Consider the following 254,759-nt stretch of genomic DNA (forward strand, 5'->3'; position numbering starts at 1 on the left):
GAAGACGGTAATGGAGATTAAACAAATGATACATGGCTGTGGTTTTCTTTCTAAAGCATGTTCTCTCTGGTATGCAGTACCCAGTAATATGTAGAGATAAACACTTCATTAAAAACCACTGATCATTACAATAATGCAGCTTTACACTAAGTAGTGGAAATCTAATGTCTCTATAGGGATATTATAATGCCAATCAGTACTACAATGAAATCACTGCCTATTCAAGTGGGACAGTAAACAGAGGTACAGTTGTACTAAGATATGGGGTATATCCTGGAATGTGAGACTCCTTTAAAGACCTGAGGCCTTTAGGGCCTAGAACTAGGTTCATCTATTGATGTTTACACAAAAAGCTTTGTTGGGCCTACAACATCTAAAGAATGAGCCAATGCCAATTTAAATATGTAAGAGGTCAGTGGGGGAGGCACTTTAGATAACCCCATCTGTGCCATGCGTGCCGAATAAAGGGTGACTTCTGTCCAGGTATTTTGGTGACAAGTTCTAATTCTTAGATGTCATAGGTTTGACCTAGGCACAATACTTTTCTTCACTTATCGCTACAAATATTTCACTTTAGTAACCACAATGGACTGCCTACAATCCCAAAATCACACTCAAGCCCCACACTTTTATTAGGCTGCTTTTGGGTTGTTTTCTTCCAAAGGTCAAGCCATTTCACAGTAGATTGCAGTTCTTTGAGGATGTCAGAACTCTCATAGCAGCAACTACCAGCTATATTAAACTTGTAATCATTGAAACCACAATGACAAGCCTACTTTTTTTTAGATGGATTTAGGCACATTTCAGTAAAGTTTAAGATACATACGGTATGTCTCTTTTGATCAGTTTTGTATGGCAGCAATGTGGGCAAGTGTACCTACCCTAATGAAACATTGTAGGTGGCCCCAGGGCCGTCTTTAATATTGATTGGACCCCAGGCAAACGTTTTCTTGGGCCCCCCACCTACCATACAATTTTGCTCTCCACCTGCTCTGAGACATACAATAAATAGCAGCTAGACTTAAAATCAGTTTCCTGTATCAGATCGGGCAGCGATTGCGATTGGTTGCCAGAGCTTACAGTGTATCATTACCACTCACTGACTGGTTGTTAGAGGTTACATTGTATAATTACCGCTCACTGACTGGTTGCTAGAGGTTACATTGTATAATTACCACTCATTGACTGGTTGCTAGAGGTTACATTGTATCATTACCACTCACTGACTGGTTGCTAGAGGTTACATTGTATCATTACCACTCACTGACTGGCTGCTAGAGGTTACATTGTATTATTACCGCTCACTGACTGGTTTCTAGAGGTTTACAGCACACATTACGGCTCACTGATTAGTTGCTAGATGTTATAGCACTTGATTTCTGCTTGTTGATTGGTTGCTAGAGATTACTGTACAGTAATACTGCTCACTGATTGGTTGCTAGAGGTTACAGCACATCATCTCCTCACTGCAGTTGGTAATGATATATGAATGCTGCCTTTATTTACATATTTATGCTGCCAGATGCAGCTATTTACATATGAATGCCAGGCATTTACATGTAAACACAGGGTCTGCAGGTGGGTCATTTGTACAAAACAATAGGGCAGAGCCGGGCAGCATTTGTAGCAGCACTTCCCACTGATATATTGGGACACAGCACGGGACTAAAACTTCAAGGGACATGGGAATTTAAACTGGGATAGTTGGCAGGTAGGAGGCAGCTGCTTTGGGCCCCACAACAATGACAGGGCCGAGGGCAGCTGCCCCTTTTGCCCTGCCTTAAAGACGGCTCTGGGTGGCCCCCCAAGCCCAACAAAAAAAACACTACAAGCTTTATCTTCATCCTAAGGCTAACCATATATACAAGATAACTCTAATTCCGTCTCTTTTGGCTGAACAAGAGAAATAAATTGATTCTCCCATCCACAGTACATTTCATGGATGGAAGAACCTCCATTGGTAGCTATTGTATTCAAGCAGCTGCCACACCTGTGGCTGATTGAATAACTGAACAGTAACTGCATATGATTGAATGCATTCACTTTTTGGTCCGCATTTTTCCACTTGGCCCCTTTGATTTAGAAATTGACTTTTGTCGAACCAGGCGGTACCAGCAGGGCTATCTATGGCTCCAATTTCCACCAAATCAACAGGAAACAGCCAAAATTCAAACAGTATAAGTCTTTATACCAGGGATATGCAATTAGCGGACCTCCAGCTGTTGCAGAAATACAAGTCCCATGAGGCACAGCAAGACTCCTACAACCACAAGCATGACACCCAAAGGCAGAGGCATAATGGGACTTGTAGTTTTACAACAGCTGGAGGTCCGCTAATTGCATATCTCTGCTTTATACATTATATCATAGTGGGTTCTGTTAGTAAAGTTTTATTAATAAACCTTCATAATTATGAGCTAATAATTATTTTTCTATCAGCTTTCCATTTACCTGTAGTACTCCCCTTATCCGGTGTCCTATCATATAAGGTCCTCCATCCAATAGTGTCCGCTGCGTACTGCGCATGCGCAGTACACAGCAACACAGATTCCAAAAATTGCCAAGGATGAACGGCGCCTGCGCCGTGAGTCCAGGTTTTATCCCCACTATCCAAGTGGACATAGAGCAGGAATATAAAAGAGCCGAGCGCAGCGAGGCCGAGCCTGAAGCGTGGCGAGCGAAGCTCGCCCGCGAGGGGCCCTCTAATATTTACAACCCTATGTCCGCTTGGATGGTGGGGCTACCACCTCCACTCACGGCGCAGGCGCCGTTCAGCTTCGGAGATTTTCCAAAACTTCGTCTGCTCCGTACTGCGCATGCGCAGTACAGGGCGGACACTATATGATGGCCAGACACTATATGGCAGAACACCGGCCCAAGTTTAGTGCTTAACCGGTTCCCGACCAGCGCACGCCGATGTACGATGGCAGAATGGCACGGGCAGACATATTGGCGTACAGGTACGTCCAATCTTCAATGCCGCCCTGCCATCGCGAGTGCGCCACCAGCGGCGCGCTCTCGTGCCGGTCGGGACCCCCGTGAGTCCGGTCGCGGGTCCCGCGGACTCGATCGCCGCGGGCATACCCGCGATCGTCTCACAGGACGGCTGAATGGAGGAAATGCCGTGTAAACAGCATTTCTCCATTTTGCCTAGCAACTAGTGACGCTGATCTCTGCTCCATGTAATTGGAGCAGAGATCAGTGTTCACTAAATGAAAGCCCAACCCCCCACAGTTAGCAACACACCCCTAGGAACACTTAACCCCTACACTGCCAACCACTGGTTAACCCCTTCACTGCCAGTGTCATTTACACAGGAATCACTGCATTTATATAGCAGTGATTACTGTAGAAATGACAATGGTCCCAAAAATGTGTCAAAAATGTCCGATGTGTCCGCCACAATGTCGCAGTCACAATAAAATTCGCTGATCACCGCCATTACTAGTAAAAAAAAAAATAATAATAAAAAATTATTCATAAAAATGCCATAAAACTATCCCTATTTTGTAAACGCTATAACTTTTGCGCAAACCAATCAATAATCGCTTATTGCGTTTTTTTTTACCAAAAATATGTAGAAGAATACGTATCGTCCTAAACTGAGGGAAAAAAAAGTTTTTTTATATATTTTTGGGGGATATTTATTATAACAAAAAGTAAAAAATAATAAGTTTTTTTCAAAATTGTAGCTCTATTTTTGTTTATAGCGCAAAAAATAAAAACCGCAGAGGTGATCAAATACCACCAAAAGAAAGCTCTATTTGTGGGGAAAAAAGGACGTCAATTTTGTTTGGGAGCCACGTCGCATGACCGCGCAATTGTCAGTTAAAGCGATGCAGTGCCGAATCGCAAAAAGGGGTCTGGTCTTTGACCAGCAAAATGGTCCGGACTGTAAGTGGTTAAAGAAGCTTCTGAATAGTTCTGATAAAAAAATGAAGAGGAGCTGCAGTTGGAGTAGATTTTTCAGCTACGTTTTCTCACTGCCCATTCAGGTAGGATGCAGCAATCTCAAGGTGGCTCTGTCAGTGATAATTTACCCAAAGCAAGATCTGCAACAGATTTGCCACATATATGTAGACGTCCTGAAGATTTTAAGATCCATAATATATTTAAAGTACAACTGATGCATTCTAACAATTGCAATTGGGTCTATTCAATTTGCATCTGTTGTAAGGGTTACTTGGACCCATGTTCTATATAGACAGCATAAGAAAAAAAATTTGGAAAAAAATAGGAATTTTTTCCAGGAAAGGGTTAGGGACTTTTAGGAAGCCAATGCCGGGTAAGGTCATGTATTTCCATCCCTGGGGACTTACAATGATATCATGATTTGGTAAAGTCATGAATATCCATCCCATATACATTTGGACAAAAGGGTGTATCTAAAAAAAGATAAGGAAGGTGGGACTTTGTATGAAGCAGTCCCACCTTCCTTATCTTTTTTTAGATACGCCCTTTTGTCCAAATAGACAGAATAAGGAAAGGTAGATAAGGATCCCAGTGTTCCCCCACCTTAAATCAGGGTTCCCAGAGCACCCCTTATTTTAGAGTTCCTCTTTACACCAGAGGCCACAGTGTTCTCCCTTACATCAGAGTTCTCAGTGTTCTCTCTTCTTAAATCAGGCTTCCCAGAGCATCCCTTACATCAGAGTCTGCAGAGTCCCCCCTTAGCCCCTGTACACACGGTCGGACATTCCGACAGAAAATGTCCGATTGGACTGTGTTGTCGGATAATCCGGCCATGCGTGGGCTCCATCGGACTGTTTCCGTCGGAATATCCGACAGACAAAGTTTGAGAGCTGGATATAAAATTTTCCGACAACTTGATCCGATCGGACTTTTTCCCATCGTTTGTAGAGAATTCCGATCGGAAAAAGTGCCACGCATGCTCAGACCAAATTCCTAGACCAAAGCTATTGGCTACTAGCCTGAACATAGTCCTGTTGTAACGAAATAACGTCATCACGCTCTGAACGATTGGATTTTCTGACAACTTTGTCCGACCATGTGTATGCAACACCAGTTTCGGACAAAATCCGTCTGACAAAATCCAATGGATTTTGTTGTCGGAATGTCCGACCGTGTGTACAAGGGCTTACAGTCAAAGGGAACTCTGCAAGTTCAGATGTAAAACTGGAACTCTGTGGACTCTGATGTAAAGGGGGGATCTTTAATATTAACTTCATATGATTAGAAATGTTATCTATTAGCAAAATATATATATAGTTTATACATAAAAATAAAAATATTGCTGTGCGCCACTAAAGTGTTTGGGGTTGACTTGAGGAAAAGTTGGCAACCCTACCGTAGGACAGGAAGTCAAACAGATAGGTAAATCAGGGTTCTCAGAGCACCCCTTACTTTAACAGGTTTATACACAGGGCACATCCTCAGAGCAAACAAACTATATATTAAGCAAGGCTAAGAATTGACAGGAAAAATTGCAAATAGTGGGCCACATTCCCATGTTAGCGCATGTGTGTATATGCGACCAGGGTCACACTGGAGGTGACTATGGTGACAATGCGCAGGTAAGTTCCTTAGAAAAGCCAATCAGCAGGGGTGATGTGCAGAAGGAGAACCTGTTGTGCACTGCAGAGCCCAGCATGTTGGTGGCCATGTACCTTCTGTCATAGTGTACTCAGAGAAGGTGCTGCACACACAAGCACAACATTGCACAGGGACAGGGAGGTTACAATCTTTCATCTTGATAATTTTTTTCCTTCTGCTTCTAGCACTTCTGTAGGGTTGTCTGGACTCGGGCTGACAAGAAACAGGCAGGAATAATGTTACAGTCAACTACTGTAGTATAGAATCAGTGACAGCAGGAATTCGAAGGAACACAAGTTGGAGTTTCAGAGAAATATTCCTGCCCGCCTTTGTATGTGTTTCAGCAAAGACATTTTTTTGTGGCCCTGAATTTTTTGACAAAATAATAATACCCCATAGTAATACATTCCCTGCAAGAAATAAGGCAAACCTTCCAGATGCCTTAACCTTTTTTATATATAATCACTTTAGTCCTTTGATATCTGCTCCTGATCTGCGACTGTTTTTTTTTTTGTTTTGTTTTTCATGACTTGGCTAGACTTGTGGTATTTGACCTGATCTCCTTTTGTCTCTAGTTATGACTTGGCTTGAATCCTAGTTTGTGAGGTCAGTTCACTAACTAATAGTTATTGCATGTGATGTTTGTGCGATTTTAAATATTTTTTTAAATATTGCATGGAATAATAAAAGTAAATTCATCAAAGTAAAATATTATAGTTACTCTAAATACTGTCATTTATCTTATGCTATAGACCAGAGGTAGGCAACCTGGGGCCCTCCAGCTGTTGTGGAACTACATTTCCCATGAGGCCTTGCAAGGCTGGCCATTACAATTACTCCCAGAGGCATGATGGGACTTGTAGTTCTGCAACAGCTGGAGGGCCCCATGTTGCCTACCCTATATTTTAGGAATGTAAAAAATAACAATCAGGCCCCTTTCCCACTACTGCTACTTCAAAGTAGCACGAATATGCCACGAATTTGCCAAGATTTCACAGCAGTTTCAGGGAATGCCTGTGTGAACTTGTGTCAACTCATAAAAGTTGGACCAAAGCAGTAACAGGGACTACTTTGAAGTCGGTTCGGCTTGAAGTCGCACAGATATAAATGGTACTCATTGGAAATCATGGGGTATGACTTGCCATGCTACTTTGCAGTCCCAAGTTGCAGGACAAGTCGCACAAGTGTGAAAGGGGCCTAAGGGACACTCTGCACTGGCCAGTAGTTAACGACCAGAACAAGATGCGGGAAAGGAGTTTCCCGCACCATGTTCAAAACGTACTGCCTTTGCAATCTGCTTTAGGTGGTAATACATTGTTAATGGCACCCCAAGCACAGATTGCAAATGCAGTGCACTTGCGGGCACCAGATTGCATGGATATCACAGCAGGTTTATCAAAAGTAGAGCATGTGTTCCTGTGCGATTCAAATGATGGGCTGCAAAATTGCACTGCAGAGGAAAACACTGGAATCACACAGACCGCGTTCCTATGCAGTTCTGGTGTGAACTGGTCCTAAAAGAATGCAATATATCGGCATGGAAATGGTATGCCCTAAGCTCAGAAATGTAAATAATTTGTATCATTGTACCAGAGGGAGATTGCTTTCACAGTTTCACAATCTCTCTCTTTGGTGCAGTGTTATCCTGTGAAAACAATTATGATAAAACAACAACAAAATTTAGCTGCTAAATATCATAACACATGCATTTTGAACTTATTTGATAAATAAAGAATGTTTTTACTGAATTGACTACAATTTAGATAAATACTGCATGAGTTACTTTAACCGCTCTTGGACCGCCCCACGTACATTTACTGCGGCAGGGTGGCCCGGGTGCACAAAATCACGTACCCGTGCACATAGTTTAGGGGGCGCACACGCCCCGCCAGCATACCGCTCCTGCTGTGATTGGACACAGCTGGAGCCAATCAGCGGGTCCGGCAGCCGTGATGGCCACTGCGACCCTCCAATCGTTCACAGGAGAGACGGATCAGCGGTGTGCCGATGTAAACAAAGCACACGGCTCATCTGTCAGGGGGAAAACTGAGAGATTGTGTTTCAGCTAAGCTGAATCACAATCTCTCCTTTCCTCCAGTGTAACACTTCCCACTACAGATAGAAACACCTCCCAGGGAACACATTTAACACTTTCATAGCCCCCTAGTATTAACCCCTTCCCTGCCAGTGCCATTTATACAGTAATCAGTGCATTTTTATAGCACTGATCAGTGTATTGGTGTCACTGGTCACCAAAAATTGTCACTTAGGGTTAGATTTGTCCAATGCATTGTCACAGTCCTGCTAAAAATTGCAGACCGCTGCCATTACTAGTAAATAAATAAATAAAAGTCCCAAAATCTCTCCCGTAGTTTGTAGACACTATAACTTTTGTGCAAACCAATCCATATGCGCTTATTGGGATTTTTAAAAATAAAAATATGTAGCAGAGTGTCTCAGCCGTCCGACATTCTCCTTCCTGATTGGCTGAGACACATAGCAGTGGCGCCATTGGCTCCCACTGCTGTCAGTCAAAGTCAGCTAGCCAATCAGGGGAGAGAGGGGGTGGGGCCGGGTCGAGGCTCCATGTCTGAATGGATACACGGAGCTGTGACTCAGCTCGGGTGACCCCAAAGCAAGCTGCTTGCTGTGGGGGAAATGAACAGGAAGGAGGGGCCAGTATCACAGAAGAGGTACCAGAGAAGAGGAGAATCTGGGCTGCTCTGTGCATATCCACTGCACAGGGCAGGTAAGTATAACATGTTTGTTATTTTTGTAGGAAAAAAAAGAAATCTTTACAGTCGCTTTAAAGCTTAGTACACATGGCCATCATGTGATCAGGAGGGCCAATCACAGAGCCCTCCTGCCGATCTAAGATGTGCCGTGTCCGAGTGACACGAGCTCATCAGGATCACGCTGCTGCACATTAACGCGCACTCGCGATCCCCCTAATTCTGAGGGACGTTCCTCAACATCCACTCAGAAGGAGAGGCGCCCACCCAGCCGTACATATGCAGTGGCAGTGGGAAGTAGTTAAACACGGTTCACTTTATTTCTATATTGATTATTGTATATTGATGCACTTTTATATAGATTTATGTAAATTACAGGTTGTCACTGCAATTATCGCACAAGGTTGCATATTTCTCTATTGCATATGAATGCAACATGTGTATATAGAGGTGTGTATGCTACACAGGTTGTCATTGCGAGTATCGCATAGAATTGCATTTTTTAAATGTTTATGATCGTAGCTTTTAATCTCATAAGATTGCAATATTATATTCACTAGATTTTTTACACAGGAATATCTCACCTCACCAGCAATATTTAACTGCAGTCAGTAATATTAGGATTTAGTACAATTATCATTTGATTACATTTGGATAGCGCAGCATTATATTGGTATAATTTTTTATTTGGCACGAGCTTATGAGACGTGGTCAATGCTAGCAGCTGTCCTTTAACCACATGCCAACCAGAATCTTGCTCCAGCACGACCCCTGGGGTGTGCACCCGGGAACATCCATGGCTGACGGGTCCGGAGGACCCGGTGCATCACGGATCATGGTAAACGGCCGCTGATAGCGGCCGTTTACAACGTGATCGTTCCGTCAAATGACGGAGTGATCACTTGTAAACAAACCGGTGTCACGTCATGACGCCGGTTCATCCCCCCTCTGTATCGATGGGTACATTGAGAGGGGAGAGGGGGAGAGATGGCAACAGCGCTGTGGGCTGGATGTGAGGTGCCCACAGCGTTACTCTGTGCCAATACTCTGCCCATACTGTGCAATAATCTGCCAATACTCTGCAACACTGCAATACTCTGCCAATACTCGCCAATACTCTGCAATAAATTTTAAAAGAAACAAAACTTTTTTTTTAACCGAATTTTTGTCTTTTTTGATTAATAGCACAAAAAATAAAAAACCCAGCGGTGATTAAATACCACCAAAAGAAAGCTCTATTTGTGTGAAAAAAAGGACAAAAATTTAATTTGGCTACAGGGTTGCATTACTGAGTAATTGTTATTCAAAGTGTGAGAGCACCGAAAGCTGGAAATTGGTCTGGTTAGGAAGGGGGTTTAAATGCTCAGTGGTCAAGTGGTTAATCGTCTGTAATTATAATTTGGATTTTCATATGGTAACTCGCAAGAGTTTGTTTGTTTTTTATATAGTAAATACAGTATCTCACAAAAGTGAGTACACCCCTCACAGTTTTCTAAATATTTTATTATATCTTTTCATGTGACAACACAGAAGAAATTACACTTTACTGGGCAGTATTCCAACATAACGACCCCAAACACACCTCCAAGACCACTGCCTTGCTAAAAGAAACAGAGCATAAAGGTGATGGATTTAGGGGTGTGCTCACTTTTTTTGCCAGCGGTTTAGACATTAATGGCTGAGTGTTGAGTTATTTTGAGGGGACAGCAAATGTATACTGTTATACAAGCTGTACACTCACTACTTTACATTGTAGCAAAGATATAATAAAATATTTTCAAAATTGTGAGGGGTGTACTCACTTTTGTGAGATACAGTATTTACTGTTACCTCTCATCCTGAAACTTCCCCCGAAGCAGCCGACTGGAGAGGAGGAGAAGCTGGCAGCACTGCATGGTGGGGGGGGGGAGCATTCCAGAGGACCATACTGGGGGGCCAGGGCAGCAAAAGGAAGGGGAACCTGAACAGAAGGGAATGTGTTTACTGGAACAGATTCCCTTACCTCCTGCAGCAGCTGGATACTGTCAGGAGGGAGAAGAGAAGCCACCTTTCAGTACTGTAAGAGGGAAAGGGGATCAGTTCCAGTAAATGCTGCACCCGCTCCTGTCCAGGTTCCAAGATCGGCAAGCAAGGGAAGTAATCTATCCATTGCCTGCCTGCAATAGATGGGTAGATCGCAAAAGACAGGCAAGCCCCGGTGTAAACTCAAATGTGACAGGGAGGTAGCACAGGCTTCATGGAGCATAGCGGGTTCACCATCGTGACCCATCAAACTCCATCCACGTAGTAAATGAAATCCAGGGGCTGGGATGAAAGCCCTGCAGCCTGTATCTTAAAAAATAAGTCAGCAATAGTAGCACCAGTGTTTCTACCGTCAAAGTTTTTCTTTAAGGGAAATCTGGGCTGAGAGTAACATGCTGAGTGCTATTTTAGACCTCCTTCTAAAAATGATGCAGCCAATGAAGCTAAAATTCCCAGTCCGTATACTTATTTTAGACAACTGACTCAGGAAGTATTAAAACTATTGGATTAGCATGACAGTCTGGCATCTATAATTTTTAGACTAAGTTTACACTTGTGGTTGGGGGGGTGGTAAAAACAGCCATTTGATGTGCATTCTTATCGCTCCACAACCACCTCCTTAAGCTGCAAAGGCAGCCGGATGGTGTTGTGTACCTGCCATTGTTGCAATGTTTTCATTTGTGATAGGGTAAGATTTATACTCCCTGTTGCATTTGGAGTGCATTGCCACCCATCAAATGAGACCTATTTAATTCAATATGGCCACCCTGCAACCATTCTGCAAGGTGCATGCTTGCAGTGCGGTAGTGCAGGCTTTTAGGTGATAAAACAGGCAGTGAAGAGACAAAAATATCACCTTCTTACTGCTTGTCAAATGCCCTCTGAAAAGCGTTCCACTCTGTAGAGGGCAATGCTTATGTAAACAAACCCTTACAAAGAGATGTAACTATGGTGGCCCTCATTTTTCTCACAGCATACAATTCTTTTAGCGCTAGAATGACATCACAGATGTGAAGGTGTGGTGCAGTGTGGTGCAGAGACAATAATTCACCCAGGCAGGTGAAATAAAACTTGTATTGAAGAAATGCAGTAACAGTTCAGAACATCCCCAAGGGGAACAGACACCCAGCTGGGCACACTCACAGTTCAGTAGAGGGACAGGAACAGATTAAAGACGGAATTACATCTTGTGTTGAGAGGGGACTGAATGCGGCCTGGCTGTCAGATCCCAATTGGGAGAATGTCCAGAAGAGACACAATCCTACACTTATCCTCCTAGTCAGGAACCTCTCCCTAGCGCTGTTACTGTGCTTCACAGGTGGGGTATCTGTCACTACTCTGTCCACTCACAAAAAGCATGCCTAGCCCATGAGTCAGGGCCTTATATAGGCTCTGCTTGACCCAAGATGGCCACTTGAGTCACGGGGTGTGGGGTGGCAGCATCCAATAGGATAGCTTTCCCTATGATCCAGGAAACCAGAGAAGAACCTTGTTCCTCCTGACTAAGGATGAGCTCAGGCGTGTTCACAACCCGTACGCGCAGAGCCCGCTAGTAAGTCGGCACTGCACAGCGATAATCGCAAGCAGTGAGACATTTTCCCGATCCGTGGCTCCAGAGATCGAAAAACGTCTCACTGCCTGTGAGTAGCGCTGTGCAGTGCCGACTTCCTGGCTGGCTCTGCACGTGCAGGTTACGAACACACATGAGCTAATCCTTACTCCTGACTTCACCTTCAATAGCACTGATGCAGTGAGCGCCACCTGCTGGGGAGAAAGACTGTGCCTGCCTACAGATGTGCTGCAACAGGCACTACTACAAATCTGGCAGCAGATGGAATGGGCTCAAACCTACAGCACACTTACCCACCCTAAGGGAAGATAGGAAGTGAAGGAGAGAAAATGAGCTATCACAGAAATGCAGAAAGTGAACAGCTGCCAGGGGCTTGTTACAACATAAATAAATCTGAGTTCCTGCATGAGTAGTCGCTCTTCTTCTTTAATGCATCATAGCAAATCTGAACCAGGAAAAAAATTCAGACGATTAGATCATGTGCCATACGTGTAAGTCAGCATTGTGTAATGACATTTGTTGGTTATAGTGTAATATTTACCGGTGCAAGGAAAGGAGATAAATGTAATACTTGGTTATACTTACCAGTCCCAACAGCTCCTTGTTTTAAAGTGTTTTGCATCTTAAACAGAAATGTCACCCTTCCCTGAAAAATTAGAGTTCATGTGTCTTTTATTTTCTGTTCTTTTTATGTTGCTAAAATATACTTAAAAGCCCAGTGGATCCAACGTTGTACTCTTCTTGTGTTGTAATCTTGTTGCGTTTTACTCTTCTTGCTCTCCGTTTTACTCTTCTTGCTCTCCGTTGTACTCTTCTTGCTCTCCGTTTTACTCTTCTTGCTCTCCGTTTTACTCTTCTTGCTCTCCGTTGTACTCTTCTTGCTCTCCTACTACAAGTCCTCTCTTGTACCGCAATCTTAGTTTTGTTTATCAACATCATCAGGAGCTGGTTGTCTCTTTTTTGTTCTTGTAGCTGGCCCTTGATGATGCGGAGCCCAGTCCATCTTCCTGATGCCTCCTTGAATAAACAATGTGGGTACACCAGGAGGATGCAGGAGGAGGCTGAAAGATCATTCTTGCCTAGTTATAAATGGAGACAGGGGGCAGGTTAAAGAATATTAAAAAGAAAAAAGGTAATTATCAACAATTTTTTTTTGAAAATGGTCAGATTTTTTTATTTTTTGGAGGAGGGGAAACAGAGGTGATAGAAAGTGTGATTTTTGAAATTAGGGTCTGCTTTAAATACATCAAACTGGAATGCTAGGGGCCAGTGAATCAACAGTGGCAGTCTCTTTGACAGCACAGTTTATATCAGGGGTAGGCAAAAAAACATGGGAGAAGTCATAGTTCCCCAGGCACAGTGTTGCCCAGTGTTGCATCCTCACACCTGAATTAAACCTCTAATTGCCATACTACTGAGTAGCAATCGCATGATTGCACTGCAATCATGGGTTTAATGAACATATCCCCTAATCACCACCTGTCAAAGACACTCAGATCACTTTTCAGGAGAAAAGCAGTGCCTACTGCACTTGTGAATGGACCCTCACTGTTCTGATCCCCCTATAAGGCTGCCTTCACACTGATGTGCAGCGGTTTACCTGTACCACAGGTGCAGGGCGGTACATTTGCAACTTTCCTGGGCTATCTGAGCTTTGCCATAGACTTCTATCATATACTGCAGGTGTGGTGCACTTTCTGAAAGCACACCAAAACTCCTGCATTCAGAATGTGCACCAAACCCACAGTAACTGTAGAAGCATATGGCTAAGAGAAGCAAACCCGCAGGATATAGTAGAAGTATATGGCTAAGAGAAGCAAACCCCCAGGATATAGTAGAAGTATATGGCTAAGAGAAGCAAACCCACAGGATATAGTAAAGGTATATGGCTAAGAGAAGCAAACCCGCAGGATATAGTAAAGGTATATGGCTAAGAGAAGCAAACCCGCAGGATATAGTAGAAGTATATGGCTAAGAGAAGCAAACCTGCAGGATATAGTAGAAGTATATGGCTAAGAGAAGCAAACCCTCAGGATATAGTAGAAGTATATGGCTAAGAGAAGCAAACCCGCAGGATATAGTAGAGGTATATGGCTAACAGAAGCAAACTCTCAGGATATAGTAGAAGTATATGGCTAAGAGAAGCAAACCCTCAGGATAAGGTAGAAGTATATGGCTAAGAGAAGTAAACCCGCAGAATATAGTAAAGGTATATGGCTAAGAGAAGCAAACCCTCAGGATATAGTAGAAGTATATGGCTAAGAGAAGCAAACCCGCAGGATTTAGTAAAGGTATATGGCTAAGAGAAGCAAACCTGCAGGATATAGTAGAAGCATATGGCTAAGAGAAACAAACATGCAGGATATAGTAAAGGTATATGGCTAAGAGAAGCAAACCCGCAGGATATAGTAGAAGTATATGGCTGAGAGAAGCAAACCCGCAGGATATAGTAGAAGTATATGGCTAAGAGAAGCAAACCCTCAGGATATAGTAGAAGTATATGGCATAGTAGAAGTATATGGCTAAGAGAAGCAAATCCGCAGGATATAGTAGAAGTATATGGCTAAGAGAAGCAAACCCGCAGGATATAGTAAAGGTATATGGCCAAGAGAAGCAAACCTGCAGGATATAGTAGAAGTATATGGCTAAGAGAAGCAAACCTGCAGGATATAGTAGAAGTATATGGCTAAGAGAAGCAAACCTGCAGGATATAGTAAAGGTATATGGCCAAGAGAAGCAAACCTGCAGGATATAGTAGAAGTATATGGCTAAGAGAAGCAAACCTGCAGGATATAGTAGAAGTATATGGCTAAGAGAAGCAAACCTGCAGGATATAGTAGAAGTATATGGCTAGGAGAAGCAAACCTGCAGGAAAGCTGCAGGTACACTGCACTTCACACAGGGTGTGAGAAAACAGCCGTGCATCAGTGTGAAAGCAGCCCTATAGTATTACGCCCAGTGTATTGCTTCACACTGACCTGAAGATCTATTCTTTCCTGCTGCTGGCACCACTCTGGAGACCGCTTGGTGGGATAAGAGATGGAGTGCAGTTGATATCACTCGGCATGGGACAGGAGCCGGCACTGCAGAGGAGGCATCGGCTTATGCGGCTCTTGCTCCCTAATACAGATCCAACTTTACAAGTAGTCCCTCTGCATTGCACTATGTTTGTCGCTCTGGGATGGTGGATCAGCAAGCCCAGACCGCGATATACCAGTCACCTGGCCACAATCTACTGTTTGCTGACCCCCGGTTTATGTAGTAGCATGCAGATCAGTTTGCTAACATTGCAGTCTTTCTGTCATCATGGTTATGAATTCATGTATGCATAGCTGATGACATCATCATCATCATCATCTTTCAATCCAGGAACTCAGCACAAAGGATCTAGGCAACAGAGTGACACCTGGGAAATCTTAAAGGAAAGAAATCATAAATATTGTTACCTGCCACAACTGAGGAGCTCTAATGGCTGCCATAGCTAGAAGGTATACATACATGCAGATGGATGCATGCTTCTGAAGGTCAGCCTCCGGTGTTAATTTGGAGCAGGTACTCTTTAGGCTTCGTGTACACGGGACGTTTCTCAAACTCTCCTGAACACTGGAACATCACAGCTATTAAACCACGTTTAAAAATGTGTATTTAGCAGCGTTTACAAGCTGTATTTAGCTTTGTTTAGCCGTGTTTGTGTTCAGGAGCCTTTACTAAAGATAACTTCAGGAGACCCTCCTAAATGATTACAAAGCATTAAAAGCTAGTGTAGCGGGGTCTCTTTAAGAACTATAAAACTACTGTTCCCAGAACCCCGCTGGTTCCCAGGATGCTTTGAGTTATGCCCCAGAGACTTATGGGGGAGGAAATATAAGGAGGGGGAGAGGCCTAGTTCGCTCTCTTTGGACACCCCCCTCTCTTCAAGCAAGAGGAGATCTGTGCTGAACTGCTGAGGCACAAGGCCTGAAGCCTGGGCCTTGTGCTCTTTTCCAAAGAGCTCTCTGCCAGCCTAGTTGCACCTGAGAGACATGCTGCTGTACACCAGAAGAATTGAAGACTCGGAGGTCGGTGGATTCCTGTTCCTAGACAAAAAGGCAGAGAAACCGGACTTGGACTTGTCCGGGTGGTGAGAGCTGTTTAAAGACAGATGCTTTATCTTTATTATTCGTTTGGATTACAAAGTTGTTCTTCAAGTGCACCACTGAAAGATTGCTAGCGAATATTGTTTTACTGGACTTCCATCTAGATCAGTCAGGCCTGACTGCATAGGTAGACAGTGCTGGGTGTTTACCCATGTGGGGAAAGAGCTGAAAAAGGGCAGCGCTAGAGTTGCATAGCAATACTTTATTATGCTGATTACTCTGTTTATCTTTATTACTGGTTACTGCAGGGACCTGATTATGTGTTGCAATCCAAATGTTTGATTCATGTTATTCCTTTTATAAAAACAATAAGTAAAGTCAGTTATATACTTTCAAAGATTGTCTATGAGCTTGAGTTACCCACGCACGCACACACACATATTTAGAGTATAAGTGATTTAATGTGTATTGCTAGATACTAATTGTGCCAGAGTGGGTAGTGCAGATTGCCGGGGGGTTGGCGGAGCTGTGCTCAGGACCCAAACCAAACTTGCGGCCCTCTTAAGTGAGGGCATCGCTATACGTGGGGGCTCGTAAATCCGGGATTTCTGAGACAGCGGTGAACACGCCAGAGGTACCGGCATGGACCCACAGGGAGTCAGAGCGTGGTGTGAAGCGGCTAAGGCCGACCCAAGTCAGTCAGTGGTCATTAGCCTCCCAGGGGAGAAATGGTCGACAGAGACCGTAGAGGAGTTAATGAAGTCAGTGTCCCCAGACCATGAACCATGCGTGATGGAGATAAAATCAGACCCAGACATCTCATATCAGTATGCGCTAGTGGAATACTGGGATGGGATGCCGGAGGCTTACAAGCGCAACCGTGTACGGACACAAGACAACAGATCCTATAGGTTGGCGCACGCAACAAAGGAGGAGCCATCGCCAACGGGATCACCGCAGGCTGCGGCCCGTACCTCACCCGAGAGTCTCAGATCAGCACTGGCCACCCTTAGCGCAGAACTGTGTGCTGTCCTGGGGGAGATTGTGGCCCAGTGCAAGAAGGATCCCACAGATTACCCGATGTCGGGGTACAGAAAACTCCGGATGTTTTCAGGGAGGAAACCTGTACCTTCGGAAGAAGAGGGATTTGAAGATTGGTTAGATAGCGCAACTCAGGCACTAGAGGAATGGGAAGTTCCAGAGCGCAGAAAGAAGCAGAGGATTGTGGAAAGTCTAAAGGGGCCTGCTCTAGAGGCCGTTCGCAACCTGAAGATGAGCAGGACAGATTGTAATGCGCAGGAGTACCTAGATGTACTACAGACTGTGTTTGGTGGGACAGAGAAAATCTCTGAGCTTGCTTATCAGTTAGAGCATTGCTACCAGAAGAAAGGTGAAAAACTATCAGACTACATGGGACATTTAGATAAAATCCTGCATAGGATGATCCTAAAGAAGGGGATCAGCCCAGGAAAAGTAGATGAGGCCCGTGCTCAACAGGTACTGAGGGGAGCTCAACCCATGGATCCTATTGCATGGACACTGCGTGCCCGACTGGATGGGAAGAATCTGGAGTACACTGACCTCATCCGAATGATCAGAGAGGAAGAGGCCCTACTGGAAGAGAAAAGGGAAGAACATCTCACCGACCCCGTCAACCAACCGGTAGCAATAGTTACACCGGCCATGACTCCCGCTAGAGATAAGGAGCTGGACACTTTGAAGTTACAGATGTCCCAGGTGATGGAGATGTTGACTGCTATGATGGCGAAAGGTCAAGGGGGAGCCGAGAAACCAAGTCCTAGGAGGGAGTTGTTTCCAGATACACCAACACCAAGCCCCACTCGAGACCGAGAAGAGATGCTATGCTACAACTGCGGGGGCAGTGGCCACTTCACCAGTAGATGTTCCAGTCCCAAGAAGAAGAAGATAGATAACCGCCAGCCGGCGGGAAACTTCAGAGCGCCCCGGTGAGGGAGTCAACCGGGTGCCCATGCCTTTCAGTGAACTCCAAACTGAATAGAAGGAAGAGAGAGAGAGAGGAAACCAGACCCCTCAGAAGGAATGTCTACAAATAAGAGACAATAATATCCCTCAGCGGGTTTGTACTCCCATTACTGTGGGGAGGGTCAATGCATACCAGGCTCGAAAAAGAGTAAAGTCAAAAACCAACTGGATGAAGACGGGTCCCCAGAAGAGGGTGGCCTCAACCCGGCCCTTCCCAGAAGAATTGGTCGGCCCGTCCCCCACTGTCTCCATCCAGGTGGAAGGAGTCTACACGAAGGCCCTCCTGGACACTGGAGCTCAAGTGACTTTGTTGTACAGAGACTTCTATGATAGGCACTTGAGCCATTTGCCTATACAGAAGATAGAAGAGCTGGAGATATGGGGCCTTGGAACTCAGAGTTTCCCCTACGATGGTTACCTGCCCATAAAGCTGACCTTCGATCCATCTGTGGCAGGGAAAACGGAGGTGTTTGACACCCTGGCAGTTGTGTGTCCTAGACCGCCCGGGGCCAGCAAGATGTCCCTCATCATAGGCACCAATACGGATCTGGTGCGAAGACTTCTGACCCCTCTAGTGGAGACGAGTAACCATCAAGATCCCAATATCCATCCCATGCTGAAGACAGCCTACCAACGGTTGGTCCTAGAGCAGAAGACCCCAGGAGAGGGGATAGGGAAGGTGTGGGGACTTGGGAGAGAGGGAGTGGTGCTGCAGCCCGGAGAGGTAGCCTGCCTCAGGGCCACGGTGAAGCTTACCTGGGAGCAGCCTGGCCCCTTTGTCATGCTGGAATCCGATCCAAGGGAGGATCACTCAGGCCTGAAAGTGATACCGGAAGTGATTTCAATCAAGGCCCTGAAGAAGGCTCGAGGAAGAGTCCCAGTGAGTGTGAGAAACCCTACGGAGAGACCCATAGAGATCCCTGCCAGAATGCTGTTGGGGCAGGTGAGTCCTGCGGCCCCAGTCAGCTGGTCTGAAGTAAAAGGAACGGGTGAAGGAGGAGATGTTTGGGAAAAACTTTCCATGGAGAACCCGGACCTACCTGGAGCCTGGAAGGAGAGAGCCAAGGCCCAGCTGACTAGATGGGAGAGGATTTTCTCAAAGGATGAGTTTGATGTTGGATGTGCCAGGAGTGCCACCCACCGAATCCGCCTCCAAGAAGACAAACCCTTCAGGGAAAGGGTTAGGCGGGTCCCTCTAGCTGACCTGGAGGATCTGAGGGAGCAGCTTGCGGAGTTGAAGAAGACTGGTGTGATTCGGGAGTCTAGAAGTCCCTATGCCTCCCCCATAGTGGTGGTCAGGAAAAAGAATGGGTCGTTGAGGCTTTGTATTGACTACAGGACTCTCAACAGGAGGACCATCCCTGACCAGTATACCACACCGAGAATAGAGGATGCCCTACAGAGTTTGGCTGGTGCCAAGTGGTTCAGTGTAATGGACCTCAAGAGTGGGTACTACCAAATCCCCATGCACCAGGAAGACCGAGAGAAGACAGCTTTCATAACCCCAGTGGGATTCTTTGAATTCAACAGAATGCCTCAGGGCCTGTCTGGAGCCCCTGCTACCTTTCAACGCCTCATGGAGAAGACCGTTGGAGACATGAACCTCATAGAAGTCCTTGTGTACTTGGACGATGTCATTGTCTTCGGGAAGACTTTGGAAGAACATGAGGCCAGGTTGGAGAAGGTGTTGAGAAGACTCAGCGAAGAGCGACTCAAGCTTTCTCCCGAGAAGTGCCGGTTTTACCAATCCTCTGTGAACTATCTGGGACACATAGTGTCTGAAAAGGGAGTGGCTACAGACCCTGAGAAGTTGGAGGCAGTTACCTCTTGGCCAAGACCGACAACAGTCACAGAGCTCAGATCTTTCCTGGGGTTCTGCTCCTATTATAGAAGATTTGTGGATGGGTTTGCCCGGATTGCCAAGCCACTGAACGAATTGCTCAAGACTGAAGGAGAAGAGGATGGTTTGGGACCCAGGAGGGCCGGTGAGTCGGTTCAAGATCAGTGGAGCCCAAGGTGTGAAGAGGCTTTCCGAACCTTGAAGAGGAGCCTTACCACGGCCCCAGTCCTGGCCTATGCCGACCCCACCAGACCATATGAGCTACATGTCGATGCCAGTCATGAGGGCCTAGGCGGAGTGCTCTATCAAGAGCATGAAGAGCAGCTGCGACCAGTGGCCTATGTGAGCCGAAGCCTGACTCCCTCGGAGAAGAACTACCCCACTCATAAATTGGAGTTCTTGGCCCTCAAATGAGCAGTAGTAGATAAACTGAAGGACTATCTCTATGGGGCGGAGTTTACCGTAAAGACAGATAACAATCCTCTGACCTACCTCTTCACTACTGCAAAGTTAGATGCAACCGGACACAGATGGTTGGCTGCATTATCCGGATTCAACTTCAGTCTAAAATACAGACCAGGGGCTGGAAATAGGGATGCAGATGCCCTGTCCCGAAGATCTCATGTCATGGTCGATGACTGGGAAGACTGGACTCAGGTAGCACCGGAAGGAGTGCGAGCACTCTGTCAGGGTGCTGAGTTTCAAGCAAGAGGGGGCTCCAGAGCAGAGGAGATAGGAGTCACCGCAGTGGGAGTCCCTCAACCCTACTGTGGGGTAATTCAACTAGCAGAGGAACTCCTGCCAAAGCTGTCCAGAAAGGAGCTGAGCTATGACCAATTGGAAGACCCCATGGGGAGATTGGTCCTTGAAGCTTTGGAGAATGAGAATCCAGAGGGACTTCGACATCACACTTCCAAGGAGGCTCGCCTGCTGAGGAAAGAGTTGGATAAGCTACAAGTACATCAGGGAGTGGTCTACCGAAGGGGCCCCTCTGATAACTCAGAAGATAAGTGGCAGTTGTTTCTCCCAGAGAAGCACCGAGAGACGGTACTAATTGCCTTACATGACCAGCATGGCCATCTAGGGGCGGAGAGAACTTTTCAGCTTGTCAGAAGCCGGTTCTATTGGCCCTGTATGAGGGCAGAAGTGGAGGAATATTGCCGTTCTTGTGCACGATGCATCCAGAGGAAGACTCTACCCCATCAAGCTGCCCCAATGGGCCACCTACAGAGTCAGGGTCCAATGGATCTGGTGTGCATTGACTTTCTCTGCCTCGAACCCGATTTGAGTGGATTGGGAAATGTTCTGGTGGTAACCGATCATTTCACCCGTTATGCCCAGGCTTTCCCCACCAAAGACCAAAAGGCCTCCACTGTGGCCAAGGTGCTCATGGAAAAATACTTTGTCCACTATGGATTACCACAGAGAATCCACTCAGACCAAGGAAGGGACTTTGATAGTCGTCTGATCCGGAACCTACTGGACTCATTGGGAGTAGAGAAGACCAGGACTACACCTTATCATCCACAAGGAGATGCCCAACCTGAGAGGTTTAATCGGACCTTACTAAACATGCTTGGAACTCTAGAGACAGAGAAGAAGCAACACTGGAGCCAACACATATCAGCTCTGGTGCACGCTTACAACTGCACCACAAGTGATGTGACGGGTTACTCCCCCTACCGGCTCATGTTTGGGAGAGAAGCAAGATTGCCGGTGGATCTGGCCTTTGGCATTTCCCTAGACCATGCCTCTGCTACCTCCCACAAGGGATATGTGGACCGACTTAGACACAATTTGAAAGTGGCCCATGAACGAGCTCAGGCGGCCTTGGACCAAAGGGGAGCCCGCAACAAGAGGAACTTCGATCTGAAGGTTCGAGTGCAAGACCTGCAGCCTGGGGACCATGTACTGCTACGCAATCTGGGGATCCCTGGGAATCACAAGCTTGCTGATAGATGGAGATCGGAGCCCTATGTCATTTGCAGAAAGCTACCTGGATTGCCTGTGTATAAGCTAAAACCAGAGGGGAAAGTGGGGCCCTTGAAAACTTGGCACAGGAATCATTTGCTCCCGCTTACTGAAGCAGTCAGAATACCTCCAGTGAGAGATCCACCTGAATCTGTTTCCATTCTGGATACCCCAGGACCTAGCACTCGGTCTCAGACCTCCCGGGTTAGAGATGGACAAGATTCCCAACAAGGTGAAGGTGGAAGAGGAGAGCTTGAGTGGCTGTGGCCTTCATCAACTCCAGGAAATTCTGCCATAGATCTCCCACCTACTGAGGATACTCAGGATGGGACACTGAACCCAGAAGCTACAGAGTTCATTCCATCTAGTGGTGTGCCTGAAGGCTGGGAAGATATCCCTAGCATTTACTCAGAAGAGGAAGAAACTGATGTTCCAGAACCAGTGATGCTGTCAGAATGTGTTCCTGAAGTAGAGCCTATGGCACCAGAGCCTGAAGTCCCAAGAGAACAGAGAGCTCGCCGAGTTGTGAGACCCCCCAAGAAGCTAACCTACTCTCAAATGGGAGAGAGCTCTGAGGACTCTGTTGTGACTGCTAGAAGAAGTGCTGAACGCTCTAATCCTTCCAGTGACCATTTGGTGGAGGGCAACCCCAGCTCACTCTCTGGCACAGTTAGGCAGGCCACTCATGTCAGTGTGACCTGTGGGACAGGGAATCCCACCTCTGAGTTCTGGTGGAAATTCCCTGTACCAACATCATACTCAGCACTTTCAAAATTGGTACAGGATATGTGTTAAAAGTTTATCTTTGGGGACCAAAGAGTTTAGCTGGGTCTCTTTAAGAACTATAAAACTACTGTTCCCAGAACCCCGCTGGTTCCCAGGATGCTTTGAGTTATGCCCCAGAGACTTATGGGGGAGGAAATATAAGGAGGGGGAGAGGCCTAGTTCGCTCTCTTTGGACACCCCCCTCTCTTCAAGCAAGAGGAGATCTGTGCTGAACTGCTGAGGCACAAGGCCTGAAGCCTGGGCCTTGTGCTCTTTTCCAAAGAGCTCTCTGCCAGCCTAGTTGCACCTGAGAGACATTTTCTCATTCCTTGCTGCTGTACACCAGAAGGATTGAAGACTCGGAGGTCGGTGGATTCCTGTTCCTAGACAAAAAGGCAGCGAAACCGGACTTGGACTTGTCCGGGTGGTGAGAGCTGTTTAAAGACAGATGCTTTATCTTTATTATTCGTTTGGATTACAAAGTTGTTCTTCAAGTGCACCACCGAAAGATTGCTAGCGAATATTGTTTTACTGGACTTCCATCTAGATCAGTCAGGCCTGACTGCATAGGTAGACAGTGCTGGGTGTTTACCCATGTGGGGAAGTAGCTGAAAAAGGGCAGCACTAGAGTTGCATAGCAATACTTTATTATGCTGATTACTCTGTTTATCTTTATTACTGGTTACTGCAGGGACCTGATTATGTGTTGCAATCCAAATGTTTGATTCATGTTATTCCTTTTATAAAAACAATAAGTAAAGTCAGTTATATACTTTCAAAGATTGTCTATGAGCTTGAGTTACCCACGCACGCACACACACATATTTAGAGTATAAGTGATTTAATGTGTATTGCTAGATACTAATTGTGCCAGAGTGGGTAGTGCAGATTGCCGGGGGGTTGGCGGAGCTGTGCTCAGGACCCAAACCAAACTTGCGGCCCTCTTAAGTGAGGGTATCGCTATACTAGTATTTATTAACTATTTCAGCCATTCTGTGAGAGAACAGTGTGTGTAGCAGCTGAGAAAGCCCTGTGCTTGTAGCTAGCTGTTATTTTTTGGTTGGTTTGTTAATATGGATCCCATGATGAGCGTGTGTGAGGAAATCCTCTTGATGTTGCTTTTGCTGAGGCTCCAAAGACGTAGAAAATAGCGTGAGAGGACCGGAGTTTGACGCTACTGGTCACATCCATTGATGGCTTAACACATGTCCACAGGATACTTTTCTAATATGTATGTTCAGCTGCGTAATTACCCAGAGAAATGTTTTAATTTTACATGCATGTCAATTGCCACCTTTGACCCTCTCTTGGAAAAGGTTAGACTCTGTCTAGTTCGCAAATTCTCAATGGTTGAGGGGTGAGTGAAATTCCTATTCAACTTCAGCGTCAAGTAATGTAAGTCGTGTATTATACAGCATAATTGGCTGATGAGGGGAATATCACATGGTATATCAAGCTTGCATACAGTGATAATTGAGTTTTTGGTGTGTTTTTAGCATTTTCCAGGCTCAAAAGTAATAAATAAAATGTTTCCCTTTAAAAACGCTACTAGACAAAAGCATGCCTAAACGTGAGTAGCTGCATTTAGCCATGTTCGGCTCTTGAAATGCCTCTAAACATCTTCTAAACGCATTTTTTGGGGTTCCAAAAAAAGCCTCTAAACGCAACTGTCTAGAAACGACTAAAAATAACCTGTGTACATGTACTGATAAGACCATAGAGGAGAGTTCAGGAGCAGTTGAAAAAAATGCCCAACTGCTCCTAAACGTCCGTTTACCAGCAGCAGTGTACATGAGGCCTTAGTGTATTAGTATTGAAGAAATATCAGATTAAACTGAATACTTAACCTTGGCACAGTGGCAATGTTTCCTGGACAGCATTAGCATTCTTAGTAACATAGCTGACATAATTGTGAGGTTGATTAAGGAGTATAAGTATTGGTTAACTAATATATTTATAAGGAGCACTGAGGTGCTATTTAGAACCATATACACCTCCTAACTTTGCAAGTGAGTAAGTTCAGGAGGGCAATGTTTTCAATTTCAAGCCAAGATCATGAGATCATGACCTCAAACTAGCAGGAGGGAAGTTCAAAACTAATCGTAGCAAGAATTATTTTACTGAAAGTGTATTTGATGCATGAAATAGACTTCCAACAGAGGTAGTGAGTCAGTCAACAGTAATGCCACGTACACACGACCAGACTTTCCAGCAGACTAGGTCCAACGGAATCAGCCCGTCGGACAATCCAATCGTGTGTGGGCTAAACCGATTGTTTTTCATTTTAAAAATCTGACGGACCTAGAAATAGAACCTGTTTCAAATCTGTCTGACGGACTCAATTCCTATCGGGAAAACCGTTTGTCTGTATGCTGGTCCGTCGGACCAAAGATCACGCAAGGGAAGCTATTGGCTACTAGCTATTGAACTTCCTTTTCTAGTCCCGTCTTACGCCATCACGTTCAAAACGAACGGACTTTCAAAAGGACTTAGTCCGTTAGTGTGTGGCCAAGTCCGTTAGTTCGAAAAGTCTATCGGAACTCCACCGAAAGTCAGTCGGGAAGACCATTGGACCTAGTCTGCCAGAAAGTCTGGTCGTGTGTATGCGGCATAAGTAGATTCAAACATGCTTGGAACAAACATAGATCTATACCAAAAAAAAAAAAAGACCAAATGTTCCATTGAGTCTTCCCCCTTTTTTATGTATATATATATATATATATATATATATATATATATATATATATATACATGTTTTTCTTTTCACATTTTTTTTTTCTTTTAACTTTTTTGTCTGAGTATAGAACTCAGTGATGGTGAACCTTAGCACCCCAGATGTATTGGAACTACATTTCCCATGATGCTCATCTACACTGTACAATGCATGAGCATCATGGGAAATGTAGTTCCAAAACACCTGGAGTGCCAAGGTTCACCATCACTGAATTCTATACTCAAACATAAAAGTTAAAAGAGAAAAAAAAAAAATAAATAGAAAAGAAAAACATGTGTGTGTATATATATATATATATATATATATATATATATATATATATATATATATATATATATAAAAAAGGAGGAAGACTCAATGGAACATTTGGTCTTTTTTTTTCTTCTGCTGTCACGTTTCCATGTTTCTAACTTTTTTATATTATATGCCTTATTTTGTGTCAAAAGGGTTGGCTCTCATGACAATTCCCTCCAGGGATCGCCAAATAATCTAGTACAGTGGTTCTCAGCCAGGGTTCCTCCAAAGTTTGCTAGGGGTTCCTTCATCATTGGACAATTTCTGCCTCTCAGATAAGTTCCCAGTACAATCCTATGAGACAGCCAAGAAAAAAAATCAAAAAAAAAAAAATCCTATCGGTGTAAATAATTTAGCACTTTTCTTCCGCAAAGAAGGTAACGTTCGCATTTGTATGTTTTGGTCATATAGACATAGTCAATCCGTCAGTACACTTTGATCATAAGAAGATGTGTCGCTGCATTACTGTACTTTGATCTGGGGAGACCTGACCCATTTCAGCCGCGGCTTCCTTTTCGTCATTTTCATTCAGGGTAGGACTACTGGGAATAGAACGGAACAGCTTCCCATGACATTTGAAATTGAAAACATTGCCTTATTTATTCACTAGTGTCTATAAAGCTCTAAGCAACTTACAATATATCAGTCCTATAAAAATAGAGGTGCCAAGGGCCGCTGATCTTCAGCACTGACATCCTCTTTTACATTAACCCTTTCTGTGCCGGGTGCTTTTTTTTAAAGCTTATGCAGCATTTACTGTAAGTATACCGTAATCTCTCATTAATGTAGCAGCAAAAGGTTAATCTTATCTGGCTGCTGTTTGTCACCAATAAAAAAATAAAAAAAAATAGCAAAGCTCAGCTACAGAGGTATTGCTATCAGAAAAAAGGATAAGAAGCATTTCTGCCTTAAGCCACAGCTGTGTTTTGTGCCTGTGTATTATGAAGGCCTGCTAGACCGGCTGTCTAAATGAGTAGCTGTCTCTCACCCCTCCCATCCCCTCCCTTTTTTCCCCTCTCCTGTTCTTTTTTTTTTTCCTTCTCTTTTCCTGCTGAGCGAATGCAAAAAGGAGCTTTTACGCTTCTGTTCAGCTGCGCTTTACCCTAAACGTCTATTCATCCCACCGTCATCGCTTCCTATTTTGCGCTCTGGAGTAAAAGGGAAAAAAAGAAAAAGAAAAAGGCATAATCGTTTAACCCAGAAGCATCATCGCTGAAAGGTAGGGGAGGCTGAACTGAAGGCATTGTCAATAGGGAGACAAAAAGAATTCCCATTGTGATTTCAATTGTGCACTGTTTATTTATGTGTGGGTTAGAAGAGCTTAAAGGCCTGCAGTCTTATGTCAGACAGTTAAGATTGGGTTTCTTCCATATCCTTGCATGTTTCTATTTATAGAAGACCGCTTGTTTATAACCGTCCATATTTATTTTTCCAACTAAAATTGTATCATGTATTGCATTGGATACGTAGCATATTTCCTTTTTGTTTATTTTTTTATTCATGCGTTTTTTTTTTTTGCTTTTATTATATATTTTGACTTCACGTTGTAACCATTTATTACATCACTCAGGTAAAGTCAAGTTTGTTTCAGTTGTCTATATATTTTGCAGATTGTTGTGATACTTTTTTTTTTTTTTTTACATGACTTTTTTTTTTTACCTTGTTATTTTATGTTGGTATTCAAAGGTTCACGGTGAAATCAATTCAATTCAAAATCCATTTTATTGAAATTCAGCTGGTACTATAACGTGGGTGTGTGCATGGAAATCTTGATGGTATATCTGATGATTTAACTCCTGTAATGCCAGAGGGCATGTCTTTGCCTGTAACTTTATTTTTATTTTATTTTATGACACATGTAGACTCTCCTCTTCCTGTTTTTGCAGCACGACTCTCTGTGATATCTTTATGAACTATGAGAATTTCCCACTAGTAGCAGTGTGTGTATGTGTGTGTATGGAAAAAGCTTGGTTGTCCGGAGTAAAATATAGACCTGTATTGTGGAAGTGGCTTCACCCAGGGTCAACAGTCAATATGACGTTGTTTCTTTATGTCTGGGACATGTCTTTTCAGTTTATCAGCATGCTGACAATATCTGGGATTCATGGTCTCTTACTGCCTGCAGTACAATAGGGCAGAAGGTGAACACTAATGAACTCTTTCCCTACTACAGTATTTTCTGTGGAAGCTAATTACCATCAACAGGCTCGGTGATGTCTGTCAGATGAATTTTAATCTGATGCATACTGTTCGGTTGCTGAGCACATTTTAGGTTTTGCCCCGAATGTTGTGAAATGTAATGCTCTCCATGCTCACAGGCGAGAGGGGCAATCCAGCTCATACATGCCCTGGCTCAATTCACCAAGGTACAAAACAGTAAAAAAAAATACTATTGTGCTTAAGTATGATCACCCGGCTTAAGTGGGAGTGGAGGTCCACTTAACCAAGGGCATTGATTCAGGCCTTGCTGCCCTCTAGGACTGGGGGTGTCCTTGACATCTATAGGAAATGGAAAGAAAGAGGGAGTACCAGCCTAGTGCATTATCACACATACATTTATTGAAGTTTAAAAAAGATAAATTGCACTCAAAACCTGAAATAAGCTCTGAAGAAGAAGGAAAATACTTCAAAACGCATCAGTCAGCAGGGGCCCCTACACGGCCCCCCTACAATCTGGAGACTGTTGAGTCCAGGGCTTTCAAGCTACAGAAGAGTGGCTGGTTTAAGCAAATTTTTATCTCATGTTTGTGAGAAGCCTTAAAGTGATTGTAAAGGTTTGCGTTTGTTATTTAAAAATAAAAAGTAGTCATACTTACCTCCACTGTACAGTTTGTTTTTTTGCACAGAGTGGCCCCGAGCATCGACTTCTGGCGGCTCTCGCAGCTCCTCTTGTCAGATAACCCCCTAGGAGAAACGCTCTCCCAGGGTGTTACCTTGTGGGCAAGCTCCCAAGTCCAGAATTTGCATCCAAAGACACAAATGCCAGACTCGGCCCCGGTGCCCGCATCATTGGATTTGATTGACAGCAGCAGGAGCCAATGGCTGCACTGCTATAAATCTATCCAATCAAGAGCCAAGAACCTGGGGCAAAGGAAGAGCGTGTCTCTGCCAGGTTAAATTACAGGGCTCCAGTAAATAAAACTGGGGGGCCGGTCACCTCCAGGTATTTTTTCACCTTAATGCATATAATGCATTAAGGTGAAAAAAAAAACACGAGGGTTTACAACCCCTTTAATCTTTAACTTCAATAAATTTATGTGGGATAATGCACTAGGCCGGTGCGTCCTCTTTCTTTCCATTTCCTTTTAATTCACCAAGGGTTCAGTGAATCTTGCTCAAAATGTTGTGAATCCAGCTGAAGTCTTTAAGGGATGATGGAATGAATGTTGTAGTAATTATGGTTACATAGGCCTAATAAGTAACCTTCATGTAGTTTTATGGTGTCATTTTATTTCCCTGTATGCACAGCCTATAGCAAGGGTTGACAACCTTGACACTTCAGCTGTGGAGTGCCTCTGCCTATAGGAGTCATGCCTGTGATTGTCAGGGCCTTGCAAAGTCTCATGGGACTTGTAGTTTCACTACAGCTGGAAAGCCAAAGTTGCCAACCCCTGGCCTATAGAGTAAATCTCCACATTGCAGTTTGTTTATATTCAAACCTGGGTCGTGCGGGATGGCAATACACAGCTTAATGCATGACCTCAGTTGGTAGTCCGAGAGACTGACATTTCCTGTGAAGAAACTATATATCCCACAATCCCAGGGTCTCTCAGTTTTGTGCAGGTGAGAGATGCACAGTAATTAGATCTGATACAGCCAGAAGTTTGCAGAGCATTCATAGGCACAAGCTTACCATGCTGGTAGATTTTTGATTTTTGTTATTATGTTAGCACTCCTGCATTTATGATATAACACAAAGTGGATGGCAATGCATGCCTTGGATGGTGTATGATCCAAAACAGGAAGTATCTCTTTTGAAGAATAGGGACAGCCTGGGTGTCACAAACCATGGACATGAGGGTGATTGATCAGCTATTACACTACAAACTGCAGCCACAACATGTGAGCCCCTCATTAGAAGGTAAGGCAAACCAACAGCATGGGGAATAAAGCTACACTAATACCTAATAAAACAATGAAAACATTTGACAGTATGCAATCTTTTTATATAACTTCTTCTTCTTTTTTTTTTTTCTTACACACGTCATACTTACCTGCTCTGTGCAAAACTGTTGCACAGAACAGACCCAATACTCTTTTTTACGGGTCCCCTGCTGGCACACCTGGCTCCTCCCCCTTGACCAGTGCCCCCCAATATCAAGCCACTTGCTGGGGTACTGGTGCGTGCTCACTCCCGAGCCCTGCTCTATGCATACATAAGACACATAGAGCCACGGCTCGGCCTCACCAGCGCTCTCTACTCATTGGCTCCCACTGCAGTGTCTCAGCCAATGAGGAGTGGGAGACCTGGGACATCCGTGGCTCTGCTGAATGGAGAGATGGGAGTTAGGTGGGTATTAGGGAGGTCTGTGGGGGGGGAAGCAGCACACAGAATATTTTTACCTTCATGCTTGAAGGTTAAAAATTCTTCAGCCTTTACAACCACTTTAATTATAGATATTGTTAAAGTGTAACTCCACTTTTATTGAGAAAAAAAATTCCCTTCTAGGTGATCTATGTAATTAAGATTATAACAACCTTTGTTGCAGATTTCTACCTACCTTTTTATTATTATGAAGAAATCCCTGTTCGTCCCTTTGTGCTGAGTGGATCAATGAAAGTGGTTTCATAATTACCGTATTTATCGGCGTATAACACACACTTTAACTTTAAGAGGGAAGTTTGAGAAAAAAACCTTCAATTTTAAAATAAGGGTCAGTGCTCGGCAGCCCCATCAGTGCCCATCAATGCAGCCTGATCTATGCCCATCTGCAGCCTCTAATATGCACATTATTGCAGCCTCTAACATGACCATGATTGCAGCCTCTATGGTATACATCTGCAGACATGCCTTTGCAGATGATTGCAGCCGCGGCAGTGCTGGATGACACAGATCAGCGATCTGTGTATCCAGCGCTCAGTCACTCACAGTCCCGCCCGGCTCATATGATGGACAGAGCGGTGGTCCAATGCTGGGCCAGGGGGGCGGGATTGTGTGTGACAGCGCTGGATACACAAGAGTTCATAGCTCGTCCCCTCCTTCCACTCCAAGAAGTGGGGATCGGTGTATAACTTGCACACACGATTTCCCCCTGATTTTTCAGTGAGAAAAAGTGCGTGTTATACGCTGATAAAAAATCTGTCAGCTGTCGACCTGAACAGAACTAATGAGAATCTGCTGGGTCTGCATCCCTTTAGATGTGGTCCTACAGGGAGTATCTCGCCAAAAATGAAGTTTTTGTTGCAGGGGATGCCTGAAATCTGACTTGTATCTTAAAGTAGAAGTAAACTCCCCTATTGTTTTCAGCCAAGGAAGCTGCCATCTTTGCCTCTGTTTAATCTTCAACTGCTATGGTGCTGCATATGTGATTCGTTATGACACCAGCCATTGGATGGTTTGATAGTTTGGTTGAAAGCACAACCAATGTGCAGTTAGCATTCCCGGCATGCCTTTTTTTTGTTTGTTTTTATTTTGAACTGTTTAAATCTATGAGTTTACTTCCACTTTAAGCAGACTTCTGGGGAAATTGGTGAGCTAGTCACACAAACTGGAAACTCTGTACAGAACAACTCCAGGTAGCCATATTGCATTTAAAGAAAATTATAGTGGCTGCAGATTGAAAAGGAAAAGTAATTTTTAATAACATTCAATTACAATACAACCTGTGTCGCAATTGTATACGCTACATTATTTATTTGCTTTTCCCGTATTTTTTTTTTTTTTTTGGGGGGGGTTTCAATGAAAGTGGTGTTACCCTTTAAATTGCATATTACTTGCACCTCCTGACCAGTCCATGTAGATGTTATCAGCCACACACTGCATGTTCACAACTGCATCAAGAGCACTAATGCTTGTGTATGTATTTACACAATGATTATTGCTGTGTTTGATTACTGATATACTCTACTTGCCTATATAGAATATATATTTTCACAGATCGGCAATGCTTACCTCAATGGGGGTTAGATCTGGGTGCTACTATCTGTTTCTTTACCAGTGTGATCTTGAACCTGAGCTAGGGCCTTAAGTCAGCTCATAGTTTAATATCTATTTACTAAGTGCACCTCATCCTTTATATTTTACCAGAAAATTGGTACTGTAGAGTACCCTGAGATCTCCTGGGATATGTGACGTCAGTATTCCAGGTGGCTGTGGGCTAGTGGGATGACACTGATACAAACACTAAAAGCAAATTACTAAAAGGTAAACTTTTGTGTAGGGATCTGCTGCCCTCTACATTCTGAATTTAGAAAATGTATGTAAAAATATGAATTTATGTATGTACTTGCTGTCCCTGGGTTGTTGGCTTTGAAACCCAGAGTGAGAGAGAGCCACATGTCCTGTATATTTTGCATCTGTTGTATTTGTACATCTATGGTGAATCCTGGCAATGTTCTCTTAGCTTGAAATCAATTGAGTGGTTGGAGACTGACTGACAGTGAGCCTCTAGGAAAAGATACTATAGGCCACATTCTATGGAATGTGGTGTGAATTAAAAGAGAAGTATGGTCAAAGCTCTTTTGGCCATACTTGTCTTGTGGGTCACAGGTGTCCGAATGGCAGCTGGCTCAGCCTCTCAGCATGCTTCCACCTCCTCTCCTGCCTGACACTCCAGTCACCACTCTGCTCACAGCAGACTGAGTGATCAGTGGTCATGTGATTGCTCAGTTCTTTGGCTTAGAGCTGGCAGGGAGTATGTATGTATGTTTGGGTTTGTTTTTGGGTTTTTTTCATACGTCTTTAAATACTTTGCAAAGTGCTCCTGTGTATAGACCTAATTGATGCAACAAACTTCTTTTTAAAACCCTGTGTTTGGGGGGACGGGACGGGGGGGGGGACTTGGCAGGTATGATTTATGTGTCTTATGCACCCAATTATTGCCCTTTTGTACACAAACCATTCTTATTATAGAAATCAACTTAAAACGGTTCTGCACCTTTAAAAAAAATATTAAAAGCCAGTAGCTACAAATATTGCAGCTGCTGACTTTTAATAAATTGACACTTACCTGTCCCAGGGTCCAGCGATGTCGGCGGCAGATGACGAGCGATCGCTTGTCTCTCTGCTGCCCCTGCCGCCATCCTCTGTCAGGGAATTGGGAAGTGAAGCGTTGTGGCTTCACTGCCCGGTTCCCTACTGCGCATGCGCGAGTCGCGCTGCGCTTCTCTGCTGGTCCCCGCTGTGTCCTGGGAACTGTGTGTTTCCCAGAACACAACAGGGGCGGGGCATCTGCGGCGGTCTGTCCCGGAAGTGGGTGCAGATACCTGGATTATCCAGGTAACTGCACCCCCCCCCCCCCTCCCGAAACGTGCCGATCGTGGCACCGGAGGGGGGGAGGGATCACATGAGCTGAACTTCCACTTTAGGGTGGAGAACCGCTTTAACACCTAATTCCAGCCAAAATGTTTAGATTAGAGTCTTGAAGGGTTACATCCGTTTTTATGCCCTGCGTGACTTCACCATAGAGATTTTACCTAGTCTCCTTTTATTCCTCTGATACCAGAAGGTGCACACACAACAAAAACTTGGCAGAGACTCTTTATCCCCCGTTGGAGAGATTTTCTATCACCTCTCTGATGCCCTGTCATCTGGGCAAGAGGTAAGAGAAAATGGAGACTAAGTCAGTAATAAAACTTGATAATTCTAACCTCCCCCTACTATTATACCAAACATTACAGGAGTACATTTGTTACTTTAAGTAATAATAAAAGGCATTCATCACTAACTCAAAATGGCCAATGGCCGTGTGAGGACCTTCCCCTCAGAGCTCCAGAACCTGCTCATTCATTTTATTTTGGAAACCATTTACAATTTTTCTGCTCATCATGAACAAGCTTAGCAAATAGAATTCTAAAGGTATTGGCTGGACATTAATTCAGATATCTGGACCTTTTTTCAGGCCAACAGCACTCTTTGCATTCTTCCAAGATGGCGCTTGACCATGTGGGATCTGCAGCCTTGCTCATGACTTCTATTAAATTTGGGTCCCTTAATGTTAGGGAAGGTAATGTTAGGGAAGTTAATGTTCTGCAAAAAGGTTCCCAAATGCTATCCCACATGTCTAAACAAAGAGTAGAGGTTCTTTAATTTTTTTTAAAGTGTGCGTCTCTTCAGTCCATCCCTTGTTGAGACGAATGCGGGTGTCAGATCCCTGCTCTTCTCACTAACTCCTGACAATGGACCGGCTAATCTTGCACCACGCTGTCACTTACGTAACAATGCCACTCTCAGCTGCACCCGACACAAAGATTTTCCAACTTGTGGGACCACAATCCAGGTAACAGCAGCCTGAGAGTGATTGTCACTGAGCTAATTTAGCAATTAACCCTTTAACTGCCACTACTGACTTTTTGATACGGAAGGGTCAGACCTTCCATCAATTTAGATTTACACTTATGATTTTAGAATAATCATCTGTAACACACACAGTCACCACATATAGGTATGCTCAGAGGCCTTATCCTATACAGTAGCACTCTTCAAAGACAGGTTGGTTTCTAGCTTGCATTAAGAGCTTAGGGACAAGGTTAACACTTTTCAAAATAAGGTTTTAATAATGAAAAGGTCAAAATTGGTGTAAATAAAATATTTACAGAAAAAAAAGTGTTATAAAAACATAAATACAGAAACGGAGTAATAAGAGTGAGAAGAATACTTGCGCAATGTCCTTGGGTTGAACAGAGTTCGGTCGATGAGCCAGGTGTTCTCAAACTTGGCAGATGTTCCTGATTTGATGGTAAAGGAGAACTGACAACTGTCTTGGTATCTCCTATTTTCTCTGGGATAAAAGGGGTGGTGGCAGATGCCCCTGACCAATAAAAAGGATAAGGAGGGTCCATGGGCTGTCTGGGGTTTATGACAGTATAATGACCCTCCCTAACACACAGTTTTATACCACTATTCATATCTCCCAATATGCACTGGTTGCATTCTTGAAACTAATAGATTATTGTTCAGCATTGAATTCCGTGTCCAGGGATAGTAAACACAGGGTAGTTCAGATAAACGTATCCCCATCAGGCATCTGACAGCTATCTTGCCCTTTTGTATGTTTTAGTGTGGTCATGTACAAACTTGATTCGTTCAGTATGAAATTCAGCATTCAAATATATACTTTTTATTAATGGGTCATGTTCCTGTCTGAGTTTATAAATCGTGTGTGGGTTTCTTAAGTTTTTAATTCAGCAGAGGTCTCTAAAAGGTTACTTCTGCGCTGAATGCTTTTTGGGATCCTCATTAATTCTGGGTATCCTTTGATGGCATGCTACTGTATGTATTCCTAATGGATTTGGTTATAGTTTTATGATAGGCCTGAACAGCAGAAACGGACATACTGTCAGAACTCAATTAGCTGTTTACAGCCCTGCACAGGTCCATGCGTTGGTTTCTGATTACTGCTGCAATGTGTAACTATTCTGCCAAACTGTCATGGCTGACTTATGATTGCTGAACAAAATGACCGCTAGCTACAGTTTTTTGGGTGTCTAGTATGTGATATCATTACACCTGTATCTGCAGCTACTGGTTTTTGTTTTTAGTATTTCTGGCCCTTCATAACAGCTAGAGGGGGACGGGGGATTGCAAAACTATATCTCCCCATGGTTTCAAGCTACTATGAAAGAATACAAACCCTGGGCACCCTTTTAGATGTTCATGCTCCAGGAAGGGAGCTGGTATAGACTATGCAGTCTTCCCATTGGTTCCCTGATTACAGTTTCAGACCTGCTATTGGAACGGTAATCAAGCAACTGATCAGTAAAGATGCAGCTGGAGTCTGCACCATTCAGTGGTTAACAGAGAGGAACATGTTAAACTAACGGGATGCAGAGATTGTGTGCAGAATCATGCTCATTCCTGAGAAAGCTGTGACATGATCGTGGATGGGGTTGGACAGGGCAGGACTGGCTGGCAGTGACTGACACAACGCTACTAGGAAGTACCGGTGAGCAATCGCATTCGGCTGCACAGATCACACGTTGTTTGTCACATCGAGGATTGTTGACAATTGGCTTGGTTAGTTTCTAATCAGCCATTAAGCAATCCAAAAAGTACATAATACAAATGTTTTGTTATTTATCAAGTAAATAAAAAGATATGGATTTTTGGACTGGAATTCCACTTTAGATATGTTAGATTCTATTTGCAGTAAAACAGAAAAGGTTCAGCTTCATTATTCCGAAACCTGTAGTTTGAAAACTAAAGAAATGTTAGCTTCCATCCAAGGCTATGAAAAAAGGTATTTTCTTGTATGACAAATTTCCTAAAGCTTTGAAATCTCCAAGAACAGGGCCTTCAGACTTGCAGCTCCAACTGTTTGGTGCATGCTAGCCAGATAAATCCAGAAGGTAGTGTCTCTGGAATGGATGTATTGAAATCCCCACTAAAAACACCAGTTCACCAAGAAATGCTAGCTAAACACCCCTTCTTCCCAATACCTACATTACTCAATGAACCAGTGCCCTTAATCTACATGTCAGTGTTTGTTTATATGGGCCACAAATGGTTGCTTTTTTAGTAGGCATCATACAGTAAGCCCAGATGTCAAACAGACCAGGTGCAGCGTCAAATACTCATGTTTGCAAGCTAGCTCTTGGTGGAAAGGAGGCCACTAATGCATTTCCAGGAGGTTCATCTTAGAGATTTTGTCAGCTTCAGTAATTTGTAAACTCAGTGACCTGAAATTGCATTGACTGTTTAGCAGATCAGGAATGCTCATGTTTGTGTTTTCTCACTTCCCTTTTTTTTTTTTCTTTTTTTTTAATCATCAATTTTTTCCATAATCTGCTTTTTAAAAATCAGGTACCATTTTTTATTTAATTTTTTGTAAGCATATCTAGATAAAAAACAAAACAAAAAAAACCCAGACATTTACACACAAATATCCACAAGTAAATAGACGAGGCTGATAAGCTAAGCATTGCCATAAATACTATAAATGTGCCTGCTCTAAAACGTCTGATTTGAAAGTCTATGGACTATGAATACAGTGCCTAAGTGCTATGTTTTCTTATTGCTTATGTTATGAATCTTTGTGAAACTTGCCGTACCTTGTTAAGCTAAAATCTAGAATTCCAAGATCTGAAAAATACATACTAACATTTCTTCCCACACCTACAAATCTTGGTCTTAAAGCAGACTTTCAGTCATGTATAATTTTTATTTTATTTTTTGCTCACTTTTATTCCTATTACAAGGAACGTAAACATCCCTAGGAATTGTGTTACAGGTCCTCTTTATGGAGAGATGTGGGGTCAATAATACCCCACATCTCTTCTTCAGGCTGGAAAGACCAAGATAAAAAAATAAATTGTCTCTGTCTTTCCAGCCATGTCCCCGGCATTGTTTACTTCCACTAGCCCAGATGTGATGTCATAATGTCACGCATTGGCTTCTGACGGTCATAGAGATGACTGGGGACCATCTGGTCACCATAAATCTCTATGCTAAACTTCTGGTGGTGACCGATTTATTCTCTGTTTTGCCGATCTCACGGGTGAGCCGGTAGAAGCGAACCCCTCCCGTCGCCTGTAAGAACGCTGAAGCTGCTGAACTGCCGCTATGATTGTTCTTAGGGTCCAAAGAATCGCCAGCCAAAAAAAGATGATATCTGAATGATGTTTGCAGCTGCAGGCATCTTTCAGATCTCCCCACTCAAAGCCCCACTCATATGATGTCCTTGAGCTGAAAGTGGTTATTAAGCCGACCATTTATTTATTTATTTATTTATTTATTTTTCGAACAAAAGAAAACCCTATACCCCCTAAAAGAAGGGGTGGGAAATAAAATGTGACTTTGGTGTGCTTTACAGAGAAAACGAAATGCATATACAGTGTGTTCGGAAAGTATTTACAGTGCTTCACTTTTCCCTCATTTTGTTATGTTACAGCCTTATTCCAAAATGGATTACATTCATTATTTTCCTAAAAATTTCACAAAAAATACCCCATGATGACAAGTTGACAACGTGAATGAAGTTTGTTTGAAATCTTTTCAAATTTATTAAAAATAAAAACATGTACATAAGTACTCACAGCCTTTGCTCAATACTTTGTTGAAGCACCTTTGGCACCAATTACAGCCTCAAGTCTTTTGAGTATGATGCTACAAGCTTGGCACTCCTATTTTTGGGCAGTTTCTCCCATTGGTCTTTGCAGGACCTCTCAAGCTCTATCAAGTTGTAAGGGGAGCGTCTCTGCATTTTCAGATCTTTCCAGAGATGTTCAATTCGTTTCAAGCCTGGGCTTTGGCTGGGCCACTCCTGGACATTCATAGAGTAGTCCCATAGCCACTTCTTTATCTTGGCTGTGGGCTTAGGGTTGTTGTCCTTTTGGAATATGAACCTTCACCCCAGTCAGCGGCCAGATTCCTCTGGAGCAGGTTTTCATCAAGGATGTCTCTGTACATTGCCACATTCATCTTTCCCTCGATCCTAACTAGTCTCCCAGTTTCTGTTGCTGAAAAATATCCCCACAACATGATGCTGCCACTACCATGCTTCACTGTAGGGATGGTATTGGCCAGGTAATAAGTAATGCCTGGTTTCCTTCAGACTTGTCATTCAGGCCAAAAAGTTAAATCTGTTTCATCAGACCAGAGAATTTAGTTTCTCATGGTCAGAGTACTTCAGGTGCTTTTTGGCAAATTCCGGGTGGGCTGTCATGTGCCTTTTTACTGAAAAGTGGCTTCTGTCTGGCCACTCTACCATAGAGGCCTGATTGGTGGAGTGCTGCAGAAATGATTGTTCTTCTGGAAGGTTCTCCTCTCTGCACAGAGAAACACTGGAGCTCTGTCAGAGTGACCATCAGGTTTTTGGTCACCTCTCTGACTAAGGTCCTTCTCAACCGATTGCTCAGTTTGGCTGGGCGGCCCGCTTTTGGAAGAGTCCTGGTGTTTCCAAACTTCTTCCACTTATGGATGATGGAGGCCACTGGGACCTTCAGTGCTGTAGACATTTTTCTGTATCCTTCCTCATATCTGTGCCTCAATACAATTCTGTCTCGGAGGTCTAAAGACAATTGCTTACACTTCATGGGTTGGTTTGTGCTCTGAAATGCACTGTTAACTGTGGGACCTTTTTTATATAGACAGGTGTGTGCCTTTCAAAATCATGTCCAATCAACTGAATTTACTACAGGTGGACTTCAAGTTATAGAAACATCTCAAGAATGATCAGTGGCAACAGTATGGCAACAGTATGCGCCTAAGCTCAATTTTGAGTGTCATGGCAAAGGCTGTACAAAAAAAAAATTAGTAAAGATTTCAAACAAAATTCTTTCATGTTATCATTATAGGGTATTGTTTCTAGAATTTTGAGGAAAATTAATGAATTTAATACATAAGGCTGTAACATATCAAGATGACTTCTTTTAGGATAAATGTCTGCCCCATATACAGTACATCAGATGGTCCATTCTATGAAATAATGGAATTATCTGCTGCCACATCCACAGAAACTAGATCTAATCTCCCACATTATGCACGCGTGAGAAGATTGCGCACATGCATGCTCGTCTTAAGGCCAGAGGGCGGAAACCCGTGCCAGGACGTGCACAAGTGGGAGGAGTGGTCCGATGAAGATGGGACTCGTCCATCCACCAGGGAGGTCACCTAGCTGCCGCATGGGAACACAAGGGGGCGCAGAAGTTGTCCGAACATGTTACAGGAAAAGCAAGCAGCTGGGCTCAAATGACAAACGAATAAAAACAAAATATGCAAAACATGATATACAATACAAATTCATGTGTGAGGCAGTAAAAACCATCATACAAATATATATAGACGCTTTAGTATTTTTTGTATTTAAAATACCTATACAAATGAATGCCAAAGCAACCTTACCCCATCCTGGTGACGGCGGCGAGCTGTAGGACATGCAACTTGTCAGGTGTCGGCTCCTGCATCCTCCATGCTTCTGTCCTCCCACGCGTCTCTTCTTCCGTTCCGTTATTTGTCCAATCAGTGCACCTGTGCCTTCAGCCAATCAGGTGATGGGTATTAGATCCGCGCCTCCTGATTGGCTGAGAGGCAGTTCATTTGCTTTTCTAACACACCTGGGTGGACTGTGAGCACAATGCTCTGTGTTCCAATTTTTTTTTTTTTTTTTTTTTTTTTTAAAGCCTATTAGAGCCTATGTCTCTAATCAGTAGACATGTGCACACTGAAATATTTTGTTTCGGAATTTCATTTTCGTCCGAAAAATTAATTTAGTTACAACCGAAATTAGTTTTTATTTCTTTTGTTTCGGTAAAAAAATGCATTCGTCCGAAAATCCCAAAAAATTAAGGTTGAATCTGTCATTGAAGGCTTATGGTATCTGTCAAATGTTCTAAGAAGATTCGACAGAGCAGCAAAACTGTACGATGCTGCAATCGTACATTTCAGGTCGAATGTTCCGCCTACAAGCTATAGTAGAATTCTAATGTATGACACAAGTAATAATAATTAATAAATATATAATTATTACTAGTCAACCAACATTAGAATTCTTCTATAGCCTATGGGCGGAGCATTTGACCATAAATGTCCACTCGCAGCGACTACTGCGTCAAATCTTTTCTCTCTATGTTGAATAATCTTGGACTAATAGTTAGGTTAGGCAAATTACACCATTTTTGCTATTGTCTCTATAATGTTGAATCTTTTCTCTCTATGTAGAATAATCTTGGACTAATAGAGCTAAGGTTAGGCACATTTGACCACAGGTTCAATGGACACAGATCGCTATTGTCAGCGTCATGTCAAATCTCCTATCTATATCGAACTGTTGTCGCAACGAAAACGAAATTAAACCATTTGTTTATGTTGGATCTTTCGGTTTTTGGATTCTGCACGTTCATTATCATTTGTTAAAAAGATAGCGAAAATACACAAAATTCGGACAAAAAGGAATGCATATGTCTACTAATCAGGTGCCATGGATATGCTATGCATGAATCTCTTTTTTTACATATAGCGGGTAGCGTGACAGAGGGGGCGGCACCTTGCGCCCTTAATGGCTACACCGCCACTTGTGTGTGGTTTCTTTGATGTGAGGGTTTAGTTCACTTTAAAGTAAATGCGTGACTCCTGCACTGTCGAAAAAAACAAAGATAGTAAAAAAAAACTGGGTGTACACTGCAGCAAACACGGGGTGAACTGATCCTTACCAGAAGAAATGAGTGGAATGAATAATGAGGCAGCACTGTGTAAATACTAGTATACTAAAGGTGCAATAAGAAACAATCTAAATATTATAATAAAAATACTGTATCACTAATAAACCGTGACCATGAAAAATGACTCAAAAAACATAGTGATCTTCATAACATATGCATGATAAATAATAAACAGGTGAAACAAAGTCCAAAGTGCACAGCTGAGTATAGAATATACAAGTGCAAGCCAAGCGGTTTTGAAATCCAACAATCAAAAGATGTGATCCGGAAAAATAATTATGACAGTCTAAAATGTTGCGAGAGTGTGTGTGTGTGTGTGTGTGTGTGTGTGTGTGTGTGTGTGTGTGTGTGTGTGTGTGTGTGTGTGTGTGTGTGTGTGTGTTTTTTTTTTTTTTTTTTCCTTCATCAGGGAAAAGACAACCTGCAGAAAGCCATGTGTAACTAATGCTAAATTCTCCAGTTACATAAACCTAGATATGAGCGTTACTAAAGCATTTTTATACTGGAATACCTGTCAGGGGTAGGGTTGTCTAACAGACCCGCTTGCATATAAACTCAAGCAGCCCAACGCCTCATAACTGATGTGACTGCATGGAAGCAGTTACTCCAAAGCCTGATGGACTAGAGAGCTAAAGCCATGACCTTATAATAAGGATTTATATGTTTTATGAGATGCAGGGCTGCATCAAGGTCATCCCCTTGCTAGTCTTATCTATAAGATAACTACTTTTATGTGCAGTGATGTAACTGAGATAAATGTTACATCTTTATTGACACTTTGATGTCTTTTGGCTAAAACCAAAATATATAGAACAGAATATAAAGCCTGCAAAAAAAAAAAGGCAACATACAGGGCTGGGCAATCTCAGCACTCCATCTATAGTAAGACTACACATCCCATCTTGCCAAGCCACTAGGAGTAATGCCTATGTCTGTCAGTCTTGCAATGCCTCCTTGGATTTGTAGCTCTTCACCAACCGGAGTGCTACTCGAAACCCCACCCAATGTTCATGATTTTCAAAACAAATTGTTGGTTGGGTTAATAACCAGCAGCTTGGGCAAATTTAACTCCAAACAGTATCCAAAGCACAGAGGCTATTTAGTATCGTGCGAGAAAGGAGAGTAATTTTTTTAATGTAGCCATGTGGACCATGTGTTAAATATTAGTGGTATTTTCTGTACACTTTTTATTTTTTATGCACATAACAAAATGTATCATTTTGTTTATGCTTGAAGTGGAAGGGGTAGGCCCATTAGTGCAGTTTCTGCCACAGGAAAACGTTTCCTTTTTAACGTGGATGTAAACCTGATTCATTAAATTTGACCTAAGCACATTATATCTGTAGTGTTTTCTTATCTCTCTCCAAAGCACTAACTCCTATGTGTTTCTGCTGTTTATTGCTCTGTTTTCAGCATGATAACTCCTGACAAGTTCTCCATCAACCAAGATAAAACCAGCCTGCAATTTGTTTTGAGGGAGGCTGATTAGCAGAGAACTTGACTTTTCACAGCACAGCTCTTCACATTCCTTCTTTCCTTTGCCTATGTGGCATGTGGGTGTGTGCCTTTCCTCCAATCAGCTGTCTTTGCTGTATGCCAGGAATCCACTCCCAGTGCTGAACAGGAAGAGAATCTCTAACACGATGTGCACATTCTAAAGAATATATATAGCTGAAGACAGCAGATATACATGTAAAACTCCTGTAGGGAGCATTGTTTTATCTCTGTGTATTGTCTGAGGCTGTTCACTTCACTGGGTCACTTTAAGGTTTGTTCTATGCAAAAGGTAAAAAAAAGTTCAGTATCATCACCCCCCCCCCCCTCCAAAAATACTTACCTGTCTTCTATTTCTATCCAGCACTGTGCCTGAGGTCAGCATCACTATTTTCTCTCCTCACAGTCACAGAGACCACACAATCAAATCCTGTGAGGAGAGAGCAGGGCTGAGCCATGCTGTGTGTGTCTATGGACACACATGGGGCCATTTGCTAAAACTGTAGAGTGCAAAATCCGGTGCAGCTCTGCATAGAAAGCAATCAGCTTCCAGGTTGTATTGTCGCAGCTCAATTGAACAAGCTGATTGGCTACCATGCACAGCTTCTCCAGATTCAGTTTTACTAAATCCCCCCCCCCAGAGCCTGTCTCAGGAGCGAGGCAGCAGGAGTGCCCCCATAGCAATTAGCTTGTCAAGGGGGCACCCGCAAGAGTGCAAGTAGGAGACCCCAGAAGAGGAGGTTCAAGGCCATTCCACAGAGCAATTGAGTATAACATTTTTGTTAATTTTATTTATTTTCTTATATAAATTTTGCCTTTTTTCTATTATCGCTTTTAACAGTTTGAAGGCAGTGAGACCAGACATAATCGAGCATTCTATTGGGTTCTGGGGAAAGGGGTATATACATTAGCATGGATTGGGAATCTGTCCTAGCTGACTGAAAGCATACAACCTGAGAACAACCAGATAATAGGCAGAAAAATCTGCATTGGGTGACTGACATCTGAGACAGAATAATGTAGGAGTTATTCTTGCTTTAAAAAGGCGAACAGATGTTAAATAGGCTTGATGCTTATGTGTACATTTTACAGAGATGCAGGCGATGCTACAAAACATTTCTGCTGACAAAGGTTCTCTTACATGTGATTTGGAAGAGTTATCATTATCATGTAATCATCCTTTTATTCGGCATCTAAAATAGCAAACATTTGTTATTATTATGGTGTATTTCCTGAGTGTCCACATTTCTAAAGATAAGGAGAGAACGACGTTCTGGCACATACTGATGTTATTAAAGTCTATTTTAACCACGAAAAGCCAAATCACTTCAGGCTTTGATAGACCAATCTTCATAGACTGAATTTAGAAGTTCTTTATATTCATTTATTGAGCCATATGTATGTAGCTAGATAGAAAACTTTGTTAATGATGAGACTTCAGTGCCTTTTTCATCTTGGTAGACCAGTGGTTAGTAATCTTAATGACTATCTTAGCATAGTATATGCATTAGAAGTGGTTGTTACCCTTTAGAAAGATGTTGTGTCAGAAACTCAGTCATCACCGAGTTGTCAGTCGTCGTTTTGTTTTAGGTTCCTACAGTGGTTTGGCTTTACACCAGATCATGTAATATGGCATCTAATGGCCCAAAAAATGGTTCTGAGACCTCATTCATAATTTTGACTCTCAGATCGTAAATGCTTGTGCCATATCATTCTGTTCTGCAGTAGCCCTGTAACAAACTTGGAAGAGTGATTTTGTTCCTAGAAACCATTCAGTCTCCAGATGCTATATTTTTTGACAAACACAAAGAGCAAGCTGTAAATACTTCACTAGCAGTACTAAGAAGAGGCTAGCTTTCAAAAATGAACTATAAATTAATTAGTAATTGGAAAAGGATTAGTACAAACTTTTTTTCCTGTTTTTCTTAAAGAAGTGGTCTCATAAGGTATAAAAGATTACCTGCCAGCCACTTGATTTCCCTATAAATATTTTTCCCTGCTAAAAAAAAAAGGCTGGATGATTTCCAATATAATCCCATCTTTATCTGTGCTATCATTTCCTATGAGCTCCACCAATTAATAAAGCTGGATTTGGGGCATTCCTATTGTGAAGCTCAAGCCAAGCCCATTTGCTAGTGCCCCCTCCATTTTCAGCCACCTCCTATTGAGCACTGCCTTCTATTGAAATCAAGCACTGTTGATGTTGTTTGTTTTGCTTCCTCTGTTGAGCACTACTCCCTTTATTGGGAGTGTGTACACCTTTTTTGTGTTCCTGTGGATTTCTCTAACTCTGCATGATAAGTGAGAGCTCTGGCTTCAGGTAAGCACCTGGAGCAAAAGATAAGCACTGTCAATTACAAATAATTAGGTATTTGTCTCCTTCAAAGCTGCTTGTTTGGACAATGGTGGAAAGATGTGTTGAGGTGGAGGGGGGGGGAGGGGGGCTGTTGACAATGCTAACTCTGAATCCAAAGCTTGCTAAAGAAGACACATTTATGTGAGACATCTTTAACCAAAATGGGGGCTAGCTCTCTGCTATGGTTTGTTGATGGATCAGAGCAATGCCCATGATTTTTGTACTAAGCTTATGAAGCAGAAAAGGTCATACACGTGCAATTAAAAAAAAAAAAGTATACTAAGGTAAATTATACACATGAAGATTCTTTGGTGCATGCAACAAAAGATTCATAATTTTGCCTATTTTCTATAAGATCAACAGGTCCTTCAAAACCCAACTTAAAGTGGCATTCCAGGCTCTAACTAAGCCTAAAACTGCCCCACCCCCTTATAACACCCAGTCTAACCACCTTTTATAAAAGAAGATGCTTATGCTTACCTAGTCTCTGGTCCAGACACATGATCCCCTCAGTGTCTGGCTTCAGGGAAAAGGAGAGATTGCCAACCAATGATTGAAATGCCTGGGTTGTGATGTCACCCAAAGGCCTACTAAAATAGGTTGAAAATCCCTGTAACCAATACCAAGCATATCTGTTGTAAGTAAGAACTCATTATCCCCAGTTCTATATACTATGGGTATTATAAGCCAGTGTGTCCATACCAAGAAATTACATTAGTTCCCCACCATCACCAGTCACATTCAAGAATATGTTAGCATATTATAAAGAATTTTTCAAAGGAAAAGAATTATCATTAATATGCATTTGCCCTAAAGGATACTTTATTAATATGAGATTAAGAGCACAACTTCAGGCTAAATTTTTTGGTCATAAGGTTCCAACTTTGTTCGCAAAAAAAGAAGAAAAAAGTAATTTTAGAAAAAGTTTTAGTTGAAATGCGTATCTGGAGCAGTCCCTCACAATATGTCTTCAGTCTTCCAGGTGGAATGATGCTGGCCATCATTCATCCTGGCAGACTAAAGAGGTACTGTGAGTACAGTGTATCATCACAGTACCCTTCACTTACAGTGTATTGTCATACAGAGCAGTGTTGATGTCATTCTGGTGGACCTTCAGGCGAATACAGAAGAAGTAGAAAACCCTGCATGTCACCTCAGTGGCCTGAAGACATAATGTAAAAAGAAAAGGAAAAAAAGACACCGTAACACTGCTGAGGAGCCTCCAGGTTGTGATTGCATGGCAAGAGGCTGAGTTCAAAGTTGGGCTTTAAGTGCGGTTACCTACAGACCATTCTACACTAGCCTTTAGCAAAGTAGACTCTGAGTTTCAATTCAGTTAACTTACTTTTTGTTTAATTTCTTTTGGGGAAAAAAAAGTTAGTTGGATTGATTGAGATCTCCTAGGTGTATACAAAGTTGACAAAATACAGGTTATACAAAGGCACAAATACAATTTCTAAAAGATTTGGTCATATGCTGAAAATGAAACCAATAGTTTGATGGTACAAAAATGTGAATTTGTAGGCTAACTCATATGCTTCTATTGTCTATAGTCCAGTTGGACATTTGTGAATCACTTTATCTCTACCACTGCTTTAGAAATGTTGGCTTTTTATGGGAAAAGAATATTTAATCATTAATAGCCATATGTGACCAGCATGAAGAAAGTCAAGGATGCATAGACTAAAATCCGTGAAATTGTTCAGCTCTAGGGTGGAAAAGTCCCACAGGCTGGTCCAATTTGATTTTTGATTTAATTTGTTCAGTCCCTGCTTAACTTGTTATCATCCGCAAATACAGAGATTGAGCTGTTTATGCCATCCTTCAGGTCGTTTATGAAAAAATTCAATAGGATTGGTCCCAGGATAGAACCCTGGAGGACCCCACTTTCCACCTGGACCATTCCAAGTACTCCCCGTTTATCACTACCCTCTGAACTCTCTCCCCTGTAGCCAGGTTTCAATCCATGTACTCGCCCTATGGTCCATGCCAATCGACCTTACTTTTTACAGTAAAGGTTTATGGGGAACTGTATCAAATGCTTTTGCAAAATCCTGATACACCACGTCTATGGGCCTTCCTTTAGCTAGATGGCAGCTCACCTCCTCATAGAAGGTAAATTGGTTTGGCAAGAACATTTTTTTTTTATGAATCTGATTACTGTTATATGATACCATTGTCATTACTAAAATATTGTAGATACTGTAGTCCCTTATCATCCCCTCCAAGAGCTTGCATACAATTGATATTAGGCTAACTGGTCTAATTCCCAGGGATGTAACTTGGCCCTTTTTTAAATATTAGTGCTACATTGGCTTTTCTCCAATCAGCTGGTACCATTCCAGTCAGTAGACTGTTTGTAAAAATTAGGAACAATGGTCCGGCAATTACTTGACTGAGTTCCTTAAGGATCCTCGGGTGCAAGTCATCTGGTCCCGGTGACTTATTAATATTAAGTTTCTCAAGTCCTAATTCTAATTCTGTCCTCTGTTAGCCATGAGGGTGCTTCCTGTGACATGTCATGAGGATAAACATTGCAGTTTTGGTTACTAAAGCCCCCCCCCCCCAAATCCCTGGTGAAGACTGAGAAGAATAAATTCAATACATTCGCCGTCTCTCCATCCTTGGTAACCAGATTACCTTCATCATTCTTTATGGGACCAATATGATCTGACCTCCTTTTCTTACTATTTATGTATTTCTTGGGATTTGTTTTACTCTCCTCTGCTATGTGCCTTTTGTGTTCTATCTTAACCGCCCTGATTGCACCCTTACATTTCTTGTTGCATTCTTTGTAAAGTTGGAATGCTGATTATCCCTCAGCCTTGTATTTTTTTGAAGACCTTCTCCTTTCTCTTATGCATTTTTACATTGAGTTAAGCCACCCAGGACTTTTATTAGCGCTTTTAAATTTATTTCCCATTGGGATGCACTGGCTAATGCCCTTATTTAATATGCTCTTAAAGCATACCCATTTTTCCACCGTGTTCTTTGTTCCTAAGGTTTTATCCCAATTATTGTCTTCTAGCAAGGATCGTAGTTAAGGGAAGTTGGGTCTTTTAAATTTCAAGTGTCTTTGTATTACCCTTATGTTTCCTATTTGTGTGATTTATACTAAAACTATTGTAGCTCTACCCATAAGGATTCCACTTGCTCCCTTGCTCCCTTGGTGATGTCATCTCTCACATTCACTTGTACATCATTTTGATATACAGGCAGGATCTAGGGGTCCCCTTGTTAAAGGGGGGCTTCCAGATTCCGATAAGCCCCCCACCTGCAGACCCCTACAATCAATGGCCAGAGTTGTTGGGAAAAGGCTCTTGGGGGTACCCCAAAGCACCTGCTCCATGTTGAGGGCAAGCAGCCTGGTATGATTCAGGATGTGGGGGGAGCGAGGCCCTTTCCTGGCCTGCCAAGCTGCTTGCTCGGATAGGGGTCCGGTATGGATTTTGGGGGGGGTACCCCACGCCATTTTTTTTCTGTCATAGGGTTCCCCTTAACCACTTCAATACGCTGTATTTTAAACCACTTCTGGACCACAGGAAGTTTATACATCGGTACTTTGATGTAGAATACCGTTGTTATGGCAGCAGATAGCTGCCATAGCCCCGGTATTTTCTGAGACGGCAGGCGGTCCACTTTAAGATAACTGGTCTCCTCCGTGGCGGATTCATTGCGAGATCACTTTTATCAGTGGGGGGAGAGGTGACCGCCCCCCTCCCCCCCCCACCGCCACGTTCCATCATCTCAGCCGCTTATCATATCTGTTGGTAATGGCAGAGATGATCTGATCCTTTCCCCTCAGAGGCACTGTGTCGAGTGAGGGAATGATGGCCACTCGACTGAATGATCTTGGATGATGGAAGCAACTTCAAACCGCACTTCCGCTCAACGGCCTTAAAGAGACATTTGTGTGTTTTGTTTTTTTTTTGTTTTTTTTTGTTTATTGAAAAAAAAATACTTTTTTTAAGTTGCATTTAAGTGTAAATGTGAGATCTGAGGTCTTTTCGACCCCAGATCTCACATTAAAGAGGTCCTGTCATGCTTTTCTTCTTATTACAAGTGCTCACATTTCTCTGCATGTCAGCGCTGAACCGCTAATTTCTGGTAAACTACCTATTGAGGGGCAGCCTAGCTCTTCATAATTTCATCTGCTTAGCTGCATACTTCTTTGGCTTTATAGACTACACTCCGTGAAAAGTTTTTTTAGTGGATACATTTTATCTGCTCCACTTTCAATAATTACCACTATAGGCAAGGCGGCGTGTGATTTGGTCAGGTGTCTACTTTGTTTCTCCATCCTGCTGTCGTCTTCCGGTATGCGGTTTGCCTGGCAATAGTGGTTGCACATTTCCCCTGACGAAGCAATCTGCAAAACATGTTGGGAACAAGTGCTGTCAGCCTGCCAACCCTTACTTCTGGGATTCCTCCTGCAGAGTAACACTGCGTATATTGTTCCTCACAATTTTATATATTGCATTTGCTGTTGCCATGCTTTTTAATGTATATTAATAAAATTTCTATGAACTTTTAGTATATTCCATTAGATTTATATTACACATGTTGGGTTATCAAGAAAGCACCTGGTTAAGAAAGTGTCAGGCAGTAAGACCCCTTTCACACTGAGACAGTTTTTGGGTGTTTTAGCACTAAATATAGCGCCTCTAAAGTGCCTGAAATTTGCCTCTCAAGCCACCCCAGTGTAAAAGCCTGAGTGCTTTCGCTCAGGGGGGCAGTGCGCTTGCAGGACGGTGGAAATAAAGTCCTGAAAGCATCTTTGGAGTGGTGTGGGAGTTTTGTATACTCCGTCCCTGCCCATTGGAATGAATGGGCACTGCTTCCAAAGCACCTCATCACTGGCACTTTTAACTCCTTTTTGGGGGTTAAAAGCACCCCGCTACCGTCCAAAATGTGGCGCCAGAGCGCTGCTATAACAGCAGCGAGGCGCCAAAAATGAGCACCGCTTTACTACGAACGCCGGCACTACCCCTGTGTGAAAGTCGCCTTACTCAAACATTGGTTCAGCTATAATGGTAGCCCAGGTAAAATAAAAAAGCTGGAAAAGTTTTGTTCCTGAAAACCTTTATGATGGACCTCCTTCAAGCTGAAAATGATTATAATTTCACGACTGACTGTATCGTGTAGGAATCTTGAGAAATATAAATAACTTTTAATGACTATAATGTATTTAATTGCATAATGTTTCTGGCATACTGCATGATTTCATCGGGGATAAAAGTGTTTTTCTGCTGATTTTCCTTTGTACTCGGTGTCCGATGCATCTCACTGCAGCGTCCAACAATAGTCAGCTGGCATTGATGGATCTAGTTTCCCTGATACCGTTTTTTCCATTATGGCAATGTCCTGGTGAAACCTTGTACCATGTTTGTCACTGACTGCACCTAGCTTTTCAGGAAAGGAGTGGAAATGCAATAGTAGGTGGTTTGGTGCTCTGTAGTTGCCAACTAAACAGATTTTTTTATTGATGACACATGATCTGTGGACCAACAACACTTCCTTAATTTTGGCATCAGTTACTCTTGGAAACCACTGTCTCAAATAATAAAAAAACCCTCACCTTCCTTGTTAATCTCTTTTTTATAAAAAATTGTCCTCAGACCTAGTCTTATGTGAAGCATAGGCAAACATATTTTTTTTAGGTCAACAAGTGCCATAGTGTTGAATATTGGGTTGGCCCACCCTTTGCAGCTATCTCTGCTTCAACTCTTCTGGGAAGGCTGTCCACAGGGTTTAGGAGTGTGTCTATGGGAATGTTTGACCATTCTTCCAGAAGCGCATTTGTAAGGTCAGGCACTGATGTGGAGGAGAAGGCCTGGCTCCTATTTTTCACTCAAATTCATCCCAAAGTTGTTCTGTCGGGTTGAGGTCAGGTGCAGGCCAGTCAAGTTCCTCCACCCGAAACTCGCTCCTTCATGTCTTTTATAGACCTTGCTTTGTGCACTGGTCCAAATCATTTGGTGGAGGGGGGATTATGGTGTGGGGTTGTTGCTTTTTTGTTTTTTTGTTACAGGGTTTGGGCTTGACTCCTTGGTTCTAGTAAAGGGAACTCTTAGCCCTTGTACACACGGTCGGAGATTCCGACAACCAAATCCGTCGGATTTTGTCCGAAACTGTTGTATACACACGGTCGGACAAAGTTGTTGGAAAATCCGTCGTTACGACGGGACTATGTTCACGCTAGTAGCCAATAGCTTTGGTGTAGGAATTTGATCTGAGCATGCGTGGCACTTTGTCGGATCGGAATTCTCTACACATGATCGGAGTATGTCCGATCGGAGCATTTTGTCGGAAAATATTTCCGGCAAGTTTTAAAAGTTGGTCCGATGGATATTCCGATGGAAACAGTCTGATGCAGACCACACACAGTTGGAATATCCGACAAAACGCTCCGATCGGACACATTCCGACGGAATCTCCGACCATGTGTACAAGGGCTTAAGGCGTCAGCATACCAAGACATTTTGGACAATTTCATGCTCCCAACTATGTGGGAACAGTTTGCCCCATGCAGGGTCATGTTTACTGATAGGCGATTGCACAGGTGTTGCATGCATCCCTGTGCCAGCATTCCCATTGTTGTCTATTGTGATAAAGCAGCTGCACGAATGTGAGGCACCCTGGGTACATTCAGGGTTGTACATCTGCATGGATGTCATTTTGGAAGCAACAGCTATGTCTGTGCAGCCGTTTTGTCCCAATAGTCAATAATATAACTACTGACAGGGGAAGACTGTTGTCATGGCTTCAAGAATGACATTTTTAACTTTTTTTGTTTTAGCAGTTCTAGAAAATCAAGGTTAGCTATAGGCTGAAATGGAAATGTATTTTTTCATAGCATTATAACATTGCTGTAATCAACGCCATAGGAAATAAAGGTGTAATATAAATGCTAATGATAATTACATTGTAAAAGTAACTGCAAAATTGCTAGAATATTTAATCTAAACTGGACTTTTCCTTCAATGTGCTAAATTTACTATACTTTAAAAATTCCAGCGGGATAACTTGACACACTTGGAGAATTACAATAGTGAACACCTTGTTGCCTTTTGCATTAGTCACCCAAGAGTAACAAAATGACACACCACACTTAACACACACACACAAATGATTGTGGTTATTCACTCTAGATGTGACTTGGGAATGTACAGTTGAAACTTGATTCTAATATATTATGATCATTTAGTGAGTCATGGAAAACATTGAATTTAGTCAGTGTATAGTGTTTTTCCTATACACAATATGGAGCTATGGAATTTTTTTATTTTTTTTTCTCCCACCCTCGTCTACTGTATATTTGAACTTTTGCTCTTCTAATCAGAATATCCAGATTGTTCTGTCTTTAAAGTTGGGTGATAAATGGATAGGCCAGTACAACGTTAGTATTTAGAGGCAAAGCTACCTCTCTTTGCCCTCTCGTGATTACATTCACAGGCAGCATTCACAAATGTAATCTTGCATAGAGGTAATCTCTCATACAGAATGTGGAGGAGTGAAAATAGTTTCTTACATGGGCAAACAGGAGGAATGAAAAAATAGAGAGTTTAATGATCAGTTAAACCTGCTTGTCTGTGCAGTTCCTTGTAATTGTCAGAAAATAGTTCACTGGCCTTTCAAATATTATAATATATGATTTTTATGTATGTTCCACTTCTGGACCTAACATTTATCTTCACATTTCAAATGAATAAGAGAAATGTCCTAACTAGCAAACAACATTACTTAATTGTTTAAAAACTACACTCTGCACTTACCAGAAAAATCTGACCCTTTTTCTCAAAGGTAGTCAAACAGCGCTCACAGGTAAGTGCGTCTCCAAATGGAGCTGAGGTCGCTTATCCAGTGATATTACAGGGCTAAAAGCAGTCAGTCTTGGACATTAAGATACTCTTCTTGCTTTAAATAGTCACTCTACAGCAAGGATATGCAATTAGCGGACCTCCAGCTGTTGCAGAACTACAAGTCCTATGAGGCATAGCAAGACTCTGATAGCCACAAGCATGACACCCAGAGGCAGAGGCATGATGGGACTTGTGGAGGTCCACTAATTGCATATCCCTGCTCTACAGTATCATATCAGATAAAACAAGCATCAATAAGGAAATCGGGAATGCAGGTTTGCGTTCCACCTGCATTCCATGAACAGGAAGTGACATATTCCCGTAGTCCAACTCAACATTTCGTCAGTATGCGCATCTGAATATCTTTGAAAAAAGGGGTCAATTTTTTTCTGGTAAGTGCGGAGTGTTGCCATCTGGGAGCACTGATTGGTACCATATTGCACAACAAGCACCTTATTTATTTCAGCAAGAACATTATCGAAGAACTTTTTTGAACATTCATTAATTATTTTTGTATTATTTTATAAGGATATCACATAGCATGTTTTGGTTGTCCCATACATTCGTAAAAATGTTTTTTAGATTTATCCAGCGCTATATATATTTTTGGCACATTTTGGAAGGAGTGCAATTTTTGTCTTTTTTTTTTTTTTTTCATTGTTTATATAGTTCAGCTTTTTTAGCTGTAATGCACGCAGCTGCTATAAAAGGGTGAATACTTTGAACAGGGAGTCCTAGGATATTTGCGCATTATGCCCCATACACACGGTCAGAAATTCCTACAGAAAAAGTCTGATCGGATTATGTTGTCGGAAAATCCGATCATGTGTGGGCTCTATGGGACTTTTTCTGTCGGAATTTGCGACGGAAAATGTTTGAGAGCTGGATCTAAAATTTTCCGACAACAAAATCCAATCAGACTTTTTCTGATCGTGTGTAGAGAATTCCGACGCACAAAGTGCTCAGAAAAAATTTGGAGATGAAAGCTATTGGCTACTGGCCTCTACGTAGTCCCATCATATGTTACGAAAGTCACCTTGTTCCGAACGATCAAATTTTCTGACAACTTTGTGCGACCGTGTGTATGCAAACTAGTTTCGGCCAAAATACGTCTGAAAAAATCAGACGTATTTTGTGGTCGGAATGTCCAACCGTGTGTATGGGGCATTATGCTTATGCAGTGTTCCAGTATCTGTGCTCTCCCTCCCAGCTTCAGAGCTATTGGTTTTGTCTTCTCTTGCGTTTGTGGTGTCATCCTCATTCCTGTCTGGCTATTAGACTGCCATTGATGGTTCCACTCCTGGTCATGTGCAATGGAGTGGCATCATCCTGCCATTGGATTCCTTTCTTAGGCTTCACATACAAAGTCTCTCCTACCAAACGAACTTCACCCACTAGCTTCACTGCATACAAATTGCATGTTTCAAGATATTTTCTATAACTTATGTAAGCCTGTGACTGCAAACATTTTGTCTTTTATGAGCTAATATGGAATTGAATCTTTAAGATATACTTCGGGTAGCTCCTACCTCTCCACTTGAGTTTCTAGACACCTGACTGACAATGTGCACAGGTTCAGGTTCAACAGCAACCATGAGCTGTAGCAATCATGTTTAAGCTGCAAAGTACATTTTTAACTGCTATGTCTGCTGGGGTTTCTTTACCAGATTTAGCCCCCAAGTTGCTATAACCTCATCATTACATTATCAAGCTTGGCATTGTGATGTCACCCTGTGGAAGCTTCCAATTTTACTGCTATCATGACTGTGCTTAGAAAGCCTTCATGAGTAAATTGCCATGTGAAAAGACTTTCACCTCTCCTATGGTATTAGTGAGTTCAGGGATAATTGGAACCCCAAGTCAATTCAGGGGATGGGTAAAATCTACCTTTTAACTTTTGTAAATGATTATTTTATACTAGGGTAGCAGCTTTTCTAGACCTTGAGTGATTTGTGTGCGCATCATGTTGCAGTTTGTGTATTTTTAACACTCTTTCTACATTGGTGGTAGTAGTTGGCACAATGAACTAGCACTTTAATCAATAGGGATAATTGGCTCACCAGGAAAGGGAACATTGAATCATCTACATACAATGCTTGGTTTTAGTAACCTTTTCTCTGGTAGGTCATTTTTTTTATTTGGTAAAAAATAAACAATTTTAGATAAGTTCGCACAAAGTTTTATGAATCTCGCAACTCGTACATCTATGACGTTTATATGCTTGTAAATATCAATGTGAGACTTTGCCTCTTTTTTTTTCTATAATACAAAACAAAGAATAGTGAACTTAAGCAAAGCTTTAAGTTTTTTACAAGTTTGAAGACACTCCAGAGCAAACTAGTGTGTTTAGAAATATGTTTTATAGTAATGCAAGGATATAGTCAATTGCTAGTAATAGCGGACTTGTTACTATGGAGGACTTGGTCTTTTATTCTCCTTGCACCTGTAAACCTATCAATGATAATGAATATGATCATATCATCTCTAGTTACTAACTTGTTGCTTGTGATGTTAAAAAACACAATGAGTGCAATATATTTTTTTGTTATTTGCAAGGTAAAATATGCTAAGTTTTTTTTTTTTTTTTGCAGCGCCCTATTAAATAAGTCTACATTTAAGGATAAGTTCACCTTTTGGCAAAATGATAAATGCATGTTTTTTTGCAGGTAAAAAATGTGCATTTTATTTTATTTTTTTTGTTGCAGGAGCCTTTTTAAAGCGGACATATGCAATTAGCGGACCTCCAGCTGTTTCTGAACTACAAGTCCCATGAGGCATAGATAGCAAGACTCTGACAGCCACAACATGACAGCCAGCGGCAGAGGCATGATGGGACTTGTAGTTTTGCAACAGCTGGAGATCTGCTAATTGCATATCCCTGCTTTAAAGCATCGCACCAGTGATCAGCAGATTGCTGGTGTCATGAAGGTGTCCTGCAGACCTGTCAGTGTATCTGCTTGCTCATACTTCGTACGAGCAAGCCGATACACGCTGACAGGAAGAATCAAACTACTACTAGGTCTTTTGAGACTGGCCTATTTATATCTAAGTATTGTGTGATACAATTCTTGAATGCACTGCAGGATTTGTTACTCCGTACAAAGTACATTTCGGCCAGTAGCTTACAGATGCTTTGCAGGTTAAAGAAAATTGCACTTTTTTTGTTTGATAATGTGCCCAACGTTTCTACTGCTGTGGAATGCAATGGGCAGAAGATTGACAGTAGCTTACTAGTTGTAAAGTCAAAAACAATCAGCCTCACCTATGGAATTACTGAGTCATGCATTTAGTGCAGCAGACAGCATCATATGAATAAAGGGCCTTACAATACTTCTTTCACGTTAAAGCGGTATTAAACCCAAAACCAAAAATCTAACCTATTGCATCTTACCAATCATTAGATGTGGTGGCTGTATTGGTTTTCTTAGGCTTTTTTCACTTGGTGATCTGCCCAGTAACACACTTCTTGTATTAGAATGCCCTTACTCTGGATGAATGAGCACGGGGGGCACCTTTTTTGGACAGCAGCATTGTCAGTCTGGGGGGGAGTGTAAGATGTAAAGGAACAATTACCGTAGATACACTAACAAATTGAAGCCTAATTGCAGCTAATACTTTATAAGCAGATACAGAAAACATTTTTTTTCTTTTTTGAGATGATAAAGGTTTTACATACATAAAAGCTGGCCATTCTAAGCACCCCTGCTAGTGTTTTAATGGTTTGTCTCATCTCTGTAACTGATAAATTCTGCTGAGGACCTTGACTAAAAAAAGGACTTGCTGGCTGGATCACCAGATGAAAATAGAAGAAAGTAGGCCTAAAAAAATAAATGCAGCCATTATATCTAACAATTGGTAAGCTGCAATATAATATCTGCTTATGGGTTTAAAACCTCTTTCACTACCTCACAACAGCCTGTAGGGGAGCTGCACTCATATTTACAAAGGTAACAATATATTAATGTGCCACAGTTGAAGAGATTCCCTTTTCTGCCTGATGGAACATTTGTTAATAATATCACTTTACCATCACCCCCCCCCCCCCCCAAACATGGGGATTCCCTTTTCTGCCTGATGGAACATTTGTTAATAATAACACTTTACCATCACCCCCCCCCCCCCCCCCCAACAATGGCAAATAGAAATAAAGACATATAGCCCATTCCCTGTGCAAGAGAATTTTGCTCATCTTAGTGAGTGTGGTACAAAGAATAATAAGGACAATTAAAGGAAATCATGTATCCTTGCTTGCACATGATTAGATGATGAAAGTCAACAGAGCTTCACTTCATTCGCTAAGATATGGGGAAAATTCCCGTGCAAAGTGAACAGCCCATTTGCTTTTTAGTAAATTAACCTCAAGGAGTCAAAACAAGCTCACAGATGCATCAGCCAATACGTTTTTTTTAAAATAAAAAAACTAGGGATGACCTTGCTACTTATTGTAGAAAAGACTCAAGTGGCTAAAAAGCCACATAATAATTTTTACAATAATAAAAACTGACAGTGGTCCTCAATTGCACTTGTAGCATGGTTGTGGTCTCAAGTTGAAAGTTCCTTCAGTAAATGACCTAGGGAGCACTCATAGCAGCACTGAGAAATAACAATTATTATTATAATTTTTACTATTATTTTTTTTATTTTAGGAGCATTCTTTTTATTATATTTATTTTTCATTGGTTTGAAAGAGTGCACCATTTTATAGAAATATTTATTTACTGACTTAGCACAGTTCTGACCTTTTTTAAAGATGTATTAAGAATGTTTTGAACTCTTAACAATTTTAACATATTGGGTATTAAAACTCGTTTGATAACATTTTGTAAATGTTTTACATGTACTACATATTCTTCTTTGGGAAAGTATATAGTTAGGTGTGTCTTCAGTGAAATTTATGTAGGGACCTTTTTCTTAAGTAGTGTCCCTAATCTAAATTTCCTGACGCCTTCATGGCAGCACACACTGGGTTGTGACTCCGCCCCCACAACCTGACAGGATTAGATTAACTATAAATTTGAAGGGGAGACACCCTGCTGCATTCTCTTTTTTATCCTCACCTGACAGGTTGGACGGACGGAGTTTTCCTGTTACAGATGAATAAGCCTCTACCGCATTCGCCCCAGCAGGTTCAAGCCTCTCCTGTTTGGAAGTCCCTCCTGTACAGTCTCTAAAGGAGCTTCTATGGAGGGAACCCCCGCTCTGGTGGTCTCAAGGGGCTACTGGATTTCTGGCATTACCAAAGCTTTAAAGAAGCTTTTTTATCTTTGCAGTGGACTCCCCTTCTTCCTTTGCCTATTAATTCCTCTTATTTAAATAATATCCATCTTTTATTCCTATAGTAAGTGGTGGTTTATATTTCCTTTTTTTCTCTACCTTTGGGATTGCTGTCTCTTGTAGTCCCCTGTCATGGCCGCCGTTTGTTTCTCCTTCAGTGGTGTTTTCTCTATGCTGTAATTTCAGCCTAGATGGCGCCGTTCGGCCACTCTGAGCACGTGCAGTGCTAGTGTTTTTTATTTATTTTTATTTTTTTTCTTCCCCCTATGTTTTCAATGTGTGTTCCCTTATCCAAAATGGCGCCGGAACACTCGGGACGCTTCTGTGCATGCGCAGAGCGTCAATTAGCCGCCACAATGGCGCTATTTTCAAATACAGAGCTGTATTTCTCTGTGATTCTGCTGTGCAATCTGCAAAACTTAAGGAAGGTTGCTACCTCTGCATGTAGATCACTCTGCAGTCTCCAGGTAAGTCCCTGTGGGACTCCTATATATATTATTATTATTGTTATTATATTGTTTCTTGCAGATAAACTTTGTTAATAAATAATATATATATTTATATTTATAAGTGAATTGTGTATGTATATATGTGTGTGTGTATATATATGTATATATGTACACATTATTTCTCTCTATATCTCAGACTGTCCTTCACCCCTTTTTTTCTATGGAGTCCACTGCCCACGCAGACCACCATCAGCAAGTTAGGTAAGAGGCTTTACCGGGCAAGGTTAGTATTGAAGGGGAGAAAAAAAGAGTGCCAGACGTTAAATGCTGCATTTTTTTGGCAGCCCATCTAGATCAAGAGGCGCAAGTTCCAGCCATGGGAGAAGGTCTAGCCATACGTCTAGCAGGATGTCCCGCAGGAGCCGCTCAAGATCTCCTTCATGGCACTGAAGACACAGCCACTCACAACATAGCTACTCACGCCACAGTCGATCAAGTCGCAGGAGATCTCCTTCCTCACAATGTCAAAGCCGCCACACCCAACCTGCAGCAAACGCTTGCTGGGTATGCGGCGCTCCGGCACTGCCAGATAACTTGCCTGTCGCAGACGCAAGAATTGCTACAGACCTCATAAGAGAATCAGTGCGGGAGTCCATACTGGAAACAACAACACCAGCATTAGAGAGAGCTGCTCCCAGTACATCTTCAGCAGACCCCCATCTCACTCAGGCATCACAATCTTCCTCTGAAGATGAGGGTCAGGAGATGTCAGTGGGCTTTGATTTTTCCCTGGTGGAACCCTTTGCAAAGGGCGTTAAAGAAGCATTCGGCTGGCAAGATAATGCGGCGGAACCTCAGAAAATACGGAAATATTTTCCAAACCTAAAAAGAGATCCGTTATCCTTCCCATTTATAGTGGAGCTGGAGGATCTCTTTAAAGACGAGTGGGAGAGGTCTGACAAAAGATCTAGTCTTACAAACAGATTAGCCAAGATGTACCCTTTAAAAGAGTCAAAAGTGAAGCCTTTAATTAATGTTCCCATCATCGATTCCTCATTAATGTGCCTCACCCGCCACGTCACACTACCAATCGAGGATGCTATTTCCTTTCGGGATGTGCTTGACCGAAAGATGGACCTAGAATTGAAGAAGGCATATTCCATGGCTGGGGGAGCCTGTAGACCAGCAATTACCACAGCAGCAGTGGCCACAGCCATCTCAGGATGGGCATCTAAAATAGAAAAAGACCTACAGGATGGCATTGAAATGGGAAAGATTATTTCCTCTCTGCAAGAAGTCAAGCTAGCAGAGGCATCAGTAGATATTATAAGATCTTCAGCCAAGGCTATGCTGGCCTCCGTAACAGCGAGAAGAGCGCTATGGCTCAAACCGTGGATGGCCGATACAGCATCAAAAATAAATTGGTGCAGAATTCCATATGATGGCGCAAATCTGTTCGGTGCCAAGTTAGAGTCTGCCATATCCAAGGTAACAGGAGGGAAGTCAGGCCTGATCCCCTCCGACAGGAGACCCAAGACGCAGAAGGGACCTGTTTACAGACGTAATCTTCCGGACAAATATAGAGAGTCCAGGTCCTACTCTCCTGGTAGGGAATTTAGAAGGGACTGGAAAAACACAAAACCTTCTTTTCTAAGGATACAGAAATCTAAGGCCACCCCGGCAGGGGAAAAGAAGGAACTTCACCAAGATCTGGTCAGACCATATAAAGGATTTATGGACATTGTCCACAATCCGATTCGGACACAGGTGGAAATTCAAAAACAGACTCCCACCAAATCATTTCCAGGCAACCAGAGTACCATCCTCAGTACCCCAAAGGATTCTGCTAGTAAAGTACATAGCAGAATTGAAACAAAAGGGAGCGATCCTGGAGGTCCCATCATGCCAAAAGGAAAGAGGGTTCTACTCTTCCTTGTTTCTGCTAAAAGACAGGGGATTTGCGTCCTGTATTAGACCTCAAGATGCTCAACAAGGATATCAAAGTGGAGGCTTTCAAAATAGAAAACCTTCAATCCATACTTCTAGCAATAAATCTGGGCGATTGGATGCTTTCAATAGATTTATCGGACGCTTATCTGCATATACCAATTCATCCGGCCTTTCAAAAGTTTCTCCGGTTAGCCATAAACCAACATCATTTCCAATTCCAGTGCCTCCCATTCGGCATCTCTTCGGCACCCAGGACATTTACAAAAGTATTGTTACCGTTGGTGGCTTTCCTCAGAGAAAAGGGATTACGCGTCCACCATTATCTGGACGACATCCTACTTTTAGCAAAGGATCAAGAGACGTTGATTCATCACCGTGAGATCCTCCTTACAACCCTCCAGAAGTGGGTGGATAATCAATTGGGAAAAGAGCTGTCTGCGACCCACACAAAATATGATATTTTTAGGGGCAGGTCTAAACACCAAAACAAACAAGATACAGCTCCCACAAGAGAAGATCCGGCCTCTGATACAGAAAATGCAGAAGCTGCTATCAAGGAATCACTTACCAGCCAGAGCCTGTCTGAGTGTACTAGGGTCCATGTCCGCAACCATACCCATGGTGCGATGGGCACAGTGACACATGAGAACCTTACAGAACTCATTCCTCAGGCAGTGGGATGGAGTCTCAATGCGTCAGCCCATCTTCATCTCCAGATCGGTGAAGCAATCGATATGGTGGTGGACGCGCCCGAGCAATCTCAGGAAATACAAACCGACCGGAAGTAGTCACTTCGGATGCCTGCCAGAGCGGTTGGGGGGCCCACTATCAAGACCAGGCAGCCCAGGGCCAGTGGCATATTCAGGCTCAAGGTTTGGTCTCGAACATTTTAGAGCTCAGGGAAGCCATTTATGCCTTAAGGGCATTTGCACCATTTCTGACGGACAAGAATGTGCTCATTCGAATGGACAACCAAGTAGCAGTGTCTTATGTTCAGAAGCAAGGGGGTACCAGGAGTGCCACCTTGATGGAAGAAGTTCGGCCCATCTTGTAATGGGCTCAGATACATCTAACAAGTTTAAAAGCAGTGTATGTCCCAGCGGCACAGAACATACTACCCGACTGTCTGAGTCGAGAAACGCTATCCAACAACGAGTGGTGGTTGAACCCTCGGACTTTCTCCCTCCTTACGGAAATCTGGGGAACGCCAGAAGTAGATTTAGCAGCCACTCCGATGAGTACCAAGTGCCACAGATTCCTGTCAAGAGGTTCATTCCCATCGGTGGAGGGAGTGGACTGTCTAGTTCACCCATGGAACTTCAAGTTGGAGTATATATTCCCTCCAACTCCGTTAATTGTGAGGTTCCTATCCAGGCTTAGGAGATCCTCGGTGAAGACATTTACAATTATTCCACTGTGGCCGGGGAGGCCGGGGTTCACGACTTACAGCTCAGCCTTCAACCTCCAGTTCCTCTACCAATAACTCCAGATCTTCTGTCTCAAGGTCAATTTTTACATCCTGCATCAGAGAAATTGCACCTGATGGCCTGGAGATTGAGAGGGCTAGACTAAGTGCGCAAGGCTGTTCTCATGAAGTCAACCCTGATGCAAGCCAGGAAAGCCACTACCAATACCATCTATTCAAAGGTTTGGGGAAGATTCTGCTTCATGGCACAACAGAAAGGATAGAATTCCCTTTCTCCGCAACCCTCTCAGGTCCTGGAATTCCTCCAGTCGGGGGTCAACAAGGGTCTAAGCTTAAAGTGGAGTTGCCCCCCAAAAAATAAAACTACTTAAAATTCTTAACAAAAATCAAAAAAAAATAATTGGCAAAAAAAAAATTTTTTACTCACCTCTAAATACCGGTTGCTAGGGGGTCCCTCGTAGTCTGCCTTCTTCATTGCCCGGGCTGGTGACATCACTTCCCCTCGCGCCGCACATTCACCTGGGAAACTTCCTTCCATTACAACCATCATCCTTCCATCCTTCACGGACGATCAGGGTAATCCTCATCCACTAGATGTCAAAACAACCATCATGAACTACTTAACTGCTACCACCTCTTTTAGGAAAACAAACTCTCTTTTGATCATTCCCCATGGAACCAGGCGTGGGCAAGCCGCCTCCTCATGCACTATTGCATCCTGGTTAGTCAGAACCATTAAAAAAGCTTACTCCACCCAGCATACGGCGATTCTTGAAGACATCAGGGCTCATTCAACTAGGGCAGTGGCTACCTCTTGGGCAGCGTATTGCAGGGTCTCACCAGAGACAATATGCAGGGCAGCAACGTGGTCCTCCAGGAATACCTTTATTTCCCACTACAAGGTGGATTCTGCTCATTTATCCATGGCTGACTTCGGCAGATCCGTCATTAGAGCCAATTCTTCAGCATTATAAGGAATAAATATTATTTTACTTGCACCCACCCAACTGGCGAGTTATTTCCCAGTGTGTGCTGCCATGAAGGCGTCAGGAAAATGGAAAATTGTATACTCACCTTTCCGTAATTTTCCTTTCCTGACGCATCTTCATGGCAGCACACAGTTGCCCTCCCTGTTTCTTTTGTGATGATATTTACAGAGAATGCAGCAGGGTGTCTCCCCTTCAAATTTATAGTTAATCTAATCCTGTCAGGTTGTGGGGGCGGAGTCACAACCCAGTGTGTGCTGCCAGTGTGTGCTGCCAGTGTGTGCTGCCATGAAGATGCGTCAGGAAAGGAAAATTACAGAAAGGTGAGTATACAATTTTCCATTTTAGCGCTGCTGGGCTGTAGTCCAATGAGCACTAATTGATCTGCTTTATTCAGGTTTTCTCTAGACTTAGCGTTATTGCTTGTCTCTGCCTGTTATTAGGAAGTGACCCTGACAATCCTGTAAGAAGATGTAATAACCTGAGTTATAAATATTTAGGTCTCCCTGGTTGACCATTAGGTGTATTGCCAGTGGTACATCCTGGGGGAGTGTTAAAAAAATATTCCAAAGGGACCTTGAAAAGCTCTCTTCTCCTTGATTCTGCTTGGAAAGGACATGTTGCTGTATATTTCTGTCCTTCCAGGCCTGCTGTCCAAGGTAGGTGTGCTATGCTACCGAGAAGCCTAATCCTGGAGCCTGAAGCTTCCTACTGGAGGGTATTTCTAGAGAAAGTGGCATAAGAAGGTGATTACTTGGAATGGAGCACGAGGGGTGAAACTTTGCTATAGTGTCCTAGAAAACTGGCTAAACGCTACTGCCGGTAGATATCGCAGAAAATTCTGGTGGCTAATCCAGGGAGTAAATGTGCTGCATTATATTGCGCTACAGTCCAAATAGTGCCAGTCTAGCTTAAAGAGTAACTCCACTTTTATTGAGAATAAAAAACAATCCCCTCCTGGGTGATGTACATTGCAAAGAATTTTAACAAACTTTGTTGCAGAACTAAAGATAACCACTTAAGGACCAAGCCTCTTTTTCAGATTTGGTGTTTAAAACTTTTTTTTTTCTAACACCCTAGAGAATAAAATGGCGGTCATTGCAATACTTTTTTTCACACCGTATTTGCACAGCGGTCTTACAAATGCACTTTTTTTGGAAAAAATTCACTTTTTTGAATAAAAAAATAAGACAACAGTAAAATTAGCCCATTTTTTTTTTTTATATTGTGAAAGATAATGTTACGCCGAGTAAATTGATACCCAACACGTCACGCTTCAAAATTGCGCCCGCTCGTGGAATGGCATCAAACTTTTACCCTCAAAAATCTCCATAACTCCATAAGCAACATTAAAAAAATTCTACAGGTTGCATCTTTTGTGCTAGGGCTAGAATTATTGCTCTCGCTCTACCGATCACGGCGATACCTCACATGTGTGGTTTGACTACCGTTTTCATATGCGGGCGCTACTCACATATGCGTTCGCTTCTGCACACGAGCTGGTCAGGATGGGGTGTTTTAATTAAAAAAAAAAAAAATTTCTTATTTATTTTACTTGATTTTATTTATTTTTACACTGTCTTAAAAAAAAAAAAAAAAAAAAAGGGATCACTTTTATTCCTATTACAAGAAATGTAAAACATCCCTTGTAATAGAAAAAAGCATGACAGGTCCTCTTAAATATGAGATCTGGGGTCAAAAAGTCCTTTGAAAGTCCGTTTGAAAAAATGACATTGAAAAAATTTGCCTTTTAACCACCTTCAGACCGGACCATTTTGCTGGTAAATGACCAGAGGTCTTTTTACAATTTGGCACTGCGCTGCTTTAACTGGTAATTGCGCGGTCATGCAATGTTGTACCCAAACAAAATTTGCGTCCTTTTCTTCCCACAAATAGAGCTTTCTTTTGATGGTATTTGATTGCCTCTGCGATTTTTATTTTTTGCGATATAAACGTAAAAAGACCGCAAATTTTGAAAAAAAATGATATTTTCTACTTTTTGTTATTAGAAAAATCCAATAAACTCAATTTTAGTCATACATTTAGGCCAAAATGTATTCAGCCACATGTCTTTGGTAAAAAAAAAAGTCAATAATTGTATATTTATTGGTTTGCGCAAAAGTTGTCACATCTACAAACTAAGGTACGTTTTCTGGAATTTGCGCAGCTTTTAGTTTACGACTGCCTATCTCATTTCTTGAGGTGCTAAAATGACAGGGCAGTACAAAACCCCCCCCAAATGACCCCATTTTGGAAAGTAGACCCCCTAAGGAAATTGATAAGTGGCATGTTGAGCCCATTGAATATTTTATTTTTTTGCCTCAAGCGATTGAATAATGACAAAAAATAATTTTTTTTTTTTTTTTTACACAAAGTTGTCACTAAATGATATATTGCTCACACATGCCATGGGCATATGTGAAATGACACCCCAAAATAAATTCTGCTGCTTCTCCTGAGTACGGGGATACCACATATGTGGGACTTTTTGGGAGCCTAGCCGCGTACGGGGCCCCGAAAACCAAGCACCGCCTTCAGGCTTTCTAAGGGCGTTACAGTTTTGAAGGCCATAAAATGCCAAGATGGCACAAACCCCCCCAAATGACCCCATTTTGGAAAGTAGACACCCCTAAATTTAGGGGTACACTAGTGAGACTAGGTAATAAATGGCGGGTGCCCTGAAACTATAAAAAAAATAACTAACCAACCAGCGTCACCTGTAACAGTTATATGGTGATCACTGGTGAAAGGGTTAACTAGGGGGCAATCAGGGGGCTTTATGCGGTAGTATATGGGGGTCCCTGGCGCTATAAAAAGCTGCGGAGAACCTAAATACCTACCTGCCTAACTAGCGTCACCTGTGACACTAATACAGTGATCAGAAAAACGATCGCTTATTAGGCTGGGTTCACACTGGAGCGATGTGGGAACGCCACGAATGCGCGGCGGGTTCCCGCATCACATGCCTCCCGGCGGCAGTTCACACTGCCCTATGCGAACTGCTGGGAGTGTCAGTGAAATGTTAATGACACCCCCAGATCAGTTCGCATATCGCAGTGCGATCTGCAAACTCGGATCGCATGGTGTGAACACCCATGCGATCCGATTCTGCTGCGGACCAAAAAAAGGGTCCCGTGCGAGTTTGCGGCGGGTGCGACACGAATTCAGCCATACTATCTGTATGGCTGAACTCGAATCGCACAGAGATCGGATGTGATTTGCACTGCAGTGCGGTGCGAATCACATCCGTTCTCATAAACCGCTGCAATGTGAACCCAGCCTTAGTGACACTGGCGACGGGGGGTGATCACGGGGTTAAACCTTTATTGGGGGGTTAGGGGGGTACCTTAGAACTAAAGGGGGCTAACCCTAACTGCCCTAACAGTTATTACAGTCACAAATGACACCCGCCGGGTGATCAGGGGGTTAAACCTTTATTAGGTAATAAATGGCGGGTGCCCTGAAACTATAAAAAAATAACTAACCAACCAGCGTCACCTGTAACAGTTATATGGTGATCACTGGTGAAAGGGTTAACTAGGGGGAAATCAGGGGGCTTTATGCGGTAGTATATGGGGGTCCCTGGCGCTATAAAAAGCTGCGGCGAACCTAAATACCTACCTGCCTAACTAGCGTCACCTGTGACACTAATACAGCGATCAGAAAAATGATCGCTTATTAGGCTGGGTTCACACTGGAGCGATGCGGGAACGCCATGAATCCGCGGCGGGTTCCCGCATCGCATGCCTCCCGGCGGCAGTTCACACTGCCCTATGCGAACTGCTGGGAGTGTCAGTGAAATGTTAATGACACCCCCAGATCAGTTCGCATATCGCAGTGCGATCTGCAAACTCGGATCGCATGGTGTGAACACCCATGCGATCCGATTCTGCTGCGGGCCAAAAAAAGGGTCCCGTGCGAATTTGCGGCGGGTGCGACACAAATTCAGCCATACTATCTGTATGGCTGAACTCGAATCGCACAGAGATCGGATGTGATTTGCACTGCAGTGCGGTGCGAATCACATTCGTTCTCATAAACCGCTGCAATGTGAACCCAGCCTTAGTGACACTGGCGAGGGGGGGTGATCACGGGTTAAACCTTTATTGGGGGGGTTAGGGGGGCACATTAGAACTAAAGGGGGCTAACCCTAACTGCCCTAACAGTTATTACAGTCACAAATGACACCAATGCAAAAAAAAAAATGCAATTGGTGTCACTGTGACTGGGGGGGGCAGGGGTAATTGGGGGGTGATCGGGGGGTAAAGGGGGGGTGTGAGTGTGCCTGGCATGTTCTACTGTGTAGTGTAGTGCTTGTGCGACTCACCGATGCTCTCTCCTCGGTGCCGGAACGAAAAATACCGACACGGAGGAGAGAATACATCACTTCCTCTCCTGTGTTTACATTACAGGAGAGGAAGTGATGTCACGGGACATTTTCATTCGTCGGGAGCGATCGCGAGGGGGTGGCCATGAATGAATGGCCGTCCCCTCGTCCGGGATCGCTGACCCGCGGGCAGGCAAGGACGTACATGTAAGCCCTTATGCCTGCCCGTGCCATTCTGTCGACGTACATCGTCGTGCGCGCGGTCGGCAAGTGGTTAAGAGGTATGGGCGGAAGTGACGTTTTGATGTTGCTTCCGCCCTGCTATGGTATAGAGACGAGTGGGGGCCATCTTAGCTTCACTCGTCTCCATACCACAGAGAAGGCAATTCCCGATCGCCTCCGTCGCTACCGACAGCTCCGGTAAGCAGCGGAGGGCGCGGGAGTGTGGCGAGAGGGGGGGTGGCACCTCTCCCGCCGCCGATAATGGTGATCTTGCAGCGAACCCACTGCAGAGACCACCATTATCGTACGCACAACCGGTGCCTGAAGAGATGGATATCTCGGTTGTGGCAGCTGCTGCCGTTACCGAGATATCCCTCTTCAAAAAATGGATGTACATCGTCTTGCGCCGGTCGTAAAGTGTATAAAGATGTTTGCTGTGTGCAGAGTGAATCTGAATGGGAGTGAGTTTTTCATTATTAAAGCAGAGTACCACTCCAGGGACACTCCACTTTGTTTGCTTCCTCCTCTCTGCTCCCACATTTGGCACCTTTCTACGAGGTCCCCATCCTTCTTTCCCCACCGCCGGGCAATTCACAAAGCGTAGCACACTTCACGCATGCACAGTAGGGGACTGAGCGCAAAGCCGCAAGGCTTCACTGCCGGTTCCTCTTATAAGGAATAGCGGTAGCACTCGAGAGCCAATCAAAAAAATCGGCTGGGGTGCCAACACTGCAGGATCCTTGGACAGGTAAGTGTCCGAATATTAAAAGTCAGACTTGGTGCGGGGTCTGGCGCTCCACTTCAATCCAGCTGATGCCCGTGCATTGTTCTAATGTGAAAAATGGAGGGTCAGTAACCCATTAGAAGTTTATTAACCTTTGTAAGTATCTCATGTATCAAAAATAAACATTTTGTGGCATGCCTACAATCTGACTGAATTTTAGTGCAGACTGGGAAAAGCAGTGAGCCAATCACAGAAGCAGGAAATTACATTTCTGACCTCCCAGGTTGCAATATTGCATCACATTTTTCAGAAAATTCCAACATTGCAGATTGAAAAGGAAAGGTCATTTTTGATGACCTCCAATTACAAAATGGTGTGTGTAGGAGTTGTATGTACTATAATATTATTATTATTAATAATATTTTTTATTGCAATGTTGTTCCTCAAAGTGAGTACCCTTTAAAGGCCCTTTTTCTGCATGGTAGTGGTAAGAATTCTGCAAATTTGGTCTGGCCCAGAGTTCAGTTTTAACTATATAAATGAAACCAGGATGAGCGAGCCCCATGGAGAAATTTTTTGAATAATGAAGGTTTTTTACTTTTTAATATGATTGATAGATTTACTTTAATGCTTCTGTGTTGGAGCAAACTGGATGACTTCTCTGTCTTTTAGAGTGCTGGTTTTAGAAGACAGAGAAAATGGACTTTTGCTCATTGTCCCAAAAGCCTGTGTTGTACATATCTAGACTTCTGGTAAGTTTCCATCACAGCCTTAGTCTCCATTGAGCTGTTATGATGTTCTCTCGCTCAGTGGTTTGCCATAAAGCTGTCAACTCCATGTTGTGTCTGGCCCTAATTTAGTGAGTGCTGCTTGAGAATACCTGTGCATCAAACAGTGAGAAACAGGCTCCTGTGTCACAAATGTAAGGGTACTGTACAAAATAAAGTAAACATTGCTTTTCACACTAAATGGTGCAATGAGTTTTTAAAGTGTATTTGTTATGCGCATAGACCATTTAAAAAAAAAATATCTGTCAAGAGATATGTATGGACTGCCACTGCTGGTCTCCTTTTTAAAATGCTAGTTGCCTGGTAGACTTCAGTACTACGGATCTAAAAGAAGCTCATATTAAGTGAAAGCCAGAGAAAAGTTCTATGCTTGTTCTGTTAGCCCTTGTACACATGGTCGGAAAATGTCTGATCGGACCGCGTTGTCGGATAATCCGACTGTGTGTGGGCTCCATCTGACTATTTCCGTTGGAATATCCGACGGACAAAGTTTTAGAGCTGGGCTATAAAACTTTCCGACAACATGATCCGATCGGACTTTGTCCGATTGTGTGTAGAGAATTCCGATCGGACAAAGTGCCACGCATGCTCAGATCAAATTCCTAGACCAAAGCTATTGGCTACTAGCCTGAACGTAGTCCCGTCGTAACGAAATAACATCATCACGTTCTGAACGATCGGATTTTCCGACAACTTTGTCCGACCGTGTGTATGCAACACAAGTTTCGGACAAAATCCTACGAATTTTGTTGTCGGAATGTCGACCATTTGTACAAGGGCTTACAGTGACTCAGCGTTCTTGTGTCTTCTGAACTCTGGGGAAAACAGAAATTCTCCATTGCATTGGGACTGCCCCCACATGTCATCCTCTCCATCTTTATAGCATGGGGCAAGCTGTTCTGCATAGCTCCCGACTGTCCCTTAGTTGGAGCCAAGTCTCCTTTTCCTCCTCTTGTTGTCCCTGTTTTTGGTGTCCTGTATAGATCGCTATTAAAAAAAAAATCTTTAATCACAAAATGTTTCTTACCACTCTAAACCATTTATTTTAACCCTTATTTTTTTGCTTGTGTTATTTTGAAAAGGTAGTATAAAGTACTGCTGAAAAAAATAAATTGTGGGTTTAGCCAATTACTTTATTGCTAATGAATTCTGTGCGGTCTATGTAACTGGAGGTGCGGCCTTTACCTACATACTTTGTACTTAAAAGTGTCTCAATTTCTCAGCTCAGAGAGTTGAGAGGTATGATTTTGTAGTCCACAGAAATGAACTGGGCATAGCTGAAAAACAGTTTGAGACAAAATGGCGGAGAGCAGAGGACAGCACTGGATTTCTGTCAAAATCAACAATTTTTGTTTTTGCACTTCTCGAATAATTATAATGCATCTATTATAAAAAAAACTATTAACAGTGCAATTTCGTACAAATGCATGAATATCTGAATAAGTCATGCTTTAATATTTAACCAAATTTAACACACCTGCTCCCCATTCACACCTGAGACCTTGTAACACTAATGAGTTACATGACACCGGGGAGGGAAAATGGCTAATTGGGCCCAATTTAGACAATTTTACTTAGGGGTGTACTCACTTTTGTTGCCAGAGGTTGAGATTGTTGAGTTATTATGAGGGGTACAGCAAATGTACACTGTTAGGCCGCGTACACACGGGCGGACTGTTCGCCCAACTTTGTCCGCTGAACAGTGTTTCAGCGGACAGTCCGCTCGTGTGTGGGCTTTCAGCGGACAGTTTCAGCGGACAGTCTGACGAACAAAGTTTTTCGGAATTTCCGTAAAACTGTCCGCTGAAACTTGGTTTCAGCGAACAGTCCCCTCGTGTGTAGGCTTGTTCGTCAAACTAAGTTCCGCGCATGCTCAGAAAGGATTTACACGCCGAAAGTTATAATGCAGTGTATAGGACGTCGTATTTTTCGCCCCGTCGTACGTGCCGTTCACGTCATCGCGCACGGTTTCAGCAAACTGTTCGTACGTCGTGTGTGGCCATGTCCGTCCATGCTAATTTTGAGCGGACTGTTTGCCGAAACTGTTTGACGGACAAAGTTGGGCGAACAGTCCCCGCGTGTGTACGCGGCCTTATGCAAGCTGTACACTCACTACTTTACACCGTAGCAAAGTGTAATTTCTTCAGTGTTGTTACATAAAAAGATATAATAAAATATTTACAACCATGTGAGGGGTGTACTCACTCTTGTGAGATGCTGTATATATGAAAACAAGAACAGCACTTTGAAGGACTTACCGTATATACTCGAGTATAGGCCGACCCGAATATAAGCCGAGGCCCCCAATTTACCCCCAAAAAAACTGGCAAACTTATTGACTCGTGTATAAGCCGAGGGTAAGACATGCCTGTCCATCCCTGTGTGTGTGTCCGTCCATCCCTGTGTGTCCGTCCATCCCTGTGTGTCCGTCCATCCCTGTGTGTCCGTCCATCCCTGTGTGTGTGTGTCTCCATCCATCCATCCATCCCTGTGTGTGTGTGTGTATCCGTGTGTGTGTGTGTGTGTGTGTGTGTGTGTGTGTGTGTGTGTGTGTGTGTGTGTCCAGCCTACCTGTGTCCTGAGCCTTTGTCCCGAGCCTCCGTCCCGTGCCGAGCCTCCTTGCCTCCGTGCCTCGCCGCCGTGCCTCGCCGCCGTGCCTCGCCGCCGTGCCTTGCCTCCGGTCCCGTCCCGTCCCGTCCCGTGCCGTGCCGTCCTGTGCCTTGCCTCCGTCCCGTGCCCTCTTCGTTCGTCGGCGGCCATTGTAAAATTCAAAAGCTGCGCCGCCGCCTTCGCCTGTGATAGGCGGAACACTGAATTTCCCAGCAGCCTGTGTTCCGCCTATCACAGACGTCGTATCATCCTCGTCCGTAGTACGAGGATGATACGAAGTCCGTGATAGGCGGAACACAGGCTGCTGGGAAATTCAGTGTTCCGCCTATCACAGGCGAAGGGGGAGCCGGAGGCGCGGCTTTTGAATCAGAATGGCCGCTGTCTGTCTGCTCGACACGCTGATCGAGCGGGCAGACAGCGATGACTCGAGTATAAGCCGAGGGGGGCACTTTCAGCCTCAAAAAAGAGGCTGAAAATCTCGGCTTATACTCGAGTATATACGGTATTTCATTATTCATTACTGGCACAATATATCATTTGGACTGTCTATTATTTTTTATAATAGATGCATATTTTTCATTTTTGTTTTTATAAAAATATTTCCTTTTTATGGCACTTGCAGAAAAAGTTACAACTCTTAGCCCTTGTACACACGGTCGGACATTCCGACAACAAAATCCGTCGGATTTTATCTGACGGATTTTGTCCGAAACTGGTGTTGCATACACACGGTCACACAAAGTTGTCGGAAAATCCGATCGTACATAACGTGATGACGTTATTTCGTTACGACGGGACTACGTTCAGGCTAGTAGCCAATAGCTTTGGTCTAGGAATTTGATCTGAGCATGCGTGGCACTTTGTCCGGTCAGAATTCTCTACACACAATCGGACAAAGTCCGATCGGATCATGTTATCGGAAAGTTTTATAGCCCAGCTCTAAAACTTTGTCCGTTGGATATTCCGACGGAAACAGTCCGATGGAGCCCACACACCTTTGGATTATCCGACAACAGGGTCCGATCGGACATTTTCCGTAGGAATGTCCGACCGTGTGTACAGGGGCTAAGGCATTGAGAATAACATAGGATTGTATAAGTGGTTTGACAGCTCTGGGTTTACACATTTTACATTCTAGAGGATTTTTACACCTTACACCACAGCAGTAGTCACTTTTTATTAACTGACACACCGACCATAGCGTGAGGACAATAATATTTAAATAATTATAATGCTTTCAATTGCATGTTGTATGTGTGTGTGTCTATATTATAAAAAACTAAATTATATATATATAATGTGATCATCTAATGAAAACAGTTCTCATTTATAAGCATGCTGATGAAAGGATCTATAGAGTGGACTAAATTATTCATTGATATTGAGTTGTGTGTGGAGTTAACTGCTGGGCGCAGATGCTGGCTCTGAAATGTAGGTCAGTAAAAATCTGCTCAGTTATTATTTGTATGTCGTGAATTTGTTTTATTGGATCATTCAACAGCTTAACAGTAAAAATGGCTTTTGTTGTGGGGCGAAATAATTTTTACTAAACGGACTTATGATGTGATGGGATTATTTCACTAATACAAATTTTTAAACGTGTGGGATTTTAATAAATGTCTTAATTAAAATCCATTAAAAAAAAAAGTGTGATATCGTCGAGACTGTGGAGAAAATATATTTGTTAAAAACTACTGTCAATAGTACTCTGTTCTATAGCTTTTCCTTCTCTGGTTTGCAAAAGGGCCTTGATACCCCCTTTCTGTAATGGGATCATATGAGGTTTATGGGGTTTTGGTTTTGTGAATGACTGTATGAAAGTGCCTGAAAATTCGAATTCATATATACGGTATATACAGTATATATCAACATAACATTCACAGCCAAAATATGATATTAGTGGAATCACAAAGTGGCCATGTGCTATATACAGCATATACATTTTTTAAGCCTAAGGGTGTGTCCCATACTTGAAACCCATTCTTTGAGTGGAGGGCCTATCCCTTTTCCACTGCAATAGAAGGAGCCTACGGGCCTGAAACAGGCCTCTGTTAACCACATCAGCCCGAAAGGATTTGCCCCTTAATGATCAGGCCATTTTTTGCGATACAACACTGCGTTACTTTAACCAACAATTGCACAGGAGCGTGCAACATTGTACCCAAATAATATTTGTGGTATTTGATCACCTCTGCGGTTTTTATTTTTGGTGCTATAAACCAAAAAAGACCGACAATTTTGAAAAAAAAAATATATATATTTTTTACTTTTTTCTATAAAATATATCCAATAAAAGGATACCCAGAATACATCTGGTGGGTTAAATTGGTATTGTAATGTGGATGTCTGAATTTATAGTGCCAACTACTGCTGCCCAGTACCGATGTAGATTGGGTCAGCGCCACAGAAGATGTATTCAGTCCCCCACCATAGTATTACATTTGGCACATAGTGGAGTTTGCAGTACGCTCATATGATGTTGTACTCCCATTTTCTTTGGCATTACAGGGATGTCCCTCTAGATAGGATGGTAGCAAAATCCCATAGCGGTTTGTAAATAAACCCCTTAGTGTCTTCTACTGATTGGACATATCAAAACACAGGTGTTGAGGACTAAGACCAGTCAGTTGACAGGCATTTTCCATCATTATCTTAAATTGACTTGCAATAAATATGCAGCAAGTAAAGTTAGAACTTCTCACCTGCTGCAAATCAATGATTCACATAGCTGCCAATTGTCTCTGATTTAGAGGGCATTTTTCTTTTTCAGAACCGAATACCTATTTTCTCCCCCACTCTCCCTCTTTTTGTTCTTGTGTATAGACCTCTATAGATGCCAAAACGGTTATACTGCATTGAACTTTTCATCCAAGCTCTAAATGATAGCCTTTATTTTGAGGGAAAAAATAAAACGTATAAGGCCTCAATCAGATTTCTGCAGCTGGATGTAAAGCTGCTTGCGCACAGTTGCAGGGACGGACTGGCCGAAGGCCGCAGCTGTGTTCGAATTAAATCGCACATGGAGGGATTACCTGTGGTTAGGGACAAGTGATTTCCCTGGACACAAGTCCATGTGTGATTACATCTAAACACCAGTGGGCACCTGCGGCCACTGTGAAATTACCATTGTTTTATTTAGGCGGAATGGCCACAGTTGTCTGAAAGCACCTGCACATCATTGCTGTATCTCACATGTTTTTACTTTGTGAATGAGGCCTTAAGGCCTCTTTCAGACATGTGCCAATTTGTGCTACCCCTCTGAAAAGCAATGGTTTGCAGGCAGCTATGAGACATGCCATCTATTTACCACTGTATTAGCCGAAATCACGCGAGATTTCGGCTGTATTAGCCGCAATGTCTCCTGGGATTACTTGGACGAGATCCCAGGAGACAGTGCGGGGTTCAGCAGGAAGTGATGCTGATCCCCGCAAGAGACCGCCCATCGCCGCAGGGGAGGAAAATCAAATACTACAAATTACAAAAGGTAGATTAATAAAAAATAAAAAAAATGTGGCATTATCAAATGTACGGTCTAGAGGCAACAGAATGGGAAAATTTATTATTATGTGTGCAGAACCGCTTTAACATTAAAATGGCCCAACCACTGTGCCACAACCATTTCATGCAGTTGCAGCACTGCCCCATTCATTGTTTGCAAATCGGCAGTGGTACTGCTTGCAGACTGGGTATCCTTTTTGCCATGGCTACCACATGTGACAGCCCCGAGAAGCTAAATGTCCTCCTTTTTTAGGTTGGCAGTAAAATAAAGACTCAGCCGGCCTGCTTTTACTTTGGGCACCCATGTGTACAAGCCCTTAGGAGAAAAAGTGATGGAAAAAATAAACCCGTGGGCATATCATATCAAGCAATTATTTTTTACTTATTCTCCCGGTCTGCGTAATGGAAATGTGGCAGGGTTGTGTCCTTTTTTCCTACATCTGTTGTGCTAAAAGGTGTCCTTCTTAATAATCTCAAAAAGTTGGTAGGGATAGTGACATACTGGTTGGTAGGCATAATGATGTACTGAAGCACCAAGGTGAAGTCCGCAGTGGCAGTCTAGATATTTCTCTTTGCAAAAGTTTCCTTTAAATAGACTTTGGGGTTGATTTACTCAAAATAGAGAATGCAAAATCTGGTGCACCTCTACATAAAAACCAATCCGCTTCCAACTTTTTTGTCAGTTTAATTGAACAGAAGTTAGAAGCTGATTGACTACCATGCACAGCTGCACTCTGCAGTTTTAAGAAATCGATCCATATGTCGCTTTAAAAATATAAAATTATGCTGACGGGTATGAAGAGCCTATAATCTAAATTAACTTTCATTAACATGTGAAAATACATTTATACCCATAACTATTAATATATTTTAGCCGTAAGCCCTCAAATACAAATATTCTAGTGTAGTACAAATTATGCACCTGAAGTGATTTATAATAAACATATATTACATAAATGACTAAATATTATAAAGCATTTTTTATCAAAACCTCAGCCTGGTTCTATCTATGTAATAATATTGATGAGAAAAAAAAAGTGTGATCTGTTCTTCCACACAGTTCTTACCATGAGTTCTCACCATTACCGCAAAACATAACATTCAGCCTCCTGTCTTTCTTATGGCAGTTTTACTGCTCCAAGTACCTCTTCAGGGTCCCTCATAAATTTTAGTACCTTTTGTTTGGTCCACTTGACCATAAAACACATCCCAGTGTTTATGCACAGATCCTGCATCTCAGCTCTGTCTTCCTTACAGCTTCCTAGCTGTTTGTGTCCCTCTTGGACTCTCCATACAACTCCTCAGCTGTTTCTCTCTGTCCACATAGGCTCTCTATTGTCCCTCATGGATTTTCTCATAGGCTTGGGCCTTCCTCTGTCCTGACCTGGACACCTTGATGCTCAGCAGCATCTCCCATGGCTCCCTTCAGACTTTTACGGGTGGGGCTCTGAGCTCTAACTCTACTATAAATGCAGCACATACCTGCATCATTCGTGGTCCTGTTTCTCACAAAACTTAGTTTGAACCACCATTTTACACATTAGCATGGGGTCACCCTGCTAGAATATATGTGTGTGTATAATATATATCACACCGTTGAGCTCGTAAGTTTACATACCCTGGCAAAATTTGATTTCTTGCCCGTTTTTCAGAGAATATGAATAATAACACAGAAACTTTTCTTTCACTCATGGTTAGTGTTTGTCTGAAGCCATTTATTATCAATCAACTGTGTTCACTCTTTTTTTAAATCATAATGGCAATGGGGTACAAAATACTCAGGTTGTGGTGTTTTAAGCGATGCTCAATTGGTACTTGGTGTACAAAATGTGGCCAGAAAATATCCCACACACTGTTCCCAATGCGCACGTTCCTATAGAAATGTATATAAAAAAATTGTGCGCTAAGTAAAATAATAAGAACAAGCAGTGGCTCAGAAGTGAGATACACTCATGGACAAAATTAGTATTAGAACGGAGCCACACTGAAATTGGTAATGTGATATGCAATAAATCCATATGCAACAAATAATTGTGCATACATCTAGAAATGACTCTAAACACCAAAAATTGTGAAATAAAATGAGTCCATAAAACACAAATGTGTGACTTCTAGAAATGTATACTTGATTGGTGAAGTAAAAACACACAGCAAACAACCAGGGAGACTCAATCTTTCAGTAGTCATGGATGTAGACCAGGTATTACCCAAAATAGAAAGGAGCTCACCATAGTGTAAGTCGTATCGTACAAATTTATTATAACTAAAAAGGTTGCACATACAAGTAGTAAAAGATAAAACATCCAGGTTTAAAAGCCGGCCAGCTTGCGAACACCGTCCACTCAGATTTACAACGCAATGACGTCATTGCGCCACTCTTCCCAACGCGCGTTTCATCACACGCTGGCATCCTGGGGCACGGGCGAACACTAACTCATTGTGTACTTAGTATACAAAGAAAACCACGCCTCGATTTGAGTCTCAAGTAGCGGAACCTGATCCTCCATATAGATGACTGGCAGCATAAACTGATGCCAGTATTAACAAAATTATGTTTAAAAACATAGTTAATTTAATTGGTATATCTTAAAAAGGATATTTTTTTAGAATGTTCTCGTCCTTTTTAAGATGAACATGGTTAATATAATTGGTATTTAATACTGGCATCAGTTTATGTTGCCATCTTCCTATATGGACTGCATTGAGTTGCTGCCCTGTGATTTTCTGATTAGCAAATTTGTGTTACCAAGCAATTAAACAGGTGTACCTAACAAGAAAGTTGCCTGTGTGTGTGTGTGTGTGTGTGTGTGTGTGTGTGTGTGTGTGTGTGTGTGTGTGTTATTTATTATTAATCACAATTGATGAGCTGAACGCACCTGGGTGTACGGTTCAAGGCAGGTTCAGCAAACATGACAAAAGTTTGGGTAGCGAAAAGGGTTGCCACTTCAAGCCAAACCACGCTTTGGAGGCACACAGTAATTTTTATTTTTTCGTCTACACTATAGGATTGTAACAGAGCTGGGACACCTTTTGGGCACTCCAAAGACAATAGTAATGCGGCTTACATAGTACCCCCTCATCCTCTTGTCAGGCCCTGTTCCAAGCCACATTCCTGTCTGAATAATGTGTCTGGATTTGAGGTGGACTGAAACCCGGACACATGATTCAAAATCTGGTCTGTCCGGGTGAATCCTGGACAGGTGGTAACACTAGTGCCAAATCAGAAATTCAAATCAATGGGAGCTAAATGTTAAACAAAAACAGTACTCCATTTTTTTTTTTTTTTGGACTAATAGTCAAGGCATTGTCAAAAAATGGCATGGGGGCTGAGCACTGCCCTAAGGGACATGTACCAAAGGCAAATACATGTTTTTGTAATTTTGCTTGCAAAGGAGTAGTGATTTTAGTAATGCTTAAAGTGAAACATTAAAAATGCAAAACTCCATTAAATATCATGCCGAAGGGATGCCTTGACCCTGATTTGTGAAGTAGCGCATCTGTGTGATTTATACAACTTACTAAAGCAACACTGACATTTAACAATTGTGTTTAAATTGCCAGCAAATGACAGATCCCAGGCACTTTGTTCTGTTTATAAACAAATGGCTGGGGAATCCATTCATCTATACCAGACTCTTAGCCAAGATAGAGGCAGTAGCACTGCAAGGGTAGCATTTTTCTTTTGCCTGGATTTTGGCCTATTATAGGTATGAAGAGCAGGCACAAAGGTGTCTGCACAAACCTACAGCAGGAGGGAACAGGTGACACAGCATTTTAATATGAGTATTGTTTAATTGGCTCCTGTCTAAATTGGCCCTAGTATGTGTGTGTATGAATATGAATTAGGGACCTTAGATTGTAAGCTCCTTGAGGGCATGAACTGATGTGAATGTACAATATATATGTAGCGGATGACATTTTTGGACAAAGTGTCATTCAGGTGTAAATTTTTTTTTTGCCTCAGAACAGTAGTGGGGTTCTGAGGGTTAATTATGTAGGTTAACTTTGACATCAGTTTAGCTGGGCTGTATTAGAAGTTCTGCTTGGTCATGTGTACAGTGAGGTGCACATGACAAGCCAGAACCAGGTCTGGTTGGAAGTTTTGAGTATCCGCTTCCTCGGAACCAATCAGTGGGTGTGCTGGGCCCCGCTGAGGAGTCTGGGGAAAGGTACTTAAGAGGTTGAAGTCACGTGTTCAGCAGGAGTTCGGGAGGCCCGAGCGGGCTGTTCTTGGTTTTTCTTAGACCGGGGTAGCCCCCGCGAGGGGTCCTGGTCAGGGGGTGTTCAACATCCCGCAACATGCTTCTGTTGGTTACCCCCAATAGACCCACCTGGTCTGGGGTAGGGATCCGTCTGTTCCCAGGTCTCGGCTGGTCTGAGGCGCAGTAACTGAGGGAGGATTCCAGGTGTCCAGGTGTGCTCTCGGCTTGGAGGGGCATCACAGCTCGTGAAAGTGACCAGGGGAGGACTCTTCCAAGGAGGGCCGACAAGTGGCATCCTAAGAAGTGCCTGGTTACTGAGTTGGGAAGGACATTGACAAATCCACACTTTTTCCGGTACTGTCAAGGAGGCAGAGAACGTTCCAGGTACTGAGGAAAAAGGTTCCTGTTCACTTTCAGTTACAACTTGTTCAAGGTCAGAGATTTTACAAGTTCTGAATCAACGCGTTGACTGCCATGATCTCTGGCTAGAGATCTGTTCAGCCTTGAAGTGCCCAGCTGTGAGTGGCTACTCTCTGGGTGGTAATAGAGACTTTGTTATGTCTGCAGTTCAAGGTGCCTGAGTTCTTCCCCCTTGCCCTCTGTTCCTACATGACTGTGTTGTTGGATGTTACCCCTGCAAAATAAAACCTTTCAAAAGGACTTTATTGGTGTCGGCATCCAAAGTTGTTGGGTATCAACCCTGGGAACCCCTAGACGTGGAAGAACAAGCAAAGTGGAGAAACCAGTAAGCCCAATAAGTTTAGGCCGCCCTACAAAGGGTTATGGCCACTACATATATTTACAGAACTGAATAAATTAACAGCGATATAAAAGCACCTATAATGCATGAGAGTAACCTTAAGGCTGCTTTCACACTGGGGCGGTATTCAGGCGTTACAGCGCTAAAAATAGCGCCTGTGTAGCGCCTGAAAAAAAACGGCCCCTTTAACTCCAGTGTGAAAGCCGGAGGGCTTTCACACTGGGGCGGTGCGCTGGCAGGACAGTGAAAAAAGTCCTGCTAGCCGCATCTTTGGAGCGGTGAAGGAGCGGTGTATTCACCGCTCCTAAACCGCTCCTACCCATTGAAATCAATGGGACAGCGCGGCAATACCGCCGGCAATACCGCCGGCAAAGCGCCGCTGCAGCGGCGCTTTGCGGGCGGGTTTAACCCTTTTTCGGCCGCTAGCGGGGGTTAAAACCACCCCGCTAGTGCCCGCAGACCGCCGCTAAAACGACGGTAAAGCGCCGCTAAAAATAGCGGCGCTTTACCGCCAACGCCAGCACCGCCCCAATGTGAAAGCAGCCTAAGTTACAACAACATAGGGTTCTTCAAACAAGACACATTCACAGCAAGAAAAATGAAGAACAATTATGCAGGGCTTACAGAAAGGAAGTTGCACAAGTCTTGCTTCTGTAACCACTTGACCTCTGGAAGGTTTTACCCCCTTCATGACCAGATCATTTTTTGCTATTCAGCACTGTGCTACTTGCTCGGTCATGCAACACTGTACACAAATTAAATGTTATTTTTTTCACACAAATAGATTTTTTTTGGTGGTATTTATTCAAAATTGGTGTTTTCTATATATTTTTTTAACAAATAAAGACCGGAAATTTAAAAACAAAATATGTTCTACTTTCTGGTTTAAAACATACCCAAAGTCAAATTTCTTTATAAATTTAGGCCAAAGTATATTCTGCTACCTGTCTCAAGTGCTGTCAGTGATCGAGGCTGATCCTGCTAACAGTCCATTTTTGGGGACACTATACTACTGGGGACAGTAATCTAGTTCTGACCGTGACCAGGATACGGACCTGGACAGATACTATACTAGTAATGGTGGTGATCATTGACTTATAATGTGACTGTGATAGTGTGGCAGACAATCGGGGACTGCTGCTAACTGACATTGCTAATGATACTAATACAGTGACCAGGTATACTGTTCACTGACCCTTTACTATTGGCACTGGCTGGCTGACAGGGGTGTTTAGGTGGGCAATCAAATAGCTAACTGTTTGCCTAACGTGTATGTATGCTGATTTTACTCACTCACAGACTGACTGGATTTTCTTCCCGATTTCAGCTTGACCAGGGAGAAAAAAAAAACAGCCTGGTCTGTGTTGCCTTTATGCACACACACAGACCCGTGCTGTGATTAGCCACAGCAATCAGCATGATTTTGTGACATGCCCACCAGGTGGAACATGACTTTGGCAATGCTGCAGCAGCTGCACATGCAGCAGAGGGCTGTCAACCAGTACCTGTGTGAGTATAACACAAAGACAGGCTCAGGCCAGTTCGGCTTTTTTTCCAAACGCCATGAGCTGCTCATAGAGGATGCATGTACTGTACTGACACAATTTGAGGAGGCTACAAGGATGGTGAGCCATGACAATGCATGCATCAGTGATACAATCCCTGTCATGTTCCTGCTGGAAGCAGACTCTCCATGACATTATGGACAGGGCACTTGAGGCAGAGCAGTGGGAGGAAGCAGAGGACTTCCTTTCTGGGCAAGGCCCACTTTATGCAGACACCCTTGTTCCTACACCACTGAAATAACTATTACGTGGTTATGGATTCCCCCTATTTATTATAAATGTGTATTAACTTGTCTATTCCTATAATTAGGTAGACTATCAAAGCTCTAATAATGTTACTGCTGATAGTACAATAATAAGGTTAGCTATTCAAAATAAACACACTGCTTATATAAAGGGTCTTATTTATTTCCCAAGAAAATAGGAATGCTAACATAAAAACACTAAAGGAAAATATTACAAAGCATATAAAACAAAAGAACATAAAAGATACTTCACACATTTCCTCCCCTGTGTTCAGTAGCTTTCAGCTGGGCTCAAATGGCAAGAGAGCCATGAAGCAAGAGATTTTCCATTCAGTGAGCACTTTTAAAATGCATTTAGACCCCACACATACACAACACCCATCTAGCCTTCTATCCAATGGAAAAGAGATAAGAGGCAGTCCTTAATATCTGTCCATCCTTCAGGAAGCATGCTGTAATGTCCAGTAGGGGCAGCATTCATCCATGCATCACTGCTTTTTGACCTGGGACATCTTCAGTGACAGCTGGCTTTTGATGTTATGTAACAGGACATTTGGATTCGCATCTCTCCAGGTGGTCTTCCTCTACCCCATACCTCTATCAGGAGGCCTGCGATAAATTCCTATTCATGACTCCTTGTTAAGAACACACTGCTGAGTCAATTTGCAACTTCCAACTTAGGCCACCTGGCTGTATCAACCAGGAAGTAAAATTCCAGAAATATGATATTAAACCATGTTGCCTTCCAACAACCACAGAACACACAAGAGGAGAGGGAGGAGAAGGATTCTGCCAGTTTTGGAGGCATTGAAGCAAAGAAAGACATACGTCAAACAGCAAGAGATGGTTTTCCATCCCAGAACCCTTGGGAGTAGTACGTGGTTGGAAGGAGGTGGTTCCAGATACTATAATCCTCAGTGACCCAGAGGAGTCTGCTTCTCATTCCTCCGCAAATTTGAGGTGCATAAGCTCCCTAATGCTTCAAAGCCTGCAAAAGGACCCAAGAATACGTGGTGTAAAGGAGAAGGATCACTATTGGTTGGCAACCCTCTTTGACCACCATTACAAGGGGAAAGTCTCAGAACTCATCCTGTCCCCACAGAGAGTGCAGAAGATGAAATCTCTTAAGGACACCTTAAAGAGGAGTTTATCTAATGCTTTTCCTGACTCTGGTAGGTTACAGTGTTGTGGAAAACGTAGTGTGGAGGCTTCTGTTGGTCAAGAGAGGAGCGGTGGAGAAAGCAGCCACCTAAGTGATGCATTTCACAATTTTTTTAGTTCTCGTCGCTTAGGGCTGTCAGCTTCCACATCCCATTGGCAACGTCTGCATAACATGGTGGACGATTATCTAGGGGCAGAAACAGAGATGAAGAGCTTTCCAGTCGATCCACTGGCTTACTGGATCATGAGGCTAGATCACTGGCCATAACTTGCCCAATATACAATTGAGCTGCTGGGCTGCACTGCATCCAGCATGCTTTCCAAACAGGCATCCGGTGCTGCTGGAGGTTTTGTTACTGATATTAGAACGTGTCTGTCCATAAACTCCATGGACCTTCTGACATTTATCAAAATGAATCAGTCATGGATTATCAGCAGCTATGAAGCCCCTAATGCCAATGTCGCTGATTAAATGTGCTGATTAAGTTTTTGGCATATGGAATCTCTGCAGGACCTCTAGACTGCCTAGCGTTGTGCTTGTTGATTTCATCTGAAAGAATGTTTTTTGGTGTAGGTTTTAACACCCAAAGACCAATACCAGTTTGATATCATTTAAATCATATCATTTAAATTTTTTACAACCACGCCAATTCTTGATTTCAACAAGAGTACCTTTTATAGGGTTACAATGAGAAGGCGCCACCGATGCCCAAAGAACAAATTTTCCGCACTCGTTACTTCTATCCAAAGTCTGTGGAAGAGACACCAAAATGTATCCAAAAAATCTCTGATCTTGTTCCCAGTGCACTATAATGTAGCCTCATCATACAGACTGGCTCCCCAAGCTGTTGCTTAAAAAATTAAGAAAGCTTGCAGGGAAAATGGCTTTATAAATGCAATTATTGCTGCAGCAGCTTCTATACATGGTACAGATTTGCCACTTTACAGGTAGATTAAGGGGACCCCCCCAAGCACTATATTGAAAGGCATTTTTAATTTTTATGCTTTCACTTTAAGCATCAAATTGCTGCACATTTGAAAAATGAAATTTTTTACAAGCTTTTTTTTTTCAATACTACATGTCCTTCAGGGAAGTACCTGGACCCCCATAACCATTGTATGTTCAGATATTTGCATATAAGCATTCAAAAGGGTCACTTTTGATTTTTACAGTTCGGTTCCCATAGACTTTAATGGTGTTCATTATTCGGTTCCGAACTTTTGCAATGTTCGAAAGTTCTGGTGTGAACTGAACAGGGGGTCATTCGGCCCATCCCTACTGTTGGCTAACCAGGAAGTGATTTAAGTGATAACTGGATCTCCGCTGCACTTTCTGATCTGCCTCCTGATGGCGAGGAAGCATCACTCGCCTGCCTACAAACTTGCAGTATCCTATGCTTAACCTAAACAGCAGGTCATGTTGATGAGGCAAAGCTTTAGTACTTCCCATAGTGCTTAAGCTAGCTCACCACCTCTCACTTTCCATACATTCCTACTGGTCAGTGAACTAGCCATCATAGTGATCGTATTGTGTGGAATGGGGGGGAGGGGGCGGTCTCTGGCAGCAAGCTTTGACACTACCCGTGTCAGAGCTTTTCTCGTTCATAAGGATCCAGGATTTGGAGCAAAGTAGAGGATACGGAAAGCTATTACATGTCTGGATGCTGGCACGCTACACTTTACCTGTCAGCAGTTTTTTCAGTACATGTACAGAGTTCCTAAATGTACATAATGTCATGAGAAAATTTTGGATTCCCTCTAGATCCCACAGGTAAACAAAATATATCTTGGGACTCAGATACAGAGCTTCCCTGTTGGAATCATTCAAAGACACATAAAAGCCGATAGATTGTTCAGTTCACCAGCCTCTGCCCAAATTCTGTTTTTAGGGAACATACTCTTTTATAATTTTCATGCCATAAATATTGGTTTCCAGAGATAGAATCTAGATTTATTTATTTTGTCTGCTAATTAACATATTTCATTTAATTACCTTTGTTGCAGTTTGTGCAGTGTCACATAGATTTTCTCCAAAGCCATATTTTACTCAAGCTCACAACATAGAAAATGCAATTCTAAATTGTTAGCAAAATGCTCTGCAGGCTGCATAAGTGCTCCCTGAGGACTACATTACTTATTGTAAAGGCCTTATTAATTAGTATGAGGGAATAGAGATGTGCGTATGCCCAAAACGGCATTTCATATTTTCATTCAGTAGATCTCTTATGAACAGATTTATACTACTGTGTAGTGGTCTGTTCTACTGAACATTTGTCGGCTGACCATTTTTGAGGATAATAAATGCATTTTTATCACTTGTTACATCAATTTACATCCCATAGGCCACTTGTGATTACACAGTAATTTAGGAACATGACCACATTTTTTTCATACCTCCATTATCTTAGATACTGCAGGCATAATAATCGCTTTGTATTATCAAATTAATAGCATCCAGCTCTTCGCAATGGAGTCACAGTATGACTATCTACATAGCATTGTTTGCTAAAGCACATAAGCAATTCCCATGTTTTCTTCTTATGTATATTAAAATATATTTTTTGTGTCTCAGTCCTGCTGATCTTCTTCAGTTTCTTTCAGCCACTTCATATCTACATGCACATATATGTTTAATCTAATTTCTTAGGATTGGTTTCCTGATAGGGATAACAGTTGACCGTGCCTGTTGACCTGTGTGGACATGGTCGCCTGTAGCTTGCACCTAGAGGTTCAAGTTAGGTTAAAAACATTGGAACACAAATAGTTGTCACTCCAGGGAGGTTCAAGCTGCTCTGTGCAATACAATTGCACAGAGCAAAATTTAAATGACGAAGTGAAGCCACCAAAACTCAACGATGCCACATCCCAAATATTTTAATGTTAAGTATAGAGCATGGGAAGAGGTAACCAACCTCACGGGACTTTTAACGGTATTGAAAATGATATATTATAAAGGAAATCACATAGGGATCACTCAGAAGAATTTTATTATAAACAGAGCAAAAAAAAACAAATTTTGCTAAAAAGACACCAGCACAGATACAAATCCATACAGTTCATGATGATTTTGAAGAATCACTTTAGAACTCGGTCAGTATGATATGATGCTCAACATGTTTCACTCATAGACGAGTTTCTTCAGGAGCTTTGAATATCATTGACATATGTAATACTATATGGATAGACACATAGAAAAACTTGTTAGATATAAGGTGCATATACAATATTACAGTCATGGTTTCAAAAAAGAAACCAAAATAAATATAAATACTACAAATAACCCAAAAAAAAAAAAAAAAAAATATATATATATATATATATATATATATATATATATATATATATATATATATATATACACACAATAACTAGGGCATATAGGTCATTCAAGATCAAAGGGCTGGAAGATCCCATACTTACCTGCTATAAATTCACAAAGTAATTTGATCAAAAATAACCGAATAAAATAGTAGTCAAAATGGAGAGCCTCAGTAATAGGTAAATGGGAAACGTCCGGGCCTTAAATGCTTGCAGGGAAACTCTTCAGAGTATCAGTCTAGATACAAAATCAAAAAGGACTGTAATCTATAAAGGATAGTATTCCTATTGAAAATCGCAATTTAGCGATATTCACAGAATATATGTAAAATGAATAGTCTGAAAAAATTACCTGATAGAATCATTTGGATTAATAAACCAAAAAAAGGAAAAGAGGCGACAATAGCCAATCTGCGGCTCCCTAAGGAGATATACCCCCCAGCCACTCAGACCCAGAATAGGATTCACTTCAAAGTGCACAAGACATATCTGATCTAATAGAAATAGAAAAGGAAAAACAAAAAGCAAACCAAAAGCAAAAACAAATGTTAGCTCTGGTATGTCTTAATAATAAATCCACCAGAATCAATATCCAAGCTATTTACAACAGAGACAGTCAGCTGCCTACCTTTCTTTGCAGATACATGGACATTCTGTACACAAAGTCCTCCACAGAGAGAGTGAAAGGCAGAGAGACATTGCCTTATAAAGTGTCTCCCCCATCACAGTGGCATCTGGGATTGCCGCCGGATGGTGGGCGGAAGTGCCCCGACATTCGATCTCGGAAGAGACCAAGGAGCGTTCCGCGCATGCGCGATGTGACGTAGACCAACATCACCTGCGCACGGCGGCCATTTTAGAAAGTCCTCCGGCCGTCCACAGTGATGGCAAAGAGGAAAATTCAAAATTATTGCTCCTGCGCCTGCGTTGGATGATAACACAGCATCAACAAAGCCATATTAACTAATGGAAAGCCCACATTGTACTGTGAGTGGGCTGGGATGGAAGAAGAAAGGGGAGGAGACAGGCTAGGAATTACATTATATTTACCCAGCAAGGCGGACCTAGCAGGGGAGATGAATGCCTGAAAGTAAACCTCAACCCAAAACACAACTTTTTACATTTTATTTTAACAAAAAATAAAAATCGCACAGGTGATCAAATACCACCAAAAGAAAGCTCTATTTGTGGGAAAAAAATTATAAAAATGTCATTTGGTTACAGTGTTGTATGACTGCGCAATTGTCATTCAAAGTGCATCAGCGCTGAAAGCTGAATATTGGTCTGGATAGGAGGGGGGTTTAAGTGCCCAGTAAGCAAGTGGTTAATCAGTACAGTTGTCATCCAAAAATACAAATACACTCCAACACATGACAACACTTCTGATTTTTTATTCTTTATTTTATTTTTTCGTACGAGAATTTTCGTAACTTTAACAAAATCTTTGGGTTTGATATACGACTAACATGCAAAAAAAAGGGGACAATCTGTCGTCTGATTTTCAAATTGTGTGTATGGGGCATTAGTTCATGAAGGACTTTTCCCCCCTGTCAGTTTTCTGCAAAGGGCCTTGGTGACAAATCCAGCTCTGCCATGTACTTCTATAACATTAACCAATTTATAACAAGATTATCTGCAAAATAAAAATGTTGGATATTTTTTTAGTAAGTACTAACCTAATAATTCACACTAAAGGTTATTTTTGGGCGTTTTATAATAAGCACATTGAATCCACCACATTTCCAGTTGATTCCTTAAAGCAGGGGTCTCCAAACTTTCTAAACAAAGGGCTAATTTACTGTCCTTCAGACTTTTGGGGGGCGAAACTATGGCCATTGGAAGTAGAAAAGGTGCCAATGTTAGTGGGAAAAAACAATGCCCCATCATTGTTGTCAGTTGGAGAAATTGTGCCCCATCTTGGTGTCAGTGGGGAACTACGTCTTATCATTGGTATCATTGGGCCCCATTGTTGGTGTCAGTGGGAAAAATTGTGCCCTATCATTGGTGTTATTGGGAAGAATTGTGCCCCATCATTGGAGTCATTGGGCTCCATTGTTGGTGTTATTGGGAGAAATTGTGCGCTATCATTAGTGTCATTGGGAGGAATTGTACCCTATTGGTGTAATTGGGAGGGATATTGCCCTTTCATTAGGGTCAGTGGGGTGGAATTATGCCTCATTGTTCCATTGTTGGTATCAGTGGATGAAAGTGTTCCAGTGGCAAGATGAAAGCAAGCAAAGGGCAGCTTCTGGCCCCCGGGCCACAGTTTGGAGACTACTGCCTTCAAGTAAAACCCAGGAATTATTGTTATTGTCAACTTACATTGGTCCAGCTTGACACAATGTAATTATCTATTCTTATATCTGGAGGGCCACTGAAAATCACTGCAATAGCTTGTACTACATGCAGCAATAGCCACAATCTTCTAATTCTTGCTTGAGGGTCGCTCACTTGGCACATGCATGGCTTCATCCACCCTTCCTCTGCACTTCTTGAAATCTGAGCATGCCTTGTATTCATTTGAAAAAAAACAAAGTGTTCTTTGAATGGCAGATGTACACCCTGTGATCAGGCTGCTCAGTTAGGACTCGGAGGGTTGCGGCTATCACTATATGTAGTGAAGGCTACTACAATGGTTTTCTGCATCTCCAAATGCCCTCCAGATGTAAAATATGGATAATTACATCGTGCCAAGCGAGACAAATGTAAGCAACAATAAGGATAATTGTGGGAGCTTCACTTTAATGGTGTCAGAAAGTTCCACCCTGTCTGCCTTACCTTGCCATCTACACGTTTGTACCGTTTGTTTTTTTAGTTAAAGGAAGAGTGTCGGGCACCACAATCAGATTGCACAGTTTGCAATTTCTTCCCAACTGTTGCAGGGTCAATGTTGAAACAACTATTGGAGAAATATGGGTGTGCTGATGCAGAACTATTAATATAAAATTCTCATAACAGCAACAAAATATCATTTTCATGTAACATTACTTCAGAAGGTGTGCTCTTTCTAGCAAAAGTGCTTTACCTTTCACTTTGATTATCCACACCCTTGTGTATTTTGTTCTTCAAGACTGAGCCAATGTCCTATCAAGATGAAGCCTCCCAGATATGTGGAATTTGAGCCCTAAGGAACAGCACAGGCATCAACATGCAATATACTTTGTAATGTACACATTCTCTGTCAGGCTCTTCTCTTTATTTCCATTTCCATTATTTGCTATGCACCTACGGAGACCATAAACTCAATGATTTCTTGAGTGTTTTGCTTTTTACTACTTTGTATGTTTTGCTTCTTACAAGGCAACCAGCCAATTTTAAAGGTCTCAAGCCTTGTGGATGTCCACACAAAGCTTTTACAGGTATAAAACATGCATAAAATACATTGAATGCACATATAGTCCTAAGGAAAGATTGTTGCTGAAGTGAATGGTCCGATGACAGGGTTTCTTTAAATTCTTCCAGGCAATTTCTGTGAGCAGCGATTGAGGGCTTTGGTAATGCACTATATTACCAAAAGTATTGGGACATCTGCCTTTATGCACACATAAACTTTAATGGCACCCCAGTCTTAGTCTATAGGGTTCAATATTGCATTGGCCCACTCTTTGCAGCTATAACAGCTTCAGCTCTTCTGAGAAGACTGTTCACAAGCTTTAGGAAATGTGTCTATGGAAAGGTTTGACCATTCTTCCAGAAACTCATTTGTGAGGTCAGGCACTGATGTGGATGAGAGAGTCTGGCTCACAGTCTCCGTTCTGTCATCCCAAAGGTGTTCTATTGGGTTGAGGTCAGGACTCTGGGGTAGAAGTATTTGACTGGCCTGCACAAACTCTCTCATCCATGTCTTTAGGGACCTTGTTTTGTGCACTGGTGCACAGTCATGTTGGAACAGGAAGGGGCCATCCCCAAACTGTTCCCACAAAGTTGGGAGCATGAAATTGTCCAAAATATCTTGGTATGCTGACGTCTTAAGAGTTCCTTTCACTGGAACTAGGGGGCCAAGCTCAACCCCTGAAAAGCAACCCCACACCATAATCCCCCTTCCACCAAATTAATAGGCCCAGTGCACAAATGAAGGTCTATAAAGACATGATGAGCAAGTTTGGGGTGGAGAAACTTGACTGGCCTGCACAGAGCCCTGACCTCAACCCGAGGGAACACCTTTGGGATGAATTAGAGTGAAGACTGTGAGCCAGGCCTTTTCGTCCACATCAGTGCCTGACCTCACAAATGCAGTTCTGGAAGATGGCACCACAGTGCACATTGTGGGTTGCTTAAAATTTCAGAGATGGTTGAAGCGCTTCTTTTTTTGGCAACAGAGTTTCTTTACCTTTCTACTTATTTCCCATGCAAATTCACCTTAAGGAAAGCGTACATTGAAAGAAATATGGGGTCTGCCGACCGCCTCCTAAACTTACTAGTTGCCTGGCTGTCTCTGACTGCCATATTTTCATTGACCTGTAATAAACTTCAGATTCCAAAGTCAAAGTAAAATTAGAACTAAGGTTGCACGGATACTAGTATCGGTGTCGATACCGAGTATTTGCACAAGTATCGGTACTTGTGCAAATGCACCGATGCCTGAAACCGATATTTTCAGGCCAGTTCTTAGAGCGGTCAGTGGAAATGAACAAATGTCCCTCTGTTTAACCCCTTATTAACCCTTAATTTACTCTCATCAGCCTTAATTAACTCCCTATTCTCCTCCATTTATTTATTATTTTTCTGCGCTTTTTTTTCACATCTATTTTATAAACGATAAACAATTATTTATTTTTTTTGTTTGCTTTGTTAGTGACTATTTTAACACCTATATATTAACATATATTTACACATTTCATAATAAAAAAGCGCAAAATTAAACCAGAAAATCAATTTATTTAATTTGTAAATGACTTTTCAATGCTTTTTACCATTACTGACAGCTGAAGTGTAAACAAAACAGTTGCGGTAGGTATTGGTAATTGGTATTAGCGAGTACTAAAAAAAAAAAAAGTATCGGTACTCGTACTTGTTGTAAGAAAAATGGTATGGGTGCATCCCTAATTAGAACTTCTCATCTTCTCATATATAGTATTCCAAGTCAATATCTGATATTGTCCAAATCCATTGGATCAGCATGACAACCAGAAAACTAGCATTTGAGATGTTGGCAATGGCACACATTATATTCTTAGTATACATTTCCTTAATGTGTATACCGATGTGTGTGTGTGTGTGTGTGTGTGTGTATATATGTATATGTGTGTGTGTGTGTGTGTATGTGTATGTGTGTGTGTGTGTGTGTGTGTGTATATGTATATGTATATATATATATATATATATATATATATATATAAATTATTATACAGGTTTTATATAGCGCCAACAGTTTTTGCGCATCGCTTTACAACATGAGGGCAGACATTAGTTGCATTACAATTTGGTACAAGAGGAATCAGAGGGCCCTGCTCGTTAGAGCTTACAATCTAAAAAGGAAGGGTCAATTGATACCAAAGGTAATAACTGTGGGGGGGATGAGCTGATGGAGGAAGTAAAACAGTGTTAGTTAGAAGCAGGATGGGCATCTTTGAAGAGAAGGGTTTTCAGGGATCGTCTAAAGATGGATATATTAGGGGACAGTCAGACAGATTGGGGTAGGGAGTTCCAAAGGATGGAAGAAGCTCTGGAGAAATCCTGGAGGTGAGCATAGGAGGAGGTGACAAGGGAGCTAGAGAGCAGGAGGTCTTGGGATGACCGAAGAGAGCGGCTTGGTTGGTATTTTGGGACTAGGTTAGTAATGTAACTAGGGGCTGAGTTATGGATGGCTTTGTTAATTATTGTTAGTACTTTGAATTTTATTAGTTGGATGATAAATATATATAAAAATTGTGTAGAGAGTAGAGTCACTTTAACGCTAGAACAGCCAGCCTCCAAACCTAGGTTGCTAATCTGCACATTGGACAAAAAAATGAAATTGCGGCTAAATTGTAATGACAAAAATAACAAGCATTGCATTGCCAACAAGTATTGAAGAGTATATGTATCACTTTACAAATATTTATAAGCCTCCCACATGTTCTACCCCCTGACACATATTCTAAATGTGAGTGCATCCTTTTGTGTAGTTCATAAAGATGTATTTGAGTGACACATTATTGCCACTAACCTACTGTTCGGTGACAATATCTGAAATGGTGACATTGCTAGGTGATTATCCTCTATCACTGAAAGTAATTTATCCTGTAAAAGCTTGTGTTTAGTTCATCCTGTTATCCTTTGCTTTCTTAATGTCTAAACTAATTGCCTTTGACCAGTGAGTACATGTAATCTGTAACATGTAAGCAAAGATGCTAACCCGCTTACTGACTGAAATTCCTCTTATCTATTGCATATTCACTGATACCAAGCATGAGGCCCAACCTCCTCTTGACGTTTAGTACTGTAATGGCTTAGAACACAGTTATGTACATCATCTAGACGTCATTCTTGGCTTGTACTGTGGCTTACTAGTAGGATTTACAGGGGATGAAAAAAATCACTGGATTCATGGTCCTAGTTCTAATATGGGTTCATTTAGCGTGGGTTGACCGTGGATATGAAGTACTCCAATACAGATTACTTTCAAAGTCTTAAATCCTATCTAAAGGCAAAACTTTTTGGTAGTTTTGGATAGAGTGCAGAGGGATTAGAACAGTTGTCATTTATTATTGCTGTCTGTGGTCCAGAACTTCTGCTTTAAGGCATCCTCACCCTCTTCTATGCCACTTTTTTTTTTGGGGAGGGGGGAGCGGGTATAGAGTTTTGACAGGTACTCAGCTCCCACTTCCACTTGCTCTGCCTAGGCGACTCCTCCTCCTAAACCCCCCGCTCGCAATCTTCTGGGACATGTCACAGGTCCCAGAAGATTGCTTGGCCATTCAGGACACGCAGTGCGACTCGCACCCAGCTGTGAAGGCACAAGCTGTCACAGCTGGGTGCCCACACTAGTGATGCAACGTCACTGAACCATGGGACAGGTGAGTGTGTGTTTTTATTAAGTCAGCAGCTCCACTTTTTCTGCTGACTTTTAATAAACAGAAAAAAGGTGTGGAACTACGCTTTAAGGAGTTTCCCCCTCCTCTATTTGTCGTGTTTACATTTATCATGGAAAGTTAAGATCCCTAATTTTGGGTTGTCCCCAGAAAAGTAATGAAGGGGAAATCTTCCCAATGGGGACACTAATTCTGGTGCCTTCGGGGGACCCTGAGGAATTCCCTTAATTTGTGAGGATTTCCTCTCACTTCCTGTTTGACTATGGGACATGAAGTGAAGGGAAATCTCCACAATGAGACACAGAAGACGGGAAAAAAAACTCTGACGGGTTATAACCCTCCCTTGCTCTAGCCAAAATGGATAGAGACTATAGCTCTACTTTAAAGTGGTTCTAAAGGCAGAAGGTTTTTATTCTTAATGCATTCTATGCATGACGGTTAAAAACCTTCTGCGTGCAGCAACCCCCTAATACTTGCCTGAGCCCCATCTCGATCCAGCTATGTTGCATGAGAGCCTTGGCTGTACAGGACTTTCCCCCCCTCGTTGACTGAGGCAGCAGCAGGTGCCATTTGCGCCCACTACTCTCAATCAAAGTCAGCGAGCCAATGAGGAGTGAGGGGGCGGGGATGAGCCGTGGCTCCATGTCTGAATGGACACACAGAGCAGTGAGTTGGCTCGGGTGCCCCCATAGCAAGCTGCTTGCTGTGGGGGCACTTGGCAGGAGGGAGGGGCTAGGAGTGCCGGCGGGAGACCCGAGAAGAGGAGGATCTGGGCTGCTCTGTGTAAAACTATTACAAAGAGCAGGTAAGTATAATATAACAAGACTTTTATATTTCACTTTAATAGAGGCTGTCTGTACTTCCTTTATGCTTCCTTTTTTTACTATGCTCATACGCAGAGCCCTTTTCTAAACATGTGAGCAAAGATGCTATATATACTACAGACAAATATATATTTCTGTTGGCTCTATCTAGTCCTGCTTTTAAGGCAGATGTTTTCCCCTTAAGGAGAAGAACATTTTGGCTTTGCTTCAAGATTACATATAAAGTGATTTTTTGGAGCAGTTATCAGAACTGCTTTTCCCATTAGATGTTGTATGGAGGGATTAGGGTTCTAAGGGTATGTGATTCTGTGCAGGGAGGGATAGTCTCCATCGAATGATTTATGCCGAGCTGCAGACATTGCATGAAGGCTATTTAAAGTGTATGTAAACCTAAAAGCAAATATTTAATATATTACAGTTTACCTGTTCATATGGTGGCTGCATTCATTTTCTCATGTCTGGCTTTTTTCCTTTATTACCTGATAATCCTGCAGGCAACATATTTGCAGTCCTTGGGTGGCTACACTTCTCCGCTGTAACTATTAAGGGAGCCATGATTGTCACCCAGGCTGAGCTTCGAACATGTTTGCCTTTGTTAATCTCCAGTAAATTATGGATAAGGAGGATTTACAGCTTACAGAAGAAAGATCAGATTGATTTCTTTCAGTGTATTTCACAAAAAGTGACAATGATGCTGCATTTTTTTTGAATGATTAACAGGTATTTTCTGTACTTGCTAAAAATTGTTCCTAGCCTGAAAGATGGAAACGAATGTACTCACCACTTCCATGGGCTGGCAAGATGCAATATATTACATTCTTGTTTTTGACGTTCGTTATCCTAAAAAAAAAAGTCACATAGGCAATAAGGACAACATGCATGTTCTTTGAAAAGATGCACATGTGTAGGATTGGCACAAACTAGCCAATAATTATATCAAAATACAATGTTTGGTGAGGCCAACTATCAAGTACTATTAATATGGTACATGGCCCAACATGTAGATTCTTTCATCCCTGGGCCTCAACAGTTTGCTTTCAAGGTTGATGACTGAAGGGTTCAGCATCCCACATATGACAGGCTTGCCAAAAAGTCCATATTTTTGGATTGTATTGTACAATTTTATATTTTCTCTCATTCAAATAATCCTCTGCAAATCTCCACCTGAAACACTATTAAATAGACTGGTCAGGGAAATGTCTGGACACTTCAGACTACTTTTATTACCCTTCATATCCATAGCAGCTAGAACCACCATTGCCAGATCCTACAGTAGAAGACTTCCTCCATTAATTTTGAACTGATCGAGGCCAAGTTTTCCTAGCTACTGATCAATGAAAACTGTACTGCTGTACTAAATGATAGGATGAAGGCCTTCATGCATGTCTGGGTTTCATGGATACACTGGCTAAATAGGCTGTTCAATTTGCAAGGGAATTTTCCCTGAAGCTTAGTAAATGTGTTGATATTTTACGTTGCAAAGAATACCCAGTTACATGCAATGAAAAAATAAAAAAGCAACATTTTTTCCTTGAACATGATTGGATGATTGGATGATGGCAATCAGCAGAGCTTCACCTCATTCACTATGCTCTGGGGAATTTTCTCTTGCAAAGTGAATTATCTATTTGCCTTTAGTGAACCAACCTGCATATCTTTCAAAATCCTTGAGGGATGAATAGGTGGACAACCTTACAGGACAGAAGCTTGGAGTCACAGGGAACAAGCTGTAATTATATGACCCTATTTGAGCTTACCTTATGAATGCAATGCTTATCCTAGTATGTAGTTGCCTTGCAACTTGCACTTAAGTTATCTATCTTTGTGTTTGGAGAACCTCAAAAATCATTAAAACAGAAAAGAGGAAGGCCAAAAGAATTTAGGAGGATCTTCCAAAGAGCCAACTGGTGGTTGCAGAGTTTGTGTGATCACACTGCAATCTTTTACCATTCATCCCATAGATGGACAGACTACACTTCTTACAGCAGAACAGAAGAACTGTTGCATTTCCAAAGAGCTCCAACTTTAGCCACAGAAGAAATAAACTATTACTTGACTGTGCTGTAAATATGTCCAAATACAATGTACTAAAACCACACGTCAGAATAATTTGTCTGTATATGATATCATGGCTGCTGTCTGAAGATGAAAAGAGGGAATTATGTGAGTTGGCATCCATTCATCTCTAGTAAATGAGTTTATATAGAGCAAAGATCCCAGTTAGAAATGTTCTGCATCTCAGGAAACTGTTGGAGTCAGTCATATGGACCCCAAAACAAGAAGTGTTTACCCCCAGAGAGGGTAATTTCTGTAAAACTGCATTGCAGCTTTGATAAAGGAACAGAGTAGATATAAAGTGTTCCATGAGTTCTCCTTTAGGTGCCATTACAATGTTAAGACTGTCTCTCTACTAAAACCTGCAGGGCATACACCCTGCAATGGCCCTCTTCCCCCACCTTTAGACCCCTTTCACACCAAGGGCGTTTTTCAGGCGCTATAGCATTAGAAATGGCGCCTGCAATCCGCCCTCAAACAGCTGCTCCAGTGTGAAAGCCCGAGGGCTTTCACACTGCAGCGGTGCACTGGCAGGACGTCAGGAAAAGTCCTGCCAGCAGCTTCTTTGGAGCAGTGAAGGAGCAGTGTGTTTACCGCTCCTCCACTGCTGCTCCCCATTGAAATCAATGGGGCATCGCTGTAATACCGCCGGCAAAACACCGCTATTGCAGCGTATTGCCGGCGGTTTTAACCCTTTCTCGGCTGCTAGCGGGGGGGGGTAAAAGTGCCCCGCTAGCGGCCAAAATGCGCCGCAAATCCAACGGTAAAACGCTGCTAAAAATAGTGTATGGTGTAAAAGGGGTCTTACTGAACCAACATCTGTAGTCCTACTGGGGCCAGCCAAAAATTTGACAGCGAGATCCTTGTCCCCTGTCTCAAGCTGTAAGAATGCATGACAATGGTTAGTGCTAGTGCAACATCAAACAGTTATGTTGTAGGTGGCTGCACTAGAAGCAGCTGAATACAATATAACAATATGTTTACATTGGGTCTTTTTAACCACTTGCCGACCTCTGCACCTCGATGTACATCCCTACTTTGGGGACGGATATCGTTGTTATGGCAGCAGCTAGCTGCCATAACCCCGGTATCTCTGTGTTTGGCTAGCGGTCAGCTACAAGATAAAAGTGGTATCTGTGGCAGATTCGCCACAAGATCACTTTTATCAGTGGTGGGAGAGGCCCCCCCCCCCCCCCCCCCGCTGCCATGATCCAGATCCAGTGCCCTCCACCACTTACCGGAGACGACGACAGAGGCAATCGCGTCTGTTCTCCTGTCAGGTATGGAGACGAGTGAGGGGAAGATGGCCCCCACCCGTCTCTATACCATAGCAGGGCGAAAGTAACGTCAAGTCACTTCCGCCCTTACTTCTTAAAGGCACTTTTTTTAATGTCATTTTTTTCAAAGTGACAAAATTATTATTATTATTTTTTATTTTTTTTTTTTTTTGCATTTAAGTCCAATATGAGATCAGAGGTCTTTTTGACCCCAGAACTCATATTTAAGAAGTCCTGTCAAGGTTTTTTCTAATATAAGGGATGTTTATATTCCTTATAATAGTAATAAAAGTGACACCATTTTTTTTTTTTAACCATGTAAAAATAAAAGGCAAAATAAATAATTTTTTTTTTTTTTTAAACGCGACCCTTCCCGCCGAGCTCGCGTGCAGAAGCAAATGCATACGTAAATAGCACCCGCAAATGAAAACCGTTAGGTATCACCACGATCGGTAGAGTGAGAGCAATAATTCTAGCCCTAGAACTCCTCTGTAACGCAAAACATGTAACCTGTAGAATTTTTTAAATGTTGCCTATGGAGATTTTTAAGGATAAAAGTTTGTCACCATTCCACAAGCAGGCGCAATTTTGAAGCATGACATGTTGGGTATCAATTTACTCGGCTTATTATCTTTCGCAATATAAAAAAAGTTGGGTTGACTTTACTTATGTAAACTTGCTTATTGTCTTATTTTTTAATTAACAAAAGTGTATTTTTTTTTAAAAAAAGGTGCGCTTGTAAGACCACTGTGCAAATACGGTGTAATTTTCTAGCAAAAAAATAATGTTTTTAACGAGTAAACACCGAGTCTGAAAAAAGAGGCCGGGTCCTTAAGAGGTTAAATCAAATACTTTACTGTTAAAACCACCAATTACCTCTTGTTAACCCTGCCTAGCCTTGATAAACTCTATTCTATTCTTTTCTTTCCTTTCGGCACCCAGGTCAATCGTGGATCTTTGATCAAGGTACCAGGTGGCCACCATGTAAACGTTAGTTTTTTGTACTTGCTTAAAACCTTACTTAGTTACATAGTTAGATTGAAAAAAGATACAAGTCCATCTAGTTCAACCATAAAAATAAATAAATAGAAAATTCAAACAATCCCATATACCCAAACCTATACCCACAGTTGATCCAGAGGAAGGTGAAAAACCCCAGCAAAGCATGTACATTACTGTACTATGAGAGTCCCTTCTCTGTTTTTGTTCTCCTAAAAGTACCTGGTTAAAGAAGAGTAGATCTGGAAATAGTCCTGGAGCCTGTGAATAGTTTATTTTTATCAATTATCATAATAGAAAGTATATGAACAATAGAGAAATCCAAATCGATATTTGGTGTGACCACCATTTGCCCTCAAAACGGCATCAATTCTTCAATTTTTCTGGTTACACTTGCACACCGTTTTTTTGTAGGAACTCTGCAAGTTTGTTGTTCCAAACATCTCGGAGAACTAACCACAAATCTTCTACCTCAAATCCTTCTGTCTTTGTGTAATCTCAGACAGACTGGATGATGTGATCATGGCTCTGTGGGGGAAACCATCACTTCCAGGACTCCTTGTTATTCTTTACGCTGAAGATAGTTTTTCATGACATTGGCTGCATGTTTGGGGTTGTTATCCTGCTGTAGAATAAATTTGAGGCCAATCACACACCTCTATGATGATATGCCATAATGGATAAGTATCTACCTGTACTTCTCAGCATTGAGGACCTCATTGATCCTGACCAAATCTCCAACTCCTTTTGCAGAAATGCAGCCCCCAACTTGCAAGGAACCTCCATCATATGTCGCTGTAGCCTGCAGACACTCATTATTGTACCACTCTCCAGCCCTTTGTATACAAACTGCCTTTTTGACAGCCAAATAATTCAAATTTTTATTCATCAGTTCACAGCACCTGCTGCCATTTTCTGCACCCCAGTTCCTATGTTTTTGTGCATGTGACACGGAGACCAGACTAGTTGACTCAACTATGCATGAAAACATAGGAACTGGGGTGCAGAAAAATGGCAACAGGTGCAAAAGGGCTGGGGAGCAGTACAAGTGTGTGTGTGTATGTATGTATGTATGTATGTATGTATATATGTGTGTGTGTGTGTGTATATATATGTTATAAAAATCTATCTCTCTGGTGAGTGAGCATTAACAAGGATAAAGGGGCAAGGCACTGGGGAGCATCTGTATGTTGGGTTTGAAGTGGAGCACACTACCCTTTTGAATTTTGCACGAATAGAGACTTGATGAGGAACTATGGTTTGGAGTCACTGTATAGAAGTTACAGCATGGATGTTTGGATTTGGTTGTTGGAAATATACTGTGTAGATTGAGCACTTTTTCGACTTTTTATTGACTGCTTATGAAGAGTTTTAGGGGTTGAATAGAGCTGCACCGTTCTTTTATTTAATGTACTGTTGATGTATAAGGTTTACATCTGGTCGCAGTAGCCAGACACAGGGAGGTTACCAGAGAATGCAGGTGGTTTTCATTTAAATTTATAACTGTGGGGTTTCCGTCAAAGAAATCACACTCGTAAAGGTTGCATTCTATGGTTGAAGATCTGAAAGCCATCATGGGTGGAACTAAGGTAAGGTTCACACTAGCCAATGCTCTGAAAAGTGATCCACAGCGGATGGCAAGTGAACAATCTCCTCCTGTTTAATCTTTAGGCGGGTGGTCGGAGGGCAGTAAAACATCAGCTCAGCTGCCTGTTTGTACCACCATCCATGTGATAGAGGTCTTTTAGTTGCAACACTTTCCTATGATACACAGAACTTGGCAGCTCAAATGTTTTAGTTTGCCATCTACATTTCTACTACTCTGAGGACCTGGACATGTAGCTCTTTTAAGTGGGTGATATCCATGGTAAGTTCCCTAATTGGGCTTTAGAACAAGAGACACAGTCAGTGAGACACATTACCCAAAAATTTAACATTACAACAGAACATTTAAGCATTATTTTAAAGAACCACATACTAAATATGTTTCATAAATAGGGACTCGTAAATATACCTTTAGCAGTCTCCATGTCACTGACATTACATCCAAATTTCGGAAAGGTCTGAATGGCAAAGCTGTGTTAAATTTTTTTCCATCCCTGCTTGCCTTCTGCAACTTGCAATGCATCGATGATCCGTAAAGAAGCTCAATAATAAGGGTGGATCCACATGGGGGGGGGGGGGGCACAACGGGGCAATTTTAGACTACCAGGACATGCCAGAGCTTTGGAAGTCAGAATAGCCTGGCATTCGAGAGTAGCCCCTGCTAAATTGGAGGCTGCTAGTATGCTGCACTTTATACCTTATGGCAGATGCTCTATTTTTTTATTTTTTATTTTTTTATTTGGTGATACATTTTCTTTCTTATAGGATTTAGATATAAAGCTTACCAGTCCTTATACAGAACATGGTGGCAATATTCATTTTCTTTTCCTAGATAATCTTCTGCCAGTTAAGCCTGGTACACACTATAGCCTCATACACACGATAGGACTTTGTACAAACTTTCCCTTGGATTTTTGTACAAAGGGCGTCGGCCCTGAACTTGTATTGCATACACACAGCAGGACTTTTTCAGCCAACTTTCACCAAACCACGTGGTTTTTCTGCTCTTTACCGCCACCTTTGGTCAACTTCTGTATTGTTGTCTGATCTTTTGCATTGGTTCTGAGCATGCCTGTTTGCACTTTGTACAAAAGTCCTATGGTTTTCTGTACACACGATCAGACTTTGCTCCATCGGACTTTTGTTGCCAGAAAGTTTGTCCGTTCGCACAGCCAACAAAAGTCTGATGAAAACCAAAAAAGTTTGTCCGATGGAGCGTACACACAGTCGGATGTTGCTCCAAAACAGCTAATTTGCATGTTTGTTGTCAAAAAGTCTGATCGTGTGTATGGGCCTTAACACTGACAGCTCTGGTCGGAGCTGCTGTACTAACCATCCAACGTTAGTACAGCGATCTCCCCTCCCCCTGCCAGAACACTCTGATCAGCGCTCTCAGCCATTGGCTGATCGGGAGTCGGTCCGCAGCTGCCTGGTTTTCCAGCATGCTTGTCCAACAGAAGCCGGCTGTTCTGTCGGATCAACTGACATACACACAGGCTGAATGTCGGATGTTTTTTTTTAATTGATATTTGTTCAAACCGTGTGTCTGGGGCTTAACTGTTGTAGAGGGACACCACTCATGCACCATGCTGTATATGTGGAACAGCAGCATTGTCGCCCTAAGACAAGTGTTTCGGGACTACAGAGCACCTCCCCTCGTCCCGTTTTGATAACTTTAGGGTGAAGTATTCTGTCGTCCTCAAAGACTGTGAACAATGCTAACTGATACCAGTCAGCAGGGGCGAGGAGCACAGTAAATTAGTTTTACAAGATTTATGACAAATTTTAATAGATATAACTAAAAGCTTTTAAATGTATGTGTAACGGACCAAAAGGGAGCAAATAAGAGAAGTTCACTGTTTACATTTAACTACTATACATTTTAAGTACCCTCTGACTTGCATTGTATAAAGCTTTATTCCATTTATCTTGGCTACCATAAGATAAAAGAAACCTGGGGTGCAAGGTGTTATCTTACCGCTTAATGAAGTAAGATCTTATTTTGCTATTAATGCTTGAAAAGTGCTACACTAGTATTTTACAATCTGCTGACGCCTATGTGACCTACACTTTGCAACATGACCTACCAAAAGGGTAATAAAACAAGCAGTGCAACATTTTTTTTAAATTTAACATTAACAAATATATCATCATAATATCCTTTTAATGTGGTTGCTAAGATTTAAACTAACAGATTCCAGTTGTTTAACTACTGTACAGTATCTCGCTAAAGTACACCCTCACATTTTTGTAAATGTTTTATTATATCTTTTCACGTGACAACACTGAACAAATGACGCTTTGTCCCCTCAAAATAACACACAGCCATTAATGTCTAAACTGCTGGCAACAAAGGTGAGTACTTTGGGCCCAAAGTGTCAACATTTTGTGTGGCCACCATTATTTTCCAGCACTGCCTTAACCCCCTCTTGGGTATGGAGTTCAGCAGAGCTTCACAGGTTACCACTGGAGTCCTCTTCCACTCCTCCATGATGACATCACAGAGCTGGTGGATGTTGGAGATCTTGCGCTCCTCCACCTTCCGTTTGAGGATGCCCCACAGATGCTCAATAGGGCTTAGGTCTGGAGACATGCTTGGCCAGTCCATTGCCTTTACCCTCAGCTTCTTTAGCAAGGCAGTGGTCATCTTGGAGGTGTGTTTGGGGTCATTCTCATGTTGGAATACTGCCCTGCGACCCAGTCTCTGAAGGGAGGGGATCATACTCTGCTTCAGTATGTCACAGTACATGTTGGCATTCATGGTTCCCTCAGTGAACTGTAGCTCCCCAGTGCTGGCAACACTCATGCATCCCCAACCATGACCCTCCCACCACCATGCTTAAATGCTTGACTGTAGGCAAGACACACATGTCTTTGTACTCCTCACCTGGTTGCCGCCGCACACCCTTGACACCATCTTTATCTTGGTCTAATCAGACCACAAGACATGGTTCCAGTAATCATTGTCCTGTTTGCAGGCTTTCTTGTGCATCATCTTTAGAAGAGGCTTCCTTCTGGGACAACAGCCATGCAGACCAATTTGATACAGTGTGCGGCATGGTCTGAGCACTGACAGGCTGACCCCCCCCCCCCCACCCCCACCCCTTAAACTTCTGCAACAATGCTGGCAGCACTCATACATCTATTTCCCAAAGACAACCTCTGGATATGAAGCTGAGCATGTGCACTCAACTTCTTTGGTTGACCATGGCGAGGCCTGTCCTGAGTGGAACCTGTCCTGTTAAACCACTGCATGGTCTTGCCCACCGTACTGCAGCTCAGTTTCAGGGTCTTGGCAATCTTCTTTATAGCCAAGGCTTTTTTTTCAGAGATTTCTTTGCCCTGAGGTGTCATGTTGAACTTCCAGGGATCAGTTTTTTACTGCTCCAAATCCCCATTGGGGAGACTTCCTTTCACCTCTGTTCCCAAAGGCACAGCAGAAACAAAGTACATTTCTCCAAAGTAAGGTGAATTCCCTTTTAGACAATTGCAATCAGAACAAGAATCCGTAGACTTTCCATCAAATCTGATTCCAGTGGCAAATCAAACTTCTGGATTTTTTTCAGGCCCGGTTGCAATGGTCTATTGGGTGGGGATGGGCTGTCCACCTTTGTCCACTAATTTTATATACTTTTTATTAATGGACTTTTGGTTATATGAATTATTTTCTGTTCTTTATGACTAATAGGTCACTTATAAGCACTGATTTTCTGCACGTTTGCACTTTATATGTTTCACTTTATATTTAAAGCAGAGTTCCAGCCACAGAATTTTATTTTTATTTTTCCAGGCATATCCCCTCACACTACAGTAATAACACACATAAACTATATGTATATTTACTAGTTGATAGTAAGCATTATTTTTTTAATCTTACGATTTAGATGATCGTCTTCTGCCCGTTGCCATGAATGTGGGCATATGAGGCTCAATCACAGCCTTTTCCTGGATAACCGATTGAGAGGTGACCCCTCGATCTTGCGCATGCGCGATGCTCCGATGGCCGTAGCGCCGATTGTTTAGCAAGTTGCTAAATAAATATATTATACAACCAAACTAGATAGAGATATCTATCTCTATTCTCTAACTCTATCCTGTTCCCTTTTTTAAAAATGGCGCTGTGATCTGCCTTAAATCGCGTAATTTCCTGTCGGGAAATAATGCAATTTTTTTACATAGTCCTGCCCACTGACTCCTGGGAAATTAGAAAACACAGGCGAGGGAGAAAGTGATGTTCAAAAAAAATTCACTGCAAATGTTTTTTTTAAACTAGCCTGAAAATATGAAAATCCTTTTCAGGGTGGAACCCTGCTTTATGTACAACTGGTGCTGGAGTGAACGCACATACACAAGAAGTGGCTGAAAGCATTTGGAGGAGATTAGCAACACTAAGATGGAAAAATAGGGTATAGAAAGGTGAAAACACAAAGGGTTTTGCTTTAAAGTGGTAGTAAACCCGCACATGAAAAAAAACAAAAAAAAAACCCTGCAAGGCAAAGGTATAATGAGCTAGCTCATTATCAAATACCTCAGAACGAAGCCCCCGTATATGTGCCTGGTCCACGCCGAGGGAGCTGACATCTTGCCCTTGGCGTGTCTTCCGGGTTCGCGGCTCCGGTGCTGTGAGTGGCCGGAGCCGCAATGACGTCACTTTTCTTCCTGGCAAGGTCCGGTAATGCTGCCGGACCTTGAGCTGGGACATTCAGAGCGCATGCGCCGCTGACCTCAGCGGCTGCATGCATAGGGAATATCTCCTAAACCGTACAGGTTTAGGAGATATTAATTTTACCTACAGGAAAGCCTTATTATAAGCTTACCTGTAGGTAAAAGTGTAAAATTTGAGTATACAACCGCTTTAAGTCCCAAACCTGATGTCCACATCTATTGACAAATGCTCATTTATTCTTGACAATTCTAACCCTTATGGAATAATGTGGCTGAACAGCAATCATGTTGGTGTCTTACTGTATTACGCACCATCTTTATGTTGTCTACAAGCAGACTAAATGCCTATTTTGTTTGACTGTTGACCTCTCGCAGACCTTTCTGAGATGGGAAAAATGGTGAAAAAGGAACAGAGTTCTCCCTCATTGTTATTAGTATATTGGTGTTCTGCTAAATTCTAAGAAACTGAAGTCATGAATGACGCAAGGTCAACAAGGCTATAAACATATGACAGCATCCACCGATAAATTAGACCAGGTGAGCAACGAGATTCCAGTAGATAATAATTGGTGATTTGTGCAGTAATGCTACCAAGGTGTTTGGTCACTTGTCCGGAGCTTCTGCTAAAATATAGCGTTGGGTATTGCATACCTTACAGTTCTCTAACAGGCATTAAGCTAGGATTGCTGTATTTGCTGACTGCTATTATAATCATTATAATATGCTATTATAATCAGACAATTATGGTATGATAGTTATTTTAAAGAGGAACTGCAGTCTGCTCACATTTGTAATAAAAACATATTTGCCTCCAACCACTTTGCAATATATATATATATATATATATATATATATATATATATATATATATATATATATATATATATATATATATATATATATATATATATATATATATATATATATATATAATTATATAAGACTGTGGGTAGCTGAAGCTGCTGCCTGTTCACTTCCTGAATTTACGTAGACACACATCTCCAGCTCTGCAGCTCTCATTGGCTCTATTATGACTCATCCTGGCAAACTCTCACAAGAGTGTGAGAGAGCGCTGTGCATGATGTCATAAGCCTAGGCTTTTTACCAGACAAGAAACAGGAAGTGGGCTGTATAAGGTATTTACTGGCAGAAAAAAATGTTTTACTAATCAAAGTTAAAACAACAAGGGCAGATTTAATAGATGGAAAGTTGAAAAAATGACTGAAGGTCTGCTATAACTTCCTGCATGAGGCCAGGTGATATTTCTTTTCCTGGGGGTGGGGGATTCAGCATTGAGCAAACAGGAATATTGAGGTAGTGGGTTGTGGCAATTCTGGGTGTGGCAAATTTTGCAAAAAAAAAAAAAGAAAAATGTTAGCCAACTATGTAAAAGGTAATGCATGCCACATTCAACCCATCCATTTCCTATGCTTTTTATTTTTATTTTTTTGCTGTGCAATAAGTGATCATCTAACAGACGCCTACAAACTCCAGCACAATCATTTGTAAAAAAAAAATTCAACCCCACCATTTCATATGCTTTTCTGCACACAGCCTACCTTAAGGCTCGGTTCACACAGGGGCGACTCAGATCCGACTTCAGGTCGCCCCAAGTTGCCTCAAGAAGAACATTATAAACATAGTGACTGTTGTACAATCTAAAATGGTGCAGGGATCAGAAGTAACTAATGTACTTAGATGCATTCGTTTGGAGTAAGCCATATACAGCTGAGTGTACAGAGTGCAGCGGTCATGATTGTGGCAATATAGTGCTAGACTCAGGAGTGTGTATCGTATAAAGTGCTGGGGTCAGGAGTATTTAACTCCAGGGCTCAGGAGTGCATATTGGGGTCCAAAGCACAGGGGCCAGGAATGTGTAAAATACAGAGCGCAGGAGTGCATAATGCAGGTTATGAAGATTTCGTGCTCTGTTCTGATACCCTCCCAGAAGTTACAATTGCGTAATGCACAAGGGTCAGGAGTCTGTAACATGCAAGGGTTAGGAGTATGTAATGCACTGAGTCCCGGTGTCAGGTGGGAGTAACGCACAGAGGGGTACGGGGTCAGTAGTGTGTAATGTACAAGTCAGTAGACAAAGTTTCCCGATGACACGATTTTACTTGTGAAATGCACAGAGGCTGCTGGGACACACAAAACATCACGTTCGGGTAAAAACGATAGTGAGGCTTGAGACGCGCGCCGGAAGAGGAGAGACACAGCGATACCCTCACACATCTAAACCCATTCAAACTGCTGGAAAGGTTTAGTGCCAACTCATAGGCACTTGGAAATGTGAGAGATATGGCTTGTTTTTAATTGTTTTCATAAATAAATGTTCAGACATACTACGCAATGATTGCTGTTCATTTTTTATGTAGGTGAATATTGTTTGAACCTGTAAACTGGGAGAAGCATAGACCTGAGTGGATTGGTTATCTCCATCAATGAACCAAAGGCGCTTTCCATAATAATATGTGGTGAGTGGCCAATTGTTATGGTGGAGGTATCGTCACTCAATTGGTGGATATGAAATACACAGAATCACGGATATAAGCAGTTGGAGTATTTTTATACACAGCAGAAAACTTGAAAGGAGAATTTATTTATATTCTGGTTCATATATATAAACATAAACATTGAATTTTTTGAAATATAAACGGTGACATTAGGTGCACATGAAATATAGACACAGGTGGATTGTTTAGACGTAATAATACAGTAACACTAGTATTCATGTATATGTATAGTGATATATTTATTTTTCACAGTGATATTTTTTTACAGTGTTTTTTTCTATAGTGATATTTTTTACAGTGGTGTATTGTTTGGTGTGAAGTTACATAATATAAGAGTTAGCGCAGTAACACACATTTTCTTTGGTTTTGCATAGGTTTTTCACTTTAAGTGGCACCACATTTGACTGCAGCAAACTGTATAAGTTTTGAATTGATTTTGTAGTGTTGGGGTGTTTCACAATATTTGGCATTCTTAGATATAGTTTTTGTTTTGTTTTTTTCGCCGGTAGACACATATTTGATTTTGAGTAGACAAAGTACAACAAAAAGTTACCTCCCAGCTCCCACCCAAACCAAAATCCCCCTTCTCTCCTGACCACCTCCCCACCCCCTTGGATTACCCCCACCCCTCTCCCTAGTACAGCTCTCCCTCCCAGTCCAAATCTTCCTTCAAGTACAGCTCTGCTCCTCCATGAAGCCCATTTACCTTAACCAGACCTCAGATACAGCAGCAGTTCAAAGTGAGGGGAAGTCTTAGCTTTAGTTAGGTCATGAGTCTGTATCTGTCGGACAGGCTGTGCAAGTGGACGAAGCCCTGCCGTGCAACCAAATGCACACAAAAAAATGGACGTTTGCTCCCTTGGGGCCCAAGGCACATGTATGCAATGGGTGTCTGGCAACTGCAGCATTAGCTCTGGCAGTATCTATGCCCATAGGCATGCGCAGGAGGTGCGCCAGGTAATCACTCTGCGCTGTGCCGATTCCCCCCTGTGTTGTGCCCCCCCCCCCCTGGGGTTGCTGGCTTCCCTTCCCTCCTCCAGTTGCTGGGTGGGGAGGGGGGATGTTTCAGGATGGAGAGTGGGGGAAGGGGCTAATCTATGTCATTTACTGGCCCCTTTATTTTATAAATGAGCACAGTGAACACACTTGCTCACTGTGCTCAATCATAACTGAAACATAGTAAACTGTTTACTATGCTTCAGTTTGTGAATGAACAGGAAGGCGCTCAGCACAGAGCACTTCCCTTTCATTCACTGTTCAGTGCAGCTAAGGCTGCAGAGAAAGTCGTGTGTGTTTTGAGCTTTGGGGTGTACACCCTAATGCAATAGGCTGCACACACCTACAGTATGTCTATGCCCCAGTGTTACACTAACTCAAAAGTATTTGTACATTTGACTACCAAGGTAATTTACACTCAGAGCCGGGACAGGGGGTGGGCAGGAGGGACAGTTGCCCTGGGCACTGTGGTATGATGTGAGGTTTGGGGGCACCACAACGAAATTTATTTCCCTCCCTAAGCTCCTTCATTTAGTCTTTAAGAATTGTGGGCTAGTGGTAAGGTATTTAGGGGCTTGATAGGACATCATTGTGGGTGAGGCAGGTTCCTGTAAAATTGGCTATATAAAAGAATATCCCTTGAAAAGTGTTGTTGTTGTAAGTGACAGAATACTATTTTTGTGACCCCAATTTTCAAAAGGCTCTTTATTTCTGTGTAAGGCAAGTAATCAAAATTGTTTTCCAGAGAGTGTTCTAATACACTACTTCTGTGGCATATTGTTCTAATTTCCTTGACTGTTCTGGTATGGTTTGCGGCTTGTATTTTCTCTCAAGACATCATGGAATTTGAATTGGATTGTCTTTTTCTACAACCATTTTGTAACTATGATGTTTTGTTTATGCTGCTAATCTAAGGAAAAGAAGTGCATGTAAGCGTACTTTAACCCCTGGGAGGTGGATGAAGACACCAAGGTGACTCGGTGGGCTAGCCTTTCTCCTCTGAGCAAAATACCTGAATTTTGGGTACCAGTCAACTTAGCAAAATGTAACTAACTTTACTATACTATAGGGTTGGGCCACAGGATACCCAAAAATTACCAAACTGCAGACTCCAATCCTCTACTTTGTCAGTATAGAAAAAGGGCCTTCAACGCGTATCCCCTGGATGAGCCCCCAGAATTCCTGCAATGTCCGCCAGCAGTATCTTCCTACCATGCTCTTCAGGACACTCTTGAACAAGGTTTCACCAATGGTGCTACAATTCAGGTATCCCTGAAGTCCAGTCCTCTTCCTCTAACAAAAGCCCTCCCCAGGCAGCAGGCCTGAGAGGCACTGACCTCAAACTCAAAGCCTGACTGCAGCCCAAGAGTCGAGGGACTTCCAGGAGGTCACCCCATATATTTATATATCCTTCCCCAGCATGCACCACTGATGATAAAATCCCTAGTGGTTGGCCAGGGAGACATAAAAATGTTTGTAACTCAGAATTATTGTACCTTCTCATTCTGTTTTACAGGGACAATCCCCAACAGCAAAACAGGTATAAGTACTACAATCCATGCTCATACTGATTACTGCCAAGTTGCATTACGTTTGGGCTCCCTAGGGACACTACTGCTTAGAGTCCCTACACACAAAGTAAGTCCAAAATCCCTTGATGTTTGGGAAATTCCCAAAGGGACAACTACCCTTGTTTTATGTGGATCTATGGAAACCACAGAATGTTTTGAGATTCCCACACTTGGCGGTGTCCATGTTTAAAACACTCTTGTAAATTATAAGCCTCAGATATCCCCGGGAGTGTTGAGTTTTTTTTTTCTGATGAACAGCCTGTTCTAACTTGAATTATGTTGTTGTAAATAATTTCCATATAATCTGTAAATTGGTTCAAAATGTGTTTTGGCTGTTGGATATCTTGGAAACAGAAGCAGTTATACAGATGTTCAAACTGTTATCCGCTCTACTAGTAAAATATTATTTGCTGCTTCCCATTGGGAAGATTTCCTGTCGCACTGTTTTTGCCTCATAAAATAGACAGGGATTGAGGGTAAATCTGAGCTACAGTCAGTAATAAAAAGTTGAGAGAGGAAATAAAAAGTTTTAGCAGAAGTTTGGCTTCAACGCTTTTTGAAATGCTTTCACCTACCATTAGGTCTCATGTGCACTCTATGCCCTGACAGAGAGAGCTTTTCTCCTGACAGTTGGTTTCAAACGTGTTCGGACGCGTTCAGTCGGTTGAGCGTTCTTTTATTTCATTGGCCAGAATAGTAACTTATTCTGCCCATTTAAATGAACGAACCCTCAAGTGCTAAACCGCCTAGCTTTTAGGCACCTTTACACGCAGTTAGACACGTCTGGTGTTTTGGGGTTTTTCTTTCCCAAAAGCTCCTTTCCCAAACACGATTTGGGTGCATTCAGATTTCTGCCTCTAAAAGCCTCTGCCTCTAAATGCCTGTAAGCGCCTATGTGTGCATGGACACATACAGGGGTGTTTATGGTCAGAAAATAAATGTCAAATTCACATAAAAACAGGAGTTTGACAACTTCAGTGCGCAAGTCTTATAAAATGAGTAATCATAAAATGATTCTTCTGTTCTTCTGATAGGACAGTGTATGCACGTTTTTGTCAGCGAACATTAGTGATTAAGTAAATAAGAGCAACTCAGAAATACAGCATACTTCCATAGGCAGATAATTATGAGGGTAGATTTAGTCTGCCCCCTTCTAAGCCCTTGTACACATGGTCGGACATTCCGATGGACAATGTCCAATAGGACTGTGTTGTCGGATAATCCGACAGTGTGTGGGCTCCATCGGACTATTTCCGTCGGAGTATCGACGAACCAAGTTTTCCAGCTGGGCTATAAATTTTTCTGACAACATGCTCCGATCGGACTTTATCCGATCATGTGTAGAGAATTCCGATTGGACAAAGTGCCCTGCATGCTCAGATCAAATTCCTAGACCAAAGCTATTGGCTACTAGCCTAAACATAGTCCCGTCCTAACGAAATAACGTCATCACGTTAGGTACGATTGGATTTTCTGACAACTTTGTCCGACTGTGTGTATGCAACAGTTTCGGACAAAATCCGACGGATTTGGTTGTCGGAATGTCCGACCGTGTGTACAAGGGCTAAGACTTTTTCTGGATTTTGTGATCGCCAAATTTCTACGTCTTGATGGTTGCCTACAGACATCTGGCAAAAATGTTATCAGGACTTGTCTACTCTATAAGGGCCAGAGGATCTAATCTTGATTATTGCATGGTTGAGCTTAATTCACAAAGTCATTAGGTATCCGTTCTGGCTATCTCCAGATCTATATACCATTGTATATATTCATAGAAACCAGGTATTTAAAACATGAACACATTAAAAGGATATACATCTCTTGTATCTAGAAACAAAATACAAAAAACAATATGCATAATTTATATGTTCATTTTTAAACCTATGTATTGTGGCAAAATGGTTAGCCCTTTTACTTTGCAGTTTGGGGTCCTGAGTTTAAATGTGTAAGCTCCCCTTGTGTTTACATGGGTTTTTAACAGTTTAGTCCCTCAACCTCAAACAATATATGCTTGTAGGTTTATCATATTCCTCTCAAACTGGTCCTATTGTATGCATGAGTTAAAAGACAAGTATGGGGTTTATTAAAAAAACAAACATTTTACTCAATTGGGTGGATACAGCATTGATTTGATTCTGCATCTGTCCCTCAGTCTCTGCAGTGTGAACTGAGCGATCAAACACTGCTGATCTCTCGGTTCTCCTCTCCCACTCTGAGCAGAGAGTCATGACTGTCAGTCAATGGTTCTCTGCCCTGCCCCTCCAGAGCACACTGGAGTGCTGGGCCATGGAGCAGCTGTCTCTGAGTGGCTGAGAGGCTGAGCCAGCTGTCAGTCCAAATATCTAGATGCATCCCAACTGTAAAGTCAGGATCTTTCCCAAGCCTGGACAGGGTGAGTGGCATCAGCCAACAGTGGGCTTTAGCCTGCTGTTTGCAGAAAATGGGTCACAGGAGTGACCTGCGCTCCTGTGATCCATAGTAGAAGTATGGTGAAAAAAGCTTTGGCCATACTTCTCCTTTTTAAGCTAGCCATACACATTTTCAATTTAATTTGTTCGTGTGAGCGGAAATGAAGAAATAAATCTGTTCCCCGACCCATGCAAAACAGTATGGATAGAGAAATCTCCCCTGACAGATATTGTGTTTAGACAATCCCAGCTGTCTGAATACCCAAACAGGGGCTACAACTGATGGGATGAGGTCACTGCTTGGACAACAGTTTTCCACCAGTGCATTGCTATGGTATTTCAAGTTCCTTGCTCTCCCCCCAGGAAGCACAGTGGCATCACCTTTGCCCACTGAAAATGTCAGAAGTGGGGCTGAGGTATTTTTTAACATATTTTTACAAAATATATTTTCATTGTCTTTTAACGGCTTCCCGACCTCCTCATGCAGATATACTGCAGCAGAAGGGCATGTACAAGCAAATGAACGTACCTTTACATTGCCCTTTTAAGAGGCGGCTTGCGGGCGGGTGTCCACAAGCTCCGTGATCGCGGGTCCCGCAGACTTGATGTCCGCGGGGATACCCACGATCGTCTCACGGTGAGGAAAAAATGGGGAGATGCTAATGTAAACAAGCATTTCCCCGTTCTGCCTAGTGACGGCTTCACTGATCACCACTCTCTGTAATCGGGAGCAGTGATCAGCGTAGTATCACACACAGCCCCCCCCCCCACAGTTAGAATCACTCCCTAGGACACACTTAACCCCTACAGCGCCACCTAGTGGTTAACCCCTTCACTGCCAGGCACATTTACACAGTAATCAATGCATTTTTAATCGCTCTGATCGCTGGGTAAATCTGAATGGTCATAAAATATCACCAAAAGTGTCCGATGTGTCTGCCATAATGTCGCAGTCATGATAAAAATTGCTGATCGCTGCCATTACTGCGATTTATTTATTTTTTTCCAAAAATATGTAGAAGAATACGTATTGGCCTAAACTAAGGAATAAAAATGTTTGTTTGTATATTTTTTGGGGATATTTATTATAGCAAAAAGTAAAAAATAATGTTTTGTTTTTCCAAAATTGTTGCTATTTTTTTGTTTATAGCGCAAAAAATAAAAACCGCAGAAGTGATCAAATACCGCAATAAGAAAGCTCTATTTATGGGAAAAAAAGGACATCAATTTTGTTTGGGAGCCATGTCGCACGCCCGCACAATTGTCAGTTAAACCGACACAGTGCCGAATCGAAAAAAGGTGCTCTGGTCAGGAAGGGGGTAAATTCTTCTGGGGCTGAAGTGGTTAATGTATTTATGTTTTTGGGGATAGGGGGTTGTAAAATGAAGTAAACTTTTCATTTTCATGGAAGGTACATGAAGGTCCCTTTTTTATTTCTTTATTTTTTATTTTTTTGCATAATATTAAGGAAAAAAAATACAAGTGTGTCCTTTTATCAAGCGCATAACTTTTTCTTGACCTATGTTATGTGTACATTAGACCCAGAATAATACTTTGGCCAAAGTAAAATGAGGGTAATGCTTTGCTAAGTACATTAAAATTCATTGCGTGCAGTAATATTCTGGATATGTTTAATGTTTACATTCTTTCCATAACGGTTACTAATGTAGAGCCTTGGACATGAAACATAGGGCACAGTCTGAGCCTTCGTAATCAAACTGTCTTTCATAATAACTCAGTGTATTGCCCTAGACAATAGAAATAAACTGTAAATTTTTTTTTTTTCTGTGGAGGTTTGCTTTAAAATGGTTGCTGTGATGCAGCGTCCCTTGATTGCTTTTTTTTTTCCAGAAGTTTCCATAACTAAAAAAAAAAATATCACATAGTCACATATCAATGCCGCCCCCCCCCCCCCTGAGACCACCACCTGTGGAAGGGAATTCCACATCCTTGTCACTCTTATGCCGCGTACACACGAGCGGACTGTATGGCATACTTAGTTCATCATACAATCCGACGGACAGTCCGTCATACTTACGACTGAACGGACTTGACCACACACGGATACCCAAACAGTCCGTCGAAAGCTTGCGCGATGACGTGTACAGCACGTACGACGGGACTAGAAATTGGAAGTCCAATACACAGCAAAGTACCCTTCCGCCGTGTAAATCCTTTCTGGGCATGCGCCATTCTTAGTCCGTCGAACTAGCCTACTGACGAGCGGATTGTCCGCTGAAACCAAAGTACGACGGACAGAATTTAGAAAAATCCGAAATACTTAGTACGCCAGACTGCACGCTGAAAAAGTCCGCTGAAGCCCACACACGAGCGGACTGTCCGCTGAAATGTGTTTCGACGGACTAAGTACGCCATACAGTCCGCCCGTGTGTACGCGGCATTACAGTAAAGAACCCTCTACGTAGTTTAAGGTTAAACCTCTTTTCTTCCAAATTTAATGAGTGGCCACAAGTCTTGTTAAACTCCCTTCTGCAAAAAGTTTTATCCCTATTGTGGGGTCACTTTATGGTATTTGTATATTGAAATCATATCCCTTCAAACCTCTCTTCTACAGAGAGATTAAGTTCAGTGCTCACAACCTTTCCTCATAACTAATATCCTCCAGTCCCTTTATCAGCTTTGTTGCCATTCTTTGTACTCGCTCCATTTCCAGTACATCCTCCCTGAGGACTGGTGCCCAGAACTGGACAGCATACTCCAGGTGTGGCTGGACCAGAGTCTTATAGAGTGGGAGAATTATCATTTTATCTCTTGAGTCAATCACCTTTTTTTAAGCTTGCCAATATTCTGTTTGCTTTGTTGCAGCATTCTGAGTCTATCATCTACTAGGACCCCCAGGTCCTTTTTCATCCTAGATTCCCCCCAGAGGTTCTCCCCCCAGTGTATAGATTGCATTCATATTTTTGCCACCAAAATGCTTTTTTTTTTTTAATTTTCTACATTAAACATAAGTTGCCATGTAGTTGCCCACCTCATTAATTTGTTTAGATCTTCTTGCAAGGTTTCCACATCCTGCAGAGAAGTTATTACCCTGCTTAGCTTAGTATCGTCTGCAAATACAGAGATTGAACTGTTTACCCCATCCTCCAGGTTGTTTATGAGCAAATTAAATAGGATTGGTCCTAACACAGAACCCTGGGGGACCATTTATCACCACCCTCTGAACTCTTCTTTGTAGCCAGTTTTCAATCCATGTACTCACCCCTATGATCCATGCCAACAACCTTATTTTGTACAGTAAATGTTTACGGGGAAATGCTTTTGCAAAATCCAGATACACCACATCTATGGGCCTTCCTTTCCTCTAGATGGCCACTCACCTCTTCATAGAAGTTTAATAGATTGGTTTGGCAAGAACGATTCTTCATGAATCCATTCTGATTACTACTAATGTTCTGTTTTTCATTGTGCAATTGTGTTAATCACTGGTGGTGTAGTACTTGGTACCAAAGCCATTTCTGACCACTGTTTACCCTGTATGTCCCCCCCCCCCATAAGTCTGTAAGATTTTTATAATATTTGTATGCATGTCATTTGGTGGAGGGGGAATTATGATGTGGGGTTGTTTTTCAGGGGTTGGGATTGGCCCCTTAGTTCCAGTGAAGGGAACTCTTAAAGTGGTGGTAAACCGCTGAAGAAAAAAAAGGCATAACATGCTATTGTACTTAGAGCGAAGCTCCTGCAGCCCAACCCGCGCAGCCCGACATGTTGCCTCGCCATTTTCTTCTGGGGTTGCTGGCTCCAGTGCTGTGAGTGACCAGAGCCACGATGACGTGCTGGAGTTCTCCGTTCCGGCACGATACGCTGAACCCTCACTGCTGGCATCAGCGGCTGCATGCAGGGTGAATAGCTCCTTAACTGTGTAGGTATAGGAGATATTAATTTTGGTTTAGCTGAAAAAGGTGATCCTTTTTGATCAATATTGAACCCTACCGACTTAAGCCTTGTACACACGGTACGATTGTTGGCCAACCGAGTGTCTGATTCTTGTCAAAAGGGTGTGTGCCAGGATCTTGTCTCGCTTACTTACTTACACAATTGCATACAATTGCATACTAAGGGTACACAGTTGTCGTGCCACAAACACAAATGTAGTGACATACTACGGGGAATTTCAGCTCGTGAGCACCCCCCTTTGGGCCACTTCTGCTAATTTCGTGTTTGGTGAGCATTGATTCTGAGCATGCGTGTTTGTACTTTCGACTTTTGTGTGATGGATTTGTGTACTGACCAATACGAAAAGCTGACATCAAACCGTTGTCCGCCAAAAATTTACTATCCCATCATCTAACATTTGTTGGCCAAAAGTTGGTCAATGATTGTCAAAACGAGCGTAGTAACGGTAATATTTTAGCACAGCAGTCTGTCAACAAACAATCCCCGTCCAACAATCGTACCGTGTGTATGGGGCTTAATACTGGGATGTCAATAAAGTTCATGTGTGTGTAAAGGCAATACTTCTAGTAATATGGTGTATATTGTGTGTGGCTATTGAGACATTTCTTTAAATGAGGATTTTTATGCCTGGATTTCAGCTTTTATTGTGGTGAATGTGATTAACGGAACAGGCTAAACAGAGTAAATATTCTTGGTCCTGTAATATAGGTCCAGTAATATAATTTACATATATATGTAGTTTGTGTTCAGTTTTTTACCTTGGCTTTTAAAAAAAACAAGGGAGAAAAAAAAATCAAAGATGAAGTGTCTTGAGGCCTTTGGTAAATCAATCTATGGATGGCACGTATTTTGCTTCAGGCTAGACAATCCTTTTGAAAGTTAGTTTTTGTATTTTTCCTAATTTCCTAGCAGATTTGGAGGGAATCATGAGGCAAATATCCACTGTTTACATTATTAACTGTACAGAGAGCAGACACTGAACAGTCTTCTGTCTATCAGAATAACAATTATACATTGAGTAGGAGGAATTATTTTCTGTTCTATTTCATTGCGGAAATTCACTTTACCAATAATATTCATTAGGAGTTTATTGAGTAACCTTGTATAATATTCTTCTAAGCAGGGTAGTTAACTTTGTTTCATTCTGTTTTCAGCAGCTCATACACTACACAAGATGGTAGATGAGGAGAGACTGCTATTTATAGAAATGAATACAGATCTCTGTACAGCTTATGTCTCCTTGGCAGACATCCAAAAGCAAAATGAAGTGCTAAACATTTACGTATGCATAGAGCTTCACAGGGATCTGTAGATCTGGCATGAACCTTGCATGAAAAGGCAATCAAAGAGCCCAAGTTGGTGTTGCATGCATTGTTTATCGATATATACGTTCCTGCCCTCGGGAAGGCAGTTCAGCACAACGCACGTGTGTGTGTGTGTATATGTATGTGTGTGTATGTGTGTGTGTGTGTGTGTGTGTGTGTGTGTGTGTGTATATATATCTATCGACCCCCCCCCCCCCATCATGACCAGGCCATTTTTTGAGATATGGCACTGCGTTATTCTACTGACAATTGCGCTGTTGTGCGACACTGTACCCAAATAAAATGTACGTCCCTTTTTTCCCCCCTACAAACAGAGCTTTCTTTTAGTGGTATTTGATCAACCCTCCCTTTATTTATTTATTTATTTTTTGCGCTATAAAGCAAAAGACGATTTTGAGAAAAAAAATATTTTTTACTTTCTGCTATAAGACATATCCAAAAAAAATTTTTTAGAAAAAAATCGAATTTCTTTATCATTTTAGGGCAATATGTATTCTGCTACATACTGTATTTTTGGTAAAAAAAATCCCAATAAGTGTATGATTGGTTTGTGCAAAAGTTCTAGCATCTACAAACTATGGAATATTTTCATTTCTTTTTTACTGGTAATGGCGGCGATCAGCAACTTATAGCAGGACTGCGATTTTGGGGCAGACAAATCTCTCACTAACTGACTTTTGACACTTTTTTTGGGGACCAGTGACACTAATACAGCTATCGGTGCTAAAAAAAATGCACTGTCACTGTGCTAGTGATACTGACTGGGAAGGGGTTAACATCACCGGCGATCAAAGGTTTAACTGTGTGCCTAGCCTGTGTTTCAGTGTAGTGAGGGAGGTGCTTTTACTAGTGGAAGACTTGGATTGGCACTCCTGCTTTCCAGGAACACAGGATTCATGCCTTCTTTACTGACAGAATGACAGTCTGCTTTGTTTACATAGGCAGAGCGCTAGTCTGCTGTACCTGTCGATCGGCTCTTGCGGAGTATAATTACAGCGGGAGTTGGCTGCTGGCGGCATGTGCATAGCCCAGACCCAGAAGTGCAGGATCATATACTAGGTACATGATCCTGCGCAGGACAGCCACCGTATATGTAAGTTATATGGTCGGCAAGCGGATGTGCAGTGTATATATACAGGTATCTCTCATGTGAAAAAATTTATATGTTTGAACAGGTGGGACAGATGTGCATGAGGTTACATCAGTGGGGCAGAGGCACAGGGGGTACAGAGGTGGGGCAGATGTGCAGAGGAGAAAGGTGAGTACATCAATGGAACATATGAGCTGGGGGTTACAGTGGTGGGGCAGAAGAGCCGGGGGGAACAGAGATGGGACAGGTGTGCGGAAGGTACAGTCGTGGGGCAGATGAGAAAGCGGGTTACAGTGTTGGGGCAGATGAGCAGATCATTTCTATGTTAGGACAGATGAGAGGATGGTTCAGTGGTGGAGCAGATGTGCATGGAGGTACAGTGGTGGGGCACATGATAAAGGGGGAACATTGGTGAGGCAGATAAGCAGGCGATTACAGTGGTGGGAAAGAATATCAGGGTGGTACAGTTTTGGGGCAGATGTGCAGGGTAGTACAGTGGTGGGGCAGATGTGCAGGGTAGTACAGTGGTGGGGCAGATGTGCAGGGTAATACAGTGGTGGGGCAGATGTGCAGGGTAATACAGTGGTGGGGCAGATGTCCAGGGTATAAGGGAAAGAAGGAAAATAGATGTGGCGCTATACCTTATAAAACTCACTAAAAAATTTTAAATATAATATAATATAAATAAAATTGTACAAATTTTCCAGCTTGCTGGCTAGTATTTTTTTTAAAAACAGCGAGAAACCTTAATGGACTGTATAGTAAAATCAATAGTAAAATCAATAAATAATAAAGTGCTGGGGGTTAGTCCTTATTAAATAGTGAATGCAAAGTGAATATAAATTTTCCAGCCTGCTGGTTAGTAAATGCAATAAAACTGTACGGTCCACTCAATTTAGGTAAAGGTGAATAAATAAATATTTAAATAAATATCATGAATCAATCAATACTTAATAGTAAAAGCTACTAGAGTTGCTTGTGACTGTGATTGGGGCACAACCAAATGAATGGACACAAGGGGAACAATCAAACCTATATAAACGTGAATACTGGTGGGGTGGTGGGTGTAAACACACTGTGTCAAATCTCAAAACATGCCAAAAATACCACAATAAAAAATTGAAAAATAGAAAATTAAAAACAGTGAGGAAATGAAAAATAATAAAAGATTAAAAATATTTTAGTCCAGAAAGTAAAAGGTAAAAAAATCTTGCGGTGACAAGTCTAATATGAAAGTCCAATTGAATAAAGTTTAAAATTGATATTTAAACATGAAATGAATATTTGGTGGTGAAAAAAGTAAGTGAAGAAAGTGACATCGATATTCGTTCGCAGTGAACGTTTGCAGTGAACGTTTATGGATTTTGCTCTCACCAGAGATATGACCCCGTCCGGGGTGGATCAGCCTCCACAGTATAAGCCACTGTGTCGCTTCTTGGGCTGTCTCTGCTATGCTGCTGGGGAGATCCTTCGTTCTTCCGTGGGGATGTTGTACCTCGTTTACATATGATAGAAAAGAGGACTGCCCATGGTGTAGTATGTTTGAAACTCAGTTTATTTGAAACAACCTTAAAAATACTCACATTTAGTACGAAAAAAACACGTATTGTATTAAAAGCGTTCGGAACATCCACTCGGCTGACACGCCGTTTGTGCTGAAGGTGTACGTATCTGGCCACGCCCTACGCGTTTCGTCATTCAGACGTCATCTGGCTCCAGATTGTTTCAAATAAACTGAGTTTCAAACATACTACACCATGGGCAGTCCTCTTTTCTATCATATGTAAACGAGGTACAACATCCCCACGGAAGAACGAAGGATCTCCCCAGCAGCATAGCAGAGACAGCCCAAGAAGCGACACAGTGGCTTATACTGTGGAGGCTGATCCACCCCGGACGGGGTCATATCTCTGGTGAGAGCAAAATCCATAAACGTTCACTGCAAACGTTCACTGCGAACGAATATCGATGTCACTTTCTTCACTTACTTTTTTCACCACCAAATATTCATTTCATGTTTAAATATCAATTTTAAACTTTATTCAATTGGACTTTCATATTAGACTTGTCACCGCAAGATTTTTTTACCTTTTACTTTCTGGACTAAAATATTTTTAATCTTTTATTATTTTTCATTTCCTCACTGTTTTTAATTTTCTATTTTTCAATTTTTTATTGTGGTATTTTTGGCATGTTTTGAGATTTGACACAGTGTGTTTACACCCACCACCCCACCAGTATTCACGTTTATATAGGTTTGATTGTTCCCCTTGTGTCCATTCATTTGGTTGTGCCACAATCACAGTCACAAGCAACTCTAGTAGCTTTTACTATTAAGTATTGATTGATTCATGATATTTATTTAAATATTTATTTATTCACCTTTACCTAAATTGAGTGGACCGTACAGTTTTATTGCATTTACTAACCAGCAGGCTGGAAAATGTATATTCACTTTGCATTCACTATTTAATAAGGACTAACCCCCAGCACTTTATTATTTATTGATTTTACTATTGATTTTACTATACAGTCCATTAAGGTTTCTCGCTGTTTTTTAAAAAAATACTAGCCAGCAAGCTGGAAAATTTGTACAATTTTATTTATATTATATTATATTTTAAATTTTTTAGTGAGTTTTATAAGGTATAGCGCCACATCTATTTTCCTTCTTTCCCTTATTTTACTGTTCCATCCATCTGGATGGAAACATAATAGAGGCTGCTCTTACCTATATCACACTACATACTCTCTGTATAACAGATTCCATAGCGCACCCTATCCCTCTGTTTAAGATGTCCAGGGTAGTACAGTGGTGAGGCTGATTTGCAGGGGGGGACAGTAATCTGAGGTGTGAAGATGCATGAATTGGGGCTCATCTGAGGCGTGAGAATGCAGGATGTTAATTTCTCACTACTAAAGTAGTTTACAGCATTTACTTTATAAATAATCATTTTCGTGCTTGAGAGTGTGAAGTTGACTTTTTTTGTTATAAAATCAGTACACACAATTTATTAGAATTTTTTTTTGGCACACCGTGCTCAAAGGGTTGCCTACCCCTGGTCTAGGGAATACTTTACCGCACAGTGCACCATTAAATCTATTGGTATTTCTGTTAAATAAATGATTAAAATTTTATTTTTTTTGTCCTCTTATGTTTCTATTGAACTATATCACCTTTCTCTGTAGGCTCTGCTTGAATGAAAATCTTAAATTTGTCTGTTCAAGTATTTTGAAAAAGTCAACAATTTCCATGGGGTGTATTTCATTTTTTCACATGACTGTGTACAGTTAGACTTTGGACTGTTTGGCCATGTACTAATAAAAGGCTGGAGGCCAAATTAGCATTTTCGTTTTTTTGTATTGAATGATCTTGTTAAAGCGGTAGTAAACCATGTATGAAAAAAAAATTTGATCACTGCAGGTAATGGCATAATGTGCTAGTATGCACTGCATACAAGCGCAGTATGACAGACATGCTTAAAAAAATTGATCCTTCCAGCGGCACGCTATCACCCCGGTCAGGGATTCCATCTTCACCAAGTCTTCGTTCTGGGTTTGCAGGCTCTGGCCGCTTGAATGGCTAATGCCGCGTACACACGATCAAACAATCAGGTGGAAAAGTCCGGCAAACTCAAGTCCGCCGGACAATCCTCCCGTGTGTAGCCTCCAGCATACTTTTTTGACCCGAAAGTACGGCGGACTTAGAAAGTAGTTTTGCACTCCAATCTTCCCGCCGGACTCGCATTTCGGCGGACAATCCGGCCGTGTGTATGCCAGTCTGCCGTACTTTTGAAATGAGCTGACTTTTCCCGCCCGAAGAAAAGTCCGCTCATTCGAGCGGATCTCCAGGTAGGTGGGGCCCACGAAGGAGACGTCGCTGGCCCCGCCACCTGGTATGGACTTAAAGGGGAACCCCAACGCTGAAAAAAATCAGCGTGGGGGTCCCCCCAAGTCCACAACAGACCCTTGTCCGAGCACGCTACCCGGCTGGCCAGGAAAGGGAGGGACGAGCGAGCCGTACCAGGCCGCGTGCCCTCAACATGGGGGGTGCCTTGTGGAAGGGGGGCCGTGCGGCCCCCCCACCCCAAAGCACCTTGTTCCCATGTTGATGAGGACAAGGGCCTCTTCCCGACAACCCTGGCCGTTGGTTGTCGGGGTCTGTGGGCGGGGGGCTTATCGGAATCCGGGAGCCCCCTTTAATAAGGGGGCCCCCGGATACCGGCCCCCCACCCTATGTGAATGAGTATGGGGTACAATGTACCCCTACCCATTCACCTGTAAAATAAAGTACAAAAAAACAAACACAAGACACAAGATAAAATAGTTTATTGCACAGCTCCGGGGGTCTTCTCGCCGGACTCCTCCGCTATCTTCTTCTAGCTCTTTTGCTAGTGGAGGAGCCCGGCTTTCTTCCTCGCCGCCACCCTTCTTCCGACTTCGGGGGTCTTGTCCCCCTCTTCGGTTCTTCTGCCGGGCCACCGCGCCTTCTTATAGCTCTTTTACAGGCGGTGGCCAAGTCTTCTGTCGCCGCCGCCGCCTTCCGTTCTTCTCCTTCTTCTTCTTCTCCTCCTTCTTCTTCTTCTGGAGATGTTGACTCAACGCTCTCTGCGGCCGCAATGCCAGGGACGCGCTGCACGACGACTTATATAGGGACAAGGGGCGGGGTCATCGGTTGATGTCACATGGGTTGATGTCACATGGCGACCCCGCCCCCTTACGATGCCACAGTCCCGGAGGATGCTGGGACTGGCGCCATGTGACATCAACCCATGTGACATCAACTGATGACCCCGCCCCTTGTCCCTATATAAGTGGCTGTGCAGCGCGTCCCTAGCATTGCGGCCGCAGAGAGCGTCGAGTCAACATCTCCAGGAGAAGAAGAAGGAGAAGAAGAAGAAGAACGGAAGGCGGCGGCGACAGAAGACCGGGCCACCGCCTGTAAAAGAGCTATAAGAAGGCGCGGTGGCCCGGCAGAAGAACCGAAGAGGGGGACAAGACCCCCGAAGTCGGAAGAAGGGTGGCGGCGAGGAAGAAAGCCGGGCTCCTCCACTAGCAAAAGAGCTAGAAGAAGATAGCGGAGGAGTCCGGCGAGAAGACCTCCGAAGACGGAAGACCCCCGGAGCTGTGCAATAAACTATTTTATCTTGTGTGTTGTGTTTTTTTTTTGTACTTTATTTTACAGGTGAATGGGTAGGGGTACATTGTACCCCATACTCATTCACATAGGGTGGGGGGCCAGTATCCGGGGGCCCCCTTATTAAAGGGGGCTCCCCGATTCCGATAAGCCCCCGCCCCCAGACCCTGACAACCAACGGCCAGGGTTGTCGGGAAGAGGCCCTTGTCCCCATCAACATGGGGACAAGGTGCTTTGGGGTGGGGGGGGCGCACGGCCCCCCTTCCCCAAGGCACCCCCCATGTTGAGGGCACGCAGCCTGGTACAGCTCAGGAGGGGGGGTGCGCTTGCTCGTCCCCCCCTTTCCTGGCCGGCCGGGTAGCGTGCTCGGACAAGGGTCTGTTGTGGACTTGGGGGGGACCCCACGCCGTTTTTTTTCGGCGTTGGGGTTCCCCTTTAAGTCCATACAAGGTGGCGGGCCAGCAACATCTCTTTCGCGGGCCCCGCCTACCTGGAGACGCGCTCGAAATGAGTGGACCTTCCTCTGCGTGTGTGGGTGAGTCCGTTCATTTCAAAAGTACGGCGGATAGTACGGCGGACTTAGTACGCCGTATTAGTCCGCTGAAAAAGTGCCGTGTGTGGGCAAGTAGCCCGTTCGGAAAGTCCGACGGACAGTCGGATAGTATGCTACGTGTGTACGCGGCATAAGTCACCATTATGTTACTCCTGCACATGCATGTGGGAGTCACTGTCGTGGCACAGCTTTCTTAATGGATGGCATACTTGAGTGTCCCGTCATTGAGAGCATAGTGCACATGTTTCGGTGATGTCACCGGCTGCCACGTAATGTAAATAATTCCTAAACTGTGCACATTTAGGAGATATACATTGTACCTACCGGTAAGCCTTGTTATTGGATTACATGTTACATAGTTACATAGTTAGGTTGAAAAAAGACACAAGTCCATCCAGTTCAACCACAAAAAAAAAAATATCATACAATCCCATATACCCATATGCATGTACAAGATTTTGAAAAAGCTGACTTACTACCACTTTAATTTAAAATAAAGTTTTGTTTTGTTTTACAAGTGGAATGCAACTCTGACTGCAAGCTCTATTTAAAACGAGCAAGATAGTTAGCTATATAGGTGGATATAGCGTTGTATACTGCGTTCAGAGCACGCAGACAGCACGCACAAGCTCCTACTGCTGACTGCAAGGCAGCTCTATTTAAAACGAGCAAGATAGTTTTCTATATAGGTGGATATAGCGGTGTATACTGGGTTTAGAGCACGCAGACAGCATGCACAAGCTCCTAACACTGACTGCAAGCTCTATTTAAAACGAGCAAGATAGTTTGCTATATAGGTGGATATAGCGGTGTATACTGGGTTCAGAGCACGCAGACAGCACGCACAAGCTCCTAACACTTACTGCAAGCTCTATTATAAAAGATAGATATATCGCTAGCTATATAGGTGAATATAGCGGTGTATACTGCGGTCAGGGCACGCAGACAACAACCACTACAGAAGAGCAAGAACGAAAAATCGTCCAATAACGATCGGTGTATACTGTGTTGAAGGTACATAGAGAAAACCCACTAACTGCTACAGACGCTAACACACTACACAAGGCCGCCGCGCTGGCGGCCTTGTATAGTGTGGGGCGTGTACTACACAGCATGAGCTATGATTGGCCACAGGCATGGCTCTCCTCGCTGCCGGCGCTGTGATTGGCCAAGCATGCGGGGTCACAGTGCATGCTTGGCCAATCATGAGCCAGCAATGCACTGCGCCATCGCAGTGCATTGTGGGCCGTGAGCGCCCACACGAATTTGGCACGAACGGCCCATAACGTTCGGAATTCGCCGAACGGGCGAACAGCCGATGTTCGAGTCGAACGTATGTTCAACTCGAACACGAAGCTCATCCCTACTCACAAGAATAACATGTATTTGGTCTGACATTTGCTTCAATTTTAAAGCAGAAATGGGCAAAAAAGCTATGAATCAGCATGCACGAGATCCTATAGGAAAAAACTAACAAAAGTATCGAAGACCTTAGGTTCTTAAAAGAGTGGTAAAAAAACATTAAAATCTAAGGTCCTAAAAGTGGGCAACATTCACATACACTTCAAAGTCTGTAAACAAAGTCTCTGCTTTATAAGATGTTAGGCTATATGTAGCGTACCCCATACCTTCTCAACAAACTTCTCCTGCATTGGTACAATATCTAATAGTCCTGGCCATCGTAGATTTAGAATCTGCAGATCAATTAGTCCTTTCTTTCTAAATAAATCTACCTTCTCCCAGTATTATTGCAAAGGGAGAGGCACTGAGACCATTCTTTGCACCTAAGTATGAATTTTTATTTAAGGCAATATAAAGGAAGAATGCTGCCTGTATCAACCTGTTCAATAAACCCATGGCCTAGTTGGCCTAGTTTTGCTATATTTGAAGCTATCTGGACTGTAACTGCCCATGTTGTTGTAACCTTTGAAGAACAGATCAGCAGTGAGCAGACAAGAAATTGTGCCTAGAGTTTTATTAATCTGAAATTTTTAGTTCTCCACTGAAGAAAAAGCAAAAGTAAACAAACATATTTAGCAATGCATGTTCATTTGCTGCTTGGACCTCAATGGCTTTTTCCAGAGCTATGAAGACATGATCACCTGCACATTGGTCCAGTCAAGATACATTTGCCACCATCAATGTTTCCAGTTTTGTATTAGGAAATCCAGATCTGCTCTATTTATTTTTATTACTGTGGATATTACATCTGATGTCCTGTTGTTTTTACGTTAATTGTTTTCATAAGGCGACTCGTTGATTTTATCAGTAGTTGACGCCGCTTTTTAAGATGGACCCACCAGAATCTTCACCAGACACATTTAGTGCCTTGCAAAATTAAAATGTTAGTCTAAAATGCTATGTTGACATTTGGCTCATACAACTACAGTCACTAAATGTCATAAATATCAAGGTAGATGTCGGCAAATGGGATGAAGTCTCTAACATCCATCAACTCATTTAGACACATGATAGTCAAATTTGAGTAAGAATTCAAATTTACATGTGTAGTATGTCAACGCTCTACTTTTGAACTGGCTACTACTAAAGAGGTTACAAAACTTTTCTCAGATTCCCACGTAACCAATTGTCCCCTTGATTCTGTTCCTTCAAAACTGCTATGGTCACCTATTCTATCCTATGCACCCTCACTCACATCCTTAATCTCTCCCTCTCTAGTGACACCTTCTCTTCCCCTCTAAAGCATGCACAGATCTCACGCATAGTTAAAAAGCCCTCACTGGACCTCACCAACCTGAACAACTTAAGACCCATCTCATTGCTCCCATTCACCTCTAAGCTTTTAGAATGCTTGGCCTACAATTGTCTTAGCTCCTACCTCATTGAAAATAACCTTCTTGACTCCTTATAGTCTGGCTTTCGCTCACAGCACTCCACAGAAACTGCCCTACTAAAACTTGGTAACAATCTACTAACTGCTAAAAACAATGGCCACTACTCTCTACTCCTACTACTTGACCTCTCTACAGCCTTTGATACTGTTGACCACCCGCTCCTTCTCAATAAACGTTGTTCTCTTGGCCTCCAAGATACGTCTCTATCCTGGTTCTCTTCCTACCTATAAGTGTTACCTACAACTCTGTCTACTCCTTTACTTTTCACCTTGTAGTGGTCCCCCAAGGCTCTGTTCTTGGACTCCTTCTTTTCTCTACCTATACCTCCATTGGTCACTTGATAACCTCCCTCGGCTTCCAATACCATCTCTACACTGATGACACCCAAATCTGTCTGTCTACTTCTCACCTCACTCCTTCAGTTTCCTCTCACATTACTAACGTACTAACTGACATATCAGTATGGATGTCCACCACTTTAAACAAATCTCTCTAAAACTGAGCTGATAATTGCATAGCAATTCACCCAGTGACAGTACATGTATTTTGGTTGTGTGTGAGCTGGGCAAAAAACAAATATTGGGCTACGTCCTGCACTGGTTGAATGTTTTTCATACCACATTTGACCACTAGACAGCATAGGAAATTCCTGTGATACTTTGTGTCATTTAGTGGCCAAATGTGGCATTTTCTGTTTTAAATTAATGAAATACATTCAGCCAGTGCAGGGAACAGCTTAATAACATTTGTCTTTTGCCCCATTTGCACAGAATAAATATGCATGTGCTTTCACTGGGTGATTTGATATGCAACAACAGTGAAGGCTGCTTGAACCCCCCCCCCCCATTGACTGTGAATGTAATTATATCATCGGGCTCTGGCTATAGAGCAAATTTTTCTTTGAGGTTATCACAGTGTATCAGTATTGATTGACACCTTGGCAGATGAGTCTGAAGTACAGCATTCATCATCTGAAAAGCATTAATGTAGATTTGAATTCACGAGTCGCAAGCAATACGATCAAAGGCCAGTATGCAGCAAAGACCATGATACACTGGCACATGTAAATATATTATATATATCTGTGTATGTATAATAATCTCTAACCACCTGCCCTAACCTATTCAGATAAAATGGGGAATTAAAAAGTGGGAGACCTTTTTAATTCTGAATCTTGTACGATGATGAGATCATTTGAAAACCCCTTTTTCAGAAAACTTGTGTAGCTGGAGGTTCCTCAGAAGGGTTTAGGCCCCTTTCACACAAAAAGGGTCCAATCTGGTCCACCTGTCCTCTTTTCTTCCCCCCCGATTGGACCCTCTATTCCCCTTTATGGGCAGTTGGATGTAAATGAACTTGTGTCTGTTTACACCCGGTTAATTCTGATCCAATAAAAAACAAACGGAAGGAGACCTGTCTGGCCTGATCTTATTGGAGGGTATCAGGTGTAAACGGACAGCTGGTTTGTTTACATCCGACTGCCTATATAGCAGAGCCCGTGTCCACTCCTAAAAAATGGAACAGACACGGACCTGGAATCCAGCCACTCAGCTCAGCGGGTGGATCCCCTGCTGAGGAAAACTGGATCCAGCCCGTGTAAAAGAAACCTTCTTTTTCACCTCCTGAAATCTTGGGTCTCCCTCTCCTTCTCCCCCCCCCCCCCCCCCATTTAGGAATTTCAGCTACTATATGACTATGCAGTGCTCACTTTACCTGTGTACATAAATTTATTATTTTGGCTATAGATTGGAATTAACATTATAGCAAATACTCTGGTGTTATGATTGATGTGATATGACATACTTGTACCTATTGTACTATTATATACATTATATTACCATAAGTATTGGGACACCTGCCTTTACATGCATATTAACTTTAATGGCATCATCCCAGTCTTAATTCATAGGGTTCAATACTGAGTTGGCCCACCATTTGCAGCTATAACAGCTTCAACTCTGGGAAAGCTGTCCACAAGGTTTAGGAGTGTGTCTATGTGTTGAACCCATCTTCCAAAAGTGCATTTGTGAGGTCAGGCACTGATGTGGATGAGAAGGCCTGGCTCACAGTCTTTACTCTAATTTATCCCAAAGGTGATCTATCGGGTTGAGGTCAGGACTCTGTGCGGGCCAGTCAAGTTCCTCCATCCCAAACTTGCTCATCCATATCTTTATGGACCTTGCTTTGTTCACTGGTCCAAATAAATTGGTGGAGGGAGGATTATGATGTGGGGTTCTTTTTCAGGGGTTGGGCTTGGCCCCTTAGTTCCAGTGAAGGGAACGCTTAAGGCATAAGCATATCAAGACATTTTAGACAATTTAATGCTCCCAACATTGTGGGAACAATTTGGGGATGGCCCCTCCATGTTCCAAAATGACTGCGCACCAGTGCAGAAACGAGGTCCATAAAGAAATGTATGAGCTAGTTTGGAGTGGTAGAATTTGACTGGCCTTTAGAGTCCTGGCCTCAATCCAATAGAACACCATTGGGATGAATTAGAGTGGAGACTGTGAGACAGCCCTTTTTGTCCACATCAGAGCCTGACCCCACAAATGCACTTCTGGAAGAATGGTCAAACATTCTCATAGACCAGTGATGGCGAACCTTGGCACCCCAGATGTTTTGGAACTACATTTCCCATGATGCTCAGCTACACTACAGAGTGCATGAGCATCATGGGAAATGTAGTTCCAAAACATCTGGGGTGCCAAGGTTCGCCATCACTGTCAGACACACTCCTAAACCATGTGTACAGCCTTCCCAGAAGAGTTGGAGCTGTTAGAGCTGCAAAGGATGGGCCAACTCAATATTAAACCGTTCGGACGAAGACTGGGATGCCATTAAAGTTTGTATGTGTAAATGCAGGCACCCCAATACTTTTTGGTAATATAGTGTATGTTGAATACAACTTTATTTCTAGAGAGTTCTTTGAATGTGGTACTCATTCATATATTTACAATTTTTATATATATATATATAAGTATATATTTACAATTATTGTACTATCAGGTTGTTAAAATCTCTGATTTGCTTGTTGGTAATAGTGGTGCGCAGACCTTTTATTGGTAATTCTAGCAGTCAGATGTACAGGCATAATTCAATTCCCCAAAGATATTTCCATAAAGATGCACGTTAATATTGTCTCAACCTGCTTTTTTTTTGGCTGTGTAGCTATCCTCTATGCTTTATTCATGTGAATTTTGTGCATTAGATAACAAATAACATTAAAAAGTCTCGGGGATTGCCTTTTCCATAAATTTCTTATGTCCCGTACACACGAACGGATTTTCCGACAACAAAACCGAAGGATGTTGGCTCAAATTTGTCTTGCATCCAAAAAAATGTTGGCCAAAAATTCCAAACGTGAGAACGCGGTGACGTACAACACATACGACGAGCAGAGAAAAATGAAGTTCAATAACCAGTGCGGCTCCTTCTGCATGATTCAGAGCATGCGTGAACTTTTGTGAGTCGGACTTGTGTACACACGATCTGACATTTTTCGACAACAAGTTTTGTTGTCGGAAAATCTGAGAACCATTTTTGGGTGTAAATTCCGAGAGCAAATGTTCGATGGAGCATACACACGGTCTGACTTTCCGACAACAAGCTCACATCGAACATTTCCCGTCGGAAAGTCCGACTACGTGTACGCGGCATTAGTCTGGCCAAATGATTTTGTTTAGGATGCAGGATAAAACCATAACCTATGACTGAACGGTATCTGCCTAGCTCCCAATGACGGCTTCTTCAGCTAGGTTTGCAGTGCATAGCCTTACTGTGGCTTGTTTTTCTTTGCTGTTACTACTGCAGTCTATTAGATCATTTTTATATGTTTAGCTACCCATCACAATATATGCATATACCCCGCTAATGTTGTTTTTTATTCCACTTCCGGGGATCTGCTGTATGTTGTATAGTGTTGCTGCGAACTATTCCTGAATTAGATGTTACCATAACAACATTTATTGGCAGAGACTGGGAGGCAGAATGTAAACTGATTTTTAGCTACCACGAGCTGCGTCACTGTGTAGGCTCATCAAAAGCAGCATGCAGAACATTACTATAAATGCGGAGACAACTGGGAGTTTTTAAGAGAACACATTAGCATATTGTAACTAAAAATAATTGTCGCCGATGATGTGAAACATTACAAATGTCAAGTTTTTGGTACCTTTTCAAAGCCTTGAAACCTTCTCATGGGGTTATCTACATTAACATGGAATATGTCCCCTGCTGTATGATAAAACATGTTGTCATTAGAAGACCATACGTGTTCTGTGCCTGAAATGTAAACGTTCATCACACACTCTGCATGTTAAAAATGATGTTGAACAAGGACTCTGCTCAAAGGTTAAAAGTACACAGTTGAATTAACCACTTGCTTACAGGACACTTTAACCCCCTTCCTGCCCAGGCCAATTTCCAGCTTTCAGTGCTGTCACTTTTTTGAAAGACAATTGCGCGGTCATGCTACACTGTACTTATGACATTTCTTTTCACACAGAGCTTTCTTTTGGTGGTATTTAATCACCATTGGGTTTTTATTTTTTGCTAAACAAACAAAAAAGACCGACATTTTTGAAAAAAAATAAGTTTTCATAGTTATAAAATTTTGCAAACAGGTAATTTTTTTCTCCTTCACTGATGGGCGCTGATATGCTGCACTGATGGGCGCTGATATGCTGCACTGATGGGCGCTGATAGGGCTGCACTGGTGGGCGCTGATAGGGCTGCACTGGTGGGCGCTGATAGGGCTGCACTGGTGGGCGCTGATGAGGCTGCACTGGTGGGCGCTGATGAGGCTGCACTGGTGGGCGCTGATGAGGCTGCACTGGTGGGCGCTGATGAGGCTGCACTGGTGGGCGCTGATGAGGCCGCACTGGTGGGCGCTGATGAGGCCGCACTGGTGTGCGCTGATGAGGCCGCACTGGTGTGCGCTGATGAGGCCGCACTGGTGTGCGCTGATGAGGCCGCACTGGTGTGCGCTGATGAGGCCGCACTGATGTGCGCTGATGAGGCCGCACTGGTGGGCGCTGATGAGGCTGAACTGGTGGGCACTGATCAAGATTCACTGATGAGGCTGCACTGATAAGTGGCACTGATGGACACTGGTAGGTGGCACTGATGATGAGGCACTGATGGGCACTAATGGGTGGCACTGGTGGACATTGGTAGGTGGCACTGGTGGGAACTGGTAGGTGGCACTGGTAGGCACTGCTTAGCAGCAGTTGGTGTCTGTGTGTGGAACGGATGTCCCGTTTACACAAGCTGGTAATCTGCTTTTTTTTTTTCTCCTCACATGTGCTTCTATAATTTCTGCCATGGCTGCAAAGCATAGCATTCCCATGATTAAGTCCTTGTGACGAAACATGTCGGGACGTGGTTATACCACAATCATTAACATGTGACGCTGCATCAGGAAGAGAGGCTCAGGGTTGCGGAGTTGGTGAGACTCAACTAAATTACTGCACACCTTGGGTCCACCATGTCCATCATACATCGGTACAATACTGCATGGAAATTGTTCTGCTGTGACACATTCATTTTGCCTACTTTTGATTTTATTAATGTGAGTGTAATGGTGGAAGAGTTTTTAAGTGTGGATTAAATTGTTTTGACATTATCACACTATTGAAGCATTTCTTATCATTTTATATGTGGAGAGATCCCTCGCATACATGATCGGTGATCGGAGAGTGTATTTATCCCGATTTATGTGGCTTAAAGCGTGTGTGCCAAACACAATAGTGTGAGACATTTCCTATTGATGAGTGTGGTATTATCTGAAAAGAGTGGGATCACGTACATGGAGGTGTGGTGGATGAATATAAGAACAACTCACTGGAATCATCACAGGGACTGTTTTTATATATATATATATATATATATATATATAAATAATTATAATTTTTTATTATAGAAATCTTTTTTTGGGGATTTTTCATTTCAGTTATATATACTTTTTTTCACTGAGTTGATAGTGGTTTAAAAAGATGTTTTAATGCCCCGTACACACGAGAGGGATTAAGTCTGACAGACTTCCGACGGAGTTCTAGCGGAGTTCCGCCGGAGTTCTGGCGGACTTTTCGACCGAACGGACTTGACCACACACCATCACACCAAACTCCGACGGAGTCGAACGTGATGACGTACGACTGGATTCGACGTAGGAAGTTCCTAGACAGTAGCCAATAGCTGCCCTAGCGTCGGTTTTAGTCCGTCGGAGTAGCACACACACGAGCGGATTTTTCGAAGGGGACCGGGTCCGGCGGAGTTCCGTCGGGAAAATTTAAAGCATGCTTCATTTCTAAAGTCCGTCAGACTTTAGCTTCGCTAAAGTCCGTTGCAGCCCACACACGATCGGATAGTCCGCCGGACTCAGTCCGTCGGAGTTTGGATGTCGAAAAGTCCGCTCGTGTGTACGGGGCATTACACTTGTCACAAGGGTGTTTTATTTAGGTATAACATATGTTATGTTTATATTTATGTATCAGTTCTTTGATATATGCTGACACATTGGATATAGAGAGGGAATACACGTTTTTTATTAGTTTAATGTAGCGCTACAATTTTTTTCACTATATTATTGTTTAGAGATTTAAATACTATTCACAAAGCATAGCATTGGCGCAGTGGCATGTACACACCTCTAGACACTGCCTTTTTTGCTGTTTTTGAGCTTTGGGTCTGGTATGGATTTTTAGGGGAAACCGCACTCCAAAAAAAAACAAAAAAAAACAAAAAAAAGGTGTGAGGTCCCCGTCAAAATCCATATAAGACCCTTATCTGAGCATGCAGCCTGGCAGGTGCGGAAGGGGGGGGTTAGCGAGCACCCCCCCACACCATACCAGGCCACATGGGAGCCCCCTGTTAAAGGGGGGCTTCCAGATTCCGATAAGCCCCCTGTCCGCAGACCCCCCCACAACCACCACCCAGGGTTGTCGGGAAGAGGCTCTTGTCCCCATCAACATGAAGACTAGGTGCTTTGGGACGGGGGGCGCAGAGCCCCCCTGCCCTAAAGCACCCACCCCCCCCCCATATTGAGGGCATGGGGCCTGGTATAGTGCAGGAGAGGAGCGCTCTCATCACCCCCCCCCATTCTTGACCTGCCGGGCTGCATGCTCGCATAAAGGTCTTGTATGGATTTTGAGGGGACTCCATGCTGCTTTTTTTTTTTTTTTTCTTTTTGCGTGGGGTTTGCCCTCAAAGTCCATACCAGACCGAAGGGTCTGGTGTGGTCTGGGGGGGGGGGGGGAGAATACGCCTTTTTTTTTTTTTTCTTTGATGAGGGGTTACCCTTCAAGATCCTCAGAGCACCTCAGAGTCTGCATCACGATGATCTGACTTTGATGCGACTACTATTCAAATCAATGGTCTGAAAGCTGGATCAATTAATCAGGGTGGCACAGTGGTGTAGTGGTTAGCACTCTCACCTAGCAGTAAGAAGGGTTGCTGGTTCAAATCCCAACCATGACACTACCTGCCTGGAGTTTGCATGTTCTCCCTGTGCCTGCGTGGGTTTCCTCCGGGCACTCCGGTTTCCTCCCACAATCCAAAGACATGCAGGTAGGTAAATTGACTTCTGTTCAAAATTGACCCTAGGATATGAATGGGGACCTTGGATTGTGGGCTCCTTGAGGGTAGGGACCAACATGAGTGTGCAATGTACAGGGATGGGGACAATTGTAGACAATCACTCAGGTTGAACTGGATGGACTGATGTCTTTATTCAACCTAACTAACTATGAAACTATGAATTAAGATTGTTCTCATAGGGAACCATTGATTATGACATGTCAAAAAAACACTTTGCGCGCATTTCTGAAGACCAGCGTTACAGTTGTAAAAACTTCTGACGCTGCTAAACGCTGGTCTTCAGAAATGCGCTGACCATGGGTTTTTTTTGCAGCTGGAAATCGCCTATGCCACTTACAGCTCCTAAAAGCCTATGTGTGCATGGACACATAGGGGGTTATTTACTAAAGGAAAATCCACTTTGCACTGAAAGTGCACTTGGAAGTGCAGTCACTGTGGATCCTTGGGGGACATGCAAGGAAAATAAAAACAGCATTTTAGCTTGCACATGATTGGATGAAAAAATCAGCAGTGCTTCCACTTATTTCAGGTCTACCCCTTAGATTTAGATCGACTACACTTCCAAGTGCACTGAAAGTGCAAAGTGGATTTGCCTTTCGTAAATAACCCCCATAGATTAATGTGGAGAGGCATTTTTGACCACTTCAGCACTGGAAGGATTTACTCCCTTAGCCCCTTCCCGACCAGCTGCCGCAGTTATACTACGGCAGGTTGGCACTGCTGCACAAGCCGTTATAGCGATACGTCGGCTCTGTAAAATGCTGTAGTAGGCGTGCCCGCAGTGTGTCCCCTGAGCTGATGCTCGTGCCAGAGCAAGAACCGGGATCTGTGTGTGTAAACACACAGATCCTGGTTCTGTCAGGGGAGAGGAGACGGATCGTGTGTTCCTACTAAGTAGGAACAATGATCTGCCTCCTCTAGTCAGCCACCCACCCCCCAAAGTTAGAAACACACCTAGGGAACACAGTTAACCCCTTGATCGTCCCCTAGTGTTAACCCCTTCCCTGTCAGTGACATTTATACAGTAATCAGTGGCTTTTTAGCTCTGATCGCTGTATGAATGTTACTGGTCCCAAAAAAGTGTCATAAGCGTCCGATCGGTCCGTCGCAATATTGCAGTCCCGATAAAAATCACAGATCACTGCCATTACTGATAAAAAAATAAGAATAAATAAATAATAAAAATGCCAAAAGTCTATCTCCTATTTTGTCGATGCTATAACTTTTGTGCAAACCAAGTAATATATGCTTATTGCGATTTTTTTTTTTTTTTTTTTTTTTTTTTTTTTTTAGTTTTTTACCAAAAATATGTTAAAGAATACATATTGCCGAAACTGATGAAGACATTTTTGGGGATATTTATTATAGCAAAAAGTACAAAATATTGTTTTTTTTTTTTGGTTTTTTTTCAAAATTGTTGCTCTTTTTTTTAGCACAAAAAAGAAAAAACGCAGAAGTAATCAAATACCACCATAAGAAAGCTATATTTGAGGGGAAAAAAAGGACATAAATTTTGTTTGGGTACAGAGTCGCACAACCGCGCAATTGTCAGTTAAAGCGACGCAGTGCTGTATTGCAAAAAATGGCCTGGTCAGGAAGGTGGCAAATCCTTCCGGGGTGACGTGGTTAATGACTAGGCAATTTTTTGTGATATGACACTATGTCGCTCCAACTGACGATTGTGTGGTTGTGTGACTTTCATACCCATACAAAACTGATGTCTTTTTTTCCCCCCCCCCACAAATACAGCTTTCTTTTTGTGGTATTTGATCACCTCTGTGTTTTTTTTATTTTTTGTGCTATGAACAAAAAAAAATTCAATTTTGAAAAAAAGTAAAAAAAATTTTTGCTAAAATACATATCCCAAAAAAACAAACAAAAAAAAAACAAATTTCTTCACCAGGTTAGGCCAATATGTATTTTTCTACATATTTTTGGTAAAAAAAAAATCGCAATAAGCGTATATTGATTTGCGCAAAAGTTCGTGTCTACAAAATAGTGAATAAATAGTGATTTTTAGTGGGACTGTGACATTGCGGCGGATAGATTGGACACTTTTGACACTTTTTTGGACCAGTGACATCTATACAGTGATCAGTGCTATAAAAATTCACTGCTTGTTGTATAAATGACAGTGGTAGGGAAGGGCTTAAGTGTGTTCCCTGGGAGGTGTTTCTAACTATGGGGGGAGTGGACTGACTGGGAGTACAGAGAAATTGCTGTTCCTAATCACTAGGAACAGACTATCTCTCTCTACTCCCCTGACAAAATAGCCATTCTGGCTCTCTGTGGAGCGATTGTGGGTGGACAGTGGACATCACGGGTGCCGGCCATGCGCATTGGCTCCAGCATCGTGCTGCAGGTGCATGCCTGCCCACTGTATCTATTACATGAAGCACCGTACCAGTACTGCTACAGTATAACTGTGGCGTCTGGTCGGCAAGTTCCACCTATTTAAAAGTCAGCAGCTACAAAATGTGTAGCTGCTGACTTTTAATAATCAGACACTCATCTGTCACACAGTCCAGCGATGCGGGTGTACGAAGCCCCACTCCTCACCCCCTCCTCTCGGCGGCGCCAGCATTCTCACTGTGGGCCCCGGGCTGTGGCTTCACAGCCAGGCGCACGCCGCATAATATTATACCCAAAAACTGGTAAACGTGTTACCAAAATTGATCCAAAAATATTAATTGTGAATTACTGCTGAAACGAATTATGAATTCATACTGCAACAATACAAAACGTACCAAAAAAGAATTGTATCATAAATTAAATAAAGTGACATATTTCTAAACAGTCCAAATGAATGATAATTCCAAAAGTTATAAATATCAGAAAAAAGTCTTTATATATCCATGATTATTTATAAAGTGACTTCCACACAAACTGATACGTGAAAAACAAAGAGCCTCCACCACATGAACACACTGCCGCTTAGCGGAACCCCGTGGTCCCTTATTACAGGGGACCACACTGCGCGGATGGCTATAACCCCAGCCTGGGATAATAATGGCTCACAGGAACCTGATACCAGGAAATATCCACAACTCAAACAGTAATCCACAGGATCAAATGTATGGCAGGTAACCCAAAAAGCAAGTAGACTCACATGGCTTAAAAACCCTTAAACATTTATTAAGTAAAATTAGCCAAATCAACACTTACAATAGAAGAAAAAACAGTCAGCATAACGCAAGCCAGCCGGCCGCGCAACCATCCAGTAGCTTCCGGGACTAGGCGTATAGTGGTGACGTCAGTACGTCGCTCCTCCTCCCTAAGTGTTTCGTCATCAACAGGACGTCGTCAGCGTGCCCCGTGGTTGGACTAGATGGACTTGTGTCTTTTTTCAACTTGACTATGTAAGTACCCTAATAGTAAAAGTCAGCAGCTACAGTGTTTTGAAGCTGCTGACTTTTAATTTTTGGGGGATGGGGGCGGAACTTCTCTTTGAATAAAAGGTTTACCAACCCAACTCTGTTATGGTATCACTGATCCCTAGTTCTAAAAAGTACACAATAACTATAGTCTAGTGGTAATTGCAATGACCGTTACTAAAAATAGCACAGTAATATTTTTCTCCCGGGAATTGATCTGCTATTGTGAGATCAGGAAGAGTTCCCTTTTGCCATTTATACTACTGAATTGGCTCAGTAGTTGGGCAGGTTTTGCTTTACCATCTCATGGGCCGAACTGTCGAGTCTGAAAGGTTAAACTTGATGGACATGTCTTTTTCTACAGCTTAGTCAACTAGCTGGCATGAGTTGTCCGTGTTGTCTTTTTATTGTGGGATACTTGATTGGCAGTCAGTATTTCCAGTTGTCCTATTTCTACAGCTTTCGTTCATGGTTAGCTAACCCTGTCATTCCATATATTAATTAGATTCAGGAAACTAAGCTACAGGCAGAAAAGGAAAACCACGGAGGCAGCATTATCCCCACGTGTAAGTATATATATATATATATGTTTATACATATTGAGTGCTAGAAATAAAAAACGAAACTAAAATAATACCTTGAACAATATAAATTTTCATGAACAATGTTTTCAAGTGTTTCAGTAGCTAAACTTCTAATAATATTAAACCCAAAAGCAAAAATTGATTATATTGCAGTTTACCAATTTTTAGAAGTGATGGCCGCATTAGTTTCCTTGTTTTAGGCTTTCTTTCTTCGTTTTTTCATCTGGTAATCCAGCCAGCAAGTCTGTTTTTCGCAGCACAAACTCTTCTGCAGAATCAGTATACAGTAACAAACCACTTAACACTGGCGGGGGTGTTTTTGAAATGATTAGCTTTTATTCATGTAAAACTTTTATCCCAAAAGGAAAAAAAAATGTTTGCTGTAACTAATTACAAAGTGTGCGGCTTCAATTTGTTAGTGCATCTAAACCTGCTAATACATTTAACACTACCCTCCCCCCAAAGTGTTAGTGCTGCTGTCTGCTGTGCCTCCTGTCCTCATTCCTCCAGAGTTGTCTCGCTAATACAGGTATGTTACTGGCCAGATCACCAGGTGAAAGCAGAGGGGAAAAAGCTAAGCAAGGAAAACTGAAGCAGCCACCACATCCAATGATTGGTAAGCTGCAATTAATACATTCTCTCACCTCGACTATGGCAACTACCTTTACACAGGCTATCTCCCCTTCAGTCCATCATGAATGCTGCTGCTAGACTCGTCCACCTTACCAACCATTCATTGTCTAGTATCCCCCTTTGCCAATTCCTCCACTGGCTTCCAATCACCAAATGAATACAATTCAAAGTACTAACAACAACTTACAAAGCTGTCCACAACTCTGCTTCCAGCTACATCACTAACCTAGGACCAAAATATCAACCAAACTGCTCTCTCTTTGATCCTCCCAAGATCTTCTGCTCTCTAGCTCCCTTGTCATCTCCTCCAATGCTCGCCTTTAGGACTTCTCCCATCCCTTGGAGCTCCCTACCCCAATCAGCCTGACTATCTCGTAATCTATCCATCTGAAAACCCTTCTTTTTAAAGAAGCCTATCCTGCTTTTAACTAATATACTGTGTTTTTACTTTATTCATCAGCTCATCTCCTTTTGTATCACTTGACCCTCCTCCTTCGATTGTAAGCTCTAACGAGCAGGGTCCTCTGATTCCTTTTGTACCAAATTGTATTATAACTGTGATTCTAAATGGGGGGGGGGGGGGGTTCTGTGGGACTTTATATGGGGAGATGACGTTGTCATCAGCCTCCATCCATATTGAAATATATTATAACTGTAATTTTGTAAAGAGCTGCACAAACTATTGGCGCTATATAAATCCTGTATTATAATAATAATACCACTTTCAGCTGGTTAAGATATTTAAATATTTGTAGTGCAAGGGCCTGCCTGATTGCATACAGTTTTGAGAGGTTTTAGATTTGACCTCATATTATAGGGTTTTGGTAAATCTAAAGGAAATTTGTGCAAGAAAATGTATAAAAATGTTATAGTGTAGCCAGCTTTAGACATCAGTTTAGCCCCAATTCCTGCACCTTCAAACTCCAGATCAGTCTAAAGCTTGCTACACACTGTACAATTTTAATACAATTTTCTTGTACAACTTTCCTTTAGATTTACCAAAACCATATAATATGGAGGTCAAAGCTAAACACTTTCAAATTGTATGCAAACAGGCAGGCCCTTGCACTGCATAGTTCAAGGTACAGCTAAAAGAACTTGAGCAAAAAAAAATTCTATAACGTGTATCCATTTTTAATTTCTGTGCCCTCAGATCTCAAATAATCTCCAATTCATACACCTTTTAGACCTCAGATCAGCCCGATTCCTGCACCTTCAGACCTCAGATCAGCCCCGATTCCTGCACCTTCAGACCTCAGATCAGCCCCGATTCCTGCACCTTCAGACCTCAGATCAGCCCGATTCCTGCACCTTCAGACCTCAGATCAGCCCGATTCCTGCACCTTCAGACCTCAGATCAGCCCTGATTCCTGCACCTTCAGACCTCAGATCAGCCCCGATTCCTGCACCTTCAGACCTCAGATCAGCCCCGATTCCTGCACCTTCAGACCTCAGATCTGCCCCGATTCCTGCACCTTCAGACCTCAGATCAGTCCGATTCCTGCACCTTCAGACCTCAGATCAGCCCCGATTCCTGCACCTTCAGACCTCAGATCTGCCCCGATTCCTGCACCTTCAGACCTCAGATCTGCCCCGATTCCTGCACCTTCAGACCTCAGATCTGCCCCGATTCCTGCACCTTTTAGACCTCAGATCAGCCCGATTCCTGCACCTTCAGACCTCAGATCAGCCCCGATTCCTGCACCTTCAGACCTCAGATCTGCCCCGATTCCTGCACCTTTTAGACCTCAGATCAGCCCGATTCCTGCACCTTCAGACCTCAGATCTGCCCCGATTCCTGCACCTTCAGACCTCAGATCTGCCCCGATTCCTGCACCTTCAGACCTCAGATCTGCCCCGATTCCTGCACCTTCAGACCTCAGATCTGCCCCGATTCCTGCACCTTCAGACCTCAGATCTGCCCCGATTCCTGCACCTTCAGACCTCAGATCGACCCCAATTCCTGTACCTTCAGACCTCAGATCAGCCACGATTCCTGCACATCCAAACTTACAATCAGCCCAAACTCCTGCAATTTCAAACTTACAATCAGGCCAAACTCCTGCAACTTCAAACCTCAGATCAGACCTGCATTCAATACCTGCAAAATCTGAATTAAATTTCATCCGATGAAAAATCTGCCGATTTTCTGGTCGTTAGTATGCCTGCTTTTGACAGCCAATTATGAATTTTTGGCAGACAAAAACTGTATGTGCAGGCACCAAAATTTTTGTCTGATGTGACCTCAACGCTCGATTTTCATTTCATTAGTATGGTTTTCTGCCCAAAAAAAATCTGAAGAGCAAGACTAGTCATGCTCAGAAATGAAAGAACACATACAAAACAATTCAACACCTTTACGTCACTTCTGACGTTGAATTCTGTCGTCTGAAAATTCTGATGGTTAGTACCCTCTTCATTTTCGATTTGAGACTAGCATCCAACAAAAAACTGACGAAAATTCATCCAATAATCTGACCGTGTGTACAAGGCTTTAGATCTCGGATTAGCCCCATCAGACCTCTGATCAGCCTCAAATCGGCCCCAATGCCAGCACCATCAAACCTCAGATCAGCCCCAATGCCTGCATCGTTAAGCCTCGTACACACAGTACGATTGTTGGCAGGGGATTGTCTGTTGACAGACTGTTGTCCTAAAATCTTACCATTAGTACGCTCCTTTTGACAATTGTTGTCCAACTTTCGGCCAACACATGTTGGATGACAGGCTAGTAAATTTTCGGCGGTTTGACATCAGATTTTCGTATGGTCAGTACACAAATCCGTCACACAAGTCAAAAGTACAAACACGCATGCTCGGAATCAGTGCTCACCAAACATGAAATTAGCAGAAGGGGCTCAAAGGGTGGCGCTCAAGGGCTGAAATTCCTTGTAGTACGTCACTATGTTCGGGCTTGTGGCACAACAATTGTGTACCGCTAGTATGCAAGACAAGACAAAACAAGATCCTGGCATATGCCATTTTGACAAAAATTTGACGCTCAAGGTGGCCAACAATCGTACCGTGTGTACGAAGCTTTAGACCCCATACACACTATTAGATTTTCTGTAGATTTTTGTCTTCAGATTTACCAAAACCATATAATGAGGTCAAACCTTTAGAGTTTCAATGTGTATGCAATTAGGCATGCCCTTGCACTACATGGTGTTTAGGCCTGGCCTACATAGCTGGAGAACCATATACAGTTTTTTTATGTTATGCCTGATGGTACTACTCTACTAAGTTACAAAAACCCCCGGCACAACAAAACTTTTGGTCTCCAACTTTTTATTTTTTTTCTATCATATTCTACCATTACAAATGTACACATATACAAGAAAAAGGACAAGTAAAGAAATAATTAAAAAATATAAAAATAAACTGAATGCAGAATATCAGTTGCGTAATAAATAATTTTTTCAATATTTACAAATTTTGTATTAATGTTGCGTCAACGGCTATTATGTATTTTTTTTTTGTACAGGCCACCTCTACTAATGCCGCGTACACACGACCACACTTTTCGAAGGACTAGGTCTGACGGAATGAATCCGTCGGATATTACAATCGTGTATGGGTTCCAGCTGACTTTTTTTTCCCCAAGTGTCCGACGGACCTAGAAATAAAACATGTTTTAAATCTTTCTTACTTGAGTCCGGTCGAAAAATCCTTTCGTCTGTAGATGGACAAAAACCAATGCTAGGGCAGCTATTGGCTACTGGCTATGAACTTCCTTATTCTAGCCCGGTCGTACGTCATCACGTTTAAATCTGTCGGACTTTGGTGTGCTTGTGCATTCATTTGGAAAATCCGTCAAAGTCCGGTCCTGTATACGCGGCATAAGGGATTGATAACTTGAGTACAGTGCCTTGCAAAAGTTTTCACCCCCCTTGGCATTTTTTGTGTTTTGTTGCTTCACAACCTGGAATTAACATGGATTGTTTCAGGATTTGCATCATTTAATTTATAGAACATGCCCACAAATTTGAAGATTTTTTTTGAAATTTTTTTTTATTGTGAAGCAAACAACAAATGGTGTGATAAATAGTGCATAAATATTCACCCCCTAAAGTCAATACTTCGTAGAGCCACCTTTTGCGGCTATCACAGCTCCAAGTCGCTTTGGATAAGTCTCTATGAGCTTGACACATCTTACCACTGGGATGTTTGTCCATTCCTCCTTGCAAAACTGCCCCATCTCCTTCAAGTTGGATGGTTTGCACTTGTGGATAGCAATATTTAAGTCTGACCACAGATTTTCTATTGGATTGAGGTCTGGGCTTTGACTATGCCATTCCAACACATTTACACGCCCTTAAACCACTCAAGTGTTACTTTAGCAGTGCGTTTGGGGTTATTGTCCTGCTGGAAGGTGAACCTCCATCCTAGCCTCAAATCACACACAGTGGTACAGGTTTTGCTCAAGAATATCCCTGTATTTAGCACCATCCATCTTTCCCTCAACTCTGACCAGTTTCCCAGTCCCGACTGCTGAAAAACATCCCCACAGCATAATGCATAAAGGTGTTCTTTGGGTGATGTGTTGGGTTTGTGGCAGACATAGCATTTTCTTTAGCCAAAAAGTTCAATTGTAATCTCATCAGACCAGAGCACCTTCCTCCATACATTTTGGGAGTCTCCCACATGCCTTTTCGCAAATGCAAAACGTGCCATTTTGTTTTTTTTCTGAAAGTAATGGCTTTCTTCTGGCCACTGTGCCATAAAGCCCAACTCTATGGAGCATACGACTTATTGTCATCCTATGTGCAGATACTCCAGTCTCTGCTGTGGAACTCTGCAGCTCCTCCAGGGTTACCTTAGGTCTCTGTGCTGCCTCTCTGATTAATGCCCTCCTTGCACTGCCCGTGAGTTTTGGTGTGCGGCCGTCTCTTGGCAGGTTTGCTGTTGTGCCATGTTCTTTACATTTGGTTATGATAGATTTGATTGTGGTCCTAGGGATCATCAAAGATTTGCATATTTTTTTTTATAACCTAACCCTGACTTGGTCTTCATGGCAGTGTTTGGTGGTGCCTCTTGCTTAGGTGTTTCAGCCTCTGGGGCCTTTCAAAAAGGTGTGTATATGTAATGACAGATCATGTGACACTTAGAGTGCACAAAGGTGGACATTATTTCACTAATTATGTGACTTCTGAAGGTAATTGGTTGCTCCAGAGCTTTTTATAGGCTTCATAACAAAGGGGGTGAATACATGCGCACGTGTCAATTATCAGTTTTTTATTTCTGAAAAATAGTTTTATGTACATATTTTTATAATTTTACTTCACCAACTTAGACTATTGTGTTCTGATCCATCACATATAACTCAGATTAAAAAACATGGAACTAAAGGCTGTAATGTAACAAAATAGGTAGGTAAAAGGCCAAGGGGGTGAATACTTTTGCAAGGCACTGTATATGCACATATCTTACCAAAATATTTAATGAAGTATCCTACTGTTGCAGTTACTTTTGCACAAGTTTATTTAGATGATGCTTCCGCACTGCACAATGTTCTGAGTGGGTTCTTTTATTTGTGTTATCAAAAAGTAAAAAATATTTCTAATCATCAGTTATATCGATCTTCTCTATTTGGCTAGAATATATTGGATAAATGGATGTGAACAGTCAAGTCAGCTTCCTTCATTTGAGCAGACTCTTATGTGAACTGTCTAAAACGCAATGGATGTAGCAAGCAAGTCAGCAATTCCAGGCCATTACTTTTTTATCTGCCTTTTTTATTTTTTATTTATTACGCATGTAATGTAGTGGACTTGGGAATGTAAACAGTCGTACAGCTCCTTGCCGGCATTTATGTGAGTTCCTTTGCCAAATATACAGCATGCCGTAACACAGGGTCACTTTTAAATGTAGTCTGCAGCAGAGATATCTTAGGGGATGTAAGACCTGTCCAAATGAACATTGGAATTCTGCCAATCTTACAAACCAATGAAATCCCTTTTATCTGCAACTGATTTTCCTTTTTCTTAGAAAATTATATTTTGAATGGTTTTGTAGAATGCTTTAATATTTTTGTGTAGTAAAGTCATCTAAAAAGCTTTGTGATTGGCTTTGATGGCTTATACTGGAAGAAGGGATAAATGTCTCACCTCACAAAGAAAGAGGTTGTTTAAAAAGGAAACTACTAGGAACGTGCCGCTAATACAGCCAATCCAATTGATTCAAGTGAAACTGTAGCCAAAACATTTTTCTATGTTTTAGATATTTGGGGACAGGGATGGCTCCAGACAAATTATTTTGGGGGTGCAATGAGGGTGCTAAATGGGTGTGGTCAAAAGTGGGCATGGCCAACAGTGGGTATTTTTTCATGGATTATCCCAATGTATAAACAAAATAGGGCCTTGGAGCACACTAAAAAGATTGTTGGAGTAAAATAAGACCAAATGGACAGTGATACGCCCTACACAAGTGCCAGTGTCAGTAATAGCCCCAGCAAATGCAAACGCCAGAACGGCATAAATAACCCCTGGAATTGAACAAAACTAAAATAAATCCTCAGCCTAGCACAATTAGACTCCAGCACAGCACAACACTTAACCATCAGCATGGCAAAATAATATACCCACAGCACTGCACAACAATTAAGTTCCAACAATGCACAATAATAAACCCCTTAGCATGGCACAACAACTAACTTTCAGCAAGGCACAGTAATAAACTCCAGCACGGATAGTAACTCTCAGCACTGCAATAAACCCAAGGATTGTGCATTATTATCCCCAGAACTACACAATGATTAACCTCCAGGAGTATAGTCAGTGTGCCCCCTTCAGTATGTAGTGGAGTAGTATGTAGTGGGGGGCAGTGAGCAGTATGTAGTGGGCCAGTGAGCAGTATGCAGTGGGGGCAGTGAGAATTATATAATGGGGGTAGTTTGTAGTGGGGCAGTGAGCAGTATGAACTTGGGGCAGTATGAACTTGGGGCAGTATGCAGTGGGGGCAGTATGTAGTGATTGCAGTACATAGTGGGGGGCAGTGAGTAGTATGTATTTGGGGGCAATATTAAGTGCCGTCAGCGTGCAGTGTCACCCCTGAGAACAGATCCTAGCTGTTTGTGTGCAGGGTAGGAAGCTGAAGCAATAAATATGGAGGGAATTCCTGTAAAGAGCTTTTCGGCACTTAGTTCCTAACTTCATGGCTGAAGACAGACACCTGGAATTGCAATCTCAGCTCCTCCTCCCAGACCAGTCCAGTGCATTTTCAGCGAAAGAGCGCCAATGTGTGTCGGCCAAACATCAGCTCAATTGTTCTGGAACAATCTAATATTCTACCGCATATGAGAGTCCATACAGGCGGCCAGTCCTAGGAGGCTAATTGCTGGGCACTGCAGTCAGAGACAAAGTCTGAGGCAGCTCTCGCCAGACCCCCTTACATACCGATAGGGCAGAGGACTACCTATAGCATATGGGTGTCCGTGGTCAAAACTATGGGGGTGCTAGCAATATTTTTTGGGGGGGCTATAGCACACCTCATACACCCACCTGGCGCCGCCAATGTTTGGGTAAAAATTAAAACCCCTGCTTGATTTTTACTGCTGTCTTTGACCCTGTTGGGGATATTTTTCCTCATTTCCTGTCCAAGTGTTGGTCTTAAGCAAGGCAGAGATGGACAGAGCCACCAGAAAATGTTTTTTATAAAGGTGTTAGTGTTAACAACATCCTGGAACTAACCAAACTCCCTGCGCCTTTCAGAATTGACATGCGTCACATTAAATAAACAGACACCAGTTTCTAGAAAACTGCCGCAAATTCCCACCAATTGTAAACTTGTGGTAGGGGATGTGAGTTGTCAGTAGACAGCTAACAAGCCTTCCCCTCTGCTAGTGCAGTGATTACACTACATGAGCAGAGCCTGCAGCGTTAACGACATACCTCGTCCCTCCTCTCTAAACAGAGCAGGGGCGACAGAGTTCGGAGCATTAAGCTCCAGCTCAATTCTCTTTGCTGTTGTCACACACGTCAGAGCAGAGAACTGATTGCTTCTTATTGAGATGTGTCAATAAGCTAGAGTGCACCAAGGGATGACCTGGCCTTTTGTTTTAATTAGGCTGAACACAGCAGGGTGGTCTCAGAAGGGGTCCACTGTGCTCTTGCCTTAGGCCTACCCAAAAAGCCAAAGTTATCAAATACAGACGGATGCTGCTTTTGCCCTAGTGTTGGTAGTTTGTCACATTAGATGTCCAAGCATTTCTCGTAGCGGTGTAAAATTGTTTTTTTGCTGTTATATGTGTTTTGTAAATGGCAAAGTCACTTATATTGGTTTACCAAACACAACTTAATTTAAAAAGAATTATGTATCAAATTGCCAGCAACAGTAAGTTTTGACACAGGTTCTACTTCATGTAAATGTAAGACTTGTTTTCAGGAGGATTTTAATTTAGTATTGGTGGCTGCCTATTTTTTATACATATACCATGTAATTATATTATACGGTACATACAAATACCATGTAAACTAGACTCTGAGGTCTTCTTCACACCAGACAAATTGCTATGCCTTGTGCGTCATTTCTGACTAAGTAAGTAAAGCGAAGTATTAAAATTGACTTGAACTCAGAACTTCTAGAAATGTTAACTGTACCTAAGCAGTATCCTGAATGTACCTTTTGTCTCAAGTTCCTCATGTTAAAATAGATTGAGTCCTGGTATATATGCATCAGCTGCAAACTCATTTGAATTGCTAATGTTTAAATGTTTTTCTGCTTTAAAGTATTTATATATATATATATATATATATATATATATATATATATATATATATATATATATATATATATATATATATATATATATATATATATATATAAATATAAATTAAAATAATATTTAATTAAAAGTGTTTCCTTGAATAATGGTGCTTTTTGTCTAAATGGATCTTACCTTTCCCACAGGTTCAGCAATGGTGGATACAACTTCCTGTTCATGGCACAACTTGAAAAGTTTCCGCTAGAAATGTTTTTTTTCAATCAGTCAGTCAGGACCTGACTGGATAAATATGGGATGTGCCTCAGCTAAGCATGTATCTACAGTACAGAATGAAGAGGATACACAAAACGGCAAGAACTATCAAAATGGAGATGCCTTTTGTGGTAAGTTTCTTTCCACATAAAGGTGAACTAATTCACATCATAAGCCTTAGACCATGTACACATGATCAGAATTTCCGACAACAACTGTTTGACGTGATGTTGTTTTCGGAAATTCCAACTGTGTGTAGGCTCCATCGGACGTTTTCTGTCAGAATTTCCAACAACAAAAATTTGAGAGCTGGATCTCAAACTTTGCAACAACAAAATCCGTTGTAAATTCCAAGCGTGTGTACACAATTACGACGCACAAAAGTCTGCGCATGCTCGGAATCAAGCAGTAGAGATGCATTTCATTTGAACTGCATTCTTCTTGGCTCACCATACGTGTTGTACGTCAACGCGTTCTTGCCGATCTGAATTTTCGAAAACATTTGTGCGACCGTGTGTACGCAAGACACGTTTCAGCCAACATCCGTTGGAAATAAATCCACGGTTGTCGGAAATTCCTATCGTGTGTACACGGCATTAAAGGGGATTTCAATACAAGTCAATAGTATTGTTTATTGGCATGTCCAAGTCTGCTTTTACTAGTGGGATTATAGGAACAGCAAGTTATGGCAAACCAACTCATGCTTAGCTATTGTTAACCACAGACTTTACCTAGTTTCTGGGATTTCCAAGATAATACAACACACAGATCTGCTCTGGATCTACCAAGGGGGCATCCTTGTTAGATGCATAAGTTGCCTCAAATTGCACCTCTCAAATAAAAGGGAAGTGTCCTTGCTCCTTGTATATGATATTACTAGATTTTACAAAGACATAATATTACATAAAGTATACTGGCAATGCTGTGGAGAATTTATTAAATTTTTTTCTCCTTGAGATCTACATAGTGACATTGCTGGGCTTTGAAAACCAGGACACGTATCCATGAGATCTGCCAGCTGCTCTGATTCTCCGAAAAGTGACTATTGCTCTTTTAAATGCATACAAGTTCTAGCCCTAAATATACTCCTTTTCTGGTTTCTCCTTATTATTCTTTCTTCCCCATTTCCTAATTTTGTGTATATGTATGTGTGTGTGTGTATATATGTGTATATATATATATATATATATATATATATATATATATATATATATATATATATATATATATATATATATATATATATACAATTTTTTTATAGCTTATATATGTATGCAGTGTGTATATAAATATATTTTCTGCTTATAAATATAATTTGTAACTGTCATTTGGGGTTATTCTTGATAGCAGAATTCAATTGCTTTGACTCTGCAGAGACTATACAGATTGTGGGATTCTAGTTTCACCTGATTTATTGCTGTGGTTAGCATCTTCTTGTCTTGTCCAACCGGATTCAAAGTGGTCAAAATGTTGAGTGACTCATAAAGACACGTTTGTTAAGCAATCTTGTACATAATGCAATTTAATTTATAAAATAAGAACCCCACTAGGAATCCGTGTTTTGTAATTATCCTATGGTTTCTATGTAGAAGGTAGGATATTATATTGCTTGTTAACTATGGTTTGGGTTATCTTGGGAAGGGCATATAGTGAACTTTCTATCTGTATTTGGTGTTTCTACCTCTTCCCAGCTTATTGCTGCTTTGTTTTCTGGATCAAAGCATATATTCAATTTTAAATGAAGAGAACAAATTGGTTAATATAATTATATGCTTTTAAGATAGACTGTCATCTGAATTCTCATAGACTGAGACATCTTTGTTGTCAGCTGCTTACTTGACATGTTAGTCTGCTTGTCCTGGTGCATAATACAAAACAAAGTACACATACATACACATAAATTGGATTCATATAAAACCAAATAAAACAAAATTGTACTCACAATGGAAGTGAGGAGAGAATACTTGTAAATTTATAGGAACTTCCTTCTTTGTACCTCTGAAGAGGTACTCCAGCTAGTTCACTGTCTGTTTCTTAACCAGGTCTTTAATCACTGGCTCTACTTTCCAGCTGTAAGATCTATTTTGCAACTACTCTGCTAATCTGTGAAAATATACCATAAAAGAAATATGGGGCACCACTGGTGGTCTCCTTCTGAAAATGTTATGCTACGTACACACGATCAAACAAGCGGGTGGAAAAGTCCGGCAAACTGAAGTCCGCCAAACAATCCCCCCTTGTGTAGCCTCCAGCATACTTTTTTGACCCGAAAGTACGGCGGACTTAGAATGTAGTTTTACACTCCAATCTTCCCGCCGGACTCGCATTTCGGTGGACAATCCGGCCGTGTGTATGCCAGTCCGCCGTACTTTTGAAATGAGCGGACTTTTCCCGCCCGGAGAAAAGTCCGCTAATTTCGAACGGGTCTCCAGGTAGGCGGGGCCCACGAAGGAGACTTCGCCGGCCCCGCCGCCTGGTATGGACTTAAAGGGGAACCCCAACGCCAAAAAAAATTGGCATGGGGTCCCCCCAGGTCCACATCAGACCCTTGTCCGAGCACGCTACCCGTTTGGCCAGGAAAGGGGGGGGACGAGCGAGCGCCCCCCCCTCCTGAGCCGTACCAGGCCGCGTGCCCTCAACATGGGGGGTGCCTTGGGGAAGGGGGGGCCGCGCGGCCCCCCCACCCCAAAGCACCTTGTCCCCATGTTGATGAGGACAAGGGCCTCTTCCCGACAACCCTGGCCGTTGGTTGTCGTGGTCTGTGGGTGGGGGGCTTATCGGAATCCGGGAGCCCCCTTTAATAAGGGGGCCCCGGATACGGGCCCCCTACCCTATGTGAATGAGTATGGGGTACAATGATATCACATGGCGACAGTCCCAGCATCCTCCGGGACTGTGACATCGTAAGGGGGCGGGGTCACCATGTGACATCAACCCATGTGGCATCCACCAAAGACCCCGCCCCTATATAAGTCGCCGCGTGCCCGTTCCCCGTCATTGTGAGCGGAGGACTCGGCGAGGCAACATCTTCTGAAGAAGAAGAGAAGAACAGAAGAACGGAAGACGGCGGCGGCGGCGACAGAAGACCGGGCCACCACCTGTAAAAGAGCTAGAAGAAGGCGCGGTGGCCCGGCAGAAGAACCGAAGAGGGGGACAAGACCCCCGAAGTCGGAAGAAGAGGCCAGCGGCGAGGAAGAAAGCCGGGCTCCTCCGCTAGTAAAAGAGCTACAAGAAGATAGCGGAGGAGTCCGACGAGAAGACCCCCGAAGACGGAAGACCCCCGGAGCTGTGCAATAAACTATTTTATCTTGTGTGTTGTGTTTTTTTTGTACTTTATTTTACAGGTGAATGGGTAGGGGTACATTGTACCCCATACTCATTCACATAGGGTGGGGGGCCGGTATCCGGGGCCCCCTTATTAAAGGGGGCTCCCGGATTCCGATAAGCCCCCCGCCCGCAGACCCCGACAACCAACGGCCAGGGTTGTCGGGAAGAGGCCCTTGTCCATCAACATGGGGACAAGGTGCTTTGGGGTGGGGGGGCCACGCGCCCCCCCTTCCCCAAGGCACCCCCCATGTTGAGGGCACGCTGCCTGGTACGGCTCAGGAGGGGGGGAGCTCGCTCGTCCCCCCCTTTCCTGGCCGGCCGGGTAGCGTGCTCGGACAAGGGTCTGATGTGGACCTGGGGGGACCCCCACGCCGATTTTTTTTCGGCGTTGGGGGTTCCCCTTTAAGTCCATACCAGGTGGCGGGGCCAGCGACGTCTCCTTCGCTGGCCCCGCCTACCTGGAGACGCGCTCGAAATGAGCGGACTTTCCTCCGCGTGTGTGGGCGAGTCCGTTCATTTCAAAAGTAGGGAGGATAGTACGGCGGACTTAGTAAGCCGTATTAGTCCGCTGAAAAAGTGCCGTGTGTGGGCAAGTAGCCCGTTCGGAAAGTCCGACGTACAGTCTGGCGGGAAGTCCGCCAGACTAAGTACGTCGGACAGACGGCTACGTGTGTACGTGGCTTTAGTTGTCTAGCTGTGTTTGACTTAAAGTGGATCTTCACTCTAAACCCCCCCCCACCTTTTTTTGTAACCCCTGCTTTTCTGATGCTGTGTTCTGCACATTTCAGATACTTGCCCACCCAGTGGGCAAGTATCTGAAGGGCAGTGGATTCAGCGTCCTGCTGTACCACCACTAACTTGTTTCCAGCTCTTCTCAGTTTAGCTGGCAGGCCTCCCAAAGTCCCGCTTGGCCCACCTTTGTCAATGAAGACTTGCCTCCTGGGATATGTGACATACATATTATTGTTATTATTATTATAGGTACTTGTATAAAATGTATGCAGCACTTTATATTTGTACATTCACATCAGTCCCTGCCCTCAAGTAGCTTACATCCAAGGTCACCAATTCATAAATACACATACTAGGGCAAATTTAGATAGGAGCCAATTAACCTACAAGCATGTTTTTGGAACCTGAGAGGAAACCAGAGTACCCAGGGGAAACCCATACAGTCACAGGGAGAACATGCACACTCCATGCAGGCAGTGCCGTAGCTGGGATTTGAACCGATGACCCTAGTAATGCTAGGCGGAAATGCTAACCATTTAGCCACTATTATCCCAAGACACACTGCAAACATAGTATTTATCATTCGCTTAGGTTAGTGCCATGCATGGGGGTGAGATAGAATTTCTTTAGTAAAAAAAAGAAAGTAAATAAGCAGAAAAATGGCCCTATTGGTGTAGGGGAGGGGTGGATGGGAGGGAACTTTTTCAGGGTGAAGATCTGCTTTAAATAATTGTAAGAACAGAACAGAGACAGAAAAAATGCAAAGCTCTCATATATATTCATACTTGGTCTGGGTAATGACACAGAAATTAATCAAGCCAAAGTAGCATGACAGCCAAATAAGAAACAATAATAAGAAATAAAAATTGCTTTCATAAAAGGTTTCCTTTACCTAAAATGTCACGGCAGACATTAGCAAATGTTCCCATGTCATGTTAGCTGCATGGCTTCCAAGGGCATGCCCCTTCATAGATGCTTTCACGATCATTTGTCAATGCCATGCATTTCATCATTGACACTCCAGATGGCAACAGTACTACATGTTATAAATGTTATGAATCATTAACTCATAACAAGGATCCAGATCAGAAAAGAGGGGGAGGATAAAAGACAAAAATGTATACAATACATAAACAAAATATAATAAAAGTAATACATATCGGGAGCCTTTGTGTTATCCAGATGAAGATATGCAAGGAAATAACCCCAGTCACCAATCTCTTTAACCACTTGACCACTGGGCACTTAAACACCCTTAATAACCAGACCAATTTTCAGCTTTTGGTGCTCTCACATTTTGAATGACAATTACTCAGTCATGCAACACTGGACCTATATGAAATTTTTTTCCTTTTTTTCAAACAAATAGAGCTTTCTTTTGGTGGTATTTAATCACCTCTCAGTTTTTTATTTTTTGTGCTATAAAAGAAAAAAGACCGAAAATTCTGCGAAAAAATGAATTTTTCTTCGTTTCTGTTATAAAATTTAGCAGATTAGTAATTTTTTCTTCATAAATTTTGGCCCAAATTTATACTACTACATATCTTTGGTAAAAATAAGTACAAATTGGTGGATATTATTTGGTCTTTGTGAAAGTTATAGAGTCCACAAGCTATGGTGCCAATATCTGAAAATTCATCACACCTGAAGGACTGACGGCCTATTTCAATTCTTGAGACCCTAACATGCCAGAAAAGTACAAATACCCCCCAAATGACCCCTTTTTGGAAAGAAGACATTCCAATGTATTTAGTAAGAGGCATGATGAGTTTTTTGAAGTTGTCATTTTTTCCCACAATTCTTTGCAAAATCAAGATTTTTTTTTTCCTTTTTTTTTTTTTCCACAAAATTGTCATATTATCAGGTTATTTCTCACACACAGCATATGCATACCACAAATTACACCCCAAAACACATTCTGCTATTACTCCTGAGTACGGCGATACCACATGTGTGAGACTTTTACACAGTGTGGCCACATACAGAGGCCCAACATGCAGGGAGCGCCATCAGGCGTTCTGGAGCACCCAGGACAATTCTGACATTTCTCTCCTACATGTAAAAATCATCATTTATTTGCTAGAAAATTACAGAGAACCCCAAAACATTATATATATTTTTTTAGCAAAGAACCTGGAGAATACAATGGTGGTCGTTGAAAATTTTTATCTCACACGGTATTTGCGCAGCAATTTTTCGAACGCGTTTTTTTTTGGGGGAAAAAAATGTTTTGTGCTTAAAAAAAACAAAAAAAAAACAGTAAAGTTAGCCCAATTTTTGCATAAAGTAAAAGATGAAGTTATGCTGAGTAAATAGATATCGAACATGTCACTCTTCAAAATTGCACATGCCCGTGGAATGGCGCCAAACGTCGCTACTTAAAAAATCCCCATAGGTGACGCTTTCAATTTTTTTTACTGGTTACATGTTTTGAGTTGCAGAGGAGGTCTAGGGCTAGAATTATTGCTCTCGCTCTAACGTTTGCGGCAATACCTTACATGTGTGGTTTGAACACCGTTTTCATATGTGGGCGGGGCTTACGTATACGTTCGCTTCTGCATGCGAGCACATGGGGACAGGGGCGCTTTTTTTTTTTTTATTGTTCATTTTACTTTATTTATTTTAGTTTGACATTTTTTTACCCAAAAATAAATTTTTGATCACTTTTATTCCTATTACAAGGAATGTAAACATCCCTTGTAATAGGAATATGGGGTGACAGGTCCTCTTTACAGTGAAATCTGGGGGTCAGTATGACCCCACATCTCACCTCTAGGCTGGGAAGCCTGAAAAAAAAAAAAAAGATTCTGGCTTTGATCGTACTGGCGAGTTGGTAGAAGCACCGGAGGGCGGTGAGGGGTGGGGGGGTCTATGGCTGGGTATTGCAGGGTATCACCGAGTATGGCTGGGTATCTCCGAGTATGGCTGGGTATGGCAATTTATGGCAGGGTATTGCAGAGTATTGGCGGGGTATTGGCGGGGTATTGCAGAGTATTGGAGGGTATTGCAGAGTATTGGAGGGTATTGCAGAGTATTGGAGGGTATTGCAGAGTAATGGCAGGGTATTGCAGAGTAATGGCAGGGTACTGCAGAGTAATGGCAGGGTACTGCAGAGTAATGGCGGGGTACTGCAGAGTAATGGCGGGGTACTGCAGAGTAATGGCGGGGTACTGCAGAGTAATGGTAGGGTACTGCAGAGTAATGGGGGGTACTGCAGAGTATTGCAGGGTATTGCAGAGTATTGGCAGGGAATTGAGGGGTTAAATTCGGTGAGCAGCGATGTGGGCACTGCAGATGCAGCCCACATCGCTGCTGACACCGATCTCTTTCCCCTCCGCTGTACCGATCGGTACAGAGAGGGGGAGGGAGGAACCGGCGTCATGTTATGACGCCGGTTTGTTTACAAGTGATCACTCCGTCATTTGACGGAGCGATCACGTGGTAAACGGCCGCGACGAGCGGCCGTTTACCATGATCCGTGATGCGCCGGGTCCACTGGACCCAGCGGTCACGGATGATCTTGTGTGCGCGCCCCAGGGGGCGCGCGAGAGCAGAATTCTGGGAGGCTGTTAATTAACGGCCTCTCAGAGTTAAACAACCGCCCTGAAGCCGTTAATCGGCAATGGGTGGTTGTTAAGTGGTTAAAAAAACTTGACACTGCAATATAAACAGAAACAGAATGATCTACTGTACCTCTTAATACAACAATTAATAACAATTTTGTGATAGTGTGCACTAGAAGAAAATGCATAGATAGTATACAGTGAAGGAAAAAAGTATTTGATCCCGTGCTGATTTTGTATGTTTGCCCACTGACAAAAATTATCAGTCTATAATTTTAATGGTAGGTTTATTTTAACAGTGAGAGACAGAATAACAAAAATATCTAGAAAAATGCATTTCAAAAAAGTTATTGATTTGCATTTTAATGAGTGAAATAAGTATTTGATCCCCTATCAATCAGCAATATTTCTGCCTCCCAGGTATCTTCTATAGAGGTAAAGAGCTGAGATCAGGAGCATTCTTTATAGAGAGTGCTCCTAATCTCAGCTTGTTACCTGTATAGAAGACACTTGTCCACAGAAGCAATCAATTAGATTCCAATCTCTCCACCATGGCCAAGACCAAAGAGCCACCCAAGGATGTCAGGGACAAGATTGTAGACCTACACAAGGCTGGAATGGGCTACAAGACCATCGCCAAGCAGCTTGGTGAGAGAGTAACAACATTTGGTGGGATTATTCACAAATAGAAGAAACACTAAATAACTCAATCTCCCTCGGTCTGGGGCTTCATGCAAGATCTCACCTTGTGGAGTTTTAGTGATTATGGGAATGGTGAGGAATCAGCCCAGAACTACACTGGAGAATCTTGTCAATGATCTCAAGGCAGCTGGGACCATAGTCACCAAACAAACAATTGGTAACACGCTATGCCGTGGAGGATTTCAATCCTGCAGTGCCCGCAAGTTCCTCCTGCTAAAGAAAGGGCATGTACAGGCCCATCTGAAGTTTTCGAATGAACATGGAATGATTCAGAGGAGAACTGGGTGAAAGTGTTGTGGTCAGGTAAGACCAAATTCAAGCTCTATGGCATCCACTCAACTCTGTGTTTGGAGGAGGAGGAGGAATGCTACCTATGACCCCAAGAACACCATTCCCACGGTTAAACATGGAGGTGGAAACAATATGGACCACTTCACTGCACCAAAGGGAAGATGGAACGGGCCATGCACTGTCAAATCTTGGGTGAGAACCTCCTTCCCTCAGCCAGGGCATTGAAAATGGGTTGTGGATGGGTATTCCAGCATGACCATGACCCAAAACACACAGCCAAGGCAACAAAGGAGTGGTTAAAGAAGAAGCATATTTAAGGTCTCCAGACCCTGATCCCTTAGAAAATGTGTGGAGGGAGCTGGAAATTCAAGTTGCTAAATGTCAGCCTCAAATCCTTAATGGCTTAGAGAAGACCTGCAAAGAGGAATGGGACAAAGATGGGACCTGAGATGTATGCAAACCTGGTGGTCTGATTTCTGTGATTGCCAATAAGGGTTTTGCCACCAAGTACTTAGTCATGTTTTGTGAAGGGGTCAAATACTTATGTCACTCATTAAAATGCAAATCAATTAATAACTTTTTTGAAATGCATTTTTCTGGATATTTGTGTTGTCATTCTGTGTCTCACTGTTAAAATCTACCATGAAAATTATAGACTGATCATTTCTTTGTCAGTGGGTAAATGTACAAAATCAGCAGGTGATCAAATATTTTTTCCCTCACTGTACTTGCAATATGGATATTTCTCAACTGTCTTCAATTATCTTGGATTGTCCTGGGATTACTCTTAGTGCTTGCTCTGATTGGCTGGAAGGCACTGCTGTGTTTGGGTGGCAAGTGTTTATCTCACCTTCGCACAGAGTGTAGGCACCTGAACTGTCAGTCAGGGAGAACCATTGATGATTATGGGGGACAGTGAGTGATGATTGAAGAGGAAAGAGTGCAGGTGCTGTAAAGAGTTCAGTTGCGTTGAAGCAGTGGATTCATTGTTGGTTAACACCCATACTTTATGGATGGAAGTGAAGGGGGTATGTTTACATGCTACTGACCTCTGCACCCTACATTACTTACCACCTACCATTGTTCTGTGCATTGTTTACTCCTGACCCTGCACTTTCCATTACCTACCACTGGCTCCTGTGCTTTGCATTACACACCACTGACCTATACACTCTGCATTTCTTACACCTGACCCCTGCACTGTGGAATACATACTGACTGCTTAATTATGTTACTTACTATGGACCTCTGAGCTATGCAGGTTCAGAAGTTAATAGTAATCATCATTTTACTACCCCAACCTTTATATTACTTTCTACTGACCTCCTAAACTCTGCATGCTTATGGGTCACTAATAATTCTAAATTACACTAAACCTCTGAATTACTTCTCTTGAGCCCTACACTCTGCAATACTTACTAAACATCAATGCACTGTGCATTAGGTACTACTGATCACTGCACTATGCAATACATACAATTGACCCTTACACTCACTGGGTGTTGCATACTACTGACCTTGGCATTACATACCACTGAACTCTGAATTACACACTACTGACACCTGCACTCCACATTACTTACTACTGGCCAGTGCATTATTACATACTACTGACCCCTGCATTCTGTATTACACACTAGAGACTTCTGAACTCCTCTTACCCCTGACCCCTGTACTGTCCTGACAAAAAACATATAGTCTTCTCACCGGCCTAACACAGCCAGCCAGGCCAGAATTCAACCCAACCATCTAGTAAGGCCAGGCGTTAGCCCAGCCAGCCAGGACAAACCAAAAGACAGCCCAGCCAGCCAGACCAGCAGTCAGCCCAGCCAGCCAAGCCAAATGTCAGCCCTGAAGTGATCCCAGTTAGCCAGGCTAGAAGTGATCCTAGCTAGCCAGGCCAGAAGTCAGCCTATTCAGGTTGCCCTCAGCCCTGATGGCCAGGCCAGAAGTCAGTCCAGCCAGCTAGCCAGGCAGAACCTAATCCAACCAGCCAGTAATTGGGAGTATTTTATGGGCACAATGACTGCTGACTCTGTACAGTGTATACCATATTTGAGGTTGGACTCTCTTGCTCCTTTTAAGTCACACTCAATATTAAGTGCGATTTAAGCTATGCGCATATTTGGCTTTGTGTGCTCTGCGTGTCTTCTTCATGTGCCTCTTTATTGCTTCCAAAGGTGGAGTGTGTGTGAGTATGCATGTATTTGTTTTCTGTAACTTATTATAAAGTGTGGGCTGGAGCTTGGCTTCAGTTTGTCAGTGTATTTAAATCTGTTAATACATTTAACACTACCCCCTCCCCAAGACTGACAATGCTGCTGTATTCATTCCTCCAGAGCTTTGTCACACTAATAGAGGAGGTGTGTTACTGGCCAGGTGACCAGGTGCAAACAAAGTAAAAAAAAAGACAAAGAAAGGAATACTAATACAGCCACCACATCTAATGATTGGTACGCTGCAATATATTACATTTTTGGTTTTAGGTTTAATATTGCTTTAAAATTTGGGGGGCACTGGATGACTTAAGTTATCACGAAACGTTTAGGATGGAGCAACATGCTAACGTGACCTTGTGCTCCATTCGTACACCCAGAAGGACGGGCTGTCTGTTTGTGTTCCGGCCAGTGCATCAGAATGTTTTGCTCTCTGAACATTGTAACTGTGTAAGTGCATTATATATATTTTTTTATAATTTTTAAGGTTTTACACTATGGAACGTTTTATATCTTTTATACACCATGGTATTCACAGATGTCCTGACTGTTTGTGAAGTGGCTGTTATACGTTGATACCACGTCTTTGGTCCCCTGTAAGCCAAGCCGTAACCTATTATATGCCTCCTTTGATCCTCCATTTTAGGGGATCATAGCGATCCGGTAAGAGTCCATTTCTGCTGTTCTGGTGGTGGAATCTACACATCTTGCTGTTTTTAGAGTGCGGGGATGGCCTTGTTCACTGTTATATGGACTTTTATTTTACAGTGCACTGTTTTATTTTCACTTGGTCACAATTTTTTGATTTCATTTTGTGCACTTATGAATTTTGTATGTTTTTTATTGGCAATATTGTTTGATATATTCACCGGCACATTATTGGTGACTATATATGTTTATGATGGACACATATTCATTATACATATGCGATTCTTTGTATTTTAAAATATTTGTCACATTTATATAGGATGTTTCATATCATTTGACCAATGGGTGGTTTATATATGTGTTTTTTTTTTCATTTTAGTTTCAGAAGTATATGGCTAGCGCAATTCTATAGTTTTTTCTTTGTTTCGATCTGTATTTATGTGATATGTAAGAATCTCAGCTTCCGAATTATTGAATTTTGATATTCAGTCAATCATACCTGAGTGCAGTTTTCTGTTAATTTTTTCCATATATTCTTTTACTTATTTTTGGTAATAAAAATCGCAATAAGCGTATATATTGATTGAGTCATAGCTTCTACAAAATAGGGGAAAGATTTATAGCATTTTTATTATTATTATTATTTTACTAGTAATGGCGGTGACAATTATACAGCGATCAGTGCTAGAAAAATGCACTGATTACTGTGTAAATGTCACTGGTAGAGAAGGGGTTAACACTAGGGGCGATCAAGGGGTTAACTGTGTTCCCTATGTGTGTGTTCTAAATGTAGGGGGATGGGACTGACTAGAGGAGAGGACAGATCGTTCTTCCTAGCTCGTAGGAACACAAGATCTGTCTCTCCTCTTCTCTCAGAACAGGGATTTGTGTGTTTACACACGTCGTTGTTCTGGCTCTCGTGCCCACATTTGAGCGTGGCAACCCCCCCCCCCCTCAGTGCAGCGGGCGTGTGTGCACGCCTGCTATCTCCGCTTAAAGGGCCAACGTACAGCTATGGCTGTTCGCAGCAACGTGCCGACCTGCTGCAGTATAACGAGGGCAGCTGGTCGGCAAGCACTTAAAGAATATGTAAACCCTCATCTTGTAAAATTACCCATTCAGTTTAAAATAGAAACGAAAGGCAAAACATTTGTGTAATGTATATATCTATTAAAAAAGTATACATACCTTTTTTGTGATCACATACTCTCTGTTCTCAGCTGTATATGGAGTTGGGGAAGGAGAAACTGATCTTTCCAGTGAAAAAAAATAAAAATAAAAAATTAAAACTGGCCTGTTTTTACTACAGTTGATCTGAAAATGACAAATGTCCTTCAAGCCAGTGGCCATCAACCCTGTCTGGAGGACCCACTCACAGGCCAGGTTTGCAAGATAACTGAAATACATCACAGGTGATATTTTCTGCTCAATGATTGCAGTATTCTAGTCTGCATCTCCCCAAAGTAGTACATAAAACCTTTTAGTGGGCCCTGAAGACAGGGTTGGTGGCCACTGCTTTAAGCTGCTGGCAAGATGGTACATGACAATGTTGAGAGTGTGGAGATTTAGGGCGGCTGTGTCGCATGTGCTTTGGAAGGGTGTGATGCTCCTGGAACCTTTGCACACAGGTGGTGGAACTGCCTTTGAATACATTTTTGGGAAAGAACAGCTTAAATAATCCAAGATATCATGACACAGGGGATACCCATGGAGCCCTGAAGAATTCTGTTTCATTGGACTGAAGTACTGGTGGCCCAGTATAAGAGGTCTGTCTTGCCTCATTTATTAAAAGTGGCTTATGGGTCGATCCCTAGTTATTGGTGTAAATGCCAATACGAGGAAGCAGTGGCTTCTGAAAGTAAATTATGCAGTGTAGAAGAGATGATGCATAGGTGAGAAGATACTTTGAAGAAATTTGAAGCTATATGGGGGAAATGGTTAATATTTAATTATTCAGAAAATTTTACCAAACTGCTGAGTGCAGAGGAAGGAAATACAACAAGTAGGAATAAGTATACATAATCATTGGGTATTTTCCCTCGTTGGCACACTAAGAAGGGCTTTTATTACGGAATGTGATCCAGAAGATTGGGGTGGGGTCTGCGGTGTTTAGATATGGTCAATTTGAAGTGAAGCTACTTAACTGCAAAATATTTATATGTTTTCTATATGCTTAAATGGAAAAATAAAAAAGAGGATTAAAACATTTTTTATAAATAATAAATATAAATTTAAAAAAAAATAGAAAAAGGGGGCACTACTAAATATATGGTAAATGAGGAAGAAAAAAAAGTTAGCCTTGAAACAGTATATAAAATGTTAACATACTGCAGGGTGTGATGAACATAACTGGGCTAAAAAGCTTCTCAAAGAAAAGAAGCAGCTGAAGCTGATAATAATAGATAAGGCATTTGATATTCTATAATTATATGTTATTATTATCAACAGAACCAATTCTGTTCTTGAGGACAAATTAAGTTAACTCTTGAGTAGTACAGAAGACCAGCAGATAAGAACATCTACTGTAAGTAAAACATCCTTTTCCAAACCCTGAAGAAAGGAGCAAAGTCCGGTATCAGAACCTCAAATAGTACAAAGGATACCAACAAATGACTCAACTTAAAAAAAAAACAAAAAAAACAAAACTGTATATATAGAAAAGTGCACATGGTCATATCACAATGAACACTGGGTACAGCCTAAAAGGGCCTTGTTAAAAAGATCCTGTTTACTGTATATACTGCACAAATATGCGTTGGACCTGGCACCCCCAAAACAGAGATCGCCACATTTGGGAGATTTCCCTGAATTTTTTGTCCTGTTGGTGCAACTTTTACTAATAAAAAACTAAATGTTATTCATCAAAAATAATCCTTCCTTGAAAGCGTGGAAACAAATGTAAACCAAAGCTCAAGTTGCATTTTAACCTCAAAGATCTTACATCAGTCAAATTAACATAAACCGTATAATTAGCGAGCAGTAACGATACTGTTCTTTGCATTCAGTTACCTTTTATTAAAACAAATTATTTTCCTTATTTTATTTTAAAAAAATTAAAAATCCCCCTTATAAAGCAAACTGGTGAGAGGCTCTCCTGACCCTTTACTTTACTAGGAATACTGCACTGACCTGCTGACCAGAGGAGAGTGGTACACCTTGTCATTAGAACAGCAGTGTATAATGATGCTGTCTATGGCTGTGTTATAAAAAGTAATTGGCATGGGGCATTCCGCATTTGTTTCTAATATAGCTAACTGGAAGTCATTTAAAGTGGTTGTAAACCCTTACATATACCCAGTAATGTGACTGGCCTCAGGTGATACATAGAGGTGAAACAAATCCTCCAACATATGTTGTACCTGTCTATCTGCAGCCCTTTCTTCTCTAAAGCCATTCAAGGTTCTGCATTTTAAAGCTTTTCTGAGGGTTCAGAAAAAGGGGGCTCCATGAGAGCTCTGACAGCTGACTGGAGGGAAGGGGCACACCACCTCCACACAGCTCACAGGAATAGAGCGGAAGGTGTCAATCAGCTGGAGATCCCTCCCCAGTCACCATTTTTCTCTTGGTGTCAGGAAAACTTGACAGTGATTCATGCTGATAGCAGAGGAATAAAGCAGCAGACAAAAGTAACACTCTGGCCTCTTTCACATGGGGCGGATCCGTGCTGATCTGCCCCATAGACATCTGCTTGCTCAGCGGGGATTGCTCCGTCGATCCCCGCTGAGCAGGAAGATGACAGGTCCGTCTCTGCACACTGTGCAGGGACCGACCTCTCAGAGCGCCGCTCTCCCCTATGGAAGATCGGATGACAACGGACCGCAGAGTCCGTCGTCACCCAATCCGATGACAGATGGAAATGTAGGTTTTTCCTCTGTCACGCTTTTTCTGATAGGAGCGGGTGGGATGTCAGTGGACATGTTACCGCTGACATCCGACGCTCCATAGATCTCTATGGAGCATCCGTTCAGGTTCCCTAAAAAAAATGGCAGGCGGACCTGAGCGGATCGTTCATCTGAAAAGGGACATGGTGCTCCTGAGACAAGTAAACACTATAGAGGGAAGTGCTTTGTTGATTTTTCATGTCTGAGGTATACAATGACTTTAATGAGGGATGGTCTCAGAGCACGGATTACCCAAGTAAGAGGTGACCTGATGGGGCTACAAAACACCCCTCTGTAGGTTTCATTCTGAGCAGTTTAATATAAAATCACTTTGGGTATGGTTTGAATATACTGTAAATAATTATTATATTTTTCTTACAGATGAATACAGATTCAAGCCAGTTGAAGAAGTCAAGTACATGAAAGATGGGGAGGAAGAGGAACAGAAAATAGTAACCAGGAACCAAGAAAACCTGGTAAGTTTTTTCATTTGTTAAAAGGATCTTCCCTTTTAACATGGACACCTAATACCCAAGTAAAAAGGTAAGTGGATTCAGGACAAAGATCACATTTGTGAGGACCCTTCCTCTTAAACGTATGGATTGCAGCGTTCTAAGGGAACTCCAAAATCAGGATGGGCCCAAGCTGCCACCTCTGCTCTGCCCAAGGTTCTGAAAATGCCACAAATTACTAAGGCCCCTTTCACACATGCGGACAGTTTGCGGATGAAATACGGACATACATGCATCCCTATGGGATAGCGGGTGTCTGCGGATGAACATCACAGACACCCACTATTGTCCGACTCTGCTAATGTCCGATTCTGCCTATTCTATCCTATTTTTCTATCCGTCTGCAGAGCGGATCTGATGAACACGGACAGACGGTCCGTGCTCATCCGATCCCCATAGAGGAGAGCGGAGAGCTGACAGGGCGGTCCCTGCACAGTGTGCGGAGACCGCCCTTTCCGCCGCCGTCTCAGCGGGGACAACGGAGCGATCCCCGCTGAGCAAGCTGATCATCACGGGGCGGATCATTACTGATCTGCCCCATGTGAAAGGGGCCTAAGGAAGGCCTTCATCTGTTAATACAGGGAATACAGGGAATGCTTGGCGTCCCAGGCTACAAAGGGGCATGATGCTTTGTACCATTTTTATAAAGTTGTTGGTGGCTTGAGAGCAGGTGCCCTTTTTTGCAATTTTACAAAAACATTCCTAAAGTGAAGAAGGTTTTTTTTTTTTTTTAAAGCAGCATATGTGATATTCATTGCATCTTTGTTTCCAAAAAGCACAATTAGTGAGAAGATTTGCCTGTTCATTGACCAGCATACACCAATGTCTGTTCTTAAGTTGCAATTGTTCCTTGCTGTACCATTCTCCCTAAAGGCAAACCAGCCGAAGTCCCGTTTATTGCACATTTGTTGAAAACCTTTACTTATCCCCCACCTCCTTTTCTCTAGCTGTACAGTACAGGACATGGGATCTTTAGCCATTAACCATAGGTTTTATGCAGCTACCTAGACACCTTTCCTCCTGGCAGCAGCGTTTTGGCAGAAAAAACGCTTGGAAATGCATGTAATGTGTCTAGGCTTGTCAATTGCTTATGCGTTAATGCATTTCATTGGCCTGAAAAATCATTAATTCTGGCCATTGGAATGAATGCTTAAGCGCTAAATGAGCCTCGCGTTAACGCACGTATAAATGCATCCAGAGTTTTTCTACCAAACTGCTGCTCTTGGATGCACTGGCAATGTTTTTTTTCTGCCTCTAAATGTGTGCATGGACACATAGGCTAACATGCAGGTGTGTTTAGAGGCTGATAAAAAAAAATAGACGCCCCAACAGCAGCAGTAAAAACATTCAGTGGGCATGAGGCCTTAGGCCACCGGACACTGGCAAAAAAAAAAAAAAGCTGCAGGAACATCCTATAGAACCCCTCCCATTCCCAGATGACTTCAGTTTTTACTAGTATCCTAAGGTGATGGACTTCTTAAGAGAAGCTTACCTCTTTTATGTGGATGTTTTTGCTTATTCTTTTATCAAGGTTTCTGGCTGCACCATATCCACTGCAGCTTCTCTTTGCAGTTTCTGGATTGGTGGATTCCTTGGCTGAGCCTTGAGGCCTTGAGGTAAATACCTGGACCCTGCTACAATGAAGATGCAGAGCTAACCTGTAACGATTCAGCACTGAATCTTTCAAGGACACTAACCTTTCTGTATGAAGCATAGTTTTGAGGTAGCTGCAGGTTGCTCTACAGATACAGGGTTGTGGTCTGCCAGCGGCAGAGTCCTGTCCTTCAAGGGACAAGGCAAAGCCTTGAAAGGGTGACGCAAGAATGGGGGTCTGGCCCCTAAATCCCTCCCAGAGTGGAGACCTTTGTCATATTAAGTGCAGGGCCCACCCCCCTAAACACTGTTCCAGTGTGCACCTATATCTTGACTACAGAGGACTTTAAGAGGTGTGACATAGCCATGGATAGGAGTTTCAGCCATTTAAAATGGGTGCCATTTTTCCCTACAGTGTGATGCAAGTCTACTGCGTCAGCTGCTACTGTGAGGCCCCCTTTTTCAGTTACTTCACTGCGCATGTGAAGTGACTGAATGTGGGCACCATTTTCTTCTTTAGTGCACACTTCCCTTGGTCAGCGATCTTTTGATGCCTGCCTAGTGCCTAGCGCAGAAGGCTTCATCTTTCCTCGCCACAACTGCAGAGTTTGATTACTCCCCCGGGAACATTTTTTGCATTGCACAAGGCAAATCACAAGTGCAGGAACACATGTGCTATTGGGTTAAGGCTTGTCCCAGATGTGGTAATTCAGGGTCTCTGATACACCTATTGTGGGGCTACCCCAAGCTCCAGAGGTATTGGGTGGAGGTTGTGCGCACGCTTAATGGGCTTTTAGAATGGAACCTTTTAGGGAACCCACTTACATGCTTACTGGCCTAAGTTGACTTTTCTGTGCTTAAGCCACCAGTGCAAATCACTGTTGGGCATGCGCTGCTTGCGCCCGTAGGCATATTGCCCTTAAGTAGACTTTCCCTCTAACCCTTTCTGACCGAATACTTGATGTTAATAGGTGCATTTCTTATGAGAGACCTACTTTTTTTTTTTTCCTCAGGAACTCATTAAAGAGGTTTGATGCTTTTTGGTCACCTTGGTTCGATCATATGAGTTTGGGATTGAGTTAGTTTTCAACTCCTTTTAAAGTGATTGTAAAGTGTCTGTTTGTTTCTTTCAAAAGAACAAACATGTTATACTTACCTTTCCTGTGCAGTGGATTTGCACAGAGCAGCCTGGTTCCTCCTCTTCTTGGTTCCCTCTTCGGTGCTCCTGGACCCTCCCTCCTGTTGCGTGCCCCCACAGCAAGCAGCTTGCTATGGGGGCACCCGAGCCAATCTGCAAGATTCCTGTGTCTATTCCAACACGGAGCTGTGGCCTGGCCCTGCCTGTTTTCTCTCCTTATTGATTCATTGACTTTGACAGCAGCGGGAGCCAATGGAGCAGCGCTGCTGTCTCAGCCAAAGTGGAGGGGAGTCTCGAGACACTGCTGCAACATTGCAGGACCTAGATGGATCTCAGGTAAGTATTAGGGGGGCTGAGGGGGGCTGCTGCACACACAGTTTTTTTTATCTTAAAGAGGAAGTAAACCCTGATGGTTTTACTTCCTCTTTGTCTCCCTGCAAAGGTAAAGCATAATGGGTTACTATGCATCGCATAGTAGCCCATTATGTGTCACTTACCTGACATAGGAGCCAGCGATGTCACCGCTGTCCCCTGTAGTCCGGAGCATTCAATCTTCTTCCAGGTATCGCTGCTCCGGCCACTCACAGTGCCGGAGCAGCGAAGACGTCACTCCCGCGCATGCGCACCGGAGCCGCCACTAACGGCATATCTGCATATCGGCATGCTGCTAACGGCGATAGTGCGCCTGCGTGCCACTGTCTACGGCACATGCACCGTCACTGTCTTTTAGTAAATATCTCCCACCGTGTAGGTTTAGGAGATATTGTTTGGACCTACAAATAAGCCTTAATCTAGGCTAACCTGTAGGTCAAAGTGGTTTGTAAGGGTTTACAACCACTTTAATGCATAGAATAAAAAACATTCTGCCTTTACAACTACTTTAAATATTGCTGCCTTGTATAGCTCTAAAAGCAGGGCCCATATTTAGTTGGATTTTCTGAGCTTTCATTATACCATTAACACTTTTTATTGCGTTGGCACCTATGCTGTGTACACACGACCGGACTTTTCCGATGGACTTTCGTTGAATCGGACTTCTACATACAATCACACCAAAGTCCGACGGATTCAACCGTGATGATGTACGATTAGGATAAGGAAGTTCGTAGCCAGTAGCCAATAGCTGCCCTAGCGTCGGTTTTCATCCATCGGACTAGCATACAGACAAACGGATTTTTCGACCGGACTTGAGTCCATCGGAAAGATTTGAAACATGTTCTAAATCTAAAGTTCGTCTGATTTTTCGACAGCAAAGGTTCGATGAAGCCCACACAATGTCGAATTGTCTGACGGATTTGTTTCGTTGGACCTTTGCTGTCAAAAAGTCCGGCCGTGTGTACACGACATTAGGTATGCTCTTTGTGTTTTGAAGTTTTAGTTCTGCCTGTATTCTATTGGGCACACTACTCTCCTTTCAGTTGCACAGAATTCCCCCTACTTAGAGTCTGTTTTTATGTGCGGAATCTCCTTTTAGAGATTTCAGATAACAGGGGTCACAAAAAATCCCCCTTCAGTTTTCCTTCCTTCGTTAATCTCTTACTTTGTGTTTGTTGTTTTGAAGAACTGAATCAGGATGAAACTTCTACAACTGAAAATTTTATTTAAGCTGAGGTATACCATTGCTACCCTTATTGATGCGTTATGATCTTGTTTTCAATATGAACAAACAAAACAATTGCACTAAGACAAGAAAGCAGCTAGCAAAAGAGAATGATAAATGTTTTGCAGTGCTGCAATTTATATTTAATTTCTTGTTTAGCGTTCAAAGTACTCAATCTCAATGTTACCCAGCATGGGGTTCCTAAAACTGTCCAAACCTGCTAAGACCCTCCCAGTTCATTTGCTCCTAGAGCCTGCCCTCTATGGTGACTGAACTCTAACATCGCCCTCTAAAAAGTTATTTGTTCCTCCATAAATTTTACGCAGCGGTATCGATTGTCTTCATCAGACTCTTTACCGAGATCATAGTTGCGGTGTGTCAGACACACCGCAACAACAATTGCCACGATGCACGCACCCAGGGGCATGCAGCGGCTTAATAGCCTGATCACGTCATATGACCTCCAGTCAGGATATTGAAACCACTTTGCTCCCGTCATTCTGCTATATGGCGGCCAGCAAGTGGTTAAGGTTAAACCTTTTTTCTTCTCATTTTAATGAGTGGAATGTTAAACTCCCTTCCGCAAAAACATTTTATCCCTATTGTGGGGTCGCCATTTTGGTATTTGAAATCATATGCCCTCTCAAGTGTCTCTTCTCCAGAGAGAATAAGTTCAGTGCTATTCAGTTCTTCATACCTAATATCCTCCAGACCCGTTATTGGCTTTGTTGCCCTTCTTTGTACTCGCTCCATTTCCAGCACATCCTTCCTGAGGACTGGTGCCCAGAGCTGGACAGCATACTCCAGGTGCAGCCGGACCAGAGTCTTGTAGTGCAGAAGAATTATCGTTTTATCTCTGGAGTTGATCCCCTTTTTAATGCATGCCAATATTCTGTTTGTATCACATAAGGCAGATCCCCCAAAATCCTCCCAGCTCTCCTCTCCTCACAACCCCTCCCCCAGCTCTCTTCTCTGCACAAATCCCCCCCAGCTCCCTTCTCTGTACAAATCCCCCCCAGCTCCCTTCTCTGTACAAATCCCCCCCCCAGCTCCCTTCTCTGTACAAATCCCCCCCCCCCCCAGCTCCCTTCTCTGTACAAATCCCCCCAGCTCCCTTCTCTGTACAAATCGCCCCAGCTCTCTCCTCTGTACAAATCACCCCAGCTCTCTCCTCTGTACAAATCACCCCAGCTCTCTCCTCTGTACAAACCCCCCCCCCCGCTCTCCCTTCTGTGTACAAATCACCCCAGTTTTCCTCTGTGTACAATGCTAAGTACTGTTTGGTAAAGTGCTAAATTTGGTAATGCCAGTCCTTGTTGCTTCCTTCTTATAAGCATGTCATATTTATAACTTGGTTTGGAACTAGCCCAGATATTTTTTAAAAGTGTGGACTGCACAATTCAGAAGAACTTTTCAGGGTGCTTATTGGTATAGTCTGAAATGTATACAGACATCTTGGTAGAATATCCATTTTAAATAACGCAACACCAAATCACGAATGCTGTAGTCTTGACCATTGCTTCAGTTTCTGTTGCATTAAAGCAATTAGTGGCTGGTAGTTTAGCATGTACAAATCCCCCTCCGTTTTCCCCAAATAGACACCTAAGTAGACCTAAGGTTTTCTTTTGCCAACGAAATGTGAAATCTTTCTTTTGGACATTTAATTCCCCTTCCATTAGGGATACATCCAATGCCTCTGTTTTATGTATATTCACCTTAAAGTTACTCACCATAGAGAAGTCACTGAATTATTTTAACAATGCTGGAAAAGCAATACGGGGGTTTGAAACAACTAACAATAGGTCATCCGAAAAGAGGCACATTTTACATTCCATATTACCTATCTCAATGCCTTTTATTGATCTTTCTAATAACATTGGCTAGATGTTCCATTGCCAAAATATACAGGATAGGTGAAAGAGGACACCCCCCTGCCTCGTACCATTTCCTAGAACTTTCCTAGAAGAAACTTGAAGGTATCCCTATCTGAGACAAGCTTTCTGTTAAAAAAGGCCAACCTAAGCGGTCAAACGCTTTTTCCGCATCAACTGCTAAGAGGCAAAGAGGAGTTTTGTTCCTCTTCGCTTAGTGCATCCAGTTCAAACCCTTAATTGTTTAGTCCTTTGTCTCTCTAGAAGGAACAAACCCTGCTTGAGCTAAGCGTTTTAACAATGGAATGGTGCCTTAATGGCACCGTGATAATTTTAGAATAAATCTTTCAAATTTATATTTATAAGTGAAATTGGACGGTAACTAGAATACAGAGAGTGGTCTTTCCCTTCTTTAGTTATTATCATTAGGTGGGCATCCTGAAACTGTCTAGTGAATGGACATGAATCTGACACTGAATTATAAGTACGTATCAAAATTGGGGAAAACTGATCTTGCAATTATAAAAAAAAAGCACCAAGTCTGCTTTAACTCATTACAATTTTTTGGTGCTGCTCTCTCCTCTAAAAATCCATCTGGGCCAGATTCCACTTAATATATAATGTATAAACCACAAATCATTCAAAATGTGTGTATCTTACATATATATTAATTTTAAATGTATTTATTAAATGTATAAATAAGCGGAACTCGCACAATTTCATTCCCGCATGTCAGTCCGGAATTCGGGGGCGATTTCAGAGGTATCTGTGTGGGTTTCTGCACCGATGTCTATTGAAATTGCACCCTGAAGTTGCCAAAAGTAGTACAGAAACTACTTTTGGAAATCTGTGTGGCGCTGCAATGTCAGTGTCGCACTGATTTGGACGGTGCCATTGCTGGCAATAGCCGCCGCTTTGCGCATGCCAAATCGCTGCAATGTGAACCTAGGCTTACTTCTGGAGATTGGAGGCAGAGGATAATGTCCCAATCTGTAAGCCAAATGAAGTGAAAGAAAAATGTACTTCCTGTTTAAAGCTGTATTAGACCTTTATGTGTGTATGATGAGGTCCATCTAAGAAGGTGAGGGTACATCTATAGAGCAGTAGATCTACGTGAAGAATACACCAGGGGGTGTGCTGATCTTTCCATTAAAGGATGAATTTTGTGTGAAGATTCACTTATTGATGGATGGACTTTGGGCATTTATATCTATACGCTGAACTTTATTGCATGCATGATTTGCAATAATATTCATGTAAGATACACACAGTTTTCATGTTTGAATGATTTGTGGTTGGTGCATTATATTTTAAATGAAAATTTGCAAAGAACTATTTTTTTTTTTTAACTATATGGTTATACAGTATGTGTACCTTTTTTGCTTTATAATTGCATATTTTTTTATTGGTGTAAGCAAAGGGCAACACTATTAATATAATAACTCTTACAATAATAACGCTTAATATTATCATATGCAGCTAATAATGGCATGATGGAATAATCAATGATTTGTAGCAGCCTGTAGTACTGTATCATAATCCGCTCTAACAAAAACGCTGTAACCAGCTACAAATTACCAGATAAAATAAGCTGAGAGATTTGTAGCTGCTGCAGATGTCCACTACAAGTTTGCTAGTGAGACATAAATCTCTTTTGAGAAAGAGTTGGAAAACGACATTAGAACCTTTTGGTATTTGTCACTTCCAGGGTGTCGGCACCTTTTGTCTCCCACCGCACTCTGGTGTACCTTTATAAAAAAGAGAAGTTTTTCCTCAGTTCAGTTCTCGGCAGTTCTCAGAGGAAAATGATCTCCTCTGGAGTTGGTTTATGAAGCTGAGAACTTTAGTTCTCAGAGGGAGAACAGAGGAGAAGTGTTTTCCTCTGGGTGAGTGGGTGGGCTGCCTGTAATCTCGTAAAATAATGTGAGATTACGGTGCAGCCGAGTTCAAAAAGTGAAACAAAAATTTCATCTGTGGGGCATCCTCAAATGGAAGGTGGAGGAGCGCAAGGTCTCTAACATCTACCAGCTCCGTGATGTCATCGTGGAGGAGTGGAAGAGGACTCCAGTGGCAACCTGTGAAGCTCTGGTGAACTCCATGACCAAGACGGTTAAGGCAGTGCTGGAAAATAATGGTGGCCACACACTATGGACACTTTGGGCCCAATTTGGACATTTTTACTTAGGGGTGTACTCACTTTTGTTGCCAGCGGTTTAGACATTAATGGTTGTGAGTTATTTTGAAGGGACAGCAAATGTATACAAGCTGTACACTCACTACTTTACATTGCTGTAGCAAAGTGTAATTTCTTCAGTGTTACATGAATATATAATAAAGTATTTACAAAAATGTGAGGTGTGTACTCACTTTTGTGAGATACTGTGTATGTGTATATATAGTTGTGTGAAAAAGTATTTGTCCCCTTTCTGTTTTATTTTTGCATGTTTGTCTTAAATGACTCAGATCATTAAACAAATTTTATTATTACACAAAGGTAACCTGAGTAAATACAAAATGCATTTTTTTTTAAATAATGGTTTCACTTATTATGGTATATATATATATATATATATATAATATTATAATATAATATTTACATACAGTATATATGTGTGTGTATGTGTATATATATATATATATATATATATATATATATATATATATATATATATATATATATATATATATATATATATATATATATATATAATGTGTGTGTATGTGTATATATATATATATATATATATATATATATATATATATATATAGAGAGAGAGAGAGAGAGATTATATATATATATATTATGTATAAGTGCGTGTGTTGTTAATATTAATTTTTAACCCACTGGTGCTGATATTAGGAAGAAATTAGCCTTCTTCCTCTAATCACACCGGCTTCTCTCCCAGATTCTCCACTTCTGAACTGGTGAATCTTGAAGGGAGATATTTCAGTGTAACTGCTATGAGATCCTCAGATCTCACTTTCATAAACTGGCCATTTGTGACAGAACGGTCGTGTACTGTGATGAGAAGCCGAGAACATGTTCTCTGCTCTTTATCTCCGCTACATAAACCGGTATACACTAGAGATAAGCCGTGATCCTGAGGATCATGGCTGATCTCTCTTTTATAAACAGACACCTATGTGGTTTCAGTTTCTATCTCCGATCCCTACACAGTGTGATGTAGGGGTCATAGGATGGAACCATAGCAAGTAGCGAGAAACACAGGCATTTGAAACTTTTGTTGAATGCTAAATATGTCTGATGCAGGTTGTAGCCCCGGAGCAGAGAAAGGGAGGAGTGACTGGCCAAAGGAAAGGTCATTGTAGGTTGTTTTTTGGATTTTTTTCTGAAATTACAGAATCTCTTTTAATTATTAAGCCTCACATGGAAGTAGGTAAACGTTTAACATGGTATTTCAGTTTTTTTTTTCTATATATTTTTTTTTTCAGGAGAAAAGTGCCACTCATAATATTCGTCCTAAAAATAACGAAGCGCAAGGAGCAGGGTATCCAAATCGAATAAAGTAAGTATCTGTCAAGTTCTCATTTATGAATTAGCATACTGCTTATTATGTTTTAGCATTGTACTGCCAATTACTCCGTTAAAAAAATGAATTAAAAATTATAGACATTTTTTTTCTGTTTTAACCTTATTTACCCAAGGATTTTAAAATGGCATTTAAGCATGGCATTCAAAACATTCACCTAGCATGGCCATGAACCCCCTTTAGATCTGGTTCACTTATTTATGTGAATATTTTTCAAGAAATAATGGATTATTCTTGATGATCTCAAAGAGTATCTGACCGCCAGAGCATAGGGAAGGAGAAGTTGCCAGGATCAGGCTTGCAGCCTGGAGGGAGCATGTGGAAGCGGAACAACAGTTAACCACTTCAATACAGGGCACTTATACACCTTCCTGCCTAGGACAAATTTGAATGACAATTGCGCGGTCATATAACACTGTACCCAAACTAAATTTTTATCATTTTGTTCCTACAAATAGAGCTTTATTTTGGTGGTATTTGATCACCTCTGCGGTTTTTATTTTTTGCTAAACAAATTAAAAAAAGACCGAAAATTTTGAAAAAAATGAAAGTTTTGGTTTTGTTTCTGTTATAAAATTTTGTAAATAAGTAAGTTTTCTCTTTCACTGACAGCCCTCTATAAGATGGCACCGATGATGTGGCACCAATGAACGGGCACTGATGGCCACCTGATGATGGGCACTGATATGCGGCACTGATGGGTGGCACTGATATGCAGCACTGATGGGCATTGATAGGTGGCACTGGTGGGCACTCATGGGTTGCACAGGTGGGCACTGATAGGCGACACTGGGCACTGAAAGGATGAAAAGATGGGTACTTATGGTACTGATAGGCAGCACTGCTGGGCACTGATGGGCATTGAAACGTGGAACTTATGGGCATCCCTGGTGGCACTGGCAGTGGTAGGCATTGTCAGTGGGCATTGGCAGCTGCCTGAGCACAAATGCACATTTCCCTGGGGGTCTAGGGGGCATACCTTGTGGCCCAGTGTGGCGTCAAACCTGGTGGTCCTGGGCGGCATTATAGCGGTCCAGGGTGGGATCCAAGGTGGGGCTGCGCTGATAAACAATCAGCACAGACCCCCCCCTGTCAGGAGAGTCGCTGATCAGCTCTCCTCTACTCATGTCTGTCAGACACGAGTGAGGAAAAGCCCATCACCAGCTCTTCCTATTTACATCATGATCAGCCGTGATTGGTCATGGCTGATAATGTGGTAAAGAGTCTCCATCAGAGACTTTTTACCTAGATCGGTGTTGCGGGGTGTCAGACTGACACACCGCAACAACGATCGCTGCGATACGTGCCCCCGGGGGCGCACAGCAGCTTAATATCCTGAGAACATCATATGACGCCCAGTCAGGATATTGAACAAACAACAAAGGATTCGCCCTGGGACTTTAAATGAAGTGGGTACTGTTTCCGCCAGTAAACATAACAGTAGTAAATATAGTATATAGTTTATTCAAATACAATTGTTTACATGGAAAAATAACACTAACGGTTGCCAATTAAAAAAAATATATAAACAAGGAGTATTGGTACATAAATGTAGTAGTAGTACATGGTACACGGGTATCATACTACCCGACTAGTTTTGTGAGATCCAGCTCACTCTTCAGGGGTGGATATGTGTAACAATGTATCTAGGATGAACAGAAATATATATGTTTGGCAATATAGCACAGTATTGGTTATCAAGGCACAGGGTAGGAGGGGTTGTAGGCCCCCCCCATACTTACCACTGAGCTTGGCCATGGCTCCAGGTGTGCGGCCTCGAGACGGCGGCAGCAGATGCCTCCCTAGGGAGCTGAGGGGGCAGAATCAAATGGGACCCCACCCAGGGCCAAACGGAGAGCAGGCATGGCAAAGGTGTAGTGATGTATCCCTAGGGTCCTCGTTGGTCGATAAAAAGTATAGGCTGCGAACAGAAGTATGTTTGTCAGGCATCTAAAGTAGTAGAGTAAAATCAATGGATATTGGTATAAAGATATGTATGCACGTATGCTTGAATGAAAGGCCTGAGCCAAAGGTTGTAGGGCCATGAAGATGGTTAGAAACCTAGGACAACAGAGGGGTACTACCAGGTGACAAAGTGGACAAAGGAAGAGGGGAAAGAGGTGAACTACAATTGTGTGGGTAGTGATGTATCCCTAGAAACCTCATTAGTCCAAAGAGCGTATAAGCTATAAACAAATATGTTTATCAGGCATCTAAAATAGTAAAGTAAAATCAATGAATATAGGCATAAAGATATGTATAGCTAAGTAAGACCTGGAACAAGGATGGTAGGGACATGGAGATGGTGGAAAACATAGGATAGCAAGGGGATACTAGCAGGCGACAAGATAAGAAAAGAAAAAAGGAGAAAGATAGACTTGTGTGGAAAAATCAACAGTATCCAAAAAAAATAAAATAAAATGAGAATAAGTGCTAATTAGATAAACAATGTGTAAGATATGCAAGTGTGCCTAAATAAAGTAAGTATCGAAAAGGTGAATATAGTAAGTACCTGAGTAAGGTGAATATCCTGAGTATAAAAGTAATGAGACACAGCAAGCAATCTCCACAGCTGTGTGTGTCCTCAGTGAAGAGTGAAATGAAATCCAAGCCATGCCTGACCTCCAATTTAACCCCGGAAGGCCCCAGGAGGCTCCGCCCCCAACACCATGTGTGGATGGCTGACATGTGAGTGCAGGGGGCACCCACTGTCATAAGAAGGCACGCAAATGCAAGCTTACCCCCATGCCATCTGATGATATAGTGCGTCCAGCTGTGCCGACGTCTGCAAAATCGCAGATAGGTACATTGTTACACACATCCACCCCTGAAGAGCGAGCTGGATCTCACGAAACTAGTCGGGTAGTATGATGCCCATGTACCATGTACTACTTCTACATTTATGTACCAATACTCCTTGATAAAGGAACCAATGAGATGTTCCGAAACGCGATAAAGGAACCAATGAGATGTTCCGAAACGCGTCCCTCTTTGATGACTGCTTCCTGTTTTGCTTCCTGTTTGTGGTCCACGCTGGTTGCTGGTTATTGTCTCCTGCCGCTGACGTCACTTCCAGGATCCTCGTGTTTTGAGACTGTGATTGTGGGCTGGCCTGTCAGTTCTTTTGGAGCTCCCTGCTGTTTTTCCTGTTGGCATCCCCTGGACCTCCCTGCTACTGGACACACACAGCCTAAAGAACTGGTTATGCCAGTGACCACTGCATTCATGCCGGACCACCTACATGGATATTAATGATATGCTCTGCATATCTTGTAAGTGTTTTTAAACCGTTTTGGGGAAATTAAACAGCTTTTAATTCTACACTTAGAGGCGCCTTTTCTTTGTTTTTCTTTTACCAATACTCCTTGTTTATATATTTTTTTAATTGGCAACCATTGGTGTTATTTATCCATGTAAACAATTGTATTTGAATAAACCATATACTATATTTACTACTGTTATGTTTACTGGTGGAAACAGTACCCACTTCATTTAAAGTCCCAGGGCGAATCCTTTGTTGTTTGTTATATGTTACAGGGATGGAAGTGTGTCACTGGGGACACCAGACCTTTTCCTTTATCAGTCAGGATATTGAAAGCACTTTGCTGCTGTCATTCTGCTATATGGCGGGCAGCAAGTGGTTAAGTAAAATTCCTTTTTGCAATCCCCTAGGCCTAAATTAGCATTTTAACCCTTGCAGTGCAGGGGCAGCCCCACTGCCAAGAAGATTTTTTACTTTCTCTGGAGTTCAGCTTTAACCACTTGCTTACCGGGCACTTAAACCCCCTTCCTGCTCAGGCCAATTTTCAGCTTTTAGCGCTGCCACTCTTTGATTGACAATTGCTTGGTCATGCTACACTGTACCCAAATGAAATTGTTATAATTTTTTCACACAAATCGATCTTTCTTTTGGTGGTATTTAATCACTGCTGGATTTTTTTATTTTTTGGAAAAAAAACAGTTTCATAGTTTGTTATAAAACTTTTAGAACAGGTCATTCTTCTCCTTCATTGATGTGCGCTGATGAGGCAGCACTGATGGGCTGCACTGGTTGGTGGCACTGCTGGGCATTGATAGGTTGCACTGGTGGGCAGCACTGATATACACCTGTAAGTGGCGCTTGTGGGCACTAGCAGGTAGCACTGCATAGCAGCAGTGCCTCTCCCTTTTCAGGATCGATGTACCTCTGTCAGAAGCTGGTGATCGGCTTTTTTCTTCCCTCACACTGTTAGCGTGAGGGGAAAACAAGCCGATTACCGATCTTTTGTTTACACCACGTGATCAGCTGTCATTGCTTGACATCTGATCACGTGGTAAGGGGCCAGGATCTGTGATCAGCTGAGTCTCGTTGACCGATCAGAGTGCGCCGCTCATGCCCAGCAGGGAGCACACAGGCAGCTCATGCACGGGAGGGCGTTTATTGACGACCTCCCAGCAATTAAGGCCCGTGCTGTAGCGCAGGTGTGAGGCGGTTAATGTACATATATATAAAAATTATTATTATACAGGATTTATATAGAGCCAGCAGTTTACGTGGCGCTTTACAATATAAATATATATATATATATATATATATATATATATATATATATATATATATATTAATATAATATAATAAAAAAATGTTCATTATATCCACTTCACATGGAGAGTATGTGCAACTCTTTTAAATGATGAATTGACAGACAATGGCCATAGTAATAACAAAGCCTGTTTAGCTATATATCATTTATCTAAGCGCCATGCAGCAAATGTCCAACCTGCCACAAAGTATGGGAATGTATACGTAAGTGAGTCCTCCAAACACTATAATCAGTCTGGAAAACTACAAAATGTGATACAGAAAGCCAAATCTTGTATACCATTAAATAAATCTAGGTAAGCCAGGCTTCCATACTATGGGGTAATCAACTAAAAGCAAATAGGCAGTTAACTTTGCAAGGGTTTTTTTCATTTAGCTTAGTGTATGAGGTAAAGCTTTACTGGCTTCCATCATTTTATCATGTGCAAGCAAAAACACTTTTTGTAAAAAGATTATCTTTACATGTGATTGGGCATTCTTTGAAAGGTGAATTTTCACCACATTTATAAAATTAAGGAAAACTCACCTGCAAATCTGCTTTTAGTAAATCAACTCCTATTTGTCAGGATAACTTCTTCAAGTGAATAAACAAATGTGGTTGGAAAAAGGGTGTCTTTAAATACCCAAGTGTTTTCTCCAAACACAGTTATTCATCTGCAGATGAATAGCTTGAGATGTATGAGGCAGATAGCCAAGTCTCCTATGACATTAGATAAAACTGTAGCCAAACCACGTTTGCACAATGTGTATCTAGACAGCTTCTTTAAGTGGATATACATTTATACATAAATGCATATATCTTAAAATCAACAACCACAATGCTATAAATGAAAACCAGGATCCAACCATCCATCCAATGTCAGTTATTGAGAGAGAATGATGTGGTCCAAAGCACCATAAGTAATTGGCCTTCATCCCAAATTTGAACAAAGAGAGAGAAAGTTTGGTCGGCAGGACTTTAAATGGGGCAAATCTCTATATAGAGTAAACATGTGGGATATAAAACACAGTATAGCTTTTTTGGGTTCCAAAAAGGGTGGATTTTTTTGGGGACTTTGAATGAGAGAGCAGTCTTGGCCAAGAACATTTTATTATACCTTGTGAAATCATGTACAGCATACTGAAGGACACAAAAAAAGGATACACAGAATTGCATAAATGCTAAAAATTACATATAAATATTGATGCCATGGTACTTGGCATATCATGGGGTAAAGACAAGTCCTGCACAATATGGGCCACTGGAAGGGCTGGATGATGTTGGAAAATCTAGAGTAAAACAATATAAGAGACATAAAATAATCTGTCTGGACAGCATGCATCTATGTAAGCCTGATGCGTTTCTTTGGGGTATACCAACTCTTCAGGGGCGAATACAATGGTGATCTATAAAGAAACATAACCATATGGTACAATATTGTAGCTGAATAGTAGGAATAAGTAATGGGTGTAAGGAACAGGATGGACATCCCTATAAATACATCAACTGCATAGATGTGAACAGAGGATCAGAGCTGTTAGAAAGGTCTGCATGGGAGGTAGAGACACATGGACAAGCAGGGAGCACTGTGGATTCCCCAAGGTCAATGTGTAAATGTAGGTGACAGTGAGCCAACACTTCTGTGGATTGAGATCAGTAGTATATATTGAATGTATAATATTATTGATGAGAAGTGTGAAAAGCCCATATACCAGGTCAGATGAAGGGAAGAAAAATAAAGGAAAGAAAAGAAAATGTATATCCTATGGTGATTTATCTTGTTGGTTCACAAATGCTCCCAGCTGATACAGCATGTCCCGCCCAGCGTCACATGGGCATGGCAAGAAATCCACCCATACAGGCTCAGGTACCTCCCTAATGTCAGGCTAGATGGAATGAAAAACCTGCTCATGCTATGCACCACAAAAGGTGTCGCACACACACAGAGAGGTAACATGGTACCAATGTGCTAGGGAGTACCCGCCCATACCACCACCTCCATCCACCACAAACTGGGAGGAAGGGAACAGGTGGAAGAGGGAGGGGCACCAAAATCGCATCGTAGCTCCCAGGGGACAGACTAGCAACACCCCAAAACTCCATGCACACCATAAACAAACCCTACCATGTGGGACGGGGTACTAGGTACAAGATATGGTGGATTGAAATAAAAAAATAAAATATATATATGAGTAGGTCATGAGAATCAAGAGAATTGTTGGCTCACTGTGACCTATATTTGCATATTGACCTTGGGGAATCCAAAGTGCTCCCTGCTTGTCCATGTGTCTCTACCTCAGCTCCCATGCCAGACCTTTCTAACAGCTCTGATCCTCTGTTCACATCTATGCAGTTGACATGAGTATTTATAGGGATGCCCATCCTGTCCCTTACACCCATTACTTATTCCTATTATCCAGCTACAATATTATACCGTATCGTTATGTTTCTTTATAGATCACCATTGCATTTGCCCCTGAAGAGTTGGTATACCCCAACAAAAGACTTGCATAGATGCATGATGTTCATACAGATGATTTTGTCTCTTATATTGTTTTACTCTAGATTTTCCAACACCATCCAGCCCTTCCAGTGGCCCATGTTGTGCAGGACGTTTCTTTACCCCATAATATGCCAAGTACCATGACATCAATATTTATATGTGGTTTTTAGCAGGCCCTTTGTTTATGTGATTCTGTGTATGCCTTTTTTTGTGTCTTTCAGTATGCTGTACATGATTTTACGCAGTATAATAAAATGTTCTGTGCCAGGACTGCTCTTTGGTATACATCTCTCATTCAAAGTCCCCAAAATATCCCCCTTTTTTAGAACCCATAAAAGCAATACTGTGTTTTATATCCCACATGCTTACTCTATATAGCGATTTGCCTCATTCAAAGTCCCGCAGACCAAACTTTCTCTCTTAATGTCAGTCATTGCTCTGTTTCAAGTAGTCCATAGAAAACATATGTCTTCATTTAAAACAAAAAAAAAAAACTAATTTGCCACTGTGCAAATGCCATTTACAATCTGTGCAGCGCAAGTAGTGCACATTATCCAAGAAAACCCTTCCAGTGTGGCAGCTGTATCCAGAGACGAATCACCATAAAAATATGGAATGAAATTTCTATATATAATGGAATCTGCAACCATTGCAAAGTGCAAATATTTATTTGTGCTCCAATTTCATACTATTTTCTTAGTTACGTCCCTGGACTTCTGAAGTTCTAATGTACAGCATTGTTTTCCGTCTCTACATCCAGCCAGTAGAAGTCAAATGAAATATCTGTCATTAAAATGGTTGTAAACCCACTTTGCAAAAAAACACAGCACTGGCCAGGGACATTTCTCCCGGAGTGCTGTGATTGGCCGGAGCCACGGTGACATTACTCCCACGCTGTGATTGGTCGGAGCCGCCGGTAACGCCACACTCACTGAAGCAAACGGCAGGTACGTGCCATTGCTTCAGTGCGCATGTGCCGATGACGTTGGCACATGCAGATACAGGGGATATCTCTTAAACCATGCAGATTTAGGAATTATCGGGGGTAGCTACAGGTAAGCCTTATTATAGGCTTACCTGTAGCAAAAAGTGGATTGTAAGGGTTTACAACCACTTTAAGGCAGAGGGAGCCCTGCAATAATAAGAACCAGTAATGCTTATCAAAATGACTTTAGGGTAGAGTCACTGAGAAAGGAATATATAGATGCTTGCATTTTCTCTTTTTACTAATGTGCATTTTGTATACTTCTCATTCAAGAAGCTACAGAAACCTGCAATTTAAAAGTACCAGATCTCCTTCAAGGGCAGTCCTGGATGATGCAAAGAGTGGCACTGATTTGATTATCCACACTGCACATCAGTACACTGTGAGTGTAGAAGTATGTGCTCAGGTGATGAGGCCACGACACTCAACACTTTCCTTGATCTACTGGGTTAAGTGGTAGTAGTGTTGTCATTAACCCCTTCGTGCCTAAGGGTAAAACAAATCTAAGTGCCTAAGCCTAATGCCTAATTTCGATATGTGTTAGTAAACCTGTACATATCCTCACAACTACTTGAGGATATAATACCTACTTGAGGATTATACCTTGTTTTTTCAGGACAAATTGGGTTTTCATTTGGTGGTAAATAGTAATGGGTATCTCCTGATTTTTTTTTTTTTTAACTATTATTATCAAAGGAAAACTGTCCGAAAAGTGTAAAAAAAAAAATTAAAAAAAATATGTAATTTAACTGCTACTACCATAATCTACCACCAAAGAACAACCAAAACTAAATTGTCCTGATCCCGATGCTTGCGATACCACATAATGTATGGATGTGTTAGTAGTTTGTACCCAAAGCATAGCCCAGAAACAGTAGTTCACATTTTTATTTTTAATCCTACACTTTTTTTTTCTATCTCTGCAAGGGATACAATGTATCTCTCTCTTCCATTCACAGAAACCGAAAACACGGGGGTGTGCTTCACAGTGACTGATCACTGCGATAACCAATCACAGCAATCAGGTGACCCAGAAGCAGCCATTTCAGGTTTGATCAGACCCCGGTCTCTGTGCTGGGAGGGTGCCGTGCGGTATGCTCCCAGCATAAATAGAGATATGCTGCCCCACAGAAAAAAAGCCCAGTCCGGAGGGGCCACATATTTGCGTACAATGGGCATGAAGGGGATAAACCCAGAAGACAATCTTGTAGCAAAGAAGAGGTATTGCAGGGCACAGGTCCAGATTGAAGGTGAGTAATGCAGCCTAAGTTGTTTTTTTCAAAACCTCCAGTGGCACATTTTAACTAGTTCCTACCTGTGCTATAGACAAAAGATGGCTACAGCACAGCTCTCTAGTTCTGAGGAACGTCCATGGACATCCTCCCACGTGCACGCATCGGGGCATGCTCTGTGACCACTGTGTCCTTTGTCCAATCTTAGCTGGTCACATGTAAACAGACTTGCCAGGTATTTGCACTTCCTTTCTCACATGCTGTCTGTGCGAGGAAAGGAGAGCCAATAACTGGCAAGTCTGTCAAGGCATAGTGAGTATATTGTTTACACGGATTATCAGTGGGGCCTCACCAGTGCACAACAGTGGGGCCTCACCAGTGCACAACAGTGGGGCCTCACCAGTGCAGCCTCATCAGTGCACATCAGTGCACATCAGTGCAACCTCTTTAGTGCACATCAGTGCAACCTCTTTAGTGCACATCAGTGCATCCTCTTTAGTGCACATCAGTGCATCCTCTTTAGTGTACATCAGTGCATCAGCCAAGTGGTGCTTAATTACCACCATAAGAGAGCGCTGTCTGAAAAAAATATAAAAATGTCATATGGGTACAGTGTTGCATGACCAGGAAATTGTCATTCAAAGTGAGACAGCACTGAAAGCTGAAAGTTGGCCTGGACAGGCAAGGGGTGAAAGGGTCCAGTATTGAAGTGGTTAAAGAGGAAAAAAATTACCTGCATTTAGGCTTTAGGCAGTCTTGTGCTGTTATTACCACATATGTATTTGTTTCTGATATACGCCCACCTATTTTAACTATCTGGTACCTTTAAATTGCAGGTTTCTGTAGCTTCTTGAAGGAGAAGTATACAAAATGCACATTAGTAAAAAGAGAAGATGCAAGCTTCTATATATTCCTATCTCAGCGACTCCACCCTAAAGTCATTTTGCTAAGCATTACTGGTTCTTATTATTGCAGGGCTCCCTCTGCCTTAATGACAGACATTTCATTTGACTTCTACTGCCTGGATGCAGAGACAGAAAACAATGCTGTACATGCTGAACTTCAGAAGTCCAGGGGCATAACTAGGGAAAAAAGTATGAAATTGGAGCACAAAGAAATATTTGCACTTTGCAATGGTTGTAGATGCCATTACATATTGAGATTCAATTACATATTTTTATGGCTTCGTCTCCAGATACAGCTGCCACAGGAGTGGATAAAACTGGAAGGGTTTTCTTGGATAAAATGAAAATGACTGACATTGGGTGGATGGTTGGATCCTGGTTTTCATTTACAGCATGGTGGTTGTTGAGTTTAAGATATATGCATTTAGGTATATCCACTTAAAGAAGCTGTCTAGATACACATTGTGCAAACGTGGTTTGGCTACAGTTTTATCTAATGGCATAGAAGACTTGGCTATCTGCCTCATACATGTCAAGCTATTCATCTGTAGATGGGTAACACTGTTTGGAGAAATCACTTGGGTATTTAAAAGACACTTTCTTTCCATCCACATTTGTTTATTCACTTGAAGAAGTTATCGTGACACATAGGAGTTGATTTACTAAAAGTAAATAGACTTTTTCCCTTTGGATGGTAATTTTCACTTTGCAGGTGAGTTTTCCCTTCATTTCATAAATGTGGTGAAAATTCACCTTGCAAAGAAAATCTTCTAAAAAAAAAAAAAAAAGTGTTTTTGCTTGCACATGATAAAATAATGGAAGTCAGCAGAGCTTTACCTCATACACTAAGCTAAATGAAAATGCCCTTGCAAAGTAAACTGCCTATTTGCTTTTAGTAAATCAACCCCTATAGTATGGAAGCCTTACTTAGGCCTCTTTCACACGGGGCGGATCAGTAATGATCCGCCCCGTGAAGATCCGCTCGCTCAGCGGGGATCGCTCCGTTGTCCCCGCTGAGCTGGCTGCGGACAGGGCGGTCTTCGCACACTGTGCGGGGACCGCCCTGTCAGCTCTCCATTCTCCTCTATGGGGATCGGATGAGCACGGACCGTCTGTCCGTGTTCGTCCGATCCGCTCTGCAGACGGATAGAAAAATAGGATTTTCCTCCGTCTGCAGAATCGGACTGTTGCGGAGGCGGACAAAATCGGGTGTCTGCGGATGCTCATCCGCAGACACCCGCTATCCCATAGGGATGAATGTATGTCTGTATTTCATCCGCAAACGGATGGATGAAATACGGACATACCATCCGCATGTGTGAAAGGGGCCTTACCTAGTTTTATTTGATGGTATACAAGTTTTGGCTATCTGTGTCACATTTTGCCGTTTTCCAGACTGGCCTTTAGATAAATGATATATAGCATAACAGGTTTTATTATTACTATGGCCATTGTCTGTGAATTGGATGTCATGTCACAGCACTCACTGGTCCTGGCTATATAGGAAATGCTGGTTGAACTTTCAATGCATGCTAACCAGATGTTTGCTGGGAAGAACTTTACTGCTCATGATGTCACATCTGTTTGTTACATCAATTGTGCTTTAAGTCGTTATGATCTCTAATGTGCCTTGATATACGACCTCTGCAGGACTCAAATTCAAAAAAAGTGGCACCAAGGACAATACTGATTATTTATGATATTTTGCATATCGTAAGTCTTTCCTAATGCTGAGTGGAGCACGTGATTGACTGGTACCAGCCAGTGTGAGGGATTCAGGGCATGGGCGTCCGCAGGTAGGGGCAAGGGGGGTCAAGTGCCCCCCCCCCCCCGGAATCAGGGATCGGATCCTAAATTTAGCACAGTTGTGTCACCATTGGGGTGTGGGCAGCCACACCCGGGTGCCACCCGCCAGTGGGGTGAAACCATCAAGGTGCTGTCAAGCCCCCTGATCACTATCAAGCCCCCCGATGACTTCAGGCTCTTTTCCCTGCTCAGTCCAGCAGAGAACTCAGCAGAGCTGTGACAGGAGAAAGGGCAAGCTGCAGGCTATCAGAGGTTTCCTCAACTCGCCTCCCCCCCCTTTCTCCTGTCAGGGAGAAGAGACAGCGGCTCTCACCAGGTTCCCCACCCAGCTTCCTGCCTGCTCTATTCCCTCCCCATTGGCTATAACTGAGGGCCAGTCAAAGGAAACTAGGAGAGGAGAGCATCATGGTACATGTAGTCTCAAAGATTGGCGGCCCCATTTTCCACAGGGTCGAGGCTACAGCTTGATCAAGAGAGAGATTGAGAGACTGCAGCCTGGAAAAAAGCTGAGGGAGAGAATGTTACAGGACAAAGAATGAGGCGTGTGCTGGGCGGAAGCCAGAGAGTGAGAGCCACGCTGCCCAGAGCCACCAGAGAGAGAGCCACGCTGCCCAGCGCCATCAGAGAGAGCCACGCTGCCCAGCGCCATCAGAGAGAGCCACGGTGCCCATCGCTACGAGAGACAAAAAGACCAAGCCACTACCGGGGTACAGACATGATACACTACTGACCAGAGTCGCCCCCGGGGAACCTAGAGTGAGCGATCGTACAGTTGGAGGGATCACTGCTGTAGTTTTGCGGGGTCTGGTAAGAGGGCCTGTTGGCCATTATCTATTACTTATCCTACGGACTGTACTACATTTGCAGTCTCTGACCATGATAATGTGATAATGACATTGTCAAAAAGGGGCGGAGCATGGGTGACCCTAAAATGATGCCCCCCGAAAAAAGTTCTGCGGACGCCCATGGTTCAGGGATGTGTTTATTAGTTTGGGTATGTCATAATAGCTATTTCCTTATCTTCCCCATCCAAACCACACTTCTCATATCCATCCTTTCCATTTACTTAGTATTTTTGTATGCACATGTTTATCATGCTTGTAAATGCACCAACCCTTTAGCTATATGTTTCCTTCATTAATAACAGAACCCCTTTTATGACTAGGTATGATGTCTGAATTCTGGCCCTGCCACTGTGAAAATGGAAGTAGAAGTGACTTGAAGCGTGCAGGGCTCAGGAATATTGATTGATAGCAGAGAAAAATGATCCTGTAAATTTCTCCAAGTTTTAGTATTCCCAGATTGGGTTCCAGAGTTTGGAGACTTTAAAGAGTTTTGGGTCTCCAACTCATTGTCCAGGTCTTTCAGAAGACTAGCAGGCTGAATGTGATTGATACACCTTGAATCGATTCTTCTGAGCATGTGTGAATAAGAATAGGTGCATGGAGCTCAATTGAATATGTGAACTTATTACAGAAATAAGTACACAGAGCGCTAAAAATACATGGACTCACTTTTTATGAATTTTTTTGGTTTACTTCACTTGTTTGTTTTGTTTTCAATATTCTATAAATCCTGTATAATAATAAAAATATATGTTGCACTTTAAGTTTTAAAGGTGGTTTGAAGCGCTGTCTTGCTCTAAATAGATTGCATAAGGGTTCATGATAATTCCTAAGGACTGAGAGAATTTACAGGCCTCAGGGGACTGAGATCACCCAAAGATCCAGTAGAGCTAGGAGACATTAGAAAGGGCTACAGGAGCAGAAAGATACTGTGCAAAATGGTCTGAGGGACCAGTCTGAAGCCAAAGACCAAGATGGGGTCTAAACAATGGTGCTACTGAAGAGAGAGCCAGGTGGCTTGGTATTATTTTTATTGTGCCTGTTCTTGAAGGTAAAAACCCCTGCGGGCAACTGTTTTTCTATTGAACAATAATTCAGTTTAATAAAAGTGGGCCGCCAAGCCCTAGAACAAAGTTCGGACTTGCTTGAGCTCACGAAAAATGCATTTATCACTTAGCTAACACCATATCAAATACCATACCATTTTTTACCTTTTGTAAGTTCTCATTCTGAAAACTTTGGACATGCATTAGACTAATGGTTGTTAAATGTTTGTCTTTGGCACACTACTGGGGCAGGAAACATGACATGCTGGTAGGTTAATTGGCTTCTGTCCAAAATTGGCCCTAGTATATGAATGGAGACCTTGGATTGTGGGCTCCTTGAGGGTAGGGACCGATGTGAGTGTGCAATGTACAGGGATAGGGACAATTGTAGATACTCACTCAGGTTGAACTGGATGGACTGGTGTCTTTATTCAACCTTACTAACTATGAAACTATGGAACAATGGGATCACATGGACACTCTGTGATGCTAATATTAAAGAAATATGTAGATGTTGCATACATTCTTTTCTGGCATGCAGCAGTACAGCAACATTGTAACCGCTAATCACTTGACCTAAAATAGTGCAAAAGACAAAATTACAACAATTAAAAAAAAAAAAAAGATCTGTGGGACAGCATCACAATGCCACCTAAGATGATGGATTCCACTTGGGAAGAAAACTGATAATGAAGACAATAAAATAATAATTGTATATTTTTCCCAGGGGTGTTATACTATTTATAATGGACTTCACTGGGCAGGGGGCTGTGATACTGACCTTAACAAAGAAATTAAAATTATTTTATATTGTATGATTTTTCTTTTTTGTTTTTCCTGTGGGGTGCAGAAGCAACATTTGCAGCATTGTTTGTGTTTTTGGTTTTCAATTGTATCACCATGATTGTCCATGGACTGTGGCAAAGAGTCAGGCACAACCAAAGCCCAAAAAAAAAAAAACTTGACTGAATGTAACTGTTTGCAACAGAATAACAGAGTAAGGTAATCTAATTTAACCACAGCAAAGGGATGTTTGTATTTTGGTTTTCCTCTTGCAATCAAATCATTATTTTTCGTGGACTGTGGGATTAAACATTTAGCCCTGGTTCACACAGATACGATTTCTGATGTTTCAAAATGCATGGAATCGCATGACAAGTGAAATACCATGAGTTTCTATGGAGGCTGTTCACATATATGTACTGTGACTCCAATGCGATTTTAAAAAGGTCCTGTACTAGGTTAAGTGCTGTGCAATTTGTAGCTCCATAGACTTAAGTGATCTGCATGCAGTTTCCATGTATCTGTCCTAAAGTAACACAATTAGATGAGTGTGTTTTCTGTAGGTCTTTCCTGTGTTCCTCACCTCCCATCCCTGGACCATATATTCCACACCTTCTATGAGAGAGGCCAGGACAGAAAAGGCAGCTGCATCAAAATTGCAGCAAAAACACATTACAATTGCATCAGAATCGCATCAACTCACACTGGAGCTGCTCCTGCAAATCACACTGCAAAACAGACTCAGTTAGCATGGTATTAGTGTCATCTTAGCCTTATAGATTGCAACTAAGTGTTTTAGGAGGTTATATTAAAATAAATGTAGCGTTGCACTTGCCTATTTGTAACATCTTCTGAAAAAATACACAGTATGGGTCATATTCGTTCATAAGCATCAATTGTTTGCATGTATTATTATATTGGAAGCTTGGACACTCAAATTGTGTATACGGTACTCCAAAAATGTTTTTATTGGGGGGAAAAAACGACTTTCTACTTTTTTTTGTCCCCTTGGAAAACAGCAAAACTAGGAACTCGTGGCTAAATACTACTTAACCACTTAAGCCCCAAACCACCAAAGACCAGAGCACTTTTTGTGATTTGGCACTGCGTCGCTTTAACTGACAATTGCGCGGTCGTGCAACGTGGCTCCCAAACAAAATGTACATAATTTTTTCCCCACAAATAGAGCTTTCTTTTGGTGGCATTTGGTCACCTCTGTGGTTTTTATTTTTTGTGATATATACAAAAAAAAAAGCAACCAATTTTGATTAAAAAAAAAAAAATGTTATTTTTTTACCTTTTTGCTATGATAAATATCACCCAAAAAATATATTAAAAAAAACATTTTTTTTCTCAGTTTAGGCCGAGACGTATTCTTCTACATATTTTTGGTAAAAAAAAAACGCAATAAGCGTCTACAAAAATTATAGCGTCTACAAATAGATTTTGATAGTTTTATGGCCTTTTTATTAACATTTTTTTTATACTAGTAATGGCAGCGATCAGACATGACTGCAACATTATTGCAGACAGATCTGACACTTTAGCGTGATTTTGGGACCATTCACATTTATACAGCGATCAGTGCAATTAAAAATGCATTGATTACTGTGTAAATGTGACTGGCAGTGAAGAGGTTAACCACTAGGTGTCGCTGTAGGGGTTAAGTGTGTCTTAGGGAGTGACTCTAACTGGGGGGCTGGGCTATATGTGACACGACACTGATCACCGCTCCCGATTACAGGGAGCTGTAATCAGTGTCACTAGGCAGAACGGGGAAATGCTTATTTACATCAGCATTTCCCCATTCTTCCTCTCTGTGAGACGATCGCGATCACACTCACGGAGCTCATACACGCCCCCCAAACCTCTTCTTAAAGGGCAACATACAGGTACGTTAATATGCCTGTATGTGCCCTTCTGCCGACGTATATCGGCATGAGCCAGTCAGCAAGCGGTTAAAGTGATTCTATTGCATAAAGTTTTTTTTTTTACCTTAATGCATGCCCTGCTGCCCCCTCCCCCATCCCCAGCCTCCCATTATATTTACCTGAGCCCAATTTCAATGAAGCGATGTGAATGACAGCAGCAGGACTCTCGGCTCTCTCCCTCCTCATTGGCTCCTGCTGCTGTTAATCACAGCCAGTGAGGAAGGAGTAGGGGAATAGCATGCACAAGTGCACCCATAGTAATTGGATTGCTATGGTGGCACTCGGGAGGGGGAGGAGCAGACAACACCAGAAGGGGGACCCCAGAAGAGGAGACTCAGGGCTGCTCTGTGCAAAGCCATTGCAAAGAGCTGGTAAGTAGAAAAAATGTTGTGTTTAAAAAAGGCAAAGCTTTATGATCCCTTTAACTATTTACTTTTCAAAATCTGCAACACCATCTGGATGATCAACTAAATGTGCATAGGCTGTTCACCTAGCAAAGTGAATTTTCCTTGTGGAAATTTTTACAGTGGCATTTTCCTTAGCTTAGTATATGGGGCTAAGTTCTGCAGACCTCAATAATCATTTGCAGCCCCAAACCCTGTTTTTTTTTTTTGCAAGGAGAATTTTCACAATATACACAAAGCCAAAAATGCACCTGAGGTTTTTTTTTTTTTTTTTTCTCTAGTGCACTGCAAATCTATACATGTATTATTGCATGCATTGTAGCGGTGAAGGTTGGATGCATTATTTTTGTGTCTCTGTATGTGTTACTTATAAATGGGGATGCACCCCATAGCACATATAGCGTGTTGTACTGTATGTTACCGCACACAAATGCCCTTTCACTTAATACATTTCAGCTTACAAGTGCTTAGATGTAGTTGCTGCATTCATTTTCTTTTTCCAGGCCAAGTACATGTTTGCAAGTATAGAAAAATACCTTTTTGATCCTGCTAATAATCTTGTGTCACTGTACCTTTTTGTGCACTGAACTGATATCTCAAACAATGTCTTCAGCCTTATGTAAACACGACCACCTTATGTTATGAAGATAATGAGAGAAGTAGGTGTTTGCAGTCCAATTTAGAAGAGGAGCCTAGGTTGAAAACACTGTCCCTAATGAGGTCTACAAAGTGTAATGGTGGTGTGTAAAGTGCGCTAATTCATAGCAACCAATGACATTTTGAAGAATGCACACCAATGTGAATTCGTTCCTAAGGACTATTGCATTTTTTTGCCATTTCAAGTATGTCCACATTTAAGAAAATGTTTACTTTGAATAATTGCATTGATGTGATAAATGTGGTTTTGCATTAATATTTTGCTCATTTCATTTATAAAAGAAACGGATAAAATATAATAATCTCCTTTATTTTTTATTTTTTAGTATACATATTTCTGAAAGTCAACAAGAGTTTTTCAGAATGTTGGATGAAAAGATTGAAAAGGTACTGTAATTTAATTAATGCCCAACTCCAGCTTTACCACTTTCCTTTGGTAATTATTCATGATTACAAATGTGTAAAAAAAAGAAAGAAAAAAAAAAGCTTACCCTCACCTTCACGTTATATGGCTCAGTTTTGCATTAGGACAATTAATACATGCTTAGATTTATTAATCCTTTGACCACATTATTAAATGCATTGTGTGTGTGTGTGTGTATGTGTCATTCATTTTAATTAATGCAGCACACTTTATTGCCCTGTACACACGGTCAGACTTTCCTACAGAAAATGTGCGATCGGACTGTGTTGTCGGAAAATCCAATCGTGTGTCTGCTCCATCGGACTTTTTCCATCGGAATTTCCGACACACAAAGTTTGAGAGCTGGATCTAAAATTTTCCGACAACAAAATCTGATCATTTAAATTCCGATCGTGTGTAGACAATTCCAACAGACAATGTGCCACACATGCTCAGAATAAATTACTAGATGAAAGCTATTGGCTACTGGCCTCTTTATAGTCCTGTCGTACATGTTGTACATCACCTCACTCTGAACGATCAGATTTTCTGACAACTTTGTGCGCCGTGTGTATGCAAGACAAGTTTGGGCCAAAATCCAACGGATTTTGTCATCGGAATGTCCAACCGTGTATACAGGGCAGAAGAATTAATAAAAAAATACACTATATATATATATAATTTTATTTATTTTTTATTTATTTAATGTGTATGTTTTTGTTTTTTTAGGGTCATGATTACTGCTCAGAAGAGGAGGACATTACATGAACGCTACCTCCTGTGAATAGTGTGTAAATATATTTTATGATGTATTACTCACTGGATATTTTCTACTGGACAGTGTATGAAAAGAAGGTCTAAATGGCAAATCCTTGAAATGTAGTATTCAAAGAGGACTACTGAACTAAAATCGGACTACAATACTGTATCCTTGCACATGCTTATAAATATTTCAATCATGCCTGATTGTCATCTGAAAGAAGCAGATTATTGTAAGAGATTTTAATGCTTCCAGATTTAAATGCTTCCAGTATTTAGAAACTTTTAGTCCATTGAATGGTTAGAGTGCCCTGCACTGAGTTTTGTGTTTTGAGAAAGAAGAGGCAGAGCTGAATGTTGATTTTTTTTTTTTTTTTTTTAGCTTGGTGAAAGTTCTGGGGGTACGTTCCTAACCTATTCCCCCTTCCTGCTCTTTATTTTTTCCAAAACAAAACATTTATCACACTCTGGTAACATTTCAACCTGCAGTTTTGCTGCATAGTCGTGTCCACATCTGTTTACTTTCCCCAATTTTTATATATATATATAATATATACAGTATATATATTTTTATTTTGCTAAAATAAACATTTGTGTTTCATGTTCTTTGTGCGCTTTTATTACAGAAAAAAAATATTTTTCACCCTGCAGGGTTGTCTGCATCTGATTATAGAAATAGGAACAGTAAAGCACATGACACCACTGTTGTCTGTCCTTTCTTTTATGTAACTTCCCCAAACAATAATGATACTGTAGGGCTCAGTCATTGAATCATTTATTTTGTCAGTATTTATTGCCTATTTTATTGCATTGTTGCAATATCTTTTGTGCCCAATGGGAAAAGTTGACATTTCCTCAGGGTTATGGGGGTCTGTCCAAAGTTGCCTATGGAAAAATTCACACGGACATGACATACCATTGTTTCTACAGTTACCATGTACATTACATGGCAGCTAATATGATTTGAACTTTTCCCATTGGGAGCAATGGATATTTATAAGATGAATATATAACCTTAAAGAAGCAATAGGTGATAATAGTTACAAAGGTTGGGTTTGCTATACAAATGCATTAAGTGATATTGTAAGCTACATGGCACTGTGATAATTTCGCATAAACCTCGATTGGGGCCCCAGAGTAATAGAGAAATAAGGAAACCTTTGGGGTAAAATGTGAAGATCTGTTCATTTGTTTTCAATGCATTAGCAGCTGAAAAGTTAACTGCCATTCTACCAGCAATGTAGGATTCCATATAGAAAACACTAAGCTCAAACCCTCAAACAATTTTATTTATTTCATTTTTATTGGTCACAAGTTCTATATGTGAAAATGCCCACTGATGTTCAGATTGGTAAATGTGAGTCATACAGTGAGAGAAAAATGTAGAAACATCTAAATCATGAATGTAAGCAATCAAATTCAATATTGAAAAAATAAATAAGTGTGATCCGCAGGGCTGTTTTCTGTTTAGGATCCAATTCTCCGGGAGTCCTACTCATGGGATGTAATAAACGCTAAAGACAGCAGAATAGGGGCTCTGCAGCTTCCATTCAGATTAAAGCTGTCCATAGATGGATAGCATTTCAAATTTTGGAAAATGTATAAGGAAACGCTCAGAACGTTTGAATGTTTTTCGAAGGATTTTGTTTTGCTTTTAACATTTGATTTTAGACTTTCCTAGAAAAAAAAAACCACAGATAAACTTTTAGAAATTAGTTATAAAAAAAAATCCATCCTGCTCCTTCAAGCATCTAATGTAGATTTGACCCACTAATGAATAGAAAAATTAACAAACTTTCTTAGAGCTTTCTTTTCCTAAGAATTTTCACTTGAAATTCTACCCATCTATGGCCAGCTTAGGACCACAGACACATGAGTGGAGGCACTGCAGAAAACCATGTACCACTGGTGTTATTGCTCCACATTGCCGTGATTTACTACCGTATGTGTGCAATTGTGCATTAGTGGAAAGTATTTACTGAGCAATAGTAAGTACAAGTCACTCCTTACCATGTACGCTACAACTACTTTTGAAATAGCCCCATCACTATACAGTGAGTCAATAAAATGATAAATGCAACACCATAATTGGTTAATCACTAGTATGAAGAGCGTCACCTGAATAATAAATACCGTATATACTCGAGTATAGGCCGACCCGAATATAAGCCGAGGCCCCCAATTTACCCCCAAAAAACTGGAAAACTTATTGACTCGTGTATAAGCCGAGGGTGAGACATGGCTGTCCATCCCTGTGTGTGTGTCCGTCCATCCCTGTGTGTCCATCCATCCCTGTGTGTGTGTCCGTCCATCCATCCCTGTGTGTGTATCCATCCATCCATCCATCCATCCCTGTGTGTGTGTGTGTGTGTGTATTCATCCATCCATCCATCCCTGTGTGTGTGTGTGTGTGTGTGTGTGTATCCATCCATCCATCCATCCCTGTGTGTGTGTGTGTGTATCCATCCATCCATCCATCCCTGTGTGTGTGTGTGTGTGTGTGTCCGTGCAGCCTTGTGTGTGGGTGTGTGTGTGTGTGTGTGTGTGTGTGTGTGTGTGTGTCCGTGCAGCCTTGTGTGTGTGTCCAGCCTACCTGTGTCCCAAGCCTCCGTCCCGAGCCGCCATCGTCCCGAGCCTCCTCCGACCCGTGCCGTGCCTCCTCCGTCCCGTGCCTCCTCCGTCCCGTGCCGTGCCTCCTCCTTCCCGTGCCTCCTCCGTCCCGTGCCGTGCCTCCTCCGTCCCGTGCCTCCTCCGTCCCGTGCCGTGCCGATGGATCGCCGCTCTTCTCGGCGGCCATTCTACAATTCAAAATTCCGCCTCCGCCTGTGATAGGCGGAACACTCAATTTCCCAGCAGCCTGTGTTCCGCCTATCACGGACATCCTCTCATACTCGTCCGTAGTATGAGAATGAGCGGATGTCCGTGATAGGTGGAACACTGACTGCTGGGAAATTCAGTGTTCCGCCTATCACAGGCGGAGGCGGAGAAGGAGGCGCGGCTTTTAAATTTTAATGTCCGCCGTCTGTCTGCTCGATACACTGATCGAGCAGTCAGACAGCGGTGACTCGAGTATAAGCCGAGGGGGCACTTTCAGCCTCAAAAAAGAGGCTGAAAATCTCGGCTTATACTCGAGTATATACGGTACATATTCCACAACAAATGCAAAATGCACTGCACCAGCCATGCAATGCACTGATATAGTGTCCATACAAAAAAAAAAAAAAAACGCCATATATGCAACAGGTACAGAAACATTTAAATTAAAATTTTATATATCTTTGTCATTACAATAGAGCAGTCCTAGACAATTTTCTGAAATACCAGATGCTGCATATGTGTAACTGCAAAGGCCTGACATCAAAGTTGTTCATGTTAAGAGACAAGTTCACTAACACATGGAAACTGTGCCACCCTGGTTAAGTTGCCCTTTTCCATAGTTACTTTGTGGTCAGAGATACTATGTTGACAACATTAACATGCTACTATAACATACACTAATCCTCCCCAATCACTAATGTCTTCAGATGAGTTGGCAACCAGACCTCCGCTACTAATTGCAATGGTCAATGATGACGTGTTTATCAGAACCCCTGGCCAGTAGAAGCATTCCTGGGCTGACAATTTAAATTAAAATGGATTGCACAGATGATTGCTATTGTATACCAGAGTTAAGGCAAGTGTCAGTGTTTCTTGCAGAGTGCAAAACACACACTTAGCCTATGCAACTGTACATGTCCATGGAAAATAATTTAAGGGAATAATTTGTAGATCTTTCAAATGCAATCTGATGTCTAGGATCACAAAGTCTGACCTGCCTAGTCCTGGCTGACCCCACTCTTGACCGTTTGTCTATTTTCCCATCTTTCTGTATTCCTCTTTACTTTTCTGTACCCACTCCCTTTTGATCACAAGAAGTGGTTGCAATAAGTATAAATATTAATCAAAGTGTGTATATATACAGTCGTGGCCAAAAGTTTTGAGAATTACACAAATATCAATTTAACTGCTGCCTCCGTTTTTATGATGGCAAATTGCATATACCCCAGAATTTTATAAAGAGTAATCAGATGAATTGCAGTTAATTGAAAAGTCCCTCTTTGATACAAAAATTAACTTGATGCCATAAAAAACATTTCCACTGCATTTGTGAAGAAGGCTTCAGGGCACCCAAGAAAATCCAGCAAGCGACAGGGTTGTCTCCTATAATTCAGCTGTGGGATCGGAGCACCACCAGTGCAGAGGAGGGGGGTTGGCCTGGTGTCAAGAAAGGCAGCAAAGACAACTTCTCTCCAGGAAAAACATCAGGGACAGACTGATATTCTGCAAAAGGTACAGAGATTGGACTGCTGAGGTCTCGGGTAAAGTCATTTTCTCTTATGAATCCCCTTTCTGATTGTTTAGAGCATCTGGAATAAACCTTGTCCAGAGAGGAAAGGGTGAGCGCAGTCCTGTGTCATGCCAACAGTAAAACATCCTGAGACCATTCATGTGTGGGGTTTCTTCTCAGCCAACGGAATGGGCTCACTAACAATTTTGCCTAAGAACACAGCCATGAATAAAGAATGGTACAAAAACATCCTCCAAGAGCAACTTCACCCAACCATCCAAGAACAGTTTGGTGAGGAACAATGCCTTTTCAAGCATAATGGAGCACCTTGCCATAAGGCAAAAGTGATAACTAAGGGGCTTGGGGAACAAAACATCAAAATTTTGGGTCTATGGTCAGGAAACTCCCCAGACCTTAATCCCATTGAGAACTTGTGGTCAATCCACAAGAGGCGGGTGAACAAAAAACCCCCACAAATTCTGACAAACTCTAAGCATTGATTATGTAAGAATTGACTGCCATCAGTCAGGATGTGGCCCTGAAGTTGATTGATAGCATGCCAGGACAAATTACTGAGGTCTTGGAAAAAGAAGGGTCAACACTGCAAATATTGACGGTTTTGCATAAAATGTAAGCGTCAATAAAAGCATTTGATACTCATGCAATGCTTGTAATTCTACTTTAGTACACCATAGTAACATCTAACAAAAATATCTTAAAAGACTGAAGCAGCAGACTTTGTGAAAATGAATATTTGTGTCATTCTCAAAACTTTTGGCTGCGGCTGTAGATGCAATCGTTTTTTGTTTTTTTTGTTTTTTTTAGTTTGTTTCATAGTCAGGTTTTTATTGTTGTATGTGTCCTTGCTGGGCAGAGTCACCCTCTCTATTTGACTGTTGACCACTGTCATTGAAATTTTATATTAAATTTAACATTATAATTGTCACCAGAATAGGCGACTCCAATGTGGACACGTGTTTCTGCTGTCTAAGGTGTAATTCCGTTTTATTTTGGAGAGATTTACACTGTATCTGGAAAGTTTTCACAGCACTTCACTTTTTCCACATTTTATGTTACATCCTTATTCCAAAATGGAATATATTTATTATTTTCCTCAAAATTCTACAAACAATACCTCCATAATGACAACATGAAAGAGGTTTGTTTGAAGTTTTTGTACACAAAAAAAACAGAAAAATAACATGTACATAAGTATTCATAGCCTTTGCTCAATACTTTGTTGAAGCACCTTTGGCACCAATTACAGCTTCAAGTCTTTTTGAATATCTTGTTATCTTGGCTGTGTGCTTAGGGTAGTTGTCCTGTTGGAAGATGAACCTTCACCCCAGTCAGAGGTCCAGAGTGCTCTGGAGTAGGTTTTTTTTATCAAGGATGTCACTGTGCTTTCAATGGACCTTCAATGCTGCAGAAATGTTTCTGTACCCTTCCGCACATCTGTGCCTCAATACAGATAAAGTCTCGGAGGTCTACAGACAATTCCTTGGACTTCACGGTTTGGTTTGTGCTCTGACGTGCACTGTTAACTGTGGGACCTTATATAGACAGGTGTGTGCCTTTCCAAATCATGCCCAATCTACTGAATTTACCACAGGTGGACTCCAAACACATTGTAGAAACATCTCAAGGATGATCAGTGGAAACAGGATGCACCTGAGCTCAATTTTGAGTGTCAAGGCAAACGCTGTGAATACTTCTGTACATGAGATCTATTTCATTTTTTATTTTTAATAAATTTGCAAAGATTTAAAACTTCTTTCACGTTGTCGTTATGGGGTATTGTATGTAGAATTTTGAGGAAAATAATTGAATCCATTTTGGAATAAGGCTGTAACATAACAAAATGTGGAAGAAGTGAAGTGATGTGAATACTTTCTGGACGCACTGTAATCTCCAGGAAAAGAAGTGAAGGCAAATCTATCCAATGGGACACAGAAAGGAAAAAAATAGTTATGGGGTTTTTACCCTTCCATACCCTATCCAAAACTAAAATGGCTATCCACACTCTGTAATTAATATAAACATTATTAATGGAAGAGCCTAAAAACATCCAAATTTGTAAAATTTTAAAATGCAAAAATTTCAGTTCTCACACATATGCCCTTTATGGACCAGAGAAGTGTTTGCATTTTAGCTAAGGCACCTATTGGTTTAACAATAACTTAATTATTTAAGATACTGATGTAATACACACATTTTTTGGGCAGACAAGGTATTCTGATTCAGTAATTCTCTTTGCATCTTTATTTTTAACCATGGTGCTCTTTATGCTGTGCTGAGCAGAGGAAACTATGGGGCATCACAGGCTACCCACTGCAGCCTTAAGAAATAGGTTGTAAAATGCAGGCCATGGTTTGGATTTGTACTTTTGAGGATTGTGTATCATGAGTGGCTAGCAATATGTCTATTATAAATAAGCCCCATATTGTAACCACCAGAATTTGGATAAAAAGTGGATGGGGACATGAGAAATCACATCATTTGTTTTCAACAAACATGGAAATCGGGTCCATTTTCTAAGTAGGACATCTAGTTCATTGTGATGACATTGAAAAGCTGTGATTGGACACTGAACTAAAGCGGCTTTGGAAGACTGGTCGCATGGAAAGGATGAAGCCTATGAGAATGAGCAACAATAAGTATATTATTGTATCCCTTTCCCCATAACCAAATGAGCAATTATCCTGTGCGGGGGGAGGGGGCGCGGAACCCCAGATGCCCAGACGTCACTTGAATGCATAAATTTAAAGGGGTTGTAAACTTTCATGTTTTTTCACCTTAATGCATCCTATGCATTAAGGTGAAAAAATCCTGGCAGTGACCGGCTCCCCAGCCCCCCTCTTTGACTTACCTGAGCCCTGGAACTTGATCCAGTGGGGACACGCTGTCTCACTGCCCGGGGTTCTCGGCTCTTGATTGGATAGATTGATCGCAGTGCAGCCATTGGCTCCCGCTGCTGTCAATAAAATCCAACGACGTGGGGGGGCAAGGTGGAAGCATACATTCGGTTATGGACGCCGAATGCTGGACTCGGGAGCACGCCCGTAAGGTAACCCCCTCGGGAGAGAGCTTCTCCCAGGGGTTTATCAGATGCGAGGAGGAGCCGCGAGAGCCGCTAGGGGACCTTAGAAGACGAGGTTCTGGGCCACTCTGTGCAAAACAAGCTGCACAGTGGAGGCAAGTATGATATGTTTGTTATTTAAAACCAAAAAAATTAACCCTTACAATCATTTTAAGAGCAGCCCTAAGTGGCTCTTTAACACTTGATCGTACTTACAAGTGATATAGTCAGTGACTTCCTTAGAGCCAGTGCAAAGGGGCCCATATAGCTTGCTTTTGTCATCAGATTGAGATGCCTCTGAGATCATTCTTCATTGATGGGTGCATTTGACCACTTCCTGACCTGCATTGAAAGCTGCTTTTTGACTTACCAAAGACTTGAATGTTGTATGAGGAAAGCAGTTCCGATGTAAAAAAAAAAGGCCTATTGACATAGACCCTTACAGTTGCTTTGATTCATTTCCTTTTATAGTATATACATGCTTTGCATATAGTAATACAGAACATCTATATTTTATTAACTCCCATTACACATTCCAATTGTTGAAGCGCAAGGAATTTCTCTGCTTGTGCATATCCATAAATCAATGTTTGCTTTGTCTATTCAACAACTTTTCTTGAATCCCCCCATCCCCACTGGCAGCTAAAAGAGGGTGGAGGAGCATGCAATGCATTCTAGGTAACACTGGGCAGGGAGTCCTTAAAGTGGTGGTCCACACACAAAAAAAAATATTTACAATTCCTAAAAAAATAAAAGCATTTGGAATTTTTTTTAACTCACCTCTAAATGCCTGTTGCTGGGGGGTCCCTCATAGTCTGCCTCCTTCAGTGCCTGGGCTCCTGATGTCACTTCCCCTTGGCGCAGGAAGAGCTCAGCTCCGTCCCCTCCCTCCTGTCAGTCATCTGGGACACTTGACAGGTCCCAGATGACTGCGCGGCCAATCACAGTGCGAGGCGCCGCTCCCGCATGCGGGGGCACACAGCCGGGTGCCCACAGTTGCAATGCCGGTGTCTTGTCAAATAGGGTCCTCCATCAGATGCTGTCCTCTGCGTACTGCGCATGCGCAGTACACAGGAGCACAGATTCCGAAAATTGCCGAGGACGAATGGCGCCTGCGCCGTGAGTCCAGGTTCTATCCCCACTATCCAAGTGGACATAGAGTTAGAATAAAAAAGAGCCGAGCGCAGCGAGGCCGAGCCCGAAGCGTGGCGAGCGAAGCTCACCCGCGAGGGGCCCTCTAAAATTCTAAACCCTATGTCCGCTTGGATAGTGGGGCTACCTCCTCCACTCACGGCGCAGGCGCCGTTCAGCTTCGGAGATTTTCCGAAGCTTCGTCTGCTCCGTACTGCGCATGCGCAGTACGGAGCGGACACATATGGATGGCCGGACTCTATTAGGCAGAACACCGGTGCTGCCAAGAGGAGAGGGGGACAAGCGGGGCTTTGTTCTCCTTTATCGCTGGACCCTGGGACAGGTAAGTGTCTGATTATTAAAAGTCAGCAGCTGCAGTATTTGTAGTTGCTGACTTTTAATTTTTTTTTTAAGGGGAACTCCACATTAAGGCGAGGTTCACACATATGCGTATTGGATGTGGGTTTCCCCGCATCCAATTCGCATAGCAGTAGATTGTGACTGGCTCTCTATGGAGCCGATTCACACATCTCCGCAGCGGCTCAGGTGCGAATTGTACAGGAGCCCTGTGCGTCTCTTGGTCCATTTCAGGTCCGAATTCAGCCCAAAATTTGAGCTGAAATCGGACCTGAAACCGTGAATGGAGACGCACCGCACAGGGTTGCCACATCATCCCTTTTATCCAGGACACTAATTAATTACACAGGTTCTGAGGCTGATTTAAAGATATGACACCAAGTGTGTTTAATTACTACCTTAATCAGCCACGGAAGCTGTGTAATTAATGTGTGTCCTGCTGTGAGACGGAGCAGCCACCAGTGTGAATGCAGCCTCAAAGCTATCTCCACCTTTTAGCAACATGTTACATGTTACACTCGTATTTAAGTTGTAACATATTGTTAAAGCTGAGCTCCACCCAAAAGGAGAAGTTCAGCTTTAAGTACTCCTCCCCTGACAAATTTAGCATGTCGTTATTTTGAGGGGGAGCAGGTACCTAGTTTTGACAGGTATCGCCTAAGCAATCCGAGTGGAAGTTCACCTCCCCCCTCCTTGCAGTCTTCTGGGACACATCACAGGTCCCAGAAGACTGCTGAATCATTTAGGAGGTGCAGCGTGACTCACGCATGCACAGTGGGCACCCGGCTGTGAAGCTGCAAGCTGTCACTGCCAGGTGCCCACAGTTGAAATGCTGGCGCTGGAGAGAGCAGTCAGAGAGAAGGGATGGCTTGGATGAGCAAATCGCTGGATCCTGGAACAGGTGAATGTGCGTTTATTATAAGTCAGTAGCTACAATTTTTGACTGGAACTCCTCTTTAGGCACCCCAAACCTCACCCTCTTAACCACTTAAGCCCCGGACCATTTTGCTGGCCAAAGACCAGTGCATTTTTTGCGTTTCGTCACTGCGTCGCTTTAACTGACAATTGTGCGGTCGTGCGACGTTGCTCCCAAACAAAATTGACAACTTTTTTTTCCCAACAAATAGAGCTTTCTTTTGGTGGTATTTTATCACCTCTGCCGTTTTTATTTTTTGCAATATAAACAAAAAAAGAGCGACGATTTTGAAAAAAAAAGCAATATTTTTTGCTATAATAAATATCCCCCCCAAAAATATATAAAACATTTTTTTTCCTCAGTTTTAGCCGATACGAATTCTTCTACATATTTTTGGTAAAAAAAAATAAAAAAATTACAGTAAGCGTTTGATTGGTTTGCGCAAAAGTTATAGCATCTACAAAATAGGGGATCGTTTTATGGCATTTTTATTAATATATATATTTTTTTACTAGTAATGGTGATGATCAGCGATTTTTATCGTGACAGCGACATTATGGCGGACACGTCGGATAATTTTGGTGTGATTTTGGGACCATTCACATTTGTACAGCAATCAGTTTGATTAAAATTCCATTGATTACTGTGTAAATGTGACTGGCAGTGAAGGGGTTAACACTAGGTGGCGATGTAGGGGTTAAGTGTGTCCTAGGGATGTGTTCTACCTGTAGGGGGATGGGCTAGCTGTGACACATCACTGATCATAGCTCCCGATCACAAGGAGCAGAGATGAGTGACACTGTCACTAGGCTGAACGGGAGATGGTTGTTTACATTAGCATCTGCCATTCTTCCTTTCAGTGAGACGTTCACGGGTATCTCCCTCACGGAGGTCCTGGCTGGCGCGCACATGTGATGGCACGGCGACAAATTCAAAGGGATGTACAGGTATGCCCATTTGCGCAGCCTTGCTGTTCTGCCAACGTACTTCGGTGTGCGCCGGTCGGGAAGCGGTTAACCCCCCTGTCACTTCTAAAATTGGCGCGCTGTCTATAGCTCCACCTGCAAATCTGCATTGTTAATTCACAGAGATCTGTGAATAATTAATAAACTACAAGCCCCATCAGCCACCATGGCAGACAGACTTGTAGTTCTCAATGGACTATAAGTTTGTTGATTAACGCACTTGTAGTCCATTGTTACTTCCTGCAGCTCCGTAACTGAAAGCAAGTACAGAGGTACAAACAGAGAGCTGAAAATGTCTGCAGGAGCCTGACACTGCACCTGCTATCCACTGATCCCAAAGTACAACACTGTGCAGGCTCCTGTGTAAAAAGTAATAGAAAATGCACATTTATATATTTTTTTTTACTGGCAAAAACCTGTATTCTTTTTTTCCTTAAAGAGGGATTCCACCAAAAAAAAAAAATATTAAAAGCCAGCAGCTATAAATACTACAGCTGCTGACTTTTAATAAATGGACACTCACCTGTCCCGGGTTCCAGCGATGCCGAGGCCGATCGATCGCTTGGCTCTCGGCTGCTGCCGCCACCATTCTAGGTGAGGGAATCAGGAAGTGAAGCGAATCGGCTTCACTTCCCGGTTCCCTACTGCGCATGCGCGAGTCGCGCAGCGCAATAGGAAATCTCCGTGCTGTCACTGGGACCCGTGTGTGTCCCAGCAGACAGCACGGCAGGGCAGGAAATGGCGTAGACTCCCACGGGAGTCTATGCCCGGAAGTGGGTGTAAATACCTGTCGTTGACAGGTATCTCCACCCCCCTCCCCCCTGAAAGGTGTCAATTGTGACATCGGAGGGGGGGGAGGGATCCGATCAGCGGAGGTTCCACTTTAGGGTGGAATCCCGCTTTAAGGTGAACTTGGCCTTTTAATTTTGTGTGAACTACAACTCTAGCAACTGAAAGCTGACACAGGGATTTCAATTTTACTTCCTGCAACTGAATGCAGTGGTTGGGAAGTAAAAAAGACAAGTATAGACATTTGTGGAGGTCTGTTGCTTTTCCCTGCATGGATTACGCAGATTTATTTTTAAAATATCGGAATAATCCACATTCACAATACTGCACATTCTGTGCAAGGTTTATTATAATTTGTTGGTTATGTTTTAATTATAAACAAAGTAAAAAGTCCTGCGCAAATGGTGCCACTAAAAAATAAATATATAAAGAAATATAAATGTATAAAAAAATATAATATAAAAAGTCAACAAATCAAGGTGAACACACCGATGTGTGAAAACAGTGAAAAATAGGAGAAAAGGCGGGACCAGCTGTTCCAAAATAGATAAATCCAGGCTCTCAGAACTCTCACCTCAAAGATGGAATAATCAGGCAAAGTAACATAACCCCAGAGGATTCTCCTTAATATTTCTCTATGTAATAACCAAGGAATTATAGATGAAGCCTGTAGTACATCTTTCTGCCACTAGAGGGCCATTTCCAATACTTGAATACAACACTGCAGCTTGTAATTCCGTGGTATAGAGCTTGAAAAAAAAACACAGAGGAGAGGGGGAGAGGGAGAAAGAGAGGGGACTCCAATAGTGTAGTAGTTGAATGAATGGACAAATTTATTAAAGCATAAAAAATGGACTCTCACATAAGCAAAAAAGGTAACACAGAGAAGATAAAAATGAAGACCTGGCGTTTTCAGCCAGTCTTACGCTGTTTCCGGTTGTCCTACGGCCACTCCCTACGCATTACGTCACGTCATGTGACTTCTTCAATGGGAATCTCCCATTGATCCCCATTGAAGAAGTCACATGACGTGACGTAACGCGTAGGGAGTGGCCGTAGGACAACCGGAAACAGCGTAAGACTGGCTGAAAACGCCAGGTCTTCATTTTTATCTTCTCTGTGTTACCTTTTTTGCTTATGTGAGAGTCCATTTTTTATGCTTTAATAAATTTGTCCATTCATTCAACTACTACACTATTGGAGTCCCCTCTCTTTCTCCCTCTCCCCCTCTCCTCTGTGTTTTTTTCAAGCTCTATACCACGGAATTACAAGCTGCAGTGTTGTATTCAAGTATTGGAAATGGCCCTCTAGTGGCAGAAGGATGTACTACAGGCTTCATCTATAATTCCTTGGTTATTACATAGAGAAATATTAAGGAGAATCCTCTGGGGTTATGTTACTTTGCCTGATTATTCCATCTTTGAGGTGAGAGTTCTGAGAGCCTGGATTTATCTATTTTGGAACAGCTGGTCCCGTCTTTTCTCCTATTTTTCACTGTTTTCACACATCGGTGTGTTCACCTTGATTTGTTGACTTTTTATATTATATTTTTTTATACATTTATATTTCTTTATATATTTATTTTTTAGTGGCACCATTTGCGCAGGACTTTTTACTTTGTTTATTCTTATGTGATAGTTGGTGTTAACTATTTTGTCCCGCTGCATTTTTTAGCAACACTTGCACTTTTGTATCACTTTCACTGTGGATTTTGTATTGCTATAATTTTTACTTTTCCATTTTTTGACACGTATTTAGTCATTTCTGCACGTTTGAGCACTTAATAGCGCGAGGGTCCATCTTTCACATGTTTTAATTATGCAACTTGCCCTGTATGTATTTGTTCTATAGTCTTTTAATAACTGATGCTACATAGCGTCCTTCTTTGGCTACAAAGGTAGTACTTTTTGGTTATATGTCAACTCTTCAATCATCTTGTTGGTAACATACTTGCAAAGTGTAGCATATGAGATATCTGTCATTAACCAGTTCCCGACTGGCGCACGCGATGTACGTTGGCAGAATGGCACGGGCAGGCATATTGGCGTACAGGTATGTCCATTTCTATATGCGGCGCGCTCGTATGCCGGTCGGAACCCCCGTGAGTCCGGTCGCGGGTCCCACGGACTCGATTGCTCACGGTCGTCTCACGGGGAAGCTGAACGGGGAGATGCCGTTGTAAACAGCATCTCCCTGTTCTGCCTAGCAACAAGTGATGCTGATCTCTGCTCCATGTGATTGGAGCAGAGTTCAGTGTTCACTAACACAAAGCCCAGCCCCCCACAGTTAGTAACACACCCCTAGGAACACTTAACCCCTACACTGCCACCCCCTGGTAAACCCCTTCACTGCCAGTGTCATTTACACAGGAATCAGAGCATTTGTATAGCACTGATTGCTGTATAAATGGCAATGGTCCCAAAAACGTGTCAAAAATGTCTGATGTGTCCGCCATAATGTTGCAGTCACAATAAAAATCGCTGATCGCCGCTATTACTAGTAAACAAAAAAATTATTAATAAAAATGCCATAAAACTATCCCCTATTTTGTAAACGCTATAACTTTTGTGCAAACGAATCAATAATCGCTTCTTGCAATTATTTTTTTTTTTAACTAAAAATATGTAGAAGAACACATATTGGCCTAAACTGAGGGAAAAAACTTTTTTTATATATTTTTGGGGGATATTTATTATAACAAAAAGTAAAAAATAATGCGTTTTTTTTTCAAAATTGACGCTATATGTTTGTTTATAGTGCAAAAAATAAAAACTACAGGGGTGATCAAATACCACCAAAAGAAAGCTCTATTTGTTTGGGAGCCACGTCGCACGACCGCGCAATTGTCAGTTAAAGCGAAGCAGTGCCGAATCGCAAAAAGTGGTCTGGTCTTAAGCCAGCAAAATGGTCCGGTCTGAAAGTGGTTAAAATAACTTGCATCTAAGCAAATATAGTTCAGCCTTTATTTCTAATTCTGGCTTGTAAAATACCAGAAATATGTCAGCTGACTCTTTGTAATAATTTCAGAAATCTCTGTCACTGGCATAGAACAGACATGGACTTTTATTGATAGGGTATTACATGCTATTACCAGTATGTTTATATTTACTGGGGTTTACTGTAACCAAAACTGATGCAAACGTTTGCCTGAATTAGGTGCAGTCAATTTTAGAGGCACCACCAGAAAATTGTCATAAATTTTTTATTGTATTTCCCGGAGAGCTTCACAGAGGACCTATTCTGACACTACTATATGCTGAGAACAAAACACAAAGGGAGTTATTTACGTTTTAATCCACTTTGCGCTACGTGCAAACCACAAGTGCAAAGTGCACTTGGAAGTACAGTCGCTGTAAATCTGAGGGGTAGATTTGATATGAGGGGAATTCTTCTGATTTTATTATCCAATCCTGTGCAAGCTAAAATGCTGTTTTTTATTTTCCTTGCATGTCCCCCTCGGATCTACAGCGACTGCACTGCCAAGTGCACTTTCAGTTTTATGTTATATAGAAAACTTTCCCTTGCAAGAAGCCATACAGTATTAAGGCCTGTTTTTGCTTTTAAAAGAGGTAGACTGCCTCTTGTATTTACACTAGCCTGAGAAGTCCTCTAAAGGAGAAGTATGGCCAAAGCCTTTTTGGCTATACTTCTCCTGTGGGTCCCAGGGGTGTAAGTAGTTCCTAGCTTTAACCACTTGCAGACCGGACCAATTTGCTGGTCAAAGACCAGACCCCTTTTTGCGATTCGGCACTGCGTCGCTTTAACTGACAATTGCGCGGTCGTGCGACCTGGCTCCCAAACAAAATTGACGTCCTTTTTTTCCCACAAATAGAGCTTTCTTTTGGTGGTATTTGATCACCCCTGCGGTTTTTATTTTTTGCGCTATAACCAAAAATAGAGCGTCAATTTTGAAAAAAACGCATTATTTTTTACTTTTTGTTATAATAGATATCCCCCAAAAATATATAAAAAAACATTTTTTTCCCTCATTTTAGGCCGATACGTATTCTTCTACATATTTTTGGTAAAAAAAATCGCAATAAGCGATTATTGATTGGTTTGCGCAAAAGTTATAGCGTTTACAAAATAGGGATAGTTTTATAGCATTTTTATTAATAATTTTTTATTATTTTTTTTTTTACTAGTAATGGCGGCGATCAGCGATTTTTATTGTGACTGCGACATTGTGCTATATAAATGCAGTGATTCCTGTGTAAATGACACTGGCAGTGAAAGGGTTAACCAGTGGGTGGCAGTGTAGGGGTTAAGTGTTCCTAGGGGTGTGTTACTAACTGTGGGGGGGTTGGGCTTTCATTTAGTGAACACTGATCTCTGCTCCAATCACATGGAGCAGAGATCAGCGTCACTAGTTGCTAGGCAGAATGGAGAAATGTTGTTTACACAGCATTTCCTCCATTCGGCCGCTCCGTGAGATGATCGCGGGGATGCCCACGGCGATCGAGTCCACGGGTCCCGCGACCGGACTCACGGGGGTCCCGACCAGCGTGGGAGCGCGCCGGCGGCGCGCCCCCAATGGCAGGGCGGCATTGAATATTGGACGTACCTGTACGCCAATATGCCTGCCCGTGCCATTCTGTCGACGTACATCGTCGTGCGCTGGTCGGGAAGTGGTTAAACACTAAGAGCCTGAGCCAGCCCAGCAATCGAGTGGATCAGGCTGAGGACCAAGAGCTGAGTGATCAGCAGTGTTTGATCGCTCAGTTCTTGGTCTTAGAAGCAGCAGAGAACAGCTTCAGCTGGAATCAGTGCAGCAGCCATCTAGGCGAGTCTTTTTTTTGTTTTTTTTGCGATTACCAAACTTCTTTTTTAAGATCATCCAAATAAGCAAAACCTTAGACACCTACTTGTTTAAAATCACACCTAAACCCAAAAACAACAGTATTTACAAAAGTATTAATTTCCTATGATCCTTAGTTCTAGTGGCCATAATGCAGTATTTTCCAAAACACTCCATTTTTTTATGAATGATTAACATTCAAGACGTAGAGGAACATTCGAGTTTTTGCCATTCGCAACCAAATTAGCATCAGTTTCACCTAGAAAAATTGCTATGTGATTTTTTTTTTTTTTTGGTTTTAGTTCTAATAAATAAACCGCTAAGTGATGCCCTTTATTGGCCAATTTAAGTTCATACAATTCCAAGCTTGTCCCTTCTTAAAGCGGACCTCCACCCTGAAGTGGAAGTTCCGCTCATCTGATCCCTCCCCCCCTCTGGTGCCACAATTGGCACCTTTCAGGGGGGAGGGGGGTGCAGATACCTGGATAATCCAGGTATCTGCACCCGCTTCCGGGACAAGCTAGCCGCAGATGCCCCGCCCCCCGTTGTGTTCTGGGAAACACATAGTTAACAGGACACAGCGGGGACCAGTGGAGATGCGCAGCGTGACTCGCGAATGCGCAGTAGGGAACCAGGCAGTGAAGCCGTAATGCTTCACTTCCCGATTCCCTGACAGAGGATGGCGCTGGACCCTGGGACAGGTAAGTGTCAATTTATTAAAAGTCAGCAGCTGCAATATTTGTAGCTGCTGGCTTTTAATATATTTTTTTTTAAAGGTGCAGCTCCTCTTTAAGACTTTATAAAGCCTAAAGGAAAGACTAAATGGACTTTGAAAGACTTAATCTTTAACCAGCTCTTGCACATGTATACCCCTAATAGAGCAGAGCACTTTTTACATTTCCACAATGGATATCTGCATGATTGTTCTGGGATCAGTGATGTAATAAGTATTAAAGGCTTAGACAGTCAGGCAAAAAGCATATTTGCAATAAGGTCGGCATTAGCAGCTTAAACTTTTATCTCCACATAGAGTTGTATTAAGGAAACCTGAAATGACAAATGTCAAGGCTTCAGTATCGTACTTCTTCTGAATATGCTAATTGCCTGGCACTCATGCTGCCCAATTTATTTTCATTGTCTTGGAATAAGTATGCAAATAAGGACTTCTGACTTTCTGAACAGCATACTTGACAATACATACTTGTCAATTTTTTAGAAAGTATTGAAGCCGAGGGGTCAGCATAGCAGCCAGGCAACTGTGATTTTTATATGACCATCAGCAATGGCAATAAAGAGTGATAGGTTTACTTTGAGATGTGTGATATTCCGGCCAGCTTGAGGAAACTGATCAATACTCATCCACCATACACATATATTGGTTGCCACAAATGCCAAGGGAAAACACATAGGTATAATTTTTGGTCAGAATAGAAGAGGGCAAACGCAATTCGCTAAGCTATAAAGATCTTTACTTCCATATATTCCTTTAAATTTGGTAATTTAATGAGAGCTAAAAATAATTCACATGGCTGGAAATAATCATTATAGGAAACAGATATGTTAAAGGTTAGAGAATAGAGCCCCGTATATGAAGAGACCAAAGAGAGATTTGGCATTAAAGGTTGGTGTGCTTCAATCGGCAACTATCATTACAGCTGAATAAAATTAACATCTCAGTTGTCTGTCTACATACTCATTCAGAACTAAAATAACTACATTCAATGGGAAATGTACAACTGACTGTAACAGATCACTTACATTTAATGTATATAACTCTGTATTCCGTCCCAGTGAAAAATAAGTAGAAAAAGTATTGCTTCTTTTTAAGAGCAAGTTGCACACAGTTGCTCCATTATTGTACACCAAAATTGTCTTAAAGAGGAACTGAACTCTCTGGAAGCTATGCCTACAAAAGGCAGGCAGAGGGAAAAGGAGTAGTCACCAGTATTGCATGTGGTCTTCCTGCAGTTGATCCTTTCTCCCATAGTGACTTACCATGCCCTGATCTATATGGAGCTTTTGTGTCAAGGTGGCCACCATGGTAGAGTCTGGGTTTTGCTTCTTCATGGCAGATTCTCCACTAAAGAGAACAGTGAGCAACAGTAGTGAAATCCCCAAATCTCACTCCAAATCCCTTGAAACTAAAGTCAGTACTTTGTATCTCACACTGCCGTTGTATATAGCTATGAGGATGTAGGAACATGAGTTCCTAGGCACACTCACATACCGAAAGGTATGCTTTTTTTCAGAAGGAATTCACAACAAAAGGTGCACTTTTCATGGTATTAGGCGTAATGAATCTTTCTCTATAATATTGTTATACTTCACTTTTAGAGTTCAGTTCCACTTTAAACACTTCACAAGGTTGTTGGCAAAAAAAAAACTAAAACTTTATTTGTTGTTTTTGTTTCAGGACAGCTTTATTTGATGTAATACTGGAGTTTCCATGCATGGATTATCTGTAGCATGCCAGACATTGTAATTTCCAAGAGTTGTTATGCAGCAGGTTGCTCAAACCTGGTTTAATTCACCAGCATGTCCATACCTCAGATTGACCTTTACCTCTGAGTGCCAAAACAATTCCATGAGCCGTGTATAAAATGGGTACTCTTGAAATTACTGGATAAGCAATCCAATTTGGAAATGCCAGCATGCACATCTAGATTTTCAAAAAAGGAAGGGAGAGACTCTTGTAGAATTGAAAACACTGGGATTTTAGTAGACACAATTTTTTAAAATTTTCTCTGCTGGTAAAAAAACCCTTTATATAAAGATATACAGGTGGCTAGTGTGGACCGCCAACCCTAATTGTCTACTAATTACTGTGTTTTGGAATGAAAATTGCTATTGATTTTTACCAGCATATTAGCTGATTATAAACAACTAAACTGAGTTTAATTGAAAATGCAGTTAGATGAGATCCATAGTAGGACAGTACTTGTGAAATTTACATACACCTGGAACACGGGTTACAACTAGTCACTATCAGCCTGATTGTGTAGACACAAACAACAAATTCATTAGGAAATCTATAATGGGGCCTACATCTATGACCAAGATAATGAGTTGGCACCGGTGGCCAATGGCTTGTTTCCAGCCTAAGCAGAATTGCTTAGTTTGCCTAACTATTCTGGTAGCATAAACTGTAATGTAATGTATGTAGAATGGGACCCAAAACTCTACACCTCATTGTTGATGTGGTTCTATAAGGTCATTCTAAAGCGGTAAAATTGTAATTGCTTTTTGTTTCTCTTACCTTTTTTAAAATACAACCCTTAAAATGTGCTATTGTTTGCATGAGCTGTCCGACACTGAGTGCTTGCTCCCTATGATAACAATTGAGGACTGTCTATGACACTTTTTTTTTTATTTGCATGAACATCCACATTTTCAGGCCAAGTTTTTGGGGTGTACCCCTTTCTTCAAGGTACAACTGGGATACCTCCTAAGATGAGGAGAAAAAGAGACCAAGGCCACGGGAGAGTTCCTTATGGTGTAGTAATTTGACAGATAATTGGATAAAATATATGATGAAAAAGATAAACTGTAATATTGTATTCACATCTGTGAGGTTGCTGAGTTCTCTAATCTGGGCTCAGACAACCTTGAGTAAAAGCCTGCAGGGAATAAGGCTGTCCCTGTGCAGTTGGGTGATCCAGGCAAGCCTACGCTCTGCGGTCTCAGGATTCCAGTGTGTTCACAGTAAGCCCTTGTACACACGGTCGGAGATTCCGACAACCAAATGCGTCGGATTTTGTCCAACGGATTTTGTCCAAAACTGTTGCATACACACGGTCGGACAAAGTTGTTGGAAAATCCAATGTGATTACGTTATTTCGTTACGACGGGACTACATTCACGCTAATAGCCAATAGCTTTGGTGTAGGAATTTGATCTGAGCATGCGTGGTACTTTGTCCGAGTTGGAAAACTTGGTCCGTCGGATACTCCGACGGAAACAGTCCGATGTAGACCACACACAGTCGGAATATCCGTCAAAACGGTCCGATAGGACACATTCCGTCGGAATCTCCGACCGCGTGTACAAGGGCTAAGAGTTTTTATGAGCCCAAAAAGATGGTAAAGTGGTGTCAGCAGAGGCATTCAAATGTAAAGGAGAAGCTGAGAAATGGATTGGCACACTCACAAACCGCACAAGAGACAGATCACAGCTGTTTAACACCTGAGGAAGTGGCCAGTGTAGTGGCACGAAATGCATTGATGGTGTTTTATACTATTCTGTAAGCAATACATATCGAATCAATGAAGAATCCATTTCTCAGCTTCTCCTTCACATTCGGGCGCCTCTGCTGACCACTATCCCATCTTTTGGGGTTCATAAACCTCCTTCTTCAAGGTACAATTAGTACTAAAGCCCCATACACACTATCAGATTTTCTGCTGAGTTTTTCCTTCAGATTTACCAAAACCATGTAGTAGAAGGGCCTGCCTGATTGCATACACATTGAATCTCCTAAGGTTTGACCTCATATTATAGGGTTTTGGTAAATCTGAAGGAAAAACTCAGCAGAAAATCTGATAGTGTGTATGGGGCCTAATACACAAAGTCTTAGCAGAATGTTATGTATGACAATTTTCTGACGGGGGAAAATATTTTTTTAATGTTTACTGCAAATAAAAAAGTATTATGGACAGTACTCAATTGTTTCTGTTGCAAGTGCATTGATATGGCTACAATCACCTAAAGCTGCCTACAAGAAAGTCTTTTTGTCTTGCACCCTCACCACACAAGGCATTCAATTTAGACAAGGAACAGGTGCTTTTTGCCCTGTTTCTTTTTTTTGTAGAATGTATTACACAAATACTTAGTAACACATGGAACCTGACAATATGCCAAATAAACGTGTTTGCAAAACATTTTGATAAAAAAGTAGAAACATGAAAAAACAGTCACTTCCAGTGCTAAAGGGTCTTCTAAAGGTCAACAGGGACATTGGTATCCCAAGACTGGGTGAATGCGGCCTTTCCCAGATGGGGTAATACGAGGGAAACTACAAAAAAAAATACTAAATGGAAGGTGCGCACCTAGTGCATTACCAATGACAATTTATTAAATGATAAAATCCATAAAAAGTGGGTACTCAATTGAGAGTTGCTTTTTGTGAATACCAACTTTTCATGGATTTTATCATTTAATAAATTGTCATTGGTAATGCACTAGGTGTGCGTGGCTTCCATTTTGTTTTTACAAAAAAATAAAAAAAAATACAATTATTTTATCGATTGAGGATCCATTCACACTTGAGCGTAGCAATTTACTGGCGTGTTTTTTTTTTTATGCGTATTTGCAGCTATTTACTAGTGTTTTAGAAGCGTATTACAAATGTTTTACAGCTTCAGGCATTTTTGCTTAGCCAATAGAAAGCAGTAGGGGAGGGAGAGGACATTAGGGGTGGAGAGCTGCTGTTAGAGCAGAAAACAAGACACAAAATGCTCAAGCCAGGCATTAGTCTATGGGACCAAAAACACCTGTAATCTGCCAAAAAAGAAGCTCACGTACTTTTTTGAGCAACAATGTTTTGCTTCAGGCGACAGAATGCTTAGATGTGAACAGGGGCCATAGAAATTAATGGGATTTGGCTTGTTGAGCGTTTTTAGACCTACAGACTTCAAGCAGAAAATTGCTCAGGTGTGAACGGGGCCTAACATTACTGAGAGAAAAGGCAATGTCATGTAAATTGCAATAAAGAAGGCCAGAAAAACGAACTAACTGGTGTTCAGTAGTGTTTCTATTGTGTTCAGCTGTGGCATAATGCGACCAATCCTCACTATGAACTAGGTGCATGCTTCTGCATTTATCTGCGATAGACACAAATTTCCATGTTTATTATTTACAGTGAATGTGTAATTTTACCAATGTAGGGAAAACCGGTTTAATGGGTTCATATAATTAGTGGCCAATTCAGCTGCTTATACTTACCTTGTCTTTGTTCCTTCACCAATCTATTTGGCCACCAAGATATAAGACAATTAGCACTGTGTAAGTTTGACCCTATGCCCGTAGTGGTTCTTTCACCAAACCTCTCATCATGATTGTTTCCTGTAGTGCATACAAGTCAGCAGAGAAAGCACTGAATGCAGTGTACACAGGAGATTGACATTCCCAGTAGAGTTGGGTTCTGCAGAGACTTTGGAGGACAGGTTCTCTTTCCTACTGCAGTGTTTAGCGACACAGCATCAAGAAAGTTAACCATTTTTTTTCTTCTTTGCATGTAAACCTTTTTTATTTTTTGGATAGAGTCAGGGGGGGTTATAACTCTGTCAGTTTTCTGTTCCAAATGGGAGATTTCTCCTGGGGTGTCACCAGGGCCACTAGAACTGTTATCTAGCCTATGCTCAGATTTCTGCCGTTTACTGTACAAATCAGTTTCATTGATCCCAGGTACTACACACCTACATTGCTCTTCTTTCAGCACTAAGACTGAGAGTTTGAGCTGTCATACAGTGAACAGATCCGGTCATTTACTATCCCTTTATCCTTGTATCCTCATAGAGTAAAGGGACATCATCCCTTCCCTGTTTGAGAGCTGGAACTCTCAAGTCAACGTGCTGTAAAAAGTATGTTGTAATATCCATCCCTAGTACTATGACTTGTACAGTAAAAAGCCTAGGATAGACATCATTAGAGGTAACTTATTTGCCTGATGGGGTGTCAAAAAAGTGTTTTCTTTCCCAGAGATTTACATCAACTACTATAGTTAAGTACGGTAATCCACCCTAAATGCCTCCCTGTTCCCAGCCTGTTACTGGACAATAAAAAAAAACAGTAGAATACTGATATGGTTTATGCCTCCCCTCTTTCCTTATATCAGCATGTTCCTTGTTAGAACATGTGCATGCAACAGAGTCTGACGATCAAATATTAACCCTTAACTTTCCAGTCAGAGTTCTACTGTGTAGACTTACAAGAAGCTTATATGAAGACAGACTTTGCTGCATTAAACAGCCTGGTGTTGTGTTTTTTTATCTATAGTCTTTAAGCAGAATACCTTTTTAGGGGGCTAGCTGTAGACAGGCTGCAAACAGGCTTTAGCAACTTAATCAATAACTGTATTTAAAAAAAAAAGATTCATGTGTCCCCTTCCTATTGCCGCCTCCCTCCCTAGATGCATACTTGCCTCAATCACAAGGCTTTAGCCATTTGTTAACATCTGGCTTCCCATAGCTTATGTAAGTGTCTCCAGCCTTTCAGAAGTCTCTACTCATTGCATAGAAGATTTTTATTTATACCTGAGGAGGATGGGGAAGGTAAGGTTAGGTGGGGCTCTTTGTTTGAAAGTGCTCTTAACCTTTAAATGAGAGGAAGGAAATTCAACCCTTCAACATCGTGACCAACATAAATAGATACCACCACTCACCACCTTTTTGTTTTCTGACCATCAGATTCTTGCTTATACAAGTATGTATTTGTCATCTTGTATATACATTCCTTTACTGTAATTAGGTAAAATATAGTATGCTTTTCGCGAAACAGCTATACTATATCTCATCTACTGATGTCAAACTTGGCAATGATCAGTTAGGCTTGGTATGGTCAGGTTTTAGGTAAGGTACACTGATAATGTGTTTTGTTTCAGAGAGACAACAGATGGCATCCCTTTATTTATATTTTTACTGATGTCAGCATTGGTTTGTAAATTCCAAGCTTCAGTTTTGTAGTTTTTTTTTTTTTAAATATTGCTACCATGCTACCGGTCTGGTGATTATAATCCTGTGTTTAATCATTCTAATACAGTTATGAAACTGTCTGCTATACTAATTAACTCCTTTTCAACTCAGTATGCAATCTCAATTGACAGTTTCTGTGGCTGAAAATGTTTTTGACTAGTCTGGATTTGTATTTTTCTTTGGTTGATAATGTCTTGTCTCTTGAGTTAAGAACAGTACAAGGGTTGCCTGTGTTTCATCAGATTAGACTACTCGTCAGAATGTGTAACGGAAGTGGCGTTTTGTCAACACCATCTTGGTACATCCCGCACTCCTCCACAGTAAGGATACACTGAGAAGGGGCAAGCGGACAACTTATTACACCCACTGGAGTTTTGTATTTTACAGTTATTTTTAACAGTAAATATATATATATATATATATATATATATATATATATATATATATATAGTTTATATAGTGAAATACAGTACTTAGAACTCTGTCTCACTGTTTAGATGTTAAATTGTAAAAGCAGCGGCAAGCCTGCTCTCATAGGTTTGCTAATCTGACAGAACTCTGTGTGAATGTTTAGATGTTGAATTTTAAAAGCAGCGAACTTCTAAGTACTGTATTTCACTATATAAACTCAGTATACTGTTAAAAAAAAAGTGTAAAATCCAAAACTTCGGCTGGTGTAACAAGATGTCTGCTTGCCCCCTTCTCAGTGTATCCTTACTGTGGAGAAGTGCGGGGTGTAGCAAGATGGCGGCGACAAAACGTCACTTCCATTACACATTCTGACAGGTCGCCTAATCTGGCGAAACACCTGCTCTACATTAAGACATAACAATAGACTGTGCAACTGTATGTAACTCATGGCAAGCTTACCATAGAAGAAATAAGTTAAAACAAAATCCACCGATTTAACTGTTTCCCAAAACCGTTACATTCAAGAAATGCCTTAAATGATAACTGTTATCATTACAAATGCTTAGGTTAGCTTTCAACCGAACTGTCACACCATCAAATGGCGGGTGTCATAGCTAATCACATGTGCAGCATCATAGCAATTACAGATCAAACGGAGGCTAAGATTGCAGCTTCCTTGGCTGTAAAAGGTTTATTTGTGCTTTAAGCTCTATACAGTACAAAACTGTGCAAGATATAAACATCTTTGTGTCCGTATGGTTTCTTATGGAAATTTGGAAAATAGTTAAAGGAGTTGTGATACTCCAGCTGTCACATGGCAGCTCTAAGACCAAGAACTGAGTGATCACATAACCATTGATCGCTCAGTTCACCATCTGCTCAGAGCACCATCAGTCACCCCTCTCTGCTCCTCCAGAGTTCACTGAAGCACCAGGCTGAAGAGAGGGCAGGCACAGCTCGCTTCGGCTCTCAGCCACGTGCAGAAAGCTGGAGCCAGCTGCGAACATTAAGTGCACTCGTGACCTAACAGACTAGTTGGGTAAGTGCAATAGATGTATGATGCCTTTTGGATACCTATACAAGAATACCGAAATATTACATTTTTTTGAGTCGGGAGAAATCAAGTTTTTGTCAGCTTGATTAAACTGACAATAATTCATACCAGCAGGGTTTACAGTGAGCTTGAACATAGCACTTTTTTGCCTTGCAAAATATGCGCCTACATTGCTCAGGAGCTTTTGGCCCTGGAAGTGAACCTTAGAGAAACTGGAACTTGCCCTAATCTGCAAAATATACAATCTGTGCACAATAATATTCTATAGAGAGGTTACCACATTCCATTGTGGCATGCAAGATGAGGTAATCCCAGCACTTTGACTTTTCTCCAGTCCAGTCCATTGTTTGGGTACATCATCCTAGTTTGGATCCTTAATGGCATGATGAACCTACTTTGTGAAGGTATACTTGTCAGCCAGTGGTGCCTGTTATAGAATCGTTGTGTCACTTAAAGCACAGGTTCAGTGTAATGAGCAATTGGGGTGAGTCTATTCTGCAAATATTTTTTTTGCTGATAGCAAAGATTTAGTTCAAATTTATAACTGTAAAATGAGCATAATAAAGGAAAATCTGAACATGACAAAATCTAAATGCATTGTAAATCGCCACTGTGATTTTTATTTTTTGGAATTCTACTAAGCTAATAAATAAGAGTATAAGTAATATGCGTGTGCAAACTGTGTTACTTAAAGTGAATCTTTCATGTGAAGCAAACTCAGAAGCCAGATCATGTTTTTTAGAACAGATATTGCAGAATTCACCAACAATAGAAAACAGAAGTGTCTGTGCCTTTATGTAAATCTGCAGCGGAAAAATTCACAGAAGCAGCTTAGTGTGAGAGCTCTTGCCATGGCAGATAATCAACATGTCTGCACACTATTGTAACAGTTATCTAGACTAACCATCCGGGCTTGGTGGATATGTTACTTTATCCAATTAGTGAATTGCTGCATGTTCAAGTTGTGACCAATTCCAAAAGCTGAAAAGAAAAATCTGTTAAAAAAAATAAAAAATCTGTTTCTGCTTTTATAAAGCGAATGTACTTGGCTGTCTATTTTTGTTCTAAAGAGATTAATTTAAAATAAAATGTATATCTTATGTGGAGTCATGTGTGTTACTTTGCAGAGAGCACTACGTTACACGTTCCTGTTCATTAGTCTGTGTTTGCTGACGTATCTTGCTTTGACTAAGACAAATACATATTCCTGTAATACATTTTTCTGCAGTAATTCATGCTAAAGAGGCCCAGACAAATTAATTAAAATATGCCTTACTATACCCAGCATTACTAAATAAAAGCCTTTTTATCTTTTCTTTTCACTGCAGAATTTTACATTTTTATTATCCGGACTAATGCTTAAAGAAAAGGTGTAAGGGCATAGATCTAAGTAATGTAACCTATTCATCCCTACTCACCTCTTAATGACTTCAGCCCATACATGTTGTTCTTTATGGACCCAAACAAGGTTAGCTGTTCAGCTATGGGTACATAAAACATTTGCTATTTAATTATACTGTACAATTGCCATGTCATCTAATTTAAGAAAAAAAACAGTAAAATAATATAGCCTCTTGGTAACCAACATGGTCTTGCACTTAAAGAATAACTAAAGGAAAAAGAGGAGATTTGACTTGCCTGTAAATTCCATATCTTGGAATAAAGTACAAGGCATAGGCAGGGAATTCGTATATCATGGATTATAGGCCTGTGCATTCAGGTGACTGGACACTGGCAAAGCTTTTGAGGACATGCCCCCGGGCACCTCCCCTATACCTTTTCCCCACTTCATGATTCCTGGGTTTTGTAGCAATCAATGCAGAGTAAACCAATGGAATGGAAGCAAGGGTGGTCTGTGTCTTGTACTGTACTCCAAGATATGTAATTTACAGGTAAGTCAGAATTCCTCTTATCTTAATTGTACAGTACAGGACACAGAGTATTCATACACCATGGGACATCCCCAAGCAATGAGTAGGAAGAGTGGGCAACAATAAGGCAAACAGACCTGTACCAACAGACTCAAGCTTGAGGAGCTGTTGCGAGACCATTGAGGTCAGAAGCTGCATCAGCAGAAGATTGGACGTGTGAAATATGAGGAAAGGCCCTTTACATGAAAGGGCTGCCAGAAACATGTAGGGCAGACACGATAAAGACCAAATAATCTACTTTACACAAGAGATCTTCTATGGGGATATCTCTGAGCAGTTGAAAGGGTGGTTTCTACAGGAGAGAGAGAATGAAGTTGAGATCCCAAAGAAGCACAGGGTGCTAGAGGGGCCTAATACAAGATACTCCTTGAAGAAAGATTTTTACAAAATCGAGTGAAGCCAGAGGCCTTTGAAAAAAAAAAACTGGATAAGGCCAAGACCTGACCTTTAAAAGTACTTGTGGCCAATTTTTGGTCAAGACCTGATTTTAGGTAAGCCAGAACATGGGATACAGAGTAATTTCTGGGACTGAAGTGTCTGTTTTCAAGGAAAAAAGGATTTCCGGGTGTAATCATTTATTTTTGTTCTTGGAAGAGGCTTTTAGCAAGGTGGAAATCAAATAATTAGAACACCCTAATTTCTTTAATATCTGTTTTTTATCAGGCATGATGTTTAAGCCAGAGACTGGGAAGCAGGATGGAATAGAGGGCCCTAAGATAGTAGACCTGAGAACCTAGTAAGAAGCCAGGGGTCATCTGCTAGAAGTCAGTACCTGTACCAGGTTGTTTTGGACCAGTTTGGTTTAATTAGAATCCCATATTTTCCTCTTTTGATCTGTATTCTTAAGCAGACAAGGTAGGATTTGTACTGGAGGGAAGAAATAAATTAGCCTGAACTGAGACCAGGGGATTATCAAGGCATATGAAGCTAGAGCTAAAGGATCCTTGGGTCTGGCAACAAGCAGAGGTAGTTTTGTTTTTGAATGTGGAGGTTAGGATGTGCACATCCAAAAATCATCATTTTTTGGCATATCATATTGAAGGCATGTGGATGAAGGGTTCATTCCCCTAGATCAGTGATGGTGAACCTTGGCACCCCAGATGTTTTGGAACTACATTTCCCATGATGCTCTTGCACTCTGCAGTGTAGCTGAGCATCATGGGAAATGTAGTTCCAAAACATCTGGGGTGCCAAGGTTCGCCATTACTGCCCTAGATCCTGGTGATGGTAGCTGAGATAATCCACTTTCCAGTTGTCCACTCCTAGATAATGGACCACAGAGATTGCTACACAGTGAGTTTCTGTCCAAGAGATGTTCTGGTTTGCTTCCTTTAAGGCAGCCAGACTCCTGGTACCCCCTTAATGGTTGATGTAGATCATCACTGTGGTATTATCTGACCAGACCCTGATTGGTGCCCCTTTAGATAGGTTGACCCTGCAGCACTGGACCCCCAACTGCTCTGAGTTCAAAAATGTTGAGCTTGGCTTCCCTCAGTGACTGTGTTCCTTGGAATGTTAGGGATTGCAACACACCTTCCATGTCCGAGAGCATCTGTTGTGATAACTTTCCCGTGATAAGGAAGGAAGGTGATAATGGCGGTGCTTTTTCCAGGTTACATAATGTAATGCTGAAGATTTCTTGAAAGGAATTGGGTGAATGGTACCACTTCGAAGGAGGCTAAGATTAGACCTATATCTCTGATGCATAAATGCCAATATGGGATGCCTTTTGAATCTCCATTCTTGAGCATGTGCATTTCGAGAAAAAGCTACCTTTTTGGGAGAAAAACATTTGCTTGCATCGTGACCAGGACCAGACCCAAGTATTCCAGGTGAAGGGAAGGCTGTGAGAGCAGATTGGTTGAAATTGATCACCCAACCAAAGGCCTGTAGCATCTGAATTGTTCTGTGGTCTTTTTATGATGACCACCTTCTGAAGAACTGATCTCTCTTCTGGCTATCTATCTAGCAGGGGAGGGTGTCCTGTACTGTACTCCAAGATGTGGGAGAGGGAAGAGGTAAGCTTATCTTAAATCATACAGTACAGGACACAGACTGAATATTCATAGATCCAGCGATGTCCCACAATGAATCAGAGGGGTGGGCAACAACAAACCAATCAGAACCATGCCAATAGGTCCAACAAAACTGATAAAGGTCAAGGACCCAATTCCGAATGTGACTGAATGAACTTTGTGGTTGAAAGCTGCATCCCCACCCAGATAGCAAGGATAACTTGCCACCAACTTGTGGCAGTGTTGAATTGTAAGTCTGTTAACTTGCTGCACATATTCACTGGCAAGTTGTACGTTTGCAGAGCACTTGAAGCACAAGTTCTAGTTGACACTTTTCCAATTTGTAGCAAGTTTGCATGGCAAGTCTCTAGCAAGAGCAAAGGTGATGAGTCTACAGCAAGAGCTCTGCAAGTCTACAGCATGCAAATTCAGCCTCAGTGACTGTGGCGGGATGACTATTGCACAATATAACTGAACCAGAACTTGCAGCAGACATGCACAATGTTTGCAAAGAAAGTTGATCTAGAGTCATGCAATGCGGACTTGCTGCAATTGTGCAACAAACTTGTGAAGCTTGACAAGTCCAGCAACAGCTTAGCAAGTCATTTTCAAACTTGCAGAACAATTGCTTGTTATCTGGGCAGATGCCTGGTCATCCACCCGATAGAACTTGGAGAATGTATGAACTGAATACTAGGTGATGATCTTACAAAGCTGAGCAATAGACACTTGTGTAACGATATCACGTCTGAGCCAGGATATATTATAACTAGTTGCCATTTTGTGTGGAACGCAGCCATGACAGTTTGGCTACCTTGTAAACTTACTTACATCTGTAAAAACTCCCCCCTCCCTTGTCTTAGGAATTCCAAATGTCTTAACATCTTCAAAAGGAAAGAAAGGTTATCAGAGAAAACAGAATCGGGCTAGGTCAATACACAAAGCTCAAGTTGCCTGGCAAGGTATTCCGGCCTGTCGTAAAACTGTCACCCTCTCCATGCAGAGAACTAACAGATCCCCGTCGTAAATACTTCCAACCAGATAGCGTGCAAACAGATTAGTAAAGTGTTGAAACTTTAACATTTTTTATAACTTTCAAAGCCCTCATAGCACAGCCATAATATGGATATATTTAGTTTCCTCGGATAATTTTTAACATTTCAAGTCCAAACACCCCTATGTCAGGTCATATGGGAAGCCACTGGGACCCCTTACTGCTCCTAGGTAACCCTGAAATGGGAAACCTGTCATGTGTGGACTCGTTTTGAAGCAAATATCATGCTGATCACTAAAATGGATATCTGCAGTCTATAAACAATAGAGAGGCAGAGATATGAATATGTATCACAAAGTGTACCTGGGACAGGGTCATGAGTGTAGACACCTCCCAGCAACCAACCCCTAAACAAGATGACCAGACGATTGGTCACTGGTCGCTGTCAACACCCCCTTTGATTTGACAGAAAAGAGGAGAGGCCAAGGCAATGGGCAGTTCTCCTTTTACCATCCAAGCAGGAACATCTGCCAAGTTTGAGAACCGATTACCTTTGCTCATTGATTGAACTCTGATCAACTCTTGGACATTAATTGCAAGTATACTTCCTTCCCAATTCTACCTTATTTCTTTGTGGCTGTATATTGTCTTTATTTTTTGAAACATCCTTTTTCTGTAAATGTTTTATTCGCACCAACCTTGACCTTTTCATAATAAATCCTTATGTTGAAAAGTGTTAACCTTGTCTTTAAAGCTCTTGATGCAAACTATAAACGAACCTGTCTCTTAAAAGGGCGCTACTGTGGTAGAGTAAGGCGCTGAGCAGACCTGTCTGTGGTGGCAGTGTGTGTTGCAGGCGCTTATTCTAAACTTATAATTGGTATTGCTTAAATTACGAGTCCCCCCGGCTCTGTCTTATAAACGGGGGTGGTGGCAGTTAAAGGGTTAATTGTGTAATTAGCCCAGTGACAATCGCTCTCAGGCTGCCCGCACCTAGATTGTAGTCCCGCAAGCTGGAAAATCTTTGTGCTGGGTGCAGCTGAGTGTGGCATTGTTACGTAAGTGACAGCGGGGTGTGAGGTTGGCCGGTCCTTTGTCGCCAGTTAGCGAGGAGGGCAGGAATCTGACACCCGCGTTCGTCACATATTGGCTGGCAGCGTAGCGGGATAGTTTCGCATTAAGAGCATTCAGTGCATTGTTAGGAATTAGCTCTGCACTGAAGGATTGTAACCTTTGTGGAAACAGTCTGTCACGACCACTCTGACGTTTCGGCCAAACACAGGAGTCTTACCCGTCGGAACCCATCGTGGAGAGTCCGTCGTTCCCCTTGGACGCGCGCTAAAGCGAACGAACGCTTTCGCGTCGACGCGAACGCGCACACACACGCACGCAGGTCACGAACGGGTGCACGTGTACGTGCAAGGGCGCGCTGACCCGTCGTACGTCCGTTTGGCGCCCTAAGGCCTTCTTTAGTCACTGGCTCCCTTCTACCCGTGCTGTCCAGTCTACAGCGTGTCCGTGATCTTGCTTCCAGTATCTGTACCCGTTACCTTGGTTCCTGATATCCGGCTTGTTCCTTGACCCTGATCCGTTGCTGCCTGCCTACGACCTCTGCTTGTCTGACCACGTCTCTACCTCATCCTCTGTACCTTGCTGACCGATTCCTGCTGACCCGGCCTGTACCCGACTCCGCTGTTCCTGTTGCCTGTCTGAGTTCCTGTGTTACCGGACGTCTGCTCTCCAGCCAGTCTCCGCACTTGTGCCTGCCCGCTACAGCCAAGCACCTCCTGCTCTGCCAACCTGCTGTCGGTGCCCAGCTGATTCTCCGGACCAGTACTACCTGCCAGGCACTTGTGCCCCCTGAGCTATTGAATACCTGTCTCCACCTCCAGGGGTTCTTTAACCAGGGGATACGAGGGGCCGCTCCCTGCATTCCAGGCTCAACTACTAGGTACGTGACAGTACTGGACAGCCATGTCCGAGCCTGCGCAGGGAGCCTCCCCCATGGACGAGCTCTGCCACCATCTGGCCGGCCTTACCCAGGCAGTTAAGAACCTTCAAGAGGGCTACGGTAGACTGGAGGAACAAATCCAGGCGCTATCCGCCTCTGCACCAGTGGCTCCTGGGGTCCATGCCCCACCGTCAGTCGTGATGCTCCCACCTGAGCCCAGGGTCCCAACTCCGGAACGATTCGCAGGAGACCGGAGCAAGTTCAGGGCGTTCCGCAACTCTTGCGAACTCTATTTCGCCCTACAACCCAGAACATTCTCTCTTGAAGCGACGAAAGTGGGATTTGTCATCTCCCTGCTAAGCAACGAACCCCAGGCCTGGGCACACCGTCTGTTGGAACGGAAGGACTCATCTTTAGACTCCATGGACATCTTCTTCCAGGCAATGTCCAGGCTCTATGAGGATCCCCAGTTAGCCGCAACTGCAGAAGCAGCCCTACATGCCCTGCAACAAGGTCGCAGACCTGTGGAGGACTACGTCTCAGAGTTCAGACGATGGAGTGCAGACACAGATTGGAACAACGCGGCCTTGCGGTACCAGTTCCGCACGGGTCTCTCCGAGGCTCTGAAGGACGAGCTGGCACGTGTGGGTGTTCCCGAGACCCTGGAGGCCCTGATAGACGCTTCTATCCAGATTGACAGGCGTTTGAGGGAGCGCCGCCAAGAACGATCTTCCGCAACTTCCCGTCCGATTTGGATGCTACCACGGGTGCCTAGTCACCCAACTCCGCCTGCTCCAGCCGCATCCACATTGGACACCCCGGAGCCCATGCAGCTGGGGCTACTCCGCCCATCTTTGACTCCAGAAGAACGCCAGCGTCGTCGGGTCAACAATCTCTGCCTATACTGTGGAGAACCAGGGCACTTTGTTCGTTCCTGCCCAGCCAAGACGCGTAAGTGCCTCCTTGTCCCACCTGTTCCCTCACCTGTGTTGCCTGATAACATCTCCCATCTAGCTGTTCCTGTTCTCTTACAGCTTCCAGGAAGGACTGTCTCAACCCACGCGGTTATTGATTCCGGGGCATGCAGTGGCTTTGTAGATTCGTCCTTCGCCCGAAAGAACAGGATCCCTCTTAGACCAAGGGAGAAGGGGCTCTCGGTATACCTGGCCGACGGGTCTACCTTGGAATCAGGACCAGTAACCCAGGAGACCAGTCCTCTACCCGTTGTCATCGCCGGGACTCACCAAGAACTCCTTTGCCTAGATGTCATCCAGTCTCCTCTGTTCCCCATCATCCTAGGCATGCCCTGGTTGAAGGCACACAACCCACGCATTGATTGGGCCACCGGAGTAATTGAATTTTCCTCGGACTACTGCCACCGGCATTGCTGCCCGACCCCCAACGGGGACTCTTCTGTCCTTCTCTGTTTGGATTCTGATGAGGAAACCCGACAAGCCGTGCCTGAGCAATACCACGCTTTTCTGGACGTCTTCAGTAAGAAGGGAGCAGAAACTCTCCCGCCTCATAGGCCTTATGATTGCCCTATTGAACTGCTTTCGGGGGCGGAAATCCCCTTCGGAAGGATCTTCCCCCTATCCGAATCCGAACTGAATACCCTAAAGACCTATTTGGACGATAATCTCGAAAAGGGGTTCATCCGACCTTCTACCTCTCCAGCCGGCGCTGGGATCTTCTTCGTGGAAAAGAAGGACCATTCTCTGCGCCCATGCGTGGATTATCGGGCGCTAAACAAGATCACCGTTAAAAATCGCTACCCTCTGCCATTAGTACCTGAACTTTTCCAGAGACTGGGTTCCGCTAAGCTGTTCACAAAACTGGATCTTCGGGGTGCCTACAACCTCGTCCGTATCAGAAAGGGCGACGAGTGGAAAACAGCCTTTCGTACCCGCTTCGGACACTACGAATACTTAGTGATGCCATTCGGGCTGTGTAACGCCCCGGCTACGTTCCAGCATTTTGTCAACGACATTTTTAGAGACTTTCTTGATTTGTTTGTGATTATTTACTTGGATGACATACTAATTTTTTCCTCCACTTTAGCCATCCACAGAGAACATGTCAAGAAGGTTCTGACCCGCCTCCGTTTCCACGGCCTGTACGCCAAGCCCGAAAAATGCGTTTTTGAAAAAGAGAGTATTCAGTTCCTCGGCCTGATTATCTCAGTTCGAGGGGTAGAGATGGATCCCCAGAAGATCTCTGCAATCCAGGACTGGCCTGCCCCCTCCGATAGGAAGGGAGTTCAGCGATTCGTGGGCTTCGCGAACTTTTATCGCAAGTTCATAAAAGGATTCTCCTCTATCATCGCCCCCATTACCGGGCTAACCAAGCAGGGCTCTAAGTTCCGCTGGACCCCTGAGGCACAAGAGGCCTTCAAGACCCTGAAGAAATTGTTCGTCTCTGCTTCAATCCTGAAGCACCCTGATCCCACTCTGCCGTATACCCTTGAAGTTGACGCTTCGGAAGTAGCAGTCGGAGCTATACTCTCCCAGAGGCAGGGACCCAAGTCCTTACTTCACCCAGTCGCCTTTTTTTCCCGCAAATTAGCTGAAGCCGAAAGAAATTACGACGTTGGTGATCGTGAGCTTTTAGCAATTAAGTCTGCACTTGAGGAGTGGCGCTATCTGCTAGAGGGGGCTATCCATCCAATTCTGGTCTACACGGACCACAAAAACTTAGAATACCTGAAGACAGCTAAAAGGTTGAAACCTCGTCAAGCCAGGTGGGCACTCTTTTTCTCGAGGTTCGTATTCCATATAACTTACCGTCCCGGATCCAAGAATACGAAGCCTGACGCGTTGTCTCGCATGTTTAGCCAGCCGGAAGATTCGTCTCCCATCGACACCATTCTCCCTGCTGGAAACTTTCTCTTACTCCAAGGAGATGTGATCTCTCAAGTCAAGCAAGCCTCCAGGGGCGCCTTACCTCCACCCGGCATTCCGCTGTCTTCCAACGATGACCTTATGTGGCATGGGAACAGGATCTTTATCCCCCAGGCAGTTCGGACCCTGGTTCTGGCCTCCTGTCATGACCATCCCATGGCTGGCCACTTCGGAATATTCAAGACACTAGAATTGCTCAGGCGCAATTTCTGGTGGCCGCGGATGAAGGAAGACTGCAAGAGTTACATACAGGCCTGCACTACCTGCATTCGGAGTAAGGGCGACAAGTCTAGAGCCTGGGGCTTACTAAGACCACTACCTGTTCCTGATAGACCATGGAGAATGATCTCCATGGATTTTATCGTTGAACTTCCCCCTTCAGAGAACCATACAACGATCTTTGTCGTAGTCGATAGGCTCACTAAAATGGCTCATTTCTTGCCCATGAAGGGCACCCCCTCAGCCACGGAGACAGCTAACGCTTTCATAAAGGAAATAGTAAGACTTCATGGCATCCCCGCCAACATCACATCTGATAGGGGGGTGCAGTTTACCTCCAGATTCTGGAAGGCACTCTGTGGAACTCTGAAGATCGACCTCTGCATGTCCTCGGCCTACCACCCGCAGACCAACAGTCAGACCGAGAGGACGAATCGGACCTTAGAACAGTATCTTCGCTGCTTCTCGTCCTTCTCACAAGACGATTGGGTCTCCCTGCTACCCATGGCCGAGTTCGCCTATAATAACACAGCCCATTCAGCTACCAAGCAGTCTCCTTTCTATGCGAACTTCGGGTACCACCCGTTGTTTTTGTCTGGCAATCTTCCCGAATGTTCGGTACCAGCGGTTCAGAAGAGGCTTAATTTCTTTGAAGAGAATAATAAGCTCTTACAGGAAACCTTGGCTAGGTCGCAAGAACATAACAAGGAAGTCTTCGACAGAAGGAGAAGAGGGGAGCTGGACCTTAAGGCCGGGGATCGGGTCTGGTTGTCCACCGTAAACCTCAGACTATCCTGTCCCTCCAAGAAATTGGGCCCAAGATTCCTGGGTCCCTTTCCGGTCAAAAGGAAGCTAAATGACGTGGCTTTTGAGCTAGAACTCCCTGAGTCCTTCCGAATTCATCCGGTCTTCCACGTATCGCTTCTCAAGCCTGCAGTCAAGGACCCCTTCTCTGACAGGATTTCCCGTCCTCCGGAACCTGTGTTGGTCGATGGGGAGATGGAGTTCGAAATCGAGGCCATCCTGGACTGTAGAAAGAGAAGAAACCAGGTCCAATTCTTAGTCAAGTGGAAGGGGTACGGACCCGAAGAGAATTCCTGGGAGCCAGAGGCTAATATCCATGCCAAGAGACTCATCCGTGCCTTCAAGAATTCCCACCCGGACAAGTGGGCTCGGTTGGGCATCCGGGGGCTGCCCCTTGGGGGGGGGCAATGTCACGACCACTCTGACGTTTCGGCCAAACACAGGAGTCTTACCCATCGGAACCCGTCGTGGAGAGTCTGTCGTTCCCCTTGGACGCGCGCTAAAGCGAACGAACGCTTTCGCGTCGACGCGAACGCGCACACACACGCACGCAGGTCACGAACGGGTGCACGTGTACGTGCAAGGGCGCGCTGACCCGTCGTACGTCCGTTTGGCGCCCTAAGGCCTTCTTTAGTCACTGGCTCCCTTCTACCCGTGCTGTCCAGTCTACAGCGTGTCCGTGATCTTGCTTCCAGTATCTGTACCCGTTACCTTGGTTCCTGATATCCGGCTTGTTCCTTGACCCTGATCCGTTGCTGCCTGCCTACGACCTCTGCTTGTCTGACCACGTCTCTGCCTCATCCTCTGTACCTTGCTGACCGATTCCTGCTGACCCGGCCTGTACCCGACTCCGCTGTTCCTGTTGCCTGTCTGAGTTCCTGTGTTACCGGACGTCTGCTCTCCAGCCAGTCTCCGCACTTGTGCCTGCCCGCTACAGCCAAGCACCTCCTGCTCTGCCAACCTGCTGTCGGTGCCCAGCTGATTCTCCGGACCAGTACTACCTGCCAGGCACTTGTGCCCCCTGAGCTATTGAATACCTGTCTCCACCTCCAGGGGTTCTTTAACCAGGGGATACGAGGGGCCGCTCCCTGCATTCCAGGCTCAACTACTAGGTACGTGACACAGTCCTTAGAGACAAGCTGGTGCACATTATTTTTTTTGTTTACTTTTTAAAAAAAAGAGATATACAGCAACAGCTCCTTTCTACACCTTCTTCCTATCTCTGCTTTCTGTTCTATCTTTTCTGCTTGCAACATGTCTGGGTTATCAGCATATAAAAAGATGAACAAAAATGATCTGACTGCTGAGTGCACAGAAAGAGGAATTGATGTCGGTGGCAAAAACCGTGATGGCTTGATACATGCCCTACATGAGTTTGATATCCGTGCAGACCAGAACCTGGGGGAAACTGGACCAGAAAGGGTTTCCGCTACTCCAGAGCCCAGTGGTTCAGAGGCGGCCTCACCAGATGGGCATGCAGAGACTGACACTGGACTACCACGGATTGTTACCTCCAAGCCATCGCCGGAGCAGGCCAGCATCAGATTGCCTGGAACCAGAATAGACTGTCCTCAAATGCAGGAAACACTACAACACCTCAGGGAGACGGATCCTGTGGCGTACCTGCAGTTTCTCGAGCACCAGGCTGAGAGAGAGGAACGCAGGGCTGAGCGAGAAGAACGCCAGGCTGAGAGGGAGGCTGATCGTCGGCACGAACTGGAGATGGCTAGGCTCCAGCAGCAGCGACAGACTCAGAACCTCGGATCCCTAGAGCACAGGGATGACTCTCTGCCAGTGACCCCGGCAGCCAAATTTCCAGTTATGGAAAAGGACAGTGACATTGACGTGTATCTACTGTCGTTTGAAAAAACTTGCCGTCAGTACCATCTGCCCCCAGCACAATGGGCCCGGTACCTGACGCCAGGGCTACGAGGCAAGGCCCTGGATGCTTATGTTGAACTGTCAGAAGAGCAAGGCGGTGATTATGAGGCCCTAAAGGCTGCAATCATCCAAAAGTTTCAGCTAACCCCGGAAGTGTACCGGAAGCGTTTTAGGTCCTTGCAAAAGGGGCCTGCGGACTCATACCTGGATGTGGTAAGTCGCTTACGCACCACATTCCGGCAGTGGACTAAAGGCTTGAAAGCCGATTCTTTTGAGTCCTTGGAAGATCTTATGATTGAAGATCAACTTTTGCACATCTGTCCTACAGACGTCAGACAGTTTGTGCTGGAGCGAAAGCCAAACTCTGCCAAAGCAGCAGCAGAACTGGCAGATACCTATATCCACTCTCGGGTATCTGACCATCGCAAGGCTCCTCCAAATGGCTGGAAAGGAGGGAAATCACACCTGGCAACCCCTCCTCTACCTACCAACCAAGTTCCTCAGCGTCCGGAACCTGCAGCTCCTGGAGCCAAAGCCTTTGTGACTGACAACCGCAAATGCTATAACTGTGGGAAAGGCGGACATCTCCGGACACAGTGCCCTGAGCAGAAGAAGACGACAACCCCTGGCCATCCGGCCAGCAACCCTTCTGCTGTGCTGCTCGTCGGTGGAAAACCTCCAGGAACCAATGCCAACTTGCAGCCAGTCATTGTAGGCCAACGAACTGTAACAGTGTTTCGTGACACTGGAGCCGAAGTCACTTTGGTCAGACCAGAGGTGATAGAAGAAACAGACATCATCCCAGAGAAGTACCTTACCCTGACTGGAGTTGGGGGAACCTGTTCCCATGTACCTCGTGCCTATGTTTTCCTGGATTGGGGTGCCGGAAGTGGGATGAGAGAGGTGGGTGTCTCGGAGGAGATCCCCACTGCTGTGTTGTTGGGTTCTGATTTAGGTACCCTTGTTTCTTACTATGCCCCTGCTAAGAGCACCCTGGATGCTCCCACGGAACCTTCTGGACCTACCAAGGTACTGTTTACAGATGTTGGGGTAATATCTGGGCAACCTGTGGATGGACAGAGGGAGGGGGAGGGTGGAGTTGAAGTGCAAGGTCCTCCTTCAGAGACGGGGGGGGGCCCCTTTCTAGTGAAGGTACCTGATGTATGTTCCAATGTTGCTGAACTGATAAAGGTTAAATGTGATGATGATGACAATGATGATGATGATGATGATGCATTGCCAGTATTGGTGGTCACTCGCAGTGCTGCAAAGGCAGCCGAGGTGCAGGCACTGATCGCAGAACAGCAGGAGGAGGTCTCGGGGCCCTCTCCCTGTTCTGACCCAGTGGACTCCACCTCTGTTGAGCCTCAGCAGCCGTCCTCGTTTGCCACAGGACTGCTGGCTGAGAGTTGTGGTCCCGCCTTTGAAACAGCACTGCAGACAGACCAAACACTAGCACAGCTCAGAAGTCTAGCTGATCGCCCCACTGCAGAGAATGACAAACAAAAGGTCTACTGGGACAAAGGGAAACTGTATAGAGAAAGTTTGCTTGCAGAGGGGAATGAGGCTGACATAGGTGACAGACAGCTAGTGGTACCCAGTCAATTTAGGGGACCGCTGCTAAAAGTGGCCCATGAGATTCCCCTTGCAGGGCACTTGGGGATCACTAAGACCCGAGGGCGGTTGGTACATAACTTTTATTGGCCCAGGATGCTTGCTGACATAGCTGACTACTGTCGGTCCTGTGTTACCTGCCAGCGAGTTGGCAAGGTAGGGGATGTCCACAAGGCTCCACTAAAACCTTTGCCTGTGATTGATGAACCTTTTAAGAGGGTGGCAGTGGATATCGTTGGTCCTTTGGCCATCCCTAGCAGTTCAGGCAAACGTTATATCCTTACAGTTGTCGACTATGCCACGCGTTATCCAGAGGCGGTGGCTCTCTCCTGCCTCCGGACAGACAAGGTCGCTGATGCTCTGCTGGGAATCTTCACAAGAGTGGGATTCCCAGCCGAGCTCATTAGCGATCAAGGCCCTCAGTTTGTGTCTGACTTGATGCAAGCTCTCTGTCAGCAAATACAGATGACGCATATCATGGCCAGTCCTTATCACCCACAAACAAACGGCTTGTGCGAGCGCTTCAATGGCACCTTGAAACAAATGTTGCTAACCTTTGTGCACTCCCAGGGCAAGGACTGGGAACGGTATCTGCCTCATCTGCTGTTTGCTTACAGAGAGGTGCCTCAGGAGTCCACAGGCTTTTCGCCATTTGAACTTCTGTATGGAAGGAGGGTAAGAGGGCCCCTGGACCTAATCCGTGAGACCTGGGAGGGCAAGATTGCCGACCCAGAGGTCTCTGTTGTGGATTACGTCCTAAAATTCAGGGATAAAATGGAGACGCTGGTGGAAATTGTGCGGGAAAATATGACCCAGGCCCAGACCAGGCAGAAAGAGTGGTATGACCGTAATGCTAGGGAGCGGACCTATGACATTGGTCAGAAGGTGTATGTTCTGCTTCCCCTGCGGCAGAACAAACTCCAAGCAGCATGGGAAGGCCCGTACACCATCACCCAGCATCTGAATGATGTCACCTACTTGGTCAGGTTGGGAGAAGGGAGTAGACGGCAGAAGGCCATTCATGTGAACATGATCAAAGCCCATCATGAACGCACGGCCTATGTCATGCCAGTCTGCAGCAGGCCAGAGCCTGAGGAGGCTGATCCACTTCTAGACCTGCTAGCTGACACCAGGGAGGTAGACTCTGAACTCCTGATAAACTCCAATCTTACCCCCAACCAGGTACCTGGACTGAAGCAAGTGCTTGCAGTGCATGGTAGCAGGTTTACGGGAAAACCTGGGAGGACGCATCTCGCTGTCCACCAGGTGGACACTGGGGCACATCCTCCCATTAAACAGTCAGCCTATCGCGTCTCCCTGGAGGTGCTGGCTGACATGAAAAGGGAGGTGGAGGAAATGCTACAGCTGGGGGTGATTCAGAAGTCCCACAGTGCCTGGGCGTCCCCAGTAGTCTTGGTCCCCAAAAAGGACCAGACGACCAGGTTCTGTGTGGACTACTGGAAACTGAATGCCATCACCACTGCAGATGCCTACCCCATGCCCCGGATTGATGAGTTGTTAGACAGGCTGGCGGCTGCCCACTATATCACAATCATGGATCTGAGCAGGGGGTAAATTCCTTTGGCCCCTGAGGCTCGAGAAAAGTCGGCTTTTATCACCCCATTCGGCTTGTTCGAATTTACCGTCATGCCGTTTGGGATGAAGAACGCCCCAGCTACCTTCCAGAGAGTCATGAATGACTTACTGGAGGGGCTGGATCCCTTTGCAGTAGCCTACCTGGATGACATCGCTGTGTTCAGCCCTACCTGGGAAGAACACCTGGTGCACCTGTCACAGGTCCTGGACCAACTGACAGCTGCCAATCTGACCATCAAACCCAGTAAGTGTCAGATTGCCATGACCGATGTGCAGTACTTGGGACACCGGGTAGGAGGGGGCACCCTGAAACCCGAGACAGGGAAGGTTGATGCCATCCTGGCATGGCCTACCCCCCAAACCAAAAAGCAGGTTATGTCTTTCTTGGGGACCGCTGGCTACTATAGGAAGTTTGTATGTAACTATAGTAGCCTGGCTAAACCTCTGACTGACCTAACCAAAAAGAAACTGCCCAAGGTGGTGTCTTGGACACCAGAATGTGAGCAGGCATTTCAGGCCTTGAAGGAGGCGCTGGCCCGCGCTCCTGTGCTACAGGCTCCAGACTTCACCCGCCGTTTCCTAGTGCAGACTGATGCCTCTGCCTCTGCCTATGGATTGGGTGCAGTCCTGAGCCAGGTGGATGATGCCGGAGAGGAGCATCCCATCCTCTACCTGAGCCGAAAGCTGCTTCCCAGGGAAGTAGCATACGCCACGATTGAAAAGGAGTGTCTTGCGATCGTGTGGGCTCTCCAGAAGTTACAAACGTACCTTTATGGACGGCACTTCACTGTGATCACAGATCACAATCCCTTGAGCTGGCTAAATCGTGTGGCTGGGGAGAATGGCAAACTACTTCGGTGGAGCTTATTTCTTCAGCAATACGATTTCACCATCCAGCATAAGAAAGGCAGCACCCATGGCAATGCTGATGGGCTGTCGCGACAAGCCGAGCCTGCAAGAGTCGGTTGCGTCAGGAGGGAAATTGTAGTTCCCTCCCATGCAACCACCTAAGGAGGGAGGTGTAACGATATCACGTCTGAGCCAGGATATATTATAACTAGTTGCCATTTTGTGTGGAACGCAGCCATGACAGTTTGGCTACCTTGTAAACTTACTTACATCTGTAAAAACTCCCACCTCCCTTGTCTTAGGAATTCCAAATGTCTTAACATCTTCAAAAGGAAAGAAAGGTTATCAGAGAAAACAGAATCGGGCTAGGTCAATACACAAAGTTCAAGTTGCCTGGCAAGGTATTCCGGCCTGTCGTAAAACTGTCACCCTCTCCATGCAGAGAACTAACAGATCCCCGTCGTAAATACTTCCAACCAGATAGCGTGCAAACAGATTAGTAAAGTGTTGAAACTTTAACATTTTTTATAACTTTCAAAGCCCTCATAGCACAGCCATAATATGGATATATTTAGTTTCCTCGGATAATTTTTAACATTTCAAGTCCAAACACCCCTATGTCAGGTCATATGGGAAGCCACTGGGACCCCTTACTGCTCCTAGGTAACCCTGAAATGGGAAACCTGTCATGTGTGGACTCGTTTTGAAGCAAATATCATGCAGATCACTAAAATGGATATCTGCAGTCTATAAACAATAGAGAGGCAGAGATATGAATATGTATCACAAAGTGTACCTGGGACAGGGTCATGAGTGTAGACACCTCCCAGCAACCAACCCCTAAACAAGATGACCAGACGATTGGTCACTGGTCGCTGTCAACACCCCCTTTGATTTGACAGAAAAGAGGAGAGGCCAAGGCAATGGGCAGTTCTCCTTTTACCATCCAAGCAGGAACATCTGCCAAGTTTGAGAACCGATTACCTTTGCTCATCGATTGAACTCTGATCAACTCTTGGACATTAATTGCAAGTATACTTCCTTCCCAATTCTACCTTATTTCTTTGTGGCTGTATATTGTCTTTATTTTTTGAAACATCCTTTTTCTGTAAATGTTTTATTCGCACCAACCTTGACCTTTTCATAATAAATCCTTATGTTGAAAAGTGTTAACCTTGTCTTTAAAGCTCTTGATGCAAACTATAAACGAACCTGTCTCTTAAAAGGGCGCTACTGTGGTAGAGTAAGGCGCTGAGCAGACCTGTCTGTGGTGGCAGTGTGTGTTGCAGGCGCTTATTCTAAACTTATAATTGGTATTGCTTAAATTACGAGTCCCCCCCCGGCTCTGTCTTATAAATGGGGGTGGTGGCAGTTAAAGGGTTAATTGTGTAATTAGCCCAGTGACAATCGCTCTCAGGCTGCCCGCACCTAGATTGTGGTCCCGCAAGCTGGAAAATCTTTGTGCTGGGTGCAGCTGAGTGTGGCATTGTTACGTAAGTGACAGCGGGGTGTGAGGTTGGCCGGTCCTTTGTCGCCAGTTAGCGAGGAGGGCAGGAATCTGACACCCGCGTTCTTCACAACTTGATGTCAGAGTGCTCAGGAAATCCCTACTGATCTGGCGGAGTGAGCATGTAAAGGTAACAGAGGTTCCTTATCTTTAATAGTGTAAGCTCTTACACTCAACTGTATTATCCATCTAGCAATAATGGACTTGGATGAAGGGTGTCCTTCAAAAACAGACTCTGTTCTGATAACAACTTGTTTTAAATAGACACTGTGGCTTTCAGATAGACTGACAGCTCTGACTATGTCCAACAATGGAAGGCAATTTCCTTGGGATGCTTCAGAGCAGAGCACAAGGAAGGAAGGAAGGAAGGACAATGTCTTCATTAAAGTGGAAGGTTGATACCACCTCAGGCAGAAAGGAAGGTCTTAAACGTCTTCCTTCCTAAATGTTTTCCTTCTAGATTGACTGAGCACACCCCTTGGACTCCCTTCCCACTCTTCACTCTTTTTGGGTATGTCTCTACCAGCTTTGCACAGCTGGAGAGTGACATTTTTGCCCATTATTTGCAAAATAGCTCAAGCTCTGTCAGATTGGATGGAAAGTGTCTAAAATTCTCAATTGGAGTTAGGTCTGGGCCATTCTAACACATGAATATGCTTTGAGGCAAACCATTCCATTGTAGCTCTGGCTGTATGTTTAGGGTCATTGTCCTGATGGAAGGTGAACCTCCGCCCCATTCTCAAGTCTTTTGCAGACTCTAACAGGTTTTCTTCTTATGCCGCGTACACACGATCGGAATTCCGGCCAGAAAAAGACAGATGAGAGCTTTTCATTGGAAAATGCGTCCGTGTGTATGCTCCATCGGAATTTAGCTCTCCAAATTCCCGATAGCAAAAATCAATTTTCCAGAAGGAAAAACTTTCTATCGGTAATTCAGATCGTGTGTATGCAATTCCGACACGCCTAAAGTCACACATGCTCAGATTCAACTACGAGACAGAAGCTATTCACTACTGGCTATTGAACTTCCTTTTTCTAGTTGTGTTGTACGTCACCACGTTATAAACGATCGGAAATTGGTGTGACCGTGTGTAGGCAAGACAGCTTGAGCCGAATTCCTTTGGGAAAACCATCAGAGCTTTTTCCGACGAGAATTCCGATCGTGTGTACGCGGCATAAGATTGCCCTGTATTTGGCTCCATCCATCTTCCCATCAACTGTGACCAGCTTCCCTGTCCCTGCTGAAGAAAAGCATCTTCACAACATGATGCTGCCATCGCTATGTTTCATGGTGGGAATGGTGTGTTCAGGGTGATGTGCAGTCTTAGTTTTTTGCCACACATAGCATTTTGCTTTTAGACCAAAAAGTTCACTTTTGGTCTCATCTGACCAGAGCACCTTCTTCCACATGTTGTCTGTGTCTCCTACATGGCTTCTCACAAACTGCTAATGGGATTTCTTTCAACAGTGGCATTTTCTTGCCACTCTTCCATAAAGGCCAGATTGGTGGAGTGCACTACTAATAGTTGTCCTATGTACAGATTCTCCCACCTGAGCTGGGGATCTCTGCAGCTCATTTAGAGTTACCATGGGCCACTTGGCTGCTTCTCTGAATAATGCTCTCCTTGCCCAAAGATTCTCTAACAACCCTCTAAAGGCTTTGCAGAACAGCTATATTTATACTGAGATTAAATTACACACATGTGGACTTTATTTACTAATAAGGTGACTTCTGAAGGCAATTCATTCCACTAGATTTTAGTTAGGGATATCAAAGTAAAGGGGGCTGAATACAAATGCACGCCACACTTTTCAGGTATTTTTATTTGGAAAACCATTATTTTCCTTCTACTTCACAATTATGTGTCACTTTGTGTTGGTCTATCACATAAAATTCCAATAAAATACATTTACATTTTTGGTTGTAACATGGCAAAATGTGAAAAATGTCAAGGATGTCATAGGAGGCATTAAGGTGAAGAAACACAAAGGTTTACAACCCCTTTAAGTTCAGCCTAAAACTAAAATCTCTAAATCTACTAGCAGGCACAATCTAAGACTCAATACATGAGTAGCACCCTCCTAGGTAGGTACAAGAAGAGAGTATAGCTTTTGAGTCTTTCTTCCTAACAGGAGGACCATTAGGTAAATATAGAATTCTCTGTGTTTACCAGGGAGCAGGATATATTAGTGAGGTCTGCTCAGGTGCAGCTTAGCTTGTCTGAATGTTTCACACTGGTCCAAGTGGGAGGCATATTGGACAGTGGAAGGAAACCTGACAAGTGAGAGCAAAGGCATTGTTACAACCCTGGCTATTGGCAGAGGAAAGTGCCTCATTGCATACTGGGTGACTGTATAAATGCCAAGGGAACATGTGCTTGGGGTCTTCGGCTGGCTAGCGGAGTCCCAGAGGGAGGGGCTTCCAGAGTTTCTGCCCCTCCTCTATAGAAGTTGCATTGTGGCCTTGGTTAGTCGACCTGAGAGAAAGTCAGAGAGAAGCTGAACCCAGAGGTCCTGCGGAGCTTACTGGAAGGGAGACACTAGGAAGGATCTGATTCTGCCTACTGTAAGTACAGATCTGTGTCATTGGGCCTGTCCTGTGAGAGCCATCCTTTTAGCTAGAGGAGTCAGTGGATGGGTGTCAGTCAAGAGGATGCTAGTGTCCTGAAGATAAAGTAGTTGCATCAAGTCTGCTGCTAGAGAGAGCAAAACTTAAAGGGGTTGAAAAGGTTAAATTTTTTTTTTTTTATAAATAACAACCATATCATACTCACCTCCACTGTGCAGTTCATTTTGCACAGAGTGGCCCCGCTCCTCATCTTCTGGGGTCCCTTGGTGGCAGGTCTCAGCCCCTCCCCGCAAGAGCTAACCACCCCTCTGGGAAGTGCTCTCCCAAGGGGGTTAGTTTACGGGTGCGCTCCCGTGTGATAAACTCGGCGGCTATAGCTGCCGAGTGTATCACTCGGCCCTGCCCCCCCCCCCCCCCCCAGCGAGCCGTGCCATTGATTTGATTGACAGAAGCGGGAGCCAATGGCTGCACTGCTATCAATCATCCAATGAAGAGCCCACAAGAGCTGGGGGAAAGCAACGTGGGATTGCGCCCACAGAGATTCGGGGCTCAGGTAAGTAAAACGGAGGCTCGGGGGGGGGGCTAGGATGCATTAAGGTGAAAAAACACAAAGCTTTATGACCCCTTTAATTCTTCCATACAAGTAGCAGTATGGTAAAAGCAGTGTGTCTGCTTCCACAAGTACTCTAGTGAGGCCAAGTGAGAGTTGTCCTCATCTACTGTGAATAGTTCAGTTGGCGTATCCCACTATTCCCTTCTCCCATTTAGGTTCCACGATAAACATAAAAAAAAAGACAAAAAAATAAATACCCTGGACTGTTTATTGAGTAATGAGAAGACGGAAGTAAGGGGCTCTGTGAAAACCCCCCAGCAACTGTCTGCATATAATCAGAGGGAGATCTAAGAAGTCAACACACAGCAAGCCCTACGAGGGCAGTGCTACAATACCTTTTCTGAAGCCAGTCTGGCCCCGCACTGAGCTGTCAGTGGCGGCTTCTCTGTGTAGGTGTGTGCAGGAGAAGCAGCCCACAACGGAAGCTCCATAGTAACTCTATGGGTAACGTCACTTTCCAGCTGTTGTCGGCTGTCTCTAGTACAGAGTCTTTGGAGACCAGACCATAATGGCTTCAGAAAAGGTATGCATTGCGATTTTTGCTTTACAAGGCTAGATAGGTTAGGTTAGTCTTAGATGGTGGCTGCATGGAGATTTTAGTTTTAGGCTGAACTTCCACTTTAAAAACAGTAATAAACTCAAACCCAGCAATGTAAAAGATTACAGATTACCAATCATTAGATGTGGTAGCTGCATTTGTTTTCTTTTCTTAGCCTTTTTCCTCCTGTTTTCACCTGGTGATATGGCCAGTAACACATCTCCTGTATTAGAGTGCCTCCACTCTGGAAGAAAGACCACAGAAGCAGCACCTTTGGACGGCAACATTGTTAGTCTGTGGGAAGCAGAGTGTTAGATGTACTAGGAGATTTAAATACAATAAAAAATTACAGTAAACCCGTTGTTTGAGAGCATTTTGCAAGACAAGCAACATTTTAAAATACATTTTGACTTGATATACAAGCGATGTCTTGATATACAAGTAGTATCATGTCACAACTGAGTTTAAAAGAGAAGAGAGGTGCCTCTAAGTGTAGCAAAATGGTTACATTTATTGAAGGTACAACATTTAGCAACGCATATGGTTGATGATTAAAACAGGCCCATCTAAATTTAGCACCCTCTACCTAAAGGTTGGTGCTAGGGTTGTATTTTTTTTAGCTGCAGGACTCAAGTGCAGGTAACTTTAGTCAGGCCTGTGCTTTAGGTAATGCCTGGTTGTTCTTGATTTTGGGACTGGAAGTGTCTAGTGTAGTGTGGGGTGTGGCCACCTGTACTCTGGCTCAGAGATGCCTCCCCTGATTTCAGATGGATTGTTCTGGAAGAGAGGTTGGACTTGAGACCTGAGTGGCAGACAGCTCATGTGAGGAGCCCTGACCAATTATCTCTTGGTATTGGCAAGGAGCAGGCCTCTCATATAAGCTGGGGTCACATGCTTCCAGGAAGGAGTTCTGTGGAGCAGAAAGACAGAATGGAGGATTGAGGTGCTGTTCTGCGCATCCCCACATGGGGATGCGGCGGAGGAGGGATGAAGGAACTGCTGGGAAGGAGCTAAAGATAAAGATCTTCATCTCTAAGGAGACATCGGGATGCTGTGATGTAAAGAATGTCAAGCAGGGGACGTATCAGTCAAGCGGAGGAGAGCAGAGCAGCATTCTGTAACCGGGGACACAGAATGGCCCTTGGAAGAGGAGAAGGCCAGTGCAACAGAAAACAAGTAGAAGCTGGTCAGAGCAGTGTAGAATGCTGTTGTCGGGGAACACAGCTTTGTCAGTAACGGAACGGCTGAGAGCAGTAGTCCACTTATTGCCATGAGTCAAGTTATTGGGGGGAGATGCCGTGTCGTCTCTGGCCTGGTTAACGCACTGATAATATCTTCCAAAGACTGGGTGACTGTCAGTTTCATGGAGTCTGGAAGAGAGGGTGTGTAAGCCTCTGACTCATTGATTCATAAAGGCAATATCATTCTGGTCTACAAGTCAGAATTATTCACAGTGATTCCTCTTGTTCCATTGGAAGTGAAGTTAGTAACTCAGTAAAGGATTTGCAATAGAAAGAGAAGAAGGAACAATCAGTAGAGAAGTTAATGCACAGAAGTACAGAATTACAAGGCCAAGGTCACGAGTAATGTCATGAATGTGCTGTATGATGGGCATGGACAACCACAGAACTTTTTTCCAAGGGGGGGCATCGTTTTAAGGCCACTGATGCTCCGCCTCTTTTCGACAATCTCATGAAAATCTTTCCACTGGTAATACATATGTGTTATATAACAGATAATTCATCTTCACTTTGTATTGGAAGTTACTCTGGCGGCTGTGTTCCATTCCCATATAGCCTAGAGAATATACATCTTTTTACATTGCAATACATCTGTTGTGGCCATATTTTGATCTCATACTGTCACTCTATAGGCTGTTTTCATCAAGATAAAAATATGGCAACAACAGATGTATTCCAGTGTAAAAAGATGTACATTCTCTAGGCTATATGGGCATGGTACCCAGTAACCTTGCGGACGCCCATGCTTTCAAAAACCAGCCCTGGAAAAAATGTCATACCAGCCTCACAGCATTATTATACCAGCCCAACAGCATAACGTCAGTATTTTCTTGTTCATGAAAGGGAAAACCATACATTTTAAAGCACATTTGATGAAGAGAGTATTAGATATAGATATGAAATCACATAGGGCTTGCTTTATATATATATATATATTCAAATTCCAGTTAATAGTGGTAAGTGATCAATCATCAAGGGGGACCCCCAGAAACTCAGAACGTGGGGGGGGGGCACCTTCTGCAGAAAGAATACTCTAAGGTAAGGGGGGCGGGTTACTAATATAAGGAGGAAACCCTTTATATCAGTGCCCCTTACATTATTGTATTCACTCCCCCCTTTACGTCAGTGACTCCCCCCCCCCCCCCCCCCCCCGACTGGCCTGGCGGTGCTTTCACTGACCTCCTCTCAGGTGCACTGTGCAGGGCTCAGGCAGTCGGCTCCAGCTTGGTGGCTCTGGTTTTATCCTAGTCTCCTGTCCACAGTCCACACAAGTCTGACTTCTCCCATGACCCCCATCCCGGCGGTGCTCCCACTCTTGACTCCCTCAGAGACTGCAGACATGCTACAGGAGATGGTCAGAGACTGCAGACTTGATGGAAGAGCTCAATGCAGCCTCACTGTGTCCATCAAATGCAGCTTTACTGTGCCGTGAATGCAGTCTCACTGTGCCCATCATTGCAGCCCCTCCTGTGCCCCATGTCCCAGTCTGAAGTCCCTGTCTGTGGGAAGGTGTGTTGTTGATGCTCTGTACGGTACCTTGCATGCCAGCAGGATATCCAATGACGGCCAGCAGCAGGCAGGGTGTGTTCTCGTTTTGGATGGGGAAGGTGCTCCTTCCAGAGGATCTGTTTGCTGTGAGATGGAGTGGTTCCTGGCCACCTGCACCTTCAGCCGTCCTCATTTTGCGGCCCCAGTCAGCCTGCCCTCTGGTCTTGGGGAAGTGGAGAGCACTGGGTGGGAGTTGGAGAGAAGGGGGAGCAAAGAGTACTGTCGGGGTTGGAGAACACATGGGTGAGGGCAGAGAGCGAGGGGGAGCGGAGAGAGCGCCTGGGGGGGGGGGGACTTGAGAGCACGGGGGGCCAATAAGAACAGGGGTAGAGAGCACGGTAGGCTGAGAGCACTGGGGGGGCTAAGAGTGTGGGGTGGTGAAGAGGACTGGGGGGGGGCAGAAAAACAGGGGTGGAGAGCATGGGGGCTGGAGAGTACTGGGGGGGTACAAAGAGCAGGGGGGAGTGGAGAGCAATGGGGGGGAGCTTGAGAGCACCAGTGGGGGCCAGAAAGAACAGGGGTGGAAAGCACGGGGGACTGGAGAGCACTATGGGGGGTGGAGAGCACATGGGTGGGGGCAAAATGCAGGGGGAGTGGAGAGTACAGGGGTGGGGAGTGGAGAGTGCTGGGGGGAGCCAAAAAGAACAGGGGTGGAGAGCACGGAGGGTAGAGAGAACTGGGGGGGGCTGGATAGCACCAGGGGGGCAGAAAGAACAGGGGTGGGGAGAATGGGGGGCTGGAGAGTGATGGGGAGAGCTGAAGAGCATGGGGGGGAGAAAGAACAGGGGGGGAGAGCACTGGGGGGGAGAAAGAACAGGGGGGCACTGGAGGGAGAACAGGGGGAAGAGCTCTGGGGAGAACGGGGGGAGAGGACTGGGGGGAGTGGAGAGCACTGTGGGGGGGGGGGAGAACACTGGGCGGAGTGGAGAGCACTGGGGGGAGAGGGCACTGGGATGGTGGCTAGAGAAGGATGGGGAGAGCTGGAGAGCAGGGAGGGCAGCAAGAACAGGGGAGGAGAGAACTGTGGGGGGGGGGCAGGAGAGTGTGGTGGTGGAGAGCACGGGGGCAGGAGAGTGTGGTGGTGGTGGAGGAGAGCACTGGGGGGGGGCAGGAGAGTGTGGTGGTGGAGGAGAGCACTGGGGGGGCAGGAGAGTGTGGTGGTGGAGGAGAGCAGGAGTGTGTGGTGGTGGAGGAGAGCACTGCAGCCCCCCCCCATCCAGGCACTGTGGCACACAGGGCGGGCTGTACGCGCGCATCTACTCCTCTGGATCACAACGCTGGCTGGCTCTGTGTTCAGCGACCGCTCTGTAACGCGGTCCCGCCCCCCCCCCCCCCCAGACCGGCTCGTGTGATAGGCGGAACGTTGATTCTCTCTATCACACGAGCTGTTCTGGGGGGGCGGGACCATGTTACAGAGCGGCCGCCGAACACAGAGCTAGTAGCCAGCACTGTGATCCAGAGGAGAGAGCAGAGGATGCAGCCGCCAGTGGACAAAGTAAAAAAAAAAATGCAGCATGGCGGCGGCAACACCTTGGGGATTCCAGGGGGGGCACTTGACCCCCCTTGCCCCCTGCTGCGGACGCCCATGCTGATGGGCATCTCATATTCCTTCCAAGTTGTACCTCACAATAAAGCAACAAAACGGATCAAAGTGACTGTTCATTGTCTTTAAAATGGTGGATTGGGGTTGGCAGCAGGGTGATTGGCGGATTGCTAGTAACCAAATCAGCAGCCCTTACGGGGGTACTGCTACATAAGTATGCAGGCATCCGGGGTAAAGCTGTCCACATAGACCATCCCCCACACCCCCATCAACTTCATCCCTTCCACGCTACGCTCCACGGGTTCAAGCCTCGCATTTATATCACTCTATTGCAGGATAGTCTTCCCATCACAATGGCAGATTGACAGCCGTGAGAGTCGGCGGTGCGGGGGATGGTCGATGTGGGCATCTTTTAGTTATCGACCATGTGAGTTGCTAAATGTTGTACCTTCATTAAATGTAACCATATTGCTACACTTCGAGGCGCCTCTCTTCTCTTTTATACTCTGTAGCTCCTGCTGGATTTTGCTTCTAATCCCCTTGTGGAGGCTTCCATTTGTGGATGGGCATTTTTATGGTTACACAACCTATCACATTGCTATAATCTTTTTTTATATCTATAAACTGAAGGACTTATGAATAAATAGTTGCTGAACTAATCATTTGCGTGTCCATTATTTCTAATGGGAAAAGTTGCTTTGATATAAGGGTGCTTTGGATTACAAGCATGTTTCTGGAACAAATTATGCTCAAAATCCAAGATTTTACTGTATAGCCAAACTCCAGCTCACACATTATCCTTAAAAAGGGGGGAGAAAGGTTTTACACAGAAATAGATAAAACTGATCTTTTTCTGCATCACGGTCAGTGGTACTTGGTTTGTCTCATCCCTGTAACTGATACATCTGCAAGAGTGTGTGTTCTTTTGAAAAATAGACTTAATAGCTGGATCACCAGTTAAAAACAGAAGCAAGCCTAAAAAACAGAAAATTTCCTATCAAATACTTACCGTAATTTTCCTTTCCTGATACACTCCATGGCAGCATACATTTGGGTTAATCCCGCCTCCACTCCTCCCATCTAGGACCCCTCTCCCATAAACCTTTGCTCCAATCCAGTGGCCGTGTTCTATAACTTGCCTACTCCAGACATTTGGGAGGGAGCTACTGCTGATATGGAGTCTCCCCCCCCCCCCCCTCTGCTCTAAAGGGGCAGGCTTCTTTTTTTTTTTTAACTTTCTAGGTGTACATGTTCTTGCGGGTTTGTGGGAGGGACTATTTCTTGTGTTTCGGGTGGAAGGTCACCTCCGCGGCCGACCGCATTTCAGTGCTGGCTGAAGTCCCGGCCAGCCTTCCCTGGCGGAGGGATTTATCTCTCTCCACTCATTCATGGGGAATCTCCCGCTGTGTTATGGAGCTGGGGTCTGAACTGTTTGGTGACCACCCACTAACTGTAACAAAGCCCCACCTCTTAGACTGTGATAGATGGAACAGAACACTGATCCAATGCTGGGAAATTGGATCAGTGTTCTGTCTATCACAGTCTAAGAGGCAGGCTTTGTTACAATGAGTGGACAGTGAGTGGACGGCTGCATCAATGGCACTGATGAGGCTGCAGATGGGCACAGCGAGGCTGCATTGACAGCACTGAAAAGGCAGCAGATAGGCACAGTGAGGCTGCAGTGTTGTGCACTGATGTGACTGAAATGGGCAAAGTGAAGCTGCATTGATGGGCACTGGGCAGGCTGCATTGAGCTCTTGTATCATGTCCGCAGTCGCTGACCATCTCTTGTATCATCACAGTATTTCTTTTGGATAATCAAACTTCTAACTGGCTGGAGAAAGATAGATATAACTTGAAGACAAACTTGCACTGTCTCAAGCTGGGGTCTGGGGAGGGGCCAGGGTGGGGCTGAAGGGGGCCCCCATCAGGTAGAGTGTACGGGACCCTGTGATTTAGATCAGCGGAAGATAACTGAAGATAGGGCAGCTGGTTCAACACAGTAATGGGACATAAACATGTTCATAGATAACCAGGAAGCCACCCTGCAAATAACTTCCGGAGCTACATGATGCAAAGCTGGCCAAGATGTAGACCCTCTCCTGGTTGGGTGAGCAGACACTACCTCCAAAAGAAGCAAAGCCCTTGGCTCTGTGAGCCTGTTGGACGACTTAGGCAATCTGTTTTTGATGTGATGCAAGTAAAGACAGCACAAGCCATTACTGTACAGAGGCTATCTCCATTGAATAATAACCAGCAGGAACAGGTAACACCACACAGGAAGGGAGTACAACAGAGATGCACCATAAAGTTGCATTTAAAGAAACACAACATGCATGACAATTAATGCCACAGTTGCCCTAGCTGAGAGGCACATTTCTCTGTCTTTTCTGGCAAAAGAAGGAACAGGCATTCTGAAGCCTGAAGGAAGCGGTAGCTTGTAGATATGACTTTACAATATCTGAGGGATTCCTAAAATTGAAGGAAGGCACTGCTGGAAGTCAAATCAGGATTCCCTGTTTAATATACTTGCGTTTTAACCAACTAAGCACGCAAGTTAGAACTCTAAGGTTGTCAGAACAATTTCTTGGCTCACATGGAAATTGAGCCAAACATGGGTATCTGCACAAATCGACTGGAAAGAACGCAAGAAAGTTCTCCATGACCAGTGAACCCATCTCTAAGGCTTTTTATGCCAACGTGATAACCAGGCAAAGGTGAACTTGACAGAGAGGCTTCTAACAGAGACAGCCCTAGAACACCCCACTGCAATTCTCAAGGGGGCGGGGGGTTTGAGAACAAGAGGGAGACTCCATTGGAAAACCTCTGCTTACTCCAAGGTCTGAGCCTAACTGCTTCCTTGAAGAATTGTTGGACAGGAAAGATGCCTAGACTGGAAAACACCTGTGAAGGCCAATAAAGCTGACACTTGAACTGTGAGGGAGCTGACCGATAGAGCCAGAACTAAATGTGAATGGAGGAAGCCTGGAATATCTAAGACTTCAGCAGCAGACATGTATTGAACAACTTTTACCAGATTCTCCCGTCAACTTTGCATTCATTCTTCTAGTATTCAAGGGAACAGAGAGGACTCTAGAAGAGCAGCAGAGGACCTACAGTCTCGAGAACCAGACCATCAGACGCAACCGTGCCAGACATGGATGTAGAATTATACTCAGTGACAGAAGACCTGGCCTGAGGAGAAGGTGAACTGGGTTCCAGAAGCTGAACTGTGCTAACAAGGGGAACCATGACCGAAATGGCCACTAAGACATCAATTGCACTAACACCACAACCCCTGTTCGGAGTGTTCTTAGAAAACCTGAGGTTGACTGAAAAATGCTTAGGTCCTATTGCATTTCAAATAATCCATTAGGGCATCTGCACTTGAAAAGCTCCACATGTAGAGACCATTCGTTGTCATAAAAAAAAATTGTTAGAACATTTTGGACGCTGGGAACATACAACGCTGAGCTGTAGGCTCGATTCTTCTGAGCCCAAGACATAATTGGCTTCCTGTAATAGAGAACAGGCTGTGAGTCCCCAGGCTGTCTTTTAACTTAGGTTAGACAACACTACGGCGGACTCCTAAGAACACTGACGCTCTCTTTGTAATATGGTGAAAGGTGTGAAATCTGCTTCCTGGCTCCCATTACTGGAGAAACCCCATCCAGAAATGCTCCTTGTTTTGATAGACTATAACAACCAATAAGACCCTGAAAACACACAGGATGATGCTGAAAGCCCAAATGGCTGGAGCTGGAGATGGTCTTGACCTACAGTGAACCGAAGGAACTTGTGGAAGTCTTCTACAATGGGCACATGAAGGTAAGCAGACTTAAGTCTATTTGAAACAATCCAGTCACCTGGTTGGACCCTCTATGAATCAGAGACAATGTTTCCACCTTGAACTTCTCCTTTACTGAAAATTGGCTCAGGTATGCAAGGTCTAAAACCGGCCTCCGCAAGCTGTTCCTCTACTTAACTATAAGAGGGGCGAGCACCTGCCCTGAAATCTCTTGCATTCAGAGATTGGCACAGTAGTACTTTGCAACACCAGCCACTTATGTAAAGCGCGAGTATATGCCAGTGACGGTGAACCTTGGCACCGCAGATGTTTTGGAACTACATTTCCCATGATGCTCCACTACACTGCAGAGTTCATGAGCATCATGGGAAATGTAGTTCAAAAAGATCTGGGGTGCTGAGGTTCCCCATCACTGGTATATGCTTTTTTTACCTTAGCGTGAGGCAAAATCCATAGGAATGAATCAGAGAAGATGGAGGGCTTCTGATGGACCATCCATGTCCCAAAAGGACTATTTTGACGTCCCAATAGTCTGAAGCCCAACAAAGTAGCTTCTTGGATTCGGAGTTCAAGCTTTTAGCATACTTCTGAGGGGATATTAGGTCCCCTCACCAGCTCTTCCTAAAATCACGACCTGGTCTGTAAAAATGTGCAACCCTTGTACGCTCTGAACTTTGACTAGGCCAGAAGAGGACAGGCTAGAGAACAGTGCTTGTCCTGAGGTAGGACCTCGACTTGCAACTGTGGCGCAGGTTACAGTGCTATCCAGCTTGCCAAAAGATGAAGCTCCCTAAAAGGGAATACTACACTACACCTATTAGAGGTGGGAACAGCAAGCCCAGGCCCCAGCCATAGCACTCACTTTGCCATAATGAACGAGAGCATAACCCATGCTACTATGCGGCTGATGTCATTTGGAGCCTTATCATGGAAACCGACACCAGCTCCTGAACTACAGTTTCTGAAAACGCTCCTGAATACTGCGTCCACATTCTCCATCCACATTTCCGTGCGATTCAGAGTGCGACCCCGCTCTGACTGAGTGCAGCCTCAATCCAACATTACAATCTATGGATCAAAGTTGCATCAAAAGTCACATCAAAGTAGCAAATGAACTCCTCAAAGTCGCTGCAACTCTAAGTTGCATAGATTGGAACAGATGTCATTGAACTTAATGGGCAGTGACCCGCCCTGCAACACAAAGTCCCATGACAAGGCCCACTAGAGTAAACTGAGCACAAAAGGTGCTTACAGAACGTCCCCTTGCTTTGCAGGAGGCTGTTCCAGGTCATCCTAGTGGGAGAACATGCTGCAATGGCTGTTGGGCTTGGGGTGTAGCTTGTAAGAGATTCTTGCACCATGTGCCTCACTAGGGATTCCATTTGCTGGAAAACACCACAGGCTGGGCTTAGCATTACTCACACAGAGACTTGCCCTCTGGGACCAGAGTCCCACATTCCCAGCAGGCTCTATCCTTGAAGCAGCTGATATAGCGTGCGTAGAGGAGGAGTCAGAGCTTCTGCGATGAAGGCTGGACCTCGATGGTGACCTATGACAAAACACATCTGAAGAAAAATGTTGCGACCTATTGATGTCGTTACCATTTCGTACCATGTATTGTCAACCTGACCTGGAAAGACTCACAAAAGCAAAATAGGATAGAAAGGAAATGTGAAAGAACCCAAGAGTACCCAGGTCAGAAAGGAAAGGGTTAAACCCACCCTCATACCTGATACACCAGGGACGGCCAGGCGGGGTGGGGGGGTGTGATACATCCACAGTGTGAACCACAGCACAGAAAGACCGACAACCTGCACAGGTGATCAAATCATAGCAGAATCGCAGAGACAGCATACAAGAGTGTTACTGCACCATGTCTGTGATAATTGTATACAGCACTTTTGGAAACTGCTGCAAGCTGCCTACAGAGAAACCCTTACATCAACAGTACGGACCACCAATTGAATTTCTCCTCTGAAATAATGCCACCACCGACCGCAGCGTGCATGCGCCGGGCCCCTGGGCAGGAGCAATCCAGGGCAACCCGGCTAGAAGAGAAAGCAGCAGCTTGAAACGCGAATGCGCTCCAGCTGCCATAGACTGGAAGACACTAGAGGCGGAGAAGAAACAAACACAAACTGCTCCCATGGAATCTGTAATATAAACGTATACATCACCACACACAGCAACTTCCTTTTTCAACGATCAGATCAGGCAGGTTGATCACACCGCGCTTGGGGCAGATACGGCCACCCTCTAACAGCTGGGCTATCTGGCCATTGCACTGCTTGCATGCCAATGGCCAGACTTTACCTCTTCCAGGACCTCCTTCATTAGCCCACTCCATACCCTGCTAAGAGCCAAGGCTTATTGGAGTATATTCTGTTTAGCTCACTCCATACCCGGCTAATAGCCAGGGCTTATTGGAGGATCGCAACCTGTCTTCCCAATGAACGCCGCCAGCCAGTCTTGATCGCGGAGAGAAAAAAACTTCAGGCAGATGAATAAACAAAGAGGTCCTTAGGAGGAGAAAAGGAACACGGCCATTGGCTTGGAGCAAATATTTATGGGAGAAGGGTTAACCCACACGTATGGTGCCATGGAGTCTGTCAGGAAAAGAAAACCAATACAGCTATAACATCTAAGCATTGGTAAGCTGCAATATACAGTAATAAATGTTTGCTTTTGGGTTTGATACATTGTAAAAACACTGTAGAGCAATATTGCCAGAAGAAATCCTTGTTTGCTCCAATGCAAACAACAAGGATTACTTCAGTATCCTAAGCAATAAAGTTATTACAGAACGCATAGGCTTATAGCTAAAATAAAATAAAAAATAAAAAAAGTGCTTTGGTTCAAAATGAGGGAGTGTATGTTTAAGACTCCCATTCACACCTATGCAAATTAGATGTGGGGTTTCTCCACATCCAATTTGCATAGCAGGAGAATGTGACTGGCTCCCTATGGAGCCGGTTTACATATGCCAGTTGTGGAACGCACTGCACAAAAAGGATGTGTGTCTTTGGCTCAGTTTCAGGGCCGAATTCAGGCATAAAATCGGCCCTGAAACGGGTAACAGGAACGCACAGCGCTCGTGTGCAATCCGCAGCAGGTTATAGTGTGATTATACAAACAATAAAGAATTAAACACTGCGCTATCCAAATACAAAAAAAGCCGCTAACACACCCAAATGGATATTTTCTAGGTGCAATATATACAAACGTGTAGCGCTTAAAACAGAAAAAGTGCAAAAATTACATGTACTTTATATACTATCCCACGTGCTAGCCACCAACACTACCACAATGTTCCTATGTTCCTAGGTTATAGTGTGAACCCGGCCTGAAAGTTCAAAAACCTAGGTAATACAAATGCAGAAAAGCATTTGAAGCATTACCTAAACGTTAAACTCAAAGTAACCTGTTACATATACAGTTGAAATAAATATATTTATGGTTTTACCTGCCAAAGGATTTGTAGTTGTGTACACATTTTCCACGCTGCACAGCCAGACAGGTGACCAGTAGTTCTTGAGTAACTCTCACACTTATTTTTCATAAGTTAGAAAAATTATTTTAGGCTTGAAGATTCGTTAAACACCCCCCCCCCCCCCCGAACAATATATATTTTCGGAAAGCAGACACGCTGGATAATGGTGGTAGTTTTAGTTTTTCTATGTCACTCAATATTTGCGCAACAATTTATCAAGCACAAATTTTAAAAGAAGAGGTTCACCGACTAGATATGCAACATATAATGCGCCTACACATAACAACAAAAACAAATCCTATACAGTAATACCTTGGAGTGCGAGCATCATTCGTTCCAGAAACATGCTTGTAATCCAAAGCATGTGTATATCAATGCAAATTTCCCCATAGGAAATAATGGAGACACAAATGGTTCATTCCAAAACCATTTATTCATAAGTCCTTCAGTTTATAGTCCATATACAAATATTATAAAGGTTGTATAACCATAAAATGTCCTTCCACAAACGGAAGCCTCCACAAGGGGATTAGAAGCAAAATCTAGCAGGAGCTAGAGAGTATAACAGAGAAGAGAGGCGCTCCTAAGTGTAGCAATATGGTTACATTTAATGACGATACAACATTTATCAACTAACATTGTTGAGGATTAAGAGGCACATATAAGTATGCAGACATTCGGGGTAAAGCTGTCCAAAATTGTGACCGGGAAGATTATCCTGCAGTAGAGCGATCTGAAAGAGAGGCTTGAACCGCTCGTGGAGCTCAGCGTGGAAGGGACAGTGGTGGTGAGGAGGATGGTCTATGTGGACAGCATTACCCTGGATGCCTGCATACTTAGATGTGTCTGTTTTAATCAGCAACCATGCAAGTTTCTAAACATTGTACCTTCATTAAATGTAACTATATTGCTACACTTAGAGGCCTCTCATCTCTTTTATACTCAGTTGTGACATGACGCTACTTGTATATTAAGATATCGCTTGTATATCAAGTCAAAGTTTATAAAAAAAAAAGTTGCTCGTCTTGCAAAACACCCTCAAACCAAGGTTTTACTGCATCTTCCATAGGCAATAATTTTAGAGCAGCTACAAGTCATCACCTTGGAATTAACACTGAATATTGGTCCAGGAATTATTGTGCTCACTCCAACGTGTGCTGGCATAGTTCCAGGGGTCACAGAAAGCCAACAATCGGCTTGTGGAGTGTACACACACTGCCAGCTGCTGTAGCAGCCGAAGTGTGTAAAAAATCCCCTGCTGCCAGTAGGCTTAAAGCACATCTAAATGAAAAAAAAAAAAAAACTTATATATTGTAGCCTAAGTCCGTAGATGTGTGGCTGCATTCGTTTTATTTTTTTAGGCCTTTTCCCTTTTATTTTCTCCCAGGGATCTTGCCAGTAACACTTCCTGTTCTAAGTTATAAAAGTTCACCGGCTGTACCGTATCCATAGAAAGGCAGCACTGACATCCTTGGACAAGAAATGTTGGGGCTACAGAGTACCTCCTCCTCACATTGTCCCAGTAACATGGTGGGTGGGGGAATGCTGTAGTTCACACAGAGACAGCTGAGCAAAATGGAACTAATAAGCGTGACGCTCAGGCAAAGAGTAAGGGAAGTTACCAGCTTATAGGATAGAAAATTTCAAAAGGCATTTAATAGTACATTTAACATTCCAAATTCAAGACAATTAATGTTTATTGTTAGGGTTTAATTACAGTTTAGGAAAATTATCTTCCCTGTTCATAAATGTGGTTTTTATGTCACTTTTCCCATTTTCAACCTCCAATGAATCCTAGGAGGCAGTATTGCTATACCTGGAGAGCAGATATGTTCCTGACTAGCAGAAGTACGAGTATCACACGAATGGCTGGACATAATCAATTCTTTGAAAGGTAAACATCACAAATGGCACACTTCCAACATAAAATCAAATCTGGCAAATTTTGCAGAAAGTTATTAGTACCACATATTCATCTCTTCACAACACAAGGGCTGACATGTGCTCTATTGACCCCTCAAACCTTCTTCGTCCATTTGCAAATGTACACTGGGGGGGACAGGGTTTCTTGAATACTTCTTCTACTGGCTCAGTACAGAGGTGCTAATATGTTGATTGAGTGCAGAAGCTGATTGGCATGCAGGCTTTTGCCAAACCTCCGGCACTGGGCCATAGAACAAGGGTCATACCTCAGATCGGTTACGGATTCCAAAGCACATTATCTCCCCTCTGACATGTATACTATATTATCAAAAGTATTAGGACACACACATGAACTTTAATGGCATCCAAGTCTTAGCCTGTAGGGTTCAATACTGAGTTGGCCCACCCTTTGCAGCTATGACAGCTTCAACACTTCTGGGAAAGCTGTCCACAAGATTTAGGAGTGTAAACCATGGGAATGTTTGACCATTCTATTCCAGAAACGCATTTGTGAGGTCAGGCACTGATGTTGGACAAGAAAGCCTGGCTCGCAGTCTCCACTTTAATAAATCCCAAAAGGTGTTCTATCGGCCTGAGGTCAGGGCTCTGTGCAGGCCAGTCAAGTTGCTCTACCCCAAACTTACCAATTCAAGTCTTCATGGACCTTGTTTGTGCACAGTCATTTTGAAACAAGAAGGGGACATGCTCAAATTGTTCCCACAAAGTTGGCAGTATGAAATTGTCCAAAATGTCCTGGTATGCCGACACCTTAAGACAGTGATCCTCAAAGTACGGCCCTCCAGCTGTTGCGAAACTACACATCCCATGAGGCATTGTAAAACTCTGACATTCACAGACATGACTAGGAATGATGGGAATTGTAGTTCCTGAAGAACTGGAGAGCCATAGTTTGAAAACCCAGGCCTTAAGAGTTCCCTTCAATGGAACTAAGGGTCCAAGCCCAACCCTTGAAAAGTAACCCCACACCAAATGATTTGGACCAGTGCATAAAGCAAGGTCCAAAGGAGACATATATGAGTTTGGGGTGGAGGATCTTTACTGGCCCACACAGAGTCCTGACCTTAACCCAATAGAACACCTTTGGGATGAATTTGAGCGGAGACTGACAGCCAGGCCTTCTCATCCAACATTAGTGCCTGACCTTACAAATATGCTTCTGGAAGAATGGTCAAACATTTC

General features: G+C 42.9%; 1 protein-coding gene across 2 annotated transcripts; it reads left to right on the forward strand.

The window, feature by feature from the left end:
* Positions 1-26,581: 26,581 nt before the first annotated feature.
* On the forward strand, positions 26,582-193,115 carry CUNH1orf21 (chromosome unknown C1orf21 homolog). Of its 2 annotated transcripts, XM_077452658.1 has the most exons (6): positions 26,586-26,780; positions 147,998-148,195; positions 163,806-163,900; positions 173,592-173,665; positions 191,675-191,735; positions 192,481-193,115. In XM_077452658.1, exons 2-6 carry the CDS (start codon positions 148,102-148,104, stop codon positions 192,517-192,519), a joined length of 363 nt encoding a protein of 120 aa, XP_077308784.1. In that variant the 5' UTR covers positions 26,586-26,780; positions 147,998-148,101; the 3' UTR covers positions 192,520-193,115. The 2 variants fall into 2 exon arrangements, with proteins under 2 accessions (XP_077308786.1, XP_077308784.1); XM_077452660.1 differs by lacking the exons at positions 191,675-191,735; positions 192,481-193,115 and adding an exon at positions 180,817-181,024 and having other exon boundaries at positions 26,582-26,780.
* Positions 193,116-254,759: the final 61,644 nt, after the last annotated feature.

The sequence above is a fragment of the Lithobates pipiens genome, unplaced genomic scaffold (assembly GCF_037356315.1).
Source record: "Lithobates pipiens isolate NorthernLeopardFrog02 unplaced genomic scaffold, aLitPip1_a1.2 Scaffold_23, whole genome shotgun sequence".
NCBI lineage: Eukaryota > Metazoa > Chordata > Amphibia > Anura > Ranidae > Lithobates > Lithobates pipiens.

Bases quoted from the DNA above. Each gene is read 5' to 3' on its own strand.
- CUNH1orf21 (XM_077452658.1), top strand. From the start codon at position 148,102: ATGGGATGTGCCTCAGCTAAGCATGTATCTACAGTACAGAATGAAGAG. The intron at 148,196-163,805 runs GTAAGTTTCTTT...TTTTTCTTACAG, and splicing joins AAATGGAGATGCCTTTTGTG to ATGAATACAGATTCAAGCCA. The intron at 163,901-173,591 runs GTAAGTTTTTTC...TTTTTTTTTCAG, and splicing joins CCAGGAACCAAGAAAACCTG to GAGAAAAGTGCCACTCATAA.